The 288,358-nt window shown below is 37.9% G+C and overlaps 1 protein-coding gene across 2 annotated transcripts; it reads left to right on the top strand.

Annotated features, from left to right (window-relative positions):
* Positions 1–105,658: 105,658 nt before the first annotated feature.
* Positions 105,659–261,724, top strand: TRPC4 (transient receptor potential cation channel subfamily C member 4). Of its 2 annotated transcripts, XM_032982901.2 has the most exons (12): positions 105,659–106,163; positions 121,224–121,268; positions 165,470–165,874; positions 190,346–190,864; positions 220,072–220,408; positions 236,358–236,497; positions 243,040–243,353; positions 244,308–244,503; positions 246,191–246,385; positions 254,394–254,435; positions 256,263–256,352; positions 259,161–261,724. In XM_032982901.2, the coding sequence occupies exons 3-12, from the start codon at positions 165,497–165,499 to the stop codon at positions 259,875–259,877; spliced, it is 2,928 nt and encodes a 975-aa protein (XP_032838792.2). In that variant the 5' UTR covers positions 105,659–106,163; positions 121,224–121,268; positions 165,470–165,496; the 3' UTR covers positions 259,878–261,724. The 2 variants fall into 2 exon arrangements, with proteins under 2 accessions (XP_032838792.2, XP_032838791.2); XM_032982900.2 differs by lacking the exon at positions 121,224–121,268.
* Positions 261,725–288,358: the final 26,634 nt, after the last annotated feature.

Below are 288,358 nucleotides of genomic sequence, written 5' to 3'. Positions count from 1 at the left end.
TGGTAGAAATAATTTATATCAATCTCAAAATGTCAGCTGGAAGAGTTGTATTTAAACATTTGATAAATGAATTTTTCTGATCATACATATGTTTGAAATTCTTAAAAATTCTAAATGAAAAATTCAGGCAAAGAACCATGATATTTGTGTGAAAAATGCAATTATTCCTTGTCATTTAAAATAATTATTTTTTGTACTTCTTTGACAAATCCTTTCTCTCCTATCCCAATTTCCTACCCCAATTTAACCTACCCCATTTTAACCTACCCCAATTTCCAGGATTCATAGAATGAGAGAATATCCTGAGTTGGAAAGGACCCATGAGGATCACTGACTCCACACAGGGCATCCTAAAAGTTATACCATGTATTTAAGAGTATTGTCTAAATGCTTCTTGAATATTGACAGGCTTGCGGGCATGACCACTTCCCTGGGAAGCTTGTTCCAAGGCCTGACCACTCTCTCAGTGAAGAACATTTCCTAATGTCCAATTTAAATTTACCCTGACATAACTTTAAGCCATTCCCCACATCCTATCATCAGACACCAGAGAAACAGATCAGTACCTCCCTCTCTGCTTCCCCTCATGAGGAAGCTGTAGACAGAAATGAGGTCACTCCTTAGTATCCTCTTCTGTAAGCTGAACAAACCAGGTATCCTCATCTGATCTTCATACATCTTGCCCTCTAGTCCTTTCACCATCTTTGTTGCCCTTCTTTGGTATTTTTATATCCTTCTTATTTTGTGGAACACAAAATGCACACAGTATTCAAGGTGAGGCTGCACCAACACTGACTATATTGGGACAACTGCTTCTTTCAACTGGTTTGCACCCTATGATACAGTTGTCCCTTTTGGCCCCCAGGGCACATTGTTGATTCATATTGAGCTTACCATAAATAAAACCCTCATTTTCTGCAGTTGCACTCCAGCCTTTCATCCCCCAATGTATACACACATCCAGGATTACACCATCCCAGGTGCAGAATCTGGCATTTATCCTTGTTATATTTCATGTGGCTGGTGATTGCCCAGTGCTCTAATCTATCAAGGTCTCTCTTTAAGGCCTCTCTACCTTTGAGGGAGTCAACAGGTCTTCCTGATTTATTATAGTTGACAGTGTGCCTTCAACTCCTGTGTCCAGGTCATTGATAAAATCATTGAAGAGAACTGGAAATAAAATTGAATCCTGGGGAACACCACTAGTGACTGGCCACCAACCAAATGTTACCCCATGTACTACAACTCTTTGATCCTGACCCTTTAGCCAACTCTTCACATATCATATTTTATACATGTCTAGATGTGTGCTGGACATTTTTCCCAGAAGGATACTGTGAGAAACAATATTAAGAGCCTTTCTAACAAAAATAAAAACCCCTCCATGTTCAGTGCCTTCTCTTCATCAATTAGGCAGGTAACCTTGTCATAGAAGGAAATTAAGTTAGTAAAGTATGACTTTCCCTTCATGGACCCATGTTGGTTTTGACTGATGACTGCATTGTCTTTCAAGTGCTTTTCAGTAACTCCCAGATTAGTCTTCTCCATAATTTTATGGGGCATTGAAGTGAGACTGACAGGCTTATAATTATGAGGCTCTTCTTATTTGCTCTCTTGAAGACTGGAATAGCATTTCTTATCTTCCAGTCAACTGGAACCTCTCCAGATACCAAACATCATTGATAAATAACTGAGAGAGGTCTTGCAATAACATCGACCAACTCTCTCAATATCCTGAGATGAATCCATAAACTTATGTGCGTTCAGTTGCAGCAACAAATTCCTCATCATATCAAACAAACAGTTGAGAAAAGATGTGAGTAAAAAGCTGGTAATATTAGGTGCAGGTAATTTAGCTTTTTAAGGTCTTAAAATATAGGCCACTGGCACAGAAATTAGTCCTGTTACTACTGTAAGCAAAGACTGGTGTAAGTCATATTCCCAGTCTATTAATTCTCCCTAATACTTATTTATTTATTTATTTATTTATTTATTTATTTATTTATTTATTTATTTATTTATTTATTTATTTATAATGCAGCTCTTTCAGTAGATTCTTTTATTTCCATTTTGGGGTGGAACTTCACTTCTATCAACATCTTTTGCAAGAATTATCCTTGTCTAAAATCACAAAATACCATGAGGTGTATGAAATATTTATTTGTAAATGTCATTCTTTCCAAATTAAACCATTAAAAGTTAAAAAACTATTTCTAGCTGTGGTACTTCATTAATCTTACCAAGGAAGCTGGAAGATTCTATTCTTATCCCAACCTTAAATATTTATTTTCTTGTTTGTAGAATTATAAAGCTGCTGTGAATACAGGTACTCCAGGTAATCCTGTCCAACCCATCAGGATATATCTAAACCTTTTCTGACATAATTTTGTATAACACTCAGTGGTAGAGATTTCCTAAACTCACCAGATGATCTATACTCCTACTGTACTATCTTTAGAACATCTTTTCCTTTGTATCACCCACATTTTTCTGCTGAAAGTTAAAGTCTAAATATAAGTAATGGTTCACATTCCTCCAACATTTGTCTGAGTAGGAAGCTATCATAAATGCAGGTCTTGTAGGCACCAAAGAACATCAGATGCTGAGCATGTCTTAAAATCAACCCATCCTGTGTTTAAGTTTGGGTAACACAGATTTCATTACTGATTCATAATTAGCCAAATAAGTGGTTTGGATTTTTACTTTATTAGGAGTAATGAAACAATCAACATATCTAAAAGTAAGCCACCTCTACTGAGGTGCTGAAATATTGAAAGAAATCAATAATTGTACACATTCAGTCTTGAAAGTGTTGACTAAGGCACATTTCTTATTAACACTGCCTTTTTACTCCTGGGAAGTTATTGGATAGTTCAAATGATGGTGATAACTAGGGCATCTGATAAGGGTATTGCACAACCTTTTTTGTGGAAACACTTATTTGAATAATTGACTACTTAAAAAACCTAAATTATTATACTTTGAATAATTTAGAAATCCTCAAGTGCAAATAATATGTTTGCTACTGTACCACCAGCTTTTTGGTATGTACACTATCAGAAAATTTCTTATGACTTGAGAACTATTTATGATACTTTGTCTCAATTTCATGTTGTGTTTCCATTCAGACTGTCTGGTGAATCTTGTTGATCACAACACCACCTACCTTGTATTCAGAATTGCTTTTCAAAACATTAGCACATGTATAAATTTCAGTAAGCATTTAATTACACATATTGGAAAAAAATTAAGGAACTCTATCCCAAGTGTTTTGAAAATGATTCATCATTCCTTTCTGTTCTGGCTTCCCCATTATGATAGACCATTGAGAAACAATGATTTAAGCATTTTTTTTTCCCCACCTCTTCAGAGCACTAATGTTAATGAAAGTCTTTCCTACCTTAGGAGCTGCCCAATGTCTAGCATAGGCTCTTCAGAGAAGGGGTTGCTCACTCACTTTCAGTGAGGTATTGGCAATTCATGTAAATGTTAGTTGCAGTGGCTGTTTAGGTCTATGACTATGTGACTCCTGAAATTACTTTTGAATAACTTAAGTTGACAAAAACAGAATTTTTCTCTAAATGAAGTGTTAGTTTGAAACACAAACTTATAATTGAAAAGTTGTTTAGCTCAACATCTTACAGCACTGTGCTTATGAGCTTGCTATAAACATTTTCTTTCCAGAGACATGGAGGATCTCTGACTGTACTCATACTAAGGCTTTATTTCTATATGTTTCAGTTCTGATTATGACAACAGGATGCAAATACACATACACAAGATGTCTCAATGTGTGAATCGGGTCTTTGAGTGAGCTTCAGGAACTCAATGGCAATGGCCAATATTTATGCATGCAACAGACACAGCACAGAGAAAAGGCTGTGCTTACACAGCACTGTTCATATGCTTTGATTCCAGCCTAGAAAACTCACACCCTGGTTGCACCGACTCCAGCAAAGACAGAATTTCACCTGGAGAATACAAGGGAGATTCTGTGCACACCCTTTCAGGCCTTGACCTAAAATTAAAATGTTTGTTCTATATTTATTTGTTAATGGATGGGCAAGTCATTATGACATATATTCTTTTTTATTAGTCAAATCATTAGCAGATTACTTAAAAGTTATATGCTTTAAAGCCCTCTTAGCATTTTGGTAATTTTAATTTATTCCTCCTTCTTCTACCCCAATAGATATAATAATATTGTATTTATAAAATAAATTGTGTACAAGTTCTACAAATGACTTGCCTTGTTGCAAATTAATGTTTCTTTCACTGCACATTTTTCAACTATGCCAATAACTGTTGCCTAGAAAGTAGTGTGTTTTGAACGACAAAGAATAATATCTTTTTTCTAAGAGATAACACAGCAGTATCACCACAATTTTGATAATTCACCAAGACTTATGTCTGCATTTTAACACAATATGGACACAACATCCTGAAAATTTATTTTCAATTAAATATATCAGTCATTTTCTGTCTCTAGGACATCAATATGCAATCTTCCAAGCCCCAGCCTCTTCAAAAGAATTTTTTATAATTATCAACTTTGTATGTACGTGATGGTGCATTTCCATTGAGTGAACTGTTTCTCATAAAGGACCTGATGAAAATTGGTATTTTTCTTCTCAGGATGTATAGTTAAATTTACACTTTCATGATTTAAAATAAAAAAAAAAAAAAAAACAAAAGGAAATTTCTTTCAAGTGAATTAAGTGATTTTTTTTTTCTTGCTTTCCCAAAATGAAAATATTAAAATTAAAACAAGTCATCATTTTATTGCTCTTCAGTGTCAAGCAGCCTGTCTTGTCCATAATAATCACATTGGGATACTTGTTTTTTTTCTTCTTTTTTCCTTAATCCCTTCTCAGTACTTTTCAAATACTGTTCCTCAGAGAACACATGTATGAGAAAGTTGTATTTTTAAGAACATGATTCCAAGCTGCCTCAGGAGTGCTCTCATCATTCTGCTCCCTCACACAATTGGAAACAATTCACTATATATATATATATACCCATATATATATATATATGCAATTTACAAAATGTGTGAAGTTACTTGGCAGACCTAGAGAGGGAAATAAAACCCTTGGCTTCAGTGCCATTTCAATTGAGCTTTACATTATTTTGCTTCAATATTTAATATAAGGTATATCTCATAGGACTAATATCTTCTAAGTGGCTCCAAGAAAACAACAAATAAGGTATATTTTCAAACTTGATTACTACCTTTCCTAAAAATGTAAATCCAATGCTGTTTACTGATATGGACCCGGGCCTAATGAAGTATTCAGGTTTTTAGGAAAGATTAAGGCAGACTGTATCTCATGGTTCATACTCTACTCTACTGAGTGTTCAGTAGGTGTTTATTTCCAAAACTTCCATGCTAATTTAAAATGTTGCCATCTTACACTATTTTTCATATTCCCTCTCCTAAGTATAGCTGTTATCACAGATCTGCTAGGTTAGCATATAATCAGGCAAAAAAAAAATGAAGCTGTTTTGGGCATCTCTGGTGCATATCAGAAAATACTTCTATACAGCCCTTGATATCAGCAAATCTATAGATCTGGAAATCTCCAAAGGGTAATAAATGAGGAGCAGTTGGGATAGGTAAAAATCTCACTGCTGGATCCAGAAGACAGCATCTGTCCATACTGTTTTGAGCCGTCCAGCCCATGATTCTCATGGAGAAATTATAACTCTAAGTATTTGCTGTTGTCAGCTTCTAATTAACCTCCCAGCACTGTTGGTTTAGCACAGTCATCACCTGTGGGATGTTCTGACACAACCTGGACTTCATTTACATCAGGAATTGGCCTGGCTCATTGTGCCTGAAGAATGGAAGGAAGAGGATAAATGGATATATTGCCAAATGCAAATTGACTCAACACTCAGCTGACCTCATTCTTTTAAAATCCTTTGACTAGAAATTCATTTAATCATAGCATAGAAGCCCTTGGTCTGCTTATGCTTGCTTTATTTTGTAAACCATCCCACTGACACCTGTGGAGAAGGGTGTAGCATGAAATCTCTCATTACAATTTTTCTTTAGCACTGTTTCAGGAACTGGAAGCCATGAGTGACAGAACATGATTTCCATTAATGCAATAGTTCAAAATGAGACAAATTTACCCAAAAAGTCTATTCTTCATATTCAGATAAATGGACTTTGTTTTATAGAGAAAATGTCCAATGACATACTATAAAAGATAAAATAATTCAATCTCTTAGGTTATGTTTTGTTTCTTGTCTAAAATTATGCCTTCCAGAGACCTCACCTTCTCTGTTTCATTACAGCATTTAATATGTTTTGGGAATGTAATAAATATATACTAAAAGAAATTTCAACACAGAGCTTAGAACAAGTGTCACAGACTGAACAGAAAAATTTAGCACCAATCATGTCTCACCATACAGGCGTATGCCTGAACCCAGCTGGCTGGAGGTGTGAGGTAGGTTAGGGAGATCTTGATAAGAGAAGGAAGATGCACAGCCTGATTGTGTAATCCCAATTTGTTAACTAGTCATTGAGCCTGCAGAGAGGCTTGATTGAGCAGAGGAATAAAGTAACAAAAGAACACCTGCCTGAATCAGCTAGATAACCCAAGCTGTAGTAAGTACAGCTGTGGAAAACAGGGGTGTGATGTTGTTCATGTCTGGTGACTGCATATTAAAAGCAAATGAGATCCTGAGGGGAGGCCATTCTCTAGTGCGTATTATCATCTGATCTATAATGTTCCAGCATTTACTCATCACTATATTGCCTAAATAAGATAACTTAACTGGTAAATTTAATAAGTATCCTAAGGGCCTGTGTTTCTGAGTGATGGGAAATATGACCCTTAGGGAGAAGAAGACTGTAAAGTCTTTGAGGTTTGTGAGCAAAGTTGTTTTTTCTTCATTTGTTCCACACCAGGCTTGTTATACATTTTGCAGTACAGATGATGCCAGTAACTATTCTGAGTTGATCTGTTTAATTCTACACATATACAGTATCAAGTATAAGAGGCTCCTTTCCTAACTTTCTTTTGTGCACTACAGAACATTTTAAGCATGTGCCTACTTATCCTGTCTTGTAGAAATGGGGAGAACTAGGAGTCTGTGCAACACAGGATTTTGTAATATAGGGTAAACAACTAAATTCAAATTCTCCTCTTGTTTATTCCTACATACCTAGGGAATAAATTCTCTGAAGTGAATAGGATAATCCTGGTGTAAATAGGAAGAGAAGCATGCTTTAGTTTTTGTAAATATTCCCTTTGGAAAGTACTTTTAAAGTGTAGAGCTCATTGACCTTTGAATGCTAAAATGTTTTCATTATGGAACAAATAAAGTCTTTGAAAAAGGCTTTTTTAACTTTTTCTCTGTAATGTTCAAAATTACTCTGTGGGAAACAGCTCTTTAAAAACCTCAAAACAAAGGAAACTGAAATCTCCCTCTCCCCCAGAGCCTTAAGGGTTCAAATTAAGTCGATCAAAATCAAGACCTTTTGTGGGCTGAGAGCAAATGCTGTTTTCCTCTGCAATCTGTGACCTCATATAGGCCCTTTTCTTTCTAATCTCATGCTTACCATGCTGAGAAGAATGAAATGCATTTAATTCTTTGACTCAGCCTTCCTTTCTGACTATGTGAAAGAGTTGGTGAAAACTGCAGATAAAGTTTAGTAGGAAAGAATAAAGCAAAAAGTGGTCTCCTGCACATTCCCCTGTTCCTAGGGATCTTGCAAGTGTACACACAGCATGGGACATTACCTACAGTGAAAAAATTCAAGGGTTAGAAAGCAATTAAATTCTGTAATGATAATAAGGGAAGATCATAGAATCATAGAATTATAGAATAATAGAATGGTTTGAATTGGAAAGGAACTTAAAGATCATCTAGTTCCAACCCCCCTGACATGGGCAGGGACACCTTCCATTACACCAGGTTGTTCAAAGACCCATCTGACCTGGCCTTGAACACTTCCAGGGAAGGGGCATCCACAACTTCTCTGGACAACCTGTGCCAGTGTCTCACCACCCTCACAGTGAGGAATTTCTTCCTTATATCTATCCTAAATCTAACCTCTTTCAGTTTAAAAACATTACCACTCATCCTATCACTACACTCCCTTATAAGGAGTCCCTCCCATCTTTCCTGTAGCCCCCTTTAAGTACTGGAAGGCCTCTATAAGGTTTCCCCAGAGCCTTCTCTTCTCCAGGCTGAAGAACCCCAACTCTTTCAGCATTTTCTCATAGGAGAGGGGTTCCAACCTTCTGACCACTTTTGTGGCTCTTCTTTGGAACTATTCCAACAGGTCCAGGTCTTCCTTGTACTGGGAAACTCAGATCTGGATGCAGTACTCCACATGGGATCTCACAATAGCAGAGTATAGGGGTAGGAATCACCTCCCTTGATGGGCTGGCCACACTTCTTTTAATGCAGCCCAGGGTACAATTTGCTTCCTGGGCTGCAAACACACATATGTCTTCACATGGAAGTTTACGGGCCGGAACTGAACTTCATACATGGAGGCATGCAATAAGCAGAGGATGGGTGACACCGAAAATCAGAAAGAGATTTTCCAATGTCATGCTGTCAGTAGGGGAGTAGTAGAGGTTTACAGAACGCTCATGTATTTTTATCTCTGGAGTTCTGCCAACACCAATCAAGATTTCATTTGAGAAGCAGTATTTTGTGACATGTGGCATCATTTTTTTCAGGAATAATAAAAGCAGATCACAAGCTGGCTTTTTAAACTATAATATGTCACCTTTTTCTAAAAATTATTGTGCAACATGCTTTTCACTCCACTCTACATGTCACAAAATGCTGCAGTTGCCTCTGATTTATTATTTATTTTTCAGTATAGTCAGTCATTCTTCTGTCAAGAAAAATAGTATAACATAAATAAAGTCACATACATTAATAGTGTGTATCAAACTACAGTACAAATACGTTTTAAAAGAAGATTTATTGTAATTATTATTGAAAGAATGGACTGATGGATGAGTATGACTCAGTGGCTGTATATTATTCTTCTGTAGCTTCATATCTTGCTTTATTCTTGCCTTTTTTTGACCTAGAATGGATCTGGAATTCCTTTAACTGAAAGACATGATAAAATTATAAGACATGGTGTTTTTCCAACAGTAGAAGAAATGAAAGCCAATCAGATAGTTGTTCATAATTTCATGATCCATAAAAAAACCACAAGTATTACATATGTATTTGATATCTGTGTTGCCCTTATATGATCTTATAAAAATTATCTGGAATACTTACCTTATAATAGGAATCATTTGCCTCCCCCCTCCCAATGCACCTGAATCTGCTCTTATCTGACTGTCTTTTTAGAGTGAAATATATGACACTTCTGACATGTTTGAAGGCTACAGTTATTTTTGATAGGAGTACCTGAAAATCTGACAAATAACTTGGAAATATTTATCTTTTAGAAAACTAAACCTTTTCAGTAATATTTGTTTAGTACAAGCAATGTATAATGTCTAAATGATAAGCATAGTAGTAACCAACTGGAAGTAATTCTCTTGATGAGACACTTAGCCATCCAGCCCTAAAGAGCAAGCTGGTTTCAACCTCTGGATAGTGTTACATGTTCAGATTGCCAACCCACAATGGCAGTTTTCATTTAAAACTCAGCAAATGAGAAAACCCTGGGTATATCCTGCAAGAGATTCTCAGCTCTATCATGGGCACATTAAGATGATAGGTAAGGCAGTCTGCCTTATCCCACTAACTTCCAGGAAATCCTAGATGACCTTTGGCTAGATGCTTGACCAAGTTGCCCAAAGATGAATCCCACACAAAGCTTAGTGAGCAAATAAGAGCAATTGCACTACACACGAAGATTCAAAGTGTTCCTTTCTTATATGTAAGTAATTTAAAGTATACATTTTTGATCAGTATCAACGAAGGCTTTCAAAACAGAGTCCTGAAAATATCTTCAACTTTTTATGTATTTATTCTCTTTATTTCTTTTATTTATTCATTCATTCATTTATTTATTTTAACTTATAAAACCTAGAGAAATCTACATGTTGATTCTGTTTTGTTTCTTAGCAATACCTTCCTGTTATGGATGTGGTGGGGTGGACACTTACTTTAGACCAGAAAGAGACAGCAAAAGTCTCTTTATATGAGCCATTAACTAACAATCACAAGAAAATCACTTCTGATCGTTACCAACTCTCAGATAGTCCTAGGCCAATGACGACAAAGAAAATTGTTCCAAATTGTTCCCAAAATCCCACTCATTTCTACTAATGGTTTGCATGTTTTATTTCAGGAAGAAATAATATGATAGATACTCTGAAGAACAGAAAAACTTTTGGGGTCATTCAAGGTGGTAAATGTAGTAACTTAGCCAAAAGCTCATACCAGGTTGATTCCAGTCCCATATTGACAGCAGATGTCAGTATTTCTTAAGGGTTATGAATATTAGAAAGGAAAAAGTGCCTTGAGCCTTTGAACAGGATTCTGGGTATTTGTGAACTCTCCAAGTGATCTGAATTTGTGAGCAACAGATTTTGTTGTCTTCATCATCTTATTTTTAAAATGTGTTGAAGAAGGTGTTTGTCACTGAACCAAAGGAGTAACAATTTAAATTTATGTATGGTCTCAATTCTGAATAGTGCTGACTAGCCTGAACTCAAGCATGGCTTTAGCTGGGGTTAGAGGAAGAAGTTTCTGTGATTCCTAAGCAGTTCCCATCACAGAATAGTTGGTGGCGACATGATCTTGAGATATGGAGTTAATAATTAGGTTGTGATTCAAGAAAGTGACCTGTTAATCTGTGTAAACTTTTAGAATTTAAGTTATTAAATATAGAATAAAAATTGAATATAAACATTTCAGAAAATATGATGTTATTACCAAATAACTTTCAAATATATGAGCAAAACAAATTTTCATCAAATTATTCAATCCTTATGCCATTTACTCAAGCACATACATCTGTTGGAGTCTTTGAGTCTACTCCTGAGAGTAGTTGTGTATAAATCATTAAACTTCATCATAGAATTATAAAATCTTTCCTCAAATAATATAGCCTTGAATGACATGTTGGAAAAATATGTTATACCTATACAGGCTGAGGAGCCAGACTAATCCTTTAGTTTACCAAAGGAAAAGAAACTTATATTCTCTTCAAGGATCAGCTCCAAAGGCACCTAGCAGCTGCAAATACTTTTTTACAGAAGGGAGTCAAGAATCTTAAAACCTCACATGATGCCCACAAAGAACAGTTACAGAATGAATGTGGTTCTAGCAATTACTCATCATTGAAGCAATGTCAGAAATACTGCGCACCAAAATGTGTAACTAAGAGGTTAGCTGTAGTCAACAGCGATGCAGACATGGTTACAACCTTCCCCAATGCTGAAACTTATACATACAAATTAAATAGAAAAAGTATTAAGATACATTTGATTTATACAACTCTAATAGCTTATTGGGATTGTTAATGTTCACCATACCTGGATTCATGATATACAAAATCAGAGAACACTTTATGGTCTGAAGGATCCCAAGAAAAGTGAAGAATCTACAATTATAGGCTTACTTTGATCAGATTCAGATTCTTGGAGGTGCAGAATTGGTTTTAACAGCATATTTTCTTGTGTTTTGTAGACATGAGATAGGAAATCCCCTGATTGACATTTCTAACATTTTTATAGTTGCTAACCACAATCACAGTTATTACCACTGAAGGTAAAAATGGGATTTATATCACCTAATTTTGGATTGAACTCGTCAGTTAAGCTTCTTTTTATAGTCAATAAAGAGAAATAAGTTATTTTATAGTGTCAGTCCCATGACAAAAGAGAGATAGTTTTAGGAACAGAAGATTCCACCACAGAAGTGTTTTTTCTTCCCAGTAGCTGTAATGAAAAGGACCATGAAAAACTAACACAGACATAGATACTTTCTGTATAATCTATATTGTCATGTGTATTTTCTGATATTCATTTCACATGAGAGATTTTGTAACAGAATGGACAGTAGTTGTTTGCAGAGCAGAAACTGCTCTATTTCAGGTACCCCTCTACTGATCCTCTGTACTGAAGTTGACTAAAGCACAACTTTTGAAAATCCATCTAGCTTTGCTTTAAAGACATGAGATATGGGGAATGTGCTTTTTTCCCGTGATAAATATTTCTTTTTGCTATGATTAATACTGTGCTCTTAAAAACCACTTACACTTAATTTCTGCCTGGCATTTGCCTGGTTCTCTGTTTTGATGTCATATCTCTCCTTAATGGATTAAAGAACTGATCCAAAGGTAGTTTCTCCTCTTAAAATGTCTACATGCTGTAATCAAGTAACTTCTTGCCCCTCTAAGCTAAATAGCTTAAGCTTTTTAAGAGTTCCAATGTAATTTTCCAGCCTTAACATCATTTTTATGGTTCTTTTTAACCCAACATGCAATGTCCTTTTGATTTGAAACTGGGAGAACATAGAATCAAATGGTATGGTCAATTGAGGGGATCAGATTTATTTCAAGTTCTATATGAAATAGGTTGAGTGGAGTTAAAATTCACAAATTACTTGTTACGCAGATAAAAAAACTTCTTAAAATCTTCTGTCCAAAAAAAAAATACCTCAAAAGATGAAATAGAAGATACTGATGTAGTATGCAACAGAAGGGGCAAATGAGTCTCATTTTACTGTGTTTCAAAGCTGTTTATACACCAAATGACCAAAATTTTACCTTGAGCTATTGTATGTAAATGTGTGCCAAAAAATGCAAAAAAAGCCCAACTATCCAAACAAAAAATGAGCAGAAATAGAGTAATATGAGTACAGTGTTCACTAAACTCTAAAATTAATACCATCAAGGGCACTCAACTGTGATAACCCAGCTTGATGGCTATATCTATTCTTAATACATAGTCAGGGTAAATAAAAACCCCCGACATATTTACTAATTCTTAAACAAAATCAATCTCTAAATTTAGTCCTGGTGGCATCCAAATGACTGGTTCTCATTGTCAGGTACAAAACTGACCATGTGAGTTGAAATGATAGAAATATTAAGGATTTCCACATTTAGATTACTTTTGGCAACACAGTGAAATATTTCCCCATATTTGCAGATATCTCACCTCCACGAGCTACACTCAGTTCTGCTTACAAAACATGTCTAGGATCCTGCTTCTTTTGTCTGGGAGTTGAATTAAGTCTCTCAATTTCTAAAGGCAGCCCTCTAGGCAGTTTTAAAGCAAGTGGTAGATATGGGAAAGGTTTTCTAAACAAGCTTGTTAATAGGATCAGAATGTTTACCTCTCTTATCATACTGAAAATGCACACACAGGGAGATTTTTCTTCATGCTATTTATACTTAGGTAAGCCCTCTGCAGAAGTTTCAAACCACCCACAACTTTAAAGTAGTACAAGTCTGCACAGGGCAACAAGAATTTATGACACAGTCTGCAGAAGAATAAGCTTTTAGATAATGTATCTGAAATTTGCTACAGGTTTTGTACCACCCCACAAAACCCAGCTGCTGTTTATAAAGAGTGAGAAGAAACAACGTTCAATAAACAGAGACCTCTGGCTAGTTTGGAGTAGTAGACAGTTGTCAATCAAGTGGTATTTTATGGTATTACTTAGTATTTCCACTTTGAGCAAACTAATTGGACTGGAGTTCAAACTAGAATTTAGAAAGGCTAAGATAATATAGAGGAATTGGGAATGAAGCAGTGAAATTGAGCCTAGGAAAAAGGACAGGGAGGAAAGTGCATTTTTAATTGTTTCTCACTATCCAAATATATTTTAATTGGTGATAAATTAAATTAATTTTCCCCAAGTCAAGTCTGTCTTGCCCATAATGGTAATTCATAAGTGATGTCCCTCTCCTTATCATAACCCATGAGCTATTTCATCTTTTTTTCTCCCTGTGTCTTGGTTGAGGAGAGGGATGTGTGAGTGGTCGGGTAGGCAGCTGGCAGCTGGCAATGGTTGAGCCACCACAATATCTATTACTTTATTCTATATTCCACATTATTTTGGAATCTGACTTTTCTACTACAAAACATCTATTTTTTGCTATAAGTTTCTCTTAGTCATTTACTGATCTCATAGTCTCTTCCTGAAATTAATGTTTTCATACATCTCCTAGAAAAACATACAGGCATTACTTTGAACCTTGACTTCAGTAAGAGACTTTCAGGCACACTGCTCCATTTCTAGTTGTTCCCTTCTTCATTCTGTTTTATTTTACACCTCTTCTACTTCTTAGATTTTAATATTTCCTGTCTTTATCCTGAATAAAGTCTGACTATGATGTGAACAAAAAATAACATATCCTATGACATTCCAAATGTATAAAGTGAATAGACACCATGCAATAAAGACTACTGTCTTATTGCTGGGATGTTCTCATTGCATTTCATAAAAAAAAAAAAAAAAAAAAAAAAAAAAAAAAAAAAAAAAGATCATAGAAAGTCTATGGGACTTGTCCTAACTTTATAAGACCTCAGGTTCCATGATACCAACATAAGGAATAAGCATAACATACTTAAGATACTTCAGATACTTAAGCCACTTTAATGATGCTCTTCAGGTCGACAGCTCTCAATGCTTTGAATACTGCATTACAGGGAATGGGAAAACTGGGAAAACTCTGAGAATCAGGGAGAATGAAGAACTGAGAGACCATTTGATCAGTGTGACAAGCAGCTATGAAAATGCTCTGGCCACTGTAGTTAAGCACCTATGTTAAGTTTTCTCACAGTAAATGAGAATTTCAGGAATTGATCTGAAAGACAATTTTAAAGTTAACACTTCTGATTTGTAAAAAAATTGCAGAATTGACCATTTTATGTCTGAGTAATGCCAACAGTATCATTAGCCTACATATTAAACTTATATTAGTCCGAGATAGTCACAAGATACAAGTACCTGAGAAACCAAAATGGTTATATATTTATACCTTTTTGGAACCAGACTTTTCTACTCCAAAGCGTCTCTACTTTGCTTCTTATCGGCTTCTATTTTTCATAGGCCTCATAACTTCTTCCTCAGATGACTGAGATAAATTTGAAGATATTAGCATGGGAAGGGAGGACAAGAAGTAGCAAAAGAGCACGAGGTGGGTCTGCAAAATTGAATACATAGGCAATGGAGACTGGCAGCAGGGGATGACTAGAGATAATAGTTAACCTCTTGAAATTGAATGAGGGGTGCATGATTGTTTCAGCTGAGGGACTGAAAGAGACCTGATACCATACAGGCCGCTGAACTGAAAAAGTAATTATCTTCACAGCACAGACTAAGAAGCATAACAGTCACACAATATTCTAAAGAACCTTTTTGGATGGAAAACACTGGAGATGCCAGGAGCAACACTACTAAATCCTGTATATTTTCACAAATATATCCAAGTACTATCAATAGTTTCAAGGTCTTCTCCCAATACCTGGCCGCTATCTCACCTGCTTTTACTTCAGATCTAATCTCCTTCATTTATAGACATTCACATAGCAAGTTCTGGATAGCTTTCTAGACCTTCTTATTTTTCATATTCAGTATTTAGAGTTCAAACAGCAAGCAGACTCCTAAAAATAACATCCTTGTACAGTGTCTAACGATAGGAGAAATTAATCTACATCTCTCAAGTATTGACCCATGACCCTTCCTTGTTCAACACCTTCATCTTACATCCCCATATTATTTTTCTTGTAAAAATCTGGATTCTGATGAAATATTTACTTATGCCTTCCATTTCTTCTTGATTGTTTGAATGCTAAGATGTTTGGCACAAATTGGACTTTAATAAATATCTGGAGCATGAAGACATATAATATACACATATAATATGTGATCAGACTCATTCAGGTAAGATATTAAAGATGTTGTATTCCATCTTTTTACAGATGCAGTTGTTATTTTATACAAGCTTTTCTGCTAGTAATCTAAAAGGGCATTGGAGATGTAATGAAATAACTGCATTTGCATTTGTCCTAAAACAATTTTTAATGCTAAAATGGTAATGATGATAAAACTTTCTCAAAAAGTCACTTAAAAAAAAAAAAAAAAAAAAAAAAGGAAGAAAACCAGTCATGCCTCTAAAATGGGCATTTCAAAAATGGTTGATTTTGCCAACACTGCCTTTTAGTGAACTAAGTATACCTTACACCTCATCACAGTCATAGGACAGAATTAAAATAACAGGTGGTTGTATTTTTTTCCCTGAGAATATCTTCCAAATCTGGTTTTAGAAGGTTGAATAAATATGGTATATCAAACCAAAGTCATATTTGATAGAAAGCCAGAAACACTGAAATTAGGTTTTTGGTGTGTTTTTTTATTTATTTAGTCAGGATTTTTTTTACTTCTTATGTAGATGAATGAATAAAAATATGAAATTTCAAAGCAGAAATTATGTGGGTATTTAACGACCAGAATTAAGAATGTAAAAGTTATCATTCTTATTAATATCAACTGGTTAAATAAATAGCCTAGGCTTATAATATTAGAACCAGTTGCATCTCAAACATAGAAGAAATATGTTAGAAGATACTTAAAAGAAGTGAAATTATGGTTTCCTTTATGATGGTGTTTTCTGTTTTAATGAAGGGGTCATGAATTATAGGTGTGCCTATACATATATGTATAAAAATGTGAAAAATGTCTGGATTCTTGGATTCTGTTTGTTCTGCTGATTTCTGGAAAATAAGTGTATTCTCCAGTACTCCCTGGAAATTATGTAATTTAATACTGCTAGTAAAGCTAGATTACTGACAATTTTAAAGTTAACACTTCTGATCTAAACAAAAAAAAATGCAGGATTGAAAACTTTGTGTGTAATACAAGCAGTAACATTAGCCCACATCAAACTCATGCTGGCCCGATATGTGCACAAGATCTGAATAACAGAATCACAAAAATAGTAATGTATTTATGGTTATTATATTTATGTTTATGAGTTCAGAATGTGTTGTCATGCAGAGAACAACTTCAACACTGGGACTTCTTAAACTAAAACAATATAAACAGTTCTTATTTGCAAACAACAAAAAAAAAATCTTTAAAATACTGGAGTTCCTAACAATATTACATATAATAACATTTGGAGAGACCATCATTTTGCATGCAGAGTCACAGAAGCACAGAAGAGTTGAAGCTGGAAAGCCTTTAAACTGAGTGCCTTCATGACAAAGAAAGATGACATAATCCCAGGCAGGACTAGCAAGTGTGTACCCAGCAGCAAAGTGATTTTCCTCTGTTGTTCATTGCTTCTGAGGCCACGGATAGAGTACTGCCCAGCTTTGAGCTCTCCAGTACCAGCAAGTCTTGGACAAATTTGACAGAGTCCAGCAGACAGACACCAGGATGGTCCAGGGAATGGAAAGGATGGTGTATGAGGAGAGTCTGATAGTGCTGGTTTTGTGCAGTCTGACAAAAGTTATCCTTACTTTGAACAGGTGGTTGGACCAAATGAGGTCCTTTCTGACCTAAATTGTGCTATTATTTTGTGATTATGCAGTGAAAAATCCCCTCAAAGTATTATTAACATTATGGTGCTTGAGTTTCAGAAAATACTGGACAACAGATCCCCAGAATTGAAACCACAGGGACTCACAACACCAAACCAAGACGACATAGTACATGGCATGTTCAGACTGAAAGTTTCCTAGACAATAGTTGTCACTCAGAGAAGGAGACATCTAATCAAAAGTAAAACAAAAATACTTTGGTTCATTGTCATTAATTTAAATGATGATGATGATGATGGTATATTTGGAGACAAAAGGATGCTTGGGACACTCCAACACTGTGTTGAGAGGAAAGAGCACAGAGACAGTGCAAAGTTTTCATAATGACATTACAGATACCCACATTTTCTACATTTTATTACAATTATGTGCAACCAAAAACTATACAAAAGTGATTAACCTCTTTTTTAACCATTCTAACTTGGTTTTCAAATTCATGGAGACTTGAAATCATGGCAGAATGGGTGTAGAATTTAAAATATTATAAGAAATATTTGTCAAAGTATTGGCTTTTGAAACTTTGTAGTAGTACACCTAGAAATTGGTTTCTTTGGTTAACTCCAGATATGAGAAGCTTTTTATCATTACAGTTTCACAGAGTTACGAGGTACTTCTTGAACCTTCAGTGAGGATAAATCTAATTTTACAGAATTTGCTAAGCTGAACATTTCTCTTTCTTTGTATACCTAACAAAAATAAATATACACCTTCCAGATGGATGTTCCAGGTTTGGATTTGCAGGAATTTGCTCTTCTGGGAGATATTGTCTGGAGGAGAAACTGAAATTTCTCTTACAAATATTTAAGTGTTGTGCCAATACATCTAAGACAGTAAGTCAAACAAGATCAGTACAAAAACAGAAGTAAAACTGGTGTATAAATATTTGTCTTCCCAATATTTTCATCTATGCTGTTGTAAAAATGGATAAAAAGCAAATACACACCACTGGCTATATTAAATATACATGAAAACTTGTAAAAGGAGCTAGTGTCAAGTCTAGAACAGATGCCTGCCTACTATTTTACTTTTATTTCTGTTTTGCTACCAGTATTAACAATTGGTGAGTGATTATTAATTTTTGCCGTAACACTGGAAAATTATATCACACAAAGGGCTGAGACCCAGACTGGCTAAGGCATTAAGCACCTGACTCATGCTGAGCTCTGCCAATTAGATCTAACTGCTACCAAGTATTCAGGCCTGAGAAACTTTCCAGCTTCTCTGAAAAATTTCCTTGTAGAATATATAGTTTCTTAATGGAACTGCTGAAGCATTAAAAATAAAAGCTAGATGGAAATCATCAAGGTGAATAAAACTTCTATTTATTTTAGCATATAGAAGCAGAACTAAAGGAAACACAAAGAAGAATGTAAGTTAATGAATGAGCTCAGTATCTACTATAAACTATATTGTATCAAGCCTGCTGATTAAACAGATTGGATGAGCCATTTTCCTAGGATTTTATCATTATTCACACTGAATCTATGCTCCAGCAGAGGCCAATCAATCCTTTGTTAGGGGGCCTGTGGTAGGTTGCCCTTGGCTGGCTGCCAGGTACTCACCCACCTGCTCTTTTTCTCCACCTCTTCAGCAGAATAGGGGAAGAAAATAAGATGAAAATTTCATGGGTCAAGATAAAGGGTGTTTAATGAGGAAACAAAAAAAAAAAAAAAAAAAAAAAAGTCAAAGACTGCAGGTGGAAGCAAAGCAATAAAAAAAAAAAAAAATATTTGCTACCTCCCATCAGTAGATGATGTCTAGCCGCTTCCTGGGAAGTAGGGCCTCAGTACACATAGCAGTTGCTTCAGAAGAAAAATGTCTTAATAACAAATGCTCCCCTCCCTCTTTTTCATAAGCTTTTATTGCTGAGCACGATGTCATATGGTATAGAACATCTCTTTGGTCAGTTTGGGTCAGTGGGTCAGATGTGTGCCCTCCCAACATCTTGCCAACTCCAGCCTACTAGTTTTTGAGGGTGTTAGGTTGGAGAGATAGCCCTGATGCTATGTGAGCACTGCTCAGCAATAGCCCAAAACATCGGGGTGTTATCAACACTGTTCTAGCTACAAATACAAAGCACAGCGCAATATGGGCTGCTATGGGGAAAGTTAACTCCATCCCAGCCAGAGTCAATACATGGCCAAACTTCAGGTCTTTTGGAAGGCCATTTCTGTCTGTTGGGACACCTACTGAGTCTGTTGCATTCCATATTTACTTGGCAAAAAGTAAAGCATAGCTAAGCTCTCCCTGGCAGTGATATAGAAGCTGTAATAAATAGTTGCTACAAGTACACTTTGCAGTTAAGACTGTGTTTTTATTGTTTATTCTGCTTACATTAAATAATTTCTGAAGGAATGGGGTAGAGGAATTGGCATGACAGTTATATAGCTGTCCAGGTGGGAAATGAATGGCTTCCTGGTCAGCATCTGAAGATTAGTTCTTGCCAATATTTGTCATCATTTGTAATCAACATGCAAAGAAGACTATAATTGTATCCCTGAACTGATTCCACCTGTTCCACCAGAAAAAAAAAAAAAAAAAAAAACACAAACATCTGGCTTTCCTTTCCAAAGGACAGGGAAACCTAGCACCCAAGGAGTGTTACAGATCAGGCCCTGCTTCATGTGTCATTCTGCCTAAATAAAATGAAAGTTGCTGAAGAATTTGCCTTGTCAAATCTCAAAATTCAGAAAATGGTATTGATGATATAAAAATACTGATTACTCTCTGAAGAGAAACATTCTGTCACATTTCTGTGGATAGTTTCCATCCCTTAAAACTTTCCGTTCAGTGTTTTATGCACCCTTTTTCTTCTTGGAGTTAACCTTATACTAGCAAGAAAAGGTTCCCAGATATTTAAAGTGGAATGCAAAAACACCTTTATACACATACAGTTTTAAGCCAAATCATACTGCAGGAGAAATGATATAGAAATGTATTTGTTTCGAGTCAACATCCGCTAATTACCCACATAAAGATCTAATACATCAGAATGAATGAATCTTTTCAGAACACTGGTCTTCCCTGATGTCACTTTTTTTTGAACCAAGGAAATCCTTTCCCAGTTCTTTTTTCCCCTTACACTCTGGACTTTGGTTATACCACATACTGACTTCCAAGAAATATGGAAAGACTCGAGACTATAAATAAGTGCACATCTTTATGAAGAAAGCTGTTGAAGAGCACTACAGAGAGAAGTATATCAACTGTAGCCAGCATTTTCACTGCTATTTTCCCAATTCTTCCTTCAAAGATGTCCATCATGTGCTTCAATCCTTCTTTCCAAACACTTGCAGGTCAACATTTACCAAAACAATGATGCAGTGAAAGGCTCACTGTGAGAAAGATTCTTACTTAACTAAACAGAAACATTTTTCTTAAGTTTTCTTTAAATAACCTTTTCTTAACTAAACAGAAACATCTTGAGAGCTCTTGAAAATCTTCATACCTCTGAGTTCTATATTGCCATATAGAAGTATGACATTATTTTATGATGATTCTTATGAAAACCAACAGATGTAGAATCTGGAGGAACCAAACACCCCTTAACAAAAAATAAACCAATAAAAAAAAGCAGTAAAATAATTCAGGGAGTATTTTGTAAATGTCTATTATCAGTGAGCATTTTCTTGGTATCCCTTTGACATCCTATAAGCCCCAAAGAATCCATTTCATGAAGATAAATTATATGAATGTTCAAGAAACTTTGGGAAAAACAAACCCTTCACTATAATGTCTACTCCATTACATAACAATTGTGAATTTAGTGAATTAGTAGAGTTAATAGGGAGTTCTCAGCAGCCAGAGGCAGCTCCAGTAATCTGTTACTTCGCCTTAAAATGAATCTTTGAATTCAAAATAACACAGGGAGTTTGACTCAAGTCATTTGTTCTCTTTTGTTGTTTCCTACTCCAATATACCTCGAAGACAATGATCATGTTTTAAATCTGCCTTTCCATAAACTGCTCCTTTTTTTTGCCCTCACCAGCAATGCTTGCCCACCCTTATTCCTGTTTTAAGCCACCATTTCACAGACTTACAAAAATGAAAAATGCTCCTCCTCTACCCACCTGCTCCTACCAGGAGCTGTGAACGCCTCCCACATTCCCTATTTCATGTTATAATTAGAATAAATATTTTAAATAAAAATACTCTCTACATCTTCTGCTGCAGTCTCATGTTGCTCTCCTGTCAGTCTCCTGTCACTCTGCTGCACTGCCTAGAAAGACTTTGAGCTCATATTGAAAATAAGATTTTCTACTTTTTTTTACCCAAGGCTTTGGTTTAGGCACCTCAGCATGAGAAATATTACTTTTAAACTGCTCTGTTAAGAGTGCTTGTGGGTCTGTCTGTGCAGGGCCTTTATTGTCCTCAGTGCTGCCAGCAGATCCTTTAGCTTATTCTGTACTTCACCTGCTCCCTCTGTATTAGTATCTTTGTGAGCCCTGGCAAGCAGATACCCTTACACTAATTATTCCATTTGAAGCAGATAATAGAAGTTTTGATGCAACTCCGTCTGACTAAATCAGCCCTTGTTTATTGCTCTGTCCCCTAGAAAGATCCCCATGCTGGAGCTGGACCGTGGAAGGCACATCACATTTTTGTTTCTTTTAAACCAGTCAACATTACGCTGGATATGGCAGAGGTTATTGCTGAGGGCTGTTACCTATATAGCTTTTTTCTACTGCCAGACCCATAATAACAATTATTAGCCAAGTGTCAGACCCACAGCCTCTCACAGGCATGTTCTCTGTTCTGCCTGCCTTGCACAGCTGAACCCAGTCCTTCAGCACAGGGACAGAATGAAGCTCAAGCCTTGAGAGCGGCAGTGTCTCTGGAGACAACCTGAAGTAGGCTAAAACACAGGAGCAGAGCTACCAGAAATGAGCAGAGGGATGAGTTCTTATTTTTCCTGTCACTTGTCTGTTTGCTTGAAAAGAAATAGCAAACCATCAACAACATACCATGCATCTACTAAGATGATTACAACGTCTTCCCACCCCATCATAATGACTCTTCTACAGACCTGCTGAAGTCCCACAAATCTACCAGACAGTGAGCTAGCAATTAGATATTCTAGGATAGTTGGAACCTATTGTTAGGCATGGTTTAGGCAACAGAGGCTGCTTTTCATTCCCATCATGCCTATTACTCTTCTAATCTTTTGTTTAATGTTTCTGAGACTTTGACACCCTTGAATTGTAAAATGGAACTAGCCTGTGAAGGAGAAAAATGTTGAGGGAGGAGGGAAGAACTGCATTGGTTTTACTGGAAAGACACCCTACAGATCCAATTTTGAAACCACACTTGTGTACCAAGTTTAAAGCATCTTCCATCAGGACAGCTCCTAAGACACTCTCCATTAAGAAGGGAAGTGTGGGCAGGTATCCTTCTTCTGCTTTTCCTTCAGTGATGGACACAACAGGGAGTGATCCTGGATCCCTGAGAAACACAACTGAAAAGCATTCCCAATCCCATCACCAACTGTGCCCTTGACACCTATTCTGCGTTTCCAGTTAAAAGAAGATTGGACTGGAAAAAGAAATCAATGTGGGAGTCAGTCTACTTGAATCCTCTGTAAAAACAGCAGTTCTTATGAGACATGGCTATTAAGAAATTCACTAAGATTGTATTCAAACTGTCTACTAGGAAATGTCCAATTTTTTTTTTCAATTGATGATCAGTATGTAAGTGCTACTTGAATTCAGTGATAGCACAAGGAGTGGAGGTTTAGAAGGAATGGTTCTCTACACCTTTGCTTTCCTGATCCCACATAGACACTTACATCTATCTTAGGAACTGGAATAGGTGGTGGAAGTACAGCTCTCTACCTAAATACCTCTATTTGTTCCTTCCTCTTTTGTTTGCCTTATTGAAATCTGAAATTCTTCCACTGATTTATCTGTATACAGCTGAAAATAATGAGGTCCTCATCTTCTTTGCTAGAGTACTGAGATGAATTCAACTGTACATGCATGCTCATAAATGTGATAAAAGAACAATGAAAATTGAACATTAAAAATTAAAAGAGTGGAGTGGGATAGTTTGTGGAGTCTGGTATCAGTTATACCTTGTGTTTGCATACCATGCGATTACAGCTGCATTCCTGGTACACAAAATATGTTGTCTTCTGAAATGTAGTTCTGATTCAAATCAGACCAAAATGTTTTTTCCCTATTTTTTCTGCCAAACATAAATGAGAAACTGACATTCTTGTCTGTTTCCATCGGAGATCTTTCGGAAAAGCTTAAGGAGCCAGATGTGTTTTGAAAGAAATATTTGAAGCTCAACAAACAGGAATGCTTTTACAAAATTCTTGTATGCCCCATGCTAATTTTAATACAATATTTGGTTTTAAAATTTTGCACAGTCTTTTGTAAGCTATCCCTGAATGATCAGACTTCATTTCCACAAGATAGTAATGTGTCTTTCCATCACTGCATGTAGGATTTGATTGATGCATTTCCCTTCTGTGGTTGGTTGTACCATGGTCTGGCTCCAGTATCAATCTGACATACTGTTGTGGTGCACACCCAGATCTGAGATTTGGAAGCTCTCTCACATATGTAAGATTAAACTTAGCAGTATAAAGTTAATAAAAATTTTGTACTTATTTCCACTACTCAGTGCTTTAAAATTAATGATTAATTATTAAATTTAAGATGTTAATCCATATTTTTTTTTATCATGAGTTTACTAGCTCAGAGAAGATTAAAAAAGCTCAGCTTGTTTAGCCTAGTGAAATGAAGTCTGAAAGTGGTATGATTTCTCTCTGTAAATACACCAGGAAAGTAAACACCAGAGGGGAGAGAGAAGAGCTATTTAAGCTAAGGACAATATTGGCACATACAGGAGAAAAGCCCTGATTGTGAATACCAGGTTTACAGCTGCAAGAATCTTAATGGCTTTTAGTTAGTGGGTGAGGGGATGAGAAAGAAAAAACCTAAAAAAAATTTAGAATTCTGTGACATATTTGTCTGAGATAACAGTATTGAAGTCAAGTATCTATGAGGTTCCCTCTTTTACATTTTTCCTATAATTAATGTGCTTATCTTCAGAATGACTGAGACATCTGGCTGAAAATATCAGAACAGTGCAGAGATACTCAGCTTGGAAATATCAATCCAAATAGTTTATTCTCACTTGAAATAGAAAATTTCCAGTAGTAAGCATCTGACAGTCTTATTAATGAGTGCTACTACAAATCTCCCACACATTATCAGTAAGTGTAGACTACACAGGTTTGTCTTAAAATAAGAGACTCAAGATTTAGGATGGTGTAAATGACAAAAAATTAAACAGCATCCTTAAATTCAGTCACATTTCTTTTCAAACCAAACTCTAGGCTCCCAGCTCTTATACTTGCATATAGTTTAGAGATCAAATTCTGTTCTGTAAATACACAGGTATTTCTAATATGTGTCCCCCTTAATTTTTTTATATACATGGAAGTAACAGTAGATGATTAAGGTGATCAGATAGGATTGTGAAGTCTATCCCAGTGTCTCTAGAGAAGCACTGATATTTTTTTTTCCCATGTAGGAACAGAAATAACAAGGTAGTCTAACAGCAGGAAAAATAAGACCCGGTGTTACTGTGACATTATTGTGGTGCAGACATGACAATACTGCTTTGACAAGATCTAGTTCATTTGCTAAATCATACATGGTGCTACTATTAGCACTTCAGCTATGACTGAAAAAAGTAGATCACCACAAATTCCAGCTAAGCATGACTTTTATAACTGAAAAGTATAATGGGAGAGAAAAGAGAGGTGCAGAAGTCATCCATGAAAGGACCTAGCATTATGTCTGCACCATCCGACAATATTGTTTATATCTGGAAGATGGACAGTATATTCCTGCCTTGTATTCCAAGCCATAGCCCTTCCGGTTTGCTCCCATGTGCAGTAAACAGAATAAATGTGTTCACGATATTGTCCCCATAATTCTATCCACACACTCATTAGATTGTTTAAAGCTACCTCTGTCAGCAGCATCATCTATTAAGGGAAGAAGCACGTACCCATCAGAGTCCATCAAAATAAAATACAAAAGACAAGCAGATGATTCTGTCTATGAAGTTTTGCCATTGCAAAACACTTATCATACAGGCTGAGAGAGTTGGAGTTGTTCAGCCTAGAGAAGAGAAGGCCTCAGGAAAACCTTATAGTGGCCTTCCAATACTTAAAGGGGGCTACAGGAAAGATGAGTGGGACACCTTATCAGGGAGCATAATGATAGGATGACAGGTAATTGTTTTAAATGGAAAGAGGTAGATTTACATTAGATGTAAGGAAGAAATTCTTTACTGTGAGGGTGTTGAGGCACTGGCACAGGTTGCCCAGAGAAGCTGTGGCTGCCCCCTCCCTGGAAATGTTTAAGGCCAGGTTGGACGGGGCTGGGAGCAACCTGGTCTAGTGGAAGTTGTCCCTGCCCATGGCAGGGGGAGGTGAAACTGGGTGAACTTTAAGGTCCCTTCCAAACCAAACCTTTCTATGATAATATGATCATAAGAGTGAAGAGCAAGTTATTCAGCTGATAGTAAAGGGAAACGGCAGTTTTGAAAGTGGTTGGTTGTTGCCAGCGAGACTCATCCTAATCTGCACATAAGGGAGGAGGCCAATGGCTGCTCTCTACCTGATTAAGGATTTGCCTGCCCAGCTTGAATTTGATGAAGCATCTCAGGAGACTGGTAAGTGTGCCAAAGTATGTGCATCATTTATAAGAACTTCATTTAGTCTTGAGAATTACAGGATAACTAATACTAATAAATAGATAAATAAGCCTGCTCTCTGTGTGTAGCAAAGGTACCCAGAAATACCTGGCTCATAGTAAATCCGATAGATAGCTTTCCACTGGATCTGCTGCAGCAGACACATACTGAAGGAGAAAATAAGAACTAAATTTCCTGATGCCATATATGTTGCTTTTAGTGATAAGTTCGTGCAGAGAAAGTTGTCTCTAAAACTTATCCTGGTAGTGGAGTATTCACACAAAAAAAAGCCCTCAATGAGTCTGATAAGAAACACTATACTTAGTGTAGTATTGTGTTTCCATTTTTGTATCAGTGTACCAGCCTTAACCAGGGCATTTGGGTAGGACTACAGGAATGGTGGTAAATCTTAAATTGAAGTGACATAGATTATTACCTCTGTTCTTCTGTAAATCCCTGTTTGTTTTACTGATACTGACTGGAATAAAACTATATTGCAAAGCTGCTAAACAACATGCAATATTGTAACACTGGGAGTAGAAAATCCCACCAAAGTCATCATGAAAGGCTTTGAGGTTTACTGGGAAAGCCCTACCACACTTGTAAAGGAATCTTGTTCAACAAAGTCAGCTGTTAGTTAAGGAAACACCACTGTCATTAATTTATTCTCTTGGAAAGATGAATGGTCAGTGATCAGGATTAGCTCTGTAGCACTTGGCTTCCAAAGGAGTGCAGCTGGTCAGGTTTCTGAGATGTTCCTTGCGGTGGTACTCCTGGTTTCACTGCAAAGCTTGTGAATTAAAACAAAGAACAAAATACAGCACTTCAATAAACTTTTTATATTTGAAATATGAATAAAACTTGGCTGTTGAATGCATACATCTGAACATCTACTTTAATGATATGTTCTGTCTAAAGGATTTTGTTCTTTACTCATCCTTCTCCCCAGAATGCCATTTTCATACTTAGGAACTTTAACATGTATTTTCAAATTGCACTCTGTGAGTTTAGACATTACCACATCCCTCTTCCACCATTAGACCAAGGCTGTGCAGAGTTTTTGCAGTAGTTTAAAACAGTCTGCAAGAGGTAAGTAGCTGACTCTGCATGGTAATCAAGATGTTCTTGATGGAAGGGATATTTTCAGAGATCATAACTCTACTGCAGAAGTCTCGCCCTTTAGTTCTTCTTTACCATTCTTGTGTGCTACAGAAATTCTGTCACTAATTTCCAATTTCATAATCCAGTTTGAATGACAGTACATTCAAAGTCCCAGCCATTAGTTCTCTTGCTGATCAAAATAATCTTTACACATCAGGGTGTGTATAAAATATGCTTCTGCGATCATAGAACCCTGAAGATAAATAGCTATATGTGCCTCCAGCACTGTCTTCTTATTAGTTTCTAAAAGATAAAACATTAAAACAAATGTTGCTAGAGACAACTAAGCTTTAGACAGTATAATACGAAAAATGTATTCACTTTTTTCCTTAGTGTATTTCCATGAGAGGCTCTGAAAAGATTTTTAAAACTTTGCTGTAAATAGGATTCCGAATATAGTTGTCTGATAGCTCCAGGACTTTGACTGGACCCCAAAATGCATCAACCCCCACAGAGACATACAGAAATTATTATTAGTATTGTGCAGTGGTTTAAGCCAATTAAAATCTGAGATTAAAAGGTGTATTTCAACAGACAGTACATGCACTTAAAAGAAATTGGTTTGATAAGAAAATTTATGAATGGATCTAATGAAGACTGTGCCTTTTTTAGGACTGGGGCAACCAACTTGTTCAGGCAGCTGTACTGCTTGACTGAACTAAGACCTCAGTTGTAGCAGCTAAGTGCTATCATCGCTGATTATTAGCAATGCTGCTTCTGCAGCTGCTTGCCTCAGATGCCTTTTCAGACATTGGAAATATTCCTGGAGGTTTGAGCAAGCTTAAGTGATTAGGAGAAGAGTAACAATATTCTAGGACAGTATTTCATTATTAAGGGGCAAATAGAAAATCTAGAACAGCTATCACAGAAGTCTTCAGTGTAAGTCTGAGGAAACTAATGATTTCATCTATGTCCACTGAATTCAGTGGGAACAGATTCAAGTCTGTAAAAAAAACAACAGTAAGAACCCCCTACCAAACTTTTGTGACTTCTAATAGGATCAGCTAGAATGATCTCATGATTTTTGAAATATTTGAGTTTGTTTACCTAATTTTCTAATCTCACTTTGTTTTGAAGTTAATATTCTGATTCTAATATAATTGATATTTGATAATTGTGTTTGTATATATATATAAATATACATTATATATATAAATTCCATTTTTTTTAATTTATAAAAATGGATGCCTCAGATACTTCCTCTAAAGCCACTGAACTTCTGTACAGATGCAAGAGATTGATGACAGAAAACTGCTGCTCCTTTATATCCTTAGTCATCAAGCTTTCTTCCATTATTCTTTCTTCCAGAGTTCCTCATCAGTTGACGTTTCAGACAGTAATGTTGCCCTAAGTCTTAATACAAAGAATACATTGTCTATTTTGTGTTTTACTTGAGAAATAAGATATAAAATCTCATTATCTGATAGCTAGGTGATGTGATGTGTGTATTTTACATTTTAATTAAATTGAAAGTTTAATGTGGCTGAAATTCCTGATTCTTTGTACTATATAACAATCCAGGGATTAATCTGCCTTGCCAAGGAGCTGGACTTACCTGGTTATTTGCATGATGGATAGATGTATCCTAGCCTGCAGCCTGCACTGTGGATAAGCTTATAGCCAGTGAACAGCAACAGACACTGCATGCACTTTTTCCTTCTTAATCTTGTAAGTAGAGGTGAGCATGGGTTGGTTTGTGATGAAATGGTTCATGTTGTCTGTAGTGAAGGTCACGTGCTAGAGGAACTTCAATAAGTTAAGCAATACCCTTCACAAATTGCTGGGCTGCCCTCCTGAGCTCACTGGCAGCACCCAGCTCTGGGTAATGACAACTCAGTCTACATGCAAGCTGCTTCCCCAGGGACACCACGTCCACCTGACCTGCAGGGGAAGATGCTGTTACTGCAGGTATGCAGCTCTCTTGGGACCAGGCTTTGGTGTGCAGACAGCAATGACATTGTGATGTTCTTCGGCTCCAAGCACACATGACCATCCCTGTGCCTTCTGTCAGCCTTAGCAGAGGAAATCCCAAGTCCATATAGATGTCTAAAAAAAATTATTTCAATGAGCACAACATTTTTTTTTTTTTTTTTTGCAGCCTGGGCTACACAGGTAAACCACTGAAATTCACTCCTATATTGGAACTGGTCTACCTCCTTTTTTTCCTTTCTAAACATTTTCCTTGCTGTCAAGGAAACCTGGTGTAAGAAGAGCAGTTAAGATAGCCTGCACATGGCTCCTGTTGCTAAGGAAACAACTGAGGATGCCTGCAGACCTCTGTGCAGAGCTCTTAAGTGCAGTTGTGCACTTGGAGGGCTGAGACCCACGTGGGTGAAAGGGCTATGGAGAAAACAGAAAATTGCTATTTTTCATTTTGTTTGATATCATGAAGGTCTTTAGCATTTAGTGTCTGAGATTGGTTTTCTAAAATCATAACAATGAGAGTATCTCCTATATTCCCTTTGCAGTTCTGCCTGCCTGTGCTTGCAATCATTTGCACATAAATCAAATAATCAAGCAATTACTGTAACTACCATATCCAATTCCCCTCACTCTCATGCCGAGTTATTCCAAAGAGATAGATAGGAAGGAGACATAGACAGATGCGATCTGTTTGGAAATACAAATGATGACTCTTCAAAAGTTTCTTCTACATCTGTCTAGCTAGTATACAAAAATGATAGCAATTTTCTAAGAACAGTGGAAATTATATGTCTTGCTAAACCACATGCTGGAAGGATATTAGATTAATCCTCAAGAGTTCCAGTGATATTTCAAATGTTTCTATTTTCAGTTGAGGTTATATATGCAAAATCACATAGCAAATCTGATGACATTTCTAGTCTCCCACAAGGACTGACACTTGTCTGCTCGTTAGTTGACCTTCATGGGCTTCTTATCAGATATGCATGGGCATGTTCAGCTTTTTGACTATAACGGTACTTCTCTTACTCATTTCAGCTTACACTCCACAGAAATTGTTCACCTTGTAGCTTAGCCAACATTCTTATACTAATAAAGTAAAGATTCAAAACTAATTGCTCAAATAAATTATTGAGTAGAAATAAATTGAACACAGAAGGCAAGTAACAATTTGAGATGTGAAAAAAACAGTTTTATAAATTAATCCACTGTGATCAGTACACATCCTGAGTGTTTCTCTTCTAATAGACACACCAATTTTTAAGCCATTCCTGTACATTATTTGCAATATGTGAACTCTGGATATATAGACTTTTATAGTCCTCTCTCTGACTCAGTCTTTGAGGCCCTCAGTAAAAATGTTAACAGGTACACAAGCCATTGTATTCTGCATCTTGTGGGACTGGCCAAATAAAAATCAACTGCATAAATTTATGACTGATACAGAGAGATTCATGAGCTTTGAGATTATACCGGCAGCAAAATAGGAAGCAGCAGCTGGAAATTAACTGAAAACCCAGCTTTTACCTTTTGTATTAAAAATGTAGTTGTGCTTGCAATAATAGAATGTTGTTATTCTACAGTATGTCTCCAGACACTGAAATACTGACCACATCATGGTGAAAAGAATTAAATTCAGCCACATATTCAGCATCTCTCTGCCTGCCAGACACAAAACTAAGGAGCTAATCACACTTTATCTTTGTTTTCACTGTGAGCAGTTAGTTTGTGAATCCTTAGTAGTTTTGGACGTGTCTTTGGAACATTAGTTTGTTCTTTTCCATAACCATCATTCCAAAACCTTGCCAGTGTGTTCTCCTGTTACCACACTTTAGTGCATGGGGGCTGTAAAGAGAACAAGTTTAGACATTTGAAAGGGTTTTGAGAAGATACCTTTGCAAGTTAAATGGTTATATCAAAATGAGGTCTGTGCTGGGAACAGCTGACTTTTTCCTCAGACAGGCTTTCTGAGGCAGAAGGGTCCAAGAGAAGTAAAAAGAAAAAATGTTTCTTTCTTTGCAAAGACTTCAGGTGAAGAAATATAAAATCACATTTTTTACTGTAACAAAACCAGTATCTTTCAGAGGATCATGAAAACTGAGAGACGTAGCAGCCTATCATTTCAATATGTCTTTAACAGAGTGCTAACTTAAAGAATAACATAATGCAAGGTCAAACCATTGGCCCACATCAATATGACTACACACTTTAAAAAGCCTTGGTCTTCCATAACCTGTACAGATGAACTAAAGAGAGGGCAGAATCAGATTCACTGTTATACCACCCTAAACTATAAAATTCTCATGACAAGACATTGAATAGAACTAGTACATTCCAGTAAAAACCTGACTCAGAAATAAATCCAAATGTTCCAAGAAGAAATTAAGAACTTATTTGTTGTAAGCAAAGCTCAGCTCTGGAATCCAGTTTCTTTAGACATTTGTAAACAGGGAATCCTGATTCACATTGCCTTGCATTGAGATGTTATCTTTAGGAAAGAAAGGGCTAGACTCAGTTTAAATAAGAGCTGAGATACTTGTTTTCCCCCTATATTTCCATTTCTACTTCCCTTTAAATTAAGTGTACTTAGGACTCCATAGAGTTTAAAGTACAATACTAAATATTGAATCATGCAACTAAAACAATAAAAAGATGGGGAATAGTCAGATTTTGGATGGTACCAGAAAGGTCTTTATGCTCCTAGTGGTGTTCTCTGTCTGACAGTATACAGAGGATAAGTAGGACTCATCAGAGTGGCCAGAGGTTGAATACCTGTGCTTAAAGGTTTTTTGTTGTTTTTTCCACTATTTCAAGAAAAATAACTGACTTCAGTGTTAAATCCTATACTTTCTGTACAAAGAACCCTCTCATCCTGCTGAAGGATATTTTCCATAAAAAGATAAAAGATCATGTATGACAAGTGTAGTCAGAGCAATCCTGTGGAGAAATGACAGTATAGCAAGCAATGGTCAGCCAGGTTTAGGTGCTACTTAACTACCAGTAGGGTCAGGAAAACGCCTGGGGATGCTACTGTTAGCCCTTCATCTCAACCTTCTTCCAAAATCACTCAGCCAACAGAACTGACTCAGTCTGAGTCTGATGGGGGAGCCTTTTATTCAGTTAATCATTGATTTCTAGTTAGTCAGCACTGTGAATTCACTGTAATACCACTCTTTCTAACCCCTGGTGATCTGAGAAGTCCTAAAAATGCAATTTCCCCCAGCTGTGAATTCATAAGCTTGGATGCTGGCTGGTATTTATATTCAATGAAAATTAAATACTTTTTTCACAAGAGCACTATGATTTCTAACACATGGATAGATTATCCTGTATTTCTTTAATGATTTACTCCAAAACTTCTTATTTTCATGAGTTTACAGAAATGGACATTTTACTCATCCACAAAAACTATTTTTTAATTTTCATGCATACATTCAAAATAAAATTCCATTTTCACAAAATTATAAAACTGGAATAAGTGACTTCAACAGCTGTAAAGAAAAACAAAACTATTACTTGTGGTGACTATTAAAGCAGATGGTTCCAAACTCCCCTGGTTAGAGGTAAGCAATAGTTATGGCTATAATTATGATTATTTATGCATAGTTTATGTTAGAACCTGATTAGCAGGCAATAAGAATAGATCCTGTAATGGCAATAGGGAAATGTTTTTCTCTAATGAAGCAGAACTACAATTCTGACTGGGAAAGAGTGAGCTGTTACTGTGGTTGAAATAGGAGAAAAAAGAGAGCAATATGTTTGACTACTTCATGATTATTTTCTTCACATGATTTTCAACTCACTGAGGATTTGAATTTTCAAGGACTTAAAGACTGTTCACAATGACACACTGGTAAATGTGAAGCTGCTATTATACAAAAATCATTGCATCTTTAAAAATATCCTGAAAGTGTAGATGAAGCACACATTGGCAGAGTGAAAGCTACAGATAGAAGCACATGGTTTAGAGTTCCCTTATCCAGGATTTTCTTCCTTCTCTTTGTTATAAGTAGATTAAGACAAATCACATCCAAATATGGATTAATGAATCTTTATTAAGGTAAGAGAGCAAATGCAGCACTGGGGTGGCCGAGGAGTCGCAGCTCTGTCCAGGCTCACCAAATTGTTTAAGTTTCAAACCCCCTTTTATCCATACAGCTGCCGGTTTCAACACCTTCGGCTTCTTCTACAATCTTATCTCCTTTCTTCAGTCTTGTGGTCACGTACACCTTGTCCTTCAAGTCTGGGCCAGTTTGCAGCTCCTTTGTCTTTTATGACTCAGTGGTTTCAGCTCCTCTCTTATCTCAAGGACAAGGGATACCAGAGGTGGCCCATTCTGTTCTTTCTCATTCCATTGCAAAGGACTTACCACCCTTTGATATGGACCATCTGGTGAGCATCCCAAGGAGGGGGGGCTGTTGGGTTGGTGTTTCCTCAGATCAATTCCCCCCTTTTCTTTTCCCAGTAGTAAAGTCTTTTATTTTGATATGGATCATCTGGTGAGCATCCCAAGGAGGGGGGGCTGTTGGGTTGGAGTTTCCTCAGATCAATTCCCCCCTTTTCTTTTCCCAGTAGTAAAGTCTTTTATTTTTCTTAACATTTGGATCATTGTACTAATAATAGCTTTAGCCTAAGAAGTAATTGTTTAATTACTTTTAGCGAAAGCAAAATTCTTCTATTATTTATCACATCTTGACAAAGAATAGTCTTACCACACCTTACCAGTTGAAGTTGAAGTTGGAAGGAGCCTCTGGAGGTCATTCGGTCCAACCCACCTGCTCAAGCAGTACCACTTGGCCCTGGACTGTGTCTAGACAGCTTTTAGGTATCTCCAAGGAGGAAGACTCCACAACTTCTCTGGGAAACCTGTGCCAACACTTGGTCATCCTCAGAGTAAAATAGTTTTTCCCGATGTTCAGAGGGAACCTCCCGTTTTTCAGTTTGTGCCCATTGCCTCCAGGCAATGTCGGTGGGGACAACTGAAGAGAACTAGGATCCCTATTCATTACATCCTTCCATCAGGAATTTATACATATTGATGAGATTCCCCCCTGAGCCTTCTCTTCTTTAGTCTGAGCAGTCCAAGCTCTCTCAGACTGTCCTCATATGAGAGATGTTCCAGTACTTCCATCATCTTAATGGCCTTTGCTGGACTCTTTCGAGTAACTCCCTTTCTGTCTGGTACTGGGGAGCCCAGAACTGGACACAGTATTCCAGGTGTGGCCTCACCAGTGCTGAGCAGAAGGAAAGATCACCTCCTTTGACTTGCTGGCAACTCTTTGCTTAATTCAGCCCATGATACTGTTAGCCGCCTTTGCCTCAAGGACAATAGTTCTTCCATGAATGGCAGACCTCTCACTAATATTTGGGCAGAAGCCAACTATTAACATAGTGACTTTCTGGTTAATTATTTAATTTCTCTCTCAGAGAAGAAGTTGTGGATGAGGAATCACAAAGATTCAATTGTCTTCCCAGATTTCCCAAATATGGTGAACAATCTTGGGCAAACTATCAGACCTCTGTTTCTCTACCTGAAAACAATAGCTATGATAGCATTTCCCATATGTGTGAAGTATATTGAGACTTACTCATGAAAAAGAAATAAAAAGGTGCAATTATTTGAATAAGGAATTGAAAGATAAGATAAATAATATTATTAAAATATGCAGCATTGAGCTGCATAGAGCACTGTTAATGAAAGCATAGAGCTTTGTTAATGAAGTATTTTTTATAATAATTCTATGCAAAAAAGCAGGCTCAGGTCCATTGATGAGAAGCAACTTTACAGAGGAAGACCTGGGGACACTTGAAGACACTTGAATCAAAGTATCTGTGTGGTAACAAGGACTAATTTTTGCTGAAATAAAAACCTAATTGTTGCAAACATTTCAGTCAGATTTTTTTCATTCTGAGATAAATAACAGAAGAATTTTGCTTTTGCTAAAAGTAATTAAACAATTATTTTTATTGAGTTAGGCTAAAGGTGTTATTAGTACAACGATCCAAATTTTAAGAAAAGTAAAAAGAATTTACTACTGGGAAAAGAAAAGGGGGGAATTGATCTGAGGAAACACTAACCTGACAGCCCCCCCCCTTCTTGGGATGCTCACCAGATGGTCCATATAAAAGGATGGTAACTCCTTTGCAGTGGAATGAGAAAGAACAGGATGGTCTAGAAAGAACAGATCTGTGGTATCTATTGTCCTTGAAATAATAGGGGAACTAAAACCACTGAGCCATAAAGACAAAGGAGCTGCAAATTAGCCCAGACTTGAAGGACAAGGTGTACGTGACTACAGGACTGAGTTGGCACAGAAGTAAGGGTCAGCTAGAGAACACAGTGAAGAAGACTACGAGCCTTCATCTGCAGACCCCTGCCCACGACCACCAGGGAGCACTGGGCAAGCGTGACAGGAGGAATTTGGGGTGGGGGGATACGTTAATGATTTATCAGAACTAATTGTAATATTCCCTCCCTATCCTTGGCGTAGTGATGCATATGCATTAGAGTAGATGAATATGTAATGTTTTATACAATAAAAGGGAACCCCTTTGGCTCCAGAGAGCACACCATTTCGCCCAGCCCTGTATTCTTTGCTCCACTGACCTTGTCCCCAATAAAACCTTTTTTTATATATACGTGGGCTTGTTTCTCACAATTCTCATTTATCTCTGCATTTGGAAACATTTAAATGTGTTCAAAATCTGTGGAAAAGTTAGTGCAAATGTTTGATTCATTTTTAGTTTGGTTTTATGTGCTATTGACAAGATTTTGCCCATCCTTATCAAGCAGAGGGAAGTATGACTCTTCTCATGCTGGAGCCTTAAGGACTGCTGCAGTCAGGATAGGAAGGAGATAAAACTGATCTAAGGAATCATTAACCAGATGGTCCCCCCACCCTCAGGAAACATTGCACCTGGGGGTTGGGACATGCCGTTTATCTGATACGATTGTTTGTTGGGACATGCCCTGTGTTTGTTGGGATATGCCCTGTGTTCTAAGACGTGCCGTTTATCTGATACCATGGGAGTTGCTAGGGGAGGGTCGGTGCCGGGGGCTTGGGGTGGGGGATATGTTAAGGATTTCTCGGAACTAACTGTAATATTCCCTCCCTATTCCCGGAACTGTGATACATATGTAACATTCTACGTAATAAAAAGGAGCCATTTTTGGCTCCAAGGCACACGTGCATTTGGAGGAAATGATTCCCCCATGCACCTAGCGCTGAATAAACATACCTACTGTATAGCCTTACTGGTTGTAAAGTCGTGATTCCGTGCCTCAAAACCAACTAGGAATTAAGTGGTAAGCAGGAAAAATCCAAGGATCCCAGCTTTGGTTATGTTTAGAAAGGAGTAGACAATTTTCTGGGCAAGATTCCTAAAAATGCTTTAGTGTTTTCACAGATTTCTAACATCTCTTCAGGAATAATAGCAGTAAAAGCTATAGTTTAAAAGATTTTTTTGGTCTTGATTTTAACTTATATTTATATTTATTTACTTACTTTTGTTTACTTTGAGATTACATTTACCATGAGTGAGAGTTAGCCCTATACTTCTAATTGCCTTATGCCAGCACTTCTGTCAGATCACATTTCAAAACTGCACTCAGATGGCTTAACTTGGAGGATTTGACTTCCCTCCTAGTGGCATATAACCACCAATTCAGATATAATGATTGCACAGCTACCCTATTTTCTGTACCACTATAAATTGTCCTTAAGCAGTAATCCAAGCATCCTTGGCAAAGGTCACAGTTTAGACACCTGTCTTCAAGGGATCACCGTGACGGAAAGCTTTCTTTTCTTTGGAAACCCTCAGCATTTGCTAAATATGCTACACTCTCTGTCCCTGTAAATGCACAGGTCTGAGCAGTGGGATGATGACGACCAAATTACAGCAATGTTTCCTGAAGAGGAAGAAATGATCAAAGCTTATTTATTCCACTAACTCATAATTTGCTCTGTGTACTTGGTTTGACCTTGATTTGCTGCAAGACACCCACCTAGCTGCTCTATCACTTCCCCTCCTCTACACGGTGGGGGTAGAAAATAAGATGAAAAAACTCATGGGTTGAGATAAAGACAGAGAGATGACTTACTGATTACCATCATGGGCAAAACAGATTCAATTTTAGGAAGATTAATTTAATTTATTGCCAATTAAAAAGTGTAGGATGATGAGAAGGAATGACAAAAACAAAAAAGCTTTCCTCTACCCACCAATTTTTCCCAGGCTTAACTTCTCTCCCTTGTTCTCAACTCTTTTACCTACTACCTAGAGTGGCAGAGGGGGATGGGGAATGGGGGGTTGTGGTCCCAGCAGCTCCTTTCTGCTGTTCTTCCCTCCACATACTTTTCCGCTGCTCCAGTGTGGGGTCCCTCCCATGGCAGAGAGTTCTTCACAAATTTCTCCAATGTAGGTCCCCCATGGGCCACAGTTCCATGGTAGTCTCTCTGCTATTACAGACATTCACCCTTCATGTCACCTGGCTTAAGCCTTCCCTTCTCACCCCACTTTCATGCACATGGACACACACACACAGAGCATAAAGCTATTCTACTGGAAGTTTCTGCACTACAGAGAAGTGTGTCTGGATCATGTCATAATTTTATTAATATCTTTATGAGAATGTTTTAGTGTGTTTCCTCAGTAATTTCAGGAACGGGTCAGTGCCTCTAGCACATTTTCATGAACTGTTTGCATTATCCATATTTTGTAAGTGTTCTCACTTTCAGTAATGAAAAATGTTCTACTTGATATCAGAAGCTTGGCTGACAGAGGAGAATCAAAATCGTTGTCTGTCACGATGTGAGAATTCTGCCTGTTTATCATCCACACTTTGGATAAGAAGGCAGGTGATGGAAGAATGGCAAGTGACATAAAGTTATTAAATTAAATTTAAAAAACTTGGGGCACAAATACTCAGAACCAAAGAGTTTGGGTTTTTTCTCTTCTATAACTGTAGGACTCTGAACCCTGACACCCTCTACATCAGACTTTTACTGACATCAAAGCAGCATGTCCATTATGCACTAGCCTCAGACAAAGGGTACAAGTGCACACACATTACAAGAATACTGTGCTGTTAGTAGCTGTCTGCTAAATATTGTAGCAGGACTTGCTAGTATAACTCCAGTGACTGTTTATGTGTGTGTGTGTGTGTAGACACCTTTCAGTCAAGTGTCCCAAGGAAGTGTTGTTTAAGTGTAGAGGGGTATATAAGTCTATTTAAAAGTCCTTTTCCCCTTCCACCCTAATGGTTGAGTCTTGCCACTTTCAATTAAATTTCACATAGGAAAGGAATGTTAAGCTTCTACACTTTTTACTGAAATGGGAAGCTGGGTAGAAGAAAATATTTTTGTGCCCAGATAAAGCAAGGGTAGCAGATGATCTAATTTATGTTATGCACCCAGTATTATGCTTGGAAAGGAGAAGTTATGATGACTCCAGCTACAGACAAAATTTTGATCTGAGTTCACACCTTAGCAGATATAAAATAATTTAACTACAAGTTATAAACCCACCAGACCCCAAGCTCCATTCGGTCCAGTAGCTCTAAAGCTAGCTGTTTTTCTCCATAATCAGGGTTCTTAGATAAGTTTCACATTCTCACTTATTCTAGAAATCAGGCCCTTTTTAACCAAGGGCTATCTAAATATAAAATCATGAAAACTATGTTCCAACCAGGTATGGCAGATGGACAGAGCTCTCATAGATACCAGTTCTGTGGGAACAGGCTGGGGAGAGAAGGGACTTTCTGCTGATGCCCCTATTATGGAAGAGCTGTATGGAAGAGTTGTGTAAGCCTGGCATCAAAGGTCACACAGGCAGAGAAGTTCATCTGTGCATAACAGATTTGTAGGAAACTGGGCTTCTTGGGATCTGAGTCTCACAGCAATATTTGCAAATGAAATGCAAATGAAACCTGTAAAATATATGGTGTTTTGTTGAAGAAACACTACTGGTATGCCCATTTGATAACACAGGAAGAGATCCACTCATGTCCAGGTGGGCAGCATATAAGACCACTGAAGTGCACTGAATCAGGGGGTACAGACTTCAGTGACCACCACATGTACCAGGAGAGGTCTAGCCACAGAGGTCAGTGGGAACAACTTTTCACTTTTCACACTCCAACAAATTCAGGTTTATCTCAAAGCCTGTGTTAGACTTCAGCCTTTTTTGTCTCTCAGACATTTGTAACCTCTGGAACAACAGTGTGTTTTATTCTGACCTTACTCCACACCCATGAATAAGGTCTTCTGTCAGGCCCAATTTTAAATAATTACTATTGCTTCAGCAGGAGGGGAGGTGTGAGATAAAGAGATCTCAGTGCACAGCCCATACTACTACTTGTCAAAGCATTCCTAGGCTATAATATAATGCTTTTTTTTTTTTTAACATTTTATAATCTTTTAAATAGCTTTGCATTAAAATATCAACATCAGTAATCAGTTAGGTAGGATAATCTATGAGATAAATTGAAACAGAAGCACAATTCCAAAATAAGAGCTGTCTGGTGTTTTGCACTTTCTTAAATATGTTTTCCCAGAGGCACCACCAGCTTGGCTGACAGGCTCAGCTGTGTCCTTCAGTGGGTCTCTTTTGGAACCATCTGGAATTGGCTGTATCCAGCAAGGGGCAGCTCCCAGCCTTTTCTTGCAGATGAAGCTCTCCCGCTGTTAGCGGTCACAATTGCAAAAGAACTTATCTACACAAAGCAGATAAGCAGGCACTTCTTTATTCCAGCGCTGGGGAACACAGGGGATAACTCCGCCAAAGACGTGTTCGCCGACAGGTACAAAGCACAACATATTTATACACTTTTTCAGCAGAGTCATAGTTACATCAGATCAACAAAATCCATAAAGTTTAAGTTGACCTTAATAATGATTGGCTTTCAGTTACCTCACCTTACCTATATTCCTATTCTACAGAAATCATTGGTCATCTTTACTGATTGATTTAAATAGAATGGGGGGAGGGCAATGATTAGCATATTTATGTTATTTCCTGGAAATTATTATAATACACAAATGTCTCTAATGCATGTGTGGTTATACTGGATGGGGGTCTTCTGGTGGTCGTCGATAGTCTTCATCACTGTGTCCGCTGGTTGAACTCCATTCTTGTGCATGCTCGTTTTATCATTGGCTAATGCTCATTTCTCCTTTGGCCGATCTTCCCAACCAAATCAGTTTCTTCTGGTACCTATTGTTTCAAGTCAAGATCCATAACCAGTACCTATTGTGTTAATTCAGAGTCCATAACGATTGTTATAGTGTTCAAGGCACATAGCATACTCGTTGCTTAATCCTAAGGGCCTTAGTGTACTTTATATTCTCATAGCTACTGTAGCTTAATGTTAAATCAAAATCATACTTTTAAACTAAAATCAAAATAATATCCTAGGATTCAAACTGTTTTATTAAGGTAACTGCAACATCGCCTGCTACCGAAACCCTGCCACCAACATCTTACAAGAATGAAAATAGAAGATAGATATGTCTAATACACTGGACAAACCAGAAGTATTATAGCAAGAGAGAACAGAATCCCAGAACTTTCCTTCATCCTCCCATGAAACACCTTGAACTTCTTTCTCTCTCTTCTCCTAAACTCCTGGATCATGTCCTGCTCTGTATTCTCCTCTCAAATCAGGCACTTTATATGGCACCTTCTTTTTTTTTTCTTATTTGGTCTACCTCACTCAAGAACATTCAATCAAAATGTCCTGCCATGGTGTTTACCTTTTATCAACTCTAAAGATTTGAGAATCAAATTCTTTCTTAAGAGGCAATAATGGTGAAAAACAATTGCATGTACTTATCGGAAAAAAAAATGCAGGTTCAGCAGTAGTGTTGCCATCTGCATAACATCTTTTTTCCTTCATTTCTTTTTTTAGCTTTTCTTCTTTTTAAATCATGTTGTATATATTGGTACTGAGTATCCATGACCTCATTCAAAATGTGAGATTTAGTTGAGCAATTTTGTTTTGAATTCTGTGTTTAAAATAATCTCTGAACCTTGTTTTCCCTCTTTTAATGTCAGTTCATCTTTATGCAAAACTTAGGAAGAGGATTTCCATGAAGAATAAACCAGTCACAGAAATGACAGGCACCTGCTTATACAGTCTGTCAATTTTCATATTGGAAGTAAGTACATAGCAGCAGTTAATCTCACCTGTAAAATTACTGCTACAGAACTAAATACTGTTCCTAACTGGTGAAATCAGATGTTGAAATTATGTTTTTATGGATTTTCCTTTCCATTTTTAATACAGGATATCCATTAAGATATGTTATGCTGAAAAACTCAGTGTCCTTATTTTTCAGCTGAAAATTCCACTAATAACCAGGCTAGTATTATGACTAGTAGAAGCTGAAATAAAATGTCTCTATCTTTCTCTAGATTTTCATCATCATGTAATTTCTCTAGCTATATTAAGAAAGCAAGCCTTTTGTTTTTCTCCATGCACAGTGAGTACAATGATACTACAAATATAACACAGTGGGTTATATCACTGCTTTTCCTTTGGGTCTCTATTCCCACATTCCTGTTCACCTCACTTAACATTATAACATAGCCTTATAAAGATTTTTCCAGTTTTTCCAATGTACCTTTTCATCATCCAAGATGGTCTCTACGAGTTGGTTGAAACAACCTATATTTTGCTTTCTGGTGGAGTTACTACATGATGTTGAAGAGGTATCAAGGCAGAGAATGGCTGTTGCAAGATCGTCCTCCCAGGAGAACTAGAAAAGGACTCAGGCAACAGTGATGGTAGGACCTGACAAAATGGTAGCCCGTGATGGTAGGAGACAGACAGAGTGGAAAGGAAGGATGATGTACATGACCTGAAGCATGGGTGAACATGTATATTTCACCTCAGGTACAGATATGTGGAAGGTTTTCTTCACATTACTGCATTCACACCTTTGTGAGGAAAAGGCAAAAGAAGGTTTTCTTTACTGTTGCTGCTCCCTATGCAATAGAACACATCACTTCCATTTTGCTTATCTCAGTATCAAAGGAACTTGCTGAGATAGAAGCACTGAACTATTTCTGTACTATGTATCTAGAGTACTGTGCTATGAATGTCTCTGTAAGATAAGGTACCTGTAGCTATCAGTGGTAATACACTGCAGAGAGCAAGCAGCCAAGACAAGACCAGTAGCATCTGGTTAGCACAACTCCCACCCACACCCTTGTTCACTGTTAATGCTAACATGAGATTTGTGTCATGCTTACCACTCCATAAGCCCTTGGATTGCTACTGATGGTAAGGCAGGACTTACTTAACTTTTGGTACTTCACCAGTGGAGACCATGCCATGAGACATTAAAGATATGTGTATACAGTAAATTAAACATAGTCAAATTGGTTTCCAGTACTAAGGCCAATTGGCACGCAACGGCTGACTCCATATTCTCAAACTTCCCTACCCTCCACAAGTAGTCAATTGCCATTTAGAAATTGTTCCTGGTCTGCTCTAACTACCAGACTATTCCCAGGTATTGTCTGAGAGAGTTGGCTAGTTGGCAGAGGTCAAATTTATGGCTTGTACTCTTCTAACAACCCAGAGTGAATTGATCTCTACAGTCAAGTAATGTTTCCTGGCACCATTTAATTTTCTAATACACTAGGATTCTTCATTTTACATCTGGCTTCATATAAACAGGCCTTTGCTTCTGCGCAAAACACCAACAATTTAGCTGGAATTCTGCATTACAATAAAGTACTAACACTGCAGGTGCAATGGGAGTGTTGGGACCGAGTTGAGAGGAAAGATAAAATGTTAGTGAAGGATGAGAAAATATTATGACTAGATAGTTATCGCCCATGAGAAAAACTAAAAAATAGGTCAGCCCCACTACAGGCACCTGTAAAAAAGTGGTTCCAGCTGGATATTGGTGTGGCCAAGATTCCAGATACCATCTGTAGCTTTAGTAACTTTTTTTTCTTTTTTTAAGAAAAGAGCATAGAAAAAATATTGTTTGTTGTCTTTTAACTTAACTATGGGAAAATACTTTGTTGGCTTTTAAAGTTTTTTATTGTTTTGCAGTACATATGCACTGTTGCAGAGACCTTGGCTTGAAATTTAATGTCTTAGGAACAACTAAATGTTACTTGTGGGTTGAATTTTATTAATGTACTCTGTTTTCCAGTCATCTCTGCAATTAACAATTAATTCATGGGATAAAAAAATGTGCTGGAGAAACAATAGATCTATTTTCATGTGAAGTGCATAGTGTAAACTTTCAGATTTTGATGAAGAAAAAACACTTAAAATGTTAAACAAACTGTGGTGTTTATGATAAATCTACAGTCATTCAATAGTTGAGCAGAATTGGCTACTGATCCAAAAAAAAGTAACACAATGTCGGAGCACCTTAGGAAAGATATGGTTCAAAGAATATCATCCTGCACAATGTCTCTAGCAGAGTTAGATTTTGAAGTGATCATTAATTAGGGTAGTGAGAAGCTGATGAATTTACCTTCTGCTTTTTAAATAAATTGGATTTTGTAAAAAATTCTGTCTTTTCACACTCAGAAACCCAAAACTGTCCCAAGAAGGACTGTAATTTTTTAAAAATAAACATTAACACTATGGTTACTTGTGGATCTAGAAATGATATTTTTTTAAGGTGTGAAATCAAGTTTTTCTTTATAACAAGGAGATAATTCACATACAACAATATTGCTTTTCTAATGCGTCTTCCATCTGAATCTGACTCCAGAGAAATGAACGGAAATACATATACACTCTGCAGAGGAGTCCAGAACCTGTCTAAGTATCTCAGAAAGGGTCACAAAAGTAAACAAAATCCTAAAAGTTTGTTTGTTGGAACAAAAGGTCAGCAAAGAAAATTACACTAGGTTAGGTGCCTAAAAAAAAGCAGGTTTTTAAAACAAGATGATGCTTTGGAAGTGCTTAATGTTCCCCCTGGACTGTCAGAGGTGTTTCAGCACCTGTTGTCCACTAGCTATCCACTGCTGTCAATTAATTAAATTTATATTAAATCATTCATCCTTATAAACACAACAAAAATCAAAATACATCATCACCACACCAACAAATGTGGACAACTTACAGGCACTCCACCCCTTGTCCCTTCACCACAATGCAACAAAAATTCCCTACAATTATTCTGCTCTCTAACACTGTTCAGTCCAAGTTTTACCTGTTATCTCTCCCAGTTACTATTCTTATATTGAACTCCAAAGATCTCTTATTGGGCATCACAAAGGACTGTGGTGGGTTGACCATGGCTGGCTGCCACTTGTCCACCAAGCCACTCTATCACTCCCCTTCTATCAACAGGACAGGGAAGAAAATAAGATTAAAAGCTCATGGGTCAATAGAGGGATAGAGATGTCACTCAGCAGTTAGCATCATGGGCAAAACAGACTCAACTTGGGGAAATTAATTTAATTTATTGACAATTAAACAGAGCAGGATAATAAGAAACAAGAACATATATAACAATCTTCCCCCCACCCTTCCATTTTTCCCAGGCCCAATTTTATACCTAACTCTTCTACCTTCTCCCTGTGAGCAGTGCAGACAACGGGGGTTGTGGTCAGTTCATAACAGTTTATCTCTGCTGCTCCTTTCTCTTCCTACTCTTCACCTGTTCCAGCATGGGGGGGTCCATCCCACAGGACACAGTCCTCTATGAACTGCTCCAATGTAGGTCTTTTCCAGGGGTTGCAGTGCTTCAAGAACTGCTCCAGCATAGGTCCTTTCCGCAGGGTGCAGTCCTTCAGGAATGGACTGCTCCAGTGTGGGTCCCCCGTGGGGTCACAGGTCCTGCCTGGAGCCTGCTCCAGTGTGGGCTTTCCACAGTCTACAGCTTCCTTCAGGGCACACCCGCCTGCTCCAGTGTGAGGTCCACCACAGGCTATAGTGTGGATATCTGTTGCACTGTGGTCCTCCACGGTCTTCACCACGGTCTTCACCATGGTCTTCACTATGGGCTGAAGAGCAGTCTCTGCTTCAGTGCCTGGAGCACCTCCTCCACCTCCCTCAAGGTCAGTACCTTGGTGTCTGCTGATTTGTTTCTCTCACATTGTCTAACTCCACTCTCCCAGCATTTTTTACACTTCCTTAAATATTTTATCATAGAGTTGCCACCAACATTGTTGATTTGCTCAGCTTTGGCCAGTGAGAGGTCCATATTGGAGTTGGCTGGAAATGGCTCTGTCCAACATGGGGGAAGCCTCTGGTGTCTTCTCACAGAAGCCTGCAGTCTATCACTACTAAAACTTTGTGCTGTGGTTTGAGCACAGGGATCAAGATAAGAACAGGGAGGGGTGACTCACCCATTAAGGTCAAAGGCAAAAGATAAACTTGTTAGGGGAAGAAATAGAATGTAAATATTCTGACACTAACAAAAACACTTAACAGACATAATAGGACAATGAGAAGCATTACCACATCTTAAAAACACCTTCCCCCCACCCTTCCCTTTTTCCTGGTCTCAGCTTTGCTCCCCATTTCTCTACCTTGTCCACCACTGTGGCACAGGGGGGCATGGGGGCAGAGGTGCAGTCAGTCCTGCAACTTCTTCCTCCTCAGGTCAGGGACAACTTACACTCTTCCCCCACTCTAGTGTGGGGTCCCTCTCATGGGAGACAGTCCTTCACAAGCTTTCTCCAACACAAGTTATTCCCACAGGCTGCAACACTTCCCATGCTGCTATGGCATGGGCTGCTCGTATGTGTTGCAAGTCCTCCCAGCAACAAACTACAACAGCGGGGGCTTTTCTACCACAGAGTCCTGGCCTTCTTTGGGCATTGACACCTGCTCTGATGTGGGGTCCTCCATGGGCTGCAGGTCGACATCTGCTCCACCAGGGACCTCCATGGGTAGCAGGAGGGGAGGCCCTGCTGTCTCACCACAGGCTACAGGGGTGGTGCACCAATGTACCTCCTCCCTCCTGCCTCCTCCTTTCTTCCACTAATCTTGGTGTTTGCATAGGTGTCATTCTCACAACTCCTACTCCTCTTCCCAAGTTCCTCTTCTTAAACATATTTTTTCAGGGGTGCAGCCACAGCCACAGTTGCTAATTGGCAAAGATGGATCCAACTTGGAGCCAGGGGAGCTTCATGAAGATTCTCACAGGGGGGCCACCACTGTAGCCCCCTCCCCCACTACCAAAAACCTCCACCACACAAACAAACCCAGCACACCTTCCCACGTAAATGCAATACAGACATGTAAGTGCTTGCTATAAATCCAGTGGCAAGGTAAACAAAAGTAAGGAATAGCAATAGAGTTGTCAGGGGAGCATGTGTAAGTTTAAACGTGAAATTAGAAAAAGTAGTCTTCTAGTATTCCAGAAGAGATGCTCTAGACATGCTTTTTCACAAGTGTAATGCAAAGCATACAGTACAGCTTGTTTTAAAGATAAATTAATGTATTTATAGGTGAGTTTGTTCTGTTTGTCTGTGACACAGTGTTGAACTTGATGACTCAGATATTGCTGTGAAATTTCTGTGCTTTTATGTATGCAGATAGCAATAGGCTAAGGATAAAACATGAATTAAAAGCATTATCAGCAGTATGTTTTCACTAGAAAACAAAAGGAGGGAATTTAATTCTTATTCAATTTATCCTTGAAAAGAAGAAAGCTCTACTTTGCACAGCAAACCCAAAGATTTTAAAATAAATTAAATATCTATCAGACTGAAGACAATATATTTATAGTTATATCTTCATAATAGGTATTTTAATTAAATTCCAGGATCTACATTATATCAGTGCTCACAAGGGAGGCTGATGTACAATAGAAAGATGTTGCTATCCATCATTCAGTCAGCTTCACTGTTTAAATACGCGTTGAAACCTAAATGGTTCTTAAAAAAAAGAATATGAAATTTCCAAGTATACATTTACACGTAATATTGGAAAGGAAAGAATTCTTCCATGCTGCATCTGAGGTGTCAGGATGCTGTTTATTCCCATTTCACTAATCCATTATATTACTTCTCTCTCTCTCCCTTTCTCTTATTTTCTAAGTATGATCACATTCACCAGAAGAGAAGAGAGGACAGCTTGGGGCAGGAATTTCTGAAATCACTGAATGTGAATTTTCCAGAGGTCCCAGTTCATAGCCCCTTGATATATAAGACTCATTGCATCCTACAAGATTCTTGTAGTTTTAAGAGTTATTTTAGATGCATTTTAATGTTTTGTATACATTATTTTTTCTTGGTATTTACCTTAAACATAACACTTGTAGTGTCTAAATCAGCTTATCCTTGGTTGCTAGGGTTTAACTCCTAGGCAGCAATGGAGAGAAATCACCCTGAGACATAAATGACATCTGACAGTAGCAGGTCTGAATACAACACAGTATGCCATTTCTAAGCTGCTGAAATCTAACTGTTTTTCAGGGACAGATTTGCTTTTTTGCTGTAGGCAATTAAATTAGTTTTTATATTAGGTATTCAGTTCCCACTTCAAGAAAGGCCACCAGCCTTTACTGATAAAGGCTGGAAGTATGAAATATATTGGAACTGTCTCTTGTCTCAATGAAACCTTCTCGGCACATATACAGTCTGAAGGAATTCAAAAGACAAATTTTCTGATGGTATTTGGAGATACTGGACACAATTAGAGATGTTTATCTTGTAAACAGAAGAGTGTCACTAACCTTATGTAGGTAGACAGAAAATATGTTTGCTGCTTTTGAAACCTGGAAAGATCCTGCTAATCCTAGTGTTCATGTCCATTTCATGACGATTAAATTAAAGACTCCTGGATGAACCAGCAACTGCAGATGAGTTTCTGAGATTTCTTAAAATCCAGCATAGTTTTTATGCTCTACAGAAATAACCTCTGCAGGACTGAGTCAAGAGGGCTTTGCAAAGTCATCTAGCCCTCCTCTGTGACTCTAGCATTTTATCCTGTTATTTTCAGCACAAAAATGTCTTTCTTTTTGGAATAAAAATATATTGCATAAACCCAAGTAAATTGGACACTAAGCAAAATACTAGGATCCGAAGGATCTTCTTTGATAAACTGCTCAATCTTACAGTCTTTGGTAGAAACTATTTTTGCCAAAATTGTGAATGAAAATACAGTTGGAAGACTGCAATATAGAAGGTTTCAGTCAGAAGTGGTCATTAAAAAAAAAAAAAAAAAAAAAGAAAAGGTAATGTGATGCACTGAATATTAAATATGACTGTTCGTTGAATAAAGCATTTGGTCTTCTGTCTTATTTTCTGTCTAAAAAAGATTATCAGTATTTTATACGCTTTTCCTGTGAAGAGAAAGAAAATAAAATCCATGTTTAGAAAATCCTGACATGACGGAGTTGGCTTCAAGTACTAAACCCATGAGCTACAGCTTTTTAAAGTAACTCACAATACTTGGGCAGTTCAGAGAAAAGAGGAAATGTGTTTTATTTTAATGGGCCTTTACAATGCCCTGAATATAACTTTGAAAAAATAGCTGGATTTAAAAAAATCTGGATTAAAAAAAAGGTCTAGATAACTAGACTAGTATACTAGGTAACTAACCTCAGCTGAGGTAAAATAACATAACCTTCAGTTCACAGCATATAAGAACGTGACAAACTGTTCATAACAAAATAAGCCCATTTCAAACTCTCTGTTCCATTGGTCAGAACAAATCTGAAATAGAATTGCTCAAAGCGATAAATTTAAACCTTGTGTTATCCTTCCTTTGAGGCATAGTTTATGTGTAAACTGACAAAAAATTACAATTAAAGATTTTACCTTTCTTGCAGGCTTTTTATACACACTTTGGAGACTTGATATTTTTGCAGCACACAGGGCTCATAAATTAGAGACTTTGAACTTGAGGATATGGAATTAAGAAATATTGAAGTTTAGGGAGTATATTTAAGAGACCCTGTAGTGACAAAGGCAGACAAAAGACTGTGAATTAGAGACAAGACAGTTGTTAGGCTCACATACAATGTGGGAAATTTAACTATTTTCAGTCACTCACATTCTTGCTCTTTTTTGCTAACACAGCCGTGGGATGAAGCCCCAAGACTGACATCTGTTTGGAGACAAACAGTGGAACCTACTTTGGGAACTACCGATACCTCAGGCTTGTACAACATATGTGCACATTATAATTCTAGCTAAGAAATAATATGAAGTAGGAGTCTGATATAATGCCGATGTCTGCAAAGATGATGGTCTGTGAAGTAATACAGCCATGTTGCCAGTGGAAAGAAATAAGTTCTAGCAGGGCAAAATTAATCTCTTTCTAAAGCGGACATTTGAAATAGGTCAGATGAATCACTTCTTAGAAGTGCCTGTTTCTCTCAAGTACGGAATATTGATAAGAGGATTAGCCCAGCTGTAGATCTCTGCAACTAAAATAGGAGAAATAAATCCCAGTTTTCACAGACTATTGTATACCGTAATCACATGGTTATAGGTATTTCTCTGAAGCCTAACAATCCAAGGTGGCATGTTATATATAATACAGACATAAAATACTATCTGAAGACATATCCACTATCATCATCAGAGCAGATATATAAAAGACTCTACCTCCCTAGTTTAACTAATTGAAAAATAAATCTAAGGAATTCACTAGTTATCCAAAAATAAATGAGAGGCAAAGAATTTAGGTTATCTAATCAGAGAAGTAGGCCAACATATTTCCTAACTTAGAAGGAGAAAATAAACCATAATGAGAGCATTTAACCAGGATAGACCTCCTGATTTTTGTTACAGTTAAGTAGATTATGGAAATTAAGGAAGGACCAGAGAATTATTGAAAAGCTACATCTCTCCCCAAGGTGTATCAGTCATTGTAATTTCTCACATACAAGCATATCACTCCTTCCTTTTAGGCTGCAAATTAAATAACATTATACAAACATGAAGTCTGAATAATTTAAAACAGTGTGGCGACTAACCTAATTTCTCTACTTAATAAAAGGAAAGGAAATCTTCACAAAATGCTCTTCATTGCTATTATCAGCCCAATTCTGTGTTTCTGGTGGCAACAGAAGGTCAATTTAATGCCTTTGAAAGGTCCACCAGTAACAACCCAGAATCAAAGTAAGCATCATGCCATTAGCAATCACTCAGCAGACAGTGAGCAAGTGAAAGATGATTTTGTGGTTCAGACTTAGGTCCTATATAATGATCCTTAGTTTCCTCTGAACTATCTGAAAACTGCCTTTAAAAGTGTTTTGAAAGGAATTAAAGAGGACAAATACTTGCAAGATACCCACTTTACTCATCTGTGAAGGGACTTTTGTGAAGACATTCAAGAGCTGGATGAATTGGACAGCCATGGAGTTTAGCCATAGAATCGAAACAGGGGTTCAGCAATATGATGTATGGTTCCAGATTACAATCCTGAACAACTGCGTGTCTAAAGAAATGTGTTATACATCTAACTCTATTGTCCAATCTGTGACTGAATCAATTCTAATAAACACCAGTTTGCCTGCAAATATTCTCAGGCCTAGTCAATTTATTCATATGGATACAACCTGTGACTGTATTTGGGTGAGTCACTTAATTCTTCTGTACTTGATTTTTTGTATGGTGATGTCTTACTCATAAACTGCAGTGATATTGCCTTATACATAAAGGCAAAACTGGACACATACTTTGGGTAAATCTAGTGATACCTCCACTGAAATAGTCTTGTAACTTATTTCATAACCTGTACTGTATTATGTGAATGAATTAAAAACAAAAAATAGTACAAGTGGCCCATTTAGAATACTCCATTCTCATATTGTATGCCTTCCTTGGTAAGGATTTATTGAGAGAAAAGTCTAGAAAAACAATACTCTCTATATTCTCTGCACTACTTAAAAAAGAAACAAAAAATCTGATCCGAGGGGCAAAAGAGAGGAGTCATAATTTTTATGTTCTTAGTCATTTGCTTCACTTGAGCAATGACCTCTCTGCATGATTTTCTGCACTATATGACTCAGCTATGGAAAAGCATTAGTTCTTGCAGGATGTTTCCAAGCAAAATATTGATTCTCTCTCTTCCTTCAATGTTAATCTAAGCATCATGGGAATGACGAGTTCTTAGGTATCTACCTTCTCATAGTATTTAACTTGTGTTTCAAAGTAGAATATAATCCCCAATAAATTAAAAAAGAATATTTCAGATTTTTCAGAAGGCAAATTATAACTAATAATTTGCTGCAGTCATACTCAATTAAAAGGAGTCAGCAGGTAAAATTAGGTGCTGTGTTCTGCAGTTTGCACTGTGTTAGACTGTTCCCATCTTCTGTGCAGTTTTGTTCCAGAAGAAAACCCCAAGGTGTAGTATTTATGCTGCATGCAATGAATTTGTTGGGAAAATATATTGTGAATTTATACATGGGAGAAAGTAGCTGCCCTGTGGCTATGACTGACTAGCACATCTCCATAGTGGGAAGAGAATTAAGAGGAGAAGGGCAGAACATCTCAGTGAGCTCATGGAATAATGTATCTTAAAGCAAGCTAAACTTATCTCAACACCAGGGAGGCTGGAGGCTAATGTTAGTTTTAGATAAGACATCTGCATCATTGAATCATCATGTTCCCTGAGATAATTAACACAGAATAATGTTTTCCTGAGCTACCCATACCAATGTGCCAGGGTTAGGAGATCATATACGTGGCTCAGCCCAACATAAAGTATAAAATCTGGTCAACTAATAGAACAAATCTGGAAGAGAGCTTGATTCATGCATGCCTTCCTAAGGACTGGGGACACCCAGCATCATGACAGTGAGCACATGGAGACCAGTAATACAAAAGTTGTCTGTACTGTGATTCAACCAGTATATTGCAAGTGGTATATTATTCTTCTGTTGTAATTTCAGTATATTGTTGCATCACTTTGCTCAATCAAAATCCTAAATATACTAAGTAAGTAGATTTGATAATAAATATTAAACTCTTCTCCTGGTCAGAGAGTATTGAACTCTGATAGTGGCAAATGTAGAAATGCTATTCTTAAGATGCAGTCAAGACAAAAGTTAGTTCTGCTGTTGAAGTGGGTCAACTGAAATTTCAAATATGGTCAGAGTCCACAACTCATGGAAAGCAAGGCATAGGAAGCATACAGTACAAGCCTGGTTCTCATCCCAGATTTTAAGTCACAAAATGGATCATGCCTAACCCTGATTTCTAGGAACATTCCCAGGTCCCAGCCTTTTATTATTTATCTGTAGACTGTCTGGGATACTCCTAAACAGAGAGTTACTGCTAGAACTGTAGATTAATAAATGATCTTATGAAAATTTTCATTGCAAGATTGTCAATTATGAAAAAAAAAAAAAATGAAGATAGGGACACAGTGCATGCTTACCTCTACAAATCAGACAATGTGATAATGTAGACAACTAATCAAAAATAGCTAGCTTTCAAGTCATAAAGAACATGATTACAGGTATACATTAGATTGAACTATTGGAGAAAATCAACCACTAGGCATTTAAAATGTATTTCAGGTAAAATAATTTGGAATACTACTGTTTTTGGAAGTTCATAATAGCATAGACCCTTTTTTTTTTTATTTTTTTTTTTTTTTTTTTTGTAAAATATAGGGAAAAGCAGTTCTGTTTCAATGGAGAAATATTGTACCAGATGATTATCTCTTTACTGTTAAATAAAACCATGTGATAGGAAATATCAGAGCTGTAGCACTATAGCATAGCAATGAATGCTCCTTGAGTTATTTTCTGCATTTCTTTAGTAAAAAATATTTATATTTTTGATAGAGGGAGGGTTTTTTTCTTAGGGGATCAGGTATGGTTTTCTATAGTGGTTTTTAATTAAGCACTTGTCAGTAATTTCCCATTGTAAAAATGCAAAGTAAAAGTAAAAATAAACTTGAGGTTCTTTCACTCACAGCTTCAAACACCAAAGCTGGTGTACAAAGACAGCTGGATTGACTGTGTGTGCTATGTCTCTTCACACACTTCATTGAGTGAGCAAGTCATAGTGGAAACACAGTGACTCATAAGTGAAATTAACAAACTGCAGCATATTTTGACCAGATGAAACTAGTGAGAGAGAACCTCTTCTCAATAATGAATGTTGGGAGCAGATAAAACAATCTATTTTTCTGATTTTTGGTCATCAAGACATATGTCACAAGGTGAATACATAAAGCAGTAGTTGACAGTCTACATTCCTCACAGCAGTATGTGGGGTGGGATTCAGCCATGCAAATATACATATCTACTGTCATTTTAGGGACTGTGGGAGTAGCCTGCCAACTTCTGGCTAAAGCTCCAGAAAGTTCTACATTGCCTGTAAATATATGCCATCTTCAAGTAGGTATCTTAGATAAAATAGGACACTTAAAACAGCACTAAATGCCTATAGGACAACTCAGGCCAGTTGTTACCTTCTTTGCTGAAGTATATATAGGTTGGTGTGTTTATCTATGCATACATACAAATATGTACACATTCATGTATGTCACTCACAAAGGAGATAAACATCTATCTTTATGTATGTGTATATGTATGTGTATGCAATTTCCTTTACACAAGTACATCAATCTTCTGCATCCAGCATAGAGCCAGCTGAGTCCAGAGCAAGACTTTCTCCAGACTACTGCACCACTACACCATTACTACACTTTCTGCAGGCCGCTGTGACTGCCATGTTCATCATGTCACCTTAACTGCCTCTGCCATCTTCCCTAGACAATTAATGCACAGTGTTACCTGCTCTCCAGGTAACATTACTTTTTTTAGTTACATAGTCAGCATTATAGTACAAGCATATTCTATTTTTTTTCCTTTAATCTAGATGACCTGGTCTTCTAAGGGGGCTGATGTGTTCTTACAAAAAAGTGTCAAGCACCATCTGTTTTCATAGACAAGTTCTCAGTCACCATTTCCCTGTTGTTGAAATATTGTCAATCATTTGCTAAGATCTAAGATTGTTAATAACACTGAGGTATTTAAAGATCCACAGTGTCTTCTCTGCCAGAAAGGCTTTTTTTTCTGTCAACAGATAACTTTTGGCTAAGGAGAAATTCACTCCTCATTACTGAACATTACTCGTTACTCCTCACAGACTATATTCTGAATCTGCAAATCAAGTGAATCTGTGCATCAAGTGAGAGGCCATAAATAGGTACTCTACACCTCCCCACAGGTGCTCTATATCATTGATAGCAGCATGGAGATGGTAATGGTTAATGAAACATGTCACCTCTCTTCTCCTTTTTACTGGGTGTGAACTGGGCACAGTCTTGCTCTTTTCTCCTGTCTCAGAGCGCTAGACAGTGTGCTTGGTTTGATGAGAGAGAGGAGGAAGAAAGCAAGTCAGCCTGGGAAGTGGGACTTCACCTTCTGTTTTGCCATAGAGCAAGGAAGAAGCAGATTCAAGACTCTGCTTTTCAGAAATGGGGGCTTTTTTTCAGGGACAGTCTCTCTCTGGCTGAGCACATACAGACTTAAATCTAAACTGGAAATTTTTGTATTCTGTATGAGCAAAGTATCAGACACAAGTTACATCTACCTAATACATTCAGTTAATAATTTCAAATGAGTGCTGCTTTGCTTTTAATAAAAGGGCTGACATACAGTCATACAATGACTATAAATGTATTCATATTTTATTTAAGACAGATTATTTGTTCCAATTAGAGAGAAGTACTGTACAATAATTGGCATTTCTCTAAGGGTTGTTTTCTATAAAAAGACAATAAAAACCCCTAAGTCTGAAATGCATATTGCATTTAAATTGACACTTTTATTCTATTTCAGTAAACTCATTTCAGATGGAAAGAATTGTGTAATGATATATTTTTGTACAAGATGGGAGGAGTGGTGTGGGATTTTTTCCACTACAGATCTCCTTTGATCAGTTATGTTGGATGGAATTCACTTCACCTGTCTTTAGCCAGATAAGCATTAGTCATCTAGTTTAATTTAATTTCCCTGGATTGCCTGAAGACAGATGGGCACCCAAAAAGGACAGCTGAGCCATCCTCAGCTGTTCAACACCTATGGGATGAACTGTATTCCAGATCATCTTATGTCTTCCCAGTAATTATAAAGAAGGAATAAATGTCTAGTTGTGGTGGGTTGACCCTGGATGGATGCCAGGTACCCACCAAAACTGTCCTATCAGTCTCCCTCCTCAGATGGATAAGGGAGAGAAAATAAAACAAAAGGCTCCTGGGTCAAGATGAGGACAGGGAGATCACTCAGCAATTATCATCATGATCAAAAGAGATTCAACTTGGCAAAATTAATTAAAATTATTGCCAATCAAATCAGAGTACAGTAAGGAGAAATAAAACCAAATCTTAAAACACCTTCCCCCCACCCCTCCTTTTTTCCTGGGCTCAACTTCAATCCTGATTTCTCTACCTTCTGCCCCCCAGCAGCACAGTGGGACAGGAATGGGGGTTGTAGTCAGTTCATCACACATTTTCTCTGCTTCTTCTTCCTCCTCAGGAGGAGGACTCCTCACACTCTTCCCCTGCTCCAGTGTGGAGTCCCTCCCACAGACTGCAGTTCTTCACAAACTGCTCCAGTGTGAATCCCTTCCATGGGGTGCAGTCCTTCAGGAGCAGACTGCTCCAGCATGAGTCTCCCACAGGGTCACAAGGCCTGCCAGCAAACCTGCTCCACTGTGGGCTCCTCTCTTCACAGGTCCTGCCAGGAACCTGCTCCACTGTTGAGTTCTGCACTGGCTGCAGGTGGGTATCTGCTCCACCATTAACCTCCATGGGCTGCAGGGGCACAGCCTGCCTCACTGTGGTCTTCACCAGGGACTGAAGGGGAATCTCTGCTTTGGCACTTGGAGCACCTCCTCCCCCTCATTCTTCACTGACTTTGGGGTCTGCAGAGCTGTTGCTCTCACATATTCTCACTCCTCTCTTCAGCTGTAATTTCCCTTGTACAGTTTTTGTTTTCCCTCTTCCTAAAGATGTTATCGCAGAGGCACTACCACCATCGCTGATGGGCTTGGGTTTGGCCTTGGCCAGCGGCAGGTCCATCTTGGAGCCAGATGGCATTGGCTCTGTTGGACATGGGGGAAGCTTCCAGCAGCTTCTCACAGAATCCACCTCTGTAGCCCCCCGATACCAAAATCTTGCCACACAAACACGATACATTAGTTTAGAATAGATGCCTAAATTTTACACAGCTGAAGTTATGCTACAGTCTTTGTCTCAGAGTGACTCAGTTCTTCACAAGACTGCAATTTCATTATGAAATTCATGCTGTAGTTTTAACTTTAATCCACAACAAGTTCTAAATATACTTTGACTACATACATCTTTACTTACATGACAGTTCCACTGACATCTGTTACATTGTTTGTATAAGCCAGCATCATTCGTTGTCCTCTATTGTCTAGAGGAAAATTTGTTTACACTTCCTCTGTGCTTTGTTTGTTCTCTCTGGCCTTTCCTTAAGTTGATAAAGGAGGACTAACTTTTCCATTAATTTTCTTTAAAAAAAAAATAATTCTATGTTTCCAGATTTTTTCAAGAAATGTCAGCTGTAACTCAGTAAGAGGTAAGACAGCAACTAGTAAAAACATTTTAAACTTCTACCTATGAATTTTAAAAGAATTGACTAAGGAGTTCTCTAGTTACTGAATACTGATTTTCAGTAATTCTTGCAATGTTGAGAAGGATCATAAAGACTGAAAAAGGCTAATGTTGCACTCACATTGTTGCTCAAACAAAGTAATTAAAAATTAGACCAATCTGACCAGCATAAGTAAATGTGGGAATGGCTGACACTCTGTTAATGAACAATTAAGAGAATAATTAATTATTTATGGAAAACCATTAGATCTCTTGCAAGTAGTTTGCTCTTTTACTGAATCCAGTTTTGTTAATAAAGATAATGGGTGCTGGCATAACATATCTCCACTTCTGTAATGATCATGACTCAATATTGCTTGACATTTTGATTAAGAACTAAAATGATCTTAAACTAACATGATGCACCAAATGCATGCATTAAAAATAGAAATGACAGATCTCAAAGATAATTAGAGAATCAGCCAATGTGCTTCTGAGAGAGCAGAAGGATCTGCAGGAGTTGGTTCTTAGCTTTATGAAACATGCAGTTCTTTTCAATAACTTAGAATAAAGCAAAATCACTGATAAAGTTTGCTGATGGCACATATATTTGGAAAATAATAAGTATGAAGGGAAAGAATACGTTCCTCAGGGCTGAACAAATGGATTGCTTTGTCTGCTGAATGGAAGCAGACACATACTTTTTTATTCTGTCAGTGGAAATTAAACATCTGGAAAATAGGTGTTATTGAGAGAACAAGAGAACTTCTGTGGGTTGGCAATGCTTTTGGAGAGGACTCTGCAGCGATGGAGGAGCAGCAGCTGAACCTCTTACAGAATATCCATAAGACCAATATAGAGTCCCAAGTAGGACTTGCGTGGGAACATTTCCTTTGTATTGACAGAGCTGTGACTGTCACCACATCCACATATGTTGGTCACAATTTATGAGGGTTGTTGATAGCCTGTAAACTGAGAAATCAAAAGTCTTGTCTTGCAATGGCATCCTGGGAGTTGAAGCTAACTAGTTTATCAAAAATTCTAGAGTGATAAAGACTTCACTTAAGTACCTATACTGAGAGTAAAACATGGATAACAGGTACTTCAATCCATCTGCCAAAGTTATAACAAGATCCAATCCATACTGGAAGTTGGATTAGACAAGGTTAAGGTAAATATGTATTTTTACATCTTTCAGCCTAATTACTCACTGAGAAAATTTACAATAGCTCCCAGTGCATATTCCTGACACTGAACTTTTAAAACAAGGATGTGATACTCATTTTTAAAAGTGTAATTCAGCTAATAATCTGGTGAAACGTTATGGTTAATGTTATACACATCTAGAATTTTTTTTTTCTGGGAACTCTCAGCTGAGTTTTTTCAGCAACAGTGAATCACTGAAGTTGACCTAATAGTTGCAGATACATTTAATTTTGAAAATGTTTAAAAGAAGCTCTTATTATCCAAAGTTCAGTCACTTGCTCAAGGTCATACAGGATGTGTGCAGGAGAATCAGACACTAACTCATGATCTCCAGTGCCCTCAATATACTCTTTTTTTCTCACCATTTGGAGATCATTCCGATCCAGCAGTGTCCCCATTCCAAAAATTATGACTGTTGAAAATAAGCTACAGAAATAAAAATGCAGTTGCAAAAGCTTTTGTTTCTGATTCATTTTCCAATCACTTTTAAGCTGATAAAACAGAATTCTATCTACACTGTATGCTATGTATGATATGGTTAACTCAGTTGGGGTGGGGATATTATTACTTCAAATTATTTATTTATTTACAACTAACTTCAGAATCTTTAGTTTGTATGTTTTATAGCTCTGATTTTTGTTACAGACTTTCTAAAACATCTTGCCATGCAGGTCATCCCATTATGTGCAGTACAGTCTCTACCTAATGCTTGTCATACCAAAAATCCTCTACTATACTAACAGCAAGCATCTTAGTCTCCAAAATGGCCCATGAAACCTCATGGAGAAGCACTCTCTACTTTTTATACATAATTTCTATTTTAAATGAACGCCTGGTATCATGATACTATCTCTTTCTTTAATTTAAATATAAAGGATTGTCATTCCATGAAGGATAGCTTGCCTTGATGTTTTATATTTGACTTGAATTCACACCCAGACATATAAATATAAAAGTAAAAGAGAATTACATGCAGAACTTAAGGGTTTGAGATTTGGACTAAACACAATGGTACCCAGGGTCCTTGTGGTATACCATGACATGCCCCATCAATCACATGGGCTTGGACAGATGGCTGGCATCACAGGAAACAGAGACAAGTGTGCAAAGACAACAAAATAGATGTAAAATTGAGCTTTAATGCTTTGTTTCCTCAAGTCCACCTACACTTCAGATGTTCGAAAAATAAGGTCTCATACAACCTAATTATCTATCTGTCCAGATACAATCATGCATTTCACAGGATCTTAGTGGCACATTTGTTTTACCTCAGCTTTATTCTTTTTATGTTTGTTTAGAAATGAGCCATTTTCCCTAACTTAACATGCACAAAAAACAGAAAGATAATTTAAGTTGCTTACTCTAGATGTTTGAGCTGTTTTCTTTTTCTAACTTCCTAATAAGAGGTAGTTAAGCAAGGAAAGACAGTGGAAAAACCAGAAAAGTGGGATAGCAACATACTTTACAGGCATGTTAAAAATTCTTATCCTGGGTATCGGTAAAGGTGTAGGTGGCTGAAATTTGTTAGGTATGTAGTAACCTAGTAAGAAAGGGTTACTCAGTTTCTTTCTTCACGTGGTGCCAACATAACTGCTCAGTACATTAAAATATTATCTCAAAGCATCCCAAATATTTGTTAGTGTAGGTGTTTCCTCCTCCATAAAAGTGGGCTCAAACCAGAACCGTTCACCCACAGGCTTCCAGACAAGGAAGCTGGAGACATGAGAATTCATGTGTCAGCCAGCCTGTAAACCAAATGTGGCTCATCAGGCCAGGTAATGTGCAAAAGAAAGGTCCTTGTTTTTGTCTATCCCATATCCAACCCACTGAGAAATTTTTTATTGTGGTCAGGAGGGCCTTCATAATTTAGGGCTTGCGCTTTGGTATTTCAATCTAGCACAGCATAATCAAAATTTACTGGCTTCATTTATTTTATCTTAAATCTAAGCTGTTATATTACAAAAGCATTATAGAACATATCAAATGTTTGGGAATCTGGGAGCACTATTTACAGTACAGGAGTTAGATTGTGAACATCCCATTGCAGAGTCCATATCTGTCCATATTGCTTTTTAGGGACATTTCTTCTTAAGCGTATTAGTCAAATAAATGTTTTACAATGATCCAAAAAAAATTAGTTCAACCAGGGGCCAAGGCTTTGCATCGATCACCATCATCTTTATCATTCTGCAAGTTATGTTATCCTAAGAGTGTGTCAGCCCCTCATCTGAGCAACAGCACCTCTTTGTAACCACATCCCAGGAAGCACAGCATGCTGTGTGAAATATTTTGTCCTTTCACAGACATTTTTATCCTGAAAAGTAGCTCTGGGTAAGGAGATCAAAGATTGCTATCATGGAAGGTGTTGTCTTATTTTACCAGGTAAGAAAAAGAATGACAGAAGTACCATATAGCTCATGTCTTTGCATCTATTCCTAATGCACAGCTTGTCTCACAGCCTACATCCACTGAACACCTTTAACTGTTGAGAACAGCAGCACTGAAACAGAAAGAATTTTAAGAAAAAGAAAAAGAAATAAAAAAGTGTCTTTTTTTCCTGAGAAATCAAGTTTGAAGCAGTTCCAGAATCCTTAGTGCATGAAGGCTCTGATCTTAGGTGAGGCTGGAGCTCAGCCCCACAGTTAGCTGTGTTTTTCAGGTGAGCAACTTCATGCTTCAATATCCTAAAACTGTCAGTCCTGGAATAATCCGTAGCTATCCCAGTGTCACAAATCCTGTCATTCTGTCAGGCAGACTGTTGTAGGTTTAGGAACACACTGCTTCCAGGGTCTTAAAGCAATTAAAGAAATTTTAATTTCCAAAGCAAATGTGCCAAATTGTTTAACACAGACCTAGGAACGCTGAAAACACAAATTTATTTGTAGGGTAGTTCATCAAGCATCCAGACAAAAATACTTCCAAGCTGACATGTTAGAAAGTAAACATTTCAGGCTCAGTGAACTAGAATTTTCTGCCAAAATAGATTTAGTTGATTTTTTTCCTTTTATCTCTAACTTTGTAAGTCATAAACTTTGAATAAATTCACTACTCTGATATGGTCAGCTAGGGATATTTCTGTTGGGCAATCAATTTCTTGGGATGTCTGTCCCAGTGGACAACACATATCTTGTAAGTAGATATTTGGAATAAGATTTTAATAGCTGAGGTAACAAATTACTAGGTTTTATTTTCTCCATACAGTGTTTATTTTTTTACATTCTTAACTTATGATAGTTGTATCTGTTTGTTTCTGTTGCAGTTACCTTAATAAAACAGTTTGAATCCTAGAATATTATTTTGATTTTAGTTTAAAAGTATGATTTTGACTTAACATGAAGCTACAGTAGCTATGAGAATATAAAGTACACTAAGGCCCTTAGGATTAAGCAACGAGTATGCTGTGTGCCTTGAACACTATAACAATCGTTATGGACTCTGAATTAACACAATAGGTACTGGTTATGGATCTTGACTTGAAACAATAGGTACCAGAAGAAACTGGTTTGGTTGGGAAGATCGGCCAAAGGAGAAATGAGCATTAGCCAAAGATGGAGTGAGCATGCACAGGGATGGAGTTCAATCAGCGGATACAGTGATGAAGACTATCGACGACCACCAGAGGACCCCCATCCAGTATAACCATGCATGCATTAGAGACATTTGTATATGATAATAATTCCCAGGAAATAACATGAATATGCTAAACATTGCCCTCCCCCCATTCTATTTAAATCAATCAGTAAAGATGACCAGTGATTTCTGTAAAATAGGAATATAGATAAGGTGAGGTAACTGAAAACCAATCATTATTAAGGCCAACTTAAACTTTATGAATTTTGTTGATCTGATGTAACTATGACTCTGCTGAAAAAGTGTATAAATATGTTGTGCTTTGTACCTGTCGGCGAACACGTCTTTGGCGGAGTTATCCCCTGTGTTCCCCAGCGCTGGAGTAAAGAAGTGACTGCTTACCTGCTTTGTGTAGATAAGTTATTTCACTATTGCAACCGCTAACATTTCCTTTGAAATGTTGTGGGGTTTGGGTTTTGTTTTTGTTTTTGTTTTTTTTTTTTTCTGCTATGTCTGAAAACCCTGTGACATGTAGCTAACAGTATTGCTTTTTAAATGTCTTCTTTATGGTAAGACATCACCAAAACTGGAATATTGCACATCTCTTACAGGGAAAGGATCACTAGTGAGTAGTCAACATTTGAACAAGTGAGTTTATGTAAGATTTTTTACAGAACCAGACTTCAAAGCAGCCTCAATGTGTGCCAGGTCTCTTAATAAATGAAATTTTTCATCTTATTGTATACCATACATGATCCAAAGCCCTGCATACACTTCTGACGAAGAAAGTCAGCCATATAATATGTTATATATAATAATAGCAGTGGAAAATATTGAGTCCCTAACTCAAAATACATGACAATCATTCTGATACAGCATCAAGGATGACTTACTCTGGGTTTGTAACCTGACCTTCTACCACCCTAGCAAAGAAAACTGAATTGTTACCGAAACTATTCCTCTGCTGTGGAATTTTACAGTCCATTTTTAAAAATAAAAGCCATAAAATTTGAAACACCACCCTCCAAACTGTGGCATTTGAGGAGCCATTTCACAAGGGTTGTCCTGCATGGCTGAGGTAGAAGGGGACCTGAGGAGCAAAACTGTTCAGCTGTCCCACTGTCAGCAATCCCCACTATTCAAAACCCAGACTTTGTGTGGTTTTAGGATGATCACTGCTCTTTTGTACTGGCATATTCAGAATATGAATATGTCACACTGAATTTTTGCCCTACCTTTATATTGTTAAGGAACAGTTTTTATTCCCAGGTTATAACAGCTACAGTACTCTGAAAGTGCCATTTGCCTTAGTACAATTACCCATTGCAAAGTAATGCAATCAGGACTTGTCTCTTCTTTTTATTTTGAGCTGATGAAGCCTCTGACTGGCAATGGTCTCCTTTCCACTACGACTCATGTCCTCCCATGTCTCAGTGACCATTTTTATATCAGTATTTGAGATTTTTATTTCATCTGGAAATGGTATACCCAGCAGAGATTTGTCAGTTATAATTGTTAACTGGCACACCTGACACTTCACCTAAATGGTTAACTCAATTCCTTATAAAAATCCAACAGTTTAAAGAATGAACTTGGGAAAGTGAAATGTGTAGACTGTTAAGATGCCAAAAGTTTATACATTCATGTCTCAGAACAGGCTCAAACAATCAAAGTAACGTTAAGCTGCTCTATTATTACAAATTGTTCTCATCTACAAAATAAGGTTTTTTTTGAGAAAACGTTTTTAGGGAAGGTTTTTGTACCTGAGAGTATAAAAGAAGTTGCCTGTGAGTACAAAGGGAAAAAAGGTGCTAGGAATTTAAGCACTTGAACAGGAAGTCTAGCAAGTAATGTTGATGATGATGACCTCTTACCTAAAACCTAGGTTCAACATCTGTAAGTTTTTATTTTCCTAGTTATTTTTTACACACATTAGTACACTGATCTTTATTACTGGCTTTCACAACAGTGGGTCATGTCTACTGGAATACAAGGAAAAACTAATGTAAGTAATATAGAAAATATGTAATTCTGATGTTTGCATCCTCAGACTGGTACTCCCTCTGGATTTCAATTTTTGTTTTTTATTATTTTATTTTTTTTAAATTATTGCACACAAAGTGTAATTTTCTGGGGCTTGATATTTTCTGTACTTTAAGAAACAATAACTTATAATTAAAAGATCATTTAACAAAGAGTTTATAAGTTCTGATTGTTTCAAAGTGAATCTAGGAAGATTTTTAAGGTTGAACTCTGTTATTCCTGTTGCACTGGATGACAACTGAACTCTGCTAACAAATATAAAAGTAAATGCAAATGGAAACAAACATTTCAAAGAAAGCTTCCATTTCTGATGTGCCATGCCAAGGACTCTCACAAAGGTATTTGTCATTACAAAGGAGCATGAACTTTTATGATGAGCTGGGTTTCCTCCAGAAAATGCTGATTTGTCAAGAGTAAAATGTTTCTCTGATTGTGTAGCTTTTGATAAATCTTTCTTGATTTTCTGCTAAGTATTGTTCTTAGCTACCTGGCCAATGCCCCCAAGCCTGGCACAGGTCAGTGTCCCTCAGGAAGGCAGCCGGCCCACCAACCTGGACAGATCCTGTGCTCCACACATAGGGTTGATGCTTGGTCTTCACAGAGTTATTTCTCCATGGCCTGGATGTCCCTCTTCCATTTGATAGCTATTCTGTGATGGTGGGCAGTGCAAGAGCTGTGCCAATATCATTTGGCAATTTGTCATCCCATAAAACATCCATTATTTTTCCAACATCTGTCATGCCAATAAAGAGTGACTCTCTGGACAGGGTAATATGCACAAGCTGCTGATCAAATCTGGAGGCACATTTTCAAGACTTTTCCTCATACAGAAACTGCTGTTGAGGCTGCCAAGCCCCTGTAGACTGGTTGAAGAATCACTCCCTATCTATCTATCTGCCAACGGGCTGTAAGGCACAGAAACGCACCAAGAGACATCTTCAAATAAGCAGTGTTTCAGCTTCTTGGCCACATTTTCAGTATCCCTCTCCAAAACAGAGTGATTTTGCCAGTAAGAAACAAAACTTACACATCCAGGTGTGGGTTAGGATATTTTCCATTTTATTCCTAAAAAAATGTGCCATTTTGAAATGAGAATCTGAAACTTTTTGATTATAAAAATTAAAAATTTATTTTTCTAAAACAATTAGAAAAGCTAACACATATTTATAGTTTAAATGCCATTCAAATTTGTAATTTATTGATAGAAAAAGTTGAAACCCTCTCCCCAAATTTTATGCTGTTTTAGTAGTCAGCATTCATATAGAATACGAAAAAAATATACTTGCTTCTCCACTGTACTGTTAAAGACTACCAGACAGCCTAAATAGAGGGAGAAAAAAAAGAGGAATTTAAATTTTTGAAATAAAATACAGATATTGTGAGAAGTTCTCCTGTACTCTCTAGAAACAGCCTGGATTGTAACTTTTAAGATATCAGTTTTAAATCAAACTTGAAGAATGCACACTTTGAAAAGAGAGTTGAGAAGGTGTGGGAATCATGGAAGTATTTATAATGGAATTTCAAATAAAATTATTTTAAAAAAATACATTGCTGTGTACTCAAAAATCTGTTTAGGCTGCAATATAGATCTCTTTGTAATTGTTTTTGCTCAGATGCTTTTAGAAATTTGGTTAACTTAAAAAATCTTATAAATTCAACACAATACAAATAATGAAACAAGGAGTGAGAGTGTCAGGAACAAAATATATATCAAATTTCTTGGTATGTTGAAACATAAAGACATCTTGAACAAAAATACTGTTTCTTCCAAGCTGATGATTTGCTGTTTTTTAGGCCAATATAAATTGAACCTAAGGGAGAAATGGGAGAGAACTGGATTCCTGGCTTAGTGGTAAATTATTTATTTAGATTTTCTTTTTTTTTCTCTTCTACACTAGAACGAGACCCAAGAAGTCAGCATGTCTTATGAAATAAAATTCTGACAGAAAAAAATAAAAGTCCCCACTTTGGGCTGATGATAATTTTTTTTTCACCTAAACTTTCTCACTCCAAATTAAATTTTTCAAAACCTTGTTCCAGTCTGAATCTTTCATAGTGCTTGGCTCCCACCATCCAGTGATTCAAGGTGAATGTTGCCTTCCTTAAATTGCTGACAGAGAAGAAAGTTCCTTTGGGAACAAGGATGGGAAGAAGGCAGAGAAAAGAAGAGGAAAAAGGGAATAGCAAACAATAAACAGAAATTTCCAGCAACTTTTTCCAGAAGATTCAGTTACACCTAATCTTTATTTTTGCTGCTATACCTGGTGGTGTAAATCAAAGTTTTTCACCCTTCTTGAGGCTGCTTTGCTTTCTACAGAATGTTCTGAAATCAATAAAAAGTTGTTTTCAAATTCTCAGTTTATATTAATCTCCTAAAACCCAACATGAATTTGGTGCTTTTCCTGCAAATCTGTCACTGCTATTTAACTGCCTTCAAAACATCTTAACAAAGTGTTTCTTTGCTGAAGAACTGAATATTTGTGTGCTTGCCATGCTCTGATTTTCATTCTTTGAAATACAAGTGCTTCATGACAAAAATCAGGTTCACAAGCTTGTCAGTAGCTTACAGTGTACTGTGTCCTCTGTACACAATAATTGACACTGAATTTTCCCAGAAAAAAAAGGTTTTCAGCTTTTTCATATCCCAGCACTCATTGATATCTTCTTTCATGTCTCCTGCCCTCTCCAAGGAAGAAGCATGCAAAAACAAGAGCCTTTAGAATCTCTGCTTGTTCTTTAATCTCTGTGGAGTATTTTCTGCTGAATTCCAGAATGTAGAAAGAATAAAATCTTGATCCAAGGCACTCTGCTGTTTCTGTGCCCGGCTGTTTCACAGCCATCTTCCTCCCATTTGATCTACCCTCAGTCCTCAGCTCCATGCTCTGCCAACATGGGCATCACCTGGCCTGTGACAGCAGTGCCTGATGGGAAAGAGGAGGCAGGGGTTGCTGCCTGTAATTCTGATTTCTGATGACAGAGTCCCCCTCCTCCCCATCGCTTTAACAGAAGAAACACCTGGGGACATACAAGTTGTGGGGACCTACTGCTCCTGCCTCTTGTCACTACAGACTAGCACCGCCTCAGGGTTGTTCCAAGGTGGATAGTTGACTGTGAAGCTATGACTTGGCAGTGCATCAGTAGCTGGGGTTTTCTGAGATCTCCTGCAGGTCAGGGCTTTCATCCCACAGTGCAGAGAAATACAGGCCTGATACAGCAGCAGAGGCCTTGAGAAGTGGAAGTGCAGGATGTGGTGTGGGGCAGTACTGGAATGGGATGGTAAAAAATGGGTCAAAGGCTGGCACTGGAGACCTTATGGCTATAAACAACTTACCAGTGGTCAGTTACAGAAACATAGGACTGGATTTTGACAAATCAGGTTTTAGGGGTAACACAGAAAACAAAGAAGTAGTATCTAACAAGTGAGACAGGGAACATGTATAATAAATTCACATGAGACAAAAAGCTGCAGAACAGGCAAGAAAGATCACAGGATAAAAGCATGTTAGCAAAGGTACAAAAATTATCCTGAATGGATCCTAGAGTGAGGAAGAAGAAACCATCAACACGGGCATCCTAATCCTCCCAGTAAAGGACTCTAGATGCTGACAGCTTCCTGTAACACCTCCACTGACAACACCAGGATAAAACCAGTAAGTTTACAACCCTGAGGAGCAGAGGAAGAGCTAGCAGGAAATCAGGAAAAGAGGTAGCAAATAAGAAGTGCATGTATAACAGGTTTAACTGAATTATTGTAATTATTGGAACTTTTTCTGTATAGTTGTATTCTTTCTCTTCTGCAACAATTATTGCTGGATTAGCAATGATTCTTGAGCTAGATTGTTAAGATTTTAATTATACTAACAATAAACTCTTTTCCAAAAAAGATTTTGAGTGTAACACTTACTCCATATCCCAATAAAGAAGCAAGAAAAGTACTTGATGGTGCTACCAGTAAACAACATCATTATGACAAGAAGACATGGGTGTTGTCAGAAAAGCATCCACTGTTTGTAATATTCATACAAGGTTGAGGCAACTACATGAATCCCTGAAAAATGTCCTTTGACCTTGTCCCTAAATGTTAGCTGCTGCAAAATGATAGATCCAGAAAAAATGAGCAAAACATATGGTTATATGGAGCTGTTTATGAAGCCATCTGCTGCTTTGCTTTCTGCTGAAACAGACTCAGACGACATTAAAAATCAAATAATCTCTTTTAGCTAGCAGAGATTTTCAAGACATGAGCAATGGATTCAGCTCATTGCTGGATTACCATGCCTGTCTGGATGGAATGTTGTTTATTTTCCTTTCATTGAGAAGACTATCAGACCCTATGTTTTGAGTTCTGTTACTCTTAAAATATTCAGGGTTTAAAGCTCACAGCAAGTCTATAGTTTAAAATGCTTGTATTTCTCAAGTATGTGTAGAGTCAAATCAAACAGCTAAATATATCAAAAGAATTGGTTTTACAGTCTATAATCCATTACCTCTGAGAGTCATCATCTATCACAGCCAATAGCAATTTAGTAGTGTCAGAGAAAGACTGGCATTCCCCTTGTCAGGATAAATCCTGCACAGACTGTTACTCAATGAAAAAGCCATCATATTCCCCTTAATCAGCAGACAATAGGAAATGAAGACAAAACCCAGCCATGTTTCTTTCCCTAGTCACAATTTAAGGAGAAACAAAAAGGCTACAGAATGTTAGTTTGAGACTGCAAGGGAGACAGCACACCAGTGGATGCCAAATGTAGAATGAAACATTTATTCTATATGCTTATGAGATAAAAGACACCACCAGAAATGAAGGACAACTGGTCCAATTGCAAATGGTAAATGAGTTACATTTTCTGATAGTGGAAATCTGTAAGACAGTCAAAAGTGTTTTGATATGTAAATGAAATGGGAAAATTATATCCATTAGGCATTCTTTGAGCTTGATCTATTTCCTAATGATTCTGGTTTTATTTTAATAGATTAATATTACTTCAGTGGTGTAACTCTAGTTTGATTCTGGTAACAAGATTGTTATCTTGACCTGAGGAAGTTCCAAATATTGTGTTTAGTATATTCTGCTGTGGCATCCCTTTGGTAAATAAAACACCAATTTCTTTGTTTTTTCTTTGGATAAAAATAAGTAACCATAATTTACACAGTACTGTCAGCTCAATGCATATTCTTTATTGTGCTTTGTAGGAATTCCTATCAACCTCTCTGAGCCTTCATGTTTTTAAGAGGTCTGGATTGCTGCAGGACCATTTTTTAGTTGCCATTTTGACACTAATAATTCATGCTGCAGAGGAAATTTTCAGTATGTTCCCCTTTCAAGATATACTTTATAAGGTTTATTTTGTTGCCCCTTTTCCTTTCTGTCTGTTTTATCTCTGGTTAAAACTAAGTCCTACAGGCACAAATGGCTGACAGATTTTGAATGAGAAAAAACAAATCAAATCTCAGAAAATATCATTCTAACACCAGACTCAAATCAATATGCATAAGTTTTACAAGCTTCTATGAGTAAATGCAACTCTTCTCACAGAAAGTACAACTTACATCAGGTCTTTGATTTTTAAGCATACCTTATTCATTTCAATAAAACAAGGGCAAAGTTTAAGCATTTTGGCAACTTATTTGTTAGGAGACAAGTTATGTGAAGACATGTAAGTAAAGCCAATAATTTGTTCTGTTTTCTGTATACTATTCACTGGGTTGTGGAAGGAAAGGCCTTCAGACAAAACAGATGTGAGGGGATCTCCCTTGGAAGATTGATGCTGGAAGGAAACTGCCACCTTTTTGGCATTGAGGAGGTTGTTATAACTGATAGTCCTAAAGACAAACCTCAATCTTAATTAAAAAAAAAAAAAAATTTTTTTTGTTCTGTTTTACTTAAATAGCTAATCTATTTTTTACACATATACTGTTCTCACAATGTTTTGCTCATAGGCTCACTGTTTGGTTAAGCTGATGATTGGCCATTAGTATACGTATCTATTTCAAGGCTCATTATAGCTCTGACTTAGCGTATTGTTCTATGGGGGATGGTCATGTCCCCATCTCCCCATCTCCCTACACCTGATCTCCAAGATGAGCACCTTTGTTCTTCACCTGAAAGTAGCTCTGGCAACTACTAGATCCTTAGTGAGCTGATTCAATTCACCATAATGTGAGAAAGGATTTTTTTTAGTCTGGAAAGGATTTTTTTCTAAAGTTAGTGCATTAGCTCTAATCCAAATCTATTCTCTCAACTGGCTGAATGTGTAGGAAGAAAATTAAAATCAGAGATTAAATGCATTTGAGCTGCTGTGGAGCTATCAGGAGTTTTATTTTTCTTATAAAAAATGAATAACCTCTGATTTTCCCCTTTTTCAGGAATAATATTATATAGTTTACAGGAAAGGGAATCTGAGAGGTGAATCAAAACCATATCATATTAGTATAAGTGCTTTTGCTTTTTAAAACATATGGTAGGAAGTCATGTAACATTATGAACATTACACTACACTGTGAATAAAGCTCACAGAACAACATGCTTACCTTCAAAGACTACTTCTGAAAATGTGTGGTAGAAAGTTGTGACAGACACGAAGGCCTTCTGATTGCATTGCATCTGTTCTAAACAAGAGACGATATTTCATTGATTTACGGACTTTTATTTTTTTATTTTTTCTATTTCAAGCCCAAAGAAGGGGTTTTGTGCCAAAAACCCTTGTTTCGTTTTCCAGCTGCATCAGTTGGTCTAATAAAAAGTCTCTTCTCTGAAAGTCTTGATTTGGTGGATATAGATATGAATTGCTGCTGAAACATGCATCAAAACTACATATATGCAAGTCAATAACCAATCAATACACTGACTGAGCTAAGCCAGTATAGTACTATTTACCAAATTTTTGACTTATAATTTTAAATATTCAGTGCTACAGTGCATTTAGAATGTTAAGTATTAACTAGATCTGATATCAGTTTTCATTTTACAATAAATGATTGTTGCCATAATCCTCTTTTTCAGACATGAAGACCATCTGCTATATATCTAAATTACAATCTTTGGTGTTATGTTGTTTAAGAATAAACTGTATTCTGAATCACTCTTTTTAATCCTTCATGTATAATTGAAGCTCTAACAATCTGATACTAAATCTTCTGATGTTAAATTTACTCACAATGATAAATCATTTTTCTGCTTCTTAGTCTGTTGTGCCAGGATGTGAGAAAACAAATCTGATATAACAATGAATAATTTGAATTACTTGCAAGTTTGGAAAACTATTAAACATAGGGAAATTTATTTATTTGAACAATTCAAATGAAGCCACATTTGTGTTCCTTTTAGAAGTATGGCTCATCTCTATTCTAGTACATAAGAGATTATGATTAAAAGCAGCTCTAAAAAATTATCAACATGACTCATTTTGAGAGAAAAAAATATTTCTAAAGTTACTATATCATAAAATATAAGGAGTAATGTTTTAATTAGATTTATATGTAACTGTGGTACAAAAATAGGTCAGTATCTAAAATCAGATTGTATGAAGTTAGAGATGTATAAAAATCAGTTTGGAGGGTTAAAAATTACATTCAGAAACAAAATAGTTACATGCTGTAATTACAGTATTAAACTACTGACTTCCTTCAAATCCCCATAAAGGAGAAGAAAGCACATGTGTTCAAAAGGTTTTTCAAACATTATTTAGTCTAGTATTGTCTAATTTGATCATGGGCTCCATTCTGCTAGCCTTCCTCACGTTAATCCATTTATTACAAGGGACTCTTCCAAGACTAAACCTTTCAGCCTAGCTGAAAACATTAGTCTTCATTTCACAGAGCATTATTATTTAATTGTGTATGTATCTGCATTACTGCTTGATATGAAATCAATACATTTTTCTATCCATATATTTGGGCTTGACATTTTGGACCCTATATTATATTTTTAGTTATCATTTTGATACCTTGTATTAACATTTAAAATAAGAACATTTTAGTTATCTGAAAAGTAAATTAAGTACAAGTGAAAATCCAGGTAAATCCATTTAGAAGCTATGTTCAAGCTATGTAGGAGCTTGCAAATACTGGATTTGAAATTATGACTGTGTTACAGAAGTGTGAGCCTTTCCTAGTTTCCATGTTGATGTGCACACTCTGATAACATCTCACATCTCACTCTTCAGGGAGGAGCCATCATATTTTTTCCTGTAGTCAGGGACCATGATTCCAGGGTATGTTATGATGTGCATTAATCACTAAGTCTAAATGCAATCTATATGACTAGCAGGAGCTATTCTATTTCCTTGTGGGAGAACTTAATGTTCTAACATAAAACCAGCTTTCAAGCCAAATTCAGCATGGAATCTAGATCTCATTAACTTCCCACAGATCATAGGAAAGCATATGAATCAGTGGAATTTAAAATTAAGACTACTGAATACAGCAAGTTCAGAGCTATCATACTATATAGTTTATCGTATAAAACAGTATCATAGTATTATTATATTACAGTATAGAATAATAATACACTATGCTGTTTAGAAAGTGGATCTAAAGATTATAAACTCCTTTAAACCACTGAAAAAATATTCCAAAGAAACAAAAAAACACCCTAAAGGTGTTTAGCCCACCTCACAGCTTGTCTTTTACAGGCACCTTTCTAGCCTACAGACCAACTGTTGAGCTTTTGCCCTTCTTAGAGCTAACTAAAACATTTCTCCTGCTTGTAGGAGCGTGATTGCCCTTCTTTACAAGATGATGGCAGAAATAAGAAGTGGGGATGTGCAGAGGACAAAGAGAAAGGCCTAGATTCAACCCATTCCTGGAAACTATTAATGGTGCTTATATCTAGTATTATGACCGTTTCATCCTCCAAGTGCCTCTTCAACGGATTTTCTTTATTAAGTTAACTTTCTTGGAATGTTTTTCAACCAGAAGCTGAAATGAGACATCCCTTTACTACCATACTCTCAGATTCCACCCCCCTCATCTGAGAGGAATTTCTCTCAGTGGCTTCTTCTTGAAACAGGTAGATATCAATACTCATGTGCTGGGTAAGAGCATCACTAGACCTGCCTTCCCCAAAGCAGATGCTGTTAACAGTCAGGTAGGCAATGAAGAAACCGAGCAAAACTTAATGTGACACAATTGGTAACCTTTTTAATTAGACTGACGCTCAAAAAGATGAACCTGTATTTTGTGAAAAGGTCATGACAATCGTGTGACTTAAATTCATCTTTGTAGATGTAAGAGTGCATCCATGTGGAAAAGCTGTTCTGCTTTTACAGGATATTTCATTACAACATTTCCCCTCAACCTGTTTTGCTAAGACTTTTAGATTTACTGATTGCTTGAGTTCCATGTGAGTCCTGTCAGCAAGAAACTGCCTTGACTAAATCATTGATGTCCAGGATTTCTAGGAAAAATATATGAGACTGAGACAGTCCTAACTGGTATGGGATGCAGTCAAACCAGGGAGCAGGTTAACTCCTGCCCAGGTAGGGTGACCAATGGCCAATGCACAGATCCACACTCCAACCCTGCTTGCTTTACAACTGTGCTGGTTTTGGCTTGGAAAGAGTTAATTTTCATCATAGTTACTTGTAAGAAGGTATGTTTTGGATTCATACTGAAACCAGCATTGATAATACGGAGATGTTTTCATTATAGCTGAGCAGCGCTTACACAGAGTCAAGACCTTTTCTGCTTCTCACACCACCCTAACAGTGAGTGGGCTGGAGGTGCACAAGAAGTTGGGATGTGACACAGCCGGGACAGCTGACCCCAACTGACCAAAGGGATATTCCATACCATATAGCATCATGCTCAGCATATAAAGCTGGGGGGAAGAAGAAGGAAGGAGGCAGGGACATTCGGAGTGATGGCGTTTGTCTTTCCAAGTAACTGCTATGTTTAATGGAGCCCTGTTTTCCTGGAGATGGCTGAACACCTGCCTGCCAATGGGAAGAAGAGAATGAAATCCTGGTGTTGTTTTGCTTGTGCATGTGGCTTTTTCTTTACGTATTAAACTGCCTTTATCTCAATCCACAAGTTTTCTCACTTTTATTCTGCATATTTTCTTCCTCATCCCACTGGTGGGGAGTAAGCAAGCAGCTGTGTGGTTCTTACTTGCCAGCTGTGGTTAAACCATGACATACACTAGGGAATTTATTTCAATGTTTTTGGTTTTAGGTTTTCTGGTGATAAAACAGTGACTGATCAAAAACTGATTCCATCATGTTTGGGATGTGGGATGCAGAATGCTATGACCATAGAGGTTTGACCATTTAAGGTGTGGCCATTTCAAGACCATCTAAGGAAACTGAAGGTGGACAAGTCCATGGGACCTGATGAAATGTATCCACAAGTCCTCAGAGAACTGGCAGATAAAGCGGCTAAATCACTATCCACCATATTTGAGAAGTCATGGCAGTTTCGTGAAGTTCCCACTGACTGGAAAAAGGGAAATAAAATGCCAATTTTAAAAACGGAAAAAAGGAATACCAGGGAAGCTACAGACCAGTCAGTCTCACTTCTGTGCCTGGCAAGATCATGGAGTGAACCCTCGTGGAAAATATGCTAAAGCACATGGAAAATACGGAGGTGATTGGTGACAGCCAACATGGCTTTACTAAGGGCAAATTGTGCCTGACAAATTTAGTGGCCTTTTACAATGGGGTTACAGCATTGTTGGATAAGTGAAGAGCAACTGATGTCATCTACCCAGACTTGTGAAAAGCATTTGACACTGTCTTGAATTACATTTTTGTCTCTAAATTGAAGAGACATGGAATTGAAGGATGGACCACTCAGTGGATTAGGAATTGGCTGCATGGTCGCACTCAGATGGCTCGATGTCAAGTGGAGAGCAGTTGATGAGTGATATTCCTCAAGGGTCAGTATTGAGACCATCATAGTTTGAAATCTTTCTTGGCAACATGGACAGTGGGATTGAGCACACCCTCAGCAAATTCACTGATGACAACAAGCTGTGTTGTGCAGTTCATACTCTGGAGGGAAGGCATGCCATTCAGATGAACCTTGACAGGCTTGAGAGGTGAGCTTGTGCAAACCTCATAAAGTTCAACAAGGCCAAGTTCAAGGTCTTGCACATGGGTCAAGGCAATCCCAAGCACAAATACAGGCTGGGCAATGAATGGATTGGAGAAGGACTTGGGGGTATTAGTGGATGGAAAACTGACTATGAGCCAGTAATATGCACTTGCAGCCTAGAAAGCCACCTGCATCCTGGGCTGCATCAAAAGAAGCATGACCAGGAACGTGAATGTCAAGAAACGTGATCCATCCCCCTCTACTCTGCTCTCATGAGACGCTACCTGGAGTACTGTGTCCAGCTTTGGGGCCCCCAGTATAAGAAGGACATGGACCTGCTTGAGCAGATCCAGAGGAGGGCCACAAAGATGACTGAGGGACTGGAGCACCTCCCTTAAGAGACAGGCTGAGACAGCCTCAAGAAGAGAAGGCTCTGGGGAGACCTTATAGTAACCTTCCAGTACTTAAAGCGGGCCTACAGGAAAGGTGAGGAGGGACTCTTTATCGGGGAGCATAGTGATAGGATAAGGAGTAATGGTTTTAAACTGAAAGAGGGTAGATTTAGATTAGAGGTAAGGAGGAAATTATTTTCTGTGAGGGTGGTGAGACACTGGAACAGGTTGCCCAGAGAGGCTGTGAGTGCTCCCTCCCCGGAAGTGTTCAAGGCCAGGTTGGACAGGGCTTTGAGCAACCTGTTCTAGTGGAAGGTGTCCCTGCCCATGGCAGGGGAGTTGGAACTAGATGATCTTTAAGATCCCTTCCAACCCAAACCATTAGATAATTCTATAATTCTATTTGGGACTCAGTTTGTACTTTGTGGAAAACTTGGAACTAAAAAACCTCTTTTTTTTTTTTTTTTTTTTTGTTTTAAAAACTGGATGAGAAATGGGAATGTTTTTGAAGTCTTGAAAGTTTTAAAGGGATAAGAAATATGATTGTCTGTGCTCAATAATTTGCCCATCATTGTGCCATTGACATATGAGTATTGTCTTAGAAGATATCATCCTGAAATCCTTTAAAGCCATTCATTTTATTTTAAAGTGGTAAAATTCCTTGGTTTTATCTCCTATCTATCTCAGATGTAAACAGTGCTTTTAGAGCCAGCACCAGGCCAGTTTGAAACATTTTGTTCTCATAATCAGGAGGGACTAAATTTAAAAGTGCTGGGAGCCAACACCTGCTACAAATAAAAGGTAGGCCCAACTTCATGCCCCAGATTTATTTTTCAGTGCATATGGGAGATGTTGTAAATCTCCAATAGGCTGCTTGACAGTTTCTAGGGGAAAGCACACATAAACAGTACTAGGAGAACAGAGTATTGTGACATGGAAAGTGTAATTTTTTCAACTGATTATTGCTAATGGATGGTCTAAATTTGTAAGCATTTTGAGATGGAATTTCTTTATATCCATACTGGTTAAAATGTAGAAGCAAAAAGCATAAATGTGTTTCAGAAGAAACTGAATATAGAGAAACAAAAAATCAGAGGCTGTAGCAACATGCTTGATTCAGAGACGTAGCTGATGAGATCAGATTTATATTTGTATTTCTCAGTAACTGTGAGGACTAGTGAATCATGGCATTTCTATTCTGGCAATGAAATGTGCATTTAGTTCTATTATATGCCCAGAACAAGATTTTAAAGCATTGTGTATGTTTTCTTCTGGTTCTCCATGCAAGTTCAAATGTCACACTGAGAGGATTGGTTCCTTAGGTTATTAATAGGCAGAAAAATATATTTTGCACTAATTTGAAACTTCACTGTTAAAAATACTAGTTTTTCCATACTCAGTTATTTAAGCTTTTTTTGGTAATATTTCTTTTTTATACATTCTTGTATACAAGGATCCTACAGAGCGTAACAGTCCAAAAAAAGACTTTGTCTGAATAACAAATCCAGCTGCACACAATCACACTGCTTTATTACCCTTCCTAAGTCCCTCCCTGAAATTCTTTTCTGCCAAGATGTCTACCAAAATGAGAAAACCTAGTTAACAGGTTTGCTATGATCACATTCATCATGCTGATGAGTTAATATTTATTCTTGTATTCTCCCTATGCATTCAATTTATCCACCTGTGGACAGGAAGGCATACTCTAGATAACTTTAATACACACATGATGACTTTAGGATTCAGTGAAATTTCTAAAAGCACAGCAAGGGTCTTGGATACGTGCCCAGGTTACCAGTGTATGCTGACATCAACAGTGAACGTTATTATCACTGTTGTTTTTCATGCTAGTAGTATTTAAGCTGGCATTGTTATGACAACATGCAATATAATTATATGTTTTATTCCACTGTAAATAAAATCTCTGCGCCTTCAAGACAGTGATGATCTCTTCCTTAGGTATCAGTAAAGAATCTAGCTTTGACCTCTAGTAATTACCATACTACTTCTAGTGCTACTGCTGCTACTAAGAAGCACATGAAATTCAGAATCTCAAAAACAATGTCTAACAGGGAAACAAGAAAAGAAATAACATAAATCCACTGTGAGGGCATTAAGGTAGTACTATCAGACTAGATGGAAATTATCAGTACATTTCATTTCAATGGATGCATCATAGTCTCCTGTCAGCAATTTCAGAAACCCCTGGAGTTGTCTCTGACATGGAAGTTTCTGGTTGGCATCTGTTTAGGTAATATTGGAAATAAAATACAATATTTGTTTTCCTGCTATTCTAACAATAGACTTGATAACATGCAAATTACATAGTTTGCAGACATAAAAAAACAAAGCAGATACTGACATATCTGACTGCTTGCTGCTTAAATTTTGCAGACACACAGTTAATGATCCTGTTCCATTAATTTTAAATTATAAGGCACTTCTTTTGCTGGGAGCTGTTTCTCATCATTATTATCTTCCTTTTTTGGAGGTCAACAACTAAAACAGATATTTGGTTTATAACCAAATTGCTGAAGTGATACTTAAGGTAGTTAGAAACTCAGAGTATTTGCCATCAAAGTAGAGAAAGCTGGACCATGATACGCCTATTTCACATCCTGAGACCAAGAGGGCCTTTGCATCTTGGCTATCCTTTCCCACCAATAATTTTGCCATGATCTGTTTTTTATCAGGTTTGTAAAAGCAGGTTCAGAGAGAGCTCCTCAGGCAGAGTATATCTGCAGACCCCCTCTAACTTCAATGGAGTATTCATCCCATTTTATGCAGACTCAAAATTAGGATCATATTTCACAGTGTTGTTATAAATACGCAAACACGCTGGCTTCATAGGGCCATTCAGAAACACTTTGCATTGTCTCTTTGGCTGTAATTTTGGTTTATGAGAGCTGTTACACAGTTTGGCAAGTTAAACATTACACTTCTGCTCCCAACTTCTAAATCTCATGGCTATCAATATGAAGAGCTAATTAAAATAGAAAAATCAGTTTTCACCTTCTTACGGAAACTTGTGCTTCTACATTCTACTTTGTAATGCCTAGATTACAACTCAGATGACAATGACATATTATCTAAAAAAATATTCTCATGTTTTCTAAAAAGTATTATTAGAGCTGGCTTAGAAAAGATGCCATTTATGTGGGCTCCACTCGTGTGGATGAAACACTCAAACGTAGATATTTTGTCTAAGTAGATATGGATGACAGCTTTTTCCCCCCCTCATAACAACTGTTTATATTTAATTGGAAAATCAAGTGATGAAAATATCTGAAAATTTGAAAACAGACATTTTTATTCAGAAAAACTGTGACAGCTTTTACCCCAGCCTGATAGTAAAAGTAGTTAACATGCTTTCTGTTATTACCATCCTCCCTATGACAGATTCCCTGGCTAGAACACATTTTCCTGTAATGCACTATTGCCTCCCACTCCTGAGACTTCTATCTTTAGTGAATCATTGAAGGCTGAATCTGACTGGGGAATGTGACCAGAAGGAGAAAGTGGTGATAGCAGGAAATTACACTCTAACTTATATGACAGAAGCATTTCTAAATGGAAATATATATCTTCAGTGAATTACATGAGATTCCTAGGTACAGTTCTTCAATTTTTTAATTAAAAATTTTCTAGTAAGCAGGTATATTTTGAAGAAAAATACATTTAATCAAAATTTGATTTCCACCAGGAAAATGTGGAGCTTAGTTGTTTTGTTTTGTTTTTCACTACGAAGTGTAGATGTTGTATTCAAGGAGAAAATATAGCAGAATTGCTTTGAAAGCTGATGAGCTCTACAGAGTACTTTTACAGTCAGAACAAGCATAAACTGTTCATTTTTACACTTATCTGAATTGCCCTCCCATGACAAATTATTTGCAACATGTTCTACATCCTCAGCTGAATTCCCACAAATCCTAAAGGGTGTAAAATACTTTATTTAGCTTCTCCACTATTCTGAGAGGGAGAGGACCTTGTAGTTGCATATGTTTATTGTTTTAATGTAATAAGGATTAACAGAAAAAAAAAAATCCCCAAACTTACTTTAAAAGGCCTGGAAAAGACATTCCATAGCAATGCTTTCTATTTTCACAAAAAAAAAAAAAAAAAAAAAAAAAAAAAAAAAAAAAAAGACATAATATGAACTATATGAACTTTAAAACAATTAAATTTAAGGAAGGTATTTTTAGAATCATACTGAACAATGGTCATTATTCTATTAATTTCTGACAACTGTTAAGGATACATTTCCACACTATTTTCTTATTAACTTTGATATAATTTGTAAATATTAAGTTACTAATTAAAAGATAATATTATGGAATTCACACTTATTTAAGTTATCAGTGCAAAAAACCTAGATTATTCCCCTGCTCTTCTAACCACAGATCTTACCACTTTGTTGCTTATGTCTCTGTTAGTGTGTTGAATTCAACAATTCTCTTCTTCAGGAGTTAATATAATAGAAATACAATAATACAAAGCAGTTTTACAGAGTAGTAAAAAAGCTGGCCAATAATGTATTCCTGGATCTACATCAAGAACATTGGAGTCAGTAAAAAAGGCTATTAACCTCAGTGGTCTTTGTACCAGGCTCTACAGAAAGTGTGGTATTGTAGATTTCCTTAGTACAAAAGTAATAAAAAAAAGCTTATTTTAATAAAATTCTTGTAATCAAAAGCTTTGTAAATATATTCCTTTTATTTCAGGATAGGATAATTGTTGATTGTATCTGAAAGTGTAAAATCTTTAAAAAATATTTTCCTCTATAGATTGTAAATCCAAAGATTTCAAAGTCATTCCCTCCCTGCCTCCCCACTGTCTTCCCTGCTGTTTTTTTAATTTCTCTAAATATATTTAAAATAATAATAATTTTACTTCCAAAACTTTCTAGTCTTACACCTGCACCAGATCTTTCCTTCCTACTCTTTGTTGAACATGTCTACCATATTTTAATCATGTCTCAAAAGGGGTTTTTACATATATGTTTTCAAATGTCTTCTGCAATCCTTATGAAGCCTACAGATTTCAAAAATTTTTCTTCGATATCTGGAACTGCTTGCTTTAATCCATTTTTAGTCAAGCAGTCTGATGTACAGTGTTTGGTATCTCCATGACATATTATCATATAGATTTAAACTGTTAGTCTTCAGTAAGACACTGTACTACACTATCTTTCAATTACTTAATCTATCTTTTTCTTGCAAAGCTGTTGTGTAAGATAAGATGAGGGAGCTGAAATACTCATGACCACCAGTACCTGTGATACAATGAGCCAAAACCTTCAGGAAATGGTTATGCACAACCCTTAATCCAGTATCTGGAAAAAGGAATCAGGCTTTTGCTGGCTGAGATCTGATTCTGAGGAACTGATTAAGAATGTGAAGATGGAAAGCAATTTGAATGAAAGCATTTTCAACACAAGCGTTTGTGATTGTAAACAAGGAGGAAGAAATTCACAAATGGCAGTTATCCAAAAACTCAAGAAAACAGTATGAGCTATTGAGGTGGTGCTCCAAAGCATAACATGCCTCAGAAGAGCAGTTTTTGAAGGAAGGCAAAATTATATGTGAAGGAGAAAACTGCCCTTTTGTTATATACTACCACTGCAGTACCAGAAGGCTTTTAACGATCATGACACTAATTAACAGTCATATAAAAAGAGGGCTCAAGGACAGAGTACTAAGGATACACAAAAAAGCATGGTGCAAGCTTGTTGTGAGAAAATCAAGGGAAAACAAAGAACATCATGAATTATACACAGAGACATATAAAATTAAAAAGAGCGCAAAAATACCTTAGAATAGAGCAGTATAGCCTCTTTGTAAGGAAGACAATAAATTGTTGACATGGAAAACAATGAATTTGCCTTTGTTATCTTCTTGATTGTTTCAAAAAATCAGACTTGTTTCTAGATTCTGTAAAAAGGTTAACAATAACCATATGTTCAGCTGAGTTAAAATTAACAACAGAAACACAGATCAAGCCAGAAAAAAAAAAAAATTATACTTAGGATTTAGAGTTTTCAACAAGAGAAGAAATATATTGCAGGATTTAGACAGAACTTGGCAAAGCAATGTTTGACTCTAGCAATTGTCTTCAGGAGTCCCTAGAGGAAACGCATGACCTCAAAGATCCTTAATGGGCAAACACAACAGCTATTTCTAAAAAGGTATGAAATGAGTGATCTAGGAATTTATAGATCAGGAAGACTAGCTTCAGCATCAAAAGGGATCCTGCAAAAAATTAGTCAATGTTAAATTTGTAAGTATCAAAATATTCTTGATGATAAGAGAAGATGATAGTAAGTGAGAATAGGAATTGGCAACAAATTATTATGCCAGTCATAAATATTTTTCTTCTTTAACCTAATTTTTAGACCACTGGATAGGAGAGAAGTAGATTACACTATAAATGTTGCCTTGAGTAAGGCTTTATTGTGTCCCAAATTATATTCTTGTAAGCAAAATAGAGAACTATGGTCTGGATGCAGTGATTTTGTAATGCACTTACTAACTGAAAGATAATATTCAAAGACCAGCCAAAGACTTCAGTTGAACTGAAAGACTCTATCAATGGAGTCTCATAGGCTACCTCTGGAGAGCACACTGGGGAAATGTGGTCCTGAAGTCCAGGATCTGAGTGCCCCAAATTACCAGAACACGAGCTGACTAGAGCACACTGTGAGCCTCCTCTTCCCTCAGACCTTGTCTGATATTATTTTCACATAAATCAAGGAGAAATAAAATTGAAAAGCAAGAATACAAAAGGGGGGAAACCGGGTACATACAACTACCACAAAAATGAGTCTCAGCTTGGACTGGATCACAGGTGGAAAATGAGTTGTTGGTGTAATGCAGTTATCGAAAGCTAGCAAGCATGTTACATATAAGACATAAAAAGTCCTCAGAATTAATTATGCTTTGATGGGAGTACATATGTCTGGTGTTGGAATCCACACCTTAATAAGTGAGGTAAACTAGGAGTCAGGAAGAGAAAAGTATAATGGCTAAAAACCAGGATATCTGAACAAAGTATGGATGGATTGCATTTTTGTATGACCTGAAAAAACAACTAGAAGAGATGAATGAACATCTTTCAAAAGAAGTTGCTGACTGATTATTCTATCTGTGCGTTCCTTATGGTCAGGATGAGCTGTACCAACTTATTTTGCAGAAAATCTGGTTTAGAAGAAATATTAACAAAATTAGTAAAAAAATCTTTCTAATTTGAGGTTAGTTAAAGCACTTCAGCAAACTCATCAGAAGGTAAGCAAATTCCTATTAAACAAGACTTTCAAGAACTATTTAAGCAAATATTTCGGAGGGCATCACGTGTAGGATATACTTAACCCTGTCTTACAATATAGGATGAATTGCATGGTCTCTTGTAGCTCTCTCTAGCCCTATATTTTTATTATTATGTATATAATGAGTTTCAACATCAAATTGTTTTCGCAGGCTATGAAATAATGACCTGAATGTCAAATTATGTATGTTGATTCATGCTAATGTAATCAGCTAGGTAACTGGTGATGCTCCTGATAAGACATAACACGGGCAGGAAAAATAACATAATTTTGACCTAGGTTCAATCCTAATTACATGCAAAAGATACACTCTTTTCTCAGTATTATTATTAATTCTGGCTCTCTCCTAGTAGGTAAACATTCATCTTCATGGAGATCTGAGGAATATTTGTATTCCTTATTCACATTACTCAGAGTGAAAAGAGAATCACATCTAATTTTGTTTTAAGAAATAAAATAACCATTTCAGTTTTTTAGGATTTGTTCTTTTGTTGGCCTTTTCCTCCCCTGCATCAACTGAGAAATATTTACTCTATAATGCTGGATCACATAATCTTATTCTATTTTTTGAAGTATGAAATAACCTTTCTTTGTTTACTGTGTCTAATAGCTTGGAACATGATGTTTTTTAGTGACAGAACACAAGGCCTTCAGGTAAATGTTGGCTTGTAAGAAGTAAATGGGCTTTCCATTTTACCCAATGGTGAGGAACTTGCCAAAGACATTCATGAAATCTATTTGCCAGCAGCGGAGAGGAATGCAGGAGCAGTGAAGAATTTGACACTCACCTCTTTTATACCTTTAGCCCTTTTCACAGTGAGCAGAAATAATCAAGACTGAATTATAGTCTTTTGTTGATATGCCATGTACCTTGCTTCTGGTGTTTTTGATGTATCTTTTTGCACCCTGAGCCAGCCCAGTCTCTAAATAGTAATCAGTAATAATCATGTACTTGCACACAAGTTTCAGGCACCCTTGAGAAACAGTATCTCTTGAGATGGTCTACTACTCACAGCAAACACATTAAAATCACAATTCTTATAATCACCCTCCTTTTTCTTAAACTCTTTTAGGCTGTTTCATGGCTACCACCATCATCATATCCATCCTCATATCCAGGAGTTTCCTACCCAGTACTTGTTAGATATGATGTGCCAGCAGTCTGATAGAACCCTAAATTTTTGGCAAATTGTTTCTTAAATATTACAGGCAACTTCCTCCTCCTTTCCAGTGGCTACTGGAACCTGAAGATGCCATTTTTTGTGGGCTAACAGGTTATATCCATATGGCAGCAGGTTTCTATGGATGGAGTGGTATGCTCCTGTCTTTTCTATAATCTTTATCAAGTGTTTTCTCTGCCTTTGAGAGCTCTGATTTGCAATCTGTATTTCCAACTGACAGTTTCTTCAGCACTGCAGACTGGTCATTAGAGAAGTCTTGATTTAATTTATTTTTTTTTAGAATAATGATATATAGAAAAGCATTGGATTTCTGAGGCATTATCTATGATATTGGGATATACTTTTATCACCAAGTCAAAGTTTTGTTTCTATCATTTGACTGTAAAATTAGGAATAGAATATCTAAGGTTATCCACCACAGTCAGTAAGATTAAGTCATCATAATTACCACCAGCCTAGTAAGAACATTTCTATTAGTGACAGGATATAACAAGGTGTGCTTTGTTGATCTATATTAAGCTCATTGACTTGCCAATAGTTATTGAGAGACTTCAGGTGGGTTATTTTTTTCTTTTCTGTGTATAAGTTGAAATAGCAGTTTTGATAAGTTACCGAAACTCTTTTGTTCCTTTTCTCCATAATCATGCTGGCTCCTAACTATAACCTTCCAATGTGATTTCAGTAATTCACAAAACATGACACCTGCTGATACCAGGGGAGGATATTCTGGGGAGGCATTGTGGTTTCCATTGGAAACCTTACAAAGCTCTGTGGTTTTACATGGGAACATAACACATTAGCCTACGTTTTACTTTGAGTGTTAAGAGTTTTATGAAACCAGAACTCCCAGAGAGAGCCCAAGGAACAAAAGAAAAAGCTCACATGGAGTTCAGCAAGCCACTTGATGATTGTTACACAGCTCCGTTGATGACTACTGAAGTTTTCAAAACCTTGAGTCGAAACCAATTTCTGCCGGTCTGCATGTGTTTTCCATTGGCTTCCTTAATGCTGGAAAGAGGAAGTTGAATTTGGGGTTGCATGTGTTTTCTGTGTTTTTTTTTTTCCCTTGGACATGGTCCCACTTGTCCTTCAGAAACTCAGCTGAGCAAATTTGGAGATGTTTTCTTATTTCCAAGGAACCTTGATTCATTGACTTCTGTGTTTCCCTCCACTAGCAAAGAACCTGTATTGTGAAAATTTGCATACCCTCACCTCTGGCCATCATATTCATTCTCTTTATCTTTGGGACTGTGTGACTATACTGCAACTCAGGAAAACTTTACAGTGAGTTGAATAAAGAGGCTTCTACCTTCACCATTATCTTGGCTGAGGAGCACCACCAGTGGTTCCTGGGTTATTGTAATGTTTTCTGGACAACTCACAATTTCCTTCACAAGTACAAATTTAGGTTTTTCTACTATGGCCACACAACTTATTTATTTCATCTTGCAATAGACCACTTCAAAAGCTCGCCAACTACTTTAGAGTATCAAAGAAAGGGAAAAGACTCTCATAATGATAACTGATTGTACATTAATTTGAAGATTGTTTCCTGCCGTTTTGTGAAAAGCAGGCATGGTAGTTCAAAAAAAATACAGAAGCAGCAAACACTCTTATAAAAACACTCATCAGTGGAATTGTTCATACTGATGGGATGATAGACCTGATTCTTTGTGGGAAACTGTGTTGGACAATTGAACTTTGCATGTCACAAATATCTTTGAGGTTCAGTTGAATGGGATATTCTTTTTGCCTCACTCAGTTGCATATAGATGTTATGTTCTGTTTAATGACTACCTCCGTCTTTTGCTTTTAATACAGACATCTGTATTTTGTTGGTAGGAAATGCTTTCTCTCAGTGAATTCTTGTCCAGAAGCATGAATTTCATTAACATGTGAAAGCAGTAAATTTTTTATGGAAGTTGAAATTGTGTTGTTCTGTTTTTTTTTATCTTGTAAATTAAGGAGTTCTTATTCATTAGTTATAATTACTATGTTTTATTCTGGATTTTTTCACCAAATATAAATAAAAATTAAAAGAATATCTGTATTCAATAATGTTTATAATTTAAGTAAATAAAGAGATAAGCAACTGCTTTCATAAGGAAAGATGTAAATTGTACTTAAAAAAATGAATGTGTTTTTCTTCACTCATTATTTCCATATTTCTTTTAGGCATACAGGGGCAGAAGGCCAAAAAGCAGCTACAGTCATAGATGTAGTAAGAAGGTCTTTTACTTTTCTCTCTTCAAAGAGGTACTGAACCAGAAAGCAATTTCTACAGAGATTCTTGCCCTTGGCAATAGCAAAACATGTAGTCCCAGTATTTTGCAAGATACAATACCTTTCCAGAATTCTTTAGTAATATGGCCATGGAGACTATCTAAATATGATCTTCACCGGTAGTATTCAGGGCTATACCTTTTTTTTCATTGCAGTACTCTACCTGTACCAGAATGAAGAGCATTGTGTTTCATCAGTCAACAGCCTAGAAACAGAGTTAACATGCTTGTGTAACCCATGGTTGGGTTGATTGCAAAAATACCTTCATTAGAAAACAACCTGATCCCCAAAGGCCAGGCCAGTCAAATATATCTGGTGTTGCACAAGTGACTGTGGAAGAACACTAAAAATTTGGGCACAAGTTATCTAGAGGGAAGCTATGTTCACTCTGATACTGCCTTCAGGTTTGGATCACTGACTTCAAAAGTTTTATTTTAAATGTACATAGGGTATTTGTTTGTTATTCAATCTTACTATTTTGGATCCAACTGTGGTTTGATAACACATGATGCTGTCTCACATCTGCACATAGACTTATAGTTCATATTTTTGGATGACCATTTGCATGTACAAATCTTTGAACAAGAGGATTCCTGTCTGTGAATGGATTTCTTCAAAAACAGCACCCTAATCTTATCTCAGATCCCGTAGTTAACAGTGTTTTACACCCAGAGACCTCTCTCATTATTGATACCAGTGCTCCAAATTTTTATCTCTAGAAAGATTTTAAAATCTGAGTGCTAGAAGGAAATAGAACTGTCCTTTGCGATTCTACAAAGCTACAAAATAATTCATTTAAAAAAAAATGACTAGAAAACAAATTAAATTTCATTCCTTATATCATCACAGCTATAACATTCAGAGTCTTTCTCATAGTGCTAATAACTATTTTATCCTTGAGTAGGCTGCCTCGCTGTCCACCTGAGAGAGAACTTCTTTTCATTTCATTAGAAAATACAACCTTTAAAAAAATATATTAAAAAGAATTTTCATTATTTTGTTATATAATCCCATTTAACCGAACATTGAACTGTGAAGTTTTTATCCATTCTTACTGTTGTATTCTATCACTGTTTTTTTTTTCTTTTTTCTTTCTCAATATGTTATTTGCTGTAGTTTCTACCATTTCCCTGAAACAGCCTAGAGACTGATATTGTCTGCTAGACAGCCCTGTTTTGTTCCATACATTTTGCCTGGGGCCAGATGATGATCACTGATTCTTTCCAAGTTTTTGTCATGATGTTTGTCCTTTGATTGTGCTGAACTAAATACATTATTAAGAGCTACTGGATTAGGTTCTCTATAACATTTGAGTGAAGGGATTTCCCTTACCTACATGTAGAGCAAAGAATATGTCAGATAATTACATTTTGTCATAAACATGTTTAAAAGTTTTAGCTGGCTTTAGAACAAGAGGCATTTCAAATGATTATGCAGTGTGGTTTTCATAATTGAGTATATATTTGTGGTTAGGAGTTCTTGTGTCAACTTTCTTACTGTCCTCGGTAAGGTTGTTATTTCACCCAATTGCTGACATGCTGAAGTCCCTGCAGAGTTTTTCTATTTAATTTTATCCTCCTGTCTTTCATTGTTATTTTTAAACTGGAATTACCCCTAAATTCACAGATGATAAGGCTAAAAGGTCTGCAGGGCAGCACAGAGCTTCCATGGTGGTCCTGGGGAGGCTGTGGGCTCGCAGCAGGAGCACCAGGCTGGTCCCTGCTTCCTGGCCACGCTACTTGCCCATGTCATGAGCACCATGGAGCCACCTAAGACCTCTCTGTACCCAAATAGGCAAGTATTGATTGCCAGAAACCTAAGAAATCCTTATTTTTCATGTTAGGAAGTTTAAACATCCTCTGATAAATAGTTATACCTCTTCATAAAAGGCAGAGGTGGTAACAGCGGTATCACTATAGTGAACAAATTGCACCCCGTCACCACTTGACACCAGCTATACTCTGATGGATTTTTTTTAACACAGATCACATGCACTGTAGCTCCATAGTCCTAGGCCGTGATGGCACAGCATACTGATAATTCTTAGTTCTTTCTGACACTTGCATGACTGCACACATGTACACACTCCTAAACATATGCTTATACAGTCAGCATAGTTACTCTCAGTTTAAAAAAAAAAAAAAAGGTTGTAAGTTTTCACTGAGAGATAGAACATAACTCTTATTTTAAATGGGCATATTGACTTAGTGTCTATTTAAATAAAGCAACATGAAGGTTGGTAATTGGTGTTTGTGTGTGTGTTTCTGTGTGCTTATGGTTTCTCAAATCACACGTCTAAGGGAGACAGAAACAATAAAGAAAGGGTGAAAAGGAAGTATGTAACAATGGAAAAGAATTAGAAAAATTAATAGTTTCTTCTTACAAAGCTAAAATGAATTTGATATCTTTATGATGAACTAATGATTTAACACAGTTCTGTGTAAATATATGCAACCATCCACTTAATAATGTATGAACAAGCCATATAAACTCTGACTAAAGTATTTTAATGTTAAAATAATTAAAAAATAAATCAAAGATTTTTAATTAATATAATTTGAACATTATGATACACAAAGTAGGATAAAAAAGCACAGTAAGTGATAGATTACAATGTGCTTTAAAATTTTTGTAATTACTTTCATGCAAATAAAGACTACTTATAAAAAAATAGATCTACACAAATATTTTGCAATGGTTATTGGTGACTTCAACATGAAATTAAAGTTAACTGTTGCCTCTCTAAAGTGTTATTTATTTTTAGGATAATCAGGCATTTCCATGACTACTTATAATTGCCAAGTGAGTAGTAGAATTATTCCCACAGAAATTAAAAAAAAAAAATGAAGAAATAAACAACCAATATAGTTGCTCAGAATTTCAATAAATGAGCTCAACATATCACACAATACTCAAATACACTCTGCTTTGAGGAATCTCAGCAATACTCAAGTCCAAAAAAGAACAGTGCAAATGCATTTGAGAAATATCACCAAATATACATTGTAGAGCACATAAACATTGTTATTATAGCCAAACTAATACTCATGCACAGTAAGTTCATTGATTCATCTCAGATCGATGTAATAGATCAACATATATGTAGTCTCCTTAAAATAGGCACTTCCCTGCAAATAGGTGACAAAATTAAACACATGAGAGCGTGGGTAAATACTCAACTACGTTTGGTGTAATTTATTTTACAGCTAATTAGAGGGGTCCAAAAAAACCCTAAACTGTGTGGATAGTTGAAGTCCAGTGTTCAAGCTCATACCCTGCCTTCCTTTTATTTAGTAGATTTTCCACCATGATTATATTAATTGTGCTACAATATATATAAGTTTTAAAAACAGTAGAAGGAAAATGCATGGTAGCTTTTATCTGTGAAGCTCTGGATATTTTTGCAGTCAAAAAACTTAGTTCTTCATTGCACTACGGGGCCTTTCTCTACAAAGCATTAAAGTTTTATTTTGGTGTTGCTTTTATGAGTGTTCCTCTCACAACAAAGCTCAGTGCAGCAGAGCGGGTGTGGAGGCACCTGCCTACCTCCCTCCCCTCCTTGCCAACACTATCCCAGCAAGGTCTGCACCTCTGAGCACCCGCCCATGACTTCATGTCACACCCCTGGACATTCAAATTACACTTCTGTTTCTTGCCATAAAAAATAGTACTGTAGTACAACCCACAGATTGTTTTGAATGCTTTGAATGGGGTAGAGGGGAATAGAAAAGAAATAAAAAATTCCCTCAAACCTCAGAACTATAAGAAACCCCAAACAAGTAAAATTCAATCACTACAGTTTAGTTTTGTCCGTACATGTACAGATTTTGTGATCAAGCCTGTTTAAAAACAGACGCTGTCTGTGCATCATTAACGACATAAGATGAAACCTTACCAAACTCCATTATAAATATAGGGTTATTTGTTGAGCAAGACAGTTATAAATAGTTTGATGTCACCCATGTCTTCAAGCAGATTGAGTACCAGTCTGGAAAACACATTCGTTAATGTCTGTGTCCTTCTAGATCATGGTTTGGAGGTTGCCTGATAAAGATTAATGAACAAAACCAGAAAGCAGAAAAACAACAAGCATTTTCATTTATATCTTTAACTAGAATATTCTAGTCTGGACATCAAGACATTGGAAAAAATGTTAGAATTGAAACACTGTCTCTTTATTATGTAAGGAGACACTAATCACAGGAAGGAAGACTATATAATTTTTGCTTTAGCTTCTCTGTCATTTTTTAAGATGGATTTACTTTTTATTAGACACATGCTTTCACAAGCAATAGACAGAAAATCTCCGGCGTTCAGATTCTGCATCATATCCTGATATCACAGAAGATTTATCTCCTAGATGAAACTGGCAAGTTGCAGCAGATGGTGACTGAGACCATTTGTTGACAAGAAATAAAATATTTTCTAAATCCATGCACAATATAAGGTTAACTTTCCATGCAAGGCAATTCCGGATTAATCCGACTTCCTCCAAACCTTCCTGTGAGCTTCAGTAGCTTTGAAAAACATTTCTGAAAATACATCTGAAAATAATATTTTAAGGCAACATGTCAAACAAAGTAGCAAAATTAAAGAGTATTTTTGGAGCATATCTAGGAAGGTCAGCTGAAGTTTGACTTTCAGAATTACTGGTTCTGTTCCTGGTGAAAATTTTCCAAATCTAACCAGCTTTTGATATTTTAGTACAAGCCAGTTAAATTGTGAGAGAGGACATCACTGCAAAAAAAAAAATTATCTGATTCCTTAAAAGAAATTATCTCTCTATATAATGTCTGAATCCAGAATTGGAAAGCCAGGGAAGTTCAGGCATGTGTGTGTGATTTAGTGCTCCTAACGGGGATATTAATAAAACATTTTGGGCTTCTAAAATAGTTTTCTCTATCTTCTTGTGATAAAGAAGCCACTACAGTACAGCACACACTGCCCACAGTGCATGGGGTTTTTTTAGAATTAGAGGAGAGAAAAAGAGGGAAATTTGGATGAAATCTATATAAAGAAGAGGTTTTATCTGCCATGGTTGGTAAGACAGTGTAGCTTGGATTGCAGTCTGTTTGGGGGCCCTGTGCTGAGCAGGCAGCTGAGAGCTGGCTGGGGATGCTGGGGAGCGACCTGAGCTGTGGGTCCCCCTGCCCGCGCCTGCCCTTGGGGATCACGGAGGGACGGGTGGTTGCAGCCAGCTGCAATGGTGGCTGTGGATGGAGAAGCCCACCCCTGCTGAGCTGGCATGGCATCTGTGGTATGTGCTACCTTACAGGAATCCAAACGGTTTTGAGAAATGTTTCAGACTCATCCAGCCATTTGACTGTCACTGCCTGGTGCTTGAATAATGACTGGCGATCTTTTAGCAAGTTTGCCAAGTCTACAGAGCTACTATTATCTGTGTCATTAAGCTGATGCAGAATCACTCTGAACAAGAGGCAAAAAGAAAATAAATGAGAAGTCTCTTGAATATGTCAGGTTGCCTGAATATCAGTGCAAGAAACATAGATTAAAAACAAAAAAATACCGTAAGAAGATCAAAGTCAATACTTTAATTAGCTTATCAGACTGTTCTGTGACTTTGAATGAGCGGTGGGGTTTTTTGGTAGCAGGGAAGGGGGCTATAGGGATGGCCCCATGTGAGAAGCTTCTCAAAACTCCCCCAGCTCCAAGTCAGCTCCACCTCTGCACCAAAACTGAGCCCATCAGCTGCGCCTCTGTGATAAAGTACGTGGTGAGGAGCAGTGGGACTGGTGAGGAGGAGCTGCTGCAGCTGCGTGAACACCAAGGTCAGTGGAGGGACGGAGGAAGAAAGAAGGGGGGAGGTGTGCCGGAGCAGAGACCCCCCTGTATCCTGTGGTGAGACGGCAGGGCAGCCCCCCCTGCCACCCATGGAGATCTACGGTGGAGCAGTCACTGATTTATGGCCTGGGGCTTCCGCCTGGTTAATCAAGGTGCTGTGCCCGTAGAAGGCCGGGGTCTTGTGGTAAAAGGCAGCCCTGCTACTGTAATTCAGTGCTGTGAGGATTGCAGCATGCAGGGGAGTCCCACACCAGAGCAGCTCGGGAAGGGCTGCAGTCGTGGGAGGGAATCCAGTCGGAGGAAGTTAGTGACCCATGATGGAGCAGTGTGGGGAACGCTGAGGCCCATGGGAGGAATTCAAGTCAGAAAAAGTTTGTGGAGGACTGTCTCCTGTGAGAGGGGGACCAGGATGGAGCAGGAGGAACAAGTTTTGGACACTCCCCTCACTGAAGATAAGGGAAGTGGCAGCGCTGACTGCACCCTCCATTCCCTGCACCGCTGCGGGGAGGAGTTAGAGATATCGGGAGCAGAGCTGAGCCCAGGAAGAAGGGAGGGGTGGGGGAAGGTGTTCTTGAGATGTGGCAATGCTTCTCACTGTCCTACTCTGTTACGTGTTGTTAGTGTCTGTAATAAATGTATGTTCTTTTTTTCTTCTCCTAACAAGTCTGCCTTTTGCTCGTGACCATAAAGGGGGATTTTCCCCTCCTGGTCCTATCTTGAACTCCAAGCCTGGCTCATCTGTCCCTTCTCATTGCCAGAAGAGAAGGGGGAGAGAGTGGCTGCGTGGTGTTTGGCTGCTGACCAGGCTCAAACCACAATGCAGACACTGACAAGAATATTAATAGAAGTGTACAACTTGGTCCAATAGGAATGAGGAATGTTTATTGTGTAGAAACAGCCAGTAATATAGATAAATGATTCAAATTATTTGTCCTGGGCATTTTAGAGTAAGTAAAACTGAGAAGAAATATGAAAGCTGTCTCTAAGTATGGATATGAGGGCTGCAAAAATATATTGAATAAGATCTTTCCACAGGACCTAGATGAAGTGGCTTATTTATCGAACACATATAACTTATATGTTCCTTTTCAAGGTGGACCATCCACCAAAGTAAGGCTGGCAAATTATCATCATTGGGTAAGATAACACATCATGATACCACGTTCTTTTTAGTCCCTACTTATTATCATTCCTAATCTCTCAAACTTTTGTCACTCACATGAGGTCTCCTTCCTTCCTTACTCCTTAGGGTCATGACTCCCACAAAAATCAATTTATTAACAGTCCAATTAAGTTTATACAATTGTTTGTGCAATTTCAGGAGAATGAATTAATCTAAACTTGAGGAGAAGCTTTCTACCAACACTGGGAACTGAGTGCTAGACTGGTTTAGGTGGCAGGGGCTATGAGATTTCCAACTTAAAAATAATATGGAGCTGCACAAGCATCTGTCAAACATGGTTCAGTGGTGGCCAGTTGTGCTTTAGGATGCTTTAGGTTCCCCAACACAGCACTCCTAGCAGCTCCCGAAAACTCCTCTCCAGTGAGACACTGCAGTCATCAACGCCTATGCGTGCTTCAGGACTTACAGAGGCAGACTCTGAGACTGAGTATCCTGCCATTTTTAAAGTCTATTAGTATAATTGTCCAGTATCTGCATTTTTATTTTGAAGACACTGCCTGAAGAAGTTGAAAACAGGTCTGAGAGCATCTCTCAGCTCCTCCAGTGCCATTGTGCCTCCTGGGGCTGTTGCACTCCTCCTAACTCCAGCATCCCTCGACTGTGGCTGAAACAGAGTGATGAAGTGAGCAATCTCGCATGTCAAGAAAAAATTAAGGACACTTTTTCACCATAATTAGAGTCCTGCTTCCTGTCTAACAGTCCAAATCAACACCAGTGCTATCTGCCACCAGTGCTATCTTCTCATGAGGCAGAGGCAGTGGTAGAATGAAGAACTGGGAAAGAAGTCTATGCTCCATGAAGAGGATTTCTACCCCATTCCCCTCCTGGAGGATTTATCCAGAGGCCAAGAACAAGCTAATAATACATTCTTTGCAACATCTTTTTTGTTTATTGAATTAAAATGGTATTATAGCTTCCTTTTTTACTCTACATAGGCCATTTCTTTTCACTAACAGTAACCCATTAAGACTAATCATGCAGAAGCTTAATTTTAAAAGATTTATTGCTTCTAAATTAAATATATGAATTTAATGAGCCATCAGAGCTCAGCAGTTTTCCCAAATGAAAACAAGATGTGAAAGTGTCATTATTATTTTTGTTAAATCACTTTCAAATTTAGAATTTTATATGGTCGATATTGACTGTTTTGGAAACTGTTGTTTAGGAGACAAAGCATGAAAAATGTTCTTTATTCATGTGTGAGGTATGAAAGCAGTTAGAGCATAGGAATTTTTTCTAGGGTGACAGATGAAACAATTATTACATTATGAAGTGATTTAACATTAAAACTAAATGATGAAAATACAAATATTGTAGCAGAGGGAAAGGTCTCCATAGACATAAAATTGTTACAAAAGTCACTACAAAGAAAGAAAATGATATAACAGTCACAGGATCTCAGTGATTAGAAAATCTGATTTTTCTATAGTTTAATCAATCTCTTTAGCTTAAGGAAACTATTCATAAATTTTAACATGCATAATAAACCTAAAAATTCTTGAAAATCTTGTCACTTGTACAAATGATACAATTACACAGATGATTATTTCCACCCACAAAATTATCTAAGAAGGGAAAAAAAAAAAAAAAAAAGATTTCTAACAAGCCATCAAATACTACATTATGCATTTAGGCAACATCTTTGGGTATCAGTTAAAAGTGTAAATTCTCAGTGAAAATGCAAGCATTACATTATACTTGCCAATGGATACCAACCAAGCTCCAGAAGCTAGTTATTGATAAAGCTGTTGGGCTGTCATATTCAGGTCATTTTTGCCATGCTTCCAAGTCCTTTTTCTATTAAGTCCTACTGGACAAAATTGGGGTTAGTTTTTGTAAGTCATTATTATCAACAGTGTTTTCCTAGTTTACACAAACACAGACTATTCTATTGCACTAAATATGCTTCGTTCAGTGAGTACAGTTATTTATTACTGTTCTTCTAGAGCAACATGTATAACTTCAGTAGCATTCCAAATAGTCTTTAAGACCTACTTCAAATCATATGAACAGCTGCTTCAAATATTTCCCTCCCCTAGAGACGTATTATGAGTAAAGTTGTATGACTATAAGAAACACATCCTCATTATCTCTCATTCTGATATTAAAAATGTATTTACATTAACTGCATATTCTTCTTTTGTGTGCTTATCTATGTGATCGTTCTAGTTATTGTATTCATAGTGACGAATTTTCAGAAATTTAGTGAATAGAAGAGAATGCAATAGGGTATTTAGGAATGAACTGGACTTATTGTAGAGAAACATTAAGGAACAGATTTTGAACAAATAATTAATTTCAAAGAGATGAAACAGTTATTTCAACATTTTTCTCAGTTCCATGTATGAGTAATAGTGACTGTAGAGTCTTTGCAGACCCTGAGAAAGGCAATCCAGCAACTTCACTAGACTCCATGGAGTGTGTAGAATGAAACAGTACTGGTCCAAATGATATTCCCCCCATATTCTGTTGCCTTATAGAAATCTCCAGATAAAAAATGGTGCCATGAAATACAGTTACTCCCTTATTGTATCTCTCTTAATTGCTTATTCCATCTCAAGGTCTGACAACTGTAAATTTTCTTACTAGAAGATGTGGTACCCCTTCACCATCAGACTATGTCTAAGTCATGAACACAAACTGTAGCTGCCTGCCCAACTCCTCACTAATCCTCACTTCCAGTTATGGTACAGTTTTGATGGTGTTGCAGAATAGAGCAATCCCACACACACTCCATAGACCATGTGATGCCTAGGAAATGAAAAGACTCATAACTTATGAAGTAAACCGGATCTTGACTTAAAAGATTCAGCTGAGATGATATAACTCGGCTTCCTCTACACACTTACGGACATGATGTTTGTAAATTCCTCCTTCCAAGTTGCAATATTACTTACATGTCCTTTCCCAGAAGGCCATGCTCAGTTGCATTTCTGTGGGCTACAAGGATGAGATTCATTGCAGGTGTTTATATGAAGGCTAAGTGCCACGTTCTGTCTTTATAGTCATTGAAGAGAAAAAGGAATTCCTATGGCAAGAGGCATGTAATCTATGAAAATATTTTGCATAAGCATTTTGTATACATTGATTGCAGTGTGGCTTATATGCAAGAAATTATCTCATACAGACACATATACTGTAGCTGTTTAACATCTGGCGAGGTGGATCTCGTGGGAGGTCTTGGGACCTGACGAGAAACTAGGCATCCATGGAAGCACCATATTAAGTGCTGAGCTATCTTAAGATACAGAGCCTTCAGAGTCTTGACGAGATGACAGTCTAACTGTGATAGATCCCTACTTTCTTGATCCCTAGAAGTAGTCTCATCATAGCACTGATGGAAAATAATCTCTTCTTGTGTAAATCAATCAGCCTTCCCACAGCAAGGGCAGCAGTGATTAGAGGCAGGGAACAGACACAGCAAAGCTGTTGCCCCTTGCTCCCACACAGTCAGTCATCAAGTGATAGGAGATTAAAGCTCTGTGTATGAAGACATAGCTGCACAAAGTACCCAGAGAGATGATATCCTGTACTACAGACTCTCACCAAACAAATCAAACTAACAGCTGTATAACTATTTTATGGCAAGTAAGATGCCAGAAAAGATACTGAACTGAAATCAAATACTGACCAGCTTCTCTTCTTTAGTAAAAGATACATACAAACATACACTCACATATGCGATACACATTTTTCAATAAGATTGTACATGATTTTTGTTCTTTGACTTAGAATTCAGCATGAAACTCTATAAAATGTGTGAGATAAGAAATAAAAGAAGGAGAATGCTAGAAGTAATTCTTTGTGTGAGCTTATTTCATGCCTCACACAGATGTGTAAGAGTACAACGATGTGCACCTTCCACATCTGTGCAGTCACTGCAAATTGTCTCCACAGCACCATCTATCGGTCTTCCCTTCACTGCAAATCAGACTACAGAATATACACACCTAGAAACTATACGTTTCAGGGCAGAGGCAGTATATCCATGTTCTCAGTATGCTTGTTCTTCCCTCTGCCCTGCCCAGCTTCTGTAACTTCTCTTCAGCTAATTATTATGGGCACAACACACTGGAGTAACTGCAGAATATAATGGTATCCATTTACTTTAGAATAAATAGAAGATCATTCTATCAGAATTACTCATTAAGCAATGTTCTGAAAGTCTATGCAACAAATTATCTTGTTTTTCTGTTACACATAATCAAATGTGAAGTAAATTTCCTTCCAAGTTGAACATCACTTGGAGAATATACCAAAAATGTAGCTAAAGACTGCATTAAGCAATTTGAAATCCAGGAAACTAATTTCATACTGTTGTCACACACACACACACACACACAAATCAGAAAGCTAACAAGGCACTCTAGAACTATAATAATAAAAACATTAGTCAATTCTCTTATAGTTTATTTCTTCCTAGTTATATACAAGCATAAAAAATCTGACAAAATAAATTGTTTCTAACTGTTAAAGGAAAGAATATTCAGTCTTGAAACATCCTTTCATGTCTTCTTGATAGCAACTGCCTCTCTCAATGTCAACAGTATGACCTGTCATTAAAAAAAAAAAAAAAAATGCTTAACTATTAGTCAGTCACGGTACACATAGCAAGACTGGCTATAAGCAATCCTTTACACACAGAAATAATCCTCTTCCAGAATTTTGCATTTATTAAAACATCTGAAAATAAAATTAATTATTTTTTTATCTAAAATGTAGAATCAGTGCAGCATCCATTCTAGGCAAATCTCTTACTGTTACTGTTGTTACTACTTACAGGACATTTAATGGTTTTACAGGTATTTATGATTTGTTCATAGTTACTGAGTGCACAGTCATAATGGTGTGATAAAGAAAGGTGATTGCCACATCATAAGTAAGAAAACTGAGTCTCAGAAAGAGCACAAAAGAGGTATTTACAAGGTGGGAAGAGAACTGATGTCTCAAGCCTCCTTATCTTGCATCCCTTGTTCTAGTGTCGGTCTGCAAAATGAGTAGATTTTATATGCTGTTTTAGGTTCTACGCACTTTAAATACAACCCATCACCAAACTGAACTGCTGTTATTCTTCAGATTGTAGGAAACAGATTACTGATACACTATAAAATCCATAACATCTCCCTTTCTCACACATTAAAAGCATTACTGATGTATTTGTCTGGTGGAGAGAGAATTTTTTTTTTTTTTAAAGCTTGGGTAATTAATCCGTGATTTGCATTTAAAACAGAGTTCCAAATAGAGGTCAAGGAAAAACTGTATGCTTTATCAAAATGTTAACTGAAAAAAATTTGGAAGTGATAAAACTGCCAAAAAGCACCTTGAGGACAGGATTCGGTTGCCTGGTGCCATTTTAGGCACTGTGGAGCCCCTGGCTGGTGGGATATCCCATCTACTCCTTTGGGTGCGTGTGGATCTGCCATCAGGCTGGGGTTACACCTGCTGGGCCTACATGGACCTTTGGGCAAGCCTAAGGAATCTAAAATGGTGCCTATGGTTAGGCAATTGAATTCCCCATTTAAAGTCCTATTGTCTTAAACCACAGTGGGCACAAGCCAAATTTCTGTGCTCACATGCAATAGGGCCCTGTTGGCTTTTATGGGACTGTCCAAAGGGAAAAATTCCCCATTTTCAGATGTAAAGGCCAGGACAGTATTTGCTCTCTTAAATTACATATGCTTCCAAAATTGAATCATGCTGTTCAAATGGCATCCCAGAGTGCAAACAGATTGGCTGTATGTCTTTCTTAAAAGCATGAAAACTCAGTTTCCCAAAATATCATCTATAAAAAGGGGTACACTAAGTTTTGGAGAAAAAAATGTCTCATTACAGCCACTTAAAGAATTCTAAAATAAGAAGAAAGCTACTCTTGGAGAAAGGTTCACATGTTTCAAAGATACGGGTTCCACAACTTTCTCAAAATAAATTTTCCAGTATTTAACTCTTTTTATAGTTAGAAACATCCTACTTATGTATAGTTAAGGTCTTCCTTGCTAAGATAAAAAATTGATTACTTCTACTCCTGGTGAATGTTAGCTGTGTCTTTATAACTGTCTTTAATTCAACTATAAACTATATAGCTATAGCTTAAAGGTATCTTTATTTAGGCAAAACAAGCCCAGTTGAAATATTTCTGAAAGGTCACATGACCTTATTGTCCATAATGCTAACCTCTAGGGTCCCTGCAGGATTTTTTTCTACACCACTGTCAAACAAGAGGTCCAAAGCTGATGTAAAGTGTTGCTTAGCTAGAGCAAAACAATGATTTCTCATGTGTTATACTCCTGCTAATATATTCTGAATGACTACATCTTTCCTGAAACTATTGCTTTTTATGAAACAGCTTCTCATGGCTGACTCTCTCTCTGAGTGTATGTTCCATTAAATCCTTCAAATTTTTCCTACCACCCGTTTAAGTTCGTCACCACCTTCCTTTTCAGAAGTGCTGTTCTTTGCTGTTCTTGCTCATATTATTTCAAACTCACTTTTATCAGAGTCTGAGAGGCCTCCACCTTTACATTTTCAGCTGTTTTGCTCCATTAAGACAGAATAAAATCTAGTTATATGCTCTACCTGTTGAGGATGTAAAAACCACATCTTGACAATTCCAAGAAAAGTTTGGGGTATTGTTTTTGTTTGTTTGCTTTGTTGTTGCTTTTGTTTTGTTTTGTTTTGTTTTTTTAATGCTTCAGAACATGCTTAAGATGTTCAACCACCTCTTCTCCCAGATTGATTTGAGGCAGATCTCTCTTTTGAAATCCTTTTTTTTTCTTCCTTCCCCTAAAGACTTTTGATGTATCTGCCTTCTCTTTTAGAAGATCATAAACACTTGGTAATGTAATGATGCCTTCTCCTTTTCCCAGCCTTTCTTTCCTGAACAGCCTGTACCCTTCTATATCAACACTCTGATCCTTTGATTTATCCTATGAAGTCTCTGTCTTGCCAATTAAGTTATAGCTTTGTTTGGGGTAGCAAGACATCTTGTTCTTTCTGTTTATTCCACATATTCTTAGAGATACCTAAAATGTCTGGCTAGTTGCCCTGGAATTCTGCCTCTTGTTTTCTTTCATCTCCCAATTGAAAGATCACATTTGTTTCCAATATTTCAGGTCTTTTACTAGGTTACCACCCTTATAAATGCAGGTAAAAGTTTCAACTCTTCCAGAAAATGAGAAAGGGATCATTACCTAGGTTTACGTTCTACTCTCCTTCAACAAACTGTGCTTTGCCATTGCTGTCTTAATGCTTTTGCTGTGTAATTGAGAGGATCATGATTCAAACATCTGATTTTGAGTGTCTATAATGCTGGTGTTTTCATGTGAGACAGGGGTCTGATCTCCCATTAGAGCCAAAAGGGATCTAGTGTGGATTCAGGTGCCTGTGCATAGGTGTCCAGTGCCCTGTGAGATTCCGGAGAATATCTGGCCTAATCCCCAGAAAGGTACAGGTCACCTAAAAGACAAGCTCCTTGACAAGACAAGGCAAGACAAAACCTATCTGTTTGCCTTCCGTGGGTGTCTAGGATAGCCTTGGGAACCTCAAACGGCATGAGGCACCCCTGCATTGGTGTTTTCCCCCTTCTTTTGGTGCTTAGAGACTATTTAGCTCATCCTGAAGTCAAAACCTGCATGCAAAGCTGATCTTTTCTCTAAGTTCCCATGACGATATTGAATAGATTTCCACTGACTTTAAGAGGATCTTAAGCACTCAGCAGTTCAAATGTGTACACCTAAATTTAGATGTCTCTGGTCTGGAGCTGAATCCCACTCCAGCACTGGGTTTGATCTGTTAGACCTGTGCTTTCCTAAAATGTAACAGCTGGGTATTCTGAAAGAATGTAAGTGATTACTGGAAAGGACAGACATCTGAAAATAATCATGGAGGACAAAAACTAAATGGCTTTGAAAAACACCAAAAATGTAAAGGATGTCATTCTACTATTCATTTTAAAATTGCAAAAGAAAGCAGTGAACTTTAGTACACCAATTTCTACTCTCTGATGCCATAAAAATTAGCTTAAATCACTCAAAAATTCTGGGTAGGAGAAGAAAGGAGGAAGAGTTTGTAGCATCTCAGTAAAAATAAAAGATGTGGATTCTGGAGAACTGACAATTGTAGGAACGTAAAGGAAGTTTAATCGCTTGTCCACTAAAAAATGGGATTTAAATAGTAATAAAATTGAAAGTCTACCTAGAATTCTGTATACTTCTAATGTAAGCTGCAAAACATAAAATTAAATAGCAATTTAACTGCTAATAAAACTAAGGCACTTCTTTCCCTCTATGAAAATACAAACTCTAAGTATCTTATCACCTGAATAACTTGGAAGTCTTGAGAAAGTCAAACAAGGACTGGCTTGTCATGACCTGAAATTAAGGTTAAGCAAATACCAAAATCTGGTATTGGAAATTTTTTCCAGTAGTTCACTTGTGTTTGGCCCGGTCAATTTTTTCTTTTTTTTCCTTTTAATGAAAACAAACTAAAAAAGAAGCAAAGAGGTACAGTTCAAGATTCTAGTCGACCTGGCATAGAAGAAGACCATGAGTCTAAGTGTCCCATAGCTGAGGTCAGCACCTGCTGGCTTTAAGGAAAACATAACTATTTATTCACTTCCCTGGAGCAATGTCTCTCCCTCTACTTCTCCTTCCCCTTCCATGTTCCTGTCTCTCTCTTCACTAACAACCGTTGTCCCTTGCTCACAAGAACAATTTCTCCACCAATAAATGTTTCATTAAAAATTAGAGGTTTCTGCTGTTTTTCTCCCCCTCTTCTTTCACAAATCCCTCATGTTCTTCAAATGTTCAATAAAAGGAATCTCTTTTTCTCAAGTCTTGGAAACTTGAGTTTTGACTAACGGTATTTAAGTACATAAATGGCAATACACTGAGTTATGTGGAAGGAAAGACTTAATAGTATGGAATGCCTGGTGTGGGCTGGCAATAATTTAGCACTTGCAAAAAGTTCTGGCTGGGAGAAGCGCATGGCCTGTAACAATAAAACTAATGGAATTAACTTGTTACAGATTTCATAAATTAGATTAATACAGAGAACAAAATTATAATCCTTATTCTTTGTAACAATATAGTCTCCAAAACAAACACAGAAAAGATTCTAAACTTCAACAATACTATTGTACTGTGTGATTTCCCATTTTACATCCTTGCTAATGAGTTGTAGATGAGTAGAAGCATATTTAAAATACATGAAAATAGTAGAAAGCTGAGGAAATCTTCCTCCATTATCCTAAATCAATAAAAATTAATACAATTCATGTTTTAAATAACTAAGTTTATTCTAAATAATTGCTCTAAATTTCTTTCTTATGCATGTAAATCTCCATCCTAGTGAAAATTTCATAATCTTTTAAACTTTCATGCTACTAGTAAGAAAATCTGCCATTAATACAAAAGAAAAGATGTTGAGACGTAGGAATATTATGGGACCTTTTACCTGGTACTGACCAAGCAGATGTGGTTAAAATTTCTGCATTGTTTTTCTTTCCTCTTTAAACATCTCTCCAGGTAAGCCAATTTAGCTTCACTGATTTGGGTAAAATTATACTGATTTGCACCTGCTGCAAACATTTTTACATGTACCCATTGATATTAGAAGGCAAAATCAATTAGTATTTTCTAAATGCTCCAACTTTCTCTTATTTTTCAAGCTTCCTTTAATCTTTGTTTTTCTGTTAGTAGTGATTCATGAAATAAAATGAGATGCACCCTAGTAATATTTGCACAAACTGCAGAAAGAAGGGAAAATACACAGTCTGCTTGGTATTTTGGATATATAAGATTTAGCTGAATTGCAAATGGTCAGCTCCTGGGCATGTGTCAGTAGGTGTTCTGAGAAGAATGGTGTAACATGGGGGTAGAAATGGAGAAGATCTCAAGGGGAATCCGATTTGGTGTGACACTGTGAGCAGATTAAAGGAAGGCCCAGTCATGCTGTTACTGTAAAACCTCTAAAACTTCAATATATGATATGGGTTTCACAGAATGTTTAATTTTCCCCCTATACCTCTGTCTCCCTGCCACAGTACTTACTGCTGAGAAACATTTGGCAGCTAGGTATGTGCTAGGAATAAAACATACTAGCACACACTCAGAACGCGGCAAAGATGCAGACCCCACTGTCCTGATTCAGAAATAAAATTCTATTTACTTCATTTTCGTCTAAGCAATACCATAAAGATTTTATCTGAACATTAGCTTAATTGGGAATTATAAGCATTGGTAGGACCCATAGGAGACAGTTAATGGGATATCACATGTAACATGCCAGAAAGCATAAAGCACACTGATAGTGCCATGTTGCATTCACTCCTGAAAAGAAGAAATGTCACAATGATATATGTAAAAAGACAAATTAAATGCTGTTAATTATAGAGCTATTTGCTTGTGAAAAATGAAACATTACACTCAAAACAGAACTTGGCTTGTTGAGGTCTAACAAGAAAACATATGGGAAAAAAAAAAAAGCACTCTGCTCTGTGAAATGAGCATCAAATACCTCTGAAAGTAAGCCTAGTCTACACTTCTAATCCGTACTAACGTAGTGCAACCTCGGTGGTGCTGACAGCATGCGCAAGGGGTAAAAATACTCAGTAATAGGTAGATCAGCTCACACTAACAATTCCAATGCAGTGTAATGGTGTAGCCTTTCCCATACTTCATTGTAGGCTCTCAGGCTGTCCTTGTGCAAAGGTGCCTCTATTTACCCAATTCTCTCTCCTTGCCTTTGTGTGGATGTGCGTGTATGGATCTATGTGTGTATGTACACACATATGCACACATATGCGTGCGTACTTGGACAACTGGCTCAGCTTCCCCAAACGGCTGCTTTTGGCATTTGATCTCTCTGTGAATCCACGAGTTGATCTTATGAGTTCAAATAACATCCCTTAGGAAGAGCCATGCAGAGACCTGTTACGGCGTGCCCATACTGTGCACTGCCCAGTGGCACTGGGCTGTTTTCTGAGCAGCTCCCCAAAGGCACCGTGTTCCTGCCAAAATCTAAACTAATTTGGGGCACGTCTAAAATACGCATGCCAGTAGTTCACACAATAGTCCGATGTAGAGGCTCGATGCTGCAACCATGAAAGTCCCGAAGCAGAACCAATCTGGCATTTTCACCACTCAGCTCCTGCTGCCCTTAATGCAGAGCAGCTGCATCACCTCCTCCTTTTTCCCCGCTGCCCGTGGAGGTCTGGTGCCTGCACAAGAAGCTGCCACCCAGAGCTGGCCATTACTTAACATTTGCTGTAAAGGCATTTTCAGGTTCACCAGCTGCGCTTCCCCACTCGGTGCCCTGAAGTCTCTTCCAGAGACACGGATGAAGCTCAGCACGACGGATGCTCTCGCTCTTTGCTCTGTTTGCACCGCCGCTCCCCCTGCCCCGGGCTGCCTGGCAGAGCGGGGCAGTCAGCAAGGAGGCTGCTGGTGTCCACGCTGCCTGCACGCCCCTGCGCACTCCTCTGGGGCTCGGCCGCGGCTGGCGGCTCCTTCTCTGGGTTTATTTCACACACCCTCCCTCTTTCTCCCCTTCCTCCGCAGGAACCCCAAGGTGGAAGTTATTCACCCAAGGAGACGGGCAAAATCAGCGACCGGTGGGGGTGCTGCCCGATGGGTCCGGGCAGGAGGGAGCCTCTCGACGGGGCGGAGCGGGCAGGGATTGGGACCGGAGGGGGGATGCTCGCCCGGGCGAGGGGCAGCACGGGCGGCGGCCGCCGCCGGGGCACCGCGGGCTCAGCATAGGGTGGGAGGTGCCCCGCTAAGATCCGTGTCTGCACCGTGTCCAGACCCCAACACGGGGCCGAGTCCAAACGGGTCTAAAAAAAAAAAAAAAAAAAAAAAAGAAAAATGAAAAGACCTGGCTACCTTGCCGTGCATCTCTGACTCTGCACGTTGAGTCTTTTTCTTACCATTTCTAATCTCATGCACTGAAGTTGTGTCATAATTTTTTAGGGAAAGGAAAAGTAAAGTGAGGAAATGGTGCCTAGCTTCATTCCCTCCGCTCCTCGATGGTGAATCCTGGCTGCAGCTCGGTCCCGCACAGTCCCTCGTTAACTTCCAGGCCGACCTATCCCAGCCCGACCCTCTCCCGGTGCGGGCGAGGCAGGGGAAGCACAAGGGCAGGGACGTACCCCGCTGGAGAGGGGCGCACCTCGAACCGGCCCAGCCCGAGCCCCGGCTCGGCGGCCCGGCCAGAGCCCTCTCCGCGCCCGCGGAAAGAGCGTGGCGAAAGCTACCGAGATACCGAGAAAGCTAATCTCGGCTCCGGGCTCGAAGCGCACCTGGAGAAACCCCGGCGGGGGTGGACTCGCAGATCCGCTACTACGATTGCACGGAGCGGTTTGGGTCTTTCCCAGCTGCAGAGGGATGCAGCAGCAAACTTTCCCGGGAGTCGCCCGCCGGTGGTTTGGTGTGTCCGCGGTGCCGTGCCGGTGCCTGCTGCCGCCTCACCTCGGAGCCCTGCTGCAGCTCCCGGTGGGCGCCTTCTGGCTCTTTCCAGCCCCTCCCCACCTCTCCCCGGGACGGCACTGGGTGAGCGCTGACCAGCCAGACCCCTCCGCGGGAAGGCCGAGCCGGGGCAGTGCGCGGAGTCCCGCGGAGCGCTGCGTGGAGGCGCTGTGCGCGGCCGCGGCCGCGGGGGGGCGCAGGCGGGCAGCGCCGGTGCCGCCGCGGCGCGCAGGGGGGCGGTGGGCAGGGGGGAGCGGCGCGGCCGCGGAGCTGGGGGGGGGGGGGGGGGGCGGGGGCGGTGGGCCGGGCGGAGGGCAAAGCCTGCCGCCGGGCGAGGAGGGAGTGCGGCGGCGAGGGCGGAAAACCCCAGCGCTTTACCCTCTGCGCTCTTTTTTTTTTTTTTTTTTTTTTTTTTTTTTATTTCGCTGTCTTTCCTCATGCTGCGCAGCCTGCGCCCCGGAGGGAACCGTCTCGTCGGAAGGAGCCGTTACTTTTTGCAGCCGGCATGAGGCTCCCCGAGGGAACAAGGAGGTGCCGCACGAAGCAGCCGGGGGAGAATCTGCCTCACATCTGTTGCACCGGAGCCCGGCGGCAGGCGCGGTCGCCCCGGCTGGAGGTGATGGACACCCGCTAACTCGTGGGCGTGTAGCCGGGAATGCCTGCACGTGTGGCAAACATGAAGAAAATAAAGTAAAAATGGGGAAAAGTGTCTGAGATGGACAAGAGCCAGTGAAATAAAACAAACACCTTTTAAAAGGATTTACTTTGTAAAAGGGTACTACTTCCAAGGGAAAATGTGACCTCTTACAACTGTTGGAGGAAGATGCCGGCTGTCCACGCGTGCACCTAAACCAAGTAAGTTCTCGTCGACTTTGAAATATTTTCTTTCCGAACCTTTGATTACCTTTTTGTCCCTCTTAAAAAAAAAAAAAAAAAAAAAAAAAAAAAGGTCGCTAGGATGGTCTGAGGTAACTTTTGCGCCGATACAAGCATAGAGCGACATTGTGGACCTCCTTGGTCACAGTCCAGAGGAGCATTACGATCCCTCTCTTTCTTCTGTACGGAATAAACGTGGGTTTTTTTCCTCGCCGCCGCGGCGGGCGGCGGCATCCCTCGGTGGCCGGGTGAAACGTGACACCCGCAGGACAGCAGAGCGGCCGTGGGAGAGAGGGCAGGCGACCGAGCTCCGCACCTGCCCTCTGCTCAGGGATTAAGCGGCGGCGGTCGCGGGTGGGAGCCTCGCCGGCCTGTCCCCGCACCCACGGCCTGCGGGTCTGAGGGCACCCCGGCGGCGCGACAGCGGGACTTCGCGTGTCAAGCACAAGGGCTGTCCCCGCTTTCGGCCCCGCATACAAGAGTGGGGGGGGGGGGGGGGGGGGGGGAGAGAGCCGCGCCGCGGTACCCCTCGACCCGTCGCGGGGTGCAGCGAGGCGGGTCACGCTCCAGTACCGGCGGCTGCAGCTGGGGTGTCCCCGCTGCCCCCCCCCCCCCCCCCCCCCCGAGGGGACCTGGCACCCCGGCGGTGCAGCCCGCAGGGACCCTCCTGGGAAGGTTCACGTCCCGCCTGGAAGCTTCCCGGGGGGTGCAGGGGGGGACATGGAGGACGGTGAAAGGCAGGCAGATGGGAGGAGAGCTCCGTGAAAGGAGCCGTGGGACGGCTCGTGGAGTACGTGGAGTGGCTGGTGGGGTTCGTCCGTGCGCTGGGTTTGCACTTGCAAGATCCCGAGTGCTGCGGGGAGCGGACAGAAGCCGTAGTCCTGCTGGAAAGGAGCAGCTGATGCTCTGGAGGCTTCAACACTGACAGAAAAATTACACTCTACAGAGGGGCAGAACTGTGGGATTCGCTGCAATCAGCAAAACCTGCAGCCTCGTTAGTCTAGTATTTTCCTGTTTTTACAAGAAAACGTCGTTTATGCACTCTCATTTTACTGGAATCAGTTGAGTGATTTCCTGTTAGCATGACAACCGAAATTTATATTTCTCTAAGCGTGCCTTGTGAGATGGCTCTTTCAACGCTAAAACACCTTTTACATGGAAGTAAATAAGACCAGTTTCCAGTCGGTGTTTTTCCTTCCAGAGAATGGGCACTCCTCAAAAAAAACAAAACAAAACAAAACCAGAGATTGCACCTTGGTTTTATCTGAGAAAGAAATACTTCTTTTTATACAAATCAGTGCACATATACATTTTCTTTAGGATGTAGTATAGACAGAATGGGAAATAGTTTATTGTAAGTCCTACACTGTAAACTAAATGGCAACATCACAGCACCTTTAAATCCAATCTAATTGAAATTTCAAATTTAATTGTAGTGCAGTGACATAGCACGTTTCAGTGTTTACATTACTTTCTCCAAAGCCCAGACCTAGATAGCTTAACAAGGTTAGCTACGCAAACATACAGATTTTCCCATAATTTAACCTTCACATAAGCAACAGTTTTGTGTACAGTCAGAGAAGCCAGGCATCAGAGTGAGTCTGCATTATAAATGTCTTAGAATAGCAGAAATTCTGGACCTACAGAAGACCTGAGTACACCCCCTTTTCAGGCAAGACTTAGAAATAGGCGTTGTCCTTTAATATCAAAATAGCTGAAACTCTTGACGGCACAGTTTGGTTTTCCTTTTGTGTTGCCTTCTATACTGAAAAGCCTTAATTTTGCTTGAGGAAGGATGGGGTTCTCTACTATGATTTTTCTTATTTTTCTTCTGTTGTTCAGACTTCAGAATACATAAGACCGTATTTGGAAACAGCAAAACAAAAATATGTCTGTCTTTTAATTTCAGCCACTTATTCTGCCTCTATATATAGTAGTCATTGCCCTTAAAATAGCTCCAGAAAGAAATTCCATTTCTTCTTATCTCATCTTATTTAGAGCCAAATACTGCTATTTGAAATTTAAGTCAGTTAAGGTCATTATAGATCTAGTATGATTTTGCTTATCTTTTTGAGTATGCATGTTGAAAATATTGGGTCTCAAGCAATGTGGCTCCACTCTTGGTGAAAGTGGATTTGCGTTATGCCAGAGTGTAGAGCCCACCAAGTGGACACGTGTAGAGAAATCTATTAAGGGATTAGCTTTCACCTTTGTGTGTATATTGCCTCACTTAAATGACAAGTAAAAATGAGCATGACTGTTCCTCTCAACACCTGAGACCTGTCTCCATGCCAGTACACTGTTTAATCTGTCATCTTATTCTGGGATGTGATTCATTGGATTGAGGTGACAAAATCAACAGGGAAAATGCTATGTAGCATCTCTGTCTGCCACTGGTGATTCTTGTAATCAGTGCTGAAAGGGACTACATTCCTTCTGAAAATGATGACTAAGTCACCATGGCTTGTCTTATGGAAAGGCAACATAGAATCAGGAAGGAAAAACTTTTGTAACCTGTTTCAAGAAAAAACAGACAAGAATAGAGGAAGAATTGTTCTATTCAGACACTTAATGTCTTTATGAGTGTCAGATTTACTGTTACATTTTCTGTTAAGATTTAAGTATTTCTTGGGTTGTATTCTGGCTACTTTATCAAATATAGTATTTTAAATTACTGAAAGCAGGTTGAAGATAAAAAACTTTGTTTATAAATCAACCTTCCATCGCCATGTTTTGTGACAACAAACAAAATTCCAGAAACCATCTGTTTTAGAAGCCCTGAATACATTGAGGAAGATAAGACAGACTTGCCCTTACTTTACTAAACTAACACTACTTTAAGTAGTGTAGCATAATGTTAGTTTAACACCAGCAGCAATGGTGCCAGCATCTTCATGTCCACTGTGATTTGTTGTTGCAAAACAAATTCACCTGACTAAATGCATATTAATTATTATAGTTTTATATAGTGAACACTGAGGAAGGCTGAGCAAATTAAATCTTTTGTAACAGATAGCCACGCAGGAATCCTTCATAGGTGTATTAGCTTTCAGTCAAACAGAATTTTAAACTGATGAAAGGAGAATACCTGGGAATAAGACATAATTGCTCTGCACATAAAGTTTTCAAAACAATTAAAGGGTTTTACTGTGCAACACAGACAAAAGCAACAAATAAAATTATTCATTATAGCAGGTTTTTCTTAGAGTTGTGCGTTGTTTTCTTGTCTCCCTTCAAACTTCTGTTTTGGTTTAAATTCCTTAAGTACTTCTTCTGCTCTTCTACAACCACTTATTTCTAATTTAGATAGAGACTGGTGTGAGACAAAAACTGAAAAGAACCTTGGATAAAAATTACCTTTTTTTTTTTTTTTTTTTTACAGCTAAGCTATTTTTCAGCGAATGTGGGCTGAAGTGGGACAGGAAAGCTTCCTTAAATTTGAGTGAATTTTACATATGTCTAAGAGTATGAACCAGTCAAACATAACCTAAGTCTATGACAACTTCTGCAATTGCTTGGTCACTGAGCACTGAGCTCAGTAGACACATCTGAAAAGCTTCTCACATACCTGTGCATGTCAGATGAACCATCTGAATATTATGATAATAATATTACCTGGTATATTATGCAATGGGTAAAGAAGGGAACAGTAGATGGATAAAGATTTTTCACTGGGCTTTCCTGAGATAGAAGTTACAGGATTATTCTGGAGATGCTTTCCACATATCATTGAAAACTCCTGAGGAGCAAGCAGCCTTTCCCTAGGAGGCAAAGGCCCCCACCCCACCACTGGTGCATGGACAGTCAGTGAGCAGCCAAGCCCTGGGGTGGTGTCCCTAAGTTCTTCCAGTCCTAGCTTAGCACATGCTGGTTTTCCATGGTCACAAGATTATTTTTATTTTTTTTTAGGTGATTCTTTCTGATACCAGTTTTAAGGACCAAAAATGCATCATTCCTTAGCTCAGAGAATCATAAAGCTTAAGCTACCTGCATTCACACCTAAGACCAGACTGGAAAAACAGATACTAGGATCCTCGTGTCCTCATTGCAGCTAGTCATGTGAAGTGCAGTTCAGCTGGCTTACAACTGCCACTCTAGGAGGACACCAATCTCCTATAGGTCTTATAGCTTACCATCTAGCCTTTTGTGGCTACATCTGATACCCTGAACTGACAGGAGATACCTATTTGTCCGCTATTGAGGTGAACCTGTACCATCTCTCTTCCTTTCCTGGAAACAGACAGAAGCAGAGAGTGAACCATCTGCTGTATTTTGTTATCTCATTTATAGGAGAACAAGCATTCTCCAGAGGTGCTTGTCTCTCTTCGCTAACTGTGCAGCAAGACCCAAGAGAAGGAACCTTCCTTCTTAAACTAGATTAGCTGAATCCCAGCTGTGCAGAGCAGGCTGTGGTATTACAGCATAAGGGTTAAATAAGCACAGAGGTCGGTAGATCCAGGACAAATGGTTGCTATAATCAGGCTAAAATGCACCAAAAAAAAAAAGAAAACCAAACCAAAACATGCATCCACATGCACATGCTCCAAGTTGCTGTGCTAACTTCAAAACAATCTGTAAATAGCATGAACTCGCAACTTCCTGTTGGATGTGCACTTCTGGGAGTTTGCCAGCTGCTGCCTCTGCAATCCAGTTTCCTTACACAAGATTCTTCAAAACATATAGTCTTATGCAAACTGTCAATAACTACCTAAAATGTTTGTCACTTCAGCTCAGGTGTCTGGTTCTTATGTCTGTCAGAGAGAGGCAGCAGCTTCCAAAGAGCCAACAAGTTTCTTAGTGAAGGCCAGGTAGTGGGGATGGTTATTAACCCAGGTTGTAAAACACGAGAGGAGCATTCATACAACTCTGGATCCAGCCCAAAGTGCGTGGTGAGAAGTTGGCCTGGCTTGAGAGCTTTGCTGCTCCTTATGAAAGGTGGTGGGTGTTCTGCTGCTAAGGATCTTCCTGCAGTAGACTCCATGTGGGATCAACAGAGAATTCAAATTTCTCACTTTGACCATCATTTAATCAAAGTACCCACTCACCTCAGAGGAGGTTAGCAGTCCTAGAAAAATAATGCTGTCCTGTGTTCGTTAGATAAATGGACATGCTTTTACCTGTGTTCTTTCTGTGTTGCCCTAAATCAGGGGAAAAATACTAGAGGATTCTATTCTGAACATGAAATCTGTAATATTCCCTAGCATATAGATGTCTTAAACAGATTAGCAGTTTGGTATCAGACCTGAGAGTACTGGACTAAGAAGGTAGAGCACCAAATTTACTCCCAGTGAAAATTCCTTTGTCTTCTCTATTTAGTTGTTTTTTTTTTTTTTTTTCTTTCAAAATTTGATATACTTTAAATTTAGTTTGAATTTGCCAATATTTCATTTCATGCATTGATTTTCTACTTTAATTTCCATTATAAAAAAATAGAACAATAGATATTTATTTAAAAGTGGAGTTTTGCTCCAAAGTTCAGGTTTTTTTTCACCTAGCCACCACAAATTTGATTGCCAGTTGTAAACCAACCATCTATGTTCCTTCTATAATCACTGGAGAGAGACAGAAACCTCTAGTGGACAAACTAATCCATCTAATTCATACACCTGACATAGAGAGGGAGGAATCAGGTATTTATTGTTACTGATTGTTGTTCATATAGCTAAAGTAAGGCAAGATGAATATCACTGTAGTGGTATAAAATAATAAACATACTCAGAAGGGACAGAAAATAGATGTCCATTTTCTTCCATGGTATCTCAGGGTCTTATTGATCTTCATGGTACTGATGCAGACATCGTAACAATAACTAGATGACTACAACATAATTCAAATAACCTGTTGCCTGTTCTCAGAATTTTTAGGAGTTTGTAATTGGATTGGGTAGCTGAAATACAGCTTGTAGCTGTGCCAAAGGAAACGGGAGTGTCAACTGGACCCTTGTAAAAGAAGAACACACCGTTCTGGGCGCTCACATCCTGCCTCCTGCAAATGCAAGATGTCTCTCTTCCGGAGAGAGCATGCTGCATCTGCGGAGCAAGTGAAAGCAAGCACAAATTCTCTTCAGATACTCTCAGCATTGCCATCTCCACAATGTACCTTAGTCTACTGAATGCATAATTACAACAGAAATTATCTTTCAGTCATGACATAGTTGTTTTAATATCTGTTCATGTGGAAATGTTCTGTATTATCAAAACACTTCAAAATAAATCCATCTGCTATGCTTCAGCACTGCTACATACATCATGCCTATCTTCCACTGGAAAATAACTAAAATATACAATTTGTGTTTTGCTTATACTGACAACATTTGTTTTAGATTGGGAGAGATGTTTGCCTTTATTTTTTGATGGTAATCACTTAAAGTGATTAGAGATGCGGTCAAACCCTTGAACTTGTTTATGCTGGCATGGTGGGTTTGTTTTTCAAATTTGGTGTGTTCTATAGTACAATTGTACCTGCAACATTATCAGTTTCAAAAACATATGCTTTGCCTATGGTGGCTTTGACTGTCTAGCAGATATCCTACAGAAGGAATTCTGGCCATGAGTAAAACAAAAAACAAGTTGCCTACAGAACAGTTGTCTAATTTACCTTAAGCCTCTTAGCTACAGAACTGACATTCAAAAGGCAGTAACTTCTTGTCTTTGAATTAATCTAGACACCTTAACGTCAGACCGGTGACTCACAGCAAGTCTTTATAGCTTTTAGAAGGAACTTGGTAACTTCGTAGGGTGGGTGATTCATGTGACCTGTCTTGAAGGAAATTAATTGCCCTCTGCAGGAGGTGCATTTCTTCCCATTTGTAATGAAGGAAGACTGGGATGACAAACCAGCCTTGGATACCAGTGTATTGGATTCCTAGGTTAGTGAATATGAATCTTGCCTTTATTTTTCAAATGTTTTAAATTGAAGTACTTCATTTTGCCATGTAATGATTAATAAAGCTTCCTAAGTCCAATATGCAGAATATGCTGTACTAATTTTTTAAACTGATTAGGAACCTGGCACCTATGGCACAGAGATCACATGTTGTAAATTGATGGCATAGGTAGGTATTTGTATTATGTCCTGGGTGTTAACTACTATTGTACTTTCTTGTAAAAGTCATCAGTCTTAGTACAGAGCAATTGGAAAATAATATTTTCATCTGCCCACTTACATAAAAATATTTTATTCATGATTGTTTAACTTAGTGATATTAACTTTGAGCATATTTTTTCATGCACTGAGGACAGTTGTACCAAATACTGATGCAATTTGAGACAATTACATTTATTGCTGCAGTGTCCTCACATAGAACTCAACTTGCACATAATTGTTTTTTTTTTGTTGTTGTTGTTTTTTTGTTTTTTTTTTTTTTTTTAATTGGGGATTTGCTTATTCCACAATACTTAAAATATGCGCACTGAGCAAGGGTTCAAATCTCCATTGAGTGTGTCATATTCCACAGGGGAGAGAAGCAGGGGATGCTTAGTGAGCTGGGTTGCGTTTCATTGATCAGGCACTAGTCTAACCTCAGAGCTGCACTGACTTACTGAACTAACGGACAGCACACACTGGATTTTGTAGGGATGGGTTAGGAGAAAAGAAGGATTTCTCACTCATCCCCAGACTGCTTCCTCCTCACTCACTTCCTAGAAACCACCCTCATTTTGCTACTGCTTCTGCTGGCTTTAGGCCAGGTGGGAGCTGTCTTCCATCTGAAGAATTCCTTTGGTCTAACTGCAGACAGGATCTAGCTTTTTAGATCTTTATGATGAAAAAAAAAATACCCAGTGCATAAGATATGATCTGAATCAATCAATTCTGTCATTTTATTTTGTTAAAGGAACAATACTCTCAAGCTATTTCCTTGCTTAGCACCTTCAGTGAAGCACCACACTGTTTTACCAGTGTCTTCTTATTGATGTGCTCTTGTGCATTCACTCTTGTCCCTTATTAAGGTCAGATTTCCCACTCACTTGCTCAGTGTGTTAAGTCCAGAAACTGTAGGTGAGCTCTTGATGGCACTGAAGAGGATTTCATTTGGCTTTAGTGTTACAAAGCACCAGAGTCTCTGGGGAAGAGCCAATCACCTAACCCTGAGGAGAGGTTTAGTCTAGCAGTACCCATGTGTGGGTCTGCAGGTCTGTCTGATGAGATACATTCAAGGAACTAACTAGCTCATCAGTCCTCAAAGCTTCTGTAGTTCTTCAGGGCCCTGCTAGTAACACCCAAGAAACGAATAACCTAGCACAGTGTATCTTGCATTACCCAAAGCCCATATGGTAGGGTCCTTATTTTCAGGAAGAATCATTGCTGATTAATAATTCTCCTCAGTGATGATATACAACCAGGCTTCTCTTAAAAACAAGGCTTTGCTGACTTTGGGCAAGGTAGCAAGGGAATAAGTGGGACTTTGAGGAGGAAATAAGTTGACATTTCAAAACAAAAGCGGACAAAACAGTAGGTGTTTTCATTTCAAAGCAGTCATATAAATAAAGGACAATGAAGACCATGACACTGTTGAGGCACACTAGCACATTCAAATAGATCAGCTTATGCTCATATTCTCCGTGATATTCCCACTGACAGTTGGCTGATAGACATCTTTGAAGGCTTCATTTTCTTCTGGAAATATAGTGGTTTTGTAGACAAGAATACTGGGGCAAAGTGACACTTTAGTCATCTTATTGCATTAGTGTTTTCTTGCCCAGTTGCCTGTTTACTGTTATTTTAACACTCAAACACTTTGTTGAAAAACAAAGCCAACAATAAAAATTACCTAAAACAATCAACAACTCATAATAGCAAGGCTTTATGGTCAGCAAATGATAAATTTGAAGAAATAAGATGCTACTTGTGTTTTGTAACTTAATCTTAATTCAAGAAAGTATTCAAATGTAAAGAAGTCTTGATGTTCTACTGAAAGCAATGCTTCAGAGGGTGCTTCTTGTTAAGTGTTGAGTTCATTCCTCTCCTCAATATGAGACATTTGTCTGAATCCCAGTTTAAGGAGTATAATTTGAAAGTTCAGGTGAACATTTTATATATGATAACAAAGAAAAATATTCATATTACGCAAGTTCATATAGAGCATCCAGTATCACTTTAGCAATTTCACATGTGCTAGAATTATATTAATGTTCCTACTACGCATGTTTGCATTATCCTTTGGAAGTGTTACTTTGGTTTGCAGAGATGCACTCATCTGATTTGTTTTTTTTTTTTTTTTTCATTCCTTTATCATAGCTGTCTGAGAAAACTCATTTTATTACATGCTTTTATTATATGGGTAGCTGTCATTTAACAAGCACATTTTATAGCCAAAGATGTCATATTCACAAACACTTTCAGCAGCTTTTGCATATTGTAAAGCTTCCTAAAACCCCATGAGCTGCCTGATTTTTGATTTATTTGTGTGCTTATTTGTTTTAGATTGCAACTATGTGTGATCTTTAGAGAAATACGAAGATCACAGGTGAATTTAAAATGATGGTCAAAATAGTATGAAATTCTGGCATTCTAATGTAAAATTTTACAAAATACAAAATGAAACAATTATGCCTTCTCATCAATCATATATGCATTGGTTCAGATGGAAGACGTAATTTTGAACATTTACACCCTTCGTTCCGAGAGGATCCTAATGCTCTGGCAGCTTCTTGTTTCTCCTCAATAATTCAGCAGTTTATGAAAAATACATTGTGTCTCCTTCTCCACTCCAATGTAGTCAATGCAATTACAAGTTGTGGAGAATCTAGTCCAAAATCTTGTTGCTGTTGAGTATTTTAGAAAAACATGTAGGCCTAAAACATTAGTCTGTGTGCCATCATTGCCACGGTTGCAGCCTGCATCTGCCCTGTGTAATGTTGGGATGGCTCTCCATCATTTTCTCCATTCTCTATCTAAATATTTTTCTCTGTTGCAGTTCATGGGCTCATATATTGAATCTTTTCATGGAGGGAAGCAGTGAATCTTTGCTTTAAGTATACTGCTATAGTTGACGAGAATTAAAATCTCACTGCATCTGATTATAAGAATTCTTGCATCTTTCTGTTGCTGGGAAATTGGTTTTAAGAATGAAAATTAAGTAGGCAATGACACATGTAATTTTTAAACCAAACCTCTTTTTAATAGTTTGTAAACCATTCGGGAACCATTCTGAGTAGTTTTTAATAGAATTGCCAGAAAACTGATTACCAATTCAAGATTATAGTACATCAAAGCAAAAAAAAATCAGTCTTGGAAGTCTCTATTATAAGTGGAACTCTAGTGTACTATTGCATATTCAGTATGTTCAAGCTGTTATTCATACTTCCAGTAGATCACACATATTTCATTGAACATAAGATAACACAGTTTTGTTTTAACATTTTATCTACTTATGTCAACTGTGAAACCAGGTGTTGTGTTGTGAAGGAATCATCACAATTTTTGTTTGGTTTCCTCACTTTTGCTTAATATCTGGTGACATCTCAATAACTCTTCTGAGTAATATCTCAAAACACAGCAGTAGAGCTAATTTCTAATATGGGCACTCTACTACCAGGATTTATAGTAAAAGTAAATAATTCTGTTTATATTTTGATAATTTTGAAGGAAGTAGTTGTGTCTATATCCATAATCTGAAAGATTTACAGATTTATTGGGTGCCCAAATAGTATTCTGTGCCAAAATATGCTTATAGGTATTTATATTTTTGTATGTATATACATATACATATCTTTATATACACATGGAACAGAAGAACACATATGTATAGTTACATATGTAGAGATACTTATGTACCCTATGTGACTGGGACATGTTAAAGGTTAATTTTTCCTCTAGTGAGTGGAAGAGGAGAGCTGTCCAGAGGTCAGGAATATTGCCCATTAAAATGTTTATCTTGTGTGTTTACACACAGAGTTATCTGTATCTGGTTGGCTGGGAATATTTACCTCTGTCTTCACTTGCTTATATAATTTAAACACTAAGTGTTTGAGTCCAGTTCTTGGCCAAGTATGGCTTCTTTGCCACCCCAGGCAAGTACGAACTGTGAATTTAACTGTAATGGCAACCTACCAGGGCATGGAAAATTTGTAGCCATGCAGAGGCAGTTCCTTTCTTCAGAATCTCCCAGGAGGAGGCTTCTTAGCGGCCAGCAACTTCTGGGTATTGAGCTTGCAGCCCTGATGCTTTGTAAACTTAGATACAGCCCCTACTAAGGAATTTTTTTCGTAAGTCTAGTAGCAAATACAGCTTGACTAGGTCTGAGCCAGTGTCTTTCACTTTGTTTATTATGCAGAAGGAATTTTTTTGGTAGACTTTTATGAAGAAATAATAGCTCATCCATTTAAAAACACAGCAGTCTATTAATCAGATTGATTCAAGTCTAACAATAACATTTTTAACTGTTTGATCCTTAGATGAACTGCACATGGCAGCTGTCAGGGAAAGCTTCTGAAAGGAGGCAGGATACTCTTATGCTGTGATGCTTCAGAACTTCCTCAGAAACCAGCCTCTGAGTGTAGATACCATGGTGTGCATGATACAAAAAGAAAAGGTAGTTGATCCTTTAGGATCCTCCTGGTTGTTTCAGTAAGAGTCATCTCAGCAGCAGAATCCTGGGAGCTGATTGTATTTTGTGATCTCCTGCACCTGAGTGTATTGAATAGAGGAGGAGAATACAGGCACAATGAAAAAGTGGATTTTAGAGTAAGCAGTGTGTATCATCTAAGCCAATCTAGAAAACATAAGCCTGGCCCAGCAATTTAAGTTCTCCCTGTGACATGCACTTGAATACGGTCCTTGTTGATTGGTCCAGAAAATCAGTTGCTTGGATTATCTGACAAATCATCTTTGACATAAACAGGAAACATAACCAATATTCCATCATCTTGCCTTAAACCTCTTGATCATCTCTATACTAATCTGTCTACAAAACACTGAAGAAGCAGTCCTTTTTTTACCTGGACCTGTGAAGTAGCTGCACAGGGTGATGGGGTAAAGGAACCAGAGGGGATAAAGTCAGGTGATCCCTTTGACTTCTCTAGATAACATATTTGAGTTAGTCACAAACTGGTCCTTAGAAATTACATTTCAGATGTTGATGTCATATGCTTAAAAAAAATATTTTAAAGTTTTCAGAGTTGTGGCACAGAAAGGTTAAATGACCTCAGACTCATTAATCATTAATATCTATCATCTGTACATAATTTATCTAATTCCTTTGAGTGTTAGCTAATAACTTATGCAGTGGAACTGGTAACTTCCCAGATCAAGTAAGGGCAAGTGCTAATACCAAGACAAAATTAGTAAAATGCAAGGATTTGACTTGGATTGCCAGGTCAGAAATGAAGATGATAGCCAAAATCTGTACACAAAATAAATTTTCTAGTTCAAATGAAGTCAGTAGCAGCTGTTCTGAAGAACATAGGTAAAGTACAGACTCATTTTTGCTGAGGTCCATAAAGCAGGCTCTTTTCTTCACTGATTGGGGTATAGGTTTTCACAGACATGTTTTCACAGTTCTTTCCTTTAATAGTCTACTGCTTATCTCCTCGTTGTTTATAATCATATATTCAATTTTTAATCATTACAATTATTTTACTGTGTCATACCAAAAAAAATACACAAGGTCTGTCTAAGTGTTGTAACATAGACAGACCTGAGCACATTTGGGTTCCTCCTCCAGCTGTTTAAACCTTGAATACTAATTCAAAGAAACTGAATAGCTGTCGTCAGGGGCAAATAATTCTCTTCAAATATACTAGAGGCTAAAACAACCTCTGGAAGTCCTTTATTGAGTGAGAGATCCTAAGTAAGCATAGCTTAATATCTCTAGGCTGCTGACAATGAATGTGCTCCTAATCAGAGGTCTGAAGTGGCAAAAAGAGTGGCAACTGCAAATCTCATGCTTCCCAATATCCTCTGCTGCCTTTCTGGATTTCAGTAGCGGTCAGAAACATGACTGAACTAAAATAGATAAGTACAGGCACCCCCAAGTTTCCTATAATGTTGAAAACAAGAAGAGGACATTTCCAAAATGTCTGTATCAAGTTTTATTAAAAAAAAAAAAAAAAAGAGAGAAAAAACAAACAAAAGCCAAACCAAGAGAAGTTGCTACAGGAATACAGGTGTAAAATGAATTACCAATGAGAAAAGAAAGCAATAGTAATTAAGACCACTTTACAAGAAAGTACAAGAAAGTTTAACAGCTGTTTAATTCTAAAAGATTAAGATGCTGTTTAAATAAAACACAGGAAATACAAGAAAGCACACCAGGCAATAGACAAATACTGAAGAGATTTCAAAGAGATTTCAAGAGTAGAGAAAGCCATGATTTGCTGAAGAGTGAAGAGGTGACTTGAAGTAGAAGGTTAAAAGATTGAGTGGTACAATAAAGCCAGATTACAGTGATCCAAAAAGCTAAGAAAATCACTTACTCTGTAATTTGCTAGTGTCAATGACTGAAATAGGGAGTAGTAATTTGACAACTAGTAGTTTTTAGGGTATACAAAAACCAGAGCTATTGGACTGCATTTATAGTGTAGGTGTACTGTTGTACTTACAACCATGTATGTCTTCATTGCTTTCTAACCTATAGTATCTGGCACATCTAAACAGAAATCCTAGGTTAATGAATGAATTTATCATTTCCTTAACCCCAGCCCTGCAAGGATTGATTCCATGCACTGTGAGTGATTCCCTACGCAGCTAAGTCAGAGTTTGCTTTGCCATTGACTTCAGCTGTGATATTACTTCAACTACTGAGTAGTCATAATGCTTTTGATATTTTATCAGCAGTCAAGATTGAAAGATCCTATGAGTGGTGGGTCAAACTGGCTTACTGGAGTGTTGGCAGTAGAGGGTGGAACATTTTACCATATACCATCATGGCAATTTCACATGAAAGAAACCAAAGAATACATCAGAATGTGCTTAAAATTGCCATGGAATTCACAAAGAAAACAAAATATGATAATATCAGTGGAGCCTTAAATAACATCTTTTAGGTAACACCAAAAGTCAGCTATGTAGTCTCATGGATGTAATTGCTGAATTGTAGCAGTCCTGGCAGATTTTGAGAATCAAATGAATCATGTATTTGGGTGATACAAAATTATTAATCATATTTAATTCTCAAAATATTCTCTAGCTGTTGAATAAGAAGGAACACAGACCAAGATCTACACTGAGTCTTGGTGGTCAAGTAGGAGAGACTCCAAACAAAGAAAGAGTTGTAACAGATCTCTGAAAATAAATATACTCTACTCAAACAGATAGGTGAAGCTGGGCAATGGAAACAATCTTTTTTTCAAATAGAATTGATTGAAAATGAAAGACTCCCATTTCAGTTGTCAACTGATGTTGATAATTTGTGTTTTTCAAAGTGTTATAAAAATGGTGGTGTTACCTTCTCTAGAAGTAGGTTTTGATTTCCTAAGTATAGGGTATATAAATCTCATTACTTGTGTAACATATCACAGTGAATTTGTAAACTGTAGTTGATTAAAACCTGGAATATACTAACTGAAATTAAGAAAATAATCCGTGATGAAGTTAATGGAAGTTTTTCATCTAACACAGTCACAGCCTTACTGTCTCCATCTAAATTCTTTTAAGCCTATTAGCTTGTGTTTGACAGTGGCAAAGAGCATATTTCTAGACAGGAATACAGTAACAGAGGAAGCATATACCATCATTTATTGTAGTACTCTCCCAGACTCCAACCACTTTCAGTGAATGGTCTTTCTTTGCCAGATGCCAGTTTCTCTGTGTTTTGTAATCCTCTGTGGGTTTTTCTTCCATGAAGTCATCCAGTTTTCTATGTAACCCAAATACGCTTTTAGCATCTTCACAATCCTTCAGCAATGAATTCCTCTAGTAACTGCCTGAAGACTTATCAGCTCTTGTTTTTCTTGAACCTGATTCCTACTGCCTTCTTTTGGTTGCTGCTGGATCTCGTACATGAAAAGCCAGTGAACAATTAATCCGTGTCTGTCCTCTTTGTGACACTCATAATTACACAGACCTATATTACACCTTTAATCTGTCATTCTTTTACAGAGTGAAGATTTGTAACTTAGTCATTCCACTTCTGGAAGCTCTTCTGTAAGTTTAATCATTCTGCTGCCCTTCTCTGAATGTTTCCCAGTGCTACTGGCTCCTTTTTTGAGATAAGGAGCCTGGAAATACAGGTTCAATCCTTTGTACCACTCTGAAACTAAAGACACATATACATTTCCACTAGTAAGAGTGAAGCAAATTCTGTTTGACAGGAAATGGGCATATTAATTAGAGAAAATTCATCTTATCTTTTGGGAACCATAACTCCAAATTCTTTGCCTTGCCCCTTGTTATAAAAGAAGAGTTACAGAATACTTTATTTTTCCTGAAGCCAACTTGGCAGAGGTAGCTGAGACGTGTGGGAATATAACTGGTCATGACTCATTTAGGCTTAGACAAGAAAGAAAGATTTATAAAATATCTTCTATTTTGTTTATGGAAGTCTGTTTCAATGCTGGGAGCATAGCTTCTATTCTTCTGTTTGAAATAAAGATCAAACAACTCTGTAAAACCTGAATCATTATCTTGTGGAAATGATTGCTAATACAATTAATCAATCCTTTTAATTCCTGTACATGTGTTAAAATTCTGCTTATTACTCACTATAGCATATGGATCTAACTCAACTTGTACAAGAACTTTCATTATTCATGTGAACTTTCACTGGTTTTCCACTCTAATGATTGTCTGCCCAGCTGAACTTGTAATTTTGAGTTTGTTAAGAACATATCTCAGGCCGTTAGAATTTAAGAGAATAGGAATTTACCGAGTCATTTAATACTGAAAATAAGAGCAGGGAGACTACCCATTGAGCCATTCAGAATCTCACTGTTCTTTTCTGTCTTTTGCACTCTAATTACATGTATCACAAAGTTACAATCCCTCTTTTTCTTCAGAATTGAAGAGTAGAGTTTCAGTGTATGTGTTTCTCTTCAAGACATCCAAGGAAAATAAATCAGAGATGCTTTAACAAAAAGTTAACAGTTCATTTGTTTTTCCAGTTTGCCTGTTGAAGGGAAAGGAGTCATCACTCAGTCTCATTTCTCTCACATCTACCTGGAAAATTTAGAATTTATATTCTAGTACTGTTGAGACACATTCAAAGTCAAGTTCCCACTCAGTTGACTTTGGCAGAAACATAACCCAGTCATGGGCTAGAGAGAATCTGATTTTCACGAGAGTCATGTTTGAAAACTTCACATTTGCCACACAGTCAGTTTCCTAACACTGCACAGTGTTGCCTTTATTATTGTATATGAACAGCTGAAATAGAGGGAAGGCTGAGTAGGCGAAAGTCACACAGAAAGCCCATGACTGAACCATTTCCAAACTTTGAGGAACCATTAACCTTGGAAGTATTTCACAGTCTACCTTCCCCATCCTTATAATCAATTTTTGGTTACAAACAATACAAAAGTGATATGATTCTATCATGCATATCTGTGGCAGAGCATTAGGGATGATAATCTTCTAGTTCATAAATGCCACAAAGTCTATAACTGTTGTGGTTTAGGCCTGATTGGCAGCCAACCACAATGCAGCAGCTCTCTCTCCCTTCCCCTCCAGCAATGAGAAGGGACAGAGAGCCAGGCTTGGGGTTCGAGATAGGACTGGGATGGGGAAAAATCCCCCTTTTATGATCACGAGCAAAAGGCAGACTCATTAGGGGAAGAAAAAAAGAACATACATTTATTACAGACACTAACAACACATAACAGAGTAGGACAGTGAGAAGCATTACCACATCTTGAGAACTCCTTCCCCCCACCCCTCCCTTCTTCCTGGGCTCAGTTCTGCTCCCGATATCTCTACCTCCTCTCCCAGTGGTGCAGGGGCAAGGAATGGGGGGTGCAGTCAGCGCTGCCACTTCTCTTCATCTTCGGTGAGGGGAGTGTCTGGAACTTGTTCCTCCTGCTCCATCGTGGTCCCCCTCTCACAGGAGACAGTCTTCCACAAACTTTCTCCGACATGAGTTCCTCCCATGGGCCGCAGCGTTCCCCACATTGCTCCGTCATGGGTCACTAACTTCCTCTGACTGGATTCCCTCCCACGGCTGCAGCCCTTCCTGAGCTGCTCCGGCGTGGGACTCCCCCGCATGCTGCAATCCTCCCAGCATTGAATTACAGCAGCAGGGCTACCTTTTCCCATGAGACCCTGGCCTTCTTTGGGCACAGCACCTTGATTAACCAGGCAGGAGCCACAGGCCATAAATCAATGTCTGCTCCACCGTAGATCTTCATGGGTGGCAGGGGGGGCCGCCCTGCCGTCTCACCACAGGACACAGGGGGGTCTCTGCTCCGGCACACCTCCCCACTCCTTTCTTCCTCCGTTCCTCCACTGACCTTGGTGTTCACGCAGCTGCAGCAACTCCTCCTCACAAGTCTGACTCCTCCTCACCACATCCTTTCTTAAATATGTTATCGCAGAGGCGCAGCTGATGGGCTCAGTTTTGGTGCAGAGGTGGAGCTGACTTGGAGCTGGGGGAGCTTCGAGAATCTTCTCACAGGGGGCCGCCCCTATAGCCCCCTCCCCTGCCACCAAAAAACCCCACCACTCACTCAAACCCAGGACACCTTTCTTCAGTATGTTGTGAAGCAGTAAGCAGTGTGCCAGTAGAACATACCCACCCCTTTCTCATCAGTTTTGGGGCAGGCAAATAAGTAGCTCTGTACTGTAGTTCATCACAGGAGTGATACTGTTTTCTTTCAGTGCACATTGTAATAAGAGCTAATATTGTGATCTTCAGCTTCCAGTTCAGAAGATAACAAATGCATCATTCATACTCTTGATTAATTTATTTTTAGCCTAGTGTGTTATCTTCCTGATCCAATCAGACAACTTAAACTGTCTCCGTGCCACTGATGCATCCAAGACTGTTTGGTATTTTATAAAATCCTGATTTACCTGGAAGAGTAGATTAGACACCAGATCTTTGCCTTCTCTAGTGAAAGTAAGTTGTTTGTAAAGAATGTTGCTGCTTCATTGTTTAAAATTTCTGTGATCTTTCATTAAAATTTATCTTTCCTACTGTGATAACAGCTACATGCTCCAGCTAGGTCTCTGCTGACTAATCTAATGCTTGGCCCACTAAACTCATGATACTAGTTCAAAAACAGGACTCCTCACATTACATCTTAATGTCTCCACAATTAAGAGGTCTCACTTCTGATTAATTGGTTTCTTCCTTTTCCTCTTGATGTCATTGTGTTTATCTGCAGTGGCCCAAAGCAGATGTTGTTTACCCTGAAGAATCACATTTCCTAATGGCACGGTTATTATTAACAATAGCACATTATAAGACAGGGATCAGTCAGTAATTGTTTACATTTTGTCTGGTTTTACAAAGATGAATAAAGAAATAGACATCCAAAATTTTAGTTATTCATTGGTGTAAAATAGAAAATATGCATATTTCCATTTTAAGGCTGATTGGGATGAAAAGTATTTACACATACATTTTGTTGGTAATTATCAACAGAAATTATTATCTTACATATGAGAATTAAGAGAACTGTGTCATCTTGAGTATTGAGAGTGAGTCATAGAGAAACAAAGGAAGAGAAGTCCTATCAGCCAGCCCAGATACACCTGTCTGCTCCATCAGCACTGCTAGAAGACTAGATAATGAAGGAACAAACCACAAAGGCAGACATTGGAAATATATTCCCAAGCAAGGCATCTGGATCTTGCAGTTGCCAAGTATGGTCTGTTTATACTCACCATAAATGTTAACGCTATGACTAGAAGAGAAAAAGGAGGAAGAAGGCAGGACAAAACAGCAGGAGTCGTAGCAGTAGCAGAACATGGTAATAAGTCATCCTTCCTGAAATGGAATTTTTATGTTATGGAAGATAATGCTGTATTTCATTCTAATCATCAGGCTGTGCATTTGCAAGGTGTAGTTAATAGCTACTGTCTTGGAAAAAATGATCATACTTTATAAAGGGACATAAAAAATTCGGATGAATATGGTTGGACTGTACATTTCACTTAGCTGACTATAACCAGAAAAAATACCTAAAGGAAGAGTCATGATTTGGATTTTTCATAGTACTTTTAGTATGCAGTAGGAGAAGTTAAGAACTAAACCACAATATATATCAAAACTAATGCCAACAGTTACTTCCAAACCAGAGACTGCTCTAGACTTACAGGAGTGAACTGTGTAATAAACACTGTAGTATGTGGGTGGTGCTACTGCCATTCATATACAGTAAATACTGTTTTACTTTTGCTTGAGAGAGAATGCTTAGAATTACATAATAAATGTCATAATATAACCAACAAGTAAACTTTTAGAAATGTTGCTTGCTTGTTGTTTATAGCTAGATAAACTAACATTAAAAGATTACTTTTTAGGTAAAACATTTCTAGAGCTTTCAGCTCATGATATATTTAAATATGCAGAAAACATTGTGTGTGATGAGAAAAAGCTTAAAAAGATACACAGCTTTATTTGAAAATAATCACATCTCTATTGTTCACACAGTTGATACTAAGTACCTGAAGCACACCTGAAAATGCCAGTGAAATTTTTCCTAAATAACTGCCTAGGGAAAGTTCTGACTCCTGAATTTGATAACATCCAAATAGTTTGGGAGAGATTAATTTTATGTAGAGCTTCCTTTTATTAACAATTGTTACAGAAAAACAGCATTTTTCTTGCATAGAGAGAGTCACCTTTCAGTAACTGGTTATCTCTGAACATTTTAACTTAATCTTTAGAAGTTGTTTCAAATATTTCATAAGACAAGAGCAGCTCTTCTGTCATTTTGAAAATCACTATGTGCTGGGCAAAGGAAAAATGGAGTAACCACATAAATTTTTTTAAAACTTTTTTGTTTAACTATCACAAAGTAGGGAGGCATGTGCAAATACCACACAGTATACATACATATACACAGTGTTTTGACAGTTCAGTCACTTAGGAACAACATACTGTCTTAGAAAGTGGGTGCCCCTCTCATTTTTTCTCAGTCACAGTGTGAGGACTCTTATGAGTACAAGTATTTGTAACGGATCAGATGCCTCAAACTTTGGTAACTTCATTTCAGGCTGGTCTTTGCTGTGAAGACAATAAGGACCTCATCTGCTACGGGCTAAAGATGAGGAGAAAACATTGTGGGGAACAGAACAAAGAAAGAGATTTAAATACAACCCCTGTATGGGCATCTACCTATATACTCAAGTATCTGATTATGGCACAGTGAGTGCCAGATAGTCTCCAAGATTCTTCCTGTGGTATTGATTCAAAGATTTCTTCTGCCTCGGACAAGCCAATGGTTTATTTCCCGTAAGAGTCTATGTGCCATGTGAAAGTTCCCCAGATGCTGGAATGATTAGTTGATACTGGAGGGTGAACATGGCCAAAGCACTCTATGATATAAAAGAAAGAAGAAAAAACTATGTATTTAATTTCCAGATTTCTTAACCATCACATAGACATAAACATGTGATGGGTATTTCTGTTCTGATCTAGTACCAGTCAAGACTGCTGGTGCTATTTTGATTGCCTTTAATAAGAGGAAATTGTTTTAATCTGGTGATTTTTTTTTTTTCTCAGAAGAAAGGTGTTTTCTAACCACTACATTTTCAAATTATGAACTTAGTTCTGTTCAGTTTCCATGAAAATTTTGCATGACAAGGTTTAAAACTAGTTCCTCACAGACACTCCTGACTGTATAAGCTAGGCTTATTTAATCAAGGAACAGAGAAAATGCCAACTGACCTCAAGAATTATATTTACAAAAAGCATGTCTACTACTATACCTGTGTTGCTAATGGCAGTTGTTTATCTAAAACATTCTTAAAATACTCTCGATTATGGTGATTCTACAACATTTTCTTCACTATGTTTACAATGAAAGAGTTTGCTGTTCATGTCAAAGCTAAGTTGAAATAAGTAAATCAAAACCAGAATAAAAGTGAAGAAAATGCATGTAAGTAAGTTTTAATAAAAGAGGTATAGTTAAAGTCATTGCTACCCTGTACATGAATCTTTGCAAGCAGGCTGAGAGCAGCAAATGGAGACTCTTAGAAACTTTCTGCTGTGCTGTAATGAGGATATGGCATCTCTAATTGTGGAGGCTTCCTTTATTTGTGTCTAAAATGAATTTTATAATATATTAATTTCAGTAGATATAATTTCTAGAGCTCTGAAGATATTAAAAAAAAAAAAATGAGTAAAAACAGTGGTTTTGAGCCAGTCCAGTATGCCTGTGTGCATTTTTGATGCATGTACAAGTAGGTCCAATAGCTTAATCTCAAATCCATTTTAACTCATAAATGTTGACTTCATTTTGAGTTTTGAATCAGGTCAATCTGCAATTTCTTTATTATGTTCAGTAAGGGCAGTACTGGACATTCTTCCCTCAAGAGGAATGAAAATAATAGCTCTTCCGTATGCAGCACTTGTCCCAGGTAAAATAAGTTTTACAATCCTAATTCTGTGAGTCACTGGGTGATGTGACTCACCCAACCTCACCCAACAGTATCTTGAATTCCAGCCTGATGCTTTGCGCACCAGGTAACTGAACAGAAGTACAGCTATTCTGAAATCTTTTGTTCCCCTTCTTAAGAGTCCCTCTTAGGCACATTATGTAAGCACAGTCAGACTTCTCACTGATACAAGAAGAACTTTAACTGTATATGAGTGTATATATAGTTCTGCAATGTGGAGCTGCGTGCATGAGTTCTCTTATTCAGTCTTGCAATACCTATGGCTTTTCATTCCTTTGTATGGTGGTGAAGAGGATATGCACCATTCTTCCGGAAATAAAACATATCTGTCATTCCTAAACAGGTGCATAGGATTTAACTTAAGTACATGATGAACTCAGAGCCTCCTTTACTTTTAAATAGTACAAGATGAATGTCTTATGGAGGACAAAAAATTATTAAATGTGATAATGTGATCTGTAAGTGGAAAAATCCACAAAAATTTTGTTAGGCCAAAGTTAAGATCCACTGACTAAATGTTTAATTCCTTTTAATTGGCCACACTGCTTGCATTACAGATGAAATTAGTTTTTCATTTATATTAAAAGTTGCTTTTATACAGTGGCTCTATTAAAAAAACCACTTCCGCATATGCAGGAAGAAGTTCTTGTCTGAAAACTTTATATCATATGGACTTTAAGGATCTGAAACACAGTACATTTCTTCAATGATACACAATTTTGTAGCTAAATTCTGGTGTGTATTACTCAGTCTAACCCAGATCGTTGTGTTATTTCCTTTCTGTCTTGGATTTTTGCTTTTCAGAATATTGTGGACAGGGAGTGATGTAAAAGTAAAACAGTAAACCAGAAATTTAGGAAGTAAATGTAGGCAACAAAATGACTTGAAATTATCATCTCCTTAGAGGTTTGCTTCATCTAAAGTTATACAACTCAAGGAAAGATGAGAAGGTTTTCATAAGCTTAATACATTCAATCTTTTATATGAATTATGCATTCACAACATTGCTTGTAATGGCTGTGTAGGGCAAAGCATCCAGAGTCCCTTTAAACCCCATTAAACCCCACTGAGATTTAGGTAAGTGCCAAAGTGCTTTCTGAATCAAGGACAATCTTCTGCTAGCTTTATTTGTAGGCCTGTTTTTATGAAAATACATCTACTATTTATATTCATGTCCCACTTCTAAATTTAAATCCATCACAGGTGCCATTTTAGAAAAAAAACATTGGCCCTACCCATAGCAGCCATGTGCGAGCAAATGACAAGATAAGGTAGGGAAGAGCTAAGTGTGAGTGTTCATTTTGTGCAGAGCATTTCCTGCGATGCTTTGACTCCAGTGTCCCCAAGGTCTCAGTGCTAATACTCTCCCCCACAAGATTGCACTAAGATAACTCAGACCACAGATCTGCTTGCATGTAAATATCAGAAAGGCAGATGAGAGATTTGTACTGTCCACACCCCAAGGATAGAGACAGTAGAAGGCTCAGGCTGTTCCTGCCTTGCTCCCATTCACAACCTGCCAGTCAATGTTCCTGCTTTTACAGACCTAGTTTAGATCAAGTAGGAAGCATGGAAACACTTACTCGGGCAAACACTAGGCTTCCTGGCCTGAAAAAGGACATATTTTTTCTTTTTTGGGGAGGTGGAGGAATGAAATTCTCCCTGATGGGATGGGATTTCCTTTTGTTGCTTTCTCCAGTGTTCTTAGCATCTAAGCAAATCTTGATTGGTAGGACAATCTCCCAGTGTGCTATTTGGCTTTTATGGATGAAATTCTAGTTAGAATAGCATCAGATGCTGTTGACATAGCAGCACAATTATTTTGGAGGAGTTTTAGGGAAGTCTGTGTCTGGAGAGCTTTTCATGACTTGTTCAGTCTTTCACTGTTTCACTGCTTCATGATCCAGCTATCTGAAGCTCAGCTCCTTCACTAGATATCATTTTCAGGGTTTGTCTCTGGGCACTGCTGTGAGCGTTTACTAAATTGGCATGCGCACTGTGGTCACGGGAACTTGAGGAGATGGCAGCCTCACTGAGTACGATGAGTAAAAGCTTTTGCTATCCAAGTCAGTACTCATCAATGTTCCTTTATCAGGAAAAAACTATACGTCAGTTCATGCCTGGTGTCCCACACTGACATTATCTCCAAAGCACATATGGTACTCTCTGCAGCACACACAGTCATGAGCTAATCTGTGTCCCCTCTGAGCCAGACTGGGGCTCCCTCACTGGGGTAATTGCCAAGTTCATAATGACAGGACACCACAGACATAATGAAGATTCATAAAATCATGTTCCATCTAAAATACCAGAGTAGTGGAACTTTATTCTAGGTACAGGTCTTAAATATGCAATTTAAAATTCTTCCATAAACTGGCAAGTCTGGAGAATTAGCCTTTTATGTTTTTATGTTCTCCTTTCTGAAGCTGCTTTAGCTCTGTCTGGACTGCACTGCCTTGTTTAGTGACAGTAGTTGAGTTGTTGCCTCTTGTAAGATGATGATGTGTTTGGCAAATTTCATCTGGTGTGACTGGTCTGGTCTTGTAATAAAATGTAATTTGGTCTTCTGGGCTAATTTACAATTGGAGAAACAGTTCTTCTCAGGTAATAGCTATTTTCCTTTTCTGTTGCTGCTACTACTGCTAAATTGTTTTCTTCAGCACTGCATGCCCAAAGGTATCTGTCGATCTTAAATTGAAGCAGGCTTTGGCCTCTTGAGGGATCTGCTTGGCAGAGTATCATGGGATAAAGCCCTGCAGGGAAGAGGGGCTCAAGAAAGCTGGTTAGTAGTCAAGGATCACCTTCTCTAAGCTCAGGAGAGATGCATCCCAGTAAAGAAGAAGTCAAGTAAGAACTCCAGGGGGCCTGCATGGATGAATAAGTTCCTCCTGGACAAGTTTAAACACAAAAAGAAAGCCTACTCGGGTGGAAGCAAGGACAGGTAGCCTGGGAGGGATACAGAGAAATTCTCCAAGCAGCCAGAAATCAGGTTAAGAAAGCTAAATCCCCGATAGAATTAAATCTGGCAAGGGATGTCAAGGGCAACAATAAAAGCTTCTATACGTACACTGGTGATAAAAGAAGACTAGGGAAAATGTGGGTCCTCTCTGGAAGGAAACGGGAGACCTGATTATTTGGGATATGGAGAAGACTGAGATACTTAAACGACTTTTTTGCCCTCAGTCTTTGTCATAGCAGGTGCTCCAGTCAGATTGCCTGAGATTCAGAAGGCAAAAGCAAGGACTGAGAGAATGAACTGCCTACTGTAGGAGAAGACCAGGTTCGAGACTCTCATAAGGAACCTGAAAGTGCACAAGTCTATGGGACCTGATGAGATGTATCCACGGCTCCTGAGGGAACTGGTGGATGAAGTGGCTAAGCCACTATCCATCATATTTGAGAAGTTGTGGCAGCCCGGTAAAGTTCCTGCTGACTAGAAAAGGGGTAACACAACCCCCCATTTTGTAAAAAAGAAAATAAGACCCAGAGAATTACACAGTCAGTCTCATCTCTGTGCCTGGCAAGATCATGGAATGAATCCTCCTGGAAAATATGCTAGGGCACACAGAAAATAAGGAGGTGATTGGTGACAGCCAACATGACTTCACTAAGGGCAAATCATGTCTGACAAATTTGGTGGCCTTCTATGATGGAATTACAGCACTGGTGGATAAGGGAAAGCAACTGATGTTACCTACCTGGACTTGTGCACAGTTTTTTATGCTGTCGTGCATGACATTCTTGTCTGTAAATTGGAGAGACATGGATTTGACAGACTACTCGGTGGGTAAAGAATTGGCTGAATGGTTGCACTCAAAGAGTTGAGGTCAACAGCCTGACGTCCAAGAGGAGAGCAGTGATGAGTGGTGTTCCTCAGGAGTCAGTATTGGGACTGGCACTGTTTAACATCTTTGTCATCAATGTAGACAGTGCGATTAAGTGCAATATCAGCAAGTTTGCTGACAACAGCAAGCTGTGTTGTGCGCTTGACACACTGGAGGGAAGGGATGCCATCCAGAGGGGCCTTGACAGGCTTGAGAGGTGGGCCTGTGAAAACTGACAAGGCCAAGTGCAACGTCCTGCATGTGGGTCAGGGCAATCCCATGCACGAATACGTACTGGCCAAAGAGTGGATTGAGAGCAGCCCTGTGGAGAAGGACTTAGGGGTATTGGTGGGTAGAAAACTCAGTATGAACCGGCACTGTGTGCTTGCAGATCAGAAAGCTGGCCCTATCCTGAGCTGCATCAAGAGAAATGTGGCTAGCAAGTCGAGGGAGGTGAGAGCCCACCTGGAGTGCTGTGTTCTGCCCTCACAAGACCCCACCTGGAGTACTGCCTTCAGCTCTGTTGCCTCCAACATAAGAAGGACATGGACCTGTTGGAGCGAGTCCAGAGGAGTGCCAGAGGATGGAGCATCTCACTTATGAGGACAGGCTGAGAGACCTGGGGTTGTTCAGCCTGGAAAAGAGAAGATGCCAAGGAGACCTTATAGCAGCCTTCCAGTACTTAAATGGGACCTACAGGAAAGATGAGGAGGGACTCTTTATCAGGGAGTATAGTGGTAGGATGAGGGGTATTGGTTTTAAACTGAAAGAGGCCAGATTTCTTTTAGATATATGGAAGAAATTCTTCACTATGAAGGTGGTGAGACACTGGCACAGGTTGCCCAGAGAAATTGTGGATGACGACTCCCTGGAAGTGTTCAGGGCCAGGTTGGACGGGGCTTTGATGAACCTGTTTTAGTGGAACATGTTCCTGCCCATGCAGGGGGTTAGAACTTGATATTTAAGGTCTTTTCTAACCCAAACCAGTCTACAATTCTATGAAATTCAACCAAATACACTGAAATACCCTCATCAATATCTTGTAGGCTTTGAGTGTGAAGTAAGCCAAAAAGACTGTAATGCCCTGCGGAGATGCAGTTAGTGAGATTCAGGATGCGTTGAGGAGGAAAGGAAGAAGAGGCCATGGCCTCTTTCACGGTGTAACAGGAAGCATGGGGCCCAGGGGGTGCTGTTAATGGGCAGCTCCATGACTCTGACAGCTATCCTTGCCCTCCCCTTCTCCATATAGCAAATTTATGACTTGATCTTCATCAGAATGGCAGAAAGCACTTTCAGTCAAATAAAAGATAGTCTCTTCTTTCACATTTGGACCAAAACATTAGAGATAGGACTTCACCTCCCCCTGGGCCATCAGCCGCATTTGTGACACTCTGCAAGTCAATACAAATTCAGCCTCAGATTTTGTCTGTAAAAGAGAGATAGTCTCTCATTCAGGGAACAATTTCAACTGAGGTTTGCTGGTTTATGGACACTGGAATACAACAATTAACTGGTAGTAAGACCATCAGCATCATGCCTTTCTGGGGGAAGGATGTCCTGTCAGTGCTGCTGTAGCAGAGACACGGTATCAAGCACTTGAAGACAGAGCTGAAAATAAGCACATTTTTGTCATTTGTGTTTCCAACTGTTTTTGAAGTAAGCCTTCTCACACAGGCTGTGAAGCCCAAAATCTTACCTTCTAGACAAAGTACTATAATTCCTTCATTATTTATCATGTTTTCTTGTGTAATAACAGCAAAAACTGTAAAACCTCTCTGAATGTATGTCTTGCGATGACTGTACTTTGAAGTCATCACTGTCATGTTACTTCAGGGTAGTATATTTGAATGTCAGTGCCATCTATCACAAACAGGAAAGTAATTTCCTTGACAAATAATTAAAATAATAGAAATGAAATTAAAATGAAAGCTGCAGGCTCTCCCTTTCAAGCATCTAGATTGTGCCTCTTTTAATATAATTAATTAAAGCAAAGTTTTTCAATAAGTGTATCAGGAGTTTCAAAATATTACAAAATCATACCTTTATTTGAGCTGCAATATTAGAGTAAATTAAGGAAAATGTAGCAGTTTTTATTCAATATTTCTTGATTTGCCTTTCTCTGTGGTTGTTACTCAATATGTAATATAAAAATGTGTCATTCCTAATTAACTTTTACAGTTAAATAATGTTTAACTGTTACATTCTTCACAATAACTGGGAGAGAAAACCTCTGTCTTTCACTGACATTTTCCCTGTCAAAAGACTTTTGAATTTACTGAGACTATTTATTACCCCTGCTTTCATTTAGCTGATTTGCAATTCACATCATCATGCAGCCTCATGTATCCTTCAGGCAATGAAAACCAAAGTACAACTGCGGTAATTTTTTACCAAGGAAGCCAAACCCACACAACCAAACAAAAAGTTACCTTCCCACCCAGTCTGTCAGCAAACACAGTGTGAAGACACTATCCTCAGCTCAAGCTGCTCAGCACTTTGTAGATATGAAAAGTCATTTGTGAATGAATATTGGTGGTGTGGCACCTGAGAATTCCCTTGCCTGATGAGGAGAAGTCTCTCGCAGAGCATCAGGCTGTGGATTGCTTCTGGATGGGAATGTGTAAAGAAGCATTTGGACAATGCCCTTAGTAATTTACTTTAACTTTTGGACAGCCCTTGAGTGGAGTGGTCAGGCAGTTGGACTAGATGATTGTTGTAGATCCCTTCTAACTGAAATAATCTCTCCTCCCCTTCCCTCCCCTCCCCTCCCAGGCAGGCTGGTTGCATCTCTGCCCAAATGGAAGAATAGAGAAAATAATATATAAATGTTATGTCTCTGTTACCTCACTACAGGGCTAAGTGTGGCTGAAGCATATTCTTTTAGTCACCTCTGTAGACAAGACACAAAACACCAAGGAAGACCAAGGCCTCGTTTGCACTGTAGAAGTCGAGATGCTCAGAGAGGAAGAGACATGCAATTCCTCTCCATAGATCTGTCTGGCAGGCAGAAATGCTGTGTGATGCAAGCCATGTCTGGCCAAAGGTGGGCAATGTGGTCCTCGTCTCCATCCTTGTCCTTCTGTCTCTGTACTTGGAGCCCAGGACACAGGAGAAAGTTGCAAATGGGTTCACTCACGCCTCTCAGCATATGTGAGTGGGACAGTCTAGCAGCAGCTAAATCCCCTCAAAGCATGAGGGCATCGTTCCCTCTGGCTTTAGTGGGTGGGAGGCTCCCACTTCCCTTAAGAGGGTGGAACATCACCTGTGAAAGCATTTTGCAGTAAGCAACACAGGGCTGTGGGTAGATCTTCACACACATCAGGGATGGTGGCAGATCATCATAGTTAAAGTACAGTAAGGATCAGTAAACTCCTAAATAAGGCTTGAACCAACATTTCTTGCTCTGTGGAGATTCTTTAGCAATACTGCTGTGGTGCCTTTGGCAGTGTATCTTAGGTTCTTGCTAATTCTTTCTTCTTTACAGGGGTTTTTACATGAGCAAAACACCTACTGAGGAAATGAATCAGCATTGCACAGTTTGGCTCTTGGTTTATTTCAGGCAGTTAAACATGGGCACATGGGATTTTTTTTCAAATTTCCAGTTTCATTAAGGTGTAATGAACCTTGCCTGAGGCCTCTTTATGCAGATCACCTGAATCTTATAGCTGCTATTTGCATATTTTACATAAAGAACCCTGAATCTCAGTGTGGTATTCCTATAACTTCATCAACCAAATATGAAGATAATAAGAGGGAGGCATCAACTTCCTTGCAAGAACTACCAAATTTCCCCACATGCAAACACACAAACATGCACACACAAATCAGAAGTTTTTATTAGTTAATTTAAATTTATAATGGAATATTTCTATGGGAATAGGTACCCAGGTTGAACTCCTGTTATATGAGGGACAGAATTTTCTTTTAATGTAACTTGGTATCTATGTGACTTAAAGACTGTGTGAGTGCTCTTAATGAAATCATATAAAATGTTATATATGCCATATTTGTAACCTTACATTTTGAGCAAAAAATCTGTTTAGCGTTACAGAGATTTGGATCTATTTCAGTCTTTTATAACATAACTGCGATTGATTTTTGTCTTTAAATATGTAATCCTCAACAGAAATTTCATCACTTTTAATAGCATATATAAAAATATGTATAAATATTCAAATATAAATATAAAAAATATAAATATCCCAGTAGGAATGCAGACCTGTTATAGGGTAGGAGAATCTCCAGTAATAATATTTTTTCAGACAGCTCACTTTGCAGTCAGATTTGGTAATGTGTACCTAAAAAATGAAGAGTTAAAAAAGTTACATCACTGCATCTGAAGTCTGAAGTAGAAAGTAATGAGTGTTATCCATTCTGCTAATGAGATTCACGAGTTGTCATTCAGTGTAAAACAAAGTCAGTAAAACTTAGAGATAGTAAAAATAAAAAGACAGATTAAAATTGCGCCCAACATTTAGCAGAATAGTTAATATCAGAATTATATTTTGGATGAAAACTGCAGGGGTAGATTAATATTTTCAGACTGTTGAAATAATAAGATTTGATACATTTGGAATAATGTTTCAAAAGATTTTATTTGATTATTTATTTCATTTTTAAATTACTCAAATGCACTATTAATATGAATGTTAAAATTGCATTTTTTTTTTTTAAACTTTTGATTCATCAACATATTCTTTCCCTATACTTCCATCTCTCAGCATTACATCTTCTTGAGGAATATTGAGATAGTCTCATTTGGAACTAAGCCCAATTTTGAAACTTTGAAATCCACTCTAAAATGTCATTTCGATCCTCTGCAGAGCCTTAGTCTGTCATTAAGTAATGACCTCAAACAAAAAGACTTTGTCAGTATTTCAGCGTGCAGATTTTATCCTATTTTTTGGCAGCACATTGTGTAATACTCTGTAAATTGTAAGAGCTGATTAGCACATTCATTAGGTCTTTGGACTATTGATATGATGAAAGTTTTAATGTAATATGAGTTATGAATTATTGACATAAAACACGTTAAGTATGGAAGTCTGCAGATTAGAGAAGACCCAAATAATATACCCAGACTAGTCAACTATTACAAGTATTGTGCATTTCAGGCTGGCATTCTGGGCAGCTGGAGCAAAGCTACCATCTCTGGTATGGTGTTTGCATGTTATTAAATTTTCCTGCAAAATTACTTTGTGATAAGTAATAGAAAAGATAAACAGAATAGTGAGGGACAAACACAATACACATTGCTCTAAATTTGCATAAATTTTGAAAGAAATGCAGTGTCCAGGGCTCTGTGCCTCTGAGTTGAAGGTTTTCTGTACTGAGAGAGCAAAGGAGAGGAGAAAGTAAGTACACAGTCAGTCTGCTCACATTAACTTTATTTTCCTTAACATTTCCTTGGGTTGTTTCTGTGCTGGGGAAGAGAGTGGAGATTATCTAGTGCAATTTATCTGTTATACCTATCAGATGCTCTGAGCAGGGTTAGATTAAATGGTTCCTGGAGCTCTGCAGCAATATTCCCTGCTTGGAGCTACACCAAGGTGGAACAAGTAGCTACACTGGGAAATGTAAGAACAAATTATCTAATGAAAATGTAACTTTTAAATGATATGAAGAAGGAGATGGAGAAAAAGAAACACCAAGAAAAAAGTTTATTGGTGGATTTGACAACATAGTGTATCAGCTACTGTCTCCACAGGCTGGAAATGCATTGATAACCACCCTTTATTTTTGTAATTTCTGTTCATGCTCAGCAGGTTCCTGTACCACACTGTGAACTTCATGTTTAATTCACTGACAGCAAGTAAATCCAGCAGCAAACAGGTCTGATCAAAGTACAGATGAGGGAAGAAAATGTGTGTCTACACCTTGTTCATACGACATATATGTGTACTACACAGGCACTGGTATGATCACTGGGATAGGGCTGTGCCAGCATTCACACCACTCAACACAGGAGCACTAGGTGCTTCGTGGTATTAATGAAGGACTAAACCCACCCCAAGCCCATCAGTACTGCTTTTAGTGACACACCTGAGCATGTCCAAAGGACAGGGATAGGTTATGTTTCTGTGTATCAACACAGCAGTTTTCATTCAGAAAGGCTACAGGGAATGTAATTTATTTTACATGATAATTGCTGGGTTTCTCTTCTTCCATACAAAGGAAATCAGCAAAGCAGAGATTATTACTCCAACTTTAATTAAATATTTCCACACCCTCTAGTTTTCAGATTATTGTTTTTCCTCAGTGACCTTCTCAACCTCAGTTGTTCTTCTTTTGAAATAGATATAGTATGTAAGAACTACTACAGCAGCCCTTTAAAAAAAGAAAATTCTTATCTAAACTAGTAGTGGTTGCTACAAGTAGTTTATACTATTAGTTCTATGTGAAAAAAACCTTATTTTTTTCAAATTTGGGTATTTTGTTTAGAATAAAAATTATATAAATTGAGCACAACTTTATATAAGTAGAAAATAGTTTCTTTGTCAAAAACTTTTTGTCACAAGCTATTTCTGCAAGCAGAAATAAGTTCATGCTCATGGCAGTGGAAGATGATGCAATAATTTTCCTGATTATCAGTAGAGCTACTGATCTCAAATCTGAATTTGATCAAACTAGAAAAATAAATTCACCCAAAAGATCATGCTAAAAAACCATTTGATTTTAGAAAATTTGTGAGCAGTATAATCTGTTTTACATTTGCTAACACACAGGCTTAAACAACAACAACAAAAAAATGTAACTGGACTCTTGTCTTTCTCTAGAAATAAATACCATAAAATACAGTTCTACAGTTTACTAAAGTAATGTCAGCTATCTTTATTATTTGCTTTGGACAATTATGGGACTTAAGAAAATTAGGATCTTTTCTCAGGACTGACCTGAGACAAAAAATGCAAGCCGAAAAGAAAATGTGCTCATTTCCAACTCAACTCCCCTTTCAGAACACTTCTTGAATCAACATCTTCCACACCTTATTTAAAAGATATTTCAGCAAAGAAGAAACACCAGTTGATTCCCACCTTTTAAGACAAAAGTTTATGATTATTAATTTAAGGCAACAATTAATCTATTTTACTTTTAAAGTAAGAATTGAACTAAAGACCAATTATTGGAACTGTATGTAACACATTTGGTCTTCGGTGTTAATAAATTTTAGCTACTTGCAAAGAAATTTAGTAATCATTTAGTAATCAATTTAGTAATCATTTCAGCCTTGTATCATATTACATTTAGTAATTAAAGTGGTGCCAGTAACAGTCAGTGGTTTTAGTTTCAGATCCTGTTTTTAAGTCTGCCTTCACTAATGTTCATTTGGAGAGGACGTACTATATCCACTCAGTGAGTAAATGTCACTGATCCATTAAAAAAAATAATTATACCAATCTCAGAGCAGTTTCTTAAATATAATATCTAATACAGACAAGGTTAAGAATTTTGATGTGATCCAGAGAGAGGAAAGAAAACCTTTAATTAACTTGAAGCCTCCAGTCATTCAACAGACTTCTTGCTTAACTTTGGAGAGATGTCTTAAAATATTTTCTTTGCATATTTATGTCATTTAGCTGTATGAGAAAGGCCATACTCACCAGAAAACACAACTATACTTGTAAAAACGCTATGGCAACGGACAAGTGCTTTTGTTGGCATCGATCATGTCATTTAGGGACGTACTGGAATTATTCTGGATGAAAAGTTCCCTGAAATGTGAGATTTATCCCACATCCCAGTCCTCACATAACATATTTCTATCCAGGCTGCAGTCTTCTAAGGAAGCTGCTGATGGCTCTGATGCTATCCTCCTAAACCATCATCTTCTTCCTTCCCTTTAGTGAAAATTTTCTTTCTCTACACTTTTCCAGTCTGCAGTGAATTGCACCCTTTTTCTGCCCACTTTCTGCAGCTGGTTTTCCTGAGTGCTGCCATCTGAACCTACCGAGCCATTCTACTGGATCACTTCCTTCCCACTCTGCAGGTCTCTAGGATCGCTCCTTGAACCTTTGCAGACCTGAATTAGTGACAGTTTCCCACATGATCATATTTCCTGTGTCTCAGTTTGGACTCAACCTGATCGTTACCTGATCCCAATCCACTGCTGAATATATTGTAATTTAAACTAGCTGTTCAGTAGATTTTTATCATAAAATCAAAGACATTGTTGCCTTCTGATTTAGTAGAGGTAGATGCGTCTCACAACAAAGTGGCTGTCTTTGTGAAAGAGATTTTTATGTTTAAAAACAAACAGGAAATATGCAGTGTATTAAGTAATAAGCAAGCATTTTCACAGCTTATTTTCAGGGTGCACATGTTATCTGGTGACCTTGAACTTTTTTTGGAACCACAAGGAAGAAACTGATTTATTAGAGATGTTGAGGTTCTGTTACATGGCAGCTACTCTTTGTGTACATATTGAAAGGCTAGTTGTTTCTAAACATTTTTTTTTTTGATAGTTTCCTATGTGGCCTTAGTGTCTCTTTAAGGCTCTTGTGTGGGAATGAAACGTTTAGTGCTGAAAGATCAGATCTAAAAATAGAAAAGAAATAGTTCTGAACATAACCATCTGAAGTACAAAGCCTAATGATGAATATCATTATTAAAAATAGGAAATGGTGGTAGAAATGCTACTGAAGTATTCATTTCTAGTAACAGCTTATTTGTTCTGTCTCCAGCTGATAAGTGCCCTGGAGAAACTCTATGGAAAGATATGACATTGAAGGTTGTAAATTAAAGTTTCTCACCACCAGCTTTTAAAAACTGTAGTGCATACTCCATTACAGCAGAAAGTCTGAAGAATCCTTTCTTCTGGCTACTCCCATGACCAAATTATTTTCAAAAATAAAAGCAAAATCTGCAGAAGCTGACATCTCTTGAAATTTGCTCTTTCAAAACTATACTAGCTGAAAACCCTATTAATAAATGTGTGGAGTTTTTAATCCAAGTAATTATTTACAACTGCTGTCGTGGCTTGAAGGTGTCTCTTCCTAAACAATATGTAAGAATACTTCTGATGACGTTTCAACTCATGTGTCCTCCTTCTGGAGGAGTGGTATGTGGGGCAGATGTTGATGTTTCAGTTTATAAGGCGAAGGGTCATGGAATGTTTTGAGTCTTGATTTAGGCCCAGGAACAAGCTCTGTGACTGCTTGGGAAGAATATTCCTAACTGAGAAGCAAAACATTCCACGGTCCATAACCAACTCAAACATCAACATCTGACCTTCACACAATGGCATGAATGAAAGATTTAAAATCCAAGAATTGTGCCATTTTAGATCTGAGTTCTCCAATGTGCCTGGCATTGTCATACGGTCACTCTGTAACTTTAAGTTACATGTTGTACCAGGGGCATCTTGTTCACCTAACAAGAAAGGGAAAAATAAGTTTTCCAGAGGGTCATAATTCCTTTTATATAGCAAGTATGTAAATGGCTATAGGGTTTTTGGTCAAATAAGTTAATACAAATTTATAAATGAAAATTTAAAGTAAATTTCCTTAAAAGTACTATAGTACAGTCTCCCAAAACTGATAAAACTTGTCAAGCTTCAGAATAACTACTTTGAAATGTGAATTAAACTAAGACCTATTTTAATTAAGATTTAAGTTACAGATAATTTATCAAGTGTTAAAATTAGGCATGTCACACTTTTTTTTTTTTCAAGTAGAATTGTTGAAGTTGTTACAAAGGTTAATATCAATTCCGCTGTCCAAACCAACTCTAAATCTATAAAAATGTATACTGCAGGTCTGAATAGCCATCTATCCAAAACACATTTTAATGTATTATTAAGCCTTCTCCTTCTGCTTTTCATAGCTCTTCTGTGTGTCCCACATGGAAAGAGTTTGTGGGCTAAATACATCTCCTGGATGACATACTAAGAGTCTTCCTACTTCATTTAGGCATACCTAAATCTAAACAAATCAACGTCAGCCCCTTGTAGTCTCCAAGATCTCCAGGAGGAATTTATCTGATCCTAAAGAAAGTATCTAAGATATGTATGAGGAATCTCCCTCTGTAGCACCCTGTTTCACTACATTGACTGTAAAGGAGGACTTCTCTTAGTTAATCAACTAAATTTAACTAAGCCTACTGTAGACAACTAAATTTAGACAACTAAACTTAGGTGGGAGTAATTCCTCCACAACAGTTTACATGCCAGTTAGAAATTATGATCTCACTGTTGTGGGCAAAGATGAAACTGGATGTTTGTCTTGGTGAGAGTGAAGGCATAATATCAGGACACGGGGAAGCTTTCACAGTTGCCCTATTCTCTGTCTGTTTTGAGAAGTTACTAGAGACAGGCATTGGTCACTCTAGTATGTTCCTCATGCATCCACTTTAAAGCTGATTGATAGTCATTTCATTGTCATCATGATTAGATGATTTTCTTTGACTGCACCCTCTCACTCAGAGTGAAATAGTTTGTTATGCTCTTAAACTGCGCAGCCCTGGGTACATTTGCAGTGTGAGTTAATGGCCAAGGATCAGGAAAAGTACAGAAAAATCTTAGTTCTTTCTTCCAAGTATGTTTCTGGAGTAGTATGTGATACTGGGAGTTTATATCTTTGTTTCCTTTTTCATACATCATCTCTTATATTCCAAAGTAACTTCTGTAATAACTACTGTGATGGCTTTGCATATCAGGTATTAGCTTCTAGGTATTCCAATAAGACAAATTATATATTTATATAAGTAATGAGGTATTTTTTATTTGTCAACTAGACCACTGTGGAAGGCGTATTTCAGAACATCTTATTTTAGCTACATTTTTTATTGATTTACAAGCTCAGGATGGAGGAGTTAGAAATATTCACCAGTTAGCTGACAGAAGCTTAGAATTTTTCACTTGGCAACTGATCTGTTTGGGATGGAGAGTGATGATGTTACAGGAGTGGTAATTATTTGTAGTGCATTAACTTTTCCCTTTAACGCTATATTGCAAGTTTGATGGAATGGTCCTTGGAGTTTCATTATTCTGCAAATGTCCAGCTATTAAAAAAAGTCATAACTGGATCCACTTTAAAGGTTATTTTAGCAGCAGGAAAGATCTCATATCCCCTTTATCTGGCAACCTACCAGACTGTTTGACGTCTCTGTCTCCATCCTTCAACTGCATTTTGCAAACTTCGCAAGTAGAAAATTCAAGTCATATGAATGTATTTTCAATGGAAACAGCCATGCTGAAGATGTATTTGATCCATATGTTCCCTATAGTTTAGAATACTGCTCTGTCTAGTGAGGCAAACATTAAAAGAGAACAAAGCTTTCTCATGTGAGGTTTTTTTTTTAGGTTTCTTTTACTAATAATCAGAAATAGTATCACAATACAATGTAGCTCCATTTAGACATTTGTAGGTGGTGTGTGGAGAACATTACCTTAAGAAGAAGAATATACAAAGCATCTTTATTCAGACTCAACATAACTGTAGCAACTAAGAAGATTTGCTTCTATGAAGTCCACATGTTAATTAATTCAGCAACTCTTACAGTTTTCTAGATGACAGATTTGGTTCTGACCTGTAAATGAACAAAATCAATTGGAAATCCCTCGATTATTGTTCCTAGGAGACTTTTCCAGAGATATTTTTAAGCATAAAATAGTTTTATCTTTTCTTACCAGCTGAAGCAATATTTCACCTCCAAGGTTGATTTGCAAAATTTCTGAAGAATAGTTTAAAAAAGTCTATGAATCTTGCATAGTATTCTGCCCATGTTGGTCCATTATATATAACTGTTCTACAAAATTAAAAAAAAAAAAAAAACAGTTGCAGAGGTTTCTTTTCAATAAGAAGGAGAAAACAAAAGTAGAGGTAGCTAGAGACAAATCGTATGTCTTATTCTGGAGGTCAGTACAAATCATGGATAGAGTTGAAGAACCATAATTTTAAAAGTCTGTAGTGCCATCGAAAATAGAGTGACTTTTCCTTGTTTAATGATTATATTCTGCTTGCTTGATCTGTACTGTAGCATGCATAGAAAGCATAAATTCAAATTATTTTCAATGCATGTTCTGAATCAAGATTACACGCTGGCAAAGCAAAATTTTGCTATGGCTCGTTATAACCAAAGGGTTTATAGGGAAAAAATTACTTTATAAATTTCAGTTCATTTTCTCTATTTGTAGACGATGTCATGAATTTTAACATATTCTGATTACAGTCCTGCTGTAATTCTAATATTGTGCTTGCCTGCCCGTAACTGGAAGGATAGAGGAAAAAATTACCTGTGCTCTAGATTCCCTTACCAATGGACCCAATGCCCTAAAGTCTCATCTGATTGCCCTTGGACTATGTGTTGCAGCTTCATCACCACCCACAAGGAAGAGCAATAATGGGTAATAGTCCAAGGACTATACCAGGCTAGGAAGTTTCCTAGTGATGTCCTGTCATGGTTTAACCCCAGCTGACAGCTAAGCACCACACAGCTGCTTGCTCACTCCCCCCTGGTGGGATCAGGCTGAGAATCAGAAGTGAGGGAACTTGTGGGTTGAGATAAAAGCAGTTTAATAAGTAAAGCAAAAGCAATGCATGCAAACAAAGCAAAACCAGGATTTCATTCACCACTTCCCATTGGCAGGCAGGTGTTCAGCCATTTCTAGGAAAACAGGGCTTCAACATGCGTAATGGTTACTTGGGAAGACAAACACCATCATTCTGAACGTTCTTCCTTCCTTCTTTCCCCAGCTTTATATGCTGATCATGATGTCATATAGTATAGAGTATCCCTTTGGTCAGTTGGGGTCAGCTGTCCCAGCTGTGTCTTCTGCCAACTTCTTGTGTACTCCCAGCTGACTCACTGGTGGGGCATCATGGGAACCTGAAACGCCCTTAACTCTGAACTATCAACACTGTTTCCAGCACAGATCCAAAACAAAGCCCCATACTAGCTACTATGAAGAATATTAACTTTACCCCAGCCAAAACCAGCACATGTCCTTAACTGGAGTCCTGGGTAAGCAATAGACTTCCCTAAGAGGATGGTCTGGCCCAGCATATTGGACCCCCTCAGAAGGGAGTCGGCTACAACTATAACCCATCATTTCTTCCTTGTGGAGGTGGTTGTGATACAAGTGGTAGGCCTTTCTGACCTCAGCAATACCTCTGGTATAGCTGGACCATCATCCACATCAGCAGTTGACCTTCCAAATCTGTTGTATAGAGTCACTGGGACAGTAAGGAAGGGAAGGAGGGAGTTTGCCTGCTGCCCTGAGCATAGACTTGCCTACATTCACTCCCTTCCTTTAAGTTACTGCCTTCTGTTTGGTGGGGAGAGGATACAACATCCACTTGATCTTGTTTTTTTTCTGGTGGCTGTTCCTGTTTCTGCCTGAGGGAGGGCAGACATGGTTCCACCAGTCCATCTCTTTCTCAGACTTCCTGATGCTCTTTGACCTTTCTACTTCCTCTTGTATCTCCACCACCAAGCTGAGCAGATCATCCACTTGATGACACTTCACACAGGTGTTCTTGCTACTGCCATCAGCGACTAGTGAAAGGCTCTGGCACACCCTGCAGCCTGAGACCTGGATGGCTGCATGTTTTTGTGGGATCTCTGTCTGGGTTGCCACATCAGTTCTGTGAGCACATAGCTTTCTGCTAGGTGGATACCATAGCTAAACTCTTTCTGGGAGGGTGATAGCCACCAAGTGAACTCACCTTTTGAGCTGGTAGGGTGATGATGTCCTTCCTGCATGCCCTTCCATGTATGCACACTCCCTGGCTGTATCTTTTTGAAATGCTGTCACTGGGACCCTATCCGTTTCAACACATAGCGTAAGAACCAATTCATGCACCAAAGGTAATGCTGTCATATAGGTAACTGAACCCCTCCCTTGACCATGCCAAGTGCCTCTTAAAAAAATAACCGACTCCATGTACCAACCACTAGAACCCATGAAAATAACTGCAATACTGTCAGCAAGAACTTTCTTAGGTGTTTAATGATCAGAGCAATTTATGTCAGCAGTAGAGTTTCAACTCTGAAAACAATAGATACTGTTATTGCAGCTGCATCTGCATTAGTCTGGTGTATCAGAGGAGCATTCTCTAAGTGAATCTCCTGATTTTCCTCCTTCTCCCATGCTTTGTTTGGCACTGCAGAGCAGCCTGGAGCATGTGGACTAGATTCTTCCACAAGACCCAAACCCAGAGCATGCACTCCAGGAGCGTGCCTACCACACTCCAGCTGCTGACACTCAGCTTGCAGGACCAGGATAGAGCTCATCTGAGGTAAATCTCATGAAATACAAGGCTCAGCAAATTTTGTGTCATTCTAGAGGTCTTTTGCATTATTTGGTGGGGCAGATGCAGTCTTAGAGAGTCTATTCCTCTGGGCGCCACAGCAAGAAAAAATAATGCTAAAGCTCTAGTGCACTGTTGTGACCCACTGAAGGCTTGCAGATGCATTTAAGGAGGACAAATCAAGTTTTGATAAGTATATAAATGCCTTCCTTATGCCTTGATTCTGCCACATGCAGGTCTGCAGTAGCAGGTGGTTTTCTGAATATAGCTGAGAGAACAGGGCTTTTGTCATGGCAGGCACAGATACACCTGCTCCTTCTTCCTCTTTGGTGAGTGCTCTTGATTGGGCTTGCCTTGCACAGTCAGAAGCAATGTTGCAGTGTTTAGTTATTTTAGCAGTCACTCAGCTGCTCTCATCAAATCAGGCTGGACTTGTAGAGTAGAAGTAGAGCTGGTCACCAGCCAATTCAATTCTTCACTTATACCTTCTCACCTGACACAAAATCAAGTTTGGCAGATAGGCTGCTAACAGTTTTCCCAAGAAGGCTGGCTTGTTTTCCTTTACACTTGCTATTTTTAGTTTAGTCCAGGTTTGAGGTTTTTTTTGGAGGAGAGATGTGAATGCAATGAAAAGTTGATTGAAGAAATACAAAGGTAAAGGTAAGGCTAAAGATTCTTGCTTCAGAGATGGCACTTGATACTGAAGTCACCTTTTGCTGTCACCCCTGGAAATGTGACAGAAACAAGTTGTGAATGTACTAGAGAGCTTTACCGATTGTCCCCTAGCAAAAGGCAGACATACAGCCAGTATACCATAAATCATTCTAGTTAATAGATGTCATAGATGAAAACAGATGAATGGTTGTCAATAAGCAGGCTGTTAGTAAAATTTACTTAAGTAGGTCAGTGTGAGTATAATTAGAAGTAAAGGGGTGAAACTTAGCAAAGCTAAATATCTGGTAAGCATTTTGAATAATGAAGTGTTTTGGACTGTGAAACTTTCTCTCTTAGTGTTGAAATACTTGCATATATATTCATCATTTATATTATGTGCTGCTTTGCCTTTCTAATGTGATATGATAATCATGTATCTACGAAAATTATTGGGAGATCTTGGCACCTCTGTTTTAATCCTAGCGGTATGCATCTCTAGCAGGGCAAATAGTGAGCCAAATATCATAGATCACAAATAACCAGATGGCAGCCCAGAAGGATTCTGACGTCTGCTCAAATGTGGAGTAACAGGGTTTCAAACTGTGGGATGATGACACTCAGTTTCCTGCTAGCACTTTGTGTCAAGACAAAAACTTTTATTGCCCCAAAAGTGGAGCAGTGTCTGCAACAGCCTCATATATGCCAAGTGATGACTGCTTATATATTATCTCTTAATTTTCCCATCAGATATGGATTTAATGGGAGACATTCTTGACTTCACTATTTGTAGCAACAAGTGCATGTCAAATTCTAGATCATGCAAGGAGGTGCAACTGCACAGGCATCTTCCATCTACCCCAGTATGTTGCCAGCATCTTTGAAGTCTTAGCCTTTGCTGACCTCCTGACACCACAGGGAGAAGAGACATGCTCCTTTCCATCCCTCTGACCCAGTGTGTGGCTTTTTGTAGACTGCACAGCCAGGAAGCAGTTTGACAGTAACAACCTTGGTGTTGCAGCTGCCTTGCTGCACATTATGTGCATTCCTCCTTCCCCAGCAGACATCTAAACTCAGTGTACTTGTTGGCTCTTCTTAATGAGTAACCTGGCAGAGGACACCTGCTGTAGAGGCAGCCAGTTTCCTGCCTGTCATCACTCACCTGGCCCAGTTCAGGTGAACTGACTGTTCTTTCCCTACTGATGTTTTGTGTCCATCTACCATTAATGAGAGGTGACGGCTCAGCCACAGGGAGTCTGTGAGCTGGAGCTTGCACTGTTTACCAGCATCCCTGGTTCTCAGGCAGAACCACACTGTGGATGTGTATGGGGCAGAATATGCCTTGCCTGTCACTCCAGAAGTGCAATGGATCTTTCACTGGGTTTGTGTTATAAGTATTAGTTCCCTGTGGACATCTCTGATACCCTAATATATCATTTGATGCCCCTACACACGAATATTCAGACAACTGAATCCTGCTCAGCACGTGCAGTTTGCCTCTAGACCCACACAGGCTCTACATGCAGGTGTCCATAAGTATGCTAGGTGAGAGCATAGCCTATAAAGTGTTGCTGCTAACCGGTGTGTAGATACTTAAGGCAAGTTGAATCACTTTGCAAGTGCTCTTAATTCTACTGACTAAAGCTCTGTTAAAGGTGCCTAAGGGTAGGTAAGTTGAATCACTTTGTAAGTGCTCTTAATTCTACTGACTAAAGCTGTGATAAAGTTGCCTAAGGGTAGGTGTCTAGTGACATCTGAGAGAGGTGGCATCCTGCTTGCCTTCTCACCTGTGGACAAAGAAGGGTATACTCATTTGGTGAGTCCCCAGGGACATAGGATATCTTAAAGGTCATTAGACTCTCTGTTTAGAAAATACAATCTCATCCTGGCTATCCACTGACAACAGAAGGAGTTTAGGGACTTACCTCAAATGTCGATGCCTACATTTAGACATGCAGTGTAGGTGTCTTAACCCTGAACTGAATACCACCCACAGTTTTATCCTCCAATAAGAAGTAGTCCAAGCACATGAGATTGCCTGAAGCAAAATGCCAAGAACTTGCCAGTAAATGATTGTCAAATATATGCAGCACTTTGCACAGATCTCATCCAAACAGTTGGTTGCTTTTCAGAAATAAATGTGAGTATACTTTTAGGGTCCCTTGCCACTGGGTGTGATTCTCAGTTCTGTGTAATTTACCATATTCAGATGGACACATTCTGTTGCTTGATACACTGCCCGTTTATTGTTGTTGTTGCTGCTGTTGTTGTTGATGGTGGTTTGTTACAATTTATTTTCTGACCCAGTCCTGTCAGTTGCTAAGCCACTGCTAAAAATGGTGAACATTTTTTACTCTCTACAATATGCAGGATCAAGATATCCTTGTTCAGTCAAACTGAATAATTGTTTCTGAGAAGAGGTTTTTATTACCAGCTGGTTTTTCTACCTTGAGGTTGACCTTATGTTTTCAGACAATTAGCTTGATGAAGCTATTCCTGACATGCCACTGTGCAATGAGCAGTGGAACTACTCTGCGAAGGTGATATCTAAATTACACTACCCTTGAATTAGTCCCACTTGTCTAACTATCTAAGCAACCAAGTGTGATTAGTCTAGAAACAGTTTGGCCACTGAAAAACAAAGTTGCTCATTTTTACCATGAGAATAGTTGCTGTGAACAACAATAAAACCTCTTCTAGAGTTCCCTTACTCAACCAGAGTTGAGTAAGCACTCAAGCAGAGCAGGTACCAACAGCAATTTCATTTTTCCTCTTGTTCCAAACAGTGAGTGTAGAGGACTGAGGTATGCATGCTTCAGTAATATGCTATCCCAGGCATCTGGTAGCCTTAAATTTTTGCTGCTGTAAAAAAATCACTTTGAATATTTTGATTCTTATCTTTCCCAAAGGGAATCTTCTTTCCATTCACAAGCCTTAATTTTAAATGCCATGGTTTTAATTTATTTGTCTGCTTTTCTCCTCAGAGGTCTGGTAAAACAGTATCAACTGTTTTTATGATGGATTGTGTTACGTTAACAGTTCCTCATTTTTTGTTAAGGGCTATTGCATGTCTGGAGCTGTAGCTCTCAATGGAAAGAATGTCATTACATAATTTTAGATTTCCTTGAATAGAAACTACTGATGTTGGCCAGAACATCAGGGCACTAACCCACTTCAGCGGTGTGCAGTGTTCAGCATCGCTGGCTGTGGCTGGCATGGTGGTGATGTATGTCATGTGGAGCAGCACAGCCCAGCAGGGATCGATGGAGATCCCTGCTCATGACACCAGTTTGGTTGTAGAGAAGCAATGGCTGGAGGGCATGTTGATATAATGAAATGTGCTAGCTGTGCTTTCAGAGAAGATGTTACTGTCAGGCTGGAATAATCCGTTCCTTATTTAGCTAATGCACCTCCTGCACGTGGAATTTCTAACAGAGTCCTCATTAGTTTTTCAGCATTTTCATTGCAGTTTCATTTGTGCCCTGCTGTTCTCCCTATATATCTACCCTGGATACTCGCCTTTCTTTCATCAAGTCCAGATATGTCCACTCTTATCTACTTCATAGACAATTTTCTCTCTTGCTTTTCCTCGCTCTTCTACTGTAGCAAGTTTTCCTGGCAACTAAAATTCATCTTGGCGGGGGTCTTTGTCTTCTGTCTTGCACTTAATTGGAACCTGAAACCAATGTATTTGGTGTTGATCTCTTATGTTCCAAAATCTATGTGTAAACACTTTGAGATGTGTTCTGATTTTATAAAATAAAGTTTTCTGAGATCCTATATTGGCTTGGATGGAACCTGGTGTTATTTTTTTTAAATCATGTTAAGAAGTGCTTAAAATAATGTTTTGAAACATGATGCCTTGGAACAACGTGCTGATTATTCAAAACATTGGTCTGATCTTATATTAACATGTCAATCTAATAAGTGAGAAGATGAAATATAAAAGGATGCAGCTATTAGATAGTATCTCAACATACATTGTCTTTACAAGCTCATTATTTTTTGTAGCTACACCAAACTGTTCTCATTCATACTAGTAATACTACTTTATTCCTTGCCCACAGGAATAAGTTTATTTCAGAAGTTCAGTATCAAAATAGCATTATTTCAGTTTCTTACTGTTCCCTGAAGCCAGAAAGAAAGTTGTATTCCTTCAAGGGAAAATGACAATACAGGTAGATTCATACCCACCAATGCCAGTCAAAAGAAAGAAATGGAGATTTGACTGAATTGCTTGTAGCAGGACTTCCCTTCTCTTTCTCCACTAACTTTAGGAGTCCAAGATAAATACATTCCAGCTTAGAAACCTTAGCAAACTATCTAAATTTAGGTACATTGAATCTAGGTACAGCACCACTGAATGTGATTAATATATACAGCATTTACCTCCTAAATTCACTAGAATGAGATGGATGTAATTTTATTTTCTTGGAAAAAAAAAAACAGTAAACACTATAACCTTCTATTTTTAGCCTCTTGTTGGTGGCCTCTGTTTTGCCTCATTGGCAAATCTGATAACTAAAATGAAATTAAATAAAAGAAAGAACGAACAAAATAATGTCTCATATTTATGTTCCACCTGTCTTACCTGAAAAAATAAAATGATGGCAGGTATATTTAAAACACAGTTTTCAAGAATAAAGTTCATGCAGTTCACAGGGAACACTTGACTTTCATTACTACAAGAGGTCAGAGAGTTAAGGACTTACTGATTACTGTCAGAGGCAGAGACATATGTGATATATGTGAGTAAAGAGAAAACTGACTAAAACTCAAGTACTGGGGAGGAAGCTGATTGCTGCAAGGCTGGAAGAAAAAAAATTCTTATATATATGCATTATTGCAGAGTTAGGTACATTCATTGTGACGTTTCTTTTGCTTTGCCCTTGAGATCACTTATTTCACTATTGCAGAAAGCAAAGTACAAAAGGTTTGTATAATCTGTCTATCAGTACAAATTACAAGATCAAGCATTTACAGAATAATGAAAAAAAGGACTTTTTTTCCCTTAAACTGGAAGCTTATTGACTGAAAACTGCTGAGGAGGAAAAGAACATGGGTTATCAGCAGATTGAAGGTGATGATTATGATACAGCCTTGAACAAAGTGATTGCAGGTCTAGAATTTAAGCAAAATATCTAAGCATGAGGTAGAGAAATATTGAAATCATTGTACAAGAAGGCAAGGGAAGTGTGTCTTGGAGTAACATGTACACTTCAGATCACTCAAAAAAAGTGATATGGCAAAGAAATAGTGCAAACATGGAAGGAGACTCAATTCAGATGCTCAGTTTGTAGACACCTATTACCAGTTGAATGCCAGAGGGTACCAGGGGCTTGAGGTGTGACAGAAGAGCTGGAGCGAACCAATGCCCTTTCAGGGCAGCAGCTGGGTGACAGGTGGGACACCCTGGGACATTTCAGGTGGCATCAATGTGCAAGCAATGGGCTGGAGCTGTAAAGGACCCAAGTTTGTACAACCTGGAAAAATGAAGTCTAAAGGAAGGAGAGCTTTTTCTTCAAATAATCTAGAGGAAGGATAATCCTGTCAGCAGTTCTCAACAGCTGAACATAATTTAGGATTGATGAAATTATCTTGTCAGAGAAATGAGGCTCTGTCCACCACTGTTCACAGCAGCAGTAGAGGGGAAGTTGGCTCAAGCAGGGGGATCCCATCTACTTCTAACAGGGAGCCTGATCTGTTCAAGCAAAGATTGTCTGAGTGAGCTGCCTGTGATAAAGAGGTTGGGTTTGGTGACCCAGGAAGGTTCTTTCAGTTCTGGATTCTGAGAACCAGGAAGCAATGCTGATTTTCTCTTGACCTGTCTTACGACAGAGTTCAGATGAGGTATTGGTAGTAATCCTTAAATCTGTGAATCTCTCATAACATCTGAGCTTCTTGATAGCTAAAATAACATTTCAGAGAGTTCCTAGTAACCAAGTTTCATTTTGCTGAAATTTTAATAGTACTCCCTGTTCCCTGCAGATTTTATTTGATTGTCTTGCTAAGCAACTATTTGTCATGGTTTGGGCCTGGCTGGCAGCCAACCACAATGCAACGGCTCTCTCTCCCTTCCCCTCCGGCAATGAGAAGGGACAGAGAGCCAGGCTTGGGGTTCAAGATAGGACTGGGATGGGGAAAAATTCCCCTTTATGATCACGAGCAAAAGGCAGACACGTTAGGGGAAGAAAAAAAAGAACATACATTTATTACAGACACTAACAACATATAACAGAGTAGGACAGTTAGAAGCATTGCCACATATTGAGAACACCTTCCCCCCACCCCTCCCTTCTTCTCGGGCTCAGATCTGCTCCCGATATCTCTACCTCCTCCCCCAGTGGCGCAGGGGCAGGGAATGGGGGGTGCAGGCAGTGCTGCCACTTCCTTCATCTTCGGTGAGGGGAGTGTCCGGAACTTGTTCCTCCTGCTCCATCGTGGTCCCCCTCTCACAGGAGACAGTCTTCCACAAACTTTCTCCGACATGAGTTCCTCCCATGGGCCGCAGCGTTCCCCACATTGCTCCGTCATGGGTCACTAACTTCCTCTGACTGGATTCCCTCCCACGGCTGCAGCCCTTCCCGAGCTGCTCCGGCGTGGGACTCCCCCGCATGCTGCAATCCTCCCAGCGCTGAATTACAGCAGTGGGGATACCTTTTTCCCATGAGACCCCGGCCTTCTTCTGGCACAGAACCTTGATTAACCAGGCAGGAGCAACAGGCCAGAAATCAATGTCTGCTCCACTGTAGATCTCCATGGGTGGCAGGGGGGGCCGCCCTGCCGTCTCACCACAGGATACAGGGGGGTCTCTGCTCCGGCACACCTCCCCCCTCCTTTCTTCCTCCGTTCCTCCACTGACCTTGGTGTTCATGCAGCTGCAGCAACTCCTCCTCCCAAGTCCAACTGCTCGTCACCACGTCCCTTCTTAAATACGTTATCACAGAGGCGCAGCTGATTGGCTCAATTTCCCAAACAGAGGTGGAGCTGACTTGGAGCTGGGGGAGCTTCGAGAAGCTTCTCACAGGGGGCCGCCCCGATAACCCCCTCCCCTGCCACCAAAAAACCCCACCACTCACTCAACCCAGGACACTATTCCCAAATTCAGAATTGGTTGAAGCTCTGAATTAGGCTAGTTTGTGTTCAGATGAAGTCCACTCTGGCTCTAGGTGCAGGAAACATAACACAGATGCTTCAAAAAGAAGTTGCTTACTCCCTAGTTCCAGAGATAAATATGGATGACTACTTTTTACACTAGATAAGTGAAAACCTGGCCTGAAAAAGTGCAGAGTTAATCCTCTGCCAGTTGGAAATCATTAAAAGATGCATTTTCAACAGTGGAAGTTTTATGTATCAATTATTTCCTGTTTCCATCTCTGTCAAATATATTTTTCCTGTGAATAACATGCTGGAATAATTATATGTCTGGGAGAGGAGTCATTATTTAGGAGAAAAGGCTTTAGATAATACTTCAGAAAGCAGCTCATAAGTGATTGTTGTGGAGCTAGATTTGTTGTTAATATTTTCAGATGGTCTGTTTTTAAAGTTTTTGTGTTGTAACATGGTGATGTACATTCCTCTGACCTTTTCCCACCCAAGGAAGAAAATACAAGCTTCCTGAAGGGTGCTCAAAGTATTTCAGCTCTTACCAAGTTCACATAATTACAGCTAGGTCAGGGATCTATTGAACACTTTAATAGACACGTCTTTGTAAGCCAGGGAATACATATGAGAGCTTTCTGGTTTCACCAGTTCCTAGCAATGAGAATTCTCTTATTGTTACTATTTATATTTTTCATTCCTATTCTCATTTAGCGGGAGACATTTAATCCTAAATTGTGATTTGGGCAGATGCATAAATGAAAATTTAGCCATGCAGGCAAATTTTTGGAAAGAAATATTCCCCTGGATTTAAGCAGTCTTACATAATACCTCATCAAGCTATTCATTAGGCCATGTTCTGTGCTAAACATTTAAAGGTCCTCAGTGACATGAAGCTGTCATTTTATTACTTATGGTAAATAAGAGTTGTCAGACTTCTGGTTTTCTATTCTTTGAAGTCTTTATTGCTACAAGGGCAGGAAGGGGTTAGTCATCACATAAGAATAGAATATCTTGAGAAAAAAGGTATTATTTTTGTCATGCTTTGGTCCAGATAGTAATTAAGTTTTGGTGTTAAGATAGTTAACTAATCAAATTATATATTTGATTGAATTAAATAAAATTATTTTGTTGGCACTTATAGGCAGTGGGTAACTGTCTTTTCTAGACTTGTATAACTACATTTTCTGTTATCTAACTAATTAGATTGTGGAACATTGTCTACTACTGAGTGTAATTGGTTTGCTTTGATATCAGTTGGATTTTGATTTGATTGCTCATTACAATTCTTTTTACTTGAGTTAGTGTGTTATTATTGGTAGCTGAGCTTAGGTAATAAGTTTTCTCAATTTTATTTTTTTATGAAGTCTTTTAGTAAAATATACTAAAATGCACTGACTCACGTGTCTCTGAATAAGCAGAGCAGAACCATTAAGGATCTGGGTGGAAACAGGCCAATAAATTCCAAAGACTGAACAATTGCCCCCAAGTAGTCTTTATTTCTTGCCAGCTTTTGTTTTATTTTAGTTCAGCTTCTTTCAAGGCTCCCCACAAAATACACATACCAATCTGAAGGCAGCAGCCAATACAAAAATGTTTATTTGAGCATATATGTTTGTACACAGATCTCTGAACAGCTGGCTCTCTATTGGCCCTAAACACTAGAAAGTGTTTTAACTTCTTGGGGTGGCTTAGCTTGTGCATCTGAAAATGGACCCACATTGGAGTGTTTTTATTAGCAAGTCTTTACTAAAGATATTTGGGCAGTCTGCCCCAAACCTCCCTTTTCTGGCCAAACTTCATGCTGCCTGGAGCTTCATCATGTGAAGCATGGGAAGGCATGTGGATCTGCACAAACATATCTTGAAGTGTAGAAAAGTCACTGCCACTTGTAGCATAACTCCCACAAGTATTGCTCCTGTTCTGTATTTCCCAAGTTACTCTGCTTCCCCTCCCCTTTTGTCCTCAAGTGAACTTGTACAGTCAAACCCTTTCTGCCCAACCATACCTTGATTTCTCAGCAGAAATTGTGTACTTGTTTCTTCTCCCATGCTTTCCTCATTTGGAGAAAGACCAACCATGTTCTCTATGAGCAGGGACAGCCCACTCCTCACATCTTCTGAGAAATGTTGCTGTACTGTATGGGTGGTACAGGATCACATCCACATAGCATAAGTTCTGTTGGAAATGCTGGAAGAAGGACTTGTGTGTAGCCAGATGGCACTGAAGTACTTTCTCTTGAAAATTATTTTGGAGAGCTCCTTGAATTTACCCAGGAGAATAACACCAGCCAAGGAGACAGGGAGGTCAGCTCAACTAGATGGTGCAGTCACTCATTAAGATCATTATCTGTGTTATTCCCTTTTCTGTCCTTACCACCCCAGACTGGCTGCCTATGGCATGTAGACTGGGCTGACATCATTCATGCTCCATCATTTCAAAGAAAAGTTCATGTCAGTCAGTGGAAAGCAGTCTTTCTCTCCTTTGTTCTGATAGCAGGCTTAAATGCTTCAGTCTTTCCCTCTGAGCAAGAACAAGTAGTTCAGGTTTCAGGGTCATTCCTATATTTTCCCAGGGATATTTGCATTCTGCTACCCATCAGCAAGAGGTAACCAGGCATGTTGTTTTTTTTCAGAGTGCCTCCTTCTAATGTAAATAAAACTGGGAAGATAAACTAATTTAATATGTACTAGAAAGCTATTATCATCTGATGATACTACTGTGAGTTTGTCGTGCTCATTTTTTTTATGTGGGGAGCTATCTGATTTTTCATCCATAAGGTAAAATTAGGCTCAGTTTAGCTGTATTTGAAGAATCAAGTTCTTGAATACCTCTGATTTTAACAATTATGCAGATTTGCAATACTGTGTGCCTAACCTCAAATTATCCAACCCCTATGTGTTCTCTTAATAATTTCTAATATCACTCAACAATTTTTTTTTCATAATCTCCTAAAACTGATCTCTAGATATTTCTCAAAACTCAGGCTGATACCAATCCTGACCTTAGAGGTTGCTATTACGAGAAGAACCTGTCATTCCCAACTAAGATCTGATGTGATGTCAACCCTAGGAGATGAAAGTTTCCTCCCATTCAGTGTAGCCTAATTGAACATACAGAACATCCTTACACTATATATGAAGCACTGTGCTTTAAACCCCCAAAATTGCTATGAAATTGCATCCTGTCTTAAAATTGACAACAAAATAACCAAGGAAGTAATCTGTGTCACTGCATTTGATGGATGGACCACTTGCTGGATAAGCAATTGGCTGGATGTTCGCACTCAAAGACTTACAGTCAATGGCTCGATGTCTGAGAGCAGTGCAGTGATTAGTGGTGTTCCTCAGGGGTCGGTGTTGGGAATGGAGCTGTTTAACATCTCTGTTGGTGACATGGACAGTGGGATTGAGTGCACCCTCAGCAAATTCACTGATGGTGGTGTCCAAGCTGTGTGGTGCAACTGATGTGCCGGAGGGAAGGGATGCCATCTGGAGGGACCTTGACAGGCCTGAGAGCTGGGCTCATACAAACCTTATGAAGTTCAACAAGGCCAAGTTCAAGGTCCAGCACCTGGGTCGAGGCAATCCCAAGCACAAATACAGGCTGGGTAATGAGTGGATTGAGAGCAGCCCTGCAGAGAAGGAACTGAGGGTATTGGTGGATGGAAGACTGACTGTGAACCAGAGGTGTTCATTTGCAGTCCAGAAAGCCAACCTTATCCTGAGCTGCATTAAGACAAGTGTGACCAGCAGGTCGAGGCAGGGGAGATTCTTCCCCTCTGTTCTGCTCTCTTGAGATCCCACCTGGAGTACTGTGTTCAGCTCTGGAGGCCCCAGCATAAGAAGGATATAGACCTGCTCAAGAGGTTGCAGAGGCGGGCCATGAAGATGATCAGGGGGCTGGAGCACCTTTCCTACAAAGGCAGGCTGAGATAGTTGTGTTTGTTCAACCTAAAGAAGAGCAGGCTCTGAGGAGACCTTATAGTGGCCTTCCAGTACTTAAAGGGGGCCTACAGGAAAGATGAGGAGGGACTCTTTTATCAGGGAGTGTAGTGGTAGGATGAGGGGTAACAGTCTTAAACTGAAAGAGGGTACATCTACATTAGGTGTAAGGAAGAAATTTTTTACATGAGGGTGGTGAGACACTGGCACAGGTTGTCCAGAGAAACTGTGGCTGCCCGCTCCCTGGAAGTGTTGAAGGCTAGGTTGAATGAGGCTTTGAGCAGCCTGATCTAGTGGAAGGTGTCCCTGCCCATGGCAGGGGGTTTGGAACTAGATGATCCTTAAGGTCACTTCCAACCAAAACCATTCTATGATTTTATGATTAGAGGTTTATCCAATTCAGTGTCTACATTTGCACTCTTCTGGGACTCAGTCCCTTAATCTGCTAATATGAGATGCTGGTACAATTTCATCTGTCATATATGCATTGTGTCTTGACCCCTGCAAGTTGTTCTTTCTAGTTAATGTCCTGTATTGCTGATTGTGAAGCCAGAACACACATAATCAAGCAACATGACAGTGTGCTCCCCATCATCCACTGACAGCTGTATACTATGTCATGTTCTTTGTTTTACTGCAACCTGGATTATAGTGTACTTTAAACCAGAGCACAAACAAGATGTTTTTCTCTATTCCAAATTAATCAACAGCCTCATAGGGAATGTATACTGTATTGAGCTATCCAGTTTATTTCCTGCATTCATGACTCAGTGTTAAAGTTCAAATTGCTGCTTTTGCTATTGTTAGCTTTCAAGTCTGAAGCTGATCATAGTTCTAACAATGAAAAAGGACTTTCAGTTGAGCACCTTATATACTATATTACCAGCTAAAACAATTGTAAAATAAACAACGTGAGAAGGCATGCATGGGCAGTGGAACTCCGTCACCTGCAGCTGAAGTTGTTAGAACAGTCCCTGTAATGGTGTTGGCTCAAGCCAATTAACACTTTCTTGCGCAATTTCCAGACACAGTTTAAGAGTTAGCATGGACCTCACATTATTCCCAGTAGACAGCTTTCACTCAGCAGTCCTATTCTGGGACCAAGAGAGTTTAACAGTATGGGCACAGCCTATGCAGTTGACCTTAGTGCTAGAGGCATGTTTAAGTTGCTTGTCTAGACATTTGGTTGTACACCGGTATCTGGACTGATGCTGAGTTCAGAAATCGAAGGTTTATCTGAATTTATTTTGTTCTTGTTCAAATGCAACAGACTGTCCTGATGACTGGAAGTGGAGGAACTTCATGCTTCTTTTCAACTGGGATTTATCAGAGCTAGAGTCTTGCTTTCAAAACTTTCTTTGAACATTATTTTTACTGTGTATCGAATAGGATTCTGTGTCAGATTAAAGCTAGTATGTCACAGATCTATTTTAGAAAGAAAATTTCATACTTTCATCAGTATAACAAATGTCAGAAACTTTCATTTGCCATGAAAAATGCGTATAAAATAGTTTCCAAAGATCACAGAGAAATCAGAATGTTATTCACTTGTCATAAATGTTCTGGTTTCCTGAGCAGGGTACTTCCCAGGGTACTTCTTACGAAGTTTCACTTTTTTTTTTTTTCACGTAGTCTGAAAAGCAAACTCATGAGCAAACTCAGAACTACTTTTGATGATATCATAGAAGAAGCTATGTAGTATAACAATGCTATAGTAAGTCTAATGTAGTGATCAGTGATGGAAATACAGTATTTTAGAAGGGTAGCATCAATGAGGATTTCAGAAGTTGAATGTGTGTATACTATAGAGCACATCTGTGTCCATCCAGCTGCCCATCTGCTGAAGGAGATGTGTTGTCATGGAGTGTCTTTTCCTGTCTCTGAAAGGGCTAGAATATGTACGCACAGTTACTGTGGGTGTCAATAGAAATGGCTTGTCACGGATGCCCTTGGTGTCTGACTTTGGTGGGCCACTGATACTCCTCTTTCTCCATCACACCTGGATACGATAGTGTTTTGGGGTAGGGGACAGCATGCAAAAGAAATGCAAGTCAGGGTTCCCTGCAAAAACAGTGAGGATATGATCATATATGTAGGGGAAGCAAATAAGGCAAAAGCAGAGGTTGAATAAAAGCCAAGGAGTTCTGACTGCATTGTTTTTGAACTTGAACTTTGATGGAGAAAATTCTGTGTACCTGTGGTTATAATATATATGATATAGCAGCAGAAGACAATATCCAGTGATATATTTTGGCTTCAGTAAAATTAATATCTTCTTTTTTTCAAGAAATACCAAATTAACAAATAATGATAAATAGAGTGGAAATGTTAAAGCCTTGCAAAGAATCTGGAATGTTGCCATTCCTCCTTGAAAAAAAGTGTATGAAAAGTACAGTCCGGTATCATTTGAGAGAGTGGTTTGTAGCAGGTATAAATGAAACTGCCTGCTAAGAAAGAAATCCTTTCTCATAAGAATCAATTTTCTGTCCAAGTATTATGGTTTTCTTCGTTTATGTATTTCTCCTGCTCAGGTGCTGATGATATTTCCCTTACATCTGCAGAGGGCAGGAAGCATTATATATTGAGTGTGTGTGCACGCGCATGTGCTTTGATGGGTACGGCTGCTGTAGGCCAATGATAGCTCGCTATCTGAGTAAATATCTTGTCTTCAAGTATCATAGTTATCTCTTTTTTTTCCTTTAATGCTGGATTTCCGAGAGAGGGAGAGATGCTGGAAAATCCAGTAACTCGGTAATTACAAGACCCTCCTGAGAAAAGATTTGACTAAGATTGCCCCTCTTTTCAAGTGATTATTCTGAGCTTTAAGATACTGGCTATTCCAGGTCTATGGAAATCTTCAGATAAATGAAAGAACTGATGAAAAACTGGTTCTATTGCTGAGCCTATTCACTATATATAATTACCAGTGTTTATGTAAATATAAGCTTTCTGAACCTCAGTATGCTTTCTAACACTAGTTTGGTCATTTTCATCTGAAATACACCCCAAATTTAATTTAGAATAAAGGTTAACGCAAACATGTCTTAGACTTATTTTTTTGGCACAAAATTTAATTGTGACTTTTGCTTCCAAAAAAGATTTTTAAAAAATGTATGAAAAAGGATTCTAAAGCTAATTGACTAAGTCTTCAGTTCGGATAGGAAATTAGGAGTAACTGGATGACTACAAACAAGAGAGAAAGGTCTAATCAATACAGTAAGCTAGGTTTTAGAGCTCACAAAGTCCAATAATATGAGAGTATCCATAAATCAAGGTGAGGAGGCCCTTGAAAGGGAAATTAAAACCGAATTAGTTTTTAACCAAATTAATAGAAGGATGTGACTTTTCTCATCCAAGGCTGGCAGGTGTGACATGGAACCTTCCAAGAAAATCTGTGCCCTTCTGTAAAAACAGTGGAAGGTGAGATGAGATATCCTAGGCAATTTGAAAATACGATGATAAATGTCAATATTTAAATAAATCAACTGTGCTCCTAAAATTGAGATGAATCTTCCATAGGAGGTAGGCTCGATGCCCCATTTGGACACATCTTATGCAACTGGAGAAACACCAAAGCATTCTGCCTTGTTTCCTTTCATTGCAAATTACTGGATTCTAGGGATATATAGACCCATTATATTTTGTGTGTTACAATTAAGTAACTTACAGCTAAAAATGTTACAATGTCAAGCTGCAATGTTTTGTAGATTTAGAATTGTATTTTTGAAAACTTCCCTTAAGTTCTTAAAGTGTATCTTAAAGTTTATAGTATATAAGGTAGTCAAACTAATGGCATTAAAGTAATTGAATAATTTTTAGAATAATGTATATTACATTGTTCAATATTTTTGTTAATATTTATTCTATCATTTCTACAGATATCTTGGTGATTAATAGCGTATTTGTAAATACTGATAAAGGAAATCATAAAGACAACATAGAATGGTTTGGGTCAGAAGGGACTTTGAAAGGTTATCATTTAGTCCAACCCCGCTGTCATGGGCAGGGGCACCTTCCACTAGAACAGGTTGCACAGAGTCTCATTCAACCTGGCCTTCCACACTTCCAGGGAGGGGGCAGCCACAGATTCTCTGGACAACCTGTGCCAGTGTCTCACCACCCTCATTGTAAAAAATGTCTTCCTTCTGTCCAATCTAAACCTACCCTCTTCCAATTTAAAACAGTTGCCCCTTCTGTCTCTACAGGCCTGGGTTAAAAGTCTGTCCCCATCTTTCTCATAAGCCCCTTTTAAGTACTGGGAGGCTACAATAAGGCCTCCTTGGAGCCTTCTCTTCCCCAGGCTGAACAACCCCAACTCATTCAGCCTTTCTTCATAGGAGAGCTGTTCCAGCCCTCTGATTATTTTTGTGGCCCTCCTCTGGACCGGCTCAAATAGCTCCGTGTCTTTCCTGTACTAAGGACTCCAGACTTGGATGCAGTACTCCTGGTGGGGTCTCATGAGAGCAGTGTAGAGGAGGAGAATCACCTCCCCCAGCCTGCTGGCCATGGTTCTCTTGCAGCCCAAGATATGGTTGGCTTTCTGGTCTCCGAGCACACATTGCTTGGTCATGTTCGGCTTTTCACCCACCAGCGTCCCCAGGTCCTTCTCCTCAGGGCTGCTCTCAGTCCATTCATCACCCAGCTGTCTGACCCTATTTGGTACTGGTTTCTTTTTCCTGGTTGTGGGAAAGTTAGGCTGTGTTTTATTGTTTTTTAACTCTATTTGGAGCAACATACACTTTCAAAAAGGATATATTTTCAGCTATGACATAATAATCTAGTAAATATTATTTTGAGATTAATACCTCTTCCTTTTGCATGTAGTGAGGCTTTTTTTCTAGCATAAATCTTAATCCTAAAACATTTCACAGCTGGATTTACAGTTAGTCACAGTTTCAAAATATTCTGTGCGTGTTGTGGCCTAGCTATTCATGTATTAGAGACATAATATTTTATATAATCTCTTCATACAAACTGTCTTAAAGAGTAAGTTTCATCCTTGCACAGCTTGATGTTACTAAGTTTTATCTCTTTTATTGTAAGTGATGTTACTAACTCCCTTATTTAGATTAATAGAGCATTAATTAGTAGATCAAAATACTGATAAATGTACTATTACTTCTTAAAGAAGTAGTAATTTTCAGTGATATCAGTTGGGTCAGAGGAATCATCAAATGTCTTGCAAAGCCAGTTGTAATATTTTAGTTTTCTTTTCAAAAATACAAACCAAATCACAAATTATGTAGAAAGATGATACTGTGATATTTCTCCAAACTGATCAAAATAACTTATTTTGCTTTACCAAGTCCATTGTATGTTCTTCCTCAAGTCAGAGAGGTTTCCTCCAAATGTGGAATAAATTGCATTAGTTATACTACATCTTAAATATACCCAGAAACGATTATGGGGATGACAGGCAAGAGCAGAACAGTATTGAAGATCAATTCTTCTCTTTGTCTTGAACTTCTTTCCCAATCCCTAATTCCTCTCACCAAGTTTAATAAAGAGACAAAAAGAATTCCTCCAGGATGTGAATTTGAGCCCCTCAAGTCTGATTATTTGGATGTCTCAGGTACAGTCTGTCACATAGTGTTTATTGGCTTCTGGTTATAATGAGTTTCTGATGGGTGATTATACTCCTATTTTCAGGGCAAGTTACTTTGTCTTTATCTCTTCTCTGAAGTATTTTTAATGTGTATCAGTTGTATGGACTCTGTGAAAACTGTAATTCCACTTTTGCTAAGTTTTACACCATAAATTAATTAATATTCTTTCAATCGCCTCTCACTGGTCTAGTGTACTGGACCTCTTGTTTCTTTAGACTTTTGTTCTTGTAGAGGAACTCAAAGAAAATGGAGACTTCTTTACTGCTGTGGCTAATCCTAGCTTTTACAGCTCTCATGGTGTGCCCATATAAATTTGTCATATGAATGCATTTACATGTGACAGCACAGTACCAGTTGTCACACAATACTTTCTACCTGTAGATAAAAACAAAATAAATGTTTTATTTTTGGTAAATGCCCTAGAACCATTATTTTTGATGTATATATCACCTTCCAGGAGTGCACTGACTGTGCACAGTCAGTCTCTGTTTTCTATTTGTATGTAAACACTTATTTTTAATTATGACAAAACTTTATTTATGGATTATTATTTTCAGGAAGGGGTACAGGCAAGAGAGAAAGGCTAGCAGAGGACAGCTACTTAGAAGGATGACAATGTTTGCTAAATGTGTCTCTTCTGAAGGAGACAAACTAAGCTTAGATCTAATTTTGCCCATTCAAGAACCATGAAAAGGTAAGCATAAGAGGTTCCAGCAAGTGTTTTCCTTTGGGCTTACAGCAAAGCAATAACAGACCTTCCTCAGACTTATCATAAAAACAAACAAAAAACCCCAAAATCATCCTGATGAAATCGTAATATGTCCCATCGGTAAATCCCTGTACTCTTCTTCTACCATAAGCATATCTATGATGCCCAATTTCATTAGTTAACTGCTGGTTGAACTCCAAATAAGTGGGGAGCAAGGATCCATTTATTGGTTTCTGTGCTTTCAGGAGAGGAACTTTTAGCAATAAACTCTCAGTTGCAGTCACTCAATTTTCTTCAGGTATCTTGAGGAACTCTTTATAGATATTAAGAAACTGAGTAATACTGGTGCATTGTTGTGGGTTAACCCAACATCTGCCTGGCAGATATGAAGTAGACCCCTCATGAGACTGAAGTCTTTCTGAGGCGGCTTCTGGAGTCAGGCAGGATGCCCTTCAGCATCCAGCACGAGATGACAAGTTGTGAGCAGTGGAATGGAGCCTTAGATCTCCATGGCTGTAATGAGAATATAGCAACCCACCTTTCTTGTGGATACCTCCTTGTGAACATCTACATTTAAATCTGTTAATTTGGAACTGAACATACCTGACACTTTTTTCTTCTTGAGCTGAACTTGCAATTTTGAAAAGCAAGAATGAAAAGTAAACTGGTAAAATACAGTGCATTAACAGTAAGAATGTGGTATCTCTGTTCCAGGGATACAAAATTGTGCAACGGATATGTACTTTAGTTTACTTGAAGTGAGATTAACAGAACATAAGTCACAGGCTGTGCAACCTCAGGTACCCGAGACTGCAGGCCAATACCATTTTGGAGGGAGAATTGGGAAGCATCTTGCAAAAAGACTGCAGTTGCTCATCTCCTAGTAGCTTCTAGTAGCATATAAGATTGAATCAAAATCTTAGTAGGAAAGCTCGCCATGAACTGTGCAATCCATGTCTGCCATAGATAAGTCAGGGTATTTCAGCAGCACTAGGAAGATGTAAATGCTAATAATTGTTCCAACTCTAATATGTTATTTCTCCTTAAGCTAAAGAAACAGGTAAGAAGGGCTGTATTTAGTTCTCCACACACAAGCATCTAGTGACACCTGGGTTATGTGGAATATCAGTGACATTTGCATGGAGGTACCAAATGTGCACAGGCCTTGTGAAAGACCCAAGCCATGCTGGAATCCAGATGAGATAACTAGTGCATCTCAAAGAGGCCTAGGTGCCTTATATGGGGAACTGAACCAATCTCTAAGTGACACAATGACTACCATGTTCCAGTTTAAAAGGTGGACGTGCCCTGTAGTCTACTAAGCAGGAGCAACTGTATATGTGCATACACTTAAACTGTGGGAAACATGATGTAGTGAAATTTCATGAAAAAAGAAGGGATGAAGTGGAGCTACACCTTAGGTACAGACTACACTGTATCATTGTCACCTCATGCTTGACACAGTTTTAAGGAATACATAAAAGCATATGCTTTGACTTGGTAAGTTGCAACAGCTTGGTTGTATGTTTTTGTTTCCGTGTTTTACGGGTGATCTTACAAGTTCTATTGATAGAGACCATTTGTACTTGTTTCAACATCACTTTTTAGTATGAGTTTTAAATATTTATATATTTCAAATATTAATTTGGTACACTGTACTCCCAAAATACATTATTGATTTAATCTTTCTTTTCATATTACAGAGACAAAGTATTAGAATGGCATAAAATATGGCCCAGTTCTACTACAAAAGAAGTGTCAATGCTCCCTACAGAGATCGCATTCCTCTTCGTATTGTACGGGCAGAATCTGAACTGTCTCATTCAGAGAAAGCCTATCTGAATGCCGTGGAGAAAGGAGATTATGCCAGTGTAAAGAAAGCTTTGGAGGAAGCAGAAATTTATTTCAAGATCAATATTAATTGCATTGATCCCCTAGGAAGAACTGCACTTCTTATTGCAATTGAAAATGAGAACCTTGAGCTTATTGAGCTGCTCTTAAGTTTTAATGTATATGTGGGAGACGCTTTATTGCATGCCATACGAAAGGAGGTGGTTGGTGCCGTGGAGCTGCTGTTAAACCACAAGAAACCCAGTGGGGAAAAACAGGTATGTGCAGGATTTTCTCCAGGTTTGTAGTCTGCTCTAATGAAAAGAGAAGAATTGTACAGAGGGACTAAGCAAAAAAAAACCAAACCAAACCAAACCAAAACAAAAAAACAACAAAACCAAACATCATCCTTGCACACAAGTATTTAAAATCAGAAAATCAGTTACTTTGATGCTGTATACATTGTATTAATTTGTGTTCAGACATCATAGAATGGTTTGAGTCAAAATAGACTGTTAAAGATCATCTAGTCCAACCCCACTGTCATGGGCAGGGGCACCTTCCACTAGAACAGGTTGCACAGAGTCTCATTCAACCTGGCCTTCAACACTTCCAGGGAGGAGGCAGCCACAGATTCTCTGGACAACCTGTGCCAGTGTCTCACCACCCTCATTGTAAAAAATGTCTTCCTTCTGTCCAATCTAAACCTACCCTCTTCCAATTTAAAACAGTTGCCCCTTCTGTCTCTACAGGCCTGGGTTAAAAGTCTGTCCCCATCTTTCTCATAAGCCCCTTTTAAGTACTGGGAGGCTACAATAAGGCCTCCTTGGAGCCTTCTCTTCCCCAGGCTGAACAACCCCAACTCATTCAGCCTTTCTTCATAGGAGAGCTGTTCCAGCCCTCTGATTATTTTTGTGGCCCTCCTTTGGACCGGCTCAAATAGCTCCATGTCTTTCCTGTACTAAGGACTCCAGACTTGGATGCAGTACTCCTGGTGGGGTCTCATGAGAGCAGTGTAGAGGAGGAGAATCACCTCCCTCAACATGCTTGCCACAATTCTTGTTCTTCACCTCAACATATGGTTGGCTTTCTGGGCTGCAAATGCACTTTGATGGCTTATGTCCAGTTTTTCATCCACCAATATCCTCGAGTCCTTCTTGACAGGGCTGTACTCAATCCCTTCCTCCCCCAGTCTGTACTGACTGTACTGTACACCAACACAGGTGCAGGGCCTTTCATTTGATCTTGTTGAACTTTATGAGGTTGACATGGTGCCCACTTCTCAAGCCTGTCAAGGTTGTCTCTGTCAATGAAGGTGGGGAGGTCACCATCTCCCAAGTCAGCAAGGCAAGACTGGGAGACGAACAGCTATAAAGGTACAAACTCTTCTACCTTTCTCCCTGTCTTCTTTCAAAGGAGAAAATCATTACATACAGTCTCATTTATGATAAATGTGATACCTACTCTGCTTCCCCTTGCAGTGCCTTGAGACATCTCTAGAAGGTAGCTAGCCTCTTGCATATCCTTCTCATTTTAAGAAACTAGTGGAGACAACATAGCATAGCCCATAAATTCTGATATTCCTATGACTCTTCCAGGATGAAACCCCTTAAAAATAGTTAGAAATTTTATTAAATTTTCATCTATTTCAATTTTCATGTATTATAGGTACTGTATTAATATATTTCAATGAATAGTATGTTGAAATTATTACAGCCCTTTCACAGATAATGCATACAATATACTTTAATTACAGTATAATATACTTTCTCTGGATAGAATTGCAGACAATAGGTAAAGAGTATAATTTTTGCTGATAAAATAACATGAATTCTATGCTTTTTTGTTATGGAAAGAAAGAAATATAGTAGGTCTTTATAGAAATGTGTGTGTCTGCCTTCTGTTCTAGACAATAAAAGTAGAGCTCCTTTATAATGACAACAGTTTTATGTCAGAGGAAGGGAAGAAAACTAGATTCACTTTATGTTTGTCTCATTTAATTATTTCTCAACTGATAGTGCAGATGAGAATACAGTGTATGGGAATCTCTCAATGCAATATACCAGGACCTGGAAGGATCAGTGCATGGCCTTGTGCCAAGCCAGTTAAACCACCTGTGACTCTGTTCTCTAGCCTCCTTAGTGGAAGTTGCTATTTGCAGAGCAGAGTTCATCTCACTTGATAATAGCCATCCAAAGCTATGTCTCATCTCTGATCTAACTGTCTGAGCTCCCCTCACCAATGGAGAAAAATGAAGGTCCCTGGAGAGCAACTCATGCTATCCTTTTCAATTACTTAAAATGGCATAAACCCCTTTTTGGACTAGCTAGATTCTACAAATTTACCTCACGCTAGCAGCCTAAATTTCAGACTTTCAGGACTACTTTTTGCTATGTGGCACACCTACTGTAATGGAAAAGATTGAATACAAATAATAAAACTTGTTTTAGGTAAGCTTCATGCTATAACACAAAAGGTAGGCTTATTTTTTGGTTGCATACTACAGTGTTAAATTAGCCACAAACTGCTTTGCTCCAAAGTAGAGGTTAGCTCCCTGGGCTGAAACTTAAGCATGTTGTTTCAGTGCCAGACTCTGCTGCTGACTGGTATGAAGAGTGTTGCTTCTCCTTCTTTTCATTGGTTTCCCTGGTTTCACTTACTGAGGGTCTTCTCATCACTGTAAAGTATGAAGAATAATCATGAATAATTTGAACAGAGACATATCCTTTTGTGTTTGTACAAGGCTAGGCTTGCCCATTGTAAAGGCAAATATTGCTTGCAAGGCAGTGCTTGCAAAAGACAGTCTTTAAACAAATAGATTATCTACAAGTGCATGACAATTTTTGCACTGGGGACCTCAACAACCATTAGGCTTCTATGGATGTTGTATGTGTAGATAATCAAGTTGGTTCATTTTTAGGAACAGCTCATGCTGAAGAGAATGTAAACATGGATTACAGTTTTTCAGTAATGCTGCAATGAAGCAGATACAACTGTGTGTATTTAATATAATCAAAAGTACCTGCTAGCTGAAAAATCACTGCAATAGGCTAAAGATATAAAATCTGGATGCTTAGAATTATATACTAAAATTTATATTTTCAGTATCTAGACAGAAAGATACAATTTTTCCCTGGAGAATCAAATTCCTTTCAAAACTCTATTTCAAACTATAACTTGACATTTTTTGATTACTTCTATTTGTAAACATTTGCCATATTGTTTAGATGATGATTAATTTTCAGACTCTGTGCTTTTAATAACATGATATCTTTGCCTGTTTGGTTTTCCTTGTTTGTATAAAGCTGGTCATGTGTGGTAAAATCCTGGCCCCTTGAAGTTAGTGGGATTTTTGCCATCGATTCAGTGAGGCCAAGATTTCACCCTTTTGCTATTTTTTTTTTTCCCTTGATGAAGTTATTCACAGAGGAGACATAATAAGGAATAAGAAAAATGTATGTGCTAAATACTGCCAAGCTCAAGAAACAGTTTAGATTCCAAAGTATTTCATTAGTGATGAAAGTTATGAAACTTCAAATGCAGAAAAACTGATATGACTCATGATTAGGAAGTAAATTAATTAACTCTTACTATTTTTTATATTAATGAGATAGTAAACTATGTATGATGCATAGCTAATTTCAGCTTCACCCTCATATGATAATGTAATCATATTTATAAAACCAAAGAACTTTTAAACATAGGATTTCCAACATAATTCAAGACCTCATTGACAGTGTCAAAAAGCCAGAAAAAAAAGTCTTCCTGTATCAACAGAAAACTACAATTCATCAATACAGCTGAAATTTATCTTTTGAAATAAGTTTTTTCTCCAAAATGTAATTACTTAAACATTTAAATGTTTAAAAATAAAAGGGGAGGAATGTAAAATGATGTTAATTCTGACCAAGAATCAATGAATCTGGTTAAAAAAAAAAAAAAAAAAAAAAGTTCAAAAAAGGTATTCCAACCAATATCTTCAAAATTATGAGGTGACACTGAATCTTACTCTTTAATACTTATTTCTCCTCAAAAAAAAAAACAACCAAACAAAAAAAAAACCAAACCAAAACAAAACAAAAACCAAAACAGAAAACAACAGTCAGGTCTTGTTAAAGTTATAGCAAAACTCTATAGTCTACTGACCACTCAGATGTTGGGCTTTACCTAATACCTATATGTGATGTGCTTTTCATTTCAAAGACCACACAGGTTACAGTGGGTTAAAACTGATTATCAATATGTGGATACATCTGGTGCCACCTGGTGACTGCAGATGAGGCATGTATGTTTAACAGCTTTGAATTGCATTTGACTCCTGTTACTCAGTCTGCGAGTGAGGTTTTTATGGTATACATAAGTACAACTGAGAAAAAGGTTATTTTGTCACTTGCATTATATTTTCTACACTTTTTTAGCTGTACCAGCTGCTAGAGCACATGTAAAAGAGAGTAACACAAATTAAGGTGAATGAGTTGAGGAAACTTGTCCAAGTATTTTTAAATTACAAGTTCTTAAAAGCCATGTGTCCTAAATTATCTGCCAAGTCACTTGTTGCTTACCCTGATGGATAATTGAATGCCAAATTAGGAGGAAAAAAAAGCTGTTCTTTAAAATATGATATCTGCAGAAAAAAAAATAAATATCTTTTTAAATTGAATAAAGCATCTACAGATGGGATGGAGGTTAGGTAGCATAAAAAAATGAATAAATACCTTTATCTAAATCACAGCATGCTCTACTGCTCGATGTACCCAGGCATCTATCTCTAGCTGTGTCGTTGACCACCTAGATATGCACATTTATTCAGTGAAGACTGAAGCAGAGGAGAGGCATATCTGTCTCCTAGGGATGCTACAAAGTACAGAAGTGAAGCTGAAGTCTGTTATTAAACTTGAATCTCTGTAGCATTGTATGAGCTGACAATCTAGATTCAGGGAATGGGAACCCAACTGCAATGTTTATAGGCATTGCCAGGCTAGTAAAAGCACATGATGCTTTTATGCCTCCTTTTCACTATTAGAAGTTGATCTTGTGATACTGTGGGTATTTTTATAGGTGGACACCCTAGGGACATGTTTCTGCAGATGTCTGAAAAAAATACCGTTCTAATGCCAGACTGGAATTTGCACACATAAGGGAATTACTAGAGGAGGGCGAACTTTAGGACAGGGAGGGAAGTGATCACAGTGATATGTCCCTGGTTCACTCCTTCTGTGGTGTGGAAGTCAATTAAAGTGAAAACACTGCTGGGCACGGTGGGAGGGTCATGGTAAGAAGGTGGAAGCTGGCTGACTCCAGCCCCTGCAGCTTTTTTCCTGTCAATTTGGAAACAAAAAGTTAGCAGCCATCAAGGCAGTTTGGGAGGTAAATCTTCTATATAGCAGATTACTCAGTCTGTGGGTGCTTTGGATGCACAGATCAAAAGTCACCCTTACACTGTCTTTTCCAGCAGTGCTGATGTCCTCAGTGAGACTTCTCTCCCTGTCTCCTGTCCACTGCTCAGACAGGTTTCTCTATTAACAGGAGAATCTTTCTGCCTGTAGTGCATCAGTTCCTTGTAGATCACCTCTGAATCTCCAGGGTGTCCCAGCAATGTACATGATATCTACATTTTTCTCATACCTCATTTGGTCAATGTTAACAGAACAGTCAATGCATAACAGTCAGCGCATACTTTCTGCTGCCCTGACTTAGGAAACCTGTGTAAAAATTGCTACAATTAACTACACCTCTTCAAGAATGCTGTGAAATGTGCATTTCATTTCCTAAAGGGGAGACAGAAGGTCTTTGGAATCAGCTTGATTCCTCTTTCCTTTTGTGTACTGTGTTTTCACACCACATGCAGAGAAAAGAACTTGCTGGCATAGTGCTAGAAGTAGAAAGCTGAAAAGATACTATATCTACCTCCTGGAACTTTCATAGCCTTTTTGCTCTCCTGGGATAACCAGTAAAGTCACATCATAAACTACTTTATGCAAAATCCCTGTCTTCTACTTATTGTGCTAAGAAATGTTATACATGTTGAATTTCTCCGTCTCATACTTGCAGCCTCTGTTTCTGCTTCTTGTTCACTGCCACAGACTCAGTCATGGTCCCTGCCTAAAACCAGCCAGCCTCAGCTTCTTCAGTGTGTTGACCTCTAAAAATGCAAGTCCACATCATAGACAGGGTTTTTTAATTGGTTTTCATGGATTCTCCTGTCAGTGTCTCAAAGGCCCAAGAAAGGATAAGTTCAATGTGTTGTCTAAATATTGAGAAAATAAATTACTTATTAGAACAGGGAAAATGCAAACCTCTGAAACTTAAAGTGTAAAGACAGACATTTCATAAGGACTGAAAGATGTATCACATTCCTTAGTGAAGAGCATATTTCATATGGGTACCAGAGGCAGGGTATAAGAGTCTGACATGTGATTAGGAAGTGGTAGAAGATACTGATACCTGAATTAGCATTTCAGCACCTTGATGAGTGTTTACTGTCTTTTCAAGTCTAGAAGTTAGTTAAGATGGAGAAGATCACAGCAGGGATTGTCAATGCCACCTGGTTACACTGGAGCTGGAAATGTCCGCCTACCCCAAAGTAACATATACTCACTTTGAAAAATCCTCTTCCACCATCCCAATTCTTCCCGTAGTTTCCATGCTTTCTACAAACCTGATTAGCTACTATTTAGGTTGCACTCAGAGCTATGGATTCAAGTTTCTGACTTCACTACCAGGTTCTGAGACTCCCTTGGGAAGAACATAAGTATAGTTACCATTTTCTCTCCAGACAGACTGTGAGCAATCCTTCATCAACATTTAAGGACCTCTTTAATAGTCTCTCTGGTCATGGTATATTTTACAGCTGGGACATTCATGAGCAGCCAGGTAAAAGGTATGGTATGTTGTTCTAGCCTTTATCTCTAAGGGAAAGAACTGAACTGGAAGAGATTAAACTTTTCTGTAGCGGGTAAGGACAGCAACCTGTGATTATATGCTTTTACTGTATAAGGAAAATGGCATCTGGAAGAAATGGGTGAAGCGAGAAGTCATGTAAGAAAATCACAGCTCTGATACCTTGCAAACTAGATGTGAATCCGGGAATCTAACTCAGCCAAACATATTCTAATGGTCCTATATGCCACATGCACAGTGCTTGCAAGGGGCATTTTAGCCATGTGTGAACAAGAGGATCAGGCACATTCTGGAGTTCCCAGGCCTCCTGGGTGCGTGGAGGCAGCATCTTCATCCAGGAGGCATGAGTCCATCATCCCACATCTGGGTGTTGAAAGAGCTAGAAGAAAGCTACAGGGAGGTCTGTCCAGCCCCCTGATCTGGATGATAGGCAAACCAGCACTTCAGAGCTTCCTCTGGCATTTATGTGCTACTCACTGTGAACTCTTGGACAGGAATTGTTATCCAAGTGGATCAGTAGGAAAGCTTGCTATTTTGGGACTTTTGGGGAGGCGGGGAGAGAAGGGGCATTATTTTGCTGTCACAGGCTAAAGTTGTGTTTTATAAACCTTGATATTTTAGCTGATTGATAATTATTTGGAATGTGGGAAGGTAGAAGAGGAGATGTTGACAAGTTGTCTTTCACTTTAATCTATTGCATGCAATTCTCATCAGAATAAAACCATGATTTACCTTATGCCAAAATGTGCCTCGGCATCTCATTTTTTAGCAGTGTTGCCATATAGCTTTGAAGAGAATGAAAGGATGTAAGAGAACAGCCAGGAAGAGGGAATGGTCCTGTATGACGATGTGTCAAGGATGTTGTACGGTATAGTTTCCAGACCACTGAGGCAGGCTGGTACGCGGATGTTCAGGCACTCACCTAAGCTATCTGGGAAGGAACACAGACAGCAAGACTAGACAGTTTTGCAGGCAAAGAGCCTTCAGTCTGGCAGCATTCCCAGAAACAGATAAAAAGTCTAAAGGTGAAAAGTCAGGAAATGGCATGAAAGCAGCACAGAGCCTGAAGAGTTATTTTCTATTCCTGAAGTGCTGGCAGCATAGATTCTGCTCTTGTGACAGAGCTCCTATCAGGTGTAACAGAGTGCCTATCTTCTAGCAAATTCCCCACATGTGGCCTCATCACCCACTCTGTTCCTTTCATGTCTATTAGTACCTTTGGACTTCTTGAAACTGCCCTTTGAGGAGTCCTAGGGTCCTGAGATGAAGCCAATTCTCTTATCTGGAGCTGCACTCACAGCCCAGATTCAGTCTCAGTCAGGCTCCTCTTATTACATTCAGAGCATTTAGTCAGCTTTGGTCCATTATTTTCCTTCTAAGCCTCATGGGATGATATCATTTTCCCAGCCCTGCATGGCCCCACAGCCCAACGGTGTACATGAGGAAGTTGCTGTATCAGGGTTGTACCTCTTCCTGGTAACGGTGTGGGTCATCATGGAGAAGACCAGGAAATGTATACAGGTTGTAGGCCCAGCACACCTGCATTGGACTTTGACTACAAAGATGTTGGACCTGTTGTTTTAAGATGTTATTTTGAATTTTCACCTAGTTGCCAAACTGGGAGTTACATTGGTGAAACAGGGACAGAAAGAAAGAGAAAGATTTTATGAACACTGCATGATACCTTGTAGATTTTCTTTTCTAAAACTCTTTCTCCAGTAACTTTGGAAAATACCAGTCACAATCACTTGTGTAATGCTCTTCGTCTGTTGAGATTAAAGCATCATTTTTGTTTTGAAAATGTCTCCCACAGAAGTTCATGAACTAAGTGCCTTTTCTGAATGTTCTGATTAATGACAGTCTAGCTAGTAATGAGTATGGAGGAGGCAATGCAAAGCTATTTTGTCAGGCTTGAGATACACAGTCTTGAAGTGGAATGTGAGGGCACGAAGTTGGTTCTTCCCACTCTTAGCTGCCTGAGTGGGTAGCTGAGTTTTTTCCCAGTGGCATCTGATTAATTAGAATTTTCTGACAAGTTTTAATATATTGATAGACAGAGATGAATGGGAGAGGCTGTATAGGGGATATATCAGTTTACTGATGAAACAGATAGAGCAGCCTATCCACATATTCAGTCTTTCATACAATCATTTGGGCACATGAAAACAACATGTAGCTTTACAGAGAGATGTACCATAAAGGTTGAGATGACTAATTTCATATATAATAGAGATATGGATTTACAAAAGTATTGTTCTTTGAATGTTTAGAGGGATGCTGACTGTTTTCAAGTTCAAAAAAAGCTGCGTGTAAGTGTCGTAACATCTTGGCAATAAACCCAAACTGTCTGTGTTTATAAGCATCGGAGGTAGGGTAGGTGGCTGTGTAGAAAAACCTGTGACAATTACTAAAGAAGGACTCCAGAATCTGGTGTGCTGGTGCCATCAAACAGAGCAGCTAGCAGTTTAAATATTGAGGTAGGCAATGTGTTCTACAATATGCACCCATCACCTTGTAACAAATGCTAAATCATAATACTCCAAAATTGAAGCAGTGGCAAAAGAAACATGCCAGAATATGGGGAAACGTGGTAGTTTCTTGACTTGTACCAAATGATGAGCCATTTTTTATTTGCAACATAAAAAAAAAAAATCTGACTAGGAGGATTCTTACAGATAGATTCCTGGTAGGTAGTGTTATTGAAGATGACTTACACCAGCTGTGAATCTAATCTTCCATTTTAGCAGCTCACAGAAGTTCAGAAAATATTGATAATGACAAATACAGATTTAGTTCAAAAATAATTTGTGAACCAAACTTCTACCAAAAATTAAGGTGTCATTGGTTCAGAAAGATTAAGTGCTTTTCTGTCATTATTTTCTGGCTTTTTCACACTTTTTGTGTTCAGTTTATGCTGGAAATGAAAGCACTTTTCTACCAGGAAGAGATGAGTGCAGATTGTCAATAAACATTTGAAAATCAAAAATAAATCAAAAACTTCAGAAAAAATCCAAAATAATTTAAAATCTTTTGAAAGTTAATGCAAAAATGAGGTCTGTGGAAAAGTCAGATTTCTCCTCAAGAAGTCACATTTTCAGTACTGATTTCTTTTCCCTTCTTTCTGTATTTGTTGAGCCCTACTTTACAGCACTCACCCAAGTTTACAATCAGAATAGGGACACTATACAAATAAAAAAAGAAAATGTCCAAAATCTCTGTCTTCTACAATTAGTTGTCCTGTACTGTCGACTTCATAAACCTCCATGTCCAGAATCCTTTTTGATAAACCTACCTGCTTTCACTTCCTGACAACTCAACAACTGCAAAGGTAGTTTTGACTAAAGATTTTAATAGCCTTTAAGTGCTTGAAAACAGGTTAAGAATCAGCTCTGAGGACAGTTGTATAAATCTGTTAAGAAGACCAAGAGGTTCACCAAATAGAACCTTTCTTGATTGAGGTAGTTGTCTAAAGTCTAGAAATCCCCATAGCCAATTATCTTTACATTTGGCTATGTAATTTAACTTATGAAGTTAACAAATTTATAAACATTAAAGGAGCAATATAAACATACCAGTATCTTCTCTGCCTTAGAGCAGCCTCCCAGGGGAGAGTTAATGATTTTGCACTTGATAAAACAGATTGAGAAGATCTGTCCTGTATAAAAATATATGTATCCAGTTATATGTATTTAAGGGGTGGGAGTCAGCTACCAGTTCAGCTGCCTGAAATGAATGCAATGTAGTGGTAGAGCCAGTGGTTGGTGCAGAGATGTCTCCTGCATCAGGGTAAGCCTGCCTGTCCTCCACCTGCTCTGCAAAGGGGTGAGACCCTCTAGGAGCTCTTGTGTCATAACTCTGTAGATCTCTTTGATTCTCTAGGGTACCTTAAATGGTACTAGATGCCTGCGTCTAGGTACCTGAATCACTCCTTTAGTGGTCACATACAAGCCAGATATCTGAGCTCCCAGTAAGGTCAGTAAAGAGCTAGATGGTCTGCTGACCAAATGCAAGTGTCTACCTTAAGCTAAGAAAAATATTTCTCTGGACTCTACTGACTACATCAATGAGGGGCCCAGCTCAGAGGCTCACATGTAGTGGATAACTGAAATGTGAGACATCCTAGTTATCTATGAGATATGTGTGGGCCTGGGTGTTATGACACAGGACCTGTGTGGACCTGTGCGAGACCTGTGCCTGTGTGGAGTGGTCACACAGGACACCTAGAAGTATCTGAAATAGCACTATGTGGGGGCAGTAGAGATGAGCCCTAGCACTGGGTATAACAGGAGCTTAAAAACATAATTCATATATAAAACTGATAATTAGGTGTTTAAATCTGTATCTTCTCTCTGATATGATATGTTTAAATCCATATCCTCTCTCTGGCAGTGTCCAATGCAGAAGCACAGAAAATACTTTAGGAACAGGACCACCAAAGCCTTGTTGTTGAAAGAAACTCTTTCAAAGGCACTGCAGTTCCTGATGGACACAAATTACAGGCAATCCAGTGCCACAAAGTGGTCCACTGAAAAATATTTCCAAAGAGCCATTCTAGAGTTCTTCCTTGTCTGTGAGCCACTGTGCTGAAATGCAGTCACCTGGAACTTGCCTGTGGATATACCTCTTAAGTAAGTTGTATGCAAAGAAGAGTAGAATTCAAAGGACTTTTTCAAAGTGAACATTAGTTTTCGAGAATCAAACATGCAATCATGCCTAATAATCTTTAAACTGAGTGGCTTTCAAAACCTTCATCCATGGGAAAACCCTATGAAAATATAAAAAACAGAAATATGCTACTGTCAAGAAGCTTGCTCATGTATGGCCTTCAACACTCCACTATCAACTTTGCTCTTGTCATAGGGCATCCCTTGTCAAATTGTTCTGTGAGCAGTGAAATTTATGAAATCTTATTTCCACAGAGCTGTGTGCATCATGATTGAATTTCCTGTTTCTAACATTATGAATGGTCATCAAAGCTTTTTATGAGGCTGATGCACTCATAATATCCTCTTTTTGTATGAGTTCTCTTGTAACATAGTTGAGCTCAAGCTCCAGAATTTTCTTCAGATCTCAATCATCCATCTCTTTTAGGAAACTTGCAGAAATTTAGTATCTCTAATATTCCTTCCTGTTAACATCCAGCTGGAACAGCCCAACAAATTCAAAAGTCACAATGGTGTGATTGACAGTGTCCATTAACGTCATTACAGAGGCTTACTTTTCTTAGAAGACTACTAATTTAGCCTGTCAAGTTACCAACTGTTTTCCGGATACAGGATACACATGTCATATATTCTGCTGATAGAAGTGTTTTAATTGTCCTTTATGCCAGTGCCAGGATCCGCACTTTCCACATCTTCACCCCAGACTGGCAGGAAGCAAAATTATTTCCCCTTTTAATTCAGCTACTAAAACATTAGTGAAAGTTGTTAATAAAATATTATCTAAGTTTGCAGGGTTGTCACAATGTGTGAGGCCTTCTGACAGGAAAAAAAGGAAACATGAAATCTCTACCCTCAAAGTCTTACATTGCATATTATGTATTGCCAAGATGCAGCTGAATATTTGCAGAAAATGCAAAAAAGTCTGTTGCCATTTTATTTGCTACCAACTAGCTTTATGATGTCAACTGTAAGTACAAACAAGCTGGTTGACAAGATGAAATTTCTCTTCCCTGCTCATTTAAACCTCTGCTTATTAAGCCTCTTTTACTAGCATGCACTGCATTGATTAAAAATATGCTTCCATAAGCTCAAAGAAAAAACTTTCCATATCATAAAGCACATTATGAACACCTCTTCACCCACTCATTACTAGGATGTATGATGTGTATAAGAGGGGTACCGATCAAGATCTGCCATCATCTCAAAAGGAATACAACACTAAGACTAACTTGAAACAAGGAGAACTCACAGTATTAAAGGATTTGAACCACTCCATTACTCTTGGCACTAGTTTCAAAGGCTTCTTTCTAATAATTTACCCTTAAGTACCTCTAACTATTCTGCTCCTGGTCTCTCACTGCATAGGACAGTGTATAGTAATACAGGCTGCTCCCACTTCTTCTTTGATCTCTTTGCAGTGGAAATTCAAAAAGAAATTTTTTACTTCTAACAATATTTTATTGTTTACCACTACATCTTTCCAAAACCTCATAAGCAGGATTGATTCCTGCGTGCAGGGAAGATCTTAAAGTGTCTATTGTTAAGGAATCGAACACAACTGAGAATATCATTAACCTGTAATAAAATTCAATTGTCAATCCTTTGCCTCTCAAAGTAACTTCCACTTTTCACTCCCAGCATATACTAAGATAGCTGTGTGAGCCTTGGTCTCCTCCGTCCTCTACTTCAGAAACAAGTCCTGTTTTGCATCTGTGAAATATGGGAAATTTGTAGGATGGTTCGAAAACTAGAGCTGCTACTAAATAACAGACCACTGAACAACATACCAGGAATAATGTACTTATGAAACAGCTTACTATGACATATCTCTGCATCCTCTGAAGATTTATGGGTTTCTATGTCCCTGACATACTCTTTTGTACTCCTTTCTCATAATATTTTTAAAACATAAAACATTTTTCTTCAAGTGTTTTGCAAATTTGCCTGATTCCCACTTTGTTCTTTGAGAGTATAACCCTTTAAATTTTCTCAGACACGATATTTACTTCCCAGCTGTGAAGATATCTCAAATTACTTTGCAATGCTAAATAATTGCAATCAGCTGTAAAGAAGTTTAACTAATTCCCACCTTTCCCTCTGAGACGCCTGTATCTCCTACACAGTTTGTTGATATCCGGAGAGGCCACCAATCTGTTGTTCTTTCTGCAAAAGCTTCTTTTCAAAACCCATCTTACTCATTTCTTAGCCAGTGGGATGCCTTTTCTTGTTTCTAGATCCATGAAACTCAGTGAAAAACAAAGCATCTGTCTCATATTCTAAGAACTCTTTTGTTCTAACGTTTCTCTCAGGACCTCACTGGAGAAGCAAGTCAATTTCCTCTTGCCTCCCCAGCTAACTATTGGAACCATTCTGGGAGAAGGCAAAAAACAGGGAAAAGCAAGAACTTTTCTGTATTTTTCTAATCAGACCAGAGACATGGATTCTCAGGAAATGGAATGTCAGACAAACTTCAATATAATTATTTTGCCTTTATGAACCATTCTGTGTTTGAGAAAAGTATCTATGCATCAATTTAGAATCATTCAGCTGGGAAGGTCCCCACTATGTCTACTTTGAACATTCAGGAAGCTTCAATATTCGCTTCACTCATCATGCAAACTCTGACAGAAACATATATGAGTTTTACTATGATCCAACAGAAATATTTCGAGTTCTATTTTAATAATTCACATAATAAGAACTTCTTTATTTTTTAGCTTTCATTTTTTTCCAAACCATTTTTGTTGTCTTCTTTCACTATCGCTGAGTGAAAACAACACTTCGTTTGTCGTTTTTCATTACGAGCACTAAAACAATGCCCACAGTTCTTTCTTGAGGAACTCTGCCTAGTTTCAAAAAGATATGTGGTGAGAGACTAGGTATAAGTTTCAGAGCTGGAAACAAATTCAGAATATCCTAGCAGTCTTTTATTGAGTGTCTACTTTTAAGTCATTTCCAACCCTTGCTCAAGCTATTGTCATTGACTGAAGGAAGAGCATATCCATACACTAATAATGCTCACAGGAAAACATTAATTGAAAAAGACCACTTTTGTGTACAGGCTGTATTTTGGATCAGCTCCCAGAGATACAGGGAGGAGGAAAAAAAAAAGAAAAAAGAGAAATAAAATGCTGAAGCCTTTTGCCATCAGTCCCATCCAACAAATCCATGTCAAATTTATCAAATCAAACATCATTTCCTCTGATTCTATCTGGAAACTATTATCAATTTATTTTATAGCATCTCCTTTACATTCTCCATTATCCTTTTTCAAATAAAATAAATCTATACTTTTTTCACACCAGGGAGGATCTTGAATAAAATAATCAAACGTTCTGCTTGTAAGCACCTAGAAGAAAACATAGACATGAATAGCAGCCTACCAGGATTTGCCAATAACAAATCTTGTCATAATAATATAATTTTCATTCATCACCAGATAGTAATATCTGTATGTTGGGGAAAAGCAGTACATATCATATAGCTTGAGTTTTGTAAGATTTAATAAACTGTCACTCAAAATACAGTCTAACTACACTCAGAGTAGCTGTCAAGAGTACTTGGTGTAACAGGACTAATGAATCAGACAGAGGGATGAAATGAGCAACTCTGCAGGGGTCTATCCCAATCAATATATTCATTCACAACAATTAAGATGAAATAAAGGGTGTGCTAAATCTGCAGACAACACAAAGCTGGGAGGATCAGAAAGCTGTTGCAGGCCACAATTAGAATTCAGGATGGTTTTGGCAAACAAGAGAAATTACTTCTGTAAAAAATAAAACAATTCAGTAAGAAAAAGTGTAAGGTTCTATCTAAGTAGAGCAGAAATAATCAACCAAGTGTATATTGGGATTTAAAACGATTAAGATAACAGTTCTGCAGGGGGGATTAAAACAAGACTAATGGAAAAAGACTGGACGATACTGTATTATTGTGGAGAAGTCAATATTGTGTTTGGTCACATCAGAATGAGCACAGATAAGATATACATGAATTTGACCTCTGTTAGAAATGGTAAGGAATGTGCAGAAAGAAATAAGAAGGTTCAGAAAATTAGAAAATATATCCCATAAGGAAAATCTGAAGGAATGAGTGTTTAAAAGAGAAAATGGAAACTATAGTAAAGAAATAATGTATTCTCTGTATCCACATTTTATAGAACAAGACATTATAGACTTAAACTGTACAAAGGTAAAAAAAAATAAGTATCAGAAACTTTGTCTGGAAATGGTGCAACATATCATCCCACGACTGCAGAGCTTTAAGAACAGGTTGGTCAGGAATTTGTGGGGATTGCTCTAGGTGTGATTACAATACTTTGGGTCCAAGGGGCCAATCAAGATCTTCTGACGAGTGCTTTCCTGCTGTCCAATGCTTCTATTGCTGAATTGCTGAATTCTTCTATACTGGCTTGAATGTTCTGCAGATGTATTAAGTATATACTGTTATTTATATCATGCAGTTATGCAAGTCATCTGCATTGTTTAGAAAAGTGATGTTGGTTTCATCAAATTACTAAATGCTGTTGTAATTCTTTTTCTTAATATGTAACATTAATGCCTTTTGTGCAATGTGGCTGGCACAGAGACTGAAAGTCATCAGTCCATGCTGTGACTATTGTGACACACAAATTGATTCAGCTGTAATAGGATGAACATGAAAAAACATTAGAAAACCATAGACTCACATCTTAAGGTAGGGTAAGTATAAATGATTAAAAAAAAAAAAAAAAAAAAGGATAAAAACTCTGAGGTTTTGAAAACTCAGCTTATATTTGGAAAAAATAGAATGAAGATAACTCAAAGTTGTAAATTTAACTTTGAAAAATTCCCATATACAAAAAAAGGCAAGCACCAAAGCCTCCTTAAATGTGATAGGGATTTTGTATTAGTTATGGCAACATCCCTGTTCCTAGTCATGTCCCAGCAAAGCTGAAAGTAAATTTTCAGCTAAACAAATGGACATGATATTACATAAAACACTATCGTAACTGGGGGGGAAGTTATCATTTGCTAACAATAATACATATTAGCAGCAAATAAGTACATTTATGTCTGATCCTTGGAAATATTTGTGACACAGGATATATACTGAGAGGGGCTTTCAAGGAGGCAAAAGTGGCAGCTCCCCACCCTACCAGTAGGGGATAGACAAAAAGGAAAATCCTAAAGGTAACACATTCAGCATTAACTGTTCATAACTTCTTCTCACAAACCCTGGAAAACTGGCCAGAATGATGAATCCAGTATTTCTGAAAAATACTCATCTTATATATCCCAGCAGTGCAGGTTAGGAAGCATGAGCTATGGTTAACTCTGGCTAGCTGTTCTGAGCAAGTTCAGCATATGGCTTGTGTCTGATGAATAAATTATGTTGGGCTGTGTGCTGAAAGGAGAGTTCATCTTACCCAGCTTTAGCTATCTAAAATTAGATATCTGTTTTGGGTTGCTTATCAAAGACACCTTTCTTGGCTGACTTGAAATACAATATTTTTGTACAAAAATATTGGGGTAATTTTATAAAATTGTCAGTTAGAATTGTTACAATAAAATATTGGAATCATGATAATTTATTCTGAAACAAAATGTGGGGGGATTGGTCCTTCTTATTGTTAATCAACAGGCAATTTTGGAATAGGGTAAGATTTCAAAATAAATAGATAAATAATCCAGAATCTTTTGTTCAAAAATGTACACACAAAAATATCTGATTTTTTAATTATTATTTTTTGCTGTATCTTCCTGGCATTGTCAGAACTGGAATTACATCATGGGTTGATAAAGCATTTGCTCAATAAGGTGTACCCAACTGTGAAAGAAGCAGAAAGAGATGATCTGCCTAAGCAGCCTAGAGTTACTGGCAGAACTGATAACAAAACCCATGTCCTGAAGTCCAGATAAGTTGTCCAGCTGCTATTGCCTTAAGTCAGATTTGTGTGTTTTCTTCCCTTCAAGGAATCCTCCACTTTTTCCATTCATAACATAATTTGGAATCTGACAAAAGATACTTCCATCTCAAAGCTGCAGCCCAAAGAAACATTCCCATTATAGAGTCTTAACTTGTGGTTAGGATTTCATTTTGGCTAGTCAGTCCTTTCATTTTGCTGTGAACCACATCCTATAACTTAACACAAGAGAGAGGTTTTATGGCCTTATGTGTCTAGCGTTTAGAATTTTAATTGGAGGCCTGAATATATTTTATATAAGAACCAATATTTTAATTTTTTAAGAGCACTTCATTTAAGAGTCAATATTTTATTTAAGACCCAAAAGATAAACATCATTTAACCTCAAATATATACTGCTTCATTTTTATCATCTCAGTTGCTTGTGGTTCGACTCCAGAGAACAGAAGTCTGGAAGACAATCATTAAACACCTTGACAGCATTGAGCTGTACTGTAGGTGTGAAAATGTTAAAGGACACAATTTGTAATGAAATCTTATCTGCTGGACTTAGACAGGCAGTATTCCAGATGTTTAATTAGCATTCAAAGAGTGCATTCTTAAGAAGTTACAATATCTCTAAAAATTTCATTGCACATTCATGCATTTACATGTAGTCCTCAGACTATTGTCAGTTAATTTACAATGCCTTAGAACAAGGGTGAGGGTTTGTGGATAGTGGATACATCTGTTTCCTACAAAAAGAGCAGATGTGGAGGCAGAGTATTATAAAAAGAAAGAAAATACTTCAGTAGCACATTAAGAGTGTGGTACTTACCTTGAGGGAGTGTAATGAGTCCAGGTACAATAAACAAGTTGATCGCTTTCCAGGGAGGCCAGGGAAGCTGCCTGTGGAAAGCACAAAACAACAATACACCACATGGGTGTTGCATGGCTAGTATCACACACACTGCTCTGAAATGATGCTGTCTCTGAGCTCAGCTTAGCAACTTCCATCCACTTGCCTGCCTTATACGCACAATAGCCAAACAACATGCCAGTGGCGCAATGCACAGTGAGCACCCTGGGACAGGGAAAAGGACATTTGGCCAAATCTGGGGCCACAATTGCAGGCCTGCAGTTTGTGCAGTCTTGTGAGAATAGTTTCAGCACAGTTTTCAGGATAGACTGTGTACAGACCCCCTTCAGTTGTGTGACAACTGAATTCAAGTTACCTTGAAGTTATTCAAGTTATCTAGTAGTTTATCAGTGATTTAGTGCATGTGAAAGGAGTTGGGGTCCTTGTAGAACTTCTTCCATCATCATAATCAAGATGTATTTCAGCTGATATAATAATATGAAACCAAAAAAGAGAAGAACTCAACAAACCAAACTGTAAATTATAAAACTGCATAACTGCATAACTGCATATGCATAGGGATAACTTGTATGCTCTGAGATGTACTGAAATGTGGAGTTCAGCATTTTCAAGGTGTTTGGCTGATGATAGCTATAGAGAAGTAGTGCTGAAGCAACTGGTGAGCTTGATGACACACCTTTATAATATTAATTTCCTTACATAATGTGCTACTGCATGAGATGACATATGTATTTATCTGTCATATATCATTTTTTTTTCTTTGCTTTAGGTTTTTCCATGAATCATGCTGCCATGATTAACATAACTCAGAAATTTATTCACCTAACCACTTGCAGCCATTGTAGGATTTTCTTTCCTATAAAAGCAAAAGTCAAAATCATTGTAAATAAATAAATACAATAACTAGGAAAGATATCCGTTTGTCCAAGGAAGTAGTTTGCTTTACATAAATTTTTGAGCTCTTGCACTTAAAAAGTAGGTAAATGGGAACTGCAGTTTTTAGTCTCTCTGTTAAGACATAGCAGTAATGAGAGCCATTATGAGAAATATAGACAGAAGTGGACACACCTGGGGTTTCTGTTTCTCCTTTGCTAAACAGACTTCTCTTTTTCTGTTTTCTGGATATCTAAGAGATCATCAGCAACTGGTCTCTCTGATGTCATAGGGGCAGAAAATGTCTCAGACCAAAATGGCATTAATTTAGCCTAGATTTCTCCTTCTGTCGTAGCAAAAAGGGCTTCTCTTCACACAAAACATACAGGGAACTTAAACACATATTGAAGAGGGATGTTGCACTTGGTATCTAAAAAAATTGTTGGATATCTAAGTCAGACTGACTCATTCCCATTTACTGTAAATTCAGGGAAAAGGAATGCAACAAAAAATCTCATCTCCTTGAGCACTGAAGTGTACAGACTTTGAGCTATGCATTCTTCTTTTCTGTTTTATTTTCTTTTCTTTTTGCCTACCCATCCCCATACAGATATGCATACAAGCATACACAATCCACCAAACTTCTTTGCTCAGCCCTATAATTAGCAAAATGCTTTGCTTAGCCCTATAGTGAGCAACAGATGTCATATACCTGGACTTGTGCAAAGCTTTTTACACTGTCCTGCACATCGTCCTTGTCTCTAAATTGGAGAGACATGGATTTGAGGGATGGACCGCTTTGTGGGTAAGGAATTGGTTGGATGGACATACTCAAAGAGTTGCAGTCAATGGCTCAATGTCCAAGTGGAGAGCAGTGATTAGTGGCGTTCCTCAGGGGTCGGTATTGGGACCGGTGCTTTTTAACATCTTCGGCGACATGGACAGTGGGATTGAGTGCACCCTCAGCAAGATTGCCAATGACACCAAGCTGTGTGGTGCAGTTGACACACTGGAAGGAAGGGTTGCCATCCAGAGGGATCTTGACAGGCTTGAGAGGTGGACCCATGCAAACCTTCTGAAGTTCTACAGGGCTAAGGGCAAGGTCCAGCACCTGAGTTGAGGCAATCCCAAGCACAAATACAGGCTCAGTGATGTGAGGATCAAGAGCAGTCCTGAGGAGAAGGACTTTGGGGTGCTGACAAGAAGCCCAACATGACCCAGCAATGTGTGTTTGCAACCAAGAAAGCCAGTCATATCCTGGGCTGCATCAAAAGAAGTGTGGCCAGCAGGTCAAGGGAGGTGATTCTCCCCCTCCTCTCCACAATCATGAGACCCCACCTGAAGTACTGTATTCAGCTCTGGGGCCCCCCACATAAGAAGGATATAGACCTGTTCAAGCAGGTCCAGAGGAGGGTCACAAAGATGATTAGAGGGCTGGAGCACCTCTCCTATGAAGGCAGGCTGAGAAAGTTGTGTTCAGCCTAAAGAAAAGAAGGCTCTGAGGGTAACTTATAGCAAACTTCCAGTACTTAAAGGGGGCCTACAGGAAAGATGGGGAGGGACTTTTCACAAGGACACATAGTGATACAATAAGGGGTAATGGCTTTAAACTGAAAGAGGGTAGATTTAGACTAGATATAAGGAAGAAATTATTTACTGTGAGGGAGGTGAGGCACTGAAACAAGTTGGCAATGCAGTGGTGGATGTCCCCTCCCTGGAAGTGTTGAAGGACAGGTCGGCTGGGGCTTTGAGCAACCTGGTCTAGTGGAAGGTGTCCCTGCCCATGGCAGGGTGGTTGGCACTAAATGGTCTTTAAGGTCCCTTCCAACCCAAACCATTGTACGATTCTATGACTTTATAATAATGTTGAAGCAGAAAATTTTCAGCAAAATATAAGAAGGCAAAAATCATTTGACCTTTCTACATTTAAGGAGCCTCACACTTGACATATTAACTCCAAAGCATATAATATATTTACACCACTGCTAAGCCTTGGGAAGTCACAATCACTGTCAGTGACTGTAAGACCTAGTAGCTTCCCATCCTCCCAGAACTTGAGGAAGTTTTATATGTTCTATGTGAGTGTTCTGTCACAGTGGCTAATATCAATGTGTGCTGTTTATTTGTTTTGGCTTCTTTAGAGAGAATTATTTTTCAGTTATTTGAAAGTAAAATCATAATTCATTATAAGTCTGGTGACTTCAGAGCAAGTACTCTGGGTCAACAGTTAAATGGTGAAATATTCTGAGTGCCATGAGAGCACTCAGGACTTCAAAAGATAAGTACTTCATTATGCTGCAGATGAGGGAATAATCTGACCTTACTGCTTTGGTATTCTGTATATCTTTGGTTTAAATGAGTAGTAAATCTTAAAATAGGAGGTAAAGGGTCAGGTGTTAAACTCATGATGTAATTATAGTTGCAGTCTTAGTGTTTTCCCTTTAAGTTTAAATGTTTCTGTAAATTAAGGCTCAAATTATTTAATACATACTTCTATATTTGGGTAAATTCTGATAGTATGAAATCCAAAATGTATGCATTAGTTTTATATCTGAGTTACCTTAAAATTAGCTATGAGAAAAACAAGCAGCTTTTGAGTTAATGGACCTCATGTACAAGTCAATCATTGTAATGCCATGTTGTTTGAAACTTTGTCTCTATTAATTTTTCAGAGAAGATTGCGGTTAATGACATGTTAAGATAGCCTTCAGTTGTGGCAGGGCTTGAAGCAAATATTATTTTAGTACTGTCAGAAAGTACAAACATAATGACATGCTAAGTGACAGAGGAATACTCTGAGGAGCCAGTGATTTTGGAGTTACAGCTTTGTATCCTTGAGTTTTCTGTCCTTGCAGCTTTCTCCTCTACTCCCTGGTACCCTGAGCCTGAGGCCATGAGGGAGTCTCACTAGTTGTGGCAGATGCTGTCCAAGCACAATACATCTCTACCTGTAAACCTTTTTCAGACCTATGATAGCCCAAGATCTCACTATCTCACTCCTAATGCAAATTTGGAGCCTCTACTGCCATTTTAATCATTTTTTATCCTCAAAAGCATTGGCCACAGTTGCAGTTTAAAGGGATAAGTGTGTATATTCACAACTGCACTCTTTTTTTTTTCCTATATAGTATGTAAGTGAAAGATAATATAAGATAAATCTAAGACCACAATAACCAGTGATGTTGGAAATGGATCTCATTTTCCTCCCTGACACCACAAACAGGTGAGAAAACAGATATGGATTTCAAGCCCCGGTCCACACTGCACAGGAATAATGAAGCGATCTGGGTATGTGGGCATCCCTGGGAGGGCTCTGCCCAGTGTTCAGCCTGGAGGTGACAGATGACCCAGAGGTCCCCTGGAAGAGACCTGACAGAGCAGTGTGGACATAGCCAGAGAGTCCTCTGAGAAGACATATGTCCATGTTGTGTTTCTTGACCTGACCAAAGCTGAGACCAGCCAGGCACAGCACACAAACCTTCTGCTTGTTCTTGTCTCTCCCATGCATACATACCTTCAATATATTCTCAGTGGGGTTCCTTACCTCATGAGTACTTTTAAACCCATGTTTCTCTGTTTGCCTGCACATACTACACTATTTTGTACCTCAGAATAAAGAAAGCAGAAGATAACTTGATCACAAGATGCTCAGTTCACAACTGCTGGTTGTAAACATCTCCCATAAGCTTGTGGGGAAGACTGTGAGGACGATTGCTCCCTCTGCATGGGATCATGAGAGTGGGTGAGCTAGCTCAGGCATCCCAGGACTCTAAAATGGACTCTGTGCCAGCCTTCCTTAGTGCCAAGCCAAGCATGCATGTTTGAGTGCCTAGGAAGGGAGAAAAGTGATTTCTGCTCATTGCCTCCCCATACCTTCTCAGAATCTGGTACAGCTACTCAAGGTCAGCAATATGCTATGGCCAGACAGGGATTGTTTCCCTAGGGATGTGTGATTACAATTCTGAGTGCTGGATCACCAGTCTTGACTTTCCACCCCATTTAACATGAGTAAGTGGCCACCTCCCAAAGTGATTCTCTCATTCAGCTAATTAGTGCTTCAGGCCTCTGTTTTACAGCCCACACACATAGCAGCTCTTATACATGGACACAGTCCCATTGAATAAACATGAGCTGTTTTACACACAGAACAGCTAGAAAATGTACAAAATACACAGTGTCTTCATTAGAAAAAGAGAGAAAAAAAATCATGTTCTGTGGATTTTATTTATGGATTTAGATCTACAGACCACTATTTATTTTCAGCTTAATTTCATTCCAGTTTTCTTTTCCACTGAGTTTCTGCCTGATTCCATTTTTTGCTCTGCTTCTTTCCGTCCCAAGGCTCTAAACATAGCTGATTTCAACTAATTCTTACACTGTTCTCACATACTTTACCTGTTTGCTATTAACTTCTCTTCTTAGCTGTTTGTGTTTTTCCACCTGGCAACAAGATCATTCTGCTGTTGTAAAACTTCTAGCAAACATTTTTTCCTTTCTCCAGTAGCCATCTATTTCCCTAGCCTTCAGATAAATTTGAATAAAATGTTTTCCCTTTTCTTTCTTCCTAAAGGAGCATCACTCAGATAACCTCACGGACGTGAATTGAGTTTGTACTTGATTATTGAGCTACAGACCAAAGGCAGCCCACAAGTGGTGATGCCAATACCACTTTTTTGATTGACACTGGATAATTACACTTATATGGCTTCATCATACTAGTCTAATGAGCTGTCTTGATCTGGGAAAGACTTTAGAGTCTGATATTTTAAAATAAAGAAACAAACTTAAAATGAAAGAACTTACAGTCTTCTGATAAAACATAGAAACACATTGGAAGACTGAAAATATGGATATACACACCAGAAGATGCTTTAAAAATGATCTCTTGGGGCTCTTGTTCTACCAACTCCCTTGTTTTCCTATAAAGAGAGTATGTTAGTTTGTGCATGTGAATGTAGAACTGAGCCTTAAGATGTTAAGGTCTTTGCAGCAGGTATCTTTTTTTTCTTTACACAGTCACATTTCCAACCTTCTCTTCAAGAAAGCATATATATTCTTTCTCATTTACTTGCCCATTTTATTTTATAACTCTAACTTGTCTGTGCCCTGTTCGCCGCTTCCTTCAGAGAGTCACAATTATGCCCCTGTGATTCTGTCTTCCCTATAAAACTGAGATTAACCACTGAGATATGAGAAAGCATTTCCATCTTGTTTACAGCTGGCACTTCAAGGGACCCAACAGGAGAGTTTGTGTCTGACTCTTCCCTGTTTATCTAATCATTTGCTCTAACAAATCATTGCACATGGGTTGTTTACGTACAAACAGGTTTTATGAAAAATCACACCCTGTTTATAGCAATTTATTAACTGGAAAAAGGCTACCTCAGCTAATTGAATTGTTACATTTAAAGTGTTTCCCTTCAACTCTAGCCAGAAGCAAAGATCTGTCAGTAAGTGTACTACGTGGTAAAGTATTTGTAGCTTATTTTTCTATAGCTCTTGTTCAATGAAGAGGCCTGGAAGGGTTTTTGCCTTTTTTTCACAGGTGCCACCAGTGCTTCTGGACAAGCAGTTTTCGGAATTTACACCAGATATCACACCCATTATTCTGGCTGCCCACACCAACAATTATGAAATCATAAAGCTCCTTGTGCAGAAAGGGGTCTCCGTGCCCAGGCCACATGAGGTCCGCTGTAACTGCGTTGAATGTGTCTCAAGTTCAGATGTGGACAGTCTCCGCCATTCTCGATCCAGACTCAATATCTACAAGGCTCTAGCAAGCCCATCGTTGATTGCTTTGTCTAGCGAGGATCCTTTCCTTACTGCTTTTCAACTGAGCTGGGAGCTGCAGGAACTGAGTAAGGTTGAAAATGAATTTAAGTCGGAGTATGAGGAACTGTCACGGCAATGCAAGCAATTTGCAAAAGATCTCCTGGATCAGACACGGAGTTCCAGGGAATTGGAAATTATTCTTAATTACAGAGATGATAATAGCTTGATAGAAGAACAAAGTGGTAATGATCTTGCAAGATTGAAACTGGCAATTAAGTACCGTCAAAAAGAGGTGAGTGTGCTGGAGAATATTTAAGCATATTTAGTAGTAGTAATGTGATAGATAATAGCCTGACATACATCCTTTTAACTGAGACAAATTGGTGCTTATCTTTTTTTGTTCTACAGGGTCTCTTCTTTTTTTATATTTTTAATTACATGAGTTTGAGTAGTTATTATAATTTGATAGTATCAGAATTTAAAATATTCTGTCCTAGCACAGAAACTTTTATTCTTTTGCACCTGAATAGATGTAGTCTCCAGTAGTTGTGCTCTGAAGAGCTTTTTGATAATAAGATGAGAAATATATACATTATACTTCAAATTAGCTTTAATTGTGTCTGACAGAAAAAGGAGGCTATGTGTTTAAACACCTATAAAATACTACAGGTACCTCTATAGAGAGGCTTCTTCAAAAAATAGCTATTATAAATAGATACTGAAACATAAGATTAATAGCAGTACATGACTCCCAAAAATTTTGTCATTCATTTTTTTTTTCATAAAGAATCCAAAACGGAGATGCCTGGGTATTGGTTTCCATGACAGTTAAAAATTTGTGAGCTTTCTTCACTGGTACAGCTATTCAGTTGGAATCAGAGAATGTCTACATTCCTTTTAAAAATACTCAAGTTCTTATGTGCATGCAAAAGCAAAAGAATCAAGACAGAAAAATGAGCTAGGAAGACAGTTCCCCTGATATGTCCAAAACTTCACATGATCCCTGCTCATCATCATGTCAGAATGTGTTTTATCATCTCATTTGGAACCTGTACATCCAGAATCAGCTGAACTGTGGAAATATATAGTCAAGATGAATGCTGTTAATAATGGAATGTTACTTTTTCATATAAAATATGGCAAATGCTTAAGAAACTTCTGTGTCATATTGAACTTGTTTATCTACCACTGCTAAATCTCTGTTCTGCAAAATATAGTAGTAAATGCTTTAATATATTAAGTACATTTGAAAGATTTGCAGGAACAATAACCAAATGTAATGATTCTGTTGTCCATTTGAAATACAATTTAGTAATGCTAAGAAGTTATCATGAAGTTAGGGACCTCCTGAAGTACTGCTGGTAAGATATCTCAATTGGTCTCTGACTTAAGTTGTCTAATAAGCATTTTTCCTCCAGAAAATATATTGCATAATTTTATATTTGATAGTACAATGTTTCAGGCAACATATTTACTGCCTTCATAAATTATTTTCAAGTGGTTATATTCAAGACTTTTCTTAACAACTACTACTTCTATTTCTTGAAATGACAATCCTGTCCTACAGTCATTTAAAATATTCTAGATTATACTTCTGTTTTCAAAAGAAAACATGCATTGAAATAAAATTCTGACCTCTCTTTTTTTTTTTTTTTTTTTTTATAACTTAAATAGAAGACTTGATTTTTCTTAATTTGAGGTAGAGACAGTGAGACACATCTGTATGGTGAAATGTTCTTTATAGTTGCATCTGATTCCTGTGCCTAATTAAATTTCAGTAGTACAGATGATTACACTTCATTGACTTTTTGTAATAGCAAACATTAAAGAAATACTGGTTTAGTGCAACAATTCCAAATCAGTGGATCTTTTATATTTTACATACATTTTTCATTTCTATAAATATTTCCCATTACCCCTACCATTTGAGTCTCCCTGAAGTAAAACCAAGTTTTATTAGATACTTTTGCTGTGTTTCTAAATGTATTCCCTGCTACATGCTGGAGAAAATAGTAGCCACTATAACTGATCTGTTATTTTATTTCTGATTATTAGAACAGTATTGTCATAGGTCCAGCTCCAAGGTGAAGAAACTGACCTCAAGCGTAACAAATGCTTGGATTCTGACTGTCCTGGTGCATATGGATCATGATGAAAATAGATCAGATGGGTCTTTCTCTTTCTTGTGTTAAGGATGTTACAAGAACCACTGAATCCAGTAGCATCCAGGGTCTGGGGATTCTTTCAGCCTGGGCACTGGAGCCCAGCTAGTAGCACCTGGAGACCCCAGAGTCTCTGTCCCAGGCACAAACATACTGACCAGCCCTGCTTACACAAGACCAGTCCCTTGACTGTCTTCTCTCCATTTTGCCATGCTTGTTCCTCCCTGAACCTTCCCCACCCTTCACCCTAAACATCCCATAATAAATTTTACGTAATCCTACAAGAACCCTCTGATATCCCATAATAACTTTGAATTTCCCATGAGTCCCATGAACCCCCTCAAACATCCCATAATACTTGTGATAATGATGTTTTTCCCTCCTTATTATCAGTTATAAAGTTGAGGTTAACCCTCCTCAAGGGAGTTGCAGTTGTCCTTTAATGGCCCATTTGTCAGAGGCTAAAGTCTTGGTTTTTGTCCTTGTCTCTATTATACCCTGTTTTCTGTGTTGGATTTGTCACTTTTCTTGTTGTTTTCTATTTCTGTTATACTAATTACCCCTTAACCATATAATTAAATGAACAAATGATTCTACAAACCAGATGCTCTCACATTTCATATACCCTTACACTACAGCTATCCAACGTAAGCTTAATGGCCAGCAGCAGAGGCAACTTATAAATCTTATTTTTAAAATGGCAGGAAAAAAACGTGGGGTGGATTTTAACTAAGCATTAATATATTAATTTGGATTAAACCTGTTTAAAAATACTGGCTTAGGGTGATACATCTGCTTCCTCTGCCCTATGTGTCTCATCCACCAAGAGTCAGTTCTCCACCAGACTTTCCTATTATACAGAAGCAAACATGGATTTGTTTATTTTTTGATGCTAACAGTTCTAGTTATCATTTTTCTTTCTCTTAACTTTCCTGCTATCCTGCAAAATAATAACTAAAAACCCCCAAACTCACACCACCACCGGCACCCCAAAAGAACCCCAGCAAAACAGATAAGAATGCATTGTCTTCCCTTATTTTACCACCCATCCCTAACATCTCAACCTTTATTCACACTGCTGCCAAAGGACATTGTAATGATATTTTGAGGCTGAGGTCAGAGCTCTGTGAATCAAGGTCTTGTTGTTCAGAACAACCTGTCTAAGTCCAAACACTGCAGCTAAAAGTAACAAAATATTGAAGAATGTGGACAAGTAAAATAGGAACATGTGTCCTTTCACATTGGCTTTACAATTAACTGCTCAGGAGTTAGAGATTACTTTTTTTTCTTTCAAATTGAAAATAACACCAAAAATTTTTAGCAGTAATTGCTCTTGGCATTAATAAGCAAGTGAGCATGAAACACATCACATTAGTCCTTATAAAGGACTGGAGTAGGCTTTGGATAATATAATTCTGTTTAATCCCAAAGACTGGGTAGGAACAGTAGATTGAGATTACTTGTAGGAGAAGCAGACAAGTGGATGGTGAAGAATTTTCATTGTGTAAAGAAAAGTTGATAAACATGAGAAAAGACACTTATCAAGGTAGGAGTTGTTGAGGACCTTCTAAAATGACACGTTTGACCAAATGTAGACCTAGAAATACCTTGCAACAAACAGAGAAAGGCTCTTTCAAGTGAAGTGATTAAGCAGTCTTTTGTGTAGTGGGCTGCAAGTTCCTGATATCACCTCTGTATTATCATCTGTGGAAATGAAGAAATCACGTTCATTCTCAAAGTTGTCTGCATTGTTCATGGTCACCAGACTGTCCTGGAAGTGGACCTACTCCACAAAACCAAAAAGTTGATGCCAGTTGGCTTTGAGATTCTTACTAGCAAAAGGTGCTTATCTTCTTCATTTTCTATTCCTTTCACACTTACCATAATACTGTGATCCTCATTCATGTACTGCCAAAAGGAATGTCAGTAATATTAATTCTCAGTCTATGGAGTTATGTTAGGGAGAACCTGCTATATATTACCAAGGAAGAAACTTCCCTGATAAAACCATCTCTCTTCTTTCATTAATAACTAATGAGGTTGAAAGAGATTTATAGTTTCAAGTTTACACTGCAGAAAAATATATGGAAAGATTGTGGATAATATCTGTTCTGAGTTAGGTGGCAGAACCAGAGAGTATCTGCCAGCATGCATGTTTTGTGTGCTTACTCACATTTTTTAACAGCACATGGGACAGAGTGCACAAGGTACCACTTTTTCCTGGTCATTTTTCCTCACTGATGCTGTTTGATTATAAGCAAAGACATATTGATGATGCTAATGGTGCCCCTTTCTGACATCTACTGTTGCCTGGGATACAACTAGCAGCGGACAAGAGATTCCTTGAACTCACACAGCTACCCTGCATTGGGCACAAACATTCTGTTGTCTGATTATCTACTGTAGAATATTATCTCAGCTAAGTGAGAATTTGATTTTATGAAGGCTGTCACTTAAAATTTCATTTTGCTAGATTCTAAGCACATAGTGAGTAATGAGAAATAAGTACCTGTTTTCCTGTACCAAATAAAACTGTTATCTGATTCAACTGCATCTTCATTCAAGGATGTAGAAGGAAAATCCCCAATTCTGTATATGATTCACAAGCAAAAATTATTCTACCTGTAATAATAATATGGCATTCTGAGTTCAAGTATATTGCAAAACCCTGGTGCAACCATGCAATTAAGTAGCAGAGTATAGTAGCAGTCTATGATAATTAGTAGACAGTCATCTTTACCACTAATTGCAATATGAATGCTCTGTCTTATATATGATAAATTTAATGCTCTGTCTTATATATGATAAATTTAATAGAGAAATTACAACAAAACCCCAGTGTCTCTCACTCTTTAGTTAGTTTTGCTTTGGTTCTCTTTATGTATTATGCATATATCTGCACATACATGAAAAAGTACTTACTAAAATGCTTACTAATTTTCACATATATGTGAAGTGAAGCAGCAGGGGGGATTAATAGCCTGAATCAATTTCCTCTGGTTTCACAGTAAGTTTAATTAGTGCAATTTAAATACTTGTACTATTAATTTATATCTCTGTCTCATCTTGCCTCATACTAACTTGCCCATGTCTTTTATGCTATAGCTGTATAAATTCAAATGCAGTAGCAGAATGAGGCTATAATGATTGGCTGTGCTGTCTCATTTTGCCTTGTTATTAGGCATTCTGATATCAACACAGAAGAAATGTGAATTTTTAAGCATATAGCTCTTGACCTTTTTTCTTTCACTTTTCAAATTATTTTTTCAAAGACTATCTGGTTTGGTTTGGTTTTGCTTTTGCTTTGTTTTTTCTTTTTCTTTTCCCTTTTTAGTTTACTCTGATCATCCTTCCATTCCTCTGTAAGTACAAGATCATTGGTAAATTTGAAATACTTGATATTAGCTGGATGTAATGTAAGTTACATTCTGCACATTTCAGTTTGACACTCTGGAAACGTTTTAATAAGCTTTTTTTCTGCCTTCATCTTTAAAATCTAAAGTAAATACATAGTTTATCATGTATCATGTTGAGGTGTAAAAAAAGAGGCAAGTACTAAATTTCCTAAAAGATACATTCAGGAAGGACAGGTTTCCTGATCATGAATTAACTTTTTAAAGATTTGATTTAAAACATAGAACAATTCCTAAATTTGCATTTCTCTTTTCAGTACATTTCTATCGAGTTGAATAATCAATGTTTACCAAAAATTCTTCTGCTTAACTACTTAAACTCTCCCAAATACCTCTAGTTGGTCTTCTAGCAGTTCCTACTTCCCAGGGGCAGGCCGTGGTTTTCTGAGTTGTTAGCACCTGTAGAGCCTGAACTGGCAAAAAGACAGAGAAAGAGTGACAGAAGGAGTGGGTTTTAACAGTTTAACACAGGTAAAGACATACAGATTTAACAAAAATACAGGCTTTATTAAGAATTTCAGGGAAATCCGCTTCAGACTAGCTTGCTCACTTGTTTGCAAGCAGACAGGAAGTGATATAGGACTCCCCCACATCGTAAACACACATCATGGATCAATTGTTAACATAAACCTGTATCTTCCCATAAAACATACAGAAATGATTACTGATATGAGCAATATCACTAAATCATTAATTGGTCAATTAAATCTTAAATAAAATGATATGATATTCACATTTCATAGATCAATTCTTGTTTTCTAGGAAAGTGGTGGTGCAGGATAAAAAAAGTTTTTTGTTTCTGATAAGAGCCATCTGTTCCTGCTCAAAAGAGGACTTTTCAAAATGCAGTCATCAGTTCTTCACTAGTTTTTAATGCAAAATACAGCCTCAGTGAAATAGAAATGTTTCACAATAATGTCACAAATTCAGTGAAATATTCATTTAAAACATGTTAAGTCATTTCAAATCTGACATTTCATGTTGATGTCTAAACATTTCATTTCAATAACATAAAGCTTTTTGTTTGACTGCAGTTTCTTATTTCACTTGGACTTTAACATTTTTGACAATGCTTATACTTATACCTAATATCATCCATATCATATTATTATACAAAGCAGTATAAATATGAAAGCAAAAATTATCAAAATTTAATATATTGACAATGCTTACAGAAAGTAATTTTAAAGTACTGAAATTAGAAGTTGCCATGTTCTTACTAATGTTTTTTAATGTTTAAACTGCCATTCTGTTGCAAACATTGGTTTTTATTCACATATGGAATATAAGATATGTCTAGAAATGCTGGAAATTTCTGAAGAAGTCTTCTGTCAGCAATACAGTTTAAGTCAAGTTTTGTGACTGTCTCAGAGAGTAGAATTGTCCTTTGGTAACACAGATTGATTTTGAATAATTTTATTAGCTACTGTAATGAATTTCTCATTAAAACTCTTTCAGATGCAAAAACCTGAATTATTGACCCTGCAAGCAGAACTGACTTTGGAAACCACAACATCTAAGAATTTTCCCGTATTTATGTTGTGGTTTGAGCCTACTCAGCAGCTAAACACCCCACAGTCGCTCACCCACCCTCCCCCCACTTGGGAATGGGGAGGGAATCAGAGGGGCAAAGGGAGACTCAGGGGTTGAGATAAAAACAGTTTAATAACAGTAACAGAATAATACACTGACAGCAGTATCAGCGGGTGATGTACAATACAGCTGCTCACCACCCGCCGACTGACACCCGCCTGCTCCCGGCTGGTGATCCCAAACACAGAGGCACCACAGCCACACTCCCAGAAAGTGGCAGCCTCTCCCAGCCCTCTCCTGCCTTTATATAGTGAGCATAATGTCACATGACATGGAATATCAGCCAATCCCAGCTCAGCCCTCCAGCTGTGCTCCCCCCGCCCCCGCACACAGGTGAGGGCACTAGGACCTGGGGAGCCCCTGGGGTCTTAGTGTGCTGCAGCACTCCTCCAGCTACTAAAACGAACAGGAACTCTATTCCAGCCCAAACCAGGACAGTTTAAATAAAAACCACACCTGAAAGATAAACAGAAACACAGAAGCCATGTGTTAGCAAGTCACTGTGTATGTGAATATTTGTCAAAAGACTGGAAAGGTGCAGTCAGAAGTCTCCATGTAAAAAATAACAAAACCCCACAAAAAGTGGACTCTGATAATATTTGGACATTTTTGATACCCAAGGAAGATGTGTTTAGTCTATGAATCCCATAACGGAGAGGGGTGATGTATGCACGTTTGGGTCCATGTCTCCAAAAGACCCTTTTCTGCAGACTTTCAGCCATAGTATTCAAAAAGTTTGATAAACATTTTTCCATCAAAGAGCCAGGTACTCTAAAACAGGTCATATGTTTGCTTTGTAAATCATGTAAAAGTCTCTGTGTTTATAGATAAAGACTCCACAGATTGTCAAATAGCATAAATTATGTAAATAGATTATCTGCTACACATATTTAAAGTCTTTGTCTAATTGGTTATTTATTACCTCAGAACTGAATGAAGTGTAGGTGTCCATACGGAAGCTGTGCTTATTGCTGCTAGAAAAAAACGTTCTTTAATCACAGGGTGGGAGCACATCTTCTTAGTACAGCATTTAATTGTGCCTACATTTTAAATGTGTGGTGAAGCAGTCCTCCTAAAGTATGTGAGCAAATTCCTTATACAGTCAAAAGACAGAGGTATGCACAGAGGGAGATCCTGTCTGCTCAAGATAAGACATCTAAGTTAGCTCCAGAGACAACTCTCTCTGATCTCTTGTCTGGATAACGAAACAGGGTACTTCAATGAGAAGAGTAACTTCACTAGGCATTGCAAATGTGGATTCAAGTTAGACAACTTACTGCATCAACTGCGATTTCTACCCTGTGGTAACAGACATTTCAGCTTCTGAAGAAGAGGGCTTAGAGCCCACATAAAGGGAAATTAATTTCAGCACTAACTTTTTAATGATGTCTCAGAAGGCATCAATAACCTTTGAATGCTATATGCCACACACAAGTTGCAACCCCTCTCATCACAGTTCTAGTTAAACTATTCATGAACTGACACCAATGTCTTTTTACTTTGAACACTTGATAGAAGTAATTAACTCAAAGAGGAGGAGACTTGCTCTTAATAAAGTACACTGGAAATCTCTCATGTCACTTCCTTTTCTGCCTCTTCCTTAAAAGAAATGTTGCTGGGCTGTCTGCTTCAAGCAGGAACAACCCATAGTGCATATCCTTAACGAGCAGTGCACAGCCCTTCTGTTAGGATGTGACTGGCAGCAACAGAAGTTGGCTTTTGGTTTGAAGGAGTCACTATTAATGTGCCTACAAGCTTCCCTACACACCTGGGGTAGACTTAGCACCATGAGCTAATTTTTTCTACTTAGAATAACTAAACATCTGCTTAACAAACAAAATTTTAGAGAAAAAAAATCTTGAACAAAGTGAATAAATAAAGTAGTGCACAGGATTTAATTTTTAATGTAAACCTATAACTATAGGAATTTATAGCCCTCTTTCCTCCCTTCATATACTTGCTGGGGATCTGGCTGTTCTTCCTCCCACCCCTGCAAGAGCACCTAAGTCACAGCTCATGTTAGTTAGCTTTGCTGGGTGATGAGCCCCAGACTGAGATGTTGTGGAATTTCCATCTGCTGACTGCCTCCATTCCTCCCATACTGAAAATAAAATGTTCACACAAAACTATTAACAAGTCCTCCTTACAGAAACACTTGGCTTTCATATGCAAGGAATAGGATGACATTCTTCCCCACTCCATTCCCTCTTCATCAGATCATCATCAGGCCATTTCCTTTGGCATAGACCAGCAGTGTCTCCCATTCTCCTTGGACCCACTTCCTTCTAGCCCAAGGCTTGATAAATTGTGATGCGCCATGGAGATATCACTAGTAAAGGGAATTTGCCCACACTCTGATAATGCTTATTTGAACTTTAAGCTTTCACAATCTATTGTTTCATTTTTAGTCCAAATACTAGAATAGCTTTCAGTCAATAATTTGGATTGAATGAGACAGCTGAAAAAATTAAGAACTCCTTTGGTGTTTATTTGGACACATAAAATATACTTTGAGACTCTATATTCTTTTGATACCATGTCAATAGCTTTTCCTTGTGATACATTTAAATGTCTTTTCTCCTTTTTATTGACACACTCTGGAATCCCAAGATCCATATTTATTGCTTTGTCACCCTTTGTCTCCTCTTTTTTCTAACACTGCCTCTCTTTTCTTAGTGAATTACCCATTCTCTATTGCCCTATCTACAGGAGCAATACTACCACAAATATTCCTGGGCTCCATCCACTGCCACTGCTTTTGCCTCCCATAGAGGGAAGCTACACACAGCAAGAGGTAGAAGGAGCTTGAGGCTTAGATACAATCATTCCCTAGGCTGAGCACCAGGAGAACAGTGTCTCAGACCTAAGGACCCTCACAAGATTCTGTTGAATCTTATTTTTCTTAATTTAATGACTCCATCTGGGGAGATAGAACAGATCAAACAGGACTCTTAGGAATAAAAACCCTTGTAAATACACACAGGTCATGAAAGATAACTTGTTTCCTAGACTCAGTTACAGAAGAAACAGTATGTAAGTAGACAGAACAATGGATTTTAGTCCTTCCTTTGCCACCAGCTTGCTCAGTGATGGTGGAAAGATGATTGCATATTAGATTCACAAATAAAATACAGGTATCTGCAGCTTCTGTCTAACTTTGTAAGTATGTAAACTCACTAATCACTTAAACTCACTAATCACTTAAATCTTTATGGCATAATCACTTGGATTGCTATCTGTGCCTCTTGGCTATTCATCCAGTCACTGAATTCCATGTAGGTTGAGTTTCCTTGTGCCTTACTCACATCTGTGACTCGATTCCTGAAGGGGAAGATGAGCTCCTTCCTCTGTCTGAAGGGATGCTCCTTGAGAGTGCCATAACCATGAAGAGTGCCAATTTACCCTGCCTGGGGGGGATTGTCTTAGTCCTTTCTGAATGAAGTTGACAAGTGTGCTTCAGGTCAGATTTCAAGGTGGTTACAGATAGGGCAGCTTGAGAGAAATAATTTCATTGTAAGATTGATTGCAGCTCCAGATGATGATGAGTACAGTAAATAGAGCAGGAATCACTTTTTTTTCTTTCTTCCTTAAGGCTTGTATTTTAATTGTTTTGTGGACAATACATTCATGACACTGGCAAAACAAATAATCTAATGGTTCATTTCTGCTTAATTAATGAAACTAATTCAACCTACCTCATCAGAAAGAGGGTATGGTTAGAGCACCCCACAGCACCCATTGACTCAGCTTCTGCTTTTGTGTTACATGATAAAGTTCCTACTTAGACCTGCCAGAGAACTGCTCTATTTCTTGTGCTTCAGTGAAATTTTGAGGACTTTGTATAGTTTGTATCTGCCTAAAACAATGTCTTCTTGGGACAAGAAAGGGCATTTTTCTCTGTTTGCTTCTGTGAATACAGTATAATTCATTTTTCTACCTTAAAATAAATTCTTAACTTTCTTTTAAAATGTGACAACAAAGTAAAGATTATTCCTGTTGAGGGCAAAACTCCAGAATAAATTGCTGTTATTAGTTACAGCCCAATTTATCTGGAAACCAGCACATTAATATCTGCTAAGCACTGCTGTGGGGACTGAAGGAAGGATTGGGGGAAAAAAAAAAGCATGCTGAGTTTTTACTGAAAGACTGTGAAAAGTTTGCTAGTTTTGTTGCCTAAAGAAATCAGTTTTATTTCATCAGTGTCACTAATGAATATAGAATATAACCAGTCTTTCTACTACTTCTGTGTTGCTTAATTTTCCTGGTAATTTCACTTACATTTATATGGTGCTGAATTTACAGGACCTGACACAGCTTAAAACCAGTGAGAAGGCATGCTGAACCACAATAAATGGAGGAGAGTACTGAAAGCACATGTTTTTTTTCCAATTATATTTATATTAAATTTGGCCTCAAAATAATCGAAGTAAACCATTTAGCAGGTTATATGTGCTACATGTCATGCTTTGCAGACACCCTTAGGAACTGTTCTGCTTATCTGATATGTAACTGCTTTCAGTTTTGGTTGGGTGTTTTTGGTGTTTTTTTTCTTTTTTTTTCCTGCTTAGGGAAATGCTTAGCCAGCCCTGGACAAAGATTTGAGATTTCAGACTCTTCCCGTACATGTCATATCCTGAACACTCCACATTAGAAGGTATTTCAGGGATTCAACAGATCAATAGTTTTCCTTTCTACAATAACGCATGTTTTCTGTATATCTTAAGTCTTGTGCACGTCTTGCATATACTTGGACACATGAAATGATAGGAGACATGTAGGAATTGAAGCCTCTTTAAGGTCTACCTGTTGTTTACAGGAAAGCTAGGTGTGTAAGTTCCTGTTACACTCACTAATTTACAGTCAGTAGGTCCTAGAACATGATTCATCTGGACAGGCACTAACAATCAACTTAGTTTCCTAAGTACAGCTGTCTGTTGTTATTTGAGATTACCTAAGATATCTGAGATGAATAAACAGCTGGTAGATATCGCACAATGATTATAGGGGATATGTGCCCTTCCAGAGCAGGAACCACAGGCCAGAATACCTCAGGACATCTGAAACAGCACTAGATGTCTGTATGTAGGTAACAGAACTGTATCTCCAGATGTAAGGTAAATTTATTCCTAGGATCAATTCGCAGTAATAATTATAGTCACTGATGATGGGAACTTAAAGAATGCACACTATTTACATACGCCTAAATTTAGGTGTTTCAATCTCAGACTGGATCCCTAGTCTGTGGTAGTCATTCACAGAGAGGAATAGACACTTCCATAATATTATTTTGCTCATTTAGTCTAAAATGAGATTATTTGCCCTTTGCAGTTACCATTGGCTGGTGAAGAGAAGTCCTGATGACTGTCTTAGGCCTCATTGTTTATAGCTAAAGTTATAATGGTATTTATTTCAACTTGGGTGTCCAGTTTTGCAATATTCAGCATTTCTCTGGAATGTCGTCATCTACTAGTGTTAGCACATGAAGGAAAATGCCTTTTGGCATCACCATTTTATACTGTCACTTGCCCCTCAATACCATATACAATAGCAACTGGTGGTGTTTCTTAGAGAACATCGGTCACACAGCTGTGTGATTTGGTAAGAACTGTTTCTTTTCTTTACTATCCAGTGATTTATCACTGTTCTTGACCAGTTCAATAAAACTGTGTGTCTGTTCTGGAGGGACAGATTTCACTGTCCTGGGTACATATGATTGAATAGCATCTTGACAGTGCCAACTACTTAAGTTGCTGTGTTTCTTTGCCTCCTCTCTGTTCACCCCTGACACAAGAAATCCATCAGTATTTCTACTCGGGTTTTAGTTTCATTCTGGGTTTGAATTCTATAATCTCTGTAGAATCTCCAAATAGGGTGTTTTATATATATATTTTTTTTTTCTTTTAAAATCCTTCTGCTTTAATTCAGGTCCTGCCATTCTAATTTGATATTTACTGTTTCCATTATTGTGGAAACAATTATTGTATAAATACTCCTCTAGTGAAAGATGCAAAGTTTTATCAAGGCAAACGGCTAAAGAAATGATTGTTGATATATTTAGCAAGAATAAAACATTCTAAGGAAAGATTTTAAGAAAGTGAAAACTCTTTTGCTTGGGAGATAATAAGTTCAGTTATTGTTGAGCACTTGCAAACAAGCAAGGAGTTGATAGAACAGGAGAAAGCCAAAGGTGAATGCGTATGAATAAAAGAAGAAAACATGCCAGAGGAGGTTCACCTCTGGATTTCTATTTATTATATCAAATCATGGATTTTATGCTTTGAATGTGTTTCATTCCAGAATAATGTTGGAGAAATATGAGGGTCCTTAACATTTGTGGGAAAGAAAGAGCAATGCAGACCTTTAGCAAGTAGAAATTGTGCAACATGCCTATGCCCTGTTGCTCAAGTACAGGATCTGGCTCATTATTTTTTTGGGTGGATGAACAGGAAAAGGGAACATTTTACTCTGCCTGCTGTGCAGAAAAGATAATAATATTTAATTACTAGGGTAATGTTGTAATTTAAATTAGAGGTTTTTCTAAATAGCTAACCTTAAGGGCTTCATTAGCAGCCCTGTTATGGTTCACAAAAAGACATGACTTAGTTACACAGCATTTGACATTAAGACAAGCTGAAAGTATAACAGAAGGTAAAAAAGGTTTAACACTTTATTAATAAAATTAGTTCAAGGCTTAGACACCTTTTTTTTTTTTTTTTCTGTCTTCTTAATAGTATGCAGAAAGAAACTAGAAATAGCCATTCCTGTAGTGTGTTTGTGCTATGAGTCCCTGACTCATTCCACATAACCTCAGGTATTTAGCTAAGGTACCTATGTCAGTACCTTAGCCTTGGGTCTCTTCATAGCTGATGGGAAGAAACAGACATCTCCAAAGAGAAACTAAGGCCATCTAAGAACACAATAATTTTTGTCGCTACTTGTGTTACTTACACTTATTGCAGAGGAGACATGGGATAACTAGATGTGTTGTACAGGCTAAAGAGAAGGTAAAATCCTTTAAGAAGAATAGCATATAATTTCTGAAAAGTAGGTAACTGTGGGCAAAGGCTAATTTGTTAAAGTCTTGATATTCTGTTGTTCTGAGAACTGGAAATGCCCCTTAAGATGAAACAGATAACCCTGTTCACAGGAATCCCTTCTAATGCATTGTGTGATCTAAGGGTCTGCCTTAGCAGGTAAGTTCAGAGAAAAACCAAATTTCCCACAAAGACTTATCTGTATTGTTTATACACAATTATATATTTAGATTTAGTGGGCTTAGACTCACTCTAGAGTTCATTGGAGAGGAAAAGCCTAAACAGATGACCTTCAAGGTCCCTTCCAACCCAAACAATTCTACGATTCTGTTACTCTATATTAAAAGTCTGTCTTGCTTTAGGGACAAGACATCACACATGCAGTTTGAACAGATCATGTTTGGGTTATAGAAATGGTAAAACATTCTCAGATGAGCTCTTCCTAAGCACTTCAATCTTTCCAGACCTGAACTACACAAAGATAAAGAGCCAAAAATTGAAGAGAAATCTGTGAGCCTCAGAGTCTGCTGGACTAATGTCAAGAAATAATGTTCTTGAACGTGCTCTTCACTTTTCAGTGAACCATAACTTCTCCTTGACCACCATTATCCATGTATTGGCCTTGCAGAAGAGCTGGCAATGTGTCCTTAGAAGATACCTTTACGGGACTTGCACTGTTGGCACAGGTGGCACCTTCCTCCTAGCAAAATCAGGTGTTTGGGAGCCCCCATCATGCCATACTGGGATTTTTTTCATCAACATACAGAGATTGGGTGATGATTTCAGATTTCGCCTGGAGAAAGCATGCAAAGCTGCATTTCAGAGGTTTGGTCTGAGGGAAGAATACTCAATTTTACATGAAGATTCTCAAGATTAGATAAAAAGTTTTGCAAGAGATACTACTGTTAGAGTTATGACAGCCTGCAAGACTCCAACTGTGTTCAGCCATTTCTTCATCAGTATTTCCAAAGCTGAAAACCTGTAGTGAACTTACTCAGTCAAAATCTTGAAATAAAAGGCAAAGCTTTTATATGCACTGTAAAAATATTTTCTTTCACTGCATGTGGCCCTATTCTTAATACAAGTATACTAGTCAAATGCATTAAAGGGAGGACCATAATCATACAAAGAGAGATCATCATTTTCATTACAGTAAATTGAGTTTAGGTCTTCCTAACATGGCTGTGAAAAATTGCTCTTTGCTCTGTACTAAACCTTGGCAAAAGTAGTCTGGGAGTAGGAGCACTTTTTGTGTTCAGTGAGAGATCTTTCCAGGTATAATCATTGTAAATCACAGTGTACAAATGATGGGTCAAACAAGACCTTGTCAATATTAAAAACTATATCGGTTTGAAGTTGACTTGCTTTTCTCTTGCAGCTTTTTCAGTTAGAGCATACATACCTGGCCACAGAAACACTGTTTGGACACTGACTAGATTTTTGGCCAAAGAGATGTCATTTACCTTGAATTTAACAAGGATTTCAACACCATTTATCACTATATCGTATCCAACTTAGAGTCTTACAGTCTGGATGGAAGAACAAGATAGATAAAAAACAGTTTGGATGGTCAAGCTCTGGGGTTTGTGGTTAATGGTTCTACTCTACCTGAAGACAAGTAAAAACTCTGCAGTGATACCAGGATCTGCACTGGCCCAGATTTATCAGTGACCACAAGAAGATCCACTCTTGAAAAGTGTGCAGACAACAGCAAGTGAGAGACTGTCTGATAAACTCTAGGCAGGGCTGCCTTTTAGAGAAACCAAGACAAGCTGGAGGAACAGGCTGACAGGACCCTAATGAAATTCAAAAAGGACAAATGCAAAGTCCTGAATCTGGGAAGGAAGAAGCCCCTGCAGTGACACTAGACTGACTACCTGGCTGCAATGCAGAAAAGGAGCTGGAGGCATGAGCTCCTCCAGCAGAACAAGGGCCAGCAGCAAAGGCAGCTCACAATAACCTGAGATGTATTAACAGGAACGGCCCTCTTCCTAGAAGTGTTCAAGGCCAGGTTGGATAAATCTTTGTGGAAGGTGTCCCTGCCTATGGCAGGGGTTTGGAACTACATGATCTTTGAAGGTCACTTCCAACAGAAACCATTCTATGATTCTATGATTAGTGTATTGAGGTAAGTGATTGCCCCACTCTAATCAGCACTCGTTCAATCACATCTCAATTCTGCATCCAGCTTTGGGTTCTTCAATACAGAAGTTACATCAATAAACTGGAGAAAGTTCTTTGGAAGGGCACTGACATGGTGAGGGCTGGGGGACTTGCCCTCTGAGGAGTTACTGATGGAGCAGGGCCTATTCAGCCTAGAGCAGAGATGACTTCAGGGGGAACCAACACCACCCCCCAGTGACTACAGGGATGTCATCAAGGATATGGAGCCAGGCTCTTTACAGTGGTTCATGGTGAAAGAACTATAAACAATGGGCATCCATTTCAAGAAGAAATGTTTGGACTGGGTATAGAGAAAGGAAAAGCTTTCCCCTAATGTTCCCCAATGGACAGTCAGGCAGTGGAACAGGCTTCTCAGACAGTGCTGTCCCCATCCCTGGAGATTTCAGGACTTAATTGGATAGAGCCTTGAGCAACCCAGTCTGATCTCATAGGTGACCCTGGTTTGAGCAGAAGGCTGTACAAGAGACCTCCTGAGTTTCCTTTTAGGCTGAATTATCCTATCATCTGATGAGAAGAACTGAAGACCCATATGCACAGTAGCCAGTGTGCTTGGACATCTCTGTGAAGCTGTCATCAAACGTAGAGAGGATGACAGATACTTGCCTCTCTCTGCTTCTATGGTATTAAGAAATCAGTCCACATTAGTCTTTCTCATACGTGTTTGACAGTATATGCCCTGGCATTTCAGCTGAAAGCATAGAAAAACATTTTTCTGTCTTCTTAACCCTTAACACCTTTTAAGGGTACAGAAAGAATATCGCTGTTGTTATTAATATTGTAGCAGTTTTACAGGGATATTCAACTTTATATATAGTTCAACAAGTTTGAAATAACCAAGCAATATGAATTTTCAGATGATAAGGAAGGAAGACGGTGGATCAGTATAAAATTATTTATCACATCAGAAGATAAAATATGAAAGTGTTTCATTTACAGATATTTCCCCTCTCCCGCCCCCCAGAACGAAACACAAATACTTAGAAGTAAAATTATTAAAAACAAACAAACAAACAAATGTAAACAATGCACTATATAGCAGTTGTATATTATTCTGCCTCTACCAACTTTTCAACAAATATGATGATACCATCTCACAACATTTAGGTGAAAATTACCCTGTAATTTTAAAAAAGAAAATTATGGCAAAGAAGTTCCCTTCCTTTCTGCTTTCCTTTCTTCATAAATGCAATTAATGTAGATTGACCATAGTCATAACACTGCCATTATAAATATTCTGCCAATACAAACATAAATATTACTCTCTCAGCCTCAGGTCCTTTGGCTTCTATCCTCCCTCAATTTCCATGGAAAAGCTGGATTTTGTAACAGGTCCAGCAAGTTCAGTATTTCAGAAAAAGAACATTTCCTCAAAGCAGTAGTGAGCTATATCTGCCATCAGGTCATCTTTTCTGAACAGGAGGTGAGTTTTTACCTTTGTGAGATGTCAAGGCTAGAGAATTAAGAGTTTTGCATAGCAGATCCCTTGTTGGGGTCTCAAAAATTACCTACAAAGACCCACTGATGTTGGATTATCTTTGAAGTTCTGAAATGAATCACTGAAAGAACTCGCAGTTGAAACTTAAGAGTGCTGCTGATGTTTCCCTGCACAATTACAATGTAATTTAGTTGACATTATTATTTAGTTATCAAGTATGAATTATTTTGGCTGCCATCCTCTCTGCCTCTCACTTGAAGTGTTTGGATGCTGAAGAAATCACAATTTTGTTGTGTTAATGGAGGCTGAAGTCAGGAGCACTACAGCTTCTGTCAGGGTTGGAGCTGACTGGCACAGAGTAGGCAGTGGTAAGTAATAGAGATTATCAGGGGTCTCACCACCATTGTCTCAGCAAGGGGGTTTTCAGGAGTGAATTTGAGAGGAGTGTTTGGAAAAAAAGAGGTTTTCCTTCCCTGATTACAGTATTTGATGGTATTAGTATGAGACCTTTACAGCTGTAGGCTGGATGTTGTTGAGAAAAATAGATACTGAATATGACTCTAGCTCAGGAGGCATCACCCAGCCTGCCTGTGGGTCAAGGAAGAAGTCCTCCAGCTGGCCGATTTTGTTAAAGCCTGTATGTTATGTGTAAATGCAGGGGATGGGAAAGGTACATGTGCAATCTAAATTTAAGTTGCACGTCACATAAGAACTTCAGTATTTTTGCAGGTTTGCTTGGGATATTTTCTCTGCATTCACTTTTCTCTTGCTATACAATAAATTTGTTTATTCTTAATTATATGTCTGATTCTTGAATAAATTTCAGTTTAGGGAATCATGATTTAATGCATACAGTCAGGATGCATATGCTTAACACCACAGAAAAGTACAAAGGAAGCAGAATAATATATTCCTTCAGAGTACCACTAAGATACCTTTCACAAGGATTAAAGATCAGCTTTTTCTTAGAAATATACCCTTTCTGACTTGCTGGAGCAGAAGCTAGGGCATGCATGTCATGCAGGCAGTGACAACAGCCTATGGAGTATATTCCTCTGTCAGTGAACAAATTGTCTGTGCTTTGTCAAGGAAGAATGTAGCCTGAAACCTTCAGGGACTGAAACAGAGCCTTTGCTTATATCATTCCACGTATGCCTCTTCCACCTCTAGCTTTTTGCAAATGGTCATTTTCCTCCACATTTTAAAATAAAATATATTCCTTTACCTGGATCTATAAGCCAGTGTGTACTACTCCATCTCCATAAGAAACAGCTATGGAAGTTGGGCAAACAGAAATATCTCCTGAGTTACCCAGTTTCTAGGAGCATGCAATGAATTTTCAAAACACCAGTCTAACACAGAAATGTATGACCTAAATCAGTAAAATACTGTGCAAGGAACAAGTCTTTGAGATGTCGTCTGTACTACTGAATGAAAGGAGACCATAGCCTGACCCTAAGACTGATACTAAGAGGTTTGTGTGCAAACAGGCTACAGAAAGTCGCAGATTTGCCTTGCATAGAACTGGCTGGAAAGGTCAAAACTGGAACCAGGCAAGAGCAAATAGGTAGTGGGGATGACCGTGGCCCAGTGCTCAGTCTCAGTTGTTGTGTGATTTCTCCAGTGTAGGTGTAGCCTGAACATCCCTAAAAGTGACACATATGTAAAATGCAAGTAATATAGGCTCTTTATTGATTCCTTCATCGCCCTGGTTCTCCACTATGAAAGAAACCATCAGTGTTCAGACATCTCTCTGTATGAGAACACTGAGAGTAGCTCAAGGGTTTCATTTGAGATACCAGACTCTAATGCTTTTCCACAAATAGTAGAGTTTCATAAGGGGAGATAATGACCCAAGGAAAGTCATTATTTCTCCAGGCTGACAGATGCTGGGTACACAGAATTTCATTAACGGCTGTTGTAGGTATCTTCCCACTATGAGAAAGCACAGTATTTCTGCGGTCTGTTTACAAGAGGTCATTTTCTTCAACCACAACCTATTCTGAAGTGCAAAGGAGCTTTTGGAGAGCAAGGTTTTTGAGCAAGCAATTACACTCCCTGCAGTTCTTTCCAGGATTCACATTCTGTGTTTAAACCACTGAAGCTGCACATGGTGCCTGTCAACTGGCCATTCAAGAGCAATGCCTCTGTACTCATTTAAGGTAAAACTGGGAAGAAAGGTGAATTGTACAGATGATGAAAAAGATGAAAAGCAACATCTCTAAAGGCCAGAAGGAAGGTTCATGAAGGCCACACTTGACTGATAAAATTTATGCATCTGCTTCAGACTCACATGCATTTCTCTTGCAAATGGTCTCAGAATAATTCTCACTGAGTGTCATTGCCAAAGACCTATCATTTCAGCTTAGGTTTTATGCAGGAATTGAGTGATTAATTTGATTTCTTAGCCTTTAACATTCTCAGATAAACACACAACCAAGTTAAACAAGAGCAACTTAAAGATGAAATAAAGTATTTGAAGAGAAAGAAAAGCAGATTGAGTGACTATATACATTCTGTTCCTAAGTATTAATGAAACTACAAAGCCAGACCTCCCTACAACATGTTAAGAGAGAACTTTCAAGAGAGAAATATGCAGTTTATTGCTTTATTTAGTTTGAATGCCTTTGTAATCAGTCTGGTTTTATTTTTCTCTCATCCCTCTAATCCTGTATTCAGTCAGCTTTCAAATGAGTGTTATGCTTTCCAAAAACTGGATTCACATTGATTGTGGGGAACTTTGGAATCTTCAGTTTCATACAAGTTTCACATATTAAACAGTCACTACTAAAGTGGGAAAACTTGGAGTTCAGTATGACTCTCTTGGCTCTCTTATCACTTGTCTAGGACAACATAAGCTTGAAGTCAAGAACAGTTATGCTCATATCCATTTTTCATATCAGAGTGGCACCTCATAAAGCTAAGATAACAGAGTGAAACTTAAATTTGCCTGGGGTTAATGGAAGGTAATTACCATAGTTTTTACAGAAAAAATCAAATAATGTGAGAAAATACACTGCTCCAATAAGGTTTCTCTTCAGAGAAACAAGTAAAGAGCCTGAAAATGGAGAAAAGGAGGAAGAAAAAATTTTGTAGTCAGGTTTCTTCCAAATAGCTCAATGCCTTACCCAAATCTGAAAGGACATTCAAAAAGGAAAAATGTAGCTAGGAAAGTCTCTCTACCTTGTTTTGGCCTCTGCAACAAACTGTACAAACAAGGAACAGGGTGGTCTCCAGTGACGCTAATAGAAATTCTCAGATGAGCAAACACTGCCCAGGGGAAGAATCTAGCTTCTCTAGTTGCTTTCCTACCCTTCCCTCACTTAGAGCTTTTCCCAGCTAATTTTTCTCCAATTAAACTCACACTGTTCTGTGCTTCAGTTGCTTTCAACATATTTGCAGCTCCCTCATGAATTTTTAAAGGTTGGTTTATTAATTTGTAACTTTTCCTTCTGGCAACATGGCAGCTACAAAAGTAGACAAAGTGGTACAATGAGCTGGATGTGAGGGAACTCACTGATTCTGTCATATAGTGGGATTGTAACTAATTTAATTTCTAACCTCATCTGGCTGACCAATTAATGCTTAGAAGCTTTACAAATACGGGACACAAAACCAGCTTGGATGTAAGAAGCATGCTACTGGTAATTGCTCACTGGTCCAGAGGCGTGGGTTTTTTTCTTTTTACAGCCCCTGGGGCTGGCAACAATCTATTTTTTATACAAGTGGCTATTTGTTTCCAAATCAGTTTGAGTTGATAGCATGATTTACATGAACTGTGTGCTATGAACAGTGTGATTTCTACCTGTGTTAATACATGAAGTTGCTTAGAATATATACTGATTTTGGTCTTCTAAAATGACCTTGGACTTTTGAGATTATAAATAAAATGTATTTATAGTCTCATTTTATTCAGTGTTAGAAAAAATACTGGGAGAGTGATCAGCCACTATTTCTATTCTCTTACCAGTTAATTTATTTTGTAGAAACTATTGGTGTAGACAACAAACTTGGTGTCAGAGGTATCTGAAGATTGCTTCGGGAATAAAAGGATTGAAATGACAGAGACCTAAGCAAATATTTTGCCTATTATGTTTTTTTTCCATACACATGATGCACAGATTATTACAGCACAAGTGTTTGGAACAGTTAAAATGGTTTTATGTATTGTTTGGCAATAATACGGTTCAGTTATATGAAAGAGACAGGCTCTGCTTCTTTTCAAAGGGAGTAACCAGTGGTGAAAAAGATCTTAGTAATACATTGTATTACTAGAAAAAGTAATTCAAAACTAAATAAATAAATTCAAACCTGTAAACACAATTGCTATGGCTCTTACTAAGAATTTTGTTGCCCCAGAAAACACTGCTTGGCTTAATGCAGTAAGTTTGTAGGATCATAAAAAATACTTTATTGAAAGATATCTCTCAAGATCATCTGGTCCAACCTCCTGGTCATAACTGGGCTAACACTGAAGATAAATCAGGTTTCTAAGGAACTTGCCCAGCCAAGTTTTGAATATTTACAAGGATAGAGATTCTGCATCTTCCCTGGACAACCTGTGGTAGTGCTTAACTACTCTCATAGGGAAGAATACTTTCCTTAGATCAAACTAGAATTTCCCTTGATGCAGCTTATGGTCATCCTCATCCTTTCACTGTGCTCCTGAGAAAACCCTACTTCTATCCGTAACCTCCCTTTCATTTGTGTAAGACAGCAAGTGAGTTCCCACCATGATTCTTCTCTTTGAGACTGGTCACACCAAACTCCCTTCTTCTGTCCCTGTATGTCATGGGAAACAGCCCCGTAACCTCTTGGAGGTGCCCTGTTGGACTCACTTCAGTTTGCTTATGTCTCTGTTGTAGTGAGGGACCCAAAACAGGAGACAGTATTCCACATGTAGTCTCACAACTGCCAAAGAGAGGGGAATTATCACCCTCCTTGACATGCTGGCCATACTTTAGCTACTGTAGTTCAGGCTATACTTTTGCACTGCATGGGCCCAGTCGTATTTCAGCTTCTTGCTTACCGGTGTCCCCAGATATTTTCTGCAAAGCCACTCTTTAGACAGTGAGTGCCAGCCTGTACTGTCGCACCAGGTTATTCTGTCACAAGTGTAGGACTTTGCATATAAATATCAGTCTTATTTTTTGTTTCCTATGCACGGAAATACACCAGCTAGGTGTGTAAAAACCGGAACCCAATGTAACAGAAGCAAGTTCATATTGTATTATCTCTGCAGATACTTACAGGGTTGTTTAATTGTTTTTCCTACAAAAAATGTTTTGAATTGTGGTGAGTTTAACACCTGCCCGGAATAGGAGCAAGAAGTATTATATCAACATCCCAGTTGTGAAGTTTGGAGATATTTTACACACTTATCGCAAAGCCCAGCAGCTGTTTCACTTTTCTTTACCATTCAGAAGTCTAACAAGGCTGTTCATGCATAGCTGGTTCCTAAGAACTGCATTTTAGTTTTAGCTGCCATTGCCTTGTCTAAGCAATTAATCAGAATCACTGAAATTATAGATAAGTTGACTTATTTAATAGTTACTTAATAATTTTACCTGTGCTGATTCATTTTACTGAGGAGCAGTGAATCAAATGAAGAGCTTCTGCTTGTGTTGATGCAATAAAAAGGAAACTTAAATTGTTAAAATTAAAAACTGCAATGTCATTGTATAATAATGTTCATTAATCCTTTTAATGAAGCATTTCAGTCTTCACTTTTATGTTTCCCTTTTCTTTTGTTTTCTTCCTCCTCCTCATATTGGAAGTTAAACAATAGGATAATTACAATTTAAAAAAAAAAAAACCAAAACCGTCGTTGTATTCTATTCTTGGTGAGAGCAGTGTAAACTCTGTATTTTATGATGAAGGCATCTATGCTGTGACTTTGTTTTGCTATAGGGACCTGATGTGAAGCGGGTTGCCCTGATGATATACAAACTGATGTGCACTGGTGCTCTGATCCCAAGTGAGATAGCTGCTTCCCTTAATGACACAGCTGCAGACAGAGCTGAGGAAAAGTTGATCCAGTGGTTTGGGTCCAGTAAGAATTATGATCATAATGATAGTCTGGTCCAGCTGGCACTAGACTTAGATGGGGTGGACATGAGAAAATTCACAGTAATTGGCAGAGGAATGAGGACTTCTGGGCTGAGGCAGAAAACAGATGGTATAACTGTACCCAAAGGAGTCCAGAACATGGTCCCTAGCTTTTAGAAAGAAAAATGTAGTGCTGATCTAGTCAATAACATTAACGCATTTAAATTTAAATTAAACATTGTTTTTCTTAACAAACTAGTACTCATAGAGTAAGTGCCGAAATCCACAAATACAATCTTTGAGGGAAGATACTGAAAAGAGTAGAATATGCAGTGATATCTCTAGAGGGAGAAATAATCTAACAAATTTAAGAGTCTGCTTAATGAGGTTGGGACTTAAATCTGTCATTAGTGCCAAGCAAATACACCTTTCACAACTGGTAGACAGAGAATTTTGACATCTAAATTTGAAGTTAAAATAACTAGAAGAGCTTGGGTTTTCTCTAACTATCTGGGAAAATATGTAAAATATGAAAAGTAAAATGTTGTAGAGAATGAAAAAGTAACTGGACTTAATTCTTGTTGAACTGGAGCACAATCATTGGAAAATGTGTGTGACAAAGCAGCAGACCTCAGAGCTAACATTTCCTACCAGCTTGGCTGTAATGGCAGTACAAAAGAGCACACCAGAGAATCTGACTGTGACTTCAAAATGCGTTACTAAGAAATTTTATAATAACCATTTTGTTTTTCTTTGTTCCCCCCAAAAAAAGATCTTTAACATTCATCTGTTAGAATAAGCTATCAGGGATAGTTCTTTGTGTTACAGTACAACTCACTTGTTCATAAATCAAAAAGGAAATCACTTTTCTTTGACAGCTTTCATTTCTAGATGACATTCTTTTTCTATGTAACATATACTAAACCACTTACTGGTCTCAGAATGAGAATTTCATTTGGATCCCAGATCTTATTTAGATTGCTTTGTAAGTGTAAAAATGAACGCTCTATTACAAGTGGGTTTTTTTGATATCTTTTCATATTACCTAATACAATGAAATAAATACTTAAAGGTAATATTTACTACAGGTAAGAACTGACTTGAATTAATCTGATGATATATTATTTATAAAAATAATTATTTTTATAAAGGAATTATTTCAAGAAAGACAATATATAGTTAATATTATCACTTGTGTTATTTCTTCATAATTTCCATTGACTGAAGGATATGTATTACAGCAAACTAAAGATCAGATTTAATCAGCAGTGAAAATGAAATTCTGGGCTAAGTATATGCTTGAATATCACTAGAATCAGGCTCTGCTATTATTTATACCAGATTATTTTTGCTGACACTGTGAATAATTTCTGATTTTCACCAGTCTCTGGGAAGAGCCAATTCCCAGCATGACAACTAAGAGAATGAATACCAAAACATTTTCAGATGGGCAGACTCTGTGAAGGAGCTAAAGATGGGTAACCAAGAATAATCGTTACAGCAAAATCCCTTGCATAATTACAAACTGCTAGAAGCTATTGGAAGTCACTGTAGTGTGAAAATATAAACTTGAAGATTGCTATTTATATGGAGACAATGTCAAAGTCAAATACCATACCACATAATGCTGACAGTACAACAGATACTTTGAATACCTCCGAATGTCATATCTCCAATTAAGGAAGAAAAAATATACTACAGTGAAAATATTTTGGCATAGGCAATGAAGAACTGGCAAATTAATGTCACAGAGTATTTCTATTTCTGCCAGTCATAAAATATTTGTGTAAAATATGTAAAAAAAAAAAATAATAATTTTAAGCTCCCAGTTTAGTAGAGGACTTCTTTGTCTATTTAGCTTTACTGTGTGATCATCCCGTACGTGATCCCACCCATTTATACAGGAAGTGTCTTATGGCTTGAAGCATATCTTTTTTCCATCCACTTCTACTGTTCCTTTCTAATAGAGGCATTTACAATAGGGTATAAATCTCACTTGACCAGAGGATATTGCCATGAAGGCTTTTTTTTTTTCTCTGTAGAGAAGAGCATTTTAGTGAATAAATCAAAAAGTCAAGTGTAATTAGAATTCAGGATCAGTAATAAAATATATTAATCACAGATATATATATGACCTATGAGTAATGTCTCTGAGACTGCCTACACTGGTGGACACATCAAACATATAGTCTATTAGTGTTCTCCTATAGTCAGAAGAATCCAACCAGTGCTAAAACTGTCTTGTCATAGTCATAATTTGAAGTAAGAGAGCTAATTTCTTTAAAAGTTACAGTTTAAAAAATTGACTCTTTAGTGTCTGAGATTTTAAAATTTTCCTCACAGAAAAACTTCCTGTGCCTCCGAAAGCAATCCTTGTCTTTAACACATTGTACCTTAGCAACACAGTCACAACACAACAAATCTAATATGAATATTAGGAGACAACAAACAATTTTTCAAACCTACTCAGAAGTGCTTTTTGTATTAACATTGAAAGTTTTGCATATTAATCTGTTTAAATATTAGAACTAAGCAGCTACTGATTATCCAGTGTAGAGCACCCTCCACATGGTGCAGTCAAAAAGCATCTCCTCATGACATGAGGTACTTCTGCATCAATTCTGGTCTCCCCAGTCCCAGGGAAGCCCAGTACTTGGTAGACTTTGGAAAAAAACCTCTTTATACTTAATTTCCTCCACATTACAGTAAGAGAAATTAATTCCTTTTTAGACATGCTTGTCAAGGAGGAGGCCCCCTATGTCTACCACCAGCCTTTGCTAGCCACTGGAAGTTGTTCTTTCACGTGGATCCCCAACACAATGAGGGCAGACCAAATGTGTTGCAAAAGGGGACACAGGCCAGACTTATGAACTGATTACTTTTAGGTGAGAAGACATGTAGTGGGACGCTACTATGAAGAACAGGAAACAAACATGAATCTGGCACACTCTGTGGCAAAAGAAGGACAATATTTTGCTGAGGAATTAGTCCACGAGTCATACTTTTTCACTAATCAAGCAAAGCACTAATCTGTACCTACCCAAGCAAATTGTGATGAAAAATTTTGTAGGGAGACCCCTGTTAAAAACTTTGCAAAAACATAACTTTGAAAACATCTGCTCTGACTACATGCAGTATTATTCCAGACATTTGTATCTTGAAACAAACACCCTTAGACCTTGCAAATGTATTTTTTTCTAATGGAAGAGAACACTCTGTTACTCTTCTTTAAGGCTATTTTCAAGATGTTTATGGTATGAGTAAATTTTCTTGTATTTCACAACAGTCAGAGGCAGCTTCACTGTTGATGTCTGGTAGGCAAATATGTCTCTGCTAAAGACACTGGTATTTTATTATAATACACCAGGTTTGAACTTGGCTCAGGTTAACTTTTCTGACAATATCCAGACATATATAGAAAGATGCATGCTGACTCTCATTTCATTCCAAACTAAACAGCATTTTCTACCAGCAGTAATCCCAGTATTTGCAGAAACTGAGAAGCTCCCTATTCATCCCCAAAGGAACTTGGCTTCTGTGGTTATAAGTATTATCAAAATAATGTAAAATCCCAAACTAGGTGCATCTGATTAGACTTCAAATCTGAAATTATTTGCTATAAATTAACAATTTTATTATTTAATAGGATAAAGAAGTTTCTGTTAATGATTGAATCCACTGTATGTATATATGCATGTGTGTAACTGTATTGGGTTGTATGGCAAGGTTTTGGTATCAGGGAGCTACAAGAGTGACTTCTTTAAGAAGCTGCTAGAATCTGCCCCTGCCATGTCCGACAGAGCCAATGCCAGCTGGCTCCAGGATGGACCCGCTGCTGTCCAAGGCTGAGCCCATCAGCAATGGTGGTAATGCCTCTGGGATAACATATTTAAGAAGGGGAAAAAAGCCCTGCTGCACAAGAGCAACAACAGCCAGAAATAGGAGTTAAAATATGTGAGAGGAGCAACTCTGCAGACACCAAGGTCAATGAAGAAGGAGGGGGAGGAGGTGATCCATGCACTAGAGCTGAGATTCCCCTGCAGCCCCTGGTAAAAAACATGATGAGGCAGGTTATCCCCCTACTGTATGTCCCTGAAGGACTACACACTGTGGAAGGGACCCATGCTGGAGCAGTTCATGAAGAACTGCAGCCTGTGAGAAAAACTCATGCTGGAGGAGTTTGTTGAGGACTGTCTCCCATGGGAGGGACCCCACGTTGGAGCAGTGGAAGAGAGTGAGGAGTCCTCCCCCTGAGGAAGAAGGAGCAACAGAAACAACGTGTGATGAACTGACCACAACCCCCATTCCCTGTGCCCCCATGCCACTGAGGAGGAGGAGGTAGAGAAGTCCGGAGTGAAGCTGAGCCCAGGAAGAATGGAGGCTTGGGGGGAAGGTTTTTTAAGATTTTAATTTCTCATTATACTACTCTGATTTGATTGGCAATAAATTAAATTAATTTTTTCCAAGTCAAGTCTGTTTTGCCTGTGACAGTAATGGGTGAGTGAGCTCTCACTGTCCTTATCTTGACCCACAATCCTTTTGTTATATTTTCTCTCTCCTGTCCGTCTGAGGAGGGGGAGTGATAGAGCAGCTTGATGGGCACCTGGCATTTAGCCAAGGTCATCCCACCACAGTAGCTTAAGAAAAAATGCTTCTTTTCTTTATTTTTCTTTTTTTTTAAAGCAAAACAAAACAAAGCAGAAAAAAAAAATGCAGCCACTCTGGCTCTCTGATGCATATGTTGCTTATATTCTATATCTTATGTCAAGTCTAGCATGCTGCTACTCTATGTCTCCTTTATAAAAGAAAGCACTAGGGAAAATAGGAACCATTGATCAAATAAAAATACAACATGAAACCCTGGAAGCTTCTTTGAAAAGTTATCTGAAAAATATTAAATATCTACTAGCTTTGGGGTTTTTTGATGAAATTCAAATTTAAGGATCATATATTAAAAACTGAAACCCCATCATGGAGAACAGACAGATCATAAAATATTGTACAGGATAGGAATATATCCTGACAAAGATTAGTGAAACACTGGGGAATGCTAGTGCTTAGTTTGTATTGTGCAACCATTATGTAATGTGTCTGTAAGAGTTTTGTCAGTATAAAAGCATGTAAGCTTGATTTTTAGAGAATTAGCAGGGAACATACTGAGACTAGTTTGTTCATGGCTGTGGAATTCCGTTTCACTGTTTACAGATCTCAGTTGTGCTTTTCATTTTCATAGTGACTTCCACCTCATGGTCTGTGAATTCACAAATGTTGCTGGTTGAATAATGGAAGTATTTGTGAACTTGTTTTTCAGTTTGAAATCAGCTTTTGAGGTACATATGTTTTACAGTCTGTTGGCTCCTTGTGTATTCAATCAACAGGGAGGTCAAGCTTTATTCTGAAAAGTGAATTTTGATGACTTTTTACTATACTTTTTGCACTGAATTAAGGGCAGGCTGACCCAGCCCTGTCTTACTGGTATTATCAGCATGAGTGAGCTTGCACAGGCAGTAGATTTTTTTTTTTTTTTTTTTACTCTCTATCCAAAAGTTACTTATCATAACTTACATATCATAGAAGTAACTTCACAGAGGTAACAAGGAACTAACCATCTTCCTTTCTTTTCTCTATAGTTTGTTGCTCAGCCCAACTGCCAGCAGCTGCTCGCGTCTCGCTGGTACGATGAGTTCCCTGGATGGAGGAGGCGACACTGGGCCGTGAAGATGTTGACATGTGTTGTGATAGGACTCCTTTTCCCGGTCTTCTCTGTGTGCTACCTGATAGTTCCCAAAAGCCCATTAGGGCTGTTCATCAGAAAGCCATTTATCAAATTTATCTGCCATACTGCATCCTACTTGACTTTTCTGTTCCTGCTGTTGCTTGCCTCTCAGCACATTGACAGGTCAGACTTGAGCATGCAGGGACCACCACCAACCATCGTCGAGTGGATGATATTACCGTGGGTCCTGGGTAAATGTATTACTAAAGAAAATACAGTGAAAAGTGTTTTGACCCCTGTGGTTTTGCCAGGCATTCCTGAGGGAGGAAGATACAGTAGAGTTCTGTCATGAATTACTGACCTACCAAAACAGTCAAATGGTCCATCTCCTCCAATACTTAGCAAGAGTAGTAGACAACTTGGGAAGAGTTTAAAAATCCAAAATGTCACCACCTGATATATTACAGTAAGGGAAAACAAAAGATATCAGGGGTTCCTTCCTGTGATTTAGCAGTGACATGAAACATGCATATTGATATTATTTTTAATATCTTTTTTCTTCAGGCCAGAAAGTTTTCTGATTTCTCTAAGTGTTCATTTCTTAATCTGTTAGTTTACTTTTTAAAAAGGGTCCCATTGCCACGATAATTATTTTTCATGTATTAGAATGAGGCACAGTGTCATTTCTGCAGTGTCGCTACTAACCTTAGTTACCTAAAATATGCTTCTTTCCAATACGACAGACCAACCTATTGCAAATAGTGCTGACCAGCATTTTCAAGTGACTGTTTTCAATAAAATATGCATGCAGAGTATTTTTTCCTGTGATAAACCATTAATGACAACTTGTCACTCAACTTCAAACAAAATATTTTACATCAAAAGGAATAAGAAAATCCCCTAGCATTTTTAAAATGGGGGAAAATATTATCACTCTGTCCTGATAGTGTAAAATAAAAATTTCAGTCTGAGATTATTGAAAGCCTACTTTATGTGGGCCATGTTGGCCTTAAATGTCTTCCTGTGTGATTGCTCAATCCTATTGGATTGGATTATCCTAGATCCTCCCTGCATTTGCCTGTCTACCCTGCTAGATGGTATCTTTTATAGGGTGTCCTGGTCTCTTCCCTGTTTCTTATTTTAGGAACCAACAGAAGTTGGACCAGGTCAGGCCAAATACATGTGGTCTTGACTGAAATTAAATTGTAGAGGGAGGGATTTGGTAGCCTTAACTGAAACAATTTAAATTTGATATCTTCATTTAAATTGTCATTACATAGACAAGTTCATGCACAAACTTTTCTAAAATGTTTTGGTGGGGTTTTGATACTGTTACCTCTCCCAGACCTGCCCATTAAGGGGCCATTTCTCTTCACTTTTACAACTTTTCCCAAACACCTGGCTTTTTTTAGAGCAACCAAACTGACAAGGCTTTTGGCATCACTGGTCATATATAACTTACAATGCAGTGTTGAATTTATAATACACTAATTGGCAGTGCCTGATATTCCAGAGAAAAATGAGTCAGTGGATTTTCCTCTGTATGTTCCTTGATAGAGTACTGCGGGAAACAGGAGGTAGGGCTACATGTCTTTAACTTAAGAAAACAAGCATGCATGACCGAAAACCCTGTGTACACTTACTTTTCCGGAACCTCTCAGAAGGACATGCCTTTCACAGATGTACTGCTTTCTGAGATTTCCCCCATGATAGCACAGCATAAAACAGTCCTTATCACCAGCCCTCACTGTTAAGGTGTGTTTTCCTTCACTGGGTAAATATTGCAACTAACATTTAAAAAGCCTATATCTAGTATAATTTCAAATGAATTAATCTGGCAGGCTGCGTAGAATGGCATTTCCTACAGACAAATCAGACTAACTTCAGTGGGTGACATTAACTTTTAAATCTTAAAAAAAAAATTCTCCCAGTAAAATTTCCCAGTTTTATATCATCAAGAAATAAAAACCCAATATAAAAATCATCAGTTTGATACAATACTTCCTTATAAATAAATGTTGCAATGCTGAGGAGGAGCAGGGGGCTCTTCTGTTCTCTCCCATGCCCAGAAGTGATATTAGTAGCTATTCTGTTCAACTTTCCAAATAGCAGGTGGTCAGTATATTCAGCTTTCATGATATCCTGAGTCTGAATGATAATAACAAATGGATAGCTGACACATAGACCTTGACATGCCAAAGTGGGTTTTATCATTAACCTGTCTTTTTAAAGAAAGAAATTAGAACCCAGAGAAAAAAGTCACAATTTGAGAAGGGCAAGGACTAGTTTCAGCTAAAGGCAGTTCTAAAATCTTGGTGACTAACTCCTCTCAAGAAAACATGTAGTGGGAAAAGGAAGAACTTCCATTGCCCTCAACCTCTGACACTGTTGCTTACTTAGGAAAGGATATAAGTAACTCAGCATCCCAAAGCACTTGTTTGAAGAAGCCGTTAACCCTGAGAGTTATGACTATCAAGATGATTATAATTTCTAAAAGTAGCATTAATAGTTGCAGTATAGACTGCTATGGCCAGATTATGCCCGTGCTGCCTGTGCTGAATAAGCCCTTCCTCCGCAAGCAGTACAGGTCAAGTCAAGGGAACTGCTTGCATAAACAAATATTCATGAGCATGATTAAAGATTAATACTTAGATACCATGTGGTCAAATAGCTTGTCATTAATCTAGACTATAATGTTCAGAGAAACCTCTTGCACCTAAAACGATGTATTTTACACACTGATCTCTGGCAGCTCCTAATGAGTGTTTCCTGTAGTTCTAGTTTCACGTTTGCTGGGTTCAGCTTTCAAACTTGTTGCTGCAGTGCCTTAGCCCACTCAAATAATAAGGCCCCAGGTTCACCCATCATAATCTCAAGCAATTCATTAGGTACCAAAGTTCCCCCTATCATTGAAGGAGGCAGACACACGTCTCCACGGGACGCTTCAGCTGACAGCATGTGATGAATGTGTCTATTTCTGCTTTTTTTTTTTTTTTTTTTTTTTTTTTTTAAAAAAAGAAATGAATCTCAGCCAGAACCTGTTGTTTTCATATTCACATACATGCAAGATGTGATCTAGTAATCTTTTGATAAACTAGATAGTTTTATTACATCCTTATCAACAATCTAGGCTTAGTTTCCAAGCCACAAGTTAGTCTGTCATCTCATCTCTTTAAACTATACAGTTATGCAGTATCCTTAAAAAGAGTAAATTGAATAAAAGGGAGCCTAAATCTGAGGTACATAGGTATATTTTAGCATTTTCTGGATATAGACAAAAATTGTTGACATGAGAGACAAAACTAATGTCACTCTAGGGTTACAGTTTTTCTCTGAAATTGGAAACAGGACCAAGTAAACCCTTTTCCCAAAGCAAAGGTTATCCTGGAGCAGCTACAGCATGTCAGAACTATTAACATTTAAAACAGTAGAATTCCTTGTTTGTGTTTTCCTTAATTCAGATAGGTCTGCTTGTAGTTTACATTCTAATAGCTACTTCCCTTAAAATGGAGGAAGAGGTGCTCTACTTTCCAGGCTTCTCATTGACATCAATTTCAGCATACACATATTTCATAGGACTTAAGAAATTTTAAGATTGTCCATAACAATCTAACCTCTTCAGCAATCAAACAGTAATCAGCATTTGCATACTACTATGTAAGAGAAGGCTGAATATGCATAATTACTGCATATTAAGTGTCACCAGAGTAGGAGGCTCATAGGAGAAACCTGTATTGGGCTACATTTCCATGGAGACTATTGATTTTACATTTTAAAAGTCTCTTAAGGAAACTTCTGCATTAATTTTGTCTTTTACATGATTAGATGATTATACAAGTGATGTTACAGTATGTGGTGATTATCTGTGGAACAATAAGTCAGTATACCAAGGCTAATGTGACAGGTTTAAGAAGCAGCTGTGGAAAAATCTCTCAGTGAGAAGAGTCAGAGTCTCCTGTCCTTGCATTTAAACAAATAAACAAGTTTTTGCTGGAAAGGAAGATTAATTTTCTTATTAGCTGTAGATTCAGATCTCCCAAGCATGCCAGACGCTTCACACTACAGAAAGATAGGCCTGTTTCCTGTACTTGAGAGTCCATCACCACTGAAAAAAGGACAGGAAATATAATAACCCTATCTTGTGAAAAAAAGTGAGGAAGAGGAATATTTTCCACCATCAAATTCCCCATCCAGTTACTGAGTGGCCTCTGAGCATGGTAACAGTGATGCAAATAGGAAATCAAATAAGACCCAGCTCCACCCTCTTCAGGACTTGTCTGCAGCTCACAATCTTTAATCATACTCATAGGGATCATATTGATCCCTATAGACTTGTCATACCTGTTTTTCTTCCCTAACCACTAGCCTCAAACCTAGCCTCAAACCCAGACCATGCTAAATGTCCGCAAAGTGGGCACTTGGCTCACCAGGGAATGCAACAAAATTCAGAGGAGAAAGCCAACAACCAGACAAACTTAGTGCTTAGTAGATGTGGTTAAAAAGCTGCCTGCCAGTTGTTCGGGGTGGCTGCAGCAGTAAGAACATTTTTTAGGCAAATTTGTTTTGTTGAGCTTTTTGCTCTTTTATGGGCATCTTTAAATGTTCATCATAATTCTGTTGTTCAGAATACTGCCTGGAGCAGGAATGCAGCCTTACTGGATCTCTTTAACAATGTGTTCCCCATCCTTTCTGTCAGAGTGGTTTATACTATTGGAGTATGTGAATCTATAGAAAACTTGGATGTTTGGGAACTGTGCAAACAGCAGACATTTGTGGTCAGCAAACTGCTGGTGGGATGTACGGGAGTGTGCAGTCTTTTCCATACTTAGCACAATGTACATCCAAACCAATGGCACAGCAATACACTTCAGATGATCTGAATTGATCGTAGAGGTGACAAGTACGCTGTGCATCATCGAAATTTGGTCAAAAAAGTGTGTAAAAAAATTAAAGTTAGTCTGAATTGACATGTTCCAGGGAGCAGATATAAAGGATAATATGACCAGCAAGATGAAACAGTACATAACCAGTAGTGACAAGTAAATTGCTGAAGAAGAAAATAATCCCAGACAAAGCTGGAACACAGCTTCAGTCAGAAAGAAGGATAAGGCACATAATGACCACTCAAGGCCATTTAATCCAAACTACTGCCTGACACAGACTAGCTGCAAAGATAGATCAGATTTCTCAGGTTCTTGTCCAATCAAATCTTTAATTTCTTCAGGGACAGATATTCCACCACTTCTCTCAGCAAACTGTGCCTGTATCTAGCCACTGGTGAACTTTTTTCCTGGTACCAGTTGGAATATCCCATGTTACAACATACAACCATTACCTCTTGTCCTTCCAGTGTGCAGCTCTAGGACAAGTCTGGCTTCAGTTCTTCATAGGCAGCAGTTTCATTAGTGGATGACAGTAGTAATATCCCCCCAAAGTTGTTCTCTTCTCTAGGCTAAACAAACTTGGTTCCCTGAACCTGTTGTACATCATGTGGTCCAGCCCCCAGTCATCTTGATGGCCTTCCACTAGGTTAATTTCAGTCAGTTAATCTCTTTTTTGTTGGGGATCCCAAAACTGGACCCACTAATGAAATTGTTTAGTTAAACATCAAGTAAGCCACTTTGTGTTAGAACTGCCTGAATCTTGCCATAATAGGATCTTATACTCTGTTACTTGTAGGCTTACCAAGTTTTAAATAGTGAAGAAGAACATTTTCTGTGTAGATTATTTTACTTTATTCTTTGGTTGTTGGTGGTGTTGGCTGATAAGTGGTATTTTATGTTTAAGATTTACTCTAGAGTGGTCTTGCCATTTCCAAAACCAAGGCCAAAAAAAAAAGTAATGTTTTTGTGATGATAAAAAGAAGTCAGGAAACTTCTTCTTTGGGAAAACACTTAACAGTTTCAATGGTACCATGACCTCCAGTTAAATATGGGTAGACATATGTATTTTTTTATGTTCTAGTAAAAATCTGTCTTAAATTTAAAAAGCCTTTGTAAATGTGTCTCAATCTAAACTGGAGCTACAGACTGTGGTTCCTGAATCCCATCCATAGTGTCACAGTCAGCCTTAATCAGTGGCTCCTAGTCACAGTGGCAGAGATGTGATCTTTGGACAGGGATACCCCTGAATTTAGCAAACATGGAAGCTTTTACTTTATCCTGTCTTCAGAGCCTTTCCCTCAGTATTCAGGATCAACTGCCATTTAGGCTAGATGGAACAGTGCTCTGTCTATTCTTACTGGCCTTTTACAGTGTTTAAATAGAGTACAGAAAATAAAGGGAATTCTATTCCTTAACAATGACTGTATGAATGTTCATTTTACATACACTTTTATTAGCTATGGAAACTTCCCTTCCACAGGCAATGCCTTAAAACTCCAAACAAGGACTCTGCTTTTATAAGATAATATAAAATAATCATACATAGGCAAACACAATGCATTCAGATGTTTTCTTGCAATCACAATATTTTGCTGATGGAAGCAGGTTTTATCAGGATTCTGAGATATTCTTTGGACGTCAGTCCTGTTTCAACTGAGTACCACTGTGCTTGCTCCTCTAGCATCCAAATATTTTACATTTTAATGTTACAATCATGTAGCTTGAGGATAAAGAAAACAGAAAAGGCCTGAAGTGGCTGTGCAAAGCCTAACTTTGATTCATTTGCTTCCTAGTAGAGGCCCTTCGTAAGGAGGCTAAAGACACCTGTTGAGTTTTTTTTCTTCTTTAATTCTTTCACCTTAAGTTTCCCTTTCTCACTTTTTTAGCAGCAGTGGTGAATGTTTCAGCCCCACACCATTATTCCTGCCCTGGTAGCCCCCTGGGATAGAGGTTCAGTCTTGCCTCGGGCTGAGAAAAGGCAGGTTTCCTGTTCCCTGTGCAAGAATTTTAGCCATAAAGCTGCAGTGCCAAACATCCACACTACTCTTGAGGGGTATAGTTTAAACATTTTCAGGAGAGGAGGGTGTTTGGATGCTGAAACTCAGTCTCATGTAGGTACCTAACTGAATCCCTGGGATAGGCTTCTGAGTGCTGGTGGGATGCAGTGTTTGAGACTCATTCCTCTTTACAGTTCCTACTGTGCCTCTTGACCAGGCTGTCTTATTACTCAGCATTCATAGTCTGTGGACCTCAGCTAGGCGCTTGAAACTCAAAGCGAGCATAAAATGCATTTTGTGGGGAACTGCCTGAATACAGTTGTCTCTTGCATGGTGAATTTTACTTTCAGTACTACACCGTTAATTTAGACATTGTATCACAGAATATTTCAATGACTAAACCCCTTCACGGGACTGGGCTCACAAATATGTTTAGATCCTCAGTACTGAGATGTTCAAATCCTTACATGCCTGTTAATAGGAGAGAAGGGATATCCACTTCTGGCCTTGCTTAGAGCTGCACGTATGAGGCCAAGCTGGTCTGTGCAGGACTCTCAGAGCTTTTGAGAAATGCTATAAAAGCCTTTATGTGTTTCATAGACATGCTATATGTGCATTTATTCTGCCTGCAGGTCTTGTATCCCTTTGTGGGTCTAAGCCTTGTGCATGCTTGAAAACTGTATTTCTTACTATTAACTACATGATAAGAATATCTTAATTATATTACTCTAGAAGCACCAAGAGAATGTAGTAAGTGCTGGCAAAGATAAGGAACATGCAGATGTTTGGAGATACAACACTTTAATGAATATTACTTTTCAGTACTGTACACCTTGGATAGCTATTACTTTATAAAGGAAGGCTGTCTATGGTAATAGGATATAAGGCTTGCTCCTTACCCTCTCCACTATATTTTTGTGGAATCAAGGAACTATTTTCTGTATTAAATCAATTTTGATAAATACATGCCACAAACAGTTTCAACGAATCCATGGAGATTAAAGGATAATGAGTAAAGTTATGCATGCTGCACTCCTCATGTAAACCTGTTGATCTTAAGAGAGATTTACAAGCAGTAAATGAGGACATACTTTTTCTTTAAAGAGTTTTATAGACTACTGTGCGAAAGTTCCTGAGAGAATGGACCAATACTTTTGGATGTCTAAATTTCTGTCTACAACTTTATCACACAGCAGAGTTCAAAAGCAGAAATGTGCCGAATTTCTGTACTCTGTCTCCATATTTAAGTACCTGTCCATAGTCCATTACTCCAAACTCAGGCATTAGCAAGATTGGTTGTTATGAATTAGGAAATTAAATCAATGTAAATTTAAAGAAAACAACTCAAGTGCTTACAAAGAGGCACCTGGTCCCATTTTTGAAGTCTGATATACTCACAGAGATGTTGTACCTATGATAAATACCCTGCAGGAAACCTGTACCTTTTTTGGCAATGAATGGGATTGCCAGCTTGCATACATAGGGCATCTAAAATGGTGCTAGACACTTTAAGTATCTGATGCATTCAGAAAATACAGTGTGTTTCTCTAGATCGTGACAACTATACCTTCACTGTCTACAGTCCACTGGTATGGAAGGCTTAAGTGCACAAACCTGAAATGGTTTGGTTGAGCATCTTTGATTAATTTGAACTTTATTAACCCTACTAGCCAACACATATTTAACATAACAATTAATCCAGGGTTACAATTTGTTTTTGCATACCCTCTAGGACATTAAACATTTTTTCTTGGCTTATATTCCTATTTTTTAAATAAATCCTGTTTTACAGAGGAAAAATATAGAAGCAAAAAAGGGCCAATAATGTTAAGATAGATGTAGTAATTTAAATCTACTTTAAGTTTCCACTATGCTAATGAACTACAATTCATTTACATTTCAGAACACTTTGCAAAGGAAATTCAAAAGACTGCTTAAAAAAATTTAACTGCTAATTACATATATTTGCTTTTGGCATTTATAGGAGTACTGTGAAAGTCAGACTTCTTGCTTTTTGAGTTATTAAAGAAAGTGTGTGGTCTAAAGATACTGGATACTGTCCCTTCTAAAGATACAGGGTTGAGGGAACAGATATCCCACTTATATGGATGCCTTACCGCATAAATACTCAGGCAGCTGAACAATCTAATGCTACTGGTCTAGATGGCGAAACTAAGCCATAAATATTTGAGGGACGGTTCAGTGCTGATTGTCCAAACCATTTGTACCTGTCATTCATAGTGGGTGAAATATATATATATATATATGTATATATATATAAGTAACGCTCATAATGCCATGCCTAGACCAGTTTAATTTGCAGCTGATCACTGTTTCTTAGAAATTATACTTTTCCTTGAACACAAGAGTAAATTCACTCCTGGTACATAATCAGCACTGAATACTCTCAGCTCTGATAGAGTATATTTCATCCAAAAGGCTTAAATGCTCTATAATCCTTGTATTGTTGATTACCTGTTCACTGCATTCCAGAGGCATTACTAAACTCATCTTCAATGCTTCTGTGGGGGAAGGAATTAAGTTCAATTGTACAGATAAGGAAGTGAAGACAAAGAGCGAATTGAGGTTGGATATTATGTATTCTCAGTGTTGAGTTGTGTGCACAGATAATTTAAACTAGTTCCCAGGCTCAGCTTGCTTGAGCGTAATTGTCCTGGGAAGAGTGCTGGGACATAAATGGTGCTTCTGTCCATGTCAGTCCCAGCTCTTTGCCTGACCTGACACAGGACCCAGACACTGTGCACAGTGGTTGCCCTCCCAGACAGACATTTCCCTGACCTCCAGGGAAAGCTGGTGGCATGCTTTTGATTTTGTGCATGTTCCTTTAAAATAGCTATATTCTGTTAACAAAATATGCCCCAGAGATTAGGAACCCCTGAATGATGCTAAGATGCTTCTCCGTTTCTCTTGTTACCTTCATATAAGTTCAGCAGAGATCAGTTCATCAGCCCCAGTGTAAAACAGAAGAGATATTTCTAGCCGTATCAATGTTCAGTAAATTCCCTGGAATGACTTTCCTTTGATTCAGAGAGCTTTAGATCATTAGCAGATTGTTTCACTTCTTGTTGTATCTGTGAAAAACTCTAGAACACATAGTAGAATAAAGTTGAGTTTGTCAGTTAAATGGTTTCACAGTCCAGTGAAAATATTTTCTCCAGGAAACATACTAAAATGTTGGTGTTGAACTTGGCATGCAGAGATTAACCCTAAAGAACCTCTTGCTTCCCATCACTTAATGGTAAGGAACAAAAATAGCACAGATCAACCAACCTTTTGTGGGAAAGGTAAGGCCAAAATTAGCTAGAGATCCACAAATCTTTTTTAAAAAAAAATAGCTCAGAATACTGCCTTTCATAGCTTTTTTTGACAAATCTTGATATTATTATTTATTATGAGATTTTAACCATAATTATAAACAACAAAAATCAGTGGTGTGGAGATGGCATAACATTTTTGTGAATCTCCACAGTTGCTGGAAAATTTTCTGTAGTTGCTCAAGATTCAGTAGAAGATATGAATTTAGACAAGGTTTATCTAAGATATTTTGTATTAGAACTTAATACACCTTTCAGTGGATTTTATTTATTATTTGCTGTTTGTTTCTTTTGCATGGCAATGAGACATGTGTTCCTTTGGAGTAAAATTGCAGGTCTAGGTAGCTGTGAATTGATAATCGATCAATTGGGATAGATCCAAAATTTTTGCCATCTGAAAGTTATCTTCCAGCCTGCACAAAAGATATTGTGTCTAACCCAAGGCTATATTCAGAGAACATTCATATTGACCTGCTGCCATGCTCACAGTTGAAAGATTTGCCAGCAGAGTCTTACTTTATGAACAGAAAAGTAGGTCCACATTTTTTAAAAGACATTTCAGTGAGAGACACAGCTTCAAAATCTAAGTCAGTAGAAAAATATATAAAATAAAAGCTAGTCTTATTAGTGTATATGTACTTATGGATCTACATATACAAAAATCTACCTATTGTTTTTATATAGTATCTGGTATCAATTACTCAATTCTTAAGGATTTTTTAAAAGTATTATGATGTAATTTTAATGAAAGATGGTATTTTTCTAAGAAAATTCTTACTTTATTTCAGGACCTTTTGTTCTTCACTCAGAAGTGTTTTAATTTCTATCCAGTTTGTTGGCTTGGATAAAATGTATTTTTACAATATGTAGGGTTTATTTTAGAAGAAAGAACTTTTTTTTTTTTTTATCAATACTCAAAAATGTTTACTGCAAAAAAAGAAAATATACCTAACACACAAATTCATTTTTTTCTCCAAATTTATTTTATCGGATATATTTTAGTTCCTTTCTTGCATCTGGCAAACTGGACTTGAGTCAAATTGTTGCACTGATCAGCTTACATGTATAATACTTCACAGTGCTGTATGAAACCTCTCTCTGATGTCTGTCATTGTCAGGGCCTCATGTGGTCTGTGTGATTCCTGCCATGAATTTATGTCTATTTCATCTCATTAAAACCACAGGGCACTTAATGAAATTTATTTCTATCACCTCAGCCATTTTCAAAATACCATGCTGTTATTTCTCTTTTACTGCTCAGGCATCTAGTTATAAACAATGAAACAAATGCTTGAAAGTCTCACCTTCAACTTTTCAATTTAAGTCCTTGGTTAATGAGGTGGAAGAGCTGCATAATGTTGGTAATTTTCTTGTAAGTGGCAATAAATAATAAGAGCAGGTTGTTGGGGAATGCATAGGTGAGGGCATAAGAAGCAGGTGTGAAATCTAGATGGTATGAAGAGATAGGAAGGACACAGTTGGAGCAAAGAGACAACCAGAACATAGCAAATATTATCCAGCTAAACTGTGAAATCTGCAGTGGGTGGATTTATTTCAGCTAAATACAGGCACCTGGAAGTTAGACATCTGTTTTAATTCAGCCTGATCCTACATGGCTCCCTTTTCAGTCAATGGGAAGATTGACCCACCTGCAGATGACAGAATTATCACCTTGGAGATGCTTGTTTCCTCCCAGGGAGATAAAGAGAGCTTTGGGCAATGAACTTCTCCCCCACCTGACTGTTTAAATGATCTTGCTTTTAGATCTACCCCCCTGTATTTTGCTGATTCCTCTTAGCAATTTTCCCTCGATACCTGCGTACAGGCTGGTGAAGTCCCCTCTGCTTTGTTGGGATGTCACCTTTCTTGCTGCTGAATGCATAACTCTGACATGAGCTTTGTCACCATGTGGTAATGTTGCTGTTTTGGCACACTAATAAGCCGCAATGTCTGGACTCTAGATCTCCTTCCTACCCATAATAATGCACCCATTAGACAATCTTGTCAATGCATGTCTTCTCTTCTATCATGTCAGGTCATATTTTAGAATTGCCCAAAAGTCTTTTTAGATAATAAAGTCAGGTTGTGTCCAGCTATCCATAAGTCTTCTAAACAGAAAAGGAAAGTGTGCAAAATCACATTGATAATGCTGCTGTGATCTCTGGATTTATTTTTTAAAAAACAAAACCAAAACAAAACATAGATATTCCTAGCTTTTTCTTGATTCTCCCAATGAATGTAACAGAACAAAATTGGCATATTGTATCAGACCCTGTGAAGATAAGAGCTGACTGACTTCTCCCCTCCACCCTTTCTTCTTGCAAAAAGGTATAGTTATGATCTACAATGAGATTTCAAGACCTCTGACTATGAGACCATAAATTAATCCTGAACAGCACATCGTGGAATCCCTGAGGTTTGTTGCTCAGAATAGCTCCATCATGTAAGCTCACCAGATCTTAGAAAGTCTTAAGATTTGCAGAAAGGCTCTGGGATTTCAGAGTACACTTTTCTAGGATAACCGCTCAGGCATACTTGGGTGGATTTACAGAACTCCAGAGATCCCAGTTCTTCCAGCGTTCATTGCCCCAATTGAGCACCCTTCAGAATACCTAGCTATAGAGACCTGGTACCTGCAAAGACTCAGGTCTCAGCTTTCATGGTGAGATCACCCTGGAGTTGTGGATTTTGGCAGTCAACCTTAGGACTTTATGCCATCAAAAATTTGCCTTCAAAAAGACATGTCTGGGAAGTTCTACTGTACATACATGGATTGCATGTCTGTCACAAACATAGCATCCATCATTCAGCCTAGCTCCAAGTTCTCTGGAGTCCCATAAGATCTCAGTAACTGTAGTTACATGTGGAGTTTGCAATTAGATGCTTTGCCTGGCAAGAAAGACTAAACTATCACATCTGCATTTCAGCCAACAAAAAAAGTAGGATTTCCAGTTTTCCATTATCACTTGCTTGAAAATAACAAGTCCTACATCAGGATGAACATAAAAGTCATCTTGAACAAAAAAAAATTTAGAACCACCACAATTGTGATGTCAAAGTATACTCAGAACTTTCAGCTGCCAAATGACTTCAACATTGCTGGTAGTTTAGGTTAGTTGTGTTTCTGATTCAAAATGATCAAATTTACAATGCCCATATACTCTTTTCCACTATTCTATAATAGGTCAGTATTTCTCTGTTAGTGTCAACTTTACAATTACATTTCATTTTTCTGAAGCCCAAGAAGTGCTTGGAAAAAACACTCTGGCTTTTCCCTCACAAAACAGATTAAATGCAGCAGCATTAGTCAGCATTTCTTTTTCAATCTGTACATAATTCTATTATATTTTAGGCAATGCTATCAAAGTGTATGATGCTGAGCAACAGTCTTGCAGAGAACGGCCCTGTTGCATTTGTGTCAGTTCATGTCTTTGGCTGGTTATAAATCATGGAATGTCTCGCAGAAGGCTAATGGGCATACAGCCTCTTCCCTAAGCATTCATCTTATTAATCATTCCAACCTATTTCTGCTCTGCTTTTAAAGCATATTTTAAAGGGAGTGAATAACTGTGATGAATTACAAAAGAGTTTATTTAATTCTAGGAATGTGTGTATTGATTTCTGTAAAACCTTTTTATTTGAGGATCTTCTATCAATGCAACTGTCTGCTTTCTATGCCATAGTAGTCCTCCCAGTGACAAGATCCTGGGGCTACAGCTGTATTATTAAATAAAAAAGAGCAAGGAACTGTTCTCTAACACTGAGGCTTAGGGGGCCATATCCGTATTACACAGCCTTTGTCTCCAGGTCTCCTCTGAGCTTGGAGCCACATCTCCTCAGGCTCCTGCGGCACAATGATGATTTTTATGTGCTGTTCTGCAGATGGAGCCGGGATGATTCAGAGCAGTGTCTGAAATGTGAGGTGTATATTGCAGCCCACAAAACAGCTGCTTTTATGACCTGATAATGTTTAACATGTTATGCCTAAAAGGTAGTGGAAGAGCAAGCAGGGGTATGTAAAGGTACATGGACTGGGTGTTAAACATTGAAAGGTACTCTAGAGGGAAGGGGGGAGCCAGACCTGCTGTCATCATGTTTGTACTCTGTGTCAGGAGTGACCAGCTCTTTGAAGAATAAGTGGTTAAGTCATCTCACAGGCTGAAATGGGCAGCCATGTAGGAGGCTGCCTAGTAGCCCTGTGAAGGTGCAGGTCCCTTTGTGATAGCACTTGGGCAGTTAACAGCAGCAGTGGATGCTGTTAGTGGATATTGACCCCTGCCATGCAGTAATGTTCAACTTTTCTCACTGTGATTCATCACAAATGAGTGCAACTTGAAAATAAATAGTGCTTCTAAATAGTGCTATATTTGGTGTATTAGTTTTATCTGATAGCATAAAGATAGGGTTGCAGTCAGCCTGCCTAGGCTGTTGTAGACACTAAAGTGGACATATCCCACTTTCCTGTCTACGTGTTCCCACCTTGGGTCCTTTCTCAGAATGTGTTCCCCCAGCTCTGCAGAATGCTGAAACAGTGGTGGTGGCATGGCTGAAAATGATCCCCATAAAAGTAAAAGTTGCTGGACCAATCAGATGATTCAGATTCTCTGGAGGCTCCTGTTTACTGATGATGACACACAGAAACAGGATGGCAACATGTGGGTGAGATTTGAGGGGAGAAGGTAGTGAGGAAGGGAACCTTTCCTTTTGAAAACATTCAGGAGACAGAAAGACTCAAACCAAAACATTACAAAGTGAAAGTGAACTCCTCCCATCTGTCCCCCTCCTGCCTTCCAAATAACTCATAAACCTACCTGGCACAAACAAGAATAAACCAGGAACTTCTTAGGGATCATGATTGAGAGAAGGCACAATTTTTCCATGCAGTCATCTAAAAGACCATTGAGACAAAATGTTAAGGTTCAAGGTGAATGAAGCCCAGACCAGAGTGATGTGGGACTCTATAGGCACCTGCATGAAATCTGTTCAGCATTTTCTAAAAGAATGTGTGATAAGCAGGTAGAGAAAAACAATGCTGAATTAACTGAATCAACATCTATATGTGAGAGAATGGTCTATTTTGTGGTTAAGTTTGTACTTTTAAGGAGCACAAAAGTAAGCAATTCCTTTTAAAAAAAAAAAAATAACCATGAAAAATTAAAAGCTCTATTGGTACTGTTACAAAAAAATGTCTGTAGATAATAGTATGATATATGCCTCTAAATGTTCTATGGTTTTTTATCATACCATATTATACAATTATGTGGAGTATCTTCTTCAGAGAGGTTTAATGTTTATAACATTAAAGAGTCTCCAGAGTTGTCTCTGAAGCTGTTAAACCAAGTTCATGTCAGACAACTTGCAAAATTTCCCATTGGGATTGAATATTTCTGTATCACTTTGTGTCCAGTGGAATGTGTGCTCTGCACACCTGAAAACAGTTTTCATACCTTCATGTCCCAAAGGAAAGAATCAACAAAAAATATTCTGCTGGAGACACTACTCTTTCCTATGGAAAAGGGAGACTTTAGTTCAGCATTGATAATAACAATAGAAATTCTCTTCCTTATTGTGCGGGATCCAAGTGAAATAAGTGAATGTGTTGGGTTGACTCCTGCAGTCATAAATTTTCAAGTTTGAATTATATTTCAACAGATACCAAGAACAGAGTTGGCAGTGGTTACTGGTTTTAAGGCCCTTTTTATACTTATTAGGATATGACAGGAAAAGAGATTGAATAAATCCAAAGAAATTGCCCTTGTACAAGCAGATGATTTTTTTTTTTTTTTTTTCCTAGCAAATTAATTCTGGAAACATTAATGGGAAGATAAAATTTCACTTAAATAGGTGTGTAATTTAGAGCACTTATCCACCTTCCCTTTATAATTAGTGTAAAGAGAATCACTCCATTTTAAGAGAAGTGTCTAGAAGAGTAACAGCCTTTTTTATTTAATATTCATGCTTATGTTCTATATGTTCTATTTACAGGTTTTATCTGGGGAGAAATTAAACAGATGTGGGATGGTGGACTACAGGACTACATTCATGACTGGTGGAACCTCATGGATTTTGTAATGAACTCCTTGTACTTAGCAACAATCTCTTTGAAAATTGTTGCATTTTCAAAGGTAAAGGTTTTTTTAAAAATTCAGCAAAATATTTAATATAAATGAGATCAGGCTTCTTCAGACTTTCTTCTGTATTTGGAGGTTCTCAAGCTTAGCAATGCAGGAGATGTATGATGTGCTTATTGAACCTTCTGTAGCAGTGACAAGAAGCTAGACCAGGATAAGAGTGAGCAAAACATTATGATTTATACTTTTTTCTTCTTGGCCCAGGCAATTTTTTTTTAATTGATCCTGAACAGTCATACTGTCATTTTCTTGGAAAAGGAAAAACACTGGTAATATTTAGTCATGTTTTCAAAAAATTATGTTTTGTGTTAGTCTTTGCCTATTTTTCAGTAAGAAGTTATTACCCCTAAGACAATTTTATGCACCATGCAAAACTTCCGGAAAATTCTGGACAGGACTACAAAAAAAATATTTACTCAAAATCGGGGCAGGGGGGAAGGAAGCTAAAGAGCAAGATTTTAATTTTGTTTTGAAAATTTATGACAAGTGCAACATGAAAAAGTAAAGCTGAATGGGATAAAATGGTCTCTTGTGGCTGGGTATATGTATTTTCTCATCCTTTTCATGGACTTTTTATGAATAGTTTTATATTCCTGCTGTTTGAAGTATCTTCCAGCAAAACAGCCCTTCTTTTCAAAGCCATGGAACATGTTGCATTTTGCGTGTATTCAACATGAATCTATAATATGGTAGAAATTCCTCATAAAATTAAATATTTTAATCAAAAAATGGTCTCAAGCACAAAGAAACCACATCTGAAAGGAAACAAAAGCACATCTGTCATGGACCTCTTATCACATCCAAGTAAAGATAACAAGCCCATTTTTACTGGTCACTGTGATCAGCATTGTATTTCAGCTGTTTCGAGTTCCCTGTCACCAACTACCCCATATGCATGGAAGGAGAGTCTCTCCTATGCCAAGATCCTTTTGGCTGAATAAGAAGAGTCGTCAGCCACCAAGTATCTGCTTATAGCTCCCTATCTTCAAACAGCATCTGTTCCTGCTGCAGCCCTGCCATAAGTGTAGAGGAACATAGGAGCCTATAATTTATATCATCTTGTGTCTATTCACAAGGGTCCACATCTCAGCTGATCAGGGGCAGGAATGTACAAAGACCTGTGATTTGTTGACGCACCAGCTTCCTACTATGACAAAAGGTTTCTGGCATGCTGGCTCTCTGGCTGAAAACCTTTGGAAGTCTCACTCAGAGAAATTTGGAGCGGTTGCCTAAAAGAGCAAGGTGCTCAGAAGTGTGAGGAGAGCTGTCATTCAAAGCTGATGAAATGCTTTTTTGCACAGAAGGATGCCTTATCATAAATTGACTGGAAAATAAATAGTCATTTCACTGTCCCATGTAACAAAGCAAACAGTTAATTGAAAATGCATGTTTCCAAAGCATTGGAGATGGGCAATTATTCAATTCAGAATAATATTAATTAGAAGATGTTACAATCCTTTCATCTCCCAGACAGCCTCTGTTTATGGTAATCAGATTGCAAGGTGACAGTATCTGGGATAATGTGCATCCATTACTCCCTAAATTAGTGCTTGCATGCCAGTCAAAATCAACACAGTGCATAAAGCACTATGTTTGGTTCTGCAGCTATTAATTTTTTACTGCATGTGCAATGTTACACTCAAATACCTTTTTGTTCCTTAACAGACCCTCAGTTGTGGTAGTCAGTTGAAACGTGATGATATAATGAACAGAATAATACAAGTGTAATTTAATACCCAGCCACATTTCCTTCAAATACTTACAACAGATTTTCCCGCCTCTATGCCAGGTGATATTGGGAGGATGCCAAATGTAACCAGTACACTTTAATGTAAAGCTTTTATTTTAATTTCCTAAATCTTTCAAGACAGGTTTTTCTAAAATACAGCTTTTCTGTATTTATTGAATCAAATATATAAGCCCAGTTCTTAGATGTATTCTACCTTCTGTGAATCAGTTCAAGCCACCTAAGAAAACATTTCAACCAGCTCAAATAAAATTGTGAGAATTCCCTCACAGTACTCTCCTGTGTGATAAACATTCGCAAAGAAAAATGTAGTGTTGATTGGCCATTTGAGGCTCTCTGATTGACACAGTAGTTAAGTAGATGATAGGATAGAGTAAAATACACCAAAGAGTGTAATTTCAGGATGAGAGAACTGCTAAAATAACTCCGTTATCTGTTTCATTGTTAGTATTCAAATAAATGAGTACATCCCACATTTTTCAAAGGGTTATGCTTTTTGTCTCTGATTGTATATCAACATGTGAGGTCTTCTGAAATTATCCAGTATATCCACTGAAAATGCTCTCTCCCCAATAAATAATGTCATTTTAAATAGTGCATTGTCACATGTTTTATAAGAGTACAAGATGACAGATGTTAAACAACACATCTGTTTTGATGGAGGGTTATAAATAAATAGAAATCACTGTGCTCTAAGAAAAATGGTTCTTTTTATAGTTTTGAAAGATAATTTATTTTGTACTGATGCATAACATTAGGTGAAGTGCCAACTTATGTGCAGACCCTGCTTGCGTTATCTTAAATATTTGTTAAATCTGAGTATTGGACCTAGCGCTGCTTGTTTTCAATTCTGCAAGAAATTGCATACAAGTTCATATTATTGGTTATGTGTCTCAGCAGCTGACATGAAAAGCTAGTAGGGAAACAGGTTCTTATTCAAGTCAAGAACTCTGAAAAGTAAGTAAAAATACATTATTTGTCTCTGCCTTAGTGATTACTGTGTCAGATATAAACTGCTCAGTAGTAAATAAAATTATATTTTTCTTCTGATACCAGTTCTTCAGAAGCTAACGTCTTCTTCTTATGTTTGCATTGTAAACTGGTTTTGATTGATGTTTCACCAGATTCACAGACTAAATGTCCATTGACATAAGAGTATTAATCCCATCATCCTCCTCCCAAAATTATAGACTCAATTCCTCAATGTAATTGCTGCTTTAAAGCTCTTTCTTAGGCCATCCCCCCACCCTTTTCCTATTGCTGCTCTGAAATTCAGCATAATGAATGCAAAGATTGGAACATACATTTTAAAATGGGAAGAGTTCACATTTGCCTAAGGCCCTTCAGGAAAGGACTTAAATTACTTTTTCTGAAATGGATATTATTTAATCTTTCTTTTTGTTATCAGAAACAGGGGGGGTCACATTTGACCAAGGTCCAGCATATACCCATTAAACATTTGGGTAGCCTGATCTACATTTCTATTTGATGTCTCTCGGTGCTTTCATGAGATCTACAGTCCATGACTTTTGTTTTGATGGGAAAACAGTGATCACTCAGCTTATTTCTCACAAATGGTTCTGATATTAGATTTACATTTGAATTTGTTTGAGTAAGTGTCAAGCATTATTATCTTGTATTCCCTGGGTGACATTGCACAATCATCATGTATTTGCCTTGAAACTCTACTGTTCATATGCTGCTCGGTTTGTTTTCTGCTCTTCTTAATTTTCCATTGATGTGCCATGTACATTTCCTTCAACCAACAAACAAATGGTAGGTATTATTTATTCACATTAAGTGATGGTTGGCTTTGTTACATGTCAAAAGTTTGTGTTTGCATTTGAAGTGGGGACAGAAACTCAGCAGGGTCACAAAATAATAAATGACAGACTGCAATGTATCAACATCATGATTTACAATAAGGTCAGTGTTGCTATATTTGCTCTTACTGTTTTCCATTTCCTAGAACAACAACCATTTATTTATTCAATATAGAACAGAAAGGCATCAAAAAGCATGAGTGAGAGACCAAATACTTAAATTCTGCATGATTTGGGTTATTTGGTCCTAAAATATAGTTTTTCTTTATTACGCATCTTCACTGTTTATGGTCTTATTATGCCTAGTCTTTTCACTCTTTTGCTTTCTTTTTCTTTTCACATGTGAGCTTCTTTGTTCTCCTGGTTCTTCTCTGATATTTCTAGAATTCAGCATCCTGTAGTTAGTGGAATCAATAGGGTTTTGATGTCAGAACCCTCTTATAATTTTCTTTATATTTTTTTCTGTTTTCTTTCAGCTGGTATATTTCACAGATCATTTTCAAACTTACTTCTCAAGCCTTCACCTTTCTCACTGTTTTTCAGCCAAGTATTTCCACTCTATTAAATCCTATCTCTTCAAAACTGAAATAACAGCTGTCACTCTCTGCTTACAACCTTTTTCACCAGTGTCCCCAGGTCCTTCTCTGCAGGGCTGCTTTCAATCCCTTCACCTTCTGGCCTGTATTGATACTGAGGATTGCCCTAACCCTAGTTCAGGACCTTGCACTTAGCCTTCTTGAACCTCATGAGGTTCACATGAGCCCACTTGTCAAGCTTGTCCAGGTCCCTCTGTATGGCATCCCATCCCTGAGGTGTGTCAACTGCACCAGCAGCTCACTGTCATCTGCAAACTTGCTGAGGGTGCAATAAATCCCACTGTCTATGTTGTTGATGAAGAGTGAGTCCAGAGGAGGGCCATGAAGACTATCAGGGGGCTGGAGCACATCCCTTATGAGGACAGGCTGAGAGAGTTGGGGTTGTTTAACCTAGAGAAGAGAAGGCTCTGGGGAGACCTTATAGTGGCTTTCCAGTACTTAAAGGGGGCCTACAGGAAAGATGGGGAGGGGACTCTTTATCAGGGAATGTAGTGATAGGGTGAAGGGTAATGGTTTTAAACTGAAGGAGGGTAAATTTAGATTAGATATAAGGAAGAAGTTCTTTACTGTGAGGATGGTGAGGCAGTGGAACAAGTTGCCCAGAAAAGTTGTGGATACCCCCTCCCTGGAAGTGTTCAAGGCCAGGTTGGCTAGGGCTTTGAGCAACCTGATCTAATGGAAGGTGTCCCTGCCCATCCATGGCAAGGGGGTTGGAACTAGATGATCTTGAAGGTCCCCTCCAACCAAAACTCTTCTATGATTCTATAATATTAAACAGTGCTGATCCCAATATGGACCCAAGAACACCACTTGTCACTGATCTGGACATTGAGCATTTGACCACTATTCTTGATGTGACTATCCAAACCATTTCTCATCCACCAAATTGTCCACACATGAAATTCATACCTCTCCAATTTAGAGAGAAGGGTGTTGTGGGGGACCATGTCAAAGGCCTTACCGAAGTACAGATAGATGATGTCCGTAGCTCTTTCCTTGTTCACTGATATAGTCACTCCATCAGGGAAGTTCACTAGGTGTTCAGGTAAGACCTATCCTTGGTGAAGCCATTCTGGCTGTCTCGAATCACTTCCCTGTCTTCCATGTGCCTTAGTATACCTTCTAGGAGGATCTGTTCCATGATCTTCCCAGGCACAGAGGTAAGGCTGACAGGCTGATAGATCCCAGGGTCCTCCTTTCTACCCTTTCTAAAAATTAGTAAAATGTGACTCTTTTCCCAGTCACCCAGGACTTCACCTGACTGCCATGACTTTTCAAATATCATGGAGAATGGTTTGTCAACTACATCATCCAGTTGCCTCATGACTCTGGGGTGCATGTCATCGGGCCCCATAGACTTTTGTATGTTCAGATATCTCAGGTGGTCTCAAACCATTTTGAGAGCGTTCACCTTCTTTGGAGGGTGAGTGTGGTGTGGAAATACTGTGATGCCTGGCTCTGTTGTTTCATCTGGCCTCAGTGACACAGAAGAGGCCTTTTTCTTATTACTGAAGGCTTGCTCAGCAGCCCTGAAGGATGCATCTGGGTGGCATTGAGTAGGTAAATACAGACCACATCATAGAACCTCTTTGAAATCTGCTTCACATTATATTATCCCATCATTTTAGAGTGCTTCATAGCATAATTCTGTCTTCTGACACATTCTGTAAAACAGATTAATGAGACCAAATAAATAATAACAAGTCTGCCACAGTGATTAAGCCTCAGCTCAGAGTAACTTCTTTCATCTTCAAGATTCTTTTTGGTAGAGGTGCAATAGTAAAGAATCACAGTTTCAGGGATAAGACTCTTTGAGAATGAGACACACAAGAAGTTTGCCATGGTTCATTAATAAACAGCTTTATCATCATTGGTCCAGTGTTAGTGACTAAGCAATATACTTATCTCTTGATTAAATCTTTTCTTCCAACTTGCCAAAGTTCTTGTGGGTTTCTACCCATCATTGTCATATCTCCACTGTTCTCCAAATAAATATTTTACCTGATTTTACAGCTGAAAGTTTCTATAATTCTAAAAACACAGGTATTCAAAAACTCTTTCTTTTACTCTCAGTCAGAATTGTTAGACTTGCTTTTGCTACTGTGAAAATTATAACCAAAGGCAAAACACAGGCCAAAACCTAGAAAGCATAGACTATACAGCAGATAAAAGTGAAAGACAAGTACATGAGTACTGCCCATTTTTTGTTTTACTAAAATAAAAAACTTTCATGAAGACATGTTGCATTCCAAAAGATGTTCAGTTGTATTGTGCTATCTGCAAATTAATTGAACAGCTTATAAAGAAATTGACATACTTGTTTATACATAAAAATAGAGGAGTAATTTCTTCCCTTCTGCTTATTTTCAGTATAGTGGGTTAGTTCCACGGGAGAGCTGGGACATGTGGCATCCAACCCTGGTGGCTGAGGCCCTGTTTGCAATCGCAAACATCTTTAGCTCCCTACGCTTGATCTCATTATTCACTGCAAATTCACACCTGGGACCTCTGCAGATATCTCTAGGAAGAATGTTGCTGGATATTTTGAAGTTTCTCTTCATATACTGCCTTGTGCTGCTAGCTTTTGCAAATGGATTGAACCAGCTGTACTTCTACTATGAGACAAATGAACCTGGCAACTGCAAAGGAATACGATGTGAAAAGCAGAATAATGCATTTTCAACGTAAGTGGCTCTATTTCTATCCTCCCGCTCTGACCCAAATGTTTTAATCACTTGGATGTTGTTTACAGGAAGGAGGCTGGCTGTTTTCTATTGGTATTACAGTGGTGTCCTGACAAACACATGCAAAGTTACCCTAATAAAAAAAATAAATATTAACATTGCATCACTCTATGATAATGTTCATCTCATACCACAGTGATATCTATGCAATTCGGCCCACACTTACGACACTATAGTGGAGCTGAACAATGTAGAAAAAGTGAAATTATGTCAAGCTATCTAGCTTCAGAGGATTTTTTTAAAAGTTGGTTATTGTTATTTAGCTTCCTAGGTGTTGTCTGAAATTTCTCTAAGGGAATATCATATAATTTAGTTGTAAAATCACGTTTCATTTGTAAGAAGCAAGTTTGTCTTTTTAATGTCTCCATTCTTTGCAAAACAAAACATATGCTAATGATAATAATGTCTTTCTAATTATACAACTCCTTTTATCTCAGTGGCTCTCAACACAAAACAGAAATTGCATAAACTGACAACACTAAGTAGGTAGAGGATACCATAATTGTTTTAACATCTTGATGAAACACAGTCATTGATTTACTTTTGGATCCTTATTCTATCCTCTACAGTCAAGACAAAGAAGCAAAATACTTCAAAATCAGGTGTCTAAAGTAAGATCTCTAAAACTATATTTATCCCTCAGAAGTTTGAACACAATCAGCCTTTTACTCACAGGCTTATTTATAGATGCAGTATTGTATATCTAGAGGCTCAGATTTGAAACATTAAGCTCTTGTTTCCCTAGAAAGATATTCCATGTATGGTGCCTATACTATGATAAGTATTGTTCATCTCAATCAAGTCAAGGTCTTTTGTGTGTTTAGGAAAAAAATGAACAATCTGAAAAGTACATGAATTATTACACAGCTATTCCTTTTGGCTTTTCTTTTTCAGATTGTTTGAAACGCTGCAGTCGTTATTCTGGTCTATATTTGGACTCATCAATCTCTATGTGACCAATGTGAAAGCAAGGCATGAATTTACTGAATTTGTTGGGGCCACCATGTTTGGTACCTATAATGTAATCTCTCTGGTTGTTCTACTCAACATGCTAATAGCCATGATGAATAATTCTTACCAACTTATTGCTGTAAGTTGTCCCTTACCATTAGATGATTATATTAAATTATTTATAATATACAACTTCTCTCTGTACCTACATACCTACATTTGGCCATAAATCTTTTCTAGAGACAGAATATTGGGACAAATTCCTTGATTTGTTCTAATTCTTTTGCACTGTTCTGGAAGGACACAGAAACCAGACCCCAGATGGATTGGGTAGAGGGGAATTTCCCCACAACTCTGAATGAGAAAGAGGTGGCTCTGCTGCAGAAGCCAGCTCCTGGGTTGAGAAGGGTGTCCTGAAGCTGCTGGCAAGTGGCATGGGCTACAGCCCTGACCAAGCTGCACTGTGCAGGACGTCTCCTGAGAAAGAGACTCTGCCAAAGATTGTTCTGACTCTATTTTTAATACATTGTATTTACTAATCTTTCAAATACTGTCATTTTTGGATTTTTATATAGTGTGAAAATACAGTTAATAGAAATTGGATGCCCATGTTTCATGGACAATTTTGGACCTTTTAGCAATTCAAGCAAAAGGTTATGGCTTCTCATTCAGCCTGTTTTTGTCTTTGATGAAAACTGTCTTTATCCTTATCAGATCTATTGGCTTATTTTTATTTCTCAGCTGTCTATTAAGGAGATTAATGAAAATAAACAGATTCATCATATGATAATTCAAATATGATCATGCAGAAAGCAAATAAATAAAAGAAAGACTCATGGTCTTAAAATACTAAAATGTGCCTTTTATCTAATCTGGAAATTACAAGTTTTTCCACAAAAGAAATACTGACTACATGTGTTTATATACACTAGCTGGCAAAGTCTGGTACACAATATCACAACATACACAATTCATCAAAACTCAGACTACACATAGAATACTTTTCCTACTACAACTTGTAAATTACTGTTTTGATTACTGTGGCTAAATATTAAAATCTAGGGCTAGACCAGTAGTTTAAGTTATTGACTACTATGTTTGTTGATGAAATCTAATATTAGTGATTTAAACTTCTTGTTCAGCTGCTAGGATTTAGCAATCTTTCCATGGACTTTAGTTTTGTTTTGTTTGAAAGTTTTCAAACTCATGCAATATTATATAGAATCCAAATGAAATAAAATTTCAAACAAAAATACCCACCCACTCCCAACCCATTCCAAATATATAATTCTGAAGAAGGACAAAAAATAGATACTTGACTGAACAGTTTTAAGTAGCTTCATGATTCATTGGATAGCCTATTTGTGAGTATCTGGGGCTGGCAATTACTAAGAAAGGGCATGAGACTTACAGACTTGTTTAAGCTGCTACACAGCGGAGTAATTAGAGTGATCTATGCAGAATAATGAACTGCTATTATAACAAAACATCTCTTCCAGAAATGTAGCATTTTTCTGCTTGTAATTATCCTTTGCTGTTTGAGGGACTTTTAATTATTTAAAAGCCTGTAGCAAGGAAAGAAAGGTTGAAAGTGGATATATAGTGTACATATCTAGCATCTCTTTACTGAAGTAAAGCAGCTTAGCTTTGCTTTGTGTTAAAGACCTTCTGTCAAAAGAAGATGCCAGTAATTTAACAAGAAAATTCATTAGTATTTCAGGGTTTCATAGTTTTCATAGTTTCAGGTTTTCAGAAATTTCTAGAAGTTTGTTTCACCTCCTTAATTACAGCAACATCTGTGCTGGTGTTGTGTTTCTTGTGTGCAGGATCATGCAGACATTGAGTGGAAGTTTGCTCGAACAAAACTCTGGATGAGTTACTTTGAAGAAGGAGGAACTCTACCCACTCCTTTTAATGTTATACCAAGCCCAAAGTCTCTGTGGTATCTGATCAAATGGTTATGGAGACACCTTTGCAAGAAAAAAATTAGAAGAAAGCCTGAAAGTTTTGGAACAATAGGGGTAAGTCCTGTGTTTTACTCTGCCTGTAGTCCTCCTCTTTGCTATATAGATGAGCCTTTTGGCCTTACAGAGCATTCAAACTGTCAAATAATGTGCATATGAGTTAGAGAATAATTCTAGCAGATGTTTATTTTTTACATTCATGTCATCGTATTCCTGTGCAATGAGAATATGAACCATGATTGTGCCTCATCTGTAGATAGTGCAAAAAAGACTAAAAGTAGTACAAATAGGAGAAATCAAATGTGTATACTTGCCTGTCAATCCTAGAGGTGTGGTTGATGGTCTCTAATTCAAACATCACAGTGCAACTATCATTGACATATCACGAACCACAGATTTGTGTATAAAGTATTTGTCATGGGATAGTCTCTGTCTCTCTGTCTCTACATGTAATGAAATGGGTTTAACATAAAAAGCATTCTTACCAAAAGCTGTTCCCATTAAAGAAAACATTTTGAAATCCAGCATTTACTTGGAATTGCTTACTTGAATTTACAGGTAGAGTTATTTCAGAGTCACATTGGTACCTTATCCTAATAGTACTGATTAGCAGTGAAATTTCTAGGAAAAAAAAAGAGGGGAAAAAACACACAAGGGGAGCAAGAATAGTCTTGCACCTGGATTCAGAAGATGCCTGTGTAATATCTCAGCCACACACTTCTGGTAGCTGCAGTGGGTAAAGCAGACTTGAATTTGTCCCCTTTAAATTTATCCAGTTGAGATACCTTAGCCAGCAGCACAGTTTTTCTATATTGTCAGAGGAAATATCCAGGCAATAACCTAACCCACCAATAACTAAATTGCTCTAGTCAATATTTTCTGCATTTCCCATAGTGAGCGAGTCAGTACCTCAGTAACTAGACTGCATTTAGCCAACTCCAACATGAAGAAAACTATTGTGGATAGAATGTGGATAAAGGCACTTTCCCTATACTAAAAGGATTTGGTGAATATAAATGTTTTGAAATCTGTTAGGAACTGAGATAGCAAAGGATTAAATGAGAGTATGAGATTGTCTTGTGTGGGTAAGGGGAAGAAAAAAGTGTTATAGAAAAAAGTCCTCATGCTGTTGACCCTGGTATCAAAAATTCTATTAATTTCAAAGAAGCCAGGGGTTACGATACAGTTCTTTGCTGGGCCATTACTCTGTTGATCATTTCTTTGTATTTCTGCCCACTGTCTTGAGAAGTGAGCAATAAGGATAGGATTTTCCTACATATTCTCCTGTCATACACTGGCATTCAGTTTAATCGTCAGATATACTTGGAAGAACAAGTTCACAAGGCTGTGTAGATTTACGATAAAGAGGAAGAGTGACATATAAAACTAATTCACAGTTTCTAAGCTGATAAATGGATTTTGTCCTCTTTGTGGAAAGCTTCTAATCAGGCTTATTGCAATATCCTGATCTTGTTGGCCAGTATCTACATTGTGAAAGCAAAGTATTCTTTACTTAGCTGTCATACTCGTAGACAGGAAAGAAAGAGCCAGAAAAAGAAGCTTATAAGCAGGAGGATGACATTGAAACAAACCAGTAATAGACTGCAGGAAAGAAACTTGAAAAAAAACCATTAAAAATAACATTAGAAAAGCAGTGAAGAGAGACAAACAGTGATTCAGATATAAATAAAAATAATAGACATGAAATAGCATAAATGGTGAAGAATTTCAAAAATAAAACATCACTGTGTAACCTAGCAAGGGAAAGAAATAAATGCAGATACGAACAGGAGGAAAAATGTGAGATTTTGTTAGAAAGAGAAAATAAAAGGAGTGATGTACTTGTCTGTGTGGGGGAGTGGGCAATGCTTCTAGGCATTTGTTAAACATTTGGTAGAGATGATTAGCTAGTGTAAACTGATAGGATGATATTAAAATTAATGGAGTGATGCCAGTGTGTAGCAGCTAAGGGTCTGGAGTTGTTTAACACAATAACCCTGTTTGACTGAGACAGATCCATAATACCCTTGTACATCCCAGGAAAACCTTCAGGACAATATTTTCTGTCTGACTTTTCATCCAGGATAAGTTGTTTTTTTCTTTTCCTTTTTTTTCCCTCTCAGATTGCAGGTCTTGGAGTAAACTCATTTCTGGATCTGTGCAATAATAAAGAAAGAGGTAGGGTGCTCTCAGCCCTGTGCTGACTGGCATGGAGAGGAAAGGGGTTCAGAAAGATCACCCCCTGATTCCCGCAGCTGCCTCCTGCTGGCGTACATAAATACTGCCTTCTAGAAATCATCAGCTTGGGTTTTGGAAAAATGGTGCAGCAAAGGGTCAAAAGCCAGGGAGTCTAAACACAGAGCTGTTTAGGAATTTTTCTAAATAGAATTTTATTTTTTTTTAATTAAAAAAAAAATAAAATCTTTAAACCCCAAACTTTTTCATTAATATGTACCAGTTTCAAAAAAGCTTTTGTTGGGACAGACTTTTCAGGTTCAGAATGGAATTTATGTTGGGAGAGAGAAGGAGTAGGTGCCAAGTAAAGCAAATATCTTGGGCTAAGGGAGACCCAGGTTCATTTCTGTTTTCCGGTGGATATTTAATTGTTTACCCCAAGCATAACAGTTCTGACAGGAGAGATTTCCAACTCAAAATCATTAAGACCCTGGGTGGGAAAGGTGCTCTCTTGGGAGAACAAAATAGAAGGAGCTGAATCTGGCTTCCTTATGCTTTGAATGTGAACCACTAATTACTGAACTTTTGGAGAGTGGAGGACATAGGCGAAGGAGAGATGTAGGACATTTTTGGTTAACTTCTGTAGAGTAATTTTTTTCAAAAAATTGTTTGATGAGAGAAAGTGAAAATTCCAAAGTCTGTGAGACAATAGGGCCATACCCATTGCTAGTTTCCACTACCAAATAGGTACTTAGCTGCAAGTATAGCTGAAACTCCTCTGAAGCAGAGGGGTCAGCAGCAGAGCCATCATGGCAACAAGACTTCTAGCTGCCTGGAAGAAGTGAGTGGCTGTGGCTGACAAGGCAGATTCAGTCCAGACATCTGGGCATCTCATAAAACTACAAAGTTCTTCAGCTAGCTCCTCAGCTAGAACAGAAGCCCTTTAGGGCTATCTGTATTTGGAACAGTTATGCACTCAAGCTTCAAAATATGATAAGATGTGGATATGCACTATACACTCTGATTTCCACATTAGGAAAATCTGTCTAAACCCATCAGAGTGTGAGAGCCACTATTCACTCCCGTGGTCAGGTTTACACAGTTTGGGTAGATGTAAACCAGAAGCTATTACCTGGATTTTCCCCAAGAGGTTAGGTCATCAGAGAATGAATGGGCACACCATGGTGATCCCACAGTTTGCCCTGGGGGAATGTGCTGCTTTCTGGTTTTGAAAAACTTACTTCCATCACCTACAGGTCAACCTTGGGTTCCCAGAACTTTTTGAGTTGTCCTAACAAACTGCATCACAGTAGAACCTCTATGCCCTTTCAACTAAAGGGAAATGAAGAGTTTTCTCTGCCTTTTGTTCAGGAATCACAGATGACAGCTCTCTGACTCCAACTCACTGGAATCTCTCCTGTAATAACTGGCTTCAGAGCTACAAGATAAGCTTTGTTTGGACCAACTTGTTTTCACTGAGTCCTGCATTATGAATTCCGATTCCTTTCCTATGGCCAGTACTGGGAAAAAAACACTATAGACTCTGCTTCAGACTCATTTTCTTAAATTTGCTATATGGATGTATGAATGCCAGGTTGTCTGTAAGGCAGAACTCAAATTTCAAAACATTTTGTTCTGAAACATCTAAATGCTAACTTTCTTATTAGGAAGCTCTAATCAGTGGTGACGTACTATGGTGTTTTCCAGTAGAAAAAGCAAGTGTGCATCCAAAGTCTGAGTCAGTGCTCGAGGATACAAAACAGACGATATACAGAATGGAGTTGGCTTGTTAAAGCCAGCATTTTTCAAGGATCAAGCATGATAATCGCATAAGAAACCTCAGTACTAAAAAGCCAGGAATCATGAGCTAGGAATGACTCAAGGATGTATTAAATATGTCACCAAAAATTCACTGTAAAAATAAATATAAGTGTACACTTGGAAGTTCATTATATGCAGGCAGAACTTGTACAGAAAGGGTTCAGGGTCAGTATAGTTTACAACAGACATCCTAGTGAAAGGATTTATCTGGCTTATACGAAGAAGAAAAATGTTAGCAGAAATAAGTTTGTCTTGGTTGCTTGGGAGGATTATCTACAGTGACACTTCTAACAAAGCTAGCATGGGAAAGAACAGGATCTGCAGGGAAGTGAAGTGCCTCTGAAGAGAGCTGATTCATTTGCTTCTCCTTGGATGTCAATTCTGCAGTTCTGCCATCCTTTGTTGTACTGGGACAGCTGAAACAGTGAGTGGTAGAATTAAAGGGAGCTTTTCAAGAGACATGTTTTTTCTCCAAAGCAACATGCTGCCTATCCATGCTGATGGCAGCTTCTCTAGCCACAGCTATGGCTGAAGGAAGGCCAGGATGATTGCATGTGATTTACTAGTCCTTCAACTCTGCTATTAATCAGAGATATTCTATCTTTCAGATTTCAGCACATTTTTATTTTCTGTCATTTTGACATATCCCAGATATACAGCATTCTCTTTAGCTATTATCACAAAGTATCATCTACACTTAAAACTCTGAAATAATGGTGTGTGCTGCTCTTTATATATATGTGTGTATATATATCAGTTCTCTTAACTTTGTCAGATCACCTTTGCAAAAAACAGATTAGTAATATAATTCTGTTGATTAAGCTGAAATTTTCCAGACTGCCCAAGGCCTTTGGGTGTCTCAAGGCTACTCCTGTTGGCCATCTGAAATACACTGCTATTTTAAAAAAGAAGAGATATAAGAAAAGAAACTCCAGTCCCACTGGAATAAATTGTAATATTTCCCTCAAATTACATTCCACTTTATGTTTTATCAGTTGCCAAAAAGTGTTTTACTATAATTTCAAGGATTTCAGAGGAGAAAATGAAAAGGATTGTCAGGGATAACTTCAGTAATTTTTTTTTTTCTTGGTGCATCTGATGTTTAGATAGGCAGTTACCTCTTTTCTATGTATCCAGATTTTTATTCCATTTATCCGAGCAACCTACACAATAATTATTATAATTTGTCATAGAAAATGTTCTTTCCCCTTCTCCTATTCTTTGTTCTCCAAGTGGAGAATGATGCATCTCCTAAGTCAATATAAATATTCTGTATTTTCTCTGTAATGTGTGTTATTGAAAGTTGAGTGAAGAAATAACACCTGGAATGGAAATAAGTAATCTCAAGTGTCTGTTGCATAGTCAAGGAAGCCTCTTTCATGAGGACACCTCTTTATCAAGTTCTTACTCTTTTTATGGGATGCTTCTATTCACAATGAGGAATATATCGCATGACTTCAGACAATCTTTACATTTTCTGGAGCTTTGTCACTCAGAGGTTTGAGGTTAAATGTAGACGTTAAATTTGAACTCCTGCTTTATAAAAGTTACAGTTTTGATAAAACACTTCAAAAGAAGTAATTTAACATTATAAAATTTTTGACTGCTAAAGAGATTCTTCTTCCAAACAGTTCAAATTACTAGGAATTGCACAAGCAGGAAGACCAAAATTATTATCACTATTAATAGAACTACTATTAAAGCTTCTTAAAGGATATTAGTGTCTCCCTCAGAAAGGGATAAACGTAGCCCCTTCAATTTCATGATCTCGTACAACACTGTAATCAGAAGAGTGTTTATTCTCCTATTGCCGTTTTTAGTCAGATTTAACTTTTATCCTTTGTCAACCATAGTTTTCAACACTTCTTCATGCATATAGCACAATGGTTACCTGAAAGAAGTTTTGAACCACAAATTAGACTATGACCAGGTAGAGAAAAGCAGGCTGGCTGAGAACTAAATAAGAACAATATGAGTGTTAATGCCATTTTATTTATAGTGAACAGCTTGACTTTCAGATGTGTTTAAGCAAAGATTTATTTTGCTTTCAGAAGTAATCAAAAGGTGATTATGAACTGGAGACTGAATCTGAACATTTGAAGACGAGATAGGGAACTGATGGGGGTAGTAACCTTCATAGGTTATGTGCATGCATAATTCCCTGTGCAGTATGAATGTGTCTGTGTATAAAGGCACACCATTAAATGCATTCTTTTTCATCTTCTCAGTGGTATTGTTTGAAAACAATTGTTAAGCAGTAGAACAGTTCTGGACACGTTACTACACAAATAAATTTGTTTAAATAGTCATCCCAAATTGTGCTTGTTGACAATGCATTGAGTGGAAAAGCCACAGCCTCTGTTTCCTGGAGTTTCAGAATCAGTTGCCAAAAAAATGATAAACCTTATTTAGCTATTTCTTGTTATGGGTACAGAATTAAACCTATGCATTTATTTCACATTTCACTGTAAACTAAAGCAGAGCAGACAGCAACTGCAGAAGGTATCATGTGAGACAAGAATCAGCATTTGTTTTATTTCTAGGAGTTATTAGCTTTACCTGAACTGAAGTGCATTTCAATTACCCCTTGAAGTGTTTTTCCCTTTACCTGTGAGTCAGACCTGTCATTGAGAGCTCTCTTAGCCACGGACTCCCTTAGTACTCTCTCAGCAGGAATGATGAAACATCTCCATCGTGTGGTCAATTGTGAAAAATCAGAAATTTTTTTCTAAAAATCGGCTAAAGACAGGAGGTGGGAGGGTATCGGCCTTCCCAAGGCTGCCTTGCCCCGTCCGGCCCCAGTGGTGGGCAGGGTCACCCACCCCTCCACCCTTAAGCACAGAGAATTTCCATCTTCTCTTTGGATGAGGCATAGATACACAAACATGGTCTGACAAAATACTGAAGACAATATGCTTCTGTGTAAAGCCCTACCCCACAGAAGCTGTTCAGAGTGAGTAGAAAATGATGATTTTCCCCTTTGTATTATTTTTTGCCAAGCCCAAACACACAGCTATGGCATCCCTCAAATTAATTACAAACAAGAAATCAACCTGAAGTGTAAACTGATTCCTAGTATAGGGAAATTGTTAATCATAAATTGCCAATCGGTTTCATGTAAAAGAAGATGAAAAAATACATTATTGTGCCTGTCTCATTATGCAACTGAGGTCAATTTTAACAAGTCCCTTGGATGTCTTTTTATCCTGTTTTAAGATGCTGCAAGTGTTCTGTTTCGTAGAAATATAATCAGTGGTCATACACCTTCTTTTCTTGCCAGTAACAGATATAAGATGCCAAGTTAATACTATAAGTCTTTCTTTCACCAGTGAGGGATAATTAAGGTAGAGAATAGGGAGATGTGATTCAGTATGCTGTTGAGGACAACAATAATTCAAGGACTAGGAAATTCAGGCCTGTTTTTCCCCCTTCTCCTTCTGGACAGAACTTAGATACGGCAATATAATTAATGCAACCCTACCTCCTTATCAACACGGAACTCTGCATTGCAAACTAAGTTTCTTTCTTCTATACCCCTCTCTGAGACCAAGTGTTTTTAATAGGGAATTATGCAGGAAATTTTCTCTTTAATATGTTTTTATTGTGCAAGTTTTGATTAGCTCTGTCTTAAATGAGACGTTAGGAGCCATAGTGAGTATCTTGCTAACACCATGTTTATGTCAAGCTTTTCTCAACTCAGTAAAATATGTTTCAGTCAGTGCAAGTGAGTGACATGATCACATTGTTCCCTTTCTATCTCAGATCACTGACTTTGGGACTCTGCAAGTAGAGACCTGACTGCCCCACCACATCCATGCCAATGCTGGAATAGCAGCACATTAATGAAAATGTAGAAAATCCATTTTGCCCTCATAATAACAACATTCTTCCTTCTGTAAAGCTAATGACAAGCTTTGCTCTAGCACTGCCATTTTCAATGGACTTTGAACCATGTCTCTCAGCTTGCTAGATGCCACATATTGCACAGACCTGCTGTTTTGCTATGCTATAAGTATTTTAATATCAGTCAGGGATTCATGGGTTTTTGTTCTTTTCTTTTCTTTTTCAGAGGCGTGCAGCTGACAATCTGAGAAGACATCATCAATACCAGGTATAGGCCCACGTTTATGCCTCCAACACCTATTCATGAGGGAGAAAAAGGAAGAATTAAATGAGAAAGCAGAAAAAAAAAAAAAAAAAAAGAGAAAAAAAAAACCCAGCACAAAATGCATACTTATTTCATCCTCAGCAAATGACCATGGTATTTTTTGGTGTTCCAACAACAGCATGTGAGAAGTAGGGTTGTCTACTTTTGGGGTGCAAAAGCATATTTCCTAGTGCGATAATATACTAACCAGTATTTTGCCCACTATAACATGGATTGCCTTTAAAAAAGCAAACACATAGTCCCACCTCCCTGATGGTATCCATCAGGACCATATGTGCAGTTCACTGACATGCTCCATCAGAATCTGCTCTCCATCTCTCCGGCTCTGGTCCCCAGTAGACAACTGCCTGTCTCTTAATAACCCCTCTGCCTAGATTCCCAGTAAGCTCTTCTTCTTCATCCTCCCTCCTTCAGCTTCTGATTTTTCAAGATTATTGTAGCACAAGGAATAATTTTCAGATTTATTTTTGTTTTGTTAAAAGGGCTGTAAGTTAAACAAGATGTGGGGTGTATGCTTGTAGGTTTCGTAATGAATGGATTCCATATGGGAAATAACTAGGTAAACTAGGAACTTTCCAACCTGAAAAAAGAAACAGCTGTGGGAAGTACAACATAAAATTGTGGGGAAGGTGAACACAGAGCAGCTGTTTACCATCTATCCACAAACTGAATACCAGACATGTAGTAAACTGTATTAGTAAGGCTGTAGGCAGAACTTTGAGAGAAGTGATTATTCTCCTCCAGCCCACACTTGTAAGACTGTATCTGGAGCAGTGTGTCCTGTTTTGGGCCCCCCATTACAAGGCAGATGTTAACAAACTGGAAGAAATCCAGCAAAGGGCCACCTTAACAAACTGGAAGAAATCCAGTAAAGGGCCACCAAGACGGTTAGAGGGCTGACATAAAAGGAGAAGCTCAGATTTCAGCCTGGAGGAGGTTAAGGGGAATCTAATTGCTGTCTTCAATAACAAAGTGGGTGGTTAGAGAGAAGAGGGAGCCAGATTTTTCTTGAAGGTGCACAGCAAAAGAATAGGAGTCAAAGGACATAAGTTGCAGGAAGGGAAATTCTGTAAGGAAAATCATCATCGTGGTGAGGGTAATAAAGAATTGGAAGTTGCTCAGGGAGACTGCAGCATCTTCACCCTTGGAGTTATTCAGGACTTGACTAGACATAGCCTGGAGCTGGATCAGAATGGTTCCAGGCATCTCTTTCAACCTAAATAATTTTAGGATTCTTAGAAGTAGAAGGCAACAATGGACACTATCAGAAAGCAGGTTAAAAATAAACAAAAACCCAAATGGAATCTTATTCCAACTATACTGTGGAATTCATTGTCAGAGGATCTGTGGATGCTGAAAGTTTACATGAGTTCAAAATACATAGGAAAACCTGTCACAGCCCATTAAACTTAGAGCTATCATTTCTGATTCAGAAAGTCTTATATCGTGGGAGGCTTGGGAAAGTGTAGCTGGAAATAAAATTATACAACCACACTAGACTTACACTCCTCATGAGGGATCAGCAACTTCTCACTGTCAGACTGCATGTTACTGACATGAGACATACCTTTGATCAAACTCAGTACAACCCTTCTCAGGATAATTGATATCAGCACTTTCTATTGAAAAGCAGAACAAATTTTCAACCAGATATAAGGTGTGTGCATTTTTTGCCATGTTCCTAAAGCACAAAGAAGTCCAATTAGGCCCAGGGGGTGTAAGTTTAGTAACAAATACCAAGAAAGCTAACACAATATTTTATCTTTTTAGGAGGTTATGAGAAATCTGGTTAAGAGATATGTTGCAGCAATGATAAGAGATGCCAAAACTGAGGAAGGACTGACAGAAGAAAATTTTAAGGTATGCACTTATTTATATGCTTATAGGTGTTTTAGTAAGATCTTGTAAGACTGTGAAGCATATTTCTCACACTCACCAGTTGTTCAGGTAGCATATAACTTGCTTCCTAGAGCAGTGTCTGTGTCCTGATGGACCACACACAGATAGCATTCTACATGGACTCCAACAAGTCTCCTTTCTTTAGCTGGAGCAATAATCAGTTTTATCATCTAGTTTGAATTGTGACCGTGTAAGGGGACGCCACAGTGGGACTAAGTGTGTGTAACAACATATCTGCTAAAACATTGTGCAAATTGCTTCAGCACCTTAGGAAATACAATTTTTCTTCTACAGAGTACTGTTGTGCATTTATTTGTATACAGAACATATTTTATATGATTCAAAAGAAGGAAAAATTAAATAAGCAGTCAAATATTAAAATCCTTGACACAGATGAACAGGGCCATATATATCACAATGCTTGTATCTATCACTGTGTATTTCTAGCATCAAACATATTTGTTACTATTCGTGCCTCAAACTCTGAACATTCAAAATTATATTAGTCTGCCCCAGCTTACACATACAGAAGATACAGCCAGAGCCTGAACTACTTCCTTTATTATTCCTTCATTCAGATCATCCTGAGTGCCATCACACGGCATGTACAGGACAACCAGGTGATGAGGCCCAGTCAGCATGGGTATAGGAAAGGCAGGTCCTATTTGACTAACCTGATCTTCTTCTATGACAAGGTGATCCATTTAGTGGATGAGGGAAAGGCTGTGGATGTTGTCTACCTGGACTTTAGTAAAGTTTTTGACATTTTCCCACATCGTTCGCCTGGAAAAACTGGCTGCTCATGACTTGGATTGGTGTACTCTTCACTGGGTAAAAAACTGGCTGGATGGCTGGCCCCAAAGATTTGTGGTGAATAGAATTAAATGCAGTTGGCAGCCAGTCACAAGTGGTGTTCCTTAGGGCTTGGTATTGGAGCCAGTTCTATCTAATATCTTTATCAAACATCTGTTTGAGGGGATTGAGTGCATCCTCATGAAGTTTGCAGATGACACCAAGTTGGGTGGGAGTGTTGATCTGATCTACAGACAAATCTGGACAGGCTGGATTGATGGGCTGAGGCCAATTGTATGAGATTCAACAAGGCCAAGTGCCAGGTCCTAGACTGGGGTCACAACAACCTCATGCAACACTACAGGCTTGGAGGAGAGTGGCTAGAAAACTGCCTGGAGGAAAAGGACCTGGGAGCGCTGGTTGACAGACGGCTGATTATGAGCCAGCAGTGTGCCCAGGTGGCCAAGAAAGCCAATAGCATCCTGGCTTGTATCAGAAATAGTGAGGCCATCAGGACTAGGGGAGTGATTGTCCCCCTGTACTCAGCACTAGTGAGGCCACACCTGGAACACTGTGTTCCGTTTTGGACCCTTTATTACAAGGAAGACATTGAGGTGCTGGAGTGTGTCAAGGGGCAGCAAAGCTGGTGAAGGGTCTAGAGCACAAGTCTTATAAGTGGTTGAGGGAATTGGGGCTGTTTAGTCTGGAGAAGAGGCGACTGAGGGAAGACCTCATGGCTCTCTACAACAAACCTGAAAGGAGGTTGTAGGGAGGTGCGTGTCTGTCTCTTTTCCCAAGTAAAAAGTGATAGGATAAGAGGAAACATCCTCAAGTTGTACCAGGGGAGGTTTAGATTGGATATCAGGAAAAATTTCTTCACTGAAAGGGTTAACAAGCTGTCGTGGTTTGAGCCTGGTTGGCAGCCAAACACCACACAGCCACTCACCCACCCTTCCCTCCTGACCTGGGAATTGGGGAGGGAATTGGAGGGGTAAATGGAGACTCACAGGTTGAGATAGAAACAGTTTAATAATGGTAATAAAATGAATACAATGACAGTAATAGAAAATATAAATGGGCAGTGCACAGTGCAATTGCTCACCACCTGCTGACCAATACCCAGCCCGTTCCCGGCTAGTGATCCCAAAATACCAAGATTCTGCAATTGCAATCCCAGAAGTGGAAGAGAGCCCCTTCTCGACCACCCCTCCTTTATATAGTGGGCATGACGTTCCATGATATGGAATCTTTCATTAGCCAGCTTGGGTCTGGTGCTCTGGCCATGCTCCCTCCCTGCTTCTTGTGCACTTGTGCAGTGGCAGGACATGCGGAGTTGGAGAGTCCTTGAAGTCTCAGCAGCAGATGAAAACATCAGTGTGCTATCAGCATAACCTAACCTAAACATTAGTTTTACAGTTGGACTTGATGATCTTAAAGGTCTTTTTGAACCCAAATGATTCTATGATTCTATGAATAACCCTTTAGAGAAAATTAAGCTAGTTGCTAAATTTTAAGTGGAAATGCACGAAGACTTACCTGCACTGCTGCTCACAAGGAAGTGTGCACACGTTTGCCCTGTGCATGCTTGTGTCCCTGTGTGTGTGTAAGGGACGGTGTTAAGAGCTGATCAAAATGCTGTTATTATGATGGGATAATATTGTCTAGCAGATTGGCTGTAGGTCTTCAAGTTGTCCATGCTCCTTCCTCCACCACAGTTGGTGATTTCGATGAGTAGTCTAGGCTAAGGCACATTTAATTTGATAAAATTGCTGAATTTTCCATCTCACCTGGAAGACCCATTAGACAGTCTGCAGAGCACCTTGAAGATACCAGGTATTATCTGGATGGTGAAGTTTATTACTGATCCCTAGCATATTTCTTTTTTTTTTTCCTTTTTTTTTTTTTTTTTTAATTACAAGAGGAAAAGTCAAATTAGCTTTCATGCTCTGATATTTCCTCTTTCTTCCTAATTTTTAGGAGTTAAAACAAGATATTTCCAGCTTCCGTTTTGAAGTTCTGGGTTTGTTAAAAGGAAGCAAGCTGTCTAATTTGCAGACTGCAAAGATGAACAAAGATGTTACCTCTCTGTCAGAAAATGAAGAAAATAGTGAGAGTAAAGGAAACAAGAAAGGAAAGAAAAAGACCTTCAGCCTTTTTGACATAACAACAATGATTCACCCACGATCAGCCACTATTGCCTCTGAAGCACATAATGTAAGCAATGGCTCAGCAATGATGGTGTCCGAGTCCACTAAGGAGAAACAAAAGCGTGTTAATTTTGTAACAGACATAAAAAATTTTGGGTTGTTTCACAGACGATCAAAAACAAACTCTGTGGAGCAGAGTACAAATAAAATATACACCGTTTCTGAAGAAGTTTCCCGTCAACAGGCAGAAGAACGATGTGAGAAAACTGCTGAACTGGAAGAGGGAGAGCTGACCATGAACTGTGAATTAAACATCCAAAGTCCTGATGAAAAATGCATGTTAGATGAGTCACAAAATAATGGTGACACTTCAGATTCACAGGAAGAGGGAAGCATTTGTGCTTCAGAAACAGAGAAAATAGAGTTACAGAACTCAGATCCAGCCACACTGCAGGACCAGCCAGACAAGGAGTTGGACATTAGCATTGACTGTGATGGGAAACAGGAAACAATTGATCAGGGTGATTATGTGATAACAAGGTTGTGATGCTTACAGAAGGAAGCATTTACAAATATATATATTTTGCATAGTGCTTGGGGGGGTGGGGTGGGGCAATTATATTAGCAAATGCAGAATTACACTTTATAGTACTCAACTGTGGCACATGATCTTGTAGCATAGTAGTCAAGAGAAAGATAATATGGGGGCCTTCTGTTTTGTAGCCTGCTTTAGCTTTCACAATTTGTTTTACTTTTTTTAATAAATGGAAGCATCTTGTATTCTTGTACTGTTGCAATAACCCACAGAAACTTTTTAGCTCTTTTTGAATTACAACAAATGCAATTTCTCTCATATGATAGTTGACTCCTATGATAAATATTTTTCTATGCAAATAAAAAGTAGCTTAAGAGACTTGTAAGCCTTTAACTTTGTAGGTTCTTAAAAGATTCTGGGCACCATAATAACCATAAGTGGCTCCTGTCAGCATAATTCATGTCAAGCTATTAGAGTCGTTTATTTAAATTGCTAGAAACTTGATTTGTTTCACAAGCTATACAGAATCAAAAGATAAAATATATTCTTTTATTTTTTGAAGGAATATGGATACCTGTAAATTATGAAAGATCAATCTATTGATTATTTAATTACAGCTTGTTCCTCCCAGCAAGAGGATTATCCCTGTCCTCATCTCATTGTTAGAAATGCATTTATGGGATTTGAAGACTGTAAAAAATGTTTCTTATAGTAAAATATCTGTGGCTTGCTAAAAACTGATGATGGATTAGTTGATGGAAATCTGTAACCACAACAGCTGCTGCTTCTTCAACCACTTATTTTTTCAAATGTGGACAACCTATGCACTTTAATATTCAACTGCTTATTAGCTTTTGCCTTCACAATACACCCATATTTGCAAAAAGAAAGATACTTCAGGAATAAACAAGCATATGATGATCCCTTGAGTACCTGGAGAAATATGGCAATTTGTTGAGAAGTTTTTAAAGGCAAGCCTTTAGAGAGTTTCTTTGACAATTTCAGAGTTTGGGGGAACCTGACTGGAGGTTTTATAAAAAAATACTTAGACATTTAAATGTATAAAGAAAACCTAATAGTATTTTTCATAACTGATGAGTGACATTGTCTTAGTCAAAACCAGTATTTTTAAAATTAAACAGTATGTTTCTTTTTAATCAGTGACTGGTGTCCTACATTATTAAAAATGTAATTTCACAACTGACCTAAGAATGACCACCCTCAAACTCTCAGCACTATCCTTCTCCTCTCTTGGAAACACATAGATATAACACATCAGTGTGGGCATTTCTTTCTTAACTTCCCTAGCCCTGCTATAATAGATTTTGTAGTTGATATTAGCCTGTATTAAGGAACCTCCAGATGCATAGAGAACACTTACATATCAGATGGAATCCATCGCACTTAACTCCCACCTTGTAGGACCTGACCTAAAGCCATACCATTCTGGATTTAAATGATCCTGGTACTGAACTGAGTTTTGAAAATCCAGACAAACCCCTCTAATCTCTATACTTATAGGTGAGTTTTCCAGCTCTACTTTATAAATTTGCTACTCTCTCTGAGTTCACATATTGAAAGCTTCCTTCCTGAGCATCCATCTGTGTCATGGCACCTAAGAGTGAATTAGTTGAACCAGAAGGAAAAATATGAGCAGTAATTGGAAAATCATTTGTATAAGTTTGCAGCAATGCATTCAAACCACATTTGATTGCTAGGATATGGTTGATTTCCATCTTGGCCTCTTGACTTCTCTGTGGACCCCCTCTCGTTCACGTCTCTCTCCTTGTCCACCTTTAGATTGTGAGCTCCTCGGGGCAGGGCCTGTAGCTTTTCTGTTTGGAAAGCACCTGAATTATTATAAGCATAAAAAGAAATAAATAATAATAATAATGGTGGAATACCTTCATATCATTCTTACTAGGTCAACTCTTTTAGAGAGTTCTCTTTTCTACTGTAACATTTGTGCTAAGAATGACATTAAAGCCAATGTGTCACATGTTGTCAAAAAGTTCTCTATATCCCAGTTAACAGTCCTTCACCACCACTGATTTCACTTTCTCAATCTTTATCATGTTTTGTAACACCTTGGAGTCCTAAGATTATCACCCATTCATTAGCCAAATTCAAAACAAACAGTCCTGGCTCCAAAGAGCTTGCAATGCATTCTGGCCACATGGTTTCATTCCAGACAAGTTATGCCTGAGCAGGGCATTTATAATGCCACCAGCACCATTATCAGAACAAGTTAACTAGCACAGGTCTGCATATTATTCTGCCACCATAAGATCCTGTTTTTCCTGTGCATGAAGTTCCCAACAGGGCAAAACCAAAGAGCAGTTAACCTGAAACATCAGCTGTGCTGTCACATTATGACCCCAGTGGGCTGGGAGTCAGTCTAAGTCTTGTAATAGATACAAGACAGAACAGCAAAGGCAGCACATGTGGGGAAGATACTTGGGCATAGGACCATGCCATCATATTGCATAGTAATAGGTGGTCAGTCTTTTGCTGTCTCATTTCTTTCTTTTACACCCAAATATCAAAATGAAGGTCTATTAAATAAAGCATACTTCAAATCAACATTTGATCTATTTTTATGTGATTTTTAGGCATCAAAGCCTGACACCAATAAGGACCTCATCCCATTCCATTTAAATTTAATGGAAATAAGTACCTCATTCTGTGAAAACTGATAAGAGCCCAACATATGTCCAGATTTGAATGGACTTTTATTTCTTTGCAGACAGCCAAAATAAACCCTTCTCACTGAATGCCTTCAAGAGGATCTTTGTGCCAAGAACGATTTAGAGATGCACAGAGCAAGATTTGTAATGCCACAGCAGAGGCATTATTAAGCTGAGTATACTTTCTTCTCAAGAGAAATTAAAAGTTCAAACCTACCTGTTCCTGCCTGCAGCCTCTATTAGCATAAATATAGGAGAACACAAAAACCCTGGATATAAACCCCTATAAAAGACAGACTTTTGAAGCAGAACTTAAAATCATTAAATGTTTCAAGGAGTTAGAATGCTGTCTAAAAACAACGGGGTTTAATCCCAATATTAGGTTGTTCAGAATGTTCAGAAAGCCTTTTTTTTTCTTTTGGTAAGGACAAAACCCGAGTGCTTTTTGCATTTTCATGAGCTCCTGGAGAAACAGAGATAGTGCAGACAGCACAGCAGGACTCTTCTATCCTGCCACATCTGGGCACGAGGCAGTTTGAATTCTTTCAAGTCCAGTCCTCCCAAGCACAGCAGGTCTGAGCCAAAACAGACTGGGTAGTGAGTATCTTTATCAAGGTTGGTTTGATTTCCACTCTCCTCAGGCTACACTGATTCACAGCCAGAGGTCAGTGATGCAAGAACTGCATGCTATACTTTCAAAACAAAATTGCAAAATCTGCTTCTGACTCTGCATGCTTTGCTGGCCTGCAAGGGCACTGCAGAGGGGGGACCCATGCATCAGAGGGTTCAGACTGCAGAGTCCTTTGAGCTTGCTGCAGGCCACTGCACTACCTGTATATGGTGCAACATGAATAGATAGCAAGTCAGGTAGATGCATATCAGGATGGAATCATGGCTCTGCAGATGGTTTTAATCTTGTTTTCCTGGTTCACAGATCAAGACCATTACATTTGGATTGATGTGGGCCAAACACCCCAAACATACTGTTTGTATGATGCACTTGGCACACAGCACTTTTATTTTTGATAGGTGAGGATTTAATGAGAAACTCTACAATTTTCCTAATCTGAGTTTTTCTGTGAATAAGTAGTGTCTAGTTCTGGGAGAATGTATGTCTTCTTCATAGCTATAACTGTTGAGAGCTGTAAAAGGTGAGGAAATTTCTGGTATTTGGGCACCCAGAAGTTCTTCAGAAGAATGTCTGAAACAAGAACGGCTTCCTTAACAGCATTCTTGGACCGTTCTTTCAGGATCATTTTTGCATAAATTTCTCACAGGAATAAAGTATAGACAAAAGACACAAAGAAATTATTATACGTATGTCTCAAATTCTACATATATGTATTGCAGGCTATAACATCCTATTTCCTTTCTAAACTTCAGATGAAAATTTAATCATATTCTGGGAAGCAGCATGAAAGAGAAAAGAATCAGATCATACTTAAATATTGTGATGAGGCAATGAACTTCTGAATACAGCTCAAAACATTTGGTATCAAGTTTTCTTCTATGAATATAGAGGTAGAAGTTGGGCAACAATATAATCCATCTTCATTTTAAAGTCTCTTAAGAGATACCAACAGGTTTATTGAGTAGGGCAACATCACAAAACCAGTAGTAGTGGTAATAATAATGGTAGTGATTGCAATTGCAGTAGTAGTAGTAGCAAATGTAAGTGTAATAATAGCAATCCCATGCATTTACACCTGGAAAGTGAAACTCTTCAGTTCTAATCCCTCCTCTAAAGTTTGCCTGTTTTCCATGTCAAGCAACCATTCAATAACACCAGTAAACTGTCTTTGGGGACAGCTGTCCTTCAGCATAAAGTACTCTAATCTCAAGACTAAAAATATTCCTTCTCTGTGTTTCAACTCTTTGCCTAGCTGAAGCTTTAGTTATGGACTCTGTGTTCACTGCAGCAGGAACAGATGAGGTCCTTTGAGACAGTTTATGGTTAAGTAGTTGGACATACTCCAAAATAAATTGCTGCAGTTAAGGATGAGTTTGAACCCTTCAGATATGAAAAGGAATAGAACCCACTGAACTACATGAAACTAAGTTCACTAACCACTGATTTAGTACTTGAGAAGTTGCCTTATTTGTGTAGGTGTAAAAGAATGGAGCAGACATGGCTCCTCATTAACATTAAAACAACCAAAAAAAGTTGCAGCCTTCAACCTTCATTAACATAGGACTGTAAGAGAACTCAGTCTTACATTATACTTCAATTTTACCACAGGTCCCTCCATCACATAATCCTCTTCCTAAATCGATCAAATCCTCTGCTGTTGTTAAATATAGTTATGAAATGTTTATGCACATTAATCATTTCAACTGTTTATATTCGTACCCTTTGAGCAGTCACTATCTTTTAACTTTATAGCTTTTCTCTGACTAATGTTTGTTCTTATGACTATACTCTTCCCCCTTCAGCCTTGGGTTGATTTGGGTGTAGTCTAAACCAATTATGCTATTTTAATTTTAACTAAAACTTTCTGCTCTCTTTAGTTGACTGTCGTAGTTACAGTCAAGTACTGTGCAGCATTAGGTGTTACACTGTTCGGTACTGCTGTGGCGTTTTCAGTCTGGCCATTAGTTATTTGTAATGTAATACCCTTCCACAGTGGAACTAAATTGGTACATTTAGAGGCCAGTGCATCTTTTTATTTCAAACACTGTCCTTAGCATCAGATAAATTGTCTTTGACAGAGTTCTTTGTCCCCTTTGTATATTTTAGAGGAAGTTTAGATAGATATCTATGACTAGAAACCTAGCTTTCCAAAAGCAGATAGATGAAATGAATACCAGTTCCACACGATGCTTCTTCAGTATCTTTTCTCTCACCTCTCTTCTCTGACAATGCAATTGATGATGACCTTGTTGATAATGCAGTCTCTTTAAGGGAAGATACTCACTATTGCATTTTAAAAGTATCAGAGCTGAGCTTGCAATAGGGACAGAGGAAGTATTCAGAATGTAAAATAGGAGCTTCCAGAAAGACTGAGCTTCTAAAGAAGCTAATGCTTTCTAATTACTAATTACCATTACTAATGCTTTCTAGTCTGGAAATTACTAATGGAACCTCATCATACAGAACTCTTGGGAAACTTTTCCACTGCATTAAATCAATAGTTAATTCATAAGAATTTTCATACTTTTTATTCAATGGAACTGAAAAAGCAAGAATAGCCCCATTTATATTTGTTTCATATGCTCAACTTTTAAAAAAACAAGGCATTCACAATAAAATTATTCCATGAATGTTTAAACAGGCAATAAAAGTCCATGGTTAGTGAGGAAGATAAAATAACCTAGAAATCTATGTGTTTCAATTTAGCAGGGAAAAGACTTTTTTTTTTTTTCCCCTGTAATAAAAAATATTTACAGACTGAAATACTGTATCCCAAAAATCCAATCCCCATTTAAACAAAACCAAACAAAACCAAACCCCCAAGCCCCTACCAAAATACATAGATTTTTTAGACTTCAGAGATTCATGGTTTTTCTTAGTGTAATTAGTACCCTAAGAACAGCTGAAAACACTGAGCTAGCCTTTCGTCAACGTAATGGACAGCATAGACTGCCCCTTAAATGTGTCCAAGTGAGAAGAATAACTGCAAAATAATTCATGACTAATGTTAGTTAATGACTAATTTTTATAGTATACAAAATGCGATTTTCAAGATGGGAGATGCATATGTCACCATTTTCTGAAAGTGTCAATTATGTATTAAAATAGAGTAATTATTCATACACATTCAGAGAAACTCATGAAGTCCTACACAAATGCTCATTTCTGCAAGAATCTTCATTCTTTTTTCTTCTTCGTATCATCCCTATCTGATGATTTGTTTTTACAGAGAATGTGTTGCTTCCCCAATAAAGATAAATATCGTACAGTTTTCCACTACATGTTTCTAGAAGTAGACAGTAAGAACCAATAGTGCAATATTTTATGTGGCATCATCTGGATGTTGCATCATCCTGGGACTTTGTGTCCATAGGATTACAGGATAGTTTACTAGGGAATACTAGAAATAGTTTTGTTTGGATGAATCATGTGCTGTTCTGAGAGACATTGTGCAGCCATATCACAAACATGAATACAGATATCCAGCTACCAAAGCATAGAATTAATCTTCATGACTAATTTAACTGAATCCAGCTCTATCCTAAGAAAAAGAAGTAAGTAGGAAAAAGAAAATTGAAATAGATTTTTTTTTTTTTTAAATTAGACTTAGTATAGTGTTTATCAGTATCCTTAGTTTCCTTCACTCTTACTAACTACAATTGAAGGTTTGGGTTTTCTCAGCATCTTTTTTTTAAATGATACAGTTGCTTCCTTGGTTTACTTTGCAGGAGATCCAGATTTTGTATTTAATAATTAATAAGAATTTAATTAACTGAAAGACTGTAAATCAGGAGACCATTAAGGGACACCTCATTTGAGGACTGGTTCTACTGGTTTTTATTTTTATAGGATTGTAACTTTGCAAGATATAAAACTACCTGATTATTTCCCAAATGAATTTACAGATGATCTGATCTGAAACCAGACCCACATGGAGGAGGCATCAGGGTTTCAGCCTCAGAGAATTGTGCTCTGTTCAATTTCAGAGTCTACAATAATGATTTACTTTCAGAAGAGAGACCCATTAGGTATGATTTATAGTCATTTAACAGTTATGTCTAAAAAATAATAACAATAATACAAAAAATAAAAATGCACAATATATGTTGGGAAAAATAGAGAGAATAACACATGTTTTAGTATTAAAGCAACAGACTTCTGTTTAAAACAGGACAACATGAAACATCAGTCCAAACATCCAGACTTTTAGAAAGTCACACTCAAACTCAAATCTGGGCCAAATTTCCCCAGAGAAATGAATACTGAAAAAGTTTATTCATTAACAACGATGTATGGTGGGGAAAGAGAACTTTATTTTCAGAGCTACTTCTTTGTTTTCTTGTTTGTTTGTTTTCTATTTCTGCTGAACATGAATAACCTCTGAAATCTGAAATATTCCCACAGACTCACACCCTGGAACCGATGAAGAGAGAACCAGATGTATGATACTGAGCCAAGATTTACCCAGCATGGTCAGGATAAGTAAGTGATGAAAGACCAAATGAAAGCAATTATAAACCTGAAACTGGCTGTTAGTATTACAAAATACAAGTTTTTACAAGAACTTAGGAAAAACACAGTTTCCCTAGGAAATAAATTTTCCACATAAAACCAATATTGAAATCTCATTTGAAGTACTTACATCAGTTGACTTCTGAAATCTCACCTGGAATTTGCTTACTGTTCTTTGACATGTTCATCAGTGTCAAAGAAAAGCATAATAACATTGACATATTCTGACTGTGTCAAAGTGATTCTTCAAACAAGGAGCAACATTTCAGTCTTTATTTTGGCGTATTTTTCTCTCTGGCCTGCTTCTTTCTCAGTTTGAAAAACAGAGAACAATACAATTGAAAGAAAGACTTTATTTAGTTTACAACCTTATACTTCAGACAAGTAACTATCCCATTAAACAGAGATAATGATTCATCTTAGAGATAGGTACATTGCAGCGCAAGATGGAATAACTCCTCTCTCTACATCTGTTTAAGATAATAGATGTGCTGGAAACTTTAGAAATAAATTACAACAATATTATTGTGTACTATCTCTGCATCTACAGTTCAAAACTGCTGCCTATTGGAAATATTTATACCTGCAACTGATGGAGCTTGACACAAGGCTGAGCTGCATGGCATGAACAGCCAGGCTATACCTCAGTTCCCATGCCATCTGAGCAAGAATAGCTATAGTGAGCAGAATTTGAGGACAGCACAGCATGCTAAGTCATGTCCTCAGCATTCTCTTCAGGAACCACACAAAATCATTCAGTCAATGGTTCTTTGAAATCAATTCAATCAGTAAGTGACATAGACAAACGTTATATACATCTCTATATTCACTTTGGTTTGTTCTTTTCCAGGCTTCTTTCTGATATTCCAAATTCTCTTCCCTTCCATCTCTATCTGTATTTACTATTGACTCTCCATCCTAAATTCAGTCTTTCAGTATCTCTTCCTCTCCCACCTTTCTTTTGCCTGTTCTCACATCTCCCTCTCCTTTTGCATACTTTCTTTCCATCTTCTGACCTCAGTGTTCACTCAGTCAAGTCATTCAATCACACATGATTTCTGAGCTAGTATATTTACTCTTCATATCTCACAAAAAAATGCAACCAATCTTCCAACCTGATTAATCTATTCTTCAGCTCATATGTTATGTGACCTAAACATTTTTCTTTAATCATTCATCAGTATTAAGCATGAGGCAGAACTCCAAAGAACGCTTTTTCTGTCAGGGAATCATCATAATACATGACCTTTTTTCAGCTTACTTTAGATGATGATGCATTAAACAGACACTATAAATATTGAAGCTTACTCTAAAAGCTTAAACTGAGAGTGGAGAAAACCATATCCAGCTGAAACTGCAGTTGGAATTTACCTCCCATACAGTTTGGTTAAGACAGTTAGTCTAATACTCACACAATAGAGACATCTGGGTTTTAATGATGATAAACAGTGAGGATTTAGGGTCATATTTCATTATTCTAATTTCCAATTTGGGGCCTATTTTGTGTTTTATGCCTTCCTATCTAAGGTTCATACTGATGTTTTCAGACAGAACCGTATTGGTTAATGGAAGGAGGAAGTGAATATGAAGACAACTAAAGCATGCTTAGGGTGCTAGTATGAAAATCTACTAACTGATCTTTGTTTCCTTTTTAACCTTTTTCACTACAAATGAATTTTTTAAAATTAATCTAAATAGCCTGCTCTTTTTTTTTTTTTTTCTTTTTTAAGTATCATACTTTGTTTATTGGCTGTGAAATACTTTTCACTTTTCAGCTCTTTCCCAGAAATGTTCTATCCTTCCACTCCCTGGGAATATCTTGTATTTTAGTACTGTATTTTCTGCTCTTAATCATGTTTTGTTTGCTAATCATGACCTTGTGACCTTTGTATTTTTCCAGTAAATGTCTTGGACATGTTTAGGATGTGCTTTTGATTTGGCATCAAGGCAGTGAACAGCATATATTTTTAATATCCAAGCATACTTCTTAATGTCTTACCCACCTCTTTTTCCAGAGGTTTTTGAAACGATCATATCAGAGGAGAAGCTAACATTTGCTTCATTGCACTATGATATTGTTAAATAGATACTGAAAATTAAATACTTCACTGCTATATCTGGAAGCAGACTTAGGCACTTCTATTAAAAAAAGCTAGATACTTTGCTATCTCTTGTTTAGCACCCAGGCTTCCTTCATAATTTTTGAGGATTAGAAAGAAACCCTCTGAGTATCAAGTCTCTTCAGCTACTTTGGGGATAACTGAATAGGCAAAGGGGAAGGAGATGTTTCCCTGTGGCTTAGACTCCTAGGTAAGAAGAGGACTGGTCCTCCAGATGTCCAAAACCCAGCTAAGCACCCTGAACAGTTTCTCCATTTCTTATGAAAAAAAGTTATTTATAAAGTAGAAGAAGTCTAACAGGAGAACCTAAGAAAGATGCTTATTAATATAAAATGGTCTGGTGTATTTGGCATTTGTCCTGTCTACAATACACTGTCTCTGATGGGACTTTATGATGGTATCATCATCAGCGATATCTAGGTCTCCCCCCCAGACTACTGGAGTTTTCTCAGCATTAAATTATTCTGGTCTGAAAGGCTAGGCATAACCCAGACCTAGCTGGGAAAATGCTTGTCTTGCCAAGAGCTTGTGTTCCTTTGGCACGATGGACTTGAAGCTGCACCGTAGCCCAGGCTGCAGAGGGTCCTGCATTGCAAAGACAGGCAGACACCAAGCGGCTGCTGTGACTTTTTCAGCAGCACCTCCACCAAGAACTTGAGCCCACAAGTCTTTCTGGAAGCGTCCCAGCCCCACCCACTAAAACCCTGGGAACACAAATACATCAGATGCGGAGCATTCATTTGAATTCCATAACAAAAAAGCTAAGAAGTGGCTTAAAATAATTTCTCCCTTGTCTTTGTTTCTGACTTGAACGAATTTAGGGGATTGATGTCTAATAATCTGTGAGATAGAAGGAGCTGATGTTTACAGCATTATAGTACTGGTTTGATCTTGCCTTTGAAAAAACAAATCTAGGAAGAGAATTCGGTGACTAGCTATTGCTGCATTAATTTTTTTAATTGTCCATTAATTTATGATTACTTAGTCTTGATGCTTATCAAGAACTACTTCTTACCTATTTTTAGCACTTCAGTGTTATAAAACCTCAAATTGACTTTTCATACCTTTGTAGAGAATGTACAGACCCCACCTAGCATTACAGTAAACAAGGAAACCTTTAAGAACATCTAACAGTCTTGAATATGTTCACAATATAGGAAATTTTTAAAAATAGATAAGATAAAAAGATGATAAATGAAAATAAATTTTTTATACATACCTAAAATGGTAGATCCAGCTGAAAAAAAAAAAAAAAGCTCTGAGGCAAACACACTTGGAAGTCTAAAATCTATTTCCAAAACAATTTTAGAACGCAAACAGAAAAGTAAAGTTGATATTCCATACTTGGAATAAATTAACAAAAAAAAAAAAAAAAGTCTTTATTTAAAAAGCAAATAAAAGTAATATTTTCTAAATTCTACTCTTATTGATATGTATTTATTTCAGAGAACACTGTTATTTCAGAAAAATTTTGGCAAAGAGGTTTTTTTCTGCTATCAAAAGGAACTTACTCTTACCAAGAGTAAACAGTCCTTAATCTACAAACACCACCGCACTTAGCTTTGCACATATACGTACTCCTGTTGTAATTGAAGCTGGATTGAACTATGGATTGAAAGCATATATGCAGCTTCCCCTTCCAAAATGACTGTCCTTCTTTCATTTTTATATTGCTGTGTTGATATTAATCAGTCAATGAAGCAACAGAAGTGTCTCTGCACTCTAATGCAGGGTGCCATCAACTGCTCAGCTGATTGGGTTGGAAAATACTAGAATCCTCTGGAAAAGGGCAGTACATTACTATTAGTTTCTCATGTCAAAACAGCAACATGATTTAGCCTCATGTAATCAAACACAGAACACTTTAAATTTCAAAAATACTTTGCTTCATAAAACTCAAAGGTAATATTTCCCCTCAAAAATTGTCCAGATTTTTCATAGAAAGCTGCAGACTTCAGTTCTGACACTCGGAGACTGTCATGGATTTGTGCTAAATAGTTTCCTGTGATGTTTCTGATTTTTTCCTTTAGCATAAAGAGCTCCCCAAGACTCTGAGGAAAGCCAGGAATGTGAAATATAGTCAATCCTTACAGAAAAGATTCCAGAATTTTCTGAACACTGTTCTATTCGTACTGTCTGACTAACAGGACTTAATTCTACCTTTCTAATGAAATTCTTCACAATGTATTAGGTCTCACATCCCTAGGGACATATAGAAGTCTAGAGTGATTGTGACTGGGGCTCTTTTTTGTTTATGTTACATTGCACAGAATTCTGCTCCTTCCTCAGGGCCTACTTCTAGGTATCTATTAAAATAAAACAAGACCCATCTATGGGCCCTGCTTGGAATTAATCTTTATATTCAATATGCTATGCATCGAAAATAATATCAACAGCGTGAATGCCCTGTTCTGCTTTATGTTGCAAATACATAGATGCAATATTTCAGTTTTTAACAACATTATTTTTTTATCTATTTCCTTGTTCTCTATTTATACTTCATAATAATATAATGTAAAAATATAATAATATAATATAACAATATAATATAAAACACTATAATAATATATAATATAAAATAATATAATAATATATATAGGCAAATTGTCTGGGACACCAGTATTGGAACAATATTAAGGATGACTCCAGATTTGAGTTCAGCATCTACCTCTTTTTCTGAAATAAGTATTTTTAATTAATCCTCAGGTGTTATGATAATATTTAAAGATTTCCTTACATATAAAAAAGTAAGTTGGTGTAATTTCCCAGTCAGGATTTTTTTTGTTTGTTTTTTGCTTTATTCTGATCACTGATATAGTTTTGTGTAAAAGATTGCAGGGGAAACTACTATACTATACACACCAAACAATCATCCTTGCATATTTTAATTATATCTGAGCCCCATTGTGAGTAAAGATATGAGTACACCCTGTAACTGGGAAATATAGGGCTTATCGCAGACTCATTCTACTGTTAAAATGGGAAGGAGAACAAGAAGACATTATTACAGTCATGTCTCCATGGCAGTCATTACATATCATAGGTGTAGCAAAAGTCAGTACAATAGGGAAAAGTATTTCAAGCATCTTTTATAGCAATCTATTAGATTATCAGCTTCCTTGTATGACAGTAGTAAGGGTAAAAAAAAAAAAAAAAAAGTCTGTCATGTTTCTGAGTGTTATAATTAAAATGCTATTCTCGGTTCATCAGGCACTGTCTGAACTGTTACAAGTTTTTGAGACAACGATGCCCTAGAAAGCCAGAGCAGGTAAGATCCTAGTTTAGACATCCTCAAAAAGTATTGAGTTGAGAAGAAAGACAGATTTAGATGGCTTCATAGGATTTTTTTTTTTAAAAAAAAACCAAACCATAACATGAACTTTGAATTGAGCTTTTACCAGTTTACGTGCAGCTTTTTAACATGAGCGTATTAATTTATCTTGTAATTATAATTTGTAACACTTATTCACATGACTATTTCCCTTATAGTTCAGGCCTTACATTTCCTGTTAGCTTATTTAAATTATTTAAAACTAACCAGGTTACTAAGTCTGGTGTAACACAATTTGGACTGTAGATTCTATATAACCACTTCCTACTCTGTACTCAATATCCAAATTTCAAGTGTCTGGTCTTGATTAGATCTAATGTGTCACACAAGATTCATAGTGGCTGATCCTTGTTAAGCTTTCAACTACCTATGGCAAAACAGTCAAAATGCTCCAAGCAGCTTTTAAATTTTGTTCACATCTACAACATATTTTAGTGAGTCTGTTTTAAATAGTTTGTTGGAAACAAATTTCTTTTAAGTTTGTGGGCTTTGATTTAACTTTTTAAAAAGTGTTCATATAATTCTAGTACTTATTTATTGCAATGTATTTTGGTTTAATTGAGGTCTAAGCCTGATTTTTGGGTTTAGAAAAAGATTCTGTAGAAGTAACACAGAAATAAGCCACAGCAACTTAAACTTGCTTAAAAAACACTTTAATTTTGATCAACTCTTTATGTAAGAAGCTGAAATCTGAAATAGTGAAAGGAGAAAACACTTGAAATTGAACCATTATACAACCAATTATCCCAGCTGAAGGTTTATAGTTTTATATCAAGAGTTCAAAAAGAGTGTAATGTGAAGTACACTTTGCTACATCTGTAGGGGAGAACAAAAGGTCCAGTACAAGCCTTATAGCAATATGGCATTGGGCTTAAAGTTGCCAAGCACCAAGAATAATTGTTCAAAAGCTTTCATTAAGATAAGTTTGCACGCTCAAATCTCCTGGGTTCTTTTGTCATTTGTTTAATAATAAAATGATCGCTGAACTTTTACATTCCTGGTTCATCAGTTCACAGAAACAAGAAAAATCACATTCTGCTCTACACAAGAGTCAGCTGAGTCTCTATAGATATTTTTGGAAAGAACTTAGATAACTTTTTTTAAACAGCCATATATCTAATGGGAGGCTATAAAGACAACAGATACCCAGTGGCATCTAGTGAATGGATGAGAGGCAATGAACAAAAACTGAAATACAGGAAATTCGATTTAAGCATAAGAAAAATGTTTTACTGTGAGGTTGATCAGACAGTGGAGCAGGTTTCCCAGAGAGGTTATGGAATCTCCATCCCTGGAGATATTCAAAACCTGCTCTAGCTGACTCCGCTCTGAGCAGGAGACTGGATGAGGCGATCTCCAGAGGTGCTTTCCCTCCTCCTTTTCTAGCTCTATTCTTTTAAATCTGAAGAGTTCGAAATTCGAATAGTAACAGCCGGAAGAACTGCCATATAAGCATATCCTCTACAGCAACAATTTCATTACTGATTTTTTTAGATTTGCAATGCACTGAGTTCCTGGAAGCCTACAAGAAGGAAAACCTGAAAAATTGAAGAGTTTGCTTGTAGATAGCCCAGGAGTTAAGTTCTCACCTCATTTGCCCACCTACAATGAGAACTTTATAAAGCCTGGCGATACAGGCTACTTTGTGGTAAACGACATCAGGGGATAAAAAGCTTACAACATACCACTGAGCAGGGTAAACAGAATGTACCTTTGAGGTCAAGGAAGCCACATGACCAGTCCTAAGCTTCTCCACATGCTGAAACCCATCTATCCTTGACAGGTCTGTCCCCAATATGATCAACTCTCCCTCCCTAAGAACTAGCCCTCAATACAAAAGGTGGGAAAGGTGGTAGCAAAGCACCTGATTCCTCTGGCCGATGGGATCCTCTTTTAGATTGACGTGCTTTTTTTGTATAAAGAGGTGGGCATAGAAAGAATTTTGTGATTCTGAGATTAAAATGCATACAAAGGTTTTAAACACCATGGTATTTCTATTGCAGCAGACTGTATTTTCCAGAGGGTCTGTAATCATTGCCACAGACAATTACATAGTAACACATTTGCTGAAGTAACTATTATTTACTTTATAAACTGCAATGACTCATTTAAAATTCTTAGTAGTTATCATGTCAGAGGATACTTATTCACTTCCTAGAGGACCCATGCCACAGTTAACTATAGTTTTTCTTTGAGTCATTACTCCCATTCCAGCATCTGCAGTCCTTAGAGTAATGTTTACTTCACCAATCAGTAACTTGATAGGGCTATAATGTATAAAACAAATGAAGAAAAACTTTCTGTTCTGGAACATAACCTTGTTTAGTAGAGTAGGTGACTTTGAAATTCCTTTCTAATGTTTATGTGCGGTCACTTATTTTTAATCTGAGCCAACTATGACTCAGCTATAAATCTAAAGATCAAAATAAGTTAGTTTATTTAAAAAAAAATTTCTAAATTTAGGGGTGTTTATCTGAAAATAATTTTAAAATACTCAAGTATAAAATATTTAACCATGAGGCTTCTTTATTTTCCATTCATCTCATATCAAACTGCCACTGGACTTAATTTTTTGGTAATTACAAAAGGAACTCCTCTCACTTCTATTTGGTTTGCGTATTAGGTTCCTCTTCAGATTTGTATTCTCCTTTTCATGACACTTATCAACACTTAAAAACTACAGCAGTTAGATAAAGGGTAAATGCAAGACATCTGATTGAACTATTGCATTCAGTTTCCATTTATAATTTCCTGACTCAGGGAAGGGCCACTTTATCAATTCTCAGTAGTCCCAAAGGGCTAAACAACATAATCTGGAAACAGCCCTCCACAGACATAGCTCCTCAGCCACAGCTTTTACTCTGAGGGTAGTAAGAATAATGGTAGCACATCCGTCTGGTTGCTGTTCTTTGCAGTCCCTTGATGCTTCCTGGACAGGAGTGTTTTGTCCTCCTTGGAAGAACTGTCCTTGAATTCAGACAGTAAGCTCCATTTAGCATCTCCAATTCTATGTCTAGTGTAAGAAAAAACCTTTTTAGTCACACAAGGAGGTGAACATGTTGTTTCAACCTCATCAACACTGCTTAATGAATAGGAGAACTCATCAGCTATAGTTTGTGTCTTCTTTTGATGCTGGTCAAACTGTGGTTACTCTTGAATAGTAAGAACACCACAAATAATCTTCCATCTTTTATTTACCTAATTTTTCTGTGAAACATCTTTTAATTTTAGGGGTCATTCACTTAGAATCAGGGTTATTTACTTAGCCAGTAGTCTTTCTATGCTTAAAATTGCCACAGACCCTTAAGGTCCTTAAGGATTTTCAAACATGACATTGTTCTGCACCGGAAGGCAGCAGCTGGAGCAAGCTTCTCTGTGGTCCGCACATCAACACAATTGTACACAACACACATTAACCCACACATCCTGTCTCTGCAACAGGTGCCAACAATATCATCTCAATACAGGACCAGTGCAAATTTCCTTGGATCAGTTGTGTTTACAGGATGGGTTCTACCAAATTTATTTTCCATAATCATTCCCTGAAATCTACCAAATTAATATTTGCTATTTCTAGAAACTGTTTCTGAAAAGAAACCTTGCCTGCAGAAATAATCACAGCTGGAAGACAAATCTTATGTCTTTAGCTATTCAGAACCTATAAAGATTGATAAGTGTTAACCCTCAGTTGAATAGGAAACTAAATAAAACAATGTTTGGGAAATAAATGTGCACCATAACTTGATTGATTTCTTTGCTGAAATACATGCACATGTTTAATTTTTCATTTCATAAACCACACAGCTCCAGGGTAGCTGCTGAAGAGTTACCTAGTGAGAAAGTCAAAATAATCAGTCTTATGGAGAAGAAAAACCCTCAAGACACCTTGTGATTTAAATCCAAACAAATCCACTCTTGTCTTCAAATACAAATAATTAAACAGAAAGACTAAAAGTTTTATCAGGAGAATCAGATCTTTATTATGGTGTAAAACATAATTTCTTGAGACAGGTAATACTGTACAAATCTTGGGAGATAGAATTCGACAGTTCACAATGAATACTCAGAAAGACAAAGGATGCATCCAACCCTTATCCTTGTTAAACAGATATTAAGAACTGTTTGAGCAAACAGCCTTCCAGTTCCTCTCTTTCTCCCAGACCATAGGGACCAACACTGAGAGAACACACACACGCCCTCAGCAAAATGCCATCCATCGCCTCCCCAAAATATAAAACCAGGAAGGCAGCAAGGATTTGAGCGTATTTTCATGACAAACTCCACCCCTGCTCCTTACTGGATGAACTGCAGAACAAGAAAACAAAGAGAGTACACAGTTTTGTTGGGCCGTGGGTTGGCTTTGTCCTTTGCCAAGCTGTTTAGAACCAGCTGGAACTGGCTATGACTGGAAAAGGGCATCCCCAGCCTCCTCCAGCGCAGCCCACCCTGCAGCAGCAGGGCCATGCGTCTACTGTTATTTAATGACATCTGCTCAAGGTGTTCCCAAACGTTCCTTCTGGAGCAGAAGAGACACGTGCCATATAAAAGCACAGTTCTCCAATGTCCCTTTCTCTTAAATCTCTGTCTGAACCCTTAGCTGTGGAGGGGGGATTCTGCAGGCAAAAATTAGACATTGCAAGAGACTTTGTTTTTGAACTTTGGAGAACCAGACCAAAGCGAGGTGCTATTTCTGATGGCACCTTCAGCAAAGAGGAGTTTCCCAAACTTTTTGTGCACATGCCTACCCAGTACACGGGGCTTTAGAGTCTGGGTCATGTCCTCTATTGTATATCTCATGTCTATATGCAGCTCAGAAGTCCTAGGCTTCAAAGGATTTTTTTCTCCACCTTTGATGGTAACAGACAGAGCTTTAAGGCAAGTCTGGGCAAGGCATCAGCACAAATGTGAAGTTGTTCTATAATGACACAAAACCCACATGCAGTCACAGCTCTCAGTAAATGTTAGTAGTATGTTTAAAAGTCTGGTGTGAAATTTATTTACAGTTTGGACTGATTATAATTTATTTTGACAGCCTTATTCTCATTTATATGTCTTCCATTTTACTTTACTCTGGAAATCTTAAGGACTTCCTTAAAGTACGTGCAGATTTATTTCCTTTCCATCTCAGTCATCCTTATCCTGCCAGAGGGAGCTATGTGAAATAGGGGGCCTTAAGTGTTTTTAAGCAATGGTGTGACAAAGGAGAAAGCATTTGGAAGTAGTACTAAAAATGTCAGGGAAAAATATTAAGTATTTCACTGTTAACCTCTATGCCTACATATCTGTTAGAAATTAAGATCGGTCTTAATATCCCCAGGGTTTCTGTTGTCCCATTTTTTGCTCTTCATCCTCTTTAACTCCAGGTTTTAATTACAGATGAGAGAATTATCATATCTAAATTAAGGCCTGTGTGAGCAGATAATAGGAAGAAACTCTAAATTAATTTAAACACAACCTTATATTAGAAAGGAAACCTTGGAACTGATGATTACTCATGCTAGAATTATCCAGTATTACTCAAGCTAGAACAGGAGATTATTATTCCATTAGAAGTAGCATAAGACATAATACTGACTAAGTATTGTTCCATACATCTTTGATGACATATTCTCATCAAGGACAGTTTGTGCTGAACTGCTCAAATACAGAATTCTGGAAAAAAAGTATCCAGACTCACTCCCAGGAGCTCTGGGTACTCAGCTCAGAAGAAACCACTTTTTATGGAAGCATCTTTACACAATGTTATTATTCTCTAGTCATCTTTCTAGAATATAAATTCTACAGAAAGAACCATATGATACATGTCTACCAACAACAGTATGCTTTGTGTGTGATGCATATCACAGAAAATCATATTATACCTTGGATGAATGGAAGTATGGTCTTTATAACTTGCAGTGCACTACAGAAGAGGCTTAAATTTTACATCTGGCTTCTTTTTCCCACCTATCATTATGACAATTTCTTGCATGGGCTGCCTGATACATGTAAATGTCAAGAGTCATTACATCAGAACTTGAGAAATATTTTTATAATCATTTCTTGTGACAAACAGATGTATGTGACAAATACATCTGGCTTCTGAAAACTGACAACCGTAAAAAACAGTTTCAGATGGAAGGCTGTCAAACACAGTAACCATCACTCATTCATGACCTCCTCCTTTCTCCTTTTCAGCACAATGGAAAAGTGTCTGCTGTAGCCTTACAATTTAAGCAAACAACATTGTTGACTTAATGTTTAAGTGAACAATCCAGAGCTTCCTGGAAGATAAGGCATTCCCATTATTTTGAATGAGAACTGGAGCAGTCATTAGATACACAAGTGCTATTTCCTGCTAATATGAAAAAAAAAAAAAAAAAAAAAAAAAAATCCTGCAGTTTTACAGCTCACATGATGCAATTGTCTGGGTACATTTTGCACTATATACCTTGCATACTATCACTATAACATTCATTGCCTGATAATTCAAAACAATCTGAATTTTTATGGGGGTGTATCATTGACCTGTGAATTGGATGCAAAGAACAGAAGCACAGTACCATTTATTCTTTTTTTATTTCAGAAAAGAGTCCAAGATGACAACAAAATTCAAGTTTTCTTCCCATAGTATTTTTTTTTCTTTTTTTCTTAATCCCAAAGTCTCAGTTTGGAATTTCCTAAAAGCACACTTTCTCGTGCTTTATAATGTCAGTTTCATATTCAGTGTTCTCACCATCATTTTTTTTCTTGTAGAGTATTCAAAGTATATGTTCTTCCACCCTAACTTAAGTGATTAAAAGTTAAATGCCAACTTATGCTTCTTTTGTACTTAGTGGAAAGAATCACAGATTCATAGAGTCATTTAGGTTGGAAAAGACCTTCAAGATCACTGAGTCTAGCCATTAACCTAACACAGCCAAGCCCACCACTGAATGAGGTGCCTAAGCACCACCTTTATAGAACTTTTAAACACCTCCAGTGATGGTGACTCAGCCACTTCCCTGGGCATCCTGTTTCAGTGCTTGACAATCATTTCAGTGAATAAAGTTTTCCTAATATCCAATCTAAACCTCTCCTGTTGCAACTTCAGGATATTTCTTCTTGCCCGATCGCTTGTTACTTGGGAAAAGAGACCAACATCCACCTCGCTACAAGAAAAGAGGTATTATTAGAACATGAGCCTTCCCAAGATAAATTAAGACCTCTGAAAAGGCTCATTTCACTACATTAAATGTAAAAAAGCCAGGGGATTTAGATATCTAACTTTAAATGTCTAAAGCTAGGTGAGATTAATGCTTCTTTTTCTTTTTTTTTTTTTTTTTTCTCTAAAAACAATGATCATCCTCTTTTCCACATCAGACACGAAAGTCATCAAAATTGTCTAAATTTTTGTGCTTTCCAAAAAATATTTTTTCTTGTTCTCTACATATGTTTTATCCAGATTTATCACAACAGTTCATCAATGCAGCTGTAAAGAACAATTATTTTATATCCTTGTTTTATCTACTCATCATTGCCACCTCTTTGACAATAATGAATTTTTTCATTTGAAATTTTAAACATATTTATGACAGATAAAATCAGCACACTCAGATTAGGACCTTTTGCATGCAGTTTCAGAAGTAATAGACTTCAGAATCCTTGGATTTTCCTATTTGTATTTGAAGAAGAAAACCTCAAGGCTATTTTAATCATGGAATAATTATTTAACTATCTAACTTGCCCAGTAAGGATCCACACTGTTTGTATTATTACTGCTGAAAGTCAACTTGTATCTCTAGAAAAAAAATTTGCACTTCAAAACCAGTCATTTTTCCCTAATGCTGATACACCCACCATGCTAAAAAACAAAATATACAAGTAAGTATAAGAGTCAAAATCCATCAGTAGAACAAAACATGCAAACACACAGGAAGGAGCCAAAATCAATTATTAGTAGGAAACATTTATCTTTGTAATCAAAGCTATGAAATTGCTATCTGTATTATAGTCAATCGGTCAATGGCCATTTTCCTTCACTGTCTATGCATATAAAAGCAGCAATGATCTTAATTTACCAGCTGAGTAAATGAAAGAAATGCAGGATCTCACAGAGTTGAAAAAGCCACAAAAGAAGTGTACACAGCATGTCTTAGAGAAACAGGCTGTGGGCCCTTGCTAGCAGCCTGTCTCCCTAACCTTGGCATGTCATCTCACAGCTTGTCATGGACAGGCATATTATCCCCCTCTACCTTCAAGTCTAGTTTAAAACTCTCTCAATGAGCCCCACTACCTCATGAAATAAGAACCCTTTCCCCCTTTAGGAAAGGTGAATCCCATCTGATGCCAGCAGGCCTGGTGCAGTGTAGGCCATCCTGTTATCAAAAAACCCCAAATTCTGGTGGTAATACCAGCCACGGAGCCATGTATTCATAGACTGGGTCCATCTGATCCTTCTAATGTTGTTGTCTGTGACTGAAAGTATAGAGGAAAAATTACCTGTGATCCAGACTCCCTTACCAACTATCTCAAGGCCCTGAAGTCTCTTTTGATTACCTTTGTTTACTTTTGATTACTTTTTTGTCTTCGTGTTGTGGCTTCATCACCTCCCACAGGGAAAATCAGTAATTGGTAATACCATTATTTATTACCATTATTAAACTGTTCCTATCTCAACCTGTGAGTCTCCCTTTACCCCTCTAATTCCCTCTCCCATTCCCAGCTGGGGAGGGGGAAGAGAGGGTGACCAGCTGTGGTGGTTGATTACCGACCAGGCTCAAACCACAACATCAGTGGAGTTAAAATTTATTTAATGATCAACCATATTTGTCCCATCTGTACTATACTCTTTAGCAATATAAAGGCATCATCTGTACTGCAAAATGTATAAATTTACCCAATCACTCAAGCAATCTAGTATAAACTTTTAAGAATGATTGAAAAGAGCTATTCCTCACACACAAAAAAAATGCATCTCCTTTTGCAATAGTTATCTCCAAGGAAGATATTTCTGGCATCCAAGATAACAGTATAGTGTTTGGGCTTATACTTTAATATTATAGGTGATATAAGAAATTATAAAACTTTATTTTTCAGAGACAGAATAATCAAAGAGCAATTCTGTTCATCAACATAACAATCCAGTAATTTTATACATAGGTCTTTCCATGAACTTTCAATTCTGATTTTTAATTTGCCACACATCTGATCTTCTATGGATGTGGATGCTTGTCTTGGTCCATGGTTTTTACTCCTAAAAGACAATATTACATTCCAATTCCTATTAATTCAGCTTTTCTGCAGCAAGAGATTATCTGATGCTGAAATACTTGCTTGCAATGAATATTGCCTGCTAAACAGGTAAGCTGTGTCACTTAAAGATGTATCAAGCAGTTTCTGACCTTACCTATTGCACCTGCCTCTCACAAGGATGCTGTTTTTAACCAGTGTCAATGCCAACCACAGCAATGAGCTGTGTCATGTCACTATAAATTTTAGTGTTCTACAAGCAGCACAAAATAGGTAGGAATCACACAAAGCCAGAGATAAGGTCCTTTAACATGAATAGTGACCACTCGAGCAATTTACTCATGGTCCTTCAAAATTTATTCATGCATTAAGTGGTACAAGCGAGGCTGATTTCAAAAGATGTATCTAGCATATTTTGTGAAGTTATGGGCTGTTCACTGTAGTTTTGGGGAAAAAATGATTCTGTCATTTTGATTGAGCTTGATTCTGAATACAAAAACCCCTCCCCCAAGTGATTAAGCTAAATAAAGTATTTCATAAGCCACTGGGTTGTATTGCTATGGTAACCCATGTAACCACTGAAATAATAACTGTGTGCCTGACATTATACATAAAGATTTCATTTTCCCTCAAAAATACAATACTGATATACTTAATATTTTCCTCAATCTTCTCCCCACATCAAGGAGAAAATCAGTTTTCTCTAACCTCACAGCATTAAACCTACTGATTTTTCAAGGTAGATTATATTCTGCATGATTTTGTTTGTGTAATTTTGCCTTAGAAGTTTTTAAACCGAACAAAGTTTCAGTTTAATAATAAAAGCTACAGTAGATGTCACCTCCTATGAAAAGCCACATATTTTAGAAAGGACAAAAAATAAAATTGATGTGCAAATGCTGAACTGCATCTAGACACATATAATACAGATCAAGTCTGACTGTGCATGCTTTGAAAAGACTTAAATGTAATAAATGTGCTCATATGACTTGCTAATTGAAATCTAAATCTGAAACTCACATTCATCTACCAGAGAACACTCTTTTTCTGTAAATGTGTTTTACTGGATCTATATGGAATCTAGTTAAAGGCAGAAGTTTGATTTCCTTCAAGCTGGTTTATATGATCTACTTTAAAAAGGTGAAATTACTCATATTTTCATATCATCTTAGCTCTTCAGAAGACAACTGGTGTATTTGAAAATATTCGTGGTGAAGATAGTAATGATTTTTGTCAATGGTATTTATGTTTTGAATTACATTATCACATTGTATAGGAGAACTACAGTCTGGCCACAGAGACTGGAAATAGATTTTTGATGTCATTTTCATTGTGTTTTGTTTTGTGCACCAATGTAAATCCAGTGAAGAGTCTCACTGGTACGAGACAATACCTCTGCAATGAGTTCTTATTAGCAGGACTATTTTTTGGGATTATTGGATGAAATCATAATTTTTAAAAGTTAGAAACCTAAATACTTCCATTCCTGGAAGAGCTAGTTTGTTTCCTAGAAAAGCTTACACAATTTAAGCTTCCCCAAGGCTCTGAAAAACTACTGACTTTTTGGAATTAATGTTTATACTAAGAAACCTTGATTCAGAACCCGTACTGGTTTTTTATTCTACACTTACAATACAGTAGACTAACCACATACTGAGAAATCCCCGAAATCCGTGCCATATACTATAGTTGGTTTTAGAGGAGGGAAACCAGACAATTGTCCTGACTCCAGAAATTATAGAACCCCCCAACAGGCTAGATAGGAACATAAGTAGAAAGAAGGAAGGCAATGTATTTTGTCATGTCTGGAATTGGTTCCCTGAATTTAATTTCAGCTCTGGACAGTGAATATAAACTTGAATGTCAGACAAATAGAGATGTCTGATACTTTAAACCATGTGGGAATCCAAAGTCCAATCCCTCCCTGCTCTGTTTGAGTGGAAGTTGGGAATATCCAGCAACTCTTGAAACTCAAGATTTTTATCTGTGTTTTATAATCAACCTCACAAATAGAATTATATTAATTTTCATTAGATTTTTGAGATATATTCTTCACTGAAATATATTTTAAACTATTTTTAGTATTCATTACTGGGTAAGAAACTGAAGGAATTGATGCCTCAAACATTCCTCAACACAGAAATCCTCAAGGACGAGTTGGGGTCTTTGAGATTAGTCTAAGGAATGCTGCTACATGGAGTGTATTGAAGGATGCACAGCTTCACCTCCCTGTTGCTGTAGTGCTAAATTCCTTAGATAAGCCTCAAAAGAAGGAAACGTAGCCTAGGTGAAACTGTATGTTCAGACTGAGTGAAACTATATGTTTGGGGAAAAAGACTGATAAGAAAGGTAAATAACCAGCACCAGATGGACCTAAGCAAAAAATTAGGAAAAAACAGGGGATGGGGGAGGTGAGCATGAGCACCGACTCAGTTGAGCAAGGGGGTTGGTGCACCCCATTCCCCTCAGTGCATATACAGAACCCATGTCCCACCGTTTCCTCATGTCTCAGGAAATGAGTTGGTGGAATTCCTGCCTCCCTTTGTCTAGTATGCTAATCAGCTGGTAAGATGAACTTAAAAGGAAACAGAAAAAATTGCTATATGTGTACCCACCACCCAAGATAACTAGACCTGAGACAATGCTGGAACCTGGGTGGTGAACCTGACTCATTTTCTCTCTCTTCCTCTCTTTTCCTTTTATTTTCTTTCCTTTCTTTTCTTTCTTATAGATTTATCAATAAGAGACCACATTGCTAATGATCATTTTCCAAGTTTAATTTGTTTCTACCACAAGTAAAACATTTTTAACTGGTTGTTTGGTGTCATTTCACCTTAATTTAACCTGAGGGGATCACAGAACCTTTACCACTCCCTGGGCTCCCAGTTCTGCTTGTAACACACTACGTTATCAGTGATTAGTCTTGCATTCAGTTCATGCAATGACTTCTAAAGTCAAGGCACATTGCTTCTAGTTCAAAAAATAATCTGAACTGGAGGTACTTTTAGATCTTGCTAATAATATTAATGGTTCTACTTCCAGAAATCTTTGAGAATTTGACAGATAATTCTCCAAAAAATGCATCTAGATGCCTAGACCACTTGTCTTTTCCCACATTCAGTTGACACTACTACATCCTTTACTTAGCAATAAGAATGAATTTATTTTGCTATGGCATATGCACTTGAAACTTGAGAAAAAAATCATTGTTGAACCTGCATTTTAATGTCAAATCCAGTTATCTTCCAAACATTTCACAACCAGCAGCTCAACTTGAGCAAGTTAAGCTTTTAAGTTTCACTGCATCTCAATTTTGGTAAGCCTTTTTTTCACATCTTCCAGAATGCCACTTTTCCCTTTGTTTAACATCATCACCTTATAAAAGCTGGAAGTATTTGTTTCATTTGGAGCTACTTCTAAGTCTCTCTACATTATACTCAGTGCAAAGCTATACTGGTTCTTTTATTATTATAGTCTTATTGATGTGATCAAAGGCCTAATTTAAAAGATCTATTTCATCTTAAATGCTGATTATTTTCTTGATTTCTTATACAAAGCTTTCTCAATGTCCACACACCATCCCCCCGTATAAATTCCAGTAGCTTTCTTACAGTTTTGATTCATACCCTAGAAGCCATAGAGTCTATGTCACAAAGCCAGGCTGTAACAAGAAGGACTCATAGTGGTCAGGATTGTACAGTCTATAAATAACAAGAAGCTTAGAATTTTAGCTTAAGTTGATAGTGACCACCACAAAATTCAAAACAGATGAAAGAGCTACCATTTTTTAAATATATATCCTTCATACCCCTCCTTAGTGTTCCTGACAATGCAGACACTCCAATAAATGGCCTTTTGATTAACTAGAAGTGTGGTAACTTTTACCTTCACTGGAATAAATTAAATGACCTTTGAATCTGTAAAATCTTCCCAGCAGAGTAAATAAGCATTTAATTGGGCCATTTAGAATGCATATTACTGACAATTTGCTGTCATTTTAACCTCAACCAAAAAAAAATATTTACAAGGAGACATGTTATCTGACTAAACTGGATGGTACTGGCTGACTTGTAGGATTTTTGTTTGTTTGTTTGTTTTTTATCTTTAAGCAGTAAAGAATAGAGACAGTGGACACACAATGTAATTCACTATCACAGCAGGGCACTCTAATACCAGGGCAACCTTGAAATATTAGAGGGCGACAGCACAAGCACCCTTGATGTAGGTGTTTGGTGCTTCCTCAGGACCATGTACTACATTCCACAGCTGCACTTATTAACTCCTATTGATTTGTTCATAAAACTTTTATGTCAGTGTTGCACTGACACTTACCATGTGCTGTGCACAAGAACGTGTTAATACTGTGGATCTTATCTCAGGCTGCATTATCAGATGATGTGCTCATTCTCTAAGGAAGAAAACTGTCTGTGGCAACAGCATCACCTGCTGTTTGATGAGGAATCAACATTCCCATTTCCTGACGAGTTTGCATGCTTATTGTATTTTTCAGAGTAACTGAGCTGAATATGTAGATCAATATTGTGGAATAAAACCATGTAACTTATGCTGAACTGTCATTTTTTATAAAATATTGCCATATGCACATGTCAGTAAATAACAATTCATATGTTGGGATCTCTAGTGTCACTTTGACACAGAGAAAGCAGACTATTTTGATGTTTAGGGCTGTAGATTTTTCCCAAAATACATAAGAAGGCCTAGTCCATTCTACAAAAAGCTTATGAGGGGTTTATTAGAAATATTCATTCTCTGGAATCATAAATCGATATTAATCAATGGTTTCCTAAAGAAAAAAAAAAAGGCATATTAGATATTATAAGTCTTAGTTTAGAATCACATCTAGGATCATTACATTTTAAATTTAATGATTATGCATAAACATTATAGAATACTTTTTTAATAAACAAAAACGGTAGTATGTACTATGATACTTTAAAAATTAGAAGTATCTTTTCTCCCATCAGAATATGACTATAAAATAACACTTTCTAAGGGTTCAGATTGATTTTACAGCTTCTGTTGCCTAAAAAATAAACACCTATAGTTTCCAAGGATATGCAAGGATGGGTAAACATAACGGGGAAACATTGGAAGATTCAAATTGTACAGCTTGGCAATGAGAAACTTGAGATCTATGAAAAGAGTTTAAAATCATTTGAATAAATAAACTCAACAACAGGAGGAAAATTAATTAGCTCCTGCAGGTGTGGTGTAGATATACTTAATAGGATGATGTTAATAAAAGTGAAAATTTAGGCAGAATGCCAGTAAGAGCACCTGTGGGTCTACTCCTTAGGTTGGGAAATAGTAGAGGAAAAAGGTAATAAACCAGCTGATCACCAGAAAACATATGGTACTGAAAAGTAATCTTATTCAACATATTACATTTCTAAGTGCCTATTCCCCCCAAAAAAAAGCACCCAAGAAAGGATGCAAAGTGGTGGGATTCTTCTCACATGGGCTGCCTAAATGTTAGGAATCTACTTCAAACTGGTCACCTCATTCACTCTGCTGCTAGAGGAGAGAGGTACTTACAGAACAGAAATCATCCACACCTAAAATCTGAATTGCCACTCTCCATCTGGGATAAGAGAGGAGCCAAGATGCCTAGCTTTATCTTTGAGATGGATAAATTTAGATGATATGAACCCTAGTTTGAAAAGTGATCACATGAAAAATCATCAGTTGAGCAGGGTCATGATGTTTCAGAAGTGAGTTAGGATACCTTAAAGGATACCTTAAAGTAAAATCCTAATCTGACAGAAAAATAGTGGGTAACTTTAGAATGTTTATTAACATCTAAATACTGGTGATAGTGGATGAAAAAATTAGGACCTTTCTTGGAATATTTAATTTTAATTTCCAAACAAGACTGACTATGACTATCAACCTATGCACTTATGATCATCCTCTTCACAGGACCCACCATCAAGTCTTTCCTAGTTACTTCCTTGAGGTTTATTTCCATTTCTCATTTGTGA

The sequence above is a fragment of the Tyto alba genome, unplaced genomic scaffold, assembly GCF_018691265.1.
Source record: "Tyto alba isolate M040663 unplaced genomic scaffold, T.alba_DEE_v4.0 Super-Scaffold_2, whole genome shotgun sequence".
NCBI classification, from domain to species: domain Eukaryota; kingdom Metazoa; phylum Chordata; class Aves; order Strigiformes; family Tytonidae; genus Tyto; species Tyto alba.
This window is presented reverse-complemented; position numbering and strand designations above follow the sequence as displayed.

Excerpts from the sequence above, each read along its gene's own strand:
- TRPC4 (XM_032982900.2), top strand. The coding sequence starts at position 165,497 with ATGGCCCAGTTCTACTACAAAAGAAGTGTCAATGCTCCCTACAGAGAT. Across the intron at positions 190,865-220,071 it reads TTAAGTACCGTCAAAAAGAG|TTTGTTGCTCAGCCCAACTG; the intron begins GTGAGTGTGCTG and ends TTTTCTCTATAG. Across the intron at positions 244,504-246,190 it reads ATTCTTACCAACTTATTGCT|GATCATGCAGACATTGAGTG; the intron begins GTAAGTTGTCCC and ends TCTTGTGTGCAG.